Raw genomic sequence first — 288,358 nt, 5'->3', positions numbered from 1 at the left:
ATCCATACACATGGCGAGGTGGTCACAGGCATGTTTGGAATGCTGAACTTGTTAGCATACATGTGGAAAGAGTGAAAACAGAGGTTGGGATCGGCTGACATGAGGAGAGGTGTGGAAGAGGAGCCAGGAATGGAAGTAGCATTTAAGGATGGATATGTGGGGGCGGTGGGGAGGGCAGCTGAGCTAGCAGAGCAGGCGTGGGACTGGGAGAGCACTGCCCTGCTCAGAGCCCAGGCTCGTGCTGGGAAGTAGAGGGAAGGAGGCTGCGCCACGGAGCTGCTGCTCTGAAGCAGAGTCTCAGGCTTCATGTGTCCCCGCCCCTGAAGATCACATACTAGGCATGACGTCAGTTCCAGAAAATGGGCTTTCCAAGTATTCAGTGCGACTCTTCCCCACTCCTTATGTGATTCAATATGATAATAAAATACCTGCCAGGACTTTTAACTAACAACCCATGCCCCTTCTCTAGAAATTCTCCCTGATCAGATTATTAGTCAAGTGCAATTGTAGGTGGCACTTATTAAGTTTTCACCATATTCTGGGCAGTGTCCTTAAATGCTTCACATACGTCAACTCATTTTTTCACAACAGCCTTAGTTGTCATTTTCTCAATTTTACAGATAAGCAGAGCTTGAGGCTTAGAGACGTTCTACAAAGTTGTACAACTAGTAGGCAGCGTGAATGGGATTTGAATACCAATGGTCTGGCTCCAGGATCTGTACGTGTGATCTGTACTGTACTCCCTCTCTTCCCATGCTGATGAGCTGTCACCTGTAACAGAGATAGCTGAAAACTATGTAGAAAAAGGGACACACATGTGAGGCACTGGAAGTTACGAGTTCATACCCAGAGCCCCTGGCCTCTTAGAAATCCAAAACCGTGCCTGAGCATTGGCTGGCCTTTGGGGGTTGTATTCCAGGGCTGAACTGAAAGAAGCTCAGTGTTTTGAATTATGGTCACAGAGTACCTGGATATGTTACCTTGCTTTAGTTTCAGTCTTTTTCAGTAAGATCTTTTGAATTTGTCTCCTATCCAGATTTTATAGACTAATAAGTTCAATTCATAGTTTGCCTGATATTAAAGTACATTGTTTTCATCTACACCTGTTAAAAATAAGGTTGCCTCGGGTTTATAAAGTGCATTTTCAGTTGCATTGTTTATTTTTATTCTCATAACAGTTCCAGAAGCAAAGCTGCTCATGCGGCAGAACGCTTTCTTTGCCTTTTTTTTTCATTCTTTTACCTTTTATTATTGCCTGGTGTGGTAAAAGAAATACTGTCACCATTTTCCAGATGAGGAAGCAAGTGTACAGAGAGATGAAGCCATTTACCAAGGAGCAAAAGCAGGGGTTAGGCGTGGAATTCCCTGCAGCCTCTGGGCAGACCCTACATGTGCTGCCCTGAACTGCGGAGGGAGGAGCTGGGCTCGGGGCATCCTGTGTCCTGCCAGCCCCGTGCAGGCCCTTCTCTGCCTTCACTCACCCCATTTCCCTGGCCCTCAGCGCTCCCTCTCCTCTCGTGGCATTCCAAGTATGAGCAGCCACGGGAAGGGGACGGCTCGCTCTTACCAGCGTGTTACATACCGGCCAAGTTCCTTACATGCTGGCCAAGGCTTTCTGCAGCTTCGCTTGTCTCAGCTGTCAAATGTAGTCAGTCCACCCCACTACCAACTGCTGAGAAGGTTTTCCTTTAAAAAACTCAATTAATGACCATTTCAGGGTTTCTCAGTCTGGCCTAAGACTTACCTGTTTTGAGAAATCTTTCTTGGATTAAAACCTTTCTCTGAGTAGAAACTCCCTTGCTGTGAATGCTTGAATAAATTCGTCAGCACTGATTAAAGATATCAATATGAACTCATGTTTATTTTAACAAGCATATGGAAATATAGATATCTATATAGACAGAGCTTAATATACATGCATATGTTTTCCATCCCTGTCCCCTGAGAGGACCTAGAAACAGTGACAACCTGCAGTGATGAGCACACCTAGTGCACAGGGCTTGGTTTTTAAACACGGTCCTGCCTCGTTTTATTGTGCTGAGCTTTATTATGCTTCTGAGATGTTGTGATTTTTACAATTGAAGGCAAAACCCTCCACCAACAAAAAAGATTATGGCTTTTTGTATTGCTATACTTTTTTATTGTAGTGGTCTGGAAGTGAACCCGCAGTATCTCCAAGGTATGCCTGAATCATTTTCCAATAAAATGGCCCAGTACTCCTTGGAGAAGTGGCTGAATCGAGGGCTGGGAGAGGAAAATACCTGAAAGAACCTAGAGAATCTTTTAGTGCCATAAAGTGATGAAATGCTCAAGGGAAAAAAAATGAGAACATGTTAAAAGGACACAGAAGCTAATCTAAAAACAGTTGCCCCAGCTGGTGTGGTTTAGTGCATTGAGTGCTGGCCTGCAAACCAAAAGATTGCTGGTTCGATTCCTAGTCAGGGCACACACCTGGGTTGTGGGCCAGGCCCCCAGTTGGGGGCATGCAAGAGGCAACTGATTGATGTGTCTCTCCCTGTCTTTCTACCTCCCTTCCCCTCTCTCTAAAAATAAATAAATAAAATATTTTTTAAAATAATTAAAATATAAATAAATAAAACTTTCAGTGGCCAAACTGGAACAGATTTAGCAACAAAATAAGTCAGGTTAGTATCATCAAAGAAGAAATTAAATATCAGTGATATCATACTAATATAAATAAAGGGGGACAAGAGATAAATATTTCTTACAGAAGAATTTCAACTGTTAAATAGAGGAGAGCTGAGAGCAATAAAAAATCATAGAACACCATTGTAAATTGCTGTGGGCAAGTTCCATTGATGAATACTGAAATTAGGGCAAGACTTTGAGAAATTGTATATCTGCATGGACTCAAAGTATCTCTCCTAAAATAGTTATTATTGTGCTTTTAACATATTCTTTGACACTTTCTCCTCCAGTGAGTGAGGCCTAATTCCTCTCCCCTTGAGTGTAGATTGGATTTAGTGACTCACTTCTAAGGAACAGAGAATGGAAAGGGAACATTAGTAACCGTATAGTGGAGAAACCAGGCAGACACCGCCTGGACCAGGTGGTCTGGTGAACACCACCAGTCACATTGACCTCATGGAGACCATGATGTGAAGGGACTGGGAAGAATACGCCACCTTTATGCTCTTTTCCCTGAAACCTACAGCCCCCAATCAAGGGGCATTCTACAAAATGCCTGGCTAGTGCTTTTCCAAAGTACCAAGGTCATGAAAGAGTAAAGACAAGGAAAGACTAAGAAACTGTTCATGGATAGAAGGAGACAAGTAAAGGCAATGTGGAATCCTGGATTTGAGCTAGGAATGGAAAAAGGATGTAGGAGAGGAAAAATTACTCTTTATGGCCTTAAGATCTTTGGCTGGGCTTAATTAAGAGTTACACTGACATCAGATTCTTTTAAGAGGAGAAAAGTATGTGAATTTTACTGAATTTCTGCATGTACTTGGGGACCATCACAAGAGAATGAAGACCCGAAGAAGTGACCCGAGCAAAGAGCATTTAATGCTTTTTCTTAGACAAAGAAATTATGGATTTGTGAAGAAATGACAAGACAGAGGGATTTGGGCTGCAGGCAGTAAATTGTGTGGAAGAGACTAGGAGACATATGGGGTGGGAGAAAAAGTAGTGAGAGATAAGGGTTATTTTAGTAAGTTGCCTGTACAGACCCATTTAAGCATCGATTCCCAGTCTCCAGTGATACAGATGTTGTCTTCCTGGTACGGGGAGGACACGTTTCTCACGGGAAATTTTATGGCCTGCTTTTCGGTAGGAAAGGTCAGCCCCTCCTGCAGCTGCCGTGCCTTCAGCTGAGGAAAACCCTTGTGTCCCAGTGGCGTACTTGGGGGTGGCATGTTGAACTCCTTCAAGGACATTTGTGAAAAATTGAGGGAATGCAAATGAAGTTGTAGTTTTGTTAACAATATTGTCCCAGTGTTAACTTCTTAGTTTATCATTACACCATGGCTTTAGGATAGCATTGGGAAAGCCGGGTGAAGGGTACACAGGAAACTCACCACTATCTTTGCACCTCTTTTGTAAATCTACAATTATTTTTAAGTTATTTTAACAACTTTTCTCCTGAAATTTTTTTGCTTTGCATTCTTCAGTACTTGCATTTACAGATTTCACAAAGCCACAATGCACCTACTTATATTTTAATTAGAAATTATGGTCTTTCAAATATAAATATATGCTGCTCCAGTTACTATATAGGCATCACAAATAAATTAACTTATTTATAACTTCCTTGGTTCCATGTATAATTCTCTTCAAATGTATTTCTTCTTAATGGATGAATAGACTAACAGAAATTGATCTCGAAAACTGGAAAATTATTGAACTATACCTAGTAAATATCTAGTACATGCAGGTTTGTTAGGTTTTTTAAGGGCATTTTTCACCTGTATCTCCCTTTGAGGGTGAGTTGGGCTCTTTAGTTGATGACTTTTAAGCAAACAGAGCACCGTTTTCTCACCTCTGCGCGTATGGTAAACTGTAGAACAGTGTCCTCAAGGACTGGGTCTTGGAAAGGTGCAGGCCCTTGTTGGTATGTATTATTTTACTACAGATAAAAATAAGATCTAACAGTTGCCTGTGTTCTCCCAACTTTAAAAATATTTAAGTTTTTAAGTTAGCAGAAGCCATAAACAGCTGCTCGAATCCCTAGCCAGCTGCTTCCTTAGGTTACAAAACGCATGCTCCTATGCTGCAATCACAGCGTGATGGTGGGATGTATGTTGCTGGAAAAGTTTCTGGCTGCCACTTTGGTTTTCAGGGAATCTTTAAAAGCAATAATTAAATAACTTCTGTATAATAACTTTTTCTTGAAGCTGCTGGGAAATGCATAGGATGACTTTGGAACCAGAAGGCATGGCTTTTTTATTGAGGTTGTGGTATTACTTTTTTTCCCTTGGGGTATTATTATTTTTTTAATTATCTTCCATGAGGGTCCTGGTTGTATCGCATGATTATGCTCTTAATTAGATGATGCTGATACTGGAAGAAGCCCTGAGGTTTCATTTAAAGGTCTTCTGTGCATTCAAAATATCAATCTACCATATTGACAGGCTCCATCACAGCATTTCTAATATATCGCGTTCCTGATGAAGATCGTTCAGGAGAGCTGCTTAGCTTTCAAACGCACTGGTAAGGGTAAAGTATTCATTGAACCCAGCTTGTATGAGAAGAGAAGAAAAATGACTAAATCGGTGAAATTAGACTTCACCATCTGATCCTGCCACCGCGAGCACTGACTGCCAGCAGCCAGGGGTTTAGGCCTTGCTCGGCCTTCAGCCCCTGCAGGCCCCCAGATGAGACAGTGCACCTTCCATCTTCACCCGGTTTCTGTGCCTGAAAAGTGAGAGGGGCTAGAATATATGATCTGTGAGGTACCTTCTAGATAAAGAACATGGCCACTCGATAGCTTTGCTGTTCTAGTTTAACAAAGGTATTATTTTATACCAAAAAAAGTCATTCAGTGATTATGAAATGTCTGTAATTGTTTCTAAAGTGGGATGGGGCCAAGGGGCATTATCTGTGAGGAGAGGTGGCTGACGGCACAGACCATCGTCACTCCAGCAGGTCCCCATGTGGCAGGAGGCCCCGGGCCAAGAACACATCCGCCTTCCTCTCTAACATTTTAATGCACCCCCCATACTCACAGAATAAACCCGACACCTTCAGCTGGCTTACACCACCTTCCCTAACCTGGCCCCAGTTTACCTCTTTTGACCTCATTATTCCAACCCAACTGAATCAATAGTGAACTTCTCTCCATTTCTTTCATTTGTCATGTCCTCTCTCTTCCTGGTCTGTGCCCCTGATACTCTCTCTTCCCAGGATGCTTTTTTACTGCTGCTTCCTCTCTCCTCCTTCAGTATCGTTTATTCCAAGAAGTCGTTCTTGAATCCTCTATGGATCTGGGTAAGGGTACCTTGCTGAGTCTCCTTCAGTATTGATTCTCCTCTGTCATTATTACATGACCTGTGGCATTGCATGTGGCTGCTAATTTTCTGTTGCCCTCAGGCTTACAGTCCTGAGGGCAGTGACCACTTTTGTCTCACTGGAATCCCTAGCATCTAACACAGTTCCCGGCACCAACATGCTCAATAAACACTTGTTGAGTGAATGAATGAATGGATGAATGAACCAATGAGTGATATTAAAGCTGAACTAGGTTACTGCAGAGACTTTCCGAAGTTCACTCCAGAGATGTTCAGTGGGAAAAACCATGGAAACTGAATTGCAGTCCACCTTTAAAGTATAAATGTTCTGTGTAGAATTGTTTTGTCACTTATATCCCAAGAAGAGTCTAATGGAAACTTGGGGGTGGGGGGAGACCATTGGCATTAAACCCAAGTTTTTAAGCAGTGGAAATAAATATTAGTAACAAAGAGCCTATTGCACTGCAATAAAACTGTTATCGTTTGAGTTAATTTAATGAAGTATTTGAATGACAGAGCTTTCTTTTGTGTCTATGTTTGAATAGCAGTAGAGCAATGACATAGCAGTTCCTAAACTGCAACTTTTAATTGAAGATTGTCATTAAACTTTGTAGTATTTTCTTACTTTGAGTAGAGGTTTATTTGCTTAACCATTCCACGGCATCTTGGTATCTCAGGTGCCTCAGACACCGGTTGTCTCTGTTAGTGCTGGTGGCAGAATAGAGCAATGGGCTGGGTGGGAGGATGGGGGTTGAATGTCATGGTAGACACCCACCAGAGTGGACAAGATGCCATTGTATGCATCCACAGTTGACCGGTACAAGTAACTTGATAAAGTCACTGCTTGGTTGTTGGAGACTTTTGTTGACCAAACAGCATCTGATTTCTCACCTTTGTCAGTTGGGTGAGTAGTTCCAATGCTCTACCAGTAGAGCATTCATTTTAGAGTCTCGAGTTACAGTTCAGATGCAAGAGAAGAAGAATGGACTGGCTTTGCCAAAAAGTTTGTTTGTTTTTCTGTAAGATGGCTCTAGTAGTGCTTAGTTGTCTTTAGCTTCATTTGAAACAGTTTTGTCAGACTGTATTCTGACAGCTGTCATGTCAGTATGCATGAAAAAAACTTATCAATATTGGTGAATTTTTGTGCAGCCATTTTAATATTGAAGATGAAAGGAAATATGCAACATTTTGTTGTATTATGCTGTATTACTCAAGAAAGGTAAAAATGCAGCTGAAGTGCAAAAAAATGTGCAGTGTATGGAGAAGGTGCTGTGATGGATTGAATGTGTCAAAAGTGGTTTGTGACATTTTGTGCTGGACATTTCTTGCTGAATGATGCCCCATGGTTGGGTAGGCCAATTGAAGTTGATAGTAATCAAATCAAGACATTAATTAAGAATAATCAACATTGTTCCACGAGGGAGAGAGCCAACATACTCCAAATATCCAAATCAATAAAGTTACTTCTGAAAATGAAACATGTGTCTTTTATTTTATGGAAGAGACTAAACCCAACCCACATACTATGTTTTTGGCCAACCCAATACTTGGCTTTCTTCACCATTCACAGTGCCTTTGAGGAACCGCACTGGTTGCTAAGGAACAGCAGTATCATATTCTCATGCAAACAATTTTGTTTTCTGGAAATTCATATTATTGTTTCAATCAGATTCTCTCCCTATTAGGAACCAAAATCTCTCTCTCTATTTTGTTTCCCAAACATATGGCAGCATATGGGCTTTGGTTCATTCTCTTTTGGTTAAGAGGTGCCTCAGATGAACCTTCTTAGGGGCAGATGAGAAGCTAGAATGACAGCCTGCTCTCCATTGAATACTGATTTGACCCTGGAAAAAAAGAATAAGGAGAGGACATCCAAAATAAAACCAGAGGCATGGATCCATGGGACAAACTGACAGATCTCAGAGGGGTAGGGGTTGGGGGACTGGAAGAAATTAGCCAAAGAACATATATATTTTGCTGTGTATAATGCACACTTTTTGCCCAGATTTTTGAGGGGAAAATAAGGATGCACACTGTACATGGGTAGTACCTGAAATACCTTGTATCTGTTCTTGTGTTTCATAATTATTTGTTACATAAAATTTCTTGTACCATGATAAGTTCAAAAATAAATGCTAAAATTTCTTTATAATACAAAAAACAAGTATCTAAATATAAGTAAATAAATAATTGAATTAAAAATTAAAACAATAATTTTTCCCTGAAAGTTTGGGCCAAAAATGTGGGTGTGTGTTATACATGGCAACATTTGGTATATGCATATATGCCTGGCCCATGGACACAGACAATGTGGTGAAGAGTGGGGTATGGGGGGATGGGGACTGGGTGGAGGGGGGTAAATGGGGGGGGACATCTGTAATAGTGTCAAGAATAAAAATAAATTAACCTTTAGAAAAAAAAGAGGACATCCACCTTTATAGTCATTTTGGAAACCAGCCACCACCTGTTGGGTAATGGCTTTGTCACGTGGCTCCTCCGTGTCTCCCCTGGGTTACAAGGGTCATGGTGTCTGTTTCATAGACAAAGAATTTTAAATGCTTACTTTGGAGGAAGGAGAGCTTAACTTTTAGAGCCTGGAAACTTGCAGGAATTTCCAGACTCACATTACCTGGAAAATCACCTTTAAACTGTTTTCTGAAATGCCCTTATCTAAACCTTTAAGAGAGAACCAGTTCGAATTATTTCCCTATAAAGTGCACGGGAACGCAGCCGGCATTTCCGCTAGCAATTCTTCACATTTGTGCAGTGTAGCAGTGAAGGGTGACTTAATTAAAAACAACTGACAATATCATGAAGCTGATGAGCAAAATAGAACTAATTTCAGATAAGTCCTTCCTCTAGGCTGCAAATAGCTTTGATTTGATATTTAGTCTTGTTTCCTTTTGTACTCTGGACAGATTTTAACAGTGATGGAGGCTTATTGTGTTCTGTGTACTGAAATAGTAGGTGGAATTTCAGAAGAAATGGAAACGAACCAAAGTTCGATTTGTTTGGAATCAAGTAAACAGCTTCTTTGCTGTGTCAAACACCATTCTAGACAAGATGCTCCAACTAGACATAAAATTGCAGGCAGGCGAACGAGAGTCTGTCTTGACTCCATCATAAACTAGGTGATCCCAGGTAATTCTCTTCAATTTCTCTAGAGCAAGTGGATTCCAAAGTCCCTTCTAGTTCTGAAATTTCATTATATGTTAATATCTGGGCTCAGTTGGCTCAGGTAGAAGCATTTGGCAAAATTCAAAGGAAAGTACTAACATGAAGTGAATGCTGACCATGTGTTAAGCATGTTCGAAGTGTTTTCTGCATAATTTCAATTTACTCCCCACAACAGCATGATATAGTCAGGACCGTTATTCTTCAACTTTTACAAATGAAGAAATTGAAGAAAGTTAAGTAGCATGCCCTGGGTGAGTTCTGTCTATGGTTACATTAAGGCAGATTAGGCGAGCTATTACAGAACGGATTTCACCATTATCACCTCTGCTTTTTATTCAGACTCAGGTGCTCATCAAGCACTTGGTTTTTGAGCCTCACAATCTTGCCTTTTATGCAGGCGCACTGCATTCATTCCGGTGTTTTCAGAAGGAATTCTGCCTGTGGCCATCTATGGCAAATGACTTTCAGTGCCTTCGCACAGAGAGGGACTTTCAGTGTCAAAACAAAGGCAGATGGAAGTCCGGGCAAGTCCGTGGTGACTCCTGTGAGCATGATGCATTGTCTGTGGTGTGTAGTGTGATTTGATGTGATGAAAAAGGGAAGCGCGTGCATGGCAAGTCTCAGACCTCGAAGTATTGTGCCTGCAAAGGCAGGTGACATCTGGAGGACAGCTCCTAATGGAGCTGCCTGAAATGCTCCCGAACAATAAAGGAGTTGATTTAGTTTATCTACTTGGTTTCTTTTTTTTTGAAATGCTCAAAGCACAGCCTTGGGGTTCAAAAAATAGTGCTTATGTAGGTGTTTGACATGTCACCCAAGACACACTTACAAACATCGTGCCTTTTTTATTGTTGACACTATTACAATCACCCCCATTCCTCCCCCTCTTTGCTCACCTCCACCTAGCCTCTGCACCCCTCCCTCCCCCCCTGCCCTACCACCCTGTCTTCACCACACTATTGTCTGTGACCACGGGATATGCGTATATGCCCTTTGGTTAATCTCTTCACTGTCTTTTACCCAGTCCCCTGCTCCCCTACTCCTCCCTATCAGTCTGTTCCGTGCACCCATGCATCCATGCATCTGTTTTGTCCATCAGTTTATTTTGCTCATTAGGTTCCAGATGTAAGTGAGGTCAGGTGGTATCTGTCTTTCTCTGACTGGCTTATTTTGCTTAGCATAGCCACCTTTTGGGATTTTCAGGTGGCTGTGATGTTGTGGCGAACGCAAATGTTACAACAATATGTCCTTGGCAAACAAAATTTAGAGATATAATATATATATGAAGAGATAAGTAATGTCCAATAGGTGTTTGATAAATAGTACAAATAAATAGCAAATTGGAATGTACTGCAAATTGTGAGTGCAAAGATTGTACCTCAATGGCTTTTTAACTAAAGGACTAGGATTTAGAGTTCTAAAAACTGTTTGACTTACTGTTTGTGTGATTTAAGCAAGTCACTCAATCTCTCTGAGCTTTGGTTATTTCATTTGTAAAATAAGATCCCGATAGAACCCAATTGTAAGCATGGAGTAGAAATCAAATGAGATATGGGTGTGAAAAAATTCTGCCAAGTTCTTATATCATGTGACTAATGTTGTTCCCTAGGAATGTCCAGCTCGGTGCCCTCTACCAGGCATCTGGTAGAATTGTACTGCCTTGCCCCTTCGAAGTTAGGTATGGCCAGGTAACCTACTCTGGCCAGTGAAACATGAGCCCAAGTGGACCTTGGTCACTTCCAGGTGGAAGCTTTAACAGCCTGTTTTCCCTTCTTGCTCTGTCACTGGAAGCATCGTTGGACCTTCATCAACCTGTGGTCCCTGCCAGTGACCATGGTGAGCAAAGCCTCCGGCCAACCAGTGTTGAGTATAGAGCACGAGCAAGAAATAAATGTGTGCCCTGTTCAAGCAATAGAATCGAGCTGTTTGTTACCACACCGTAGTCTTCCAGCACACTTTGTCCAGACCGTGTGCCATGCATCTTTAATATTCCCTGAGTGCCTGTGTGCTCAGGTTGTAGGTGTGCCGTGCTGGTACTGTCTGCTGCTCAGCGGGGTTGTTCATATTCTTGGCGACTTCGCTTTCTCAGAAAGGATGTTGGCCCCAGACCAGCCATGTCTTTTTTTTTTTATCTCTCCTGTCAGGCATTTAAGGTGTTTGTGGAACAAAATATAGAACTGGGCTTTTCTGTCTACTTCTTTTTTTCAAAATCAGCTTACTTGAAAGAACAACTTATTGGTCCAGACAAGATTTCTCTTTGACCATAACAATATTTGGGAGAGTGGTTGAAAAATTAGAAAATGCAAGTTACCTTTATTGTATATATTTAATTCTTTTTTAAAAAGTTATTACAACAAAAGAACGCATAAGTCTTATTTTAGGCAAAGTAAATTCTGACTCAGATTGTAAGTTCTTAACTCCACTTGGCATACTTTTCCACTTAGTGAAAGGAGATCGGACCCATATTAGACCCTGTGACCATGAGCCTGTGCTTGAGACCCACGTAAATATGGCATTTTGAAAAAGAGTACTTTTTAAAAGTTCAGGATGACACATCCTTTTGGATGGTGCCTAAGAGAGAACTGTTTTCTGTTGTACTTTTTTGTTGTTGCATTAAGGAATATAGTAAACATCCAGTATAACAGTGCTTAACCCTGAGAATCTAAGCCATTGATTAGTATGTAGATTCAAATGTACCCCCATTGGGACAGACTCATAGTTGGAGAGCGGGATGATAGCTAGTCAGGGACTGGGTTAGGAGCTGGAGGGATTGAGCAAAAAGGAAAAAGGACTCATGGACATGGACAACAGTGTGGCAATTGCGGGGAGTGCGGGTATAAGGGGACTAAATGGTAATGGAGAAAAATACAGTAAAGGTTAAATTAAAAATGTTTGACAGATTAAAAACTACAACATACATCTAAGTACAAATAATAATAATAAAATAAACATTGGTAACTGCCCCCGCAAAGTTTTTGTACCCCCATTGAAGGTCTGTTTCTCTGGGTATATGTGAGTCAGGAGAATGAGGCCACTCTTTGTTCCTGGGTGAGCGCTTAGCCCACGCTGGGCAGTGTGAGCTGCGGGAAGGCTGGCCGGTGCCAGCACAGCGCCGTAGGCAGTAACCTTTGAGTGCTTAGTCTCTTTGGACTGGACAGATCAATCCATCTTTGGGGAGCAAATCCTACATGCCATATGCTAGGTACGGGCCTTTGCAAATGGATTATTTCCTTTAACCCCTTTAACAATCCTGTGAATCTTGTCGGCTCCCTTATAGATCAAAACAAAAATAAACTGAAAAAGAGCAGAGGTGAGCTCTGTCCTCCTCACCAATCTCTATTGTACCTCGTATTGTCTTAGAGATTGGTGAGATGTGAAGTAGGTTGGCCTAACGAAGCAAACTTTTTAATTCTTTTTTTTTAACATCACAAAGGTGACACATTTTTCATAGATAATTGAAAGATACCCAAGAGTCAGTAGAAAAGAAACTGCCCATAGGTCAACCGTGCCTGGTGAACCATTGCTGCTCCGTAGGCAAGCCACCGGCTTCCTAAGCCCAGGGGTCCTGGAAGGAGATGTGAGACCACTGTCCTCTCCCAGCAGTACCTGGAGAACTGAGTGTCTCCAAATGAGAGGCTGGAAAGTGAACTCAGTAAATAGGCAGTCATGAGAGACGCCGTCACGGTCTAGTGTCCCTGGTCACTGTCTCCTGTTGACCTTTCCTCCAGCTGGCTAATGTCAGCCGACTGCTAACCCAGGCTCGTGAAAAGTTGGTTAACAGGCAGAGCAGAGCTCAGCCTGTGGATGTGTTTACCAGACTGTGGACATCACCAGCCTTTCCAGGACAGGGAGAGTGTTATGGTCACGCTGGATCTGCTGGAGCCTGTGAAAGGGATGGTCAAAAATGCAGGCTGGCCATTCACGAAGGGAAACCGTTCATTTCTACCCTGGAGCTCCACTTGTGACATCGCGTTGTTTCTGATGGATTGTCTCCTATGATTTTCTCCTATGGAAGCCAGGTGGCAATGTGTTCCCCATGTCACTTACCGTACCAGTCGACAATGATGAGTAGGAGCTCATCACTATGTAAATTAGTTTTTCTTGTAGTTTTCTTAATTAAGTTAGGTAAATCCCCACAGCCCATTTTCCTGGAATTTAGATAATTCTAAAGCATTCATACACCTGTGCAATTCTCTCAGTTCTCCTTGGCTGCTTTTATCCATGCTCCAAATGACTATCTTATTTTCCTCCATCTGCTCAAGGGGACCCACCCCTTTGACTGCTTAATCTTTGAGGGTCCTCGTACCTTACTTCGCACACATCCAGTATCATTCCTTCCGAGAGTAGAGCCACAGGCTTGCATTCAGTTTAAAGAGACCCACAATAGTGATGATGATTGCAGAGATGGTGATTAACACTTACATAGCTCTGACTCTGGGCTATACATGGTTCCCTGGGTTCTTGTTACCATTCTCAACAACCCTGTGAGTGGCTGCTTTCTTCTATTCCCATTTTACGGATGAAAAAACTGAGTCACAGAGTGGTTAAATAATTTACCCAAAGTCAAAAAGCTGAAAGTGGTGGATCTCTCGGGCCTCTTCAGCTGCTAACTGCTACTCCGTACCGTTTCTCCTGTTTCCACTTACCCCTATTTTCTGAATTCTTCCTCACTCTATGTGAAATATTTCTGTTCTCTTTCATGTAAGAGGATCCAACAAAGACAACGAATGTAGGGTTTTGCTCTTGATATCACTACAAGGAAGCATGCATGTTGAAAATCATGAGGAGAGCCAGGAATCAAACAGAAAAGTCCTGATTCACGGTCACCTTCTTTGTCGATAGCCATCAAGGACTGCAGTGACACTTTCCTGTGGCACTTTCATGACAGGAGCTGGCTGCTTGCTGGCCATCCTCCCAAGAGGCAGAAGGCACCCTCCCCAGAGACTTAGGGCCCACTTCACCTCAGGTGGGTCACTCAGCCTCAGGTTGAAGTCCTCAACCGCATGAGGGTCTCACATGCAGGGAAATCACAGCATTGCTGCCTGAGGTCGGGAGTTGCCAGCGCTCCGTGATGAAGGAGAGCTGGTTCTGGAAAGCGGAGTCTATGTTAGAAGAGGTAGTGACACCATTCAGTGGACTCATGAAACAGCTGTTTGCTTGGTTAGTGGGTCTAGGTGTTGAATTGTGTGAACGTGTGTTTGGTTCCAGTTCTCAAACTGTGGCCACACCTGAAGAGTTAGACTTGGTTCTATAACAACACTCCATTTCCATTCTAGATTGCTTCTGCAGTGTTAGCAAACAAGAAAGCACTTTGCCTAGTGGTTTAGTATCTCTTCACTTCCATCATTCCCATCCATGGCTTGCACAGCAAGAGGGTGGAGCTCTGACAGTCTTGCAGTGCTCGTGGACCCTGGGACAAGAGGGAAGACTGAAAAGCCGTACCTTAGGTAGCAGGAAACATTTCCTGTCTCCTCTCCTAACCTGTGCTCAGCTTGGTATCGTGCAAAGCACCTGTTAGAAAACTAAAGCTTACACAGGTGTAGCACTAGTATGATATGTTAATCACCTGTCATCTCTAATCTCCCATCCAGGGTTCCCTGACATGGAAATGCTTTGAAAACTCAGACCCCTTTTAAGGATGAAATTGAACGCAGGGAGCATGCTGGCCTGGCTCGCGTGTTCCGCAAACCAGGAAACAAGAGTCTAGGGGCTTAAGAAATTTGCTCAGGTTTTCACAGGAAACTGTCAGAGCTTCAACCTTGATATTTTTGGCCTGCAAGCCAGTGCTCTCTTCTGCCACTTCGTCTTCGATTTCTACTTACTGCCCAGGGAATGGATGTCGGCCTGGTGCTTTCAGATTGGCAGCTGCCATTTGCTGGAGTTTTTTTAACCTGTATGATCGTTTAGCGTAACTTACTTAACTGTGAACAAAATCAGATTTCCAGGTAAATAACCTCTGAATTTATCCACCCCCCTCTCCCTTTATCTTTCCATATCCACTTAAACAGGCATAATGGCTGGAATCCTAGATGGGAAGAAACATTCTCTGGTACAATTGACATTTGCGTACTGCTGGCTTAAGAAAGGGAAGGAGGGAGAGAAAGATATAAAGAGATAGAAGGAAGGAGGGAGAGAGGGGGCAGAAGGGGAAGGAAGGTAGGAGGGAGGGAGAAAAAGAAAGGAAAAAACAAGCAAACATAGGTGCTCTCCACTTTCTACCTTGGGGGACGTGATAACTGTCTTCAACATTAATTAACAGAGTAGACTTGGACTACTTCAGTAATTAGCTTTTGCCCACGTGTAGTTCTTGTCACTCATTTGACAGTTACACCCCAGCCCCAGGAGGAGGCGGAGACTTCCGTGTAAACTGCAGCAGTGAAAGGGGAGGGAACTCAAAAGCTGCACCATAGTGTCCTCAGTAGATTCTAGGTCTTGGCCACAGGATGAGAAGTTTTAGGAAGGTCTCTGGGAAACGGGTTTCCATCGGGCACTTTGTTCTGCCATCAAGGGCCAAACGCGGCCTAGTTTCCATACCGAGTGTCTCAAAGTCCCTGAGTCCCAGGCCTCATTTCAAAGAGTTTGAACACTGCTCTTCCAGGCATAGGTTAAAAACGTGTTAGCCCTGGGCCCGGGGGCCAGGTCCCTTTAATTAGAGCATGGCTGGGCTGGCCACCCAGGGCTGCCACCTTTGAATGCTTTATATTTATAGAAAAACAGATGGAACTCCTCCCACGGTGGGCCTGTTAGTTTTCCAAGCCTCGCTGTCACTGCTAACCCGGCCACGTCGTTAAACCTCAGCCATCCCCCCCCACTTCTTCTGTGTCTGGGCCAGTCCAGCAGGGCGCTCGTGCCAGGCTCTAGGCCTTGTGTGATTTCGTAGACCTCCATGAAGGTCTGAGGACTTGAAGATCTGTTTGCATGCAAACCGTGGCACCTGACCTCAAGATCACACTGCCCCCCCCCCCCCCGAGCCCCTGTAATGGCCTCCTCAGCGACCTTCCTGCTTTCACCCTGTCCCCCCAAATCCATTTTCTGTATATTAAAGGCAACGTGATCTTTTTAAAATGAAAAGTATGCCTTGCCACTTCCTTGTTTAAAGTCCCCCAGTGCCCTCTCGATTTTCGCACGCCGCCACATAAAACCCACGCTGCTCACTGGGCCTGCGCGACCTGCCCCTTCTGGGCCCCACCTCCGTCTCGGGTGCCCCTGGTACAGCCTTGCTGCTTTGATTCGGCCACACTGGCCTTTTTCCGTGTTGAACACCGAGAGTACCTGCCGTGTACAAGCTGCTGCTGCTTCCTGAGGGGCTCGTCCGCCGGCCCTCACGTGACTGGCTTCTTCCCAGAGTCAGATCCCCTGGTAACCTCCTCGAGGAGGTGTTCTTTAACTGCCGGGTCTCAAGTAGCCCCCTGTCGCTCTTGGTCTCCTGTTTGTTTATTTGTTCACCATCTCTCTGTTCTCATTAGCTTCATGAAGAAGGGACTGTTTCTGTCCCATTCTCCGTTGTTTCCTCGGTGCCTGAATAATGCCTAGCATACAGTGGTGTTCAGTTAGTGTGTATTGACTAAATGAGTGACACATTGTAAGTATTCAATAAATGGTAGTAGTTATTAATTAATTACAGTGTTAGAGAAAAATGAAAAGGTGAAACCTTTATATACCTGGGGTTCCATTTGGTCCTGACACTACACTGTGACATGTTCAAATAGCTGTCTAGCAGAAAAATGTGACTGAAAGTAACTAAAGTCGTTACACCCTCAAGAAAATGCCCGATGTGGAAGATTGTGGTTTTCACCTGTAACACACCTGGTTGAAACCTTGCCGTCTCTCTCACTCACAGTGCCCAACACCCGTGGCAGCCACTCCACCAATTTCATCTTTCTGTCTCCCTGGCGACTCCCTCCCTGAGAACTCTCTTCAGATATGGGAGCCCTGGATGAGGACACATTTCTAAGTCAGCATAACAGATAGTCAGGGGCGGGGCAGGTGGGGTGGGGAGGCACACTTAGACCCTGGCATTGGGGTGAGACGGGGGGTACTTACGGTTAACAGCTCTGTTCCTGCTACCTGTGCAGCAAAAAGGGGAAACTGAATGATGATTTTCGAGAATTCTAAACAGAATGGGATTTAAGAAAGACTGCACTAAACAGCTCCACTCGGGAAGCACCAAATCCTGGGAACTTTTCATTAGGAACCAAATACGCGGAAGGTAACTTCATTCCTGGTATCCTGCTGCAAAGCTTTGGACCCGGGATGAGATGAGATGTCTGCTAGCACAGAGTTCCTCCTCACCTAGGACCTTATTGACTCTGATCAGATGTAGTTATTAACTTGCTTCATTATTTTGTTTTTCACTCATGTGGAGTAGAGGCCCCATCTAAAAGGGAAGGGAACCATTAGAGGGAGAGGAAAGAACATGGTGCCAGACAGCCTGAGGGTGCAAGGAGACCAACATGGAGCAGGATGTCACCACACAGCCGTGACAGTGACCCTGACTCCTCGAGTGGGGGTCAGGCCACGACTTTTTGCCCCAAGAGTTGGTTCTGGCATCTGGAGCCTTCAGTGCTCTCCTCTGTTAGGCTCCACACATGCCCTGCACACTGGCAGGACTGACCCTAGGATTACTCGATGTGATCTGGGGGGATCATGGCGATGCTCTGCAGAATTGCCAGGTCTGCCAAAGCAGCTTTCCTGAGCCCTTGGCCTCGTTGACTAACACCGCTCCAACTACCTGACCTCAGCGGACTCATCAGGTTATAAGAGGAATTGGGAATAGAATTATTGCCCTGGGGAATCCTGGCTGTATAATAGCTATCATTTGTATGCAGTTAAATGATTTGCACAGCTCCGAGCTCCCAGCTGCATTCTATCTATTTCTGGAAGCGTATGAAACAGTTTGCAAGGATTGTGGTTTCCAAGAGGTGATGTGAGTGTTAAAGTAACATCTGGGGCTAGGGTTTTCTCCCATTCACCTAGAGTTGGGTTGGAGGTCTGCACTCAGGGAATATGGGCATGATGGCTCTTGCCCCTTTTCAGATCCCATGCCTGTCGATTATCCTGTTTCTGCCTGCAATGGCCTTGAGCCTCTCAGCTGCCGTCATCCCCTAGAGAGAGCCACAGGAAGGAGTTACACATTAATATTCAAGAGAGAAAGAGACTCGGAAGGCATGGGTCAAGGGACCCTTTTTCTGAGATGGGCTGCTGGCTGCTTGCCTTGCTTTTCTTTTCCTCCCACTCCTCCTCCTAGAGTAAATTAACACGGAAAGTGGCCGTGGTCTTCTCCGTGCAGTCAGGGGGAGGCAGGACAATGTGGACGGCAACAGCCAGGAGAGGTGAGGGACCACATGCAATTCCCCAGGTTGGCCCAGTGTTTCCCAGCCCAGCTTTTGCCAGTGATGGGTGAGTTGCCCCAAATTCCCATACACTCGAGGAGTCAAGGACAGTGGGATAGGAGAGCAGAAAATTACAACAGCAGTGGGTCTCATGGGTGGCACTGAGGGATGAGGGGAGCAAACGCTGTCCTGTTTGCCCTGGCCATCAGGGGCTCTGCCCTGGGGGCGGACACTGCCACCTCCTCTGATCCCCACATTTTTCTACCCCAGAAAAAACAGATTAAAAGGAATGATAGCTGCAGCCTTAAAGGCTGCAAGAGAGGGAGGATGTTTCAGCCCTTTGCCTCCCTGAGAGGTGGGAGGGGGGATGCTCAGTGGCCTGGATCTGTGAGTCTTTGGAGAATTTTGCCATCCATGCTCACCTTCCTGCTCCCTGTGAGTCGCATTAGCCTGGCCACCTGGTTTCCAAAACTCCAGCTGCTGATGAAGGCCCTCGTTGGTTCCACACCAGGGGTTTGTTCTCTGATAGCAGAGTGCTTCAGTCTCAAGTTCCTGATTTTCAGTATTCTCACCCTTCCAGGTTAGGATTTAGCCTGTTTCTGGTTATGCTTGCTCAGGTTTCTTCTTGTAACTTCCAATTAGAGATGCACAGTTTATCTTTGTAACACTCCTTCTTCTCTCCTTGCATCAGAATTGGTTTCTTCAATCAGATTAATTTGTAGAGCAGCCACCACCACCATCTTTATATGTCTGCTTTTGCATGAACTATACTGAATGCCTTTTTCTACTGTGTGGCAAGAACAATTCTGTTAATCTCAGCAGATGATGCCAAGTGTCAGGACACAGCAAAGACAGTGGGAGCCAGGTTTCCTCCCTGACTTGTCCTAACACCGTGAAGTGTTTCGGTGCCTCTAACAGCTAATTTTCCAAGTCATGGAACATGCCAATGATTTACCACAGGCCTTAACCCAGCCAGACTCATGAGTCATGTGTGAAAAGCCTAACACCTTAAGCAAGTAGATGAGTGAGTCCCTGAGCAAAACAGTGCAGACCCATTGGTGAGAATGAATGAAAAGCTTTGTCTTGGAGCTCAAGAGGCCAGCAGGAGGCAGTGTGATGCAGCAGAGGGAACACTGAACTTGTGATGAGAGTCCTGGGTTTGGGAGCATCCTCACTCTGCCAACTTACCGGCCACATGATGTGATCAAGACCTTTTACCTGCTACTGTTCAGGTGTCCGTGGCTGCTCTGTAGCAGGCACTGTGCTTGGAACTGCCAAGACAGTCATGAAGGGGGTTTGTGGGTACGTGTGACAACCCTCACTACGTTAGAGGGCTCCTGGGCAAGTCCCTTCTTTTGTTAACTTTGAGGTCATAACACAAGTATCATCTATACTGAAAATAAAGGTAGTAACGAGTATATTTTAAAGTCTACATGGGTGAACATTAACATGTCCAACCAGGGGGCCATATTGAGAACAGCAGATATAGCAGTGTAGATGGGGATGCACATTACCTTGTGGGAGGAGGTTTTTTATGCATTTGTACCCATAGAATAGCAATATGTAAAAGCACTACTGCTACTGATACAAGGGACAGAAGGCATTTTTTAAAAGTGAATTTCATGAAACTCTACTTGGATCTCTTAAAAGCCACCCTTTCTGTGTTCTCACCGAAATGCCTGGGAAGACTTTAGCCTAATAACGGACAACCTCTGTTTATGTAGCATATTTCCGTATCGCTCCAGAAAGGGTCAAAAGCAGCAGAACAGAGGGTTTGAAGTGATGGGTTGAGAACAGCCTGCAGGTCACCTGTTCCCGGAGACGATGAGGTTTTGTGAGAGCTCATTCGCTCATCTGGAGCTCGGAAGGTGGCCCAGGCCTCGTTCTGCAGGGAGAGGTACCCAGGGGAGGTCAGACCTGGCCAACTTAGACTCAGTGCTCATTGGATGATTCTGAGTCACCGAGAAGAGGATTTTAAAGTCTTTGACTATAGAGTTTACAAATCAATAAAAAGATAGTATCCCATTAAAAGTTCCTTACAACATATTGGTATGTGAAAAAATAGACTATATACTGCCTTTTACATATAACCTTCAGGTCACCACCGGAGAGTGAGCAATATACTCTTTTAGGAAAAAGAAGTATTTATGGGTGTATACATAGAATATTAACTGTGGATGTTATTGGATTATATGGTTCTGGGCATATCTTTGTACTTAGAAAGGTAATGATTATAAACAAAGCCCTAAAATAACGTCTGCTCAGGAAAGGGACTGTGTGCGGTGTACTGTTTCACCTCGGTGTCTGAACTGCCCAGTACAGTCGCCTGAGACAACTCATAACTGTACAGTTCTCTGAGCCTCACCCCTGGAGATGCTGACTCAGCTGAACTGGGAGGAGATGAGGCTACCAAGGAAGATGCAAGCAGATTCTAGACTGAGTCACACTAAACAGTACCATCAAAACCATTGTTTCTTGTAAAAGAAACAATGTATCATGCGGCAAAATCTGTAGTCCCATTGAAAATCATCCCTCCAAACTTCCCTCCGGTCTTGGCTCCAGCAGTTACTCGGTCTGGGAAGGATGTATCTAGTTCAGTTTCCCCCTGAGATGCCTCAGGGGCTCCTGGAACTTGCAAGAGGCAATTATCTATCAAATACCAGATGGCTGGGTAGATTAGCCCCGAAGAGTAGAAACCCAGGGATGAGAACAAAAGACGTGATTAGCTGGTTGACTAACAACGGGCCCTCTCAGCACAGATACACTGGAAACCAGGGTGGGGTTGGGTACAAGCGGGTTTCATTCTCCTGGGTTCATTAACAGTGCCTTCATTACTCATATTACTCTGACGTTAACAGTGGGGAGACCTGGGTACATGGCTGGCATACACCACAGCATTCTCCGTTTTACTAAAATAACATTTTCCTTGAACTTTTGTGGTAAGAGATGGCAATGTCATTCCCCATCCACTTATAAAGATTGTAGTATGTGTTTCCTGGGTTTTGTTTTTTAAGAATTTCAAGCTAAGCATTTCAAACCCTATTTATGACTGCTATGAGAAACGAATATATATTCACACCGTCCATCTATGCACCCCACAGGGCTCTGTGGTGCACCAGAAACAGTGGAGGCCGCCCCAATGCTTTAGGCCACCCCTCGGTGACGGCTTCGTTCCAACGCACCCACCGGAAGTTCCTCAGACGCTGCCTGTTGAAAACCGGGCTGTGGGTTTCACCGTCTCCACTCTCAGTCCCCGAGGCATACAGCGGGGAGGGGAAGGCGCAGACCATTTAAAGCACAGTAGCACCAAAACTACTCAACATGTGGCACCAAAATTTTCATCATAAACATACTTAGTTCAAAATATAGCCAATCTTCAGAAACACATTAACACTTTAAAACATCATCCAAAAAGCATGAATAATTTACCTGTTGATAGTGTGCAAGCAACCAACCATAGTTTTATATCCTCAACAGAGAAATTGTCAAAATATTAAAATAAGAGTTTTTAAAAATGTCTATTACAATGTACTATTGGGTTTTTTTTTGTGTGTGGAGAGAGATGATATGTCCCCAAGATATGATGAAATAATATCTATTTCCAATAATAAACACATTCACAGATACAGACATTCATTCCGCACTGTGGTGATTTTATTTTTGGACAGATACTTCCTACATACTTTAGACATGGCGAGGTTAGTCTTCAGGATGGTTTGTCCACCCCAGATAATCAACAGGTGAACCTCGTGCCGCCTTGGCTCGCGTTGCAAACATTCGGGTACGTGGTGACGATCAGGCAACTAAAAGCGGCGGTGTCATTAACAAACTGTGGCTCTGTGAGGTGAGTTGGTCACCAGTTGTTTTTTTTCATCATTTCACTTAGTCATTTCAGAACCTAAGGTCATTGACGCAAGCTTGCAGGTAATTCCCAGATTGCTGGCAGTGGTGAGAGCCACCTTCCCGTTCACCTGTGCCTTTGCTGGTCGTTTGTCCCCACCTACTGGGCATGTGAAAGAAGCCCTCCTGAAGGCTCCACACTGAGAGTGAGGGAAATCAAATGGCTAGAGGCTGACAATTTCCTGATAGAGAACCATTCGTTTGGTGACTTCCCTACTTTAGCATCTCATTTGCTATGTTGGGTGTCAGAAGTTCCCGTAACTTAAGCAAACCTGGAATCTTGCTGCTCAAGGTGATCTACAGACTTTGAGGAGGAAGAGGATGACAGTCATCGTCATCATGATAGTCACTATTTCCCATGTGCCAGGCACTGACTATGTTCCTTGCATATAACCTCACAACAACCCTGTAAGATACACTTATCCCCATTTTCCCATTTTACAGATGAGGAAACTGAGGCACCGGGAGTTCAGTAGCTTTCCAAGAACATGTGGCTTAGAAATGGCAGGACCAAGATTGGACCCTGGTTCCAGAGTCCTGCTTTTACACGTTACCTGCTCCTGCTTCTCATCATGGCTTGTTAAGCATTTGCTGTTTGCAGGGTTAGAATTCGCAAGGTTGTTGGCAGTGATACCGCAGAACTGCCTGCGTCCCATAAATGGCACTAGCAGATGAGGATCCGGTGCAATTAGACAACCAGACACAGTAGGTGCTTCCAGACGGAATCATTCGGCTTACAAAGGAGATAAAATGAAGCCCTGAAATAGAATTTTTCGTAATCACATTCGCTATGATTGTGCTGTGAATATCCTGTGTGAAACAGAGGATGTTGTAGGGTACTCTTGGGCAGTTCTGTCCCCGCAAAAAACAACCCTCTCCAAAAAGCACTCCATTTATTCTTTACTTGGAGGCAGTGACTTAGCACAGTCAGGAGGATCACCTAGATTCTGAAAGCAAGTTCCCAGTTGTTTTCAGATAAAGACAATCTGTATTAGATAAAGTGTGTGCTGGGAAGTTCTCTTCAGTCCAGTATTGACACCGGAAGCTAGGCCAGCCCAGGAAGCTGATGGTGCCAAGGGCCAGTAAAGGCATAGAGGAGTCTCATTTGTGATCAGTTGTTGCGTCCCAGGAGAGAAGAGCTTGAGCAGACTTTGCCCCATCACTCCATCCCTACTCCTCATGAGAAAAGAGAGAACCCTTGTTCTCCTAGTAACATCGGGGCTACTACGTTCGTTGCTCCTCGTGGCTGCTCTGAACTTGGAAGGCGTGTGTGTTTCATTTCACTCTAATTGACAGCTCCCTCCCTTTGTTCTCTTCCTTTTGCTAGCAAAATCTGCATTGTTTCCAAATCCCTAATGCTTCTCCGTCACTGAAATTGCTCCTGCCACAGCCTGGACTCACTGATTATCCTCTTAGGGAGACACCCCATTGCAAATTTAAGGGGAACATTCAATTCTTGCACGTTTAAGTGGAACATGGGAAGGTTTCAAAGAATGATTTTGTTCCAAGAATATTAAGCTTTCAGCAGACTAAAATCAGAAGCACACATTTTAGTAAAACAGAGGGGAGATGACTCATTATCGCCACACTAATCCTGGACTCTGATCATTGGAATGGAGATTAACTGACTCAAAGCAGTTCTGAGTCCCCTCTTGGGAAGTTCTGTTATCAAGTAGCCTGACAGTGGTCTAAATTAAACTTCAGTTTTTTATTTGTTAGGCCCTGAAAATTCAGAGATGGTTGGTATTGAGACAAACTAAATGTTTAGAAGTCCTTTTGCCCAGAGCATTGAGTCAAACAGAGTTTTAGCCACAGCGAACCTGAGGCTATAGCTTTTGCCTCTACCCCCAGATCTTCCCAGCCTAGCACTTTACCTGGCAGATCTCATCCTGTCTAGTCAACCTCACCTGGCTTAATCGGCCACCAGCCTGCCACTTACATGTCAAATGTGTCAGGCCCAATAGTTTCTGCACCCATTTGCCTGCTGGCTTGTCATGCCAATTGGAGTGGATGCAGAGTCCTTTCTTCCTGTTGGTAGATTGCTTAGTCAGGCCACCTCGAGGCCAGGGAAGATGAACTTTTTTTCAGGACTTATAGTCCTAAAAAGAATATAAAAGATTACATTTTGCTTTTATTTAGGAAAATGCATAGGTTTGATTTCTCCCCGGTGAACTTTTCTGGGTTTAAAAGTGAGTGGGCTCCTTAACAAGACCTGCTGGGCATCACCCCGCTGAGTAAGAGCCTGAGATTCCAACATGGCTTTACCACTGCGCACACCCACGCATCGACAGACCATGAGGGGGGAGCTAGGAGCCCCAGGGTCGTTCAGTGGCGGCACACTGTGGTCACAATGTGGTCTTTATGTCTGCTTGTTTGCAAGGTCACAGTAAGTCATTTTCTTTCCGAGTTTTAATAGTCTTGTTGCCTTGAACATACTGCCATGTGCTTTCATTTGCCTGTGTGTTGGAGAAACCGCTTCAGCCTGAAAACCTCTTTCTTCCCTTGCCCCAGGAGTGTAGAGTCCAGCTAAGAGTGTTCTGAATGTACCTGTCCCTCTAATGAAACCTTGTGGGGCCCAGGGAAGATGCCTCTTGCGCATGGCACCCTGCACCAGGCTTGATTTGTCCTCGCCTGGCATCCTGACTATGCTGTCCAGGCCAGACACCTACATATATGCAATAGCAGGTGTCAGCCTTTGGCTGAAGGTAGAGGAAACTTTATAGAAATAACAAAAGTATGGGTTGGGAATGTTTGACTTCTTCCTCTGGAATGATAAATACATTAATCAAAACAAAAAATAAATGTTTATTTTCATAGATTTAAAGCTAGTACATCTTCCCCTCCTCCCCTTAAAGCATTGCCTTGTTGCAGCATCTCATTCTTAAGGAACAGTGGACTTACATCTGCAGGGAAGGAGGAGGGTGAGACGGTGGGCTCGAAAGGAGGCCTTGAGTGAGAGGCCTGTGAAGTTCCTGCAGCTGCTCCTTAGGGAGAGGGAAGGCAAACCTGCGGGGTCTAGCCCACAGGTTCTCCTGCAGTGTGGAGAAGATTGGAGACAGGGAGACGGACGAGATGATGAAGTGTGCCTCTTCCTGGGTAAAGGTGGGAAGAAGGAGAATGGAAAGAGGGAGGGAGACAGAAGCCAGGGCAGGAGGGGTCTCTCCAGAGCTTTCTCTGAGCCTTGCTGTTGGGAGACTGGCAAATTGCGGGAAGCAGTGCAGGCACAGGATTCGCTCCCTGTGCTCCTGGGGGCGCTGGGGAGTGGGCGGAGAAGTGTGCTGACGTCCTCCGGGCCCATATGGAGCAGCTCCGTGACCACACAGCACAGATCCTAAGGTGAGAAGCAGAAGCACTGAAACAGACGTTGGAGCCGGCCATTGGGCTGGGCTGCGCCTGAACATTTCTCGGGCACACTTCAGGGTCTGCAGCCAGCCAGAGCTGAAGGAAAGCTGGACAGCAGAGGGGAGTTGGACTGACCCTCCTGGGAGCATTGGTGGAGGTGAAAGATGGGGCCAGCTTGCCACCTTACCATCAGAGGCCAGAGGAGCACATGGTGACAGAGAAACAAGAGGCAGTAATGCAGACCAGTGAGTGCCAGGCAGTGCCCGTGGAAGACCAGTGAGTCTTCCAGTGAGTGCCAGTGCACTCACCTGGAGACTGCACTCACACCCCACAAGAAACCAGGAGGCCTGGGATGCTGTCACAGGAGAAGAAGCTGTCGGGGAATCTGAATATTGCCGAAAAGGACAGCTTAAATTATTGCATTGAATAAATTCTAAGTTAGATTGGACATTTAGTTACAGTAAAAGGGTTACATCAGATCTGATCAGAACTATTTTTTAAAATAAAGTAGACTCATAAATAATTATTTATGTATGTTTCTTAAACATTTGATTTTAATTTAATGGAAATGTACTTTCATACAGCAATCTTTTAATGCAGGGCCAAGACCTTTGCTTTGTGTATCGGTCTTCCAGTTCGAGTGATTATTTCTGTCACAATTCTCCTCCATAATGCTTTATCTACAACTTCTAGTGGTGTTTTCATTACTAGCCAAATAGCTCTTGAAGACTCTTGTAAAGAAATTTGAACATAGAATCTTAGGGTTTTTTTTACTTTAAAAAATGCTCTATAGTTGTCTTTCCATCTAACTGAAAGCATTGTTAAAGGACATTTGTTCTAAGTCTAGTCAAAGCATTTGATCTGGTTTTCACTCAGACAGCTCTCTCTTCACAGTCATTTTTCTCATTTTGCATCATGTTTAATTATATTATGTAACTAAAATAGCACGTGGATTTGGGGACACACCAACTCTTGGAAACTGATGATACAGAGTCACCACAGAGGGAAACCTGCCACTCCCAGGTTCTCCGGGGACCAAGGGACTCGGTCACTGTGAAGCCAAGGAGGAGTGCAGGGTGCTGGCTGAGTCAGCAAGTTGGTTAAGTGGAAATTCACTAACAGTGTGAATAGTGTATCATTTTCTTTCTAAGGGCAGATGAGGGCTCAAGGGAGGCCCAGGTCAGTTATTGATGACGTGTTTAAAATTGCATTTTCCACCCTGGCTGGATGGATCAGTTGATTGGAGCATCATCCTGTCCATTGAAAGGTCGTGGGTTCAATTCCCAGTTAGGGCACATACTTATGTGGTGGGTTCAATCTCCAGCTGGGGTGCGTACGGAAGGTGACCAGTCAATGTTTCTCCCTCACATCTATGTGTCTCGCTCTCGTTCTTCTTCTGTCTCTAAAATCAATAAACATATCTTGGAAACCCCACCGCAAATGTATACAGCTAATTTGTAAAAGGATATTCTGTGGAACACTGAATTTTCTGCTGATCCTTTTCCATGATGTGATTGATTGTATGATGGTAAGCCAATAACGCTTTTCTTCTTGTCTGTAGTTTATCCTAGTTACTGCCTACCCTCTCCAAAGGTCTTTTCAAATAGGATCTTCATTGCTGTATGTGTAAGAAATTTGCTTCCTGCCACAAATTCTCCAGAATTATAGCTGCCTGCTCTACCAGTTACCCCAGGCCTGGCTTGGCTTTGTTGCTCCGATCCTGTCTATATTTCACTAATCTGTGCCCTCCTCTCAATGCGGTGGCCTCTTTACTCTGCCTATCGACCAAAGAGGAGAAGATGTTTTATGATTCTTTTGGTTGGAAAAGTGATTTCCTGATTACTGATCTAAGCTAGAAACAGTTGTTTCCTCCATTGAATGAACATACAAATGCTATATATTTAATTATTATATGTCTCTCTACCCTCTATTCTACCTGCACTTCCGCCTGTCTCCAACAGTATTCCTGTTTAATGATACCATGTCCAGCACCATGCCTGCTTCTCCTGTTTCATGCTGAGGCACTGTTTGCAGATGCAGTAGCTTTACCCCAACCACCTATGTCCCCTGTGCCTGCAGTAGAGCCAGTTGCGGGGAGAATTGGCAAACTCCTCCTTGGCATTCTGCCCCTCCGTGTGTTCCCCTTCTTGTCTGCAGAGCCAAAGGTCCCACAGGCTGACCCCTCACCGTGGATCATGGGCCAGAACTCCAGTGAGTGTGCACTGATTCCTCCAGCTCTGTCTCACCCAGTACAGAGCGGGTGCCTCCACTGCTTTTGGCAAACGAACTAAGTCCTCTCCAATTCGTCGGAGGATGCAGTTTCTAGAACAGAGTTGACAGCCTCCTCAGGCTGGAGGGCTTCTCGGGCTGGAGCCTGAGATTCCAGTATGGCTTTACCACTGCACACACCCACACACCATGAGTGATAACCCACAGCCCCGGCCAGTGTGGCTCACTTGGTTGGAGCATCGTCCCATAACCAAGAGGTTGGGGGTTTGATCCCTATTCTGGGCATGTAGGGAGGCAACCAACTGACACTTCTCTCTTGCATTGATATTTCTCTCCCTCCTTTACTCTCCCACAAAGCAATGAAAGAGTGTCCTTGGGTGAGGATTTTTTTAAAAAGTAATAACCTACTTTTTTGGTTTTATTCTTGTTGTTTTTTCAAGCCAGCACTATTCCCTTCACTGAGAACTGTAAGGATTACTTCACATTGTTAGTTACTATTTGTGATCTATTTGTGGCCCTTTCCTAAATCTTACTTGCAAAACATTGGAGGCAGGAGTTGGTTAACGTCCCTCAAGCCATCTGACCTGATACTACTGTTCTGTTCTTACTGTAAACACAGCTTGTAATTTATTCCCTACTGTCCTAGCCCTGAACCGTGCCTGCAAAGCCATGTCATGTAAAATGATTTTTAAAGGCATAGCCTCATCCACCATGCTAGAGTCAATTTTTAATAATCTAAAAAGGTTTAGGAATCAAAACTCAGTTTAAATCTTCATCTGTTCTATTTGTAAGTAGACACAGAAATATTCACCAGGAGCATATTGTGACAAATCTACGGGAAGGGTGTCCTCCTCTGATTTGTGCTGTTATTCTTGGAAAGAGTATGTAGGGAAATAAGTCTTCCCAGTCCAAATTTCCTTTTGACAAAACCTTGGCAAAAGCTTTCCTAATCCCAGGTTTCAAGTCTTAGGAATAATTTTGCTGGATGATGTATGCTTTGCGGATATAATATTTTAAATAGCATCATATCGCTTCCAGACATCTGAGAGTTTAACATGCAAATTACTATATCATTTTCTTCTCTGTGTGTGGTGTGTATGCACACGTGCACGTGTGTATGGGAGAGAGAAAGAGAGATCATATCAAATCCATTGGTTATATCAGAGTACCAGGCCTTGGGCAAGTCAGTTCATCTCTCTAGGCTGTCTTCTCAAATTGTAAAGGGGGAGTACTGTTTTATTTTAAGCATTTCATTGTCATAACATTCTTTTATTCTAATGGGAAAGAGTTTTGTTCCTTTTTAAATTAAATTATGGTTGACATAAAGCGTTATACGACCTTTAGGTATACAACATAGTGATTCAGCATTTATGTGCCTTAACAAAGTGGTCACCATGCTAAGTTTAGTGACCATCCAACACCACATATCGATTGTTATTACAGTATCATTGACTGTGTTCTCCGTGCTGTACATTCCATCCCACGGCGTGTTTATTTTATAACTGCACACTTGCACCTCTGAATCCCCCTCACTTTCCGAGATCACAGGCTTAGGTGTGCCCTGCAGGTGCAGATAACAGAGACTAAAGCTTATCTCTGGGAGCCGGGGATAATGTGATTCACATATGTACAAAGATTATTCTCTTAACTTTTGTTTTCCATTTTAATACATATAAACTGAGAGGGGGTAAAAGAAGATGAAAGTCTTTTTTGACTGTATATGGGACCCACGCACCTAAATCCCGTCTTCACCATCACCTCACCAGTGGCAACTCTGAGCTGGAAGTCTGCAGTAGCATGGTGTTGCTTGGAGCTCCAGGGGCTGCGGGGGGGAGGGGGAGTCCTGGGTCGAGTCTCCAAGGCGCTCGCTAACTCATTAATGTCAATAGCGGGCTCGAGCGTGATCTAACAGGACAGCATGGCTTTCCCAGCAATTTCCTATCCACATTCAGGGCAGCGTCCTTCTAGCTTCCTTAAAGCCTTACATGTAGCAGGGTACCAGTCTCTAGAAAAGGAAAAACACAGGAAGAAATAAACACACACTTTTTTTTTTAGACTTTTATTTATTCATTTATTTTTAGAGGGGAAGGAGAGAGGGAGAGAAATATCAATGTATGGTTGCCTTTTGTGCATCCCCTGCTGGTAGTTAGCCTGCAAGGAACTGGTTTGCAACCCAGGCATGTGCCCTGACTGGGAATCGAACCGCGATCCTCTGGTTCGCAGGCCCGCGCTCAATCCACTGAGCTATGCCAGCCAGGGCTAAACACACACTTTTAAAAACTATACCCGATACCCCATGTGCCACTATTTCCTCAGAACCACGACAGGCTGTCTTTAAAACTTAATTCTCTGTTTCTAATCTGCTGAGATGAGAACTGTGGCTACTCTTCACCTCCCTTCTCGATTCTCACACCCCGTTAAGATCGAACCTAATTTGTCACCTTGACAATGAAGAATATAATTATTCAAAGCCAAATTAAAAAGGGTATTTATACAGAACAAAACCAATAAGCCAGGCAGCCTTGACATTTAATTTTCTTGGAAGCCTTTCCCATCGAACCAGGAAAGTCTGCACACTACACATTTGCAAAATGGAAAGCAGCGTCGTAGGAGGCTAATCTCTTTGTATAAAGGACGAGTGAATGATCTGAAAGAGATTGGGTGTCATAGATGGTCCTTTCTCCTTCCCTTGTCCTTCCCCCCGTCCCTGGAATGGCATTTGTGCATCCGGCTTTTAGAGGCAGTTCTATTTTAGTCTTTTTTTTTTTTTTTTAGAAATACAGAAGGTTTGAGGAATGAAGGGGGAGAATTTTCATCTATGTTTTTGGCCATCAATTCCAAGTTTTGCGCTATTAAGAATATTGCTTCATGGCCCTTAAACTCAGAGGCTCAATAAACAGTATCCATCTACCAACAGTTGCCCGAAAATCCTAATGTGAATTATTGGAGATTAGTTCAAGACACCATTTGGCTCTTTAAGATGAGTTGAACCTACAAAAGAAACCATATTTCAGGATCCATTCAGCTGTTTTGCTTTAGTCAGGGTAGGGAAGGCTGCTTGTTTTAACAAAAAGTCAGCATCTCAGTGGTTTGACATAAATTTATTTAGCACATTCTGATTCAGTGCAGATTGTTGGGCCTCGAGGTGGAAGAGGGTCCTGTTCCTTACGGTCATTTGGGGACCTAGGATTTCTCTATGACATAAGTCTGCCATCTTCTGAGATTCAGCATCCCTCCCCTAGGTTCTCCGTATCTTCCACAAAGGCCAGTGAGAAAGGGAGTAGAGGAGCCTACAGGATGGAGGTAGGTGGGTCTGTACCCAGGCCATCGACTGAGACCCAGTCGCAGGGTCCCACCTGACTGCAGGGCACCTTTGGAAATGTAGTTTAGCTCAGTGACCGGCAGATAATTTGGCTTATCTAGTGGTTGGGTAGGTACTGTATTTATTTGATCCTTTTTTTATTCCATTTGCCTTTCTCTGGAAGGAGATGACCTTTACACATACAGGGTAAACATGTGTGAATACAGACCCTGCTTGAATCACCGTAGTTTCAGGGCGGAATTCTACAGGGAGTGGATCCTGACTATTCAACATACCCACATGGGAAGTGAGAGGAGATCTCATTTATTTATCTGTTATATTGGGGAAAGCTTTAAATGATTTTCTCCTCCCTGCCTAGCTGTTCCTCTGTGGGGAACAAGAGAAAATTACAGGCCTTCAAGAGACCAAATGAGCAAAAGAAAAACAAAGCCAGAGAGATTTCAGCTACAGTGATAATGGAATAAGGTGTCACCAAGATATTTAGTAACAGAAGAGTACTTGACACAATTTGAGATACCGTGTCCTAAGGAGAGTCATTTGTGCCCCTTAACCTTACTCTGCAATTCAGGGTCTGAGGAATTCTCAACTCAGACTGGTTCTTGATTAACAAAACTATTCTAGCACGTGAGGGACTTCTTAGATGGGGCCGGAAGAAGTAGAGAAACACTGACAAGGAACTGATAGCAGTTGAGGATTGGCCTGTATACTTGACCTTTTAGTGAGTCCTTCAGCAAAGCATGGTGAGGGCATAGACTGGCATTTTATTGGGCAGGCTGGTATTTCTCAGGGGGAATTTCTACCCCTGGACATTTAGATGTCCATCAGATATGGTTCTATGTGCTTTTTCTTGGAATCCTATCCCCAAGAGGGATGTGGAAGAGAAGGACTGCTTTCTTCTTGATTATGCTGGCTTCATCTGCCAGCAAAAGGGCAGCATTGCAAGAAAAAGCCCATCTCCATGGCAACAATGATTGCAACTTTTAACTTGATATCACGTGAAAAATTATATTTTCTCCAGCCTTTAAGGTTGCAGATTTGTGGATGTGAGTGTGACCTTTGGCAAGAGGGTTTGGTTAGCGCATCTGGGCCAAAGGGCTAATGACCGGGCTGAAAGGGCCTTTAGGGCTTTTAATATGTCAATTCTGATTTTATTTACATCAGGGCAAGAGGTGATACTTAAACCATGTAAGACATCATTTTCCTGTCCAGGAACAATGATCTTTTTTTTTTTTTATTCCAGAGGTATCTCCTGGGTAGAAGAATAGGAAATTTCATTTGTTTACCTTCCCTGAATATTGCAAGGCCCCCCAAAATGGAGCTAATCGAAGTAATCTTTGTTAGACATTACTACTTCCTTTCCCTACATTCTCCTTTTGTCACTGAGCTCCTTAAGACAGAGCAGCCAGTCCTGTGAGGGACGCCTGATCACACTGGTCCGGAAAACTGAGCGTCTTTGGAAGCTGTGCTGTGGAGAACTGTTCTGCCATCTGTGGTAGAACCTGAGGGTGACAGAAGTCTCATTGGCCAGACACTGTCAACAAAGAAGCTGGCAGGAGCCAGGGTATGAGAGCAGAGAGGACATTTACTGATCACGTGCTCTGTGCCCGGCACTGTGCTGGCTGGCAATCGTCTTCCTCGCTCTTGTGACCGGAGAGGATCGTTGGCTCATGGTGGGCGTCAATAAAGGCTGTCACTTCTGCCGGAGGATCTAAACTCAGGGTTCAGCACAACACTCTGTAGCCATTGGTGGTTAAATATGCCACAATTTTGTCAGAGTTGTTGACAGAGCTGGTATTTCAATTAAACAGTGGTTCATTGCAAAGAAAATTTTTTTAAATTTATTTAATTGTTGTTCAAGTACAGTTTTCTGTCTTTTACTCCCATCCCAGCCCATTCCCCCAGTGCTCCCCACCTCCCTCCCATTTCCACCCCCTTAGTTTTTGTCCATGTGTCTTTATACTTGTTCCTGTAAACCCTTCCCCTTTTCCCCTGAAATTTCCTCCCCTCTCCCCTCTGGTCATTTTCAGTCTGTTCTCTATTTCAGTGTATTTGGTTATATTCTGCTTGCTTGTTCGTTTTGTTGTCTAGGTTCCTGTTAAAGGTGAGATTATATGGTATTTGTCTTTCACCGCCTGGCTTGTTTCACTCAGCATAATGCTTTCCAGTTCCATCCATGCTGTTGCAAAGGTTAGGAGCTCCTTCTTTCTTTCTGCTGCATAGAATTCCATTGTGTAAATGTACCATGGTTTTTGGATCCATTCATTTACTGATGGGCACCTAGGTTGCTTCCAACTCTTGGCTATTGTAAATTGTGCTGCTATGAACATTGGGGTGCATAGGTTCTTTTGGATTGGTGTTTCAGGGTTCTTAGGATATACTCCTAGCAGTGGAATTGCTGGGTCAAAAGGCATCTTCATTTTTAGTTTTCTTAGAAAATTTTATACTGTTTTTCCTAATGGTTGTACCAGTCTGCAATCCCACCGACAGTGAACTAGGGTCCCCTTTTCTCCACAACCTCTCCAACACTTGTTGTTTGTTTATGATGGCCATTCTGACTGGTGTAAAGTGGTATCTCATTGTGGTTTTAATTTGCATCTCTCTGATAGCTAGTGATATTGAGCATCTTGCAAAGAAAAAAATTTTAATGTGTCAGTCTGATTTGTTTTCATTCTTTTTTAAAAAAATATTTTATTTATTTTTAAAGAGAGGGGAAGGGAAGGAGAAAGAGTGGGAGAGAAACTTCAATGTGTGGTTGCCTTTCAGGTGTCCCCTACTGGGTACCTGGCCCTCAACCCAGGCATGTGCCCTGATGGAGAATAGAACTGGTGACCGTCTGGTTCACAGGCTGGCATTCAATCCACTGGGCCACACTAGCCAGGGCTGAATATTTTTTAATAATACTATCAACTATAATTATTGATTCAAAATGTCACGCAGCTCATAAAATGTGGTTCTGTTCCATTTTTATATACTACTAATTCACGAGAGCCCCACTCTCAAAACAGCCCATCGACACTGACAAAAGTACTTGTCTGGAAGTGTTTTAACAAAAGCACTTACCTTTTCCTTCCTCCCCCTAAAGCTGTCTTGATCAGGGTCCACGGAAGAGATGAGGTTTAAGCCAGTCCTTTAAAAATGAGCAGAGTGTGGACAGGCAAAGGAAGAGCAAAGTGGAGGACGGCAGTGTAGGCAGGGCCGGGAAGGAGTGGGGTCCCGAGAGCAGATCCCCGATCAGGGAGCCGTTCCTCTGGACGGGCATGGAGGACACAGGATGGCTCTGCAGTGGTTCGCCCGAAAAGGAAGAGTGTCCCCGAGGGATATTGGGTTTAGGTTTTAGTCTCAGACCTTTGCTCTGTGATCACCTCTGATAGGGTCCACCTGCGATAGGGTCCTGAGCCAGCTGTTCTACCCAACTTCCTGCGTCCAGCTGGTCAAGATTCACACCCTTGGCATTGCCCACTGCAGAGGGAGCCACTGAAGAACTGAAAGTGCAGTAGTAAAGGATCAGGTTTGAGTTTTAGAAACTAAAAGCTAGAGGACAAGAGATCAGTAGGAGACTGTCACAACTGTCTGCCAGGACTCGGGTCCTGCCATGAATGACCTGAGGTAGTGAAACTGCCCTGTTACTCAGAACATTTCCCTTATCTGCGTTCTGTGTGGTGCTGACGTGCCAGTGCACAGCCTGTTAAACCTGGCCTTTCCAGTCAGACCGGCTTCACAGCCCCACGCTGCCCCACCCTGCCCCAGCTGAGATCTGTGCATGCCCCATGGCCAAGGGTGCCAGGCTCTGACACGAGTCCCTGCTGGGAGAGACCTGGAAGAGTTAGGAAGCCATTACAATAGCAAAAGAAGGGTACACTGAAAATTGTTACTTGATGAGATATAAAGGGTGAGAGAGTTTCAGCTGGGGTTATTGAGGGAGTAAGTCTGTTACCAAGCTAGAAAACTCAAGCAGGTGGTTAAAATATCAATTTTTTTTATCTTATTTTTGTACATACTGAGTTTGAGGTTTGGAAAGGACTTTTCTGAGGAATTGTCAGGCAGGCAGATGGGAGCCTCACCGGCATAACTAACTAATGCAGAGGCAACAAAAATGTGTGAGATGGAGGGGATTGTGTAGAGAGGAAGTTTAGAGGGAGAAGAGAGGGGGGAGGCGGGGGAGGCAGGAACGCATACATTGAAGAGGCAGCACAGGAACGAGAGACCAGTAGTGAGCTAGGAGGACTATGGCGAGAGGGGAAGTGAGCCAGGAAAGGGGAATGCCTGCCGCAGAGACTCAGTCTGCTTTCGTATCTTCAGGTAGAAGGAGCCCACCGTGAACGGCGATGCTGCCCCCTGGGACAGGGTTCACGTGGACTTTAAAACACTCTGTAAATAGATTCACTTCCACTCTGTGTCACATGGCAAGTTATGGACATAATTTTTGCTATATATCTTTTGAATCATGTATTCTTAACAGGGGTAATTCTGCCCCAAAGAGATGGAAATCGGTTCTTGGGGAGGAAGGGAGGGTAGGCAGCTTGAGTCTTAGATATTGCAATAGTCCGTGGCCTCTAAAACTCAATCCTGTCCAACCAAATCTTATTCCTGGGTATTTAGTCTCTCTCACGTTTTCTTGGGTATTATATAAGCATCATGGACATCAAAGATACACAAAAATATATGCAATGCTACAAAACTGGAAAATTGATGAGATTGTAATTGGAAGACTTCCTGTCAATCAGCTCCTCAGTCTCAGGGTAATGTCTGAACAGGCGGTCGGCGAATGCCTATTCAGGAGCTTGGTAGATGCTGTTGGTGTTTGACCTTCAGTGCTTTTGTGTGTAACTGGGGTCTTCAGAATAAGACACAAATAGTTGTGTTATTCTATACAAGTTATCCATCATTAATGGTTATATATGCAATTAAAAGATCTACAATATCCAGCAGATAGCTAAGTTAAAAATCATTTATTCACATCAGGCAAAGTTAACAGTTAAGTTTACTAGAAATAAAGTATAATAAATTATTTCAATGTTCTCAATTGTTTTGTTTTTGAGGAAAAAATAAGTAAAAGTTTTGAATGTTTTTGAATTTCATTACATTGCTATTATGTAATTATATAAATTACTAATTTGCATATTCAGTTTTATACATTATAGTTTGTATAAGTAATGTTAGATTCAGGGAATACATTTACATAAAGTTAAATGTTAATAACGTTTCATTTAACTTTCAACTCAAAATGTTTAAGTCATCTTTAACCCTTCACTAAGTAGAAATGGTAAGTATTGTACTTACTCTGTAACTATGTAAGAGAGATGTATCTACCCTATATAAACGCACACATGGTGTATCTGTGGTATTAAAATTTTACGGAGGGAAGAACACTCAGGGGAAGTGTCCAAAGACGGCAGGAGTGAAAAGGCTGAGAAATACCTCTCTGTGCAGTGTGTCGCTCGTAGAACTTTAGTCTTAGTTTCAGTATTGAGAGTTAATCTTCTCTGTTTCCTTCTGTTTTTGTTTTGGTGTCTACCTGCAATTTGAGCTGGCTGCCAGCAGGTAGCAGGCCCTGGTGCCGTGGACTGACCCACCAGCTGTAGCCTCACAGTGGACGTGGGCGATGGGTGGGGCATGGACACAGGGCAAGGCTCGTGTTTCTTCCAGTGCTTCTACCAAGATACAGCTCTTGATTCAAAAACAAAGTGGAACATTTATTAGTGTTGGTATTATGCATTTAACTAGCGCCCTATATTTCAAGCAAGATTTAAAGGAATAACACAAGTTTTATCAATCTTTCCATATCCTCAGTGTTCACTATGTTAAGCCAATTAGTAATACTAATTCACTTACCTTTCTCGGTGTCAAATTCTCTCTAGCTGTTGGTAAGCCATTGGGCATCCTGATCTCCTGGCCATTCTCCTCTCACTGTAGTCTGTTTGGAGTAGAGGGGAATTCTTTGTGATGGAGCTCACACCGGCTGTCTCAGTCGTCAGCCTGTGGTGAAATGTATGTGAGGATAGCATCGTGTGTCCTGCTTTTTGGCATGTGCTGCACACTGAGAGGTATGCTGACTAGGGCTCCATCGGAGTTTTTTCTCACCATATAGCCTGCGAGGCTTGGAACCTACTAGTAGTACATTAGACTGCTGATCAAAATAAAAACAAATTAGCAAAATAATTACAAAACATGTGCAATGGGTCTCTCCAGGTTATATAGTTTCAAATTATGGTGGTGGCCACGTAGATTGATATATTCCTTTTGTAAAATGATCTACCAGCATGTATCATAAATGTATGTGTACGTATGTACCTCTTTTGACCTGGCAGTGTCCTTCCACCCACTGCTGTGCCCATGGCTTCAACACTGCCTTGTCCCTGCTGGGAGACGAGTGGAGACTTTCGTCTTTAAATCGGAAACCCGGTCCTCTGGTCTCAGCAGCTGCTGCCACGGCCATCGGAGGGTTGAAGGGAAAGCAGAAGGCATCTGGAGCTGTGGCCGCGTTGCCTACCCAACCTGCTCCTACTTAAACTACTTCCCAGGGTCAGAGATAATAGATAATAAGTTTTCTATATTACATACTCATTTTTCTTTGCATTTGTTGTTTTTCACACACACATTATTTCCCAAGCCTCTGTAACTGTGCCGTTCGGTATGGTAGCCACAGTTACGCATGCCCCTTTCACTTTAAAACTTAGTTCCCCAGTTATACCAGCCACGTGTCAAGTGCTCAGTAGCCGCCTGTCGCTACGACTAGTGTGTCACACAATACAACTTACAGAACATTTCTGTCATCACAGAAGATTCTGTTTGACAGTGCACCTGCATCGGTTTTGTGGGCTCACTCATGCACTTACATAGTCAATATGCTGAACACCTACTGTGTGCCTGACCATATTCTAAGCACTGAGGATACAACAGCAGACACGATGGAAAACGTGTCTGCCCTTCTGATCTCACGCTTGAATTTAGGAAGCCTGCACCCAAATGTCACTGTGTAGCAATAGCTTGAGGAGGAACAGCACTGGAACACAGGGGCCTCAATGTTTTTTTAAAATCTTGGCTCATCTGCAGTTTAACTTCTTTGAGGTATTGCAAGTTTTCTTCAACCCTTAGACCTCTGAATTTTGGACTTCTGATTTGGGTTGATTTGCAAGGCACAGATGGCTTACATGTTTGATTTAAGGTGCAAGTATTGGCTAGCATTGTTAAGTCTTTTAGGTACTGGGGGAGAGGTTCATTTGAAAGCAGTTGTTCTAGTATTAATCATTTAAATCAATTCTGGCTGTGTTTAGAATTTTAATTTAGTGAAAGGTCTAGTTCTTACCTATTGTATATAACCACAGCAGAAACAAGATGTACACTGCAATTTTTTGGTTGGTTTTCCTACCACAAAACCCATGTTTCAATACAACTTCCCCATATGGGGTTATTCATACAGCATTAATATTAGTAATCTAGAAAGTCAAATAATGGTAGTGGGTTGTGCTTTTAAATTAGCCGTTAGAATTCAGATATGCCTACTAGTGCTCTCCACAAGAGCCATGAATGCTTGCACCAACAACCTGTCGGAACCAACGGACTGTAAACGCCTGCCCCACTGGGGAGTCGATGAATTACAGAATGTTACAGTTGATAGCGACCTCGATGACACGTCTTTCTGCTCCAGTTTCCTCTTTTCTCGTTTATTGGTCCTTTGAAGATGAAAATGATCTGTCCAAGGTAACCGTTGTAACATTCTGCCATAACATAGTAAATGGGTTCAGAAATTCACTTGTGCAAAGTAGGGGTCCTTCAAGCTTTAGAGGTTTAGCATCCTGGAGGACTTATGGAAGACAGATTGCTAGCGGTAACCCCAGAGCTTCTGATTCACTGAGTCTAGGGTGGAGCCTGATGACTTGACTTTCTGACAAGTTCCTGAGTGCTTGTTGGTCTGAGGACCACACATCAAGAACCACTAGTCTGCACCATGTGGTTACATTATTGTGATGTTGCCAAAATGGTGAGAGTGAGCCTATGTAGCGAGCCAGCCTGGACATTGAGGGCCTGGCTACATGATCCAGAGCCATCCAAGTGTAAACTGGGCTTAGGCGCCACCTACTGGTGATTGTATAATGCCGTGTACACAGTGGAGCTGACTCTGGATCTTGTAGCTGTCTGGGACTTCAGGGACAGTGTCATGGTTAGTGGGCATTTATTTTGTTGTGATCTGGGAACATTGAACCTGAGGATCCAGCTTCCATCTCTCTGCTTCCCAACTACTGCCTGTTGCTTCCCTATCAGTCTTGTCCTCAGGATCCTCCATATAGCCTTCCCCAGAAGATGAGAACTTTGGCTCCACCCTGGAGAGCCAGACACAGTATATCTAAAATTGCATCGCCTGGGAATTTTAAAGCAGCCCTACGTGCTCCTCCTGCTGAACTGCAAACTCCTTGAGGGCAAGGACCATGTCCTCTCTGCTCTAATTCCCAGCCCCTGAGACCAACAGTGCATGTCACGTGTTGGCATTCAATCTTTTTCAAAGAAATAGACTTTCGGGCTCCCTGCTCCTTGTACGATACCTTCCCACCCTGCTTCTCTCTGTGCTTTTGGCTGTGGTCCCCCCAGGAAAAGGGACCTCTTCTGTTTGTCCCCTCCCCCTGCTGCCGCTCAAACTTGCATCCTTGACTCTCAGCGTGTTGCCCTGTGAATGCAGCCTTCAGGGAGGGGAACATCCCTCCACCTTGGGAAGAGCGATTTAGAGACTAAAATAGTTTCAGCTTTATGCCCAACTCCTAGTCCAGTCTGCCTGTGGCTTCCACACACTCTTCACTTCGCTGGACCTCTTAACCTTTCTCCCGTTTACTCGGTAGCTGCTTGATCTTGCGCATCTCTATGAAGCAAGTGGCAGGGGCAAGTGAGAGGTTTCCCAAAGAGAAATTGAGTGAAATATCACAGAGAGCTCGTGTTGCTCAAAATTTGAATTGCATGAGAGGCTGAGGATCTAAATATTTAAGAAATTCTGAATCACTCGTTTTCTGTTTTGAATATAACTTGCAAAGTGGTTTCATGTATCATCCCACTTCTTCCGTCTCTCTTAAAACCGCCTGCGCCAGGAGAGAGAACGAGTGGGACTGGGCTTACTGTGGCTCTTGGTCTCTCTCAGGCAGGGACGAGGACCCCCTGGGAGGGTCCCTCCGTCCCTCAGGGAGTCTGAATTAATTGATTTAGAATGTTCCTCTAGGGTTACGAAAGGCTAGATAAGGTTCTTGGTTTCCATCCCTGACTTATCACGAGAGCCATCTTGGGCACCTTTTAACATTGCCCCATCTAAGAATCTGGGTACTAGAATTCCTGAGAGAAAGACCAAGAAATCTATTTTGAAATAGATTCTGACCATTACTTGGTTTGGGAAACCACCCAGCTTGGTACTTCTGGATATTTCTTCTAGCCCTTCCAGTCACCAAAGCGAGGTAGAATGATCAGCATGGTTAAAGGAGCGCGTTAAGGTCCTCACAGGTGAGGTCAAATGGCCTTCGTGTGTATTTATTCCTCAGGTGATGGCTGCACCTGGTTTATACTGGCCCACCCTGCTCTTGCCCCATATGTTTAAAATTTTGTTATAATTTTTATTCTAGCCATGCATGCAAAAGATTTTACTTTTCCTATGGAATCACTTGACAAACTATATTCATGTTTTGAAAGATTAAATCAGAACCGCAGGTTAAAACTGTCTTCATACAGGTCAAGAACTTTATGTGGATTGGAAGGGGAATGGAAAAAAGAGTTTGAGGCAAAAAATAAAACTTACCAGTGACTCTGAATTTGTGAATAATTTCACATGCTGAAGTGCATCACATGTTCAAATCATGTGTTGTGGGTTCAAGTGTTCTTTCTGCATGTGAAGCCTTCTGGTAAGAGTCTTGCCTGCTTCCTATGGCCTTGTCTCCCTTTCCACTGTAAAAACTTGGCACATCCTTCAGAAGAAAATATCAGCTGCCCGAAGGAAATACTCCTATTTTTAGGTCCCCAAATTTAATTTCTGAAGATGTTTTTCAGATGCTGCAACGGAAAAGAAAAATTAGTTTGCCGTGGACAAGAACTAATCTTTTTCACAAGCAGTGCAGTCAGCGTGACCGAGCACCTCCCCCCTCCGTAGTGTTTGGCGTTGCTGCAGTGCCTTTCATTCCCTGACCTCCGTGTGCAGTCTTTAACACAGAAACCCTGAAAGGGGAAGTGGAATGTGCATTCTCTGCCTCGAGGTAGCACCTTTCTGTCTCCCCAAATGAGATAAACGGTCTTAATACATCTTATGCCAGAAGGAGGAGGTTAATAAGCCCCCTGCTCCTTGTCCTGGTTTCACCCTCTTGCTGACTTCAGTGACTGTGGACAGCAAAACACCTCCCCGCCCCCGCCCCCAACAAATGCAGGTGACCTCCAGCTGGTCTGGAGGACCCGTCAGGCCATTTACTTCTCAGTCCTCCAAGCACAGTCCACATTACAGTCAGACCTCGGAGGTGTTGGGGGTTCGGTTCCAGGCCACCACGATGAGGTGAGGATGACAACAAAGTGAATCATATTCTTTTTGCTGGTGGAGGGTCTTGCCTTCCTATTGTAAAAAAAATGCAACATCTGTGAAGTACAATAAAGTGAAGTGAAGTAAAACGCGGTATGCCTGTAATTGACTCCTTTTGTAGGCTTTTCCTTGGCAGGAGATGAACGATTTTTGCCCTTTTGTTTGGAATTCGGTATCCCAGTGGATTTGACAACTCAGCCTCCAATATTTTATTTTTCATAGAGGTAACTATGAAGGGGAAGAGGGGAAAAGGGCTCAACTAAAGGTGTTTTCTTTCCCTTAAATGTTTCCTGAGTGAGAGCCTGGAGGCTACTGAAGCCCAGGTGGAGGGTCGGTCTGCCCCGCCTCCTCCGTCATCCCCTCTCTCCACAAAGGGACACTCTGCAGCTCCTCAGTCTGCCCGCAAAGTGCTCCTGCAGGTGTTGGGTCAGGAAAGCCTCACGAGTCAGGAACCACGCAGTCCTGCGTCTTTTGGCTTGTAGTCTTGGCCCGTGTGAGTTCATCGCTAGTGTTTTTAAATGGGGAGGTTCTGTGTCTGACTTCTCTTGAAAATTTAGGGAAAATGTTATTGAGAGGACTTCCAGTTTCTTCAAGAAAAACAAACAAAAGAAATAAAAAGATCAGTTTTTCCTCTGACAATTGGCTGGAGCCAAGAAAAAAAAAGGAAAAAGAAAAAGGAAACCCACTGCTCCCTTATTCTTTCCAGTTCACCGGAATCCCACTGATCCCTGTGACGCCCAGACCTGAGACAAAGTGACCGTCGCTGTAATTGTGCTCACTCCACTGATCACTGGTTCAGAGGAAAGGGAAATATTTCTTGCACAAAAGTGAGAAAGTGTGGAACATGGACTAAAAGACCCCCAGGTTTCAAGAAAAACAAGACAGAACACCTATTTTTGTATGGGAGTGAAAGCTATTCCTGTGTGTAGTGGACAAAGCGTCTGTATCAAAAGAATTTGACTAGAAATTCCACTGCCGCCCAAACCCAGCCTGCTGGACGCCTGCACCTCGTTGGGACTTAAGGTATAACCGAGCCTGAGAAACCTCCCTGTTTGCCTCCCTGGGCTAATCCAACATGCATGATGCCCAACCCTGGGGTGACTTGCTGAGTATCAGTTAGTTCCTTCTGTTTTCCCACTTTTCTTCATCCACAAGTGACGCAGACAGCCTGTGTGTACACCATTAGCTCTGGAGAAAGGGAGAGACACATACAATGTGCCAGGCACATGCTAGGGGCTTTCCTTTATTCTCTCAGCAATCCTCTGATTTAGACATCAGCCCCATTTACAGATGAGCGAGCGGAAGCTCAGAGAAGCTGAGTAGCTTGCCTACGGGCACACAGCCAAGCCAGTCAGCGGCAGCTCTGACCTCCCCCCTGCAGCGGGTGCTCCCGCTGCAAATTAAAATGCTCTCCCTGAGTTACCACTTACCACCATCGCCTTCGCTTGTCTCCGGACTTGATAAGGAGCAGCGTGATAACAGTATCCTGTTTACATTCCATAAAATTGCTATTGAGGATGCTAATGACTTTCAAAAGAGATCTGTCCAATGATCTTTTCTCCGATTTAGGGGCAGAAAAGTTTTGTGTTGCTAAACAAAATGTAAAATCCCATTGATGCAGCCAGGAAAAAAATGACACTAGCTATCCTTTTTGTCTTAATTGTTTAGGAAGTTCCGAGGAAAATGTATTGTCCTGTTGCATCTGATGGTAACAGTAATTCCCCATTCCTCCACATAATCCTGGGTCTCTCTTCCTGGTGTACCTGATATGTTAATAATTCTGTTGTACAGGTTGCATCTAGCAGTGAGCACACTCGAAGCCTTTTTTAAGGAAGACAAAGGTATAAATTATAAATAAGAGCTGTAAAGTTAACCTTATACATCTGAGTCTGATTCCTAAGTCCAGTTTAACTGTGTCGTTATCTTGGCGTCTGCTACTGGGAACTAGTCGCTGACTCACGCTGCGCACGTTTACTGTGGGCCTGGCAGCGGGGCAACTGCTTCCTGTGCATTGTCTCGTCTTCGCAGCAACGTGTCTGGTACGGTTGTCACCCTTTTACAAATAAGGACTCCACCGGTCAGAGAAGGCAAGAAACCGCCTCAAGGTCTTGCGATTTGATCTTGAGCAAAGCCCTTGACCTCTTGGCATCTCTGCCTCCACCTGTAAAAGGGAGGAGTATGCTGCATAAGAAACTTCTCCACGAGCCTGTGTTGTTTGTTGACATGTAAACTCTCCTGTTTCTCTCTCTTCTCATTATTTTCCTGGAGGGCAACTCTAAGGTATGTTGGCCACCAGGTTAATCAGATCTTCCCTGTCCTAGAGAGATGAGAGCCGTTGTTCTGTTCTGTTCAAGCTCTACTATTGGCCCAAATCATTGGTCATCTTCCTTTTTGCCTCACAAAATATTTTAAAGTTTGACTCACATATAAGATGATTCTCATTATTCATGGTAGTTGTGTTCTATAAAGTTGTCCCAAATAATTATTGAATACTGCTCCTAGAGAAATACAAGGTTAGGTTCCTGTGGGCCTCTGGTCATATTTTTGTCAGCTGATCAATACCTAACCTTGTTGTATATGTTTCTGTTTAGTGATACCTTATTTAGTATATATTGCTGCTTCACTACTTTTGATCTCCAGGCCCACAACACTGTAACTCTTGCCTGAGCAAAGCTTGTCTAAGATGTGTGTTTTAGCTGCAAGGCCCATCTCTGTCTGCTGGCACTTAGGAACACCAGACAGCGCTTCAGTACTATGCTGGGGGGGCATTTAAAATAGACATAAAAAAACCCCACAAAAATGCTGAAAACTTGGCACTAAAGAGCCTGGAGAAAGGACACTTGTTCACAGGAAGAGATCTAAAACAAGAAGACAGCATTGCCTTTTGACCTCTGCCAGGAACATGGCACATTGGATGGCTCAGATTTTTTGCCACCGTGTATATGTCTGCCAGGGATTGCTGAAGGACCCTGAGTACCGATTTGAGGACTACAAATAAAGTCTATGGATATTAACTCTTTGCTTGTTATTAGTTGAACATTTCTTCTAGTTTTTTATTTGTATTTTTGTTTAATTGCATTTTTTACTATGTAATTTTTTATGTAATAAAGCTTTTCTTTCTCCTTATTGCTTCAAACTTTGATTTTGAGTTTGCAAATCTTCTCTACTCCCAAGTAATAGAAGAATTTACCCATTTTTCCTAGTACTTGTGTGCTTTATTTTTTTACATTTAAATGTCTGGTCCATTCCACTCAAGATGGAGGTGTAAGCAAACACAGCTCGCCCCATCACACAACCACAACAAAAATTACAACTAGACCACAAAACAACTATCACCTGGAATTGTCAGAAAAATCGAGCTATATGGAAGTACAACCACCAAGGAATTAAAGAAGTCACATTCATGCACATGGGTAGGAGAGATGGAGAGGCAGAGATTCAGGGAGAGGTGCGGCAACACAGAACAGGTGGTCTACACCCAACATGTGGTTCATAAAAATCAGAAAGGACACCTCAGGAGTGGGGGATCCCAGCCCCGCAGCAGACCACCCAGCCCAGGGCTCCAATGCCAAGAAGGTAAATCCCCATAACTTCTGGCTATAAAAACCAGTGGGGGTTGGAGCTGCAAAAGAAACTGCAGGATTCTCCAAAGTCTCCTCTGAAAGGGCCCACAATAGACTTAGGACTTACACAGACTCACTCCCTCTGGGCTTCAGCATGGATGCAGCAGCAGGAAGGTTGCCAGTGGCTTATGTGGCTAAATCGAAGTGTCTACCATCAGAGTGAGTGCAAAGGGACAGCTTCCTCCTGGGCAAGACTCCTGAGGCCAGGCAGCGGCATTGTCCCCTTCCTGAGCCCTCCCCCACACAGAGCCACAGAACAGTGACACCATATCAGAGATTCCATTAACCTGGTTTACACGGGTTGCCCTGCACAGGCAATTACCAAAGCTCTGCCCCATCCAACTTACCAATGATTTTCTACGATAGGTCATGCTACTAAAAGAGGAAGTCAAAGCAGCTCTACCTAATATATAGAAACAAACACAAGGGAGGCTGCCAAAATGAGGAGACAAAGAAACATGGCTCAAATGAAAGAACAGAACAAAACTCCAGAAAAATAGCTAAACAGAATGGAGAGAAGCAATCTATCAGATACAGAGTTCAAAACACTGGTTACTAGGGTGCTCAAAGAACTCACTGGGTACTCCAATAGCATAAAAAAGACACAGGCAGAAATGAGGGTTACACTAAGTAAATTAAAATTTACAGGGAACTAACAATGGAGTGGATGAAGCTGAGAATCAAATCAATCATTTGGAACATAAGGAAGAAGAAAACATACAGTCAGAACAGCAAGAAGGAAAAAAAAGATAAGGATAAGCTAGGGAGACTTGGGACAAGTTCAAGTGTACTAACATTTGAATCATAGTGGTACCAGAAGGAGAAGAGAAAGAGCAAGAAATTGAAGACTTACTTGAAAAAATAATGAAAGAAAACTTCCCTGATTTGGTGAAGAAAATAAACATACAAGTCTAGGAAGCACAGAGAGTTCCAAACAAGATGGATGCCAAGAGAATCACACCAATTACATAATAATTAAAGTGCCAAAGGTTAAAGATAAAGAGAGAATCTTAAAGCAATAAGTAAAAAGCAGATAGTTACCTACAAAGGAGTTTTCACAGACTGTCAGCTGATTTCTCAAAAGAAACTTTGCAGGCTAGAAGGAACTGGCAAGAAGTATTCAAAGTGATGAGAAGCAAAGATCTGCAACCTATATTACTCTCTCCAACAAAGCTATCACTTAGAATTAAAGGGCAGATAAAGTGCTTCCCAGACAAGATAAAGCTAAAGGAGTTCATCATCACCAAGCCATTATTATATAAAATGTTAAAGGTACTTATTTAAGAAAAAGATCAAAACTATGAACATTAAAATGGCAATAAATTCACAACTATCAACAATTGGGTCTAAAGAACAAACTAAGCAAACAAATGGAACAGAAACAAAATCATAGACATGGAGATCATTTTGGAGGGTTATCAGTTGGTAGGGAGAAGGGGAAGAATGGGAGAAAAGGTGCAGAGATTAAGAAGTACAAACTGGTAGGTACCGAATAGTTGGGGGATGTTAAGAATAGTGTAGGAAATGGAGTAGCTAAAGAACTTACATGCATGACCCATGGACAGGGGATGGGATTGCCAGAGGGAAGGGGGGTTACTGGGTGGAAGGGGATGAAGGGTGAAAAATTGAGACAACTCTAATACCATAATCAATAAAATGTATTTTTAAAAACTACTGGAAGATTTTAAGTTTAAAAGTATTGTAAACTGATTGGCATTTATAAAAATCCCTGGTTTGGCTGCTTAGTAGAGAATGGATTGTAGAGACGCAAGAACAGTTTTGAGAAGCCCAGAGAGGAGGCTTGACAGTAATCTGAAAACAGAGCACCTGTGCTAAGGTGTGGCAGCCTGGGTGGCAACACACAGATGTGTTCAAGAGATACTGAGGGGGTATCTCTCAATTTTAGTGACTGATTGGACTAAACAATCAGCAAAATTGAAAGGCCAAATTTAGTGATTGATTGGACTTAAGTGCGGAGAGAAAGGGAGGAATGACTCACGTTTCTACAGCCTGAATCTCATATGTTGTCAGTTATAAAAACAAAGTACCCCTGTTCAGCCCCAGGTGCCTCGAAAAGGCTAATTGAGAGTAAACAGAGCATCATCCAGAAAACGTCCTTGTTTATTTATAAGGCTTCACTTCATTTAGGTGGAGATAAGAGAGGTGAGCCAGAAAACTTGAGTAATTCAGCAGGGCTGCTTCACATTTTTGAACGAGGAGTGACACGCTCACTCACATCCAAGCAAAAAAACGAGCTTGTCCCCCTCCCACTCCAGCCTCCACATCCTTTCAGCCTAATCATTTGTTTAAAGGTGGTAGGATGCAGTGGTGATTGCTTAGGGTCCCTAGGCTGAAATTCTTTTAACTTGGCTGAGATAAACAGCACAATCAGAATTAGAGTCCCTTGACAGAAATACAGTTTCGGGATCCACATTCTACGAATGTCTGATAAACTTCGATTGTTGTTGTAGCCAAAGTTTCAGACTGACCTCTGGCCACTTCCAGGCTCTTTGCAAGGAGGGACGGAATGATCAAAGGATGTCAGCAGACAGTTTGCACAAAAAGAAACCAAATATTAGGAATTGTGTTTTTCTGAGGGGGGGGGTTCAATCTCACTAGTAAACAAAGAACATTAAATTATAGCGAACACAGAAGTGCCATGTCCCACCTATTCAGTCACATAAAATGGTAAAATTTAACAATGCCAGGCTGTGGTTTGTATAAACTCATACATTTATACATTTTTTTCATTACAGTGGACATTGTTACAATGTCTTTGCGGGTCAGTCTGACAGTAGGTGATAAAGACCATGGAATGGTCAGGAACTAAAACAAATAGATAAATGTCTGGTCCGTTTGGAACTCCTGCTGGTGTGTCGTATTTGGAGTGAACACAGTATCTTTTTTATATTACTCTGCCATTCTCTCAAGATTTATTTAGGAGTTCATCTTTTTGCCCACTGATTTGGTATGCTGCCTCGATCATAGTCTAAATTTCCATATAAAATTGGGTCTATTCATGTGTCAGTATCAAATTGTTTTAATTACAGAGGCTGTAGAGCGTGTTATGTCTGATAGGGCTGGCAGCTTTATCCTCCCCTAGCCCCATGTTTTGGGGAATTTTTTTTGCTTTTGTTTTCCAGGATTTTCCCAGCTATTTTGTATTTGTTTTCTATGAACTTATCATTTCAATTCAATTTGCAAAATACCAGAGCTTTTCGTTTAACTTTCTACGTGGACATTTCTAGCTGGCACATTTTCAGTGGTCCACAAAGGAGAATTGCCTCCTGAGTCAATGGCACGGATGTAACTGTCCCATTTGAGGCAATGGGAGAGGCGGGATTCTTTTGGGCTCACTCTCCTCAGGGAGTGAGTGGTTCAGGTCTCTTGCACCCCCTTATTCCTCCTGAGCCAACAATACTCAGTGGGTTCCCCACCTGCGCTGCTCTCTCTGCGTGTTTCCTCAAAGGTTCGCATCATCGTCCTCTTTCTCTCTGCTTTTGTTCCAGCCTTTGGCTGTAAAACCCTGCACTTTCTCAGAATTTCATTCCAGAAATTGTCATCCTTGGAGCTCCTAAATTGTTTCCTGAGGCACCAGACACAATTAATGTTTCCGACTGTACAGTTGAAAAGAAGCTTTGGGTGTAATCTCGTTGTAGCTCTTCATCCATCCAAAGCAGCACAATTGACCTAAGAGACTCAGCTGCAAAAGCATCATTATAGCGGGTGAGTGAGTTCAGTTAGGCCACAAAATGAATATACAAAAACTCAGTCGTTTTCATGTAGAGGCAATTAGAAAATCTAATGCAAACAAAAATTCCGTCACAGAAGCAAAATGAGTAAATATAAAATGCCTAGAAATTAACAAGACCGTATAACTTAAGTGAAGGGAAAAACACTGCAAAACTCCACAGACAGGCCCAAATAAACACTGGTTTTAAACAAACACTAGACCACGTTGTGCTTGTAGTTCGGATAGCCCTATGTGGCCCAGATGATCCCAAGTGTCCTAGATTTATGGGCTCAGTCGTTTCTTGATAGGTGAATGAAATGGCCCTCGTCCATGCCTCGTGGAAAGTCTGACAGTTTCTTGAAGACCTCTAAGAACTTCCAGAGAAGAGTGAGGAGCTTAGGTTTCCCCGTGACCAATTTAATCTACACCTCTTTCTCGGCTGTCCTGTTACCTGATCACTCCTTCGTTCATTCATTTCCTTGTGCACTGTACATGTATTGAATACTTACCATGTCCTCAGCCCTCCATAGATGTCTACTACCACGGTTTATGGTTCCAGCGCAACCTACCTCTGTTCCCAGTCACCTTGTCTTGGGTTGTAGTGCCTTCTCTTTCACTGCCCAGCTGAGCACCATCCATACAGGGCTATTTTGTACAAGACATTTGCTGAGGTTTTGAGGATACTAGTGTTGGACAGGCATTGTGGGGAGAAGGAAGAAAGATGTGACATATAAATACAAAAAGCATAAAAAAGAAGTAATGAAAAATTAAATGTCATACACCTGAAAGTTTGTAGGTCACCTCCTGTGGAGAATTTCTCACTTGACTCTTTATTGGTAGCTCCCACCTGCTGCTGTCTTTTGGAATTGCCTCTTTTTTTTTTCTGTCTCTTAACATCTTTGGTTTATCATCTCAGCCTTCCTGATTTCTGGATCACTTAACTGCTCATTCTTGGCCTTTGGGAACTCAAACCTCCTGTTATTTTATAGTGGAGAGGAATTTGACTATTCTTTTTCTCCCCGTTCCTCACCTAGATGACACTGTGAGAGAGAGCTTCAGTTTTCCCAAACAAGCCATTGAGCTCTTTCCTGCCCCACAGAAGGAGCACTTCTCACCCTCTAGAAGAATTCTTCTGATCTCTAGCGCTGCAGCCTAAAATAGCATCTATTTTTCTCCTTACCACACTTGTATTTTGAAAAGATCAGGTCTCTCCAAAGTTAATAAAGCAAGTAGATTATTCTAACTATGATCCAAATGATTACTTTTCTGGAATTTAGTTAAACGGTTTTGAACTTAATTTGGAGGGATAAACAAGTTCAAAGAACTAGGCAAATCTTTAAAAGAAGAGTAAAAACCAAGGACATTCTAGACCAATTTAAGCAACACTTATTGTTATAGCAGAAGAATAGGCAAACAAAGAAGTAAAACATGATATAAAATCCAGAAAAGAAACAAAAAAATGTACGAGAATAAAGTACAGGCAACCATTTATGTAATCTTGAACTGAGGATGGCCTTTCTAACCATAGTAGCATGTGTGTGTGTCATTCTTAAATAAATAAACAAACCAACAGGATGCTTTACAGCATGAATGAGCCTTTAAAACATTATCTTAAGTGAAAGAGCCAGAAACGATAGGCTATGCATTGTGTGACTCCATTTATGTGAAATGCACAGAATAGGCAATAGGCAAGTCCATAGTAGGTTAGTAGATGCCAGGGAATGGGGGAAGGGGATGATGGGAAATGACTGCTAATGAACATGGGAATTTCTCCTTACAGTGGTGAAAATATATCAGAATTAGATACTTGTGATGGTCACACGACTTTTGAATACACTGATAACTGAATTATATACTTTAAAGGCTGACATTTAAGATACATGAATTATAGCTCAGTTAAATTTTGTAAAGACAAATCAGTTCTTACTTGGGGTATCATGAAAAAAATTCTGACATGCCAGTAGAGAACAGTTAAAGACTGTGTTAAAGAAAAAAAAGTATTCGACTTTGAAAGTAAAATAGAAATTAAGGAATGAATTTTTTTAAAGTATCCAATGTCACTTGTTAAAGGTGGTAAGGCAGACTTTCTTCTGGACCATCAGAATAGGACAGGGACTGCTACAATGGGATTTTACAGTGAGAGAGAGAGATTGGACTCAAACCCTCATATAGCACAGGCAAGTGAAAATTTAGCAAGGAATAGGGTTGGAGATCATTGGATGGAAAATCACTAAGAAGAAGCACCAAGGCATTCTGGCTAACCTGATGCGTCAGGATTCTCACTGAAGACAGGCCAGGGTAATCATCCCCTGTGCATGGTGGGGGGTGAGGACGGTGATCATATATTGAGGGCGATTAGAGTTTGAGCATGGGCTGGGTAGCAGTTCTGGTGATGCCAGCTTAGCAGGGTTCTTGCTAAAACTGGATTTGACAAGGATGTGTCTAGAAGGGCCTAAGAAGGCAGCTCCAGAGCCTGACTGAAGAATCTTTGTCAAATGTGAGTTTACAATATTTTAAAGACAAATGACTCATAAACACATAAAATGCAAACTAAAGCCATCAGAGGGAACATTTGCCTATTTACTTGGCAAAGAGGGAAAGAAATTATAAATCTTTATCATTGGGTAGGTTGTAGTCCAATACGTATCCTCATGTCCTGGTATTGATGAACGTGTACTTGGCAATATGGTTTAAAAGCCATAAATTGTGTCCTTGCAATTCCATTTCTAGGAATTTAACTTGATACTGTGTGCCATTTAAAGTTAACACAACACAAGATGTTTCTGCTACTATGGAGAAAAATTAGAATGTGTAATACATAAAATGAGACAGTCCACTAGAAATGCATACTTAAAAGGCTAGAGAAATAGGTAATTTGTGTTTTCTTATATATTCTTATCTATATTTTCTGTTTAGCTATATTTTCCAAATATTCTGTATTAGAGGTATCCTTTATAACAGAGAGTGATAGAAAAGTTGTTTAATGCAATACAATTTCAAGTGTGGTGAAGTTGTTTGGGTTGTTTGGTGAGCACTATAGTAGAAATGAGATTAGAAATTTCTTATTTCTCTTGTTTCAAGATCAGAGATTCAGGAGAGGATGATTGGAAGCCTCAAAAGTTCCAAAGCCAGATTCTTACTCTCTAGTTACCCGAATAAGTTCCCTTCAGTGGTATGCATATTTCAGGATTTGGCCAATTTGATTAACTGGCAGCTTTATAGCATACACTGTTGTAAATTAAACTGTGGTGTATCCATTCTAAGAATTTTTCTTTTCAGCCCTGGCTGGTGTGGCTTGGTGGATTGAGTGCTGGTCTGTGCACTAAAGGGTTGCTGGTTCAAATCCCAGTCAGGCCACATGCCTGGGTTGTGGACCAGGTCCCCAGTAGGGGGTGCACAAGAGGCAATCACACATTGAGGTTTCTCTCCCTCTCTTTCTCCCTCCTTTCCCCTCTCAAAATAAATATATAAAATCTTTAAAAAAAAAGAATTTTCTTTTTCAGAGTCAGATGCTTTAGCCTTTACAACTAGTATCATGTTAAGTGGAGTTCTTCTTGATTATCGACTTGAATTATATTCCCCAGATGTAACAATTTTCTTCTCCCAATTTCCTAGACAGAATCATGAATAAACTGGAGGACAAGAAGGACCAGATGATACCATGAAGAGAAGTTTACAGGCCCTCTATTGCCAACTATTAAGTAAGTTGTTACCACATTTCTTCTGTCCTGGAATGTACCAGTGTTACACCCTGTCTGTCCCCTGCCAGAGACTCATCTACTTTCTGGAGGAAGACTAGGGTTAGTCAATGAGAGAGGACAGTAAATTTTCCTGCTGCGTCACCTAGGTGCTTGGAGAATCAAGCATTTAGTTATTCTGTTGCCTTGGGTACCAGTTATAATGTAGACTCTGTTATAATTCAAAATTGGCATGTTGCACATAGTTAATTCAAGAATGAGTGTCGGAAACCTTGTTGCTCTGGTATTTGTGATAAACGGTGTTCCAGGATTATCCTCTGTAAATTTCACAGGGAGAGGGAGTGGTAGGCTGTGTGTTTTGGGCATTTTCTGTCACATAACTGTTACCACTCAGTGTTTGTTCAGCCTTTGGCTTGGAATGGTTTGCATAGTTATGCTTGTTCTTAAATAATGAGGGTCAAAAATGTAATTCCTTCAAATTTGGTGATAGAATGAAGAGTGTTCAGTTGAGACTTTCTGCATGTTACTCATGAGTTTTGTGGGTTGGGAGGCAAAATGCCAGTTGCCACTTCGTGTTTGTATGGCCTTTGAGATTGGCATCCTTAATGAATGATTATAAACACCAATCCCAGTAGGCAGGTTTGATGTTGAGATTGACCCTCTTGGGACAACAGGCATTTCCCACTCCAGGTCATACAAAAGCCATTGAATTAGGAAAATTGGGAGTTGAATGTGTTTGTCAGGTTCTTGCCAAGGTAAATAGAGGCCCTCTCTTTCCTAGGCTGAATGGTTCCTTATTAACTTTTGCCAAGAAATTAGCATGAAGCAGGTTGAGGTACAAATCACCAGTCAGCCCTTAGAATTTAGCCATTCAGGTTATGTTGCACTCCCAGTTCTCAGCACTTTATCTACAGACAGCATTCTGGTTGGTATTTTAATTGACTCATTGCTGCTACTGAATTATGATCCCTCAAATACAGACTGCATCAGCCTACTTCAGTCTGGTGGAACATCGCCAGGAGTTACAACAACTTTCATGTTTTTTCTCCGTGTTTTCTGTGGGACTGTGAGTTGTTGTTGCTTCTTGAAAAAAATGATAAGCTTTCTTGTTAAAGAAAAAGCTTTACAGATTGAAGAAGCAAGGTCGTCAAGAAATGATTAACTCTGCCTTGATGGGAGAGGGGACATTTGAAGGTTAAGTAAGATTACACACACACACACACACACCCTCTAGAAGGACAGGCAGGCTTTGCATGTGAACCAGGAAATGAAAAAGAGCATAGTCAATTTGGGAGGCAGCAAAATGCTTGAGTTCACCCTGCTGATTACCTGGCCCAGAGTTTACATAATATTGTGTAAAAGGCATCAGGTAAGTAGTGTCCTATGTTGCAGAGTCAAGTCTTACCCTACAAGGCCCTTCCAAAGTGGAACATACGTGAAAGCGAAAGGGGTTTTCCTCAAAGATTTTCTGGATAATCTACTGCAGGAATCTGCTTTGTCCTAACACCTTCGTGGCACGCTTGCCAGAGGAGGTAGTTTCCTACTGGTGAGGAGGAAGGTGGGTAGTGGCCTTCGATAAACCGCTCTGATTAGTAGGTGGTTGGTGGTGGGCTGGAGCCCAGCTTTGTACAGAACTGGGAGGGTGACGCTTGGGTACTGGCGTCAATGAGTCTGGCTTCAGAGCTTGGTTTTCACAAGTTCATTAAGATGAGGGAGTGTTATTTGTAGCATTGTTTTTCCTGTGGGAGAAACTGGATATTTAGAAAAATTCTAAAGAACTTAAACTTTGGCATGCATGCCCCCCCACACACACACACACAGTAGCTCATACATGTCACCCACTGATCAGCCAATTAATAAGTTATGCTTAGATTAACATTGTCCACAAAGAAAATGGTTTTCGGTGTCTGCAGTGTGGTGATTGCTGGGGGGAGGCAGGTATAAGGGAACTAAATGGTAATGGGAAAAAAACGCAATAAAGATTAAGTCAAAAAAGAAAAAAAATAAAATGAAATACACTTGAGAACTACAGAAGCAACATAAATTTAATATGTGACAGTATAATTCAGCAAACCGATGTTTTTAATTTTCAGGGGGGAAAACCTGATAAAGAGAGTGTTTTGTTTATCTTTTGTTACATAACAAACTGCCTCAAAACATTGCAGCTTAAAGTGAAAAGAGTCATTTATTTTGCTCATGAATCTGCAGCTTGGGCAGAGGTTGGCAGAGCTGCCGGCGTCTGGGCTCTGGGCTGGAGTAACTCCAACAGCTGGGGCTGCAGCAGCTGGGGCTGCAGCAGCTGGGGCTGGCCCAGCATCTCTTTCCCCTGAAGCCCCTTCACAGGATTAGTGGGGCTTCCTCCAGCAGGGTGGCCTCAGGGTGCTCAGACTTCTGCAGGGCGGCTCGTGGCTAGGAGGCCAGGGCAAACCTACAAGGCTTCGTTTGAACTCCGTTTAGAAATCCCACTTAGAAAACAGCACTTCAGCCACATTGTGTTGGCCAAGTAAGTCACTAAGACCAACCCTGATTCAAGGGGAGCAGGCTTGGACCCCATCTGTCAAAGGGAAAGGTGGTAAGAATTTGTGGTCATCTTTAGTCTACCACAGAGAGTGTCTGCTAAAAACAAAGAGGCAAACAGTTACTAGTGCATGAGTCATTATAACCATCAGAGAATCTACTCCCTCTTGAACACCTACTGTGTTCACAGGCATCTGTGGATCATCTTACCTGCATCATCTCATTTGTTTTAGGGGGGTACTTTTCTCCAGATGAAGAAGTGTTTCCGATGAGTAAGTTAAGGACTGGCCCATGGCGCCCAAGTAGTGAGTGATGGAGCTGGGGTTCACACCCAGGCCTCTCTGACCTGCTCGTTCATGCCCAATTTTTCATCCTGCCTGCACCTCCACCACGCACAGGGGAGATCAGCAGCATGGCCCCTTTGCTGTCCCTATGGCTAGACAGGGCTGGGTCTAGCATGTGATTGGTAAAGTATGCATCTTATTAGTTATGGCAGATGAGGCTAAAAAAAAAAAAGCCCAAGCTCTCTCTGGATCACTGAATCCCAATCAGCAGTCATTGGGGCTTATGCATGTGCCTGATAGGGGCTGAGGGATGCAATCTTTCACAGGCAGGGCAAATGAGGTTTTAGTATTTTACTTTTATTACAACTGACAGACTCTGCCTTTGTTTTAGCTCTTGGGCACCATTCCACAGTGCAGGGCTGACTGTTTCATCCTGCCAGCTGTAGCCCTTTGGGAAGGTTTAGCACGTTTTATATCTAGTTTAGAATAACCGAGAACTTGAGGATGAGGGTGATGATGAGAGCCTTCATGGTCATGTAAAATCCGAATGCTGCTTTCATTTTTCTTTTGTAGAACTAAGTAATAAAGTAGATGTGAAGCCAGTGCTAAGGATACCTGGGTTTTTGAGCAGCAGACCAGGGTTTAAATCCTAGCCCTACCACTTGGTAGGCAGCTCATGTTAGCTAAGTTCCTCCACCTCATGTGCCTCATATGTCAAATGGGGTATGACCACCCACTGTGGAAGATGGTACTAGGTGAGATAACATGGCATAGAGAAGACCTCCGATTGATGCCAGTTCCTTTGTCGGGTCTTCTGTCTGGGAGAGAGGGCTCCCACCTAGCCAGGAGCTCCACTATAACTACCTTTCGCACGGGACTTTTTGGTTCACCAGACGTGTTCATAGAATTTGATCCTCATACTTTACAAGGCAAGTGGGACGTTAATTATCATCGATCCCATTCTACAAAAGGAAGGAGGTGACATAGTTGAGGCCGCCTTTCTCAGGCCACGTCACAACTTTTTTCTAAAGAAATAATGGAAAGTAAGGAGCATCATCACAAATCTTTAAGAACATGACCTGCTGGGAAAGCACTGAGTCCCACGTTAGCAGACTTGAGCTTGGCCTGGGTGTGGTATACTGGAAATTCTTTGTGTTAGTTCACTGTTAAGAAGACTAAGACAATTATTATGAACTTATGAAAATAAGAAGCTTTGATGTACCAATATTTATTAAAATCTAAGTTGTTTGGATACTCAGAGTTAAGGAGTAATAAGAGTGATAGAGTAAGACACACCTAGGTTTTAGAGGAAAATAGGAAAAAAAGTTTTTGAAGCAAAAAATGCGGTAAAATAAAAAAAATACGGTAAAATATTTAATAACACAAATAACATAATATTTTGCCAATGTAAATGTAAACAGAACTCAACAGCAGCATTAACAACCATTATTCCTTCCAAATGGGGGTGGGGGGGTGATCTTATAGTCTGAAAAATACAGTGCGTTTCAGAAGTTAAGGGTTTGCTCTACACCCAGGCAGTTGTATTTTTTGAATCATGTTCTATATTCTTATTGGTACATCTTGCTTGCTTTTGCATCCTCTGCACATACTGGACCATGTTGAACACCTAGAGTGACCTTCTGTTCAACTCAAAGAACTTTCCACAGGCTCCTGCCTTACTCAGGAGGAGGAAGAGGAAAAGGAAGAGAACTGCTGGCGTGGATTAGGGTCTTTCATACGTACCCCAAACTCCATATCACCCACCTCTCTATACTCTTCCAGGCATGAGAAGCTAGTTGAGTGTTGAATTCTTTTCTGATGAGATGACCTGCTTCTCTTCATCTGATCTCTGGAGCTGAGCAGATGTCCCTGAAATACTTCAAAGTGAGCCAAATGTCTCTGGTGCCTTTTCAACTCTGTCCCTTCTCACCAACCAGCTACCTAGTGACTAGTCTTCTCTCCTGTCACTTCTTAAACTGGAAATATCCGTGTAAGTAATTATACCTTCCGCAAGGGATTAAAATTTTATCTCTCTTTTTGCTCCACCCATCTTTAGAGCCAAGGTCCCCACCAGAGTACCTCCCCAGGACAATTGTCCTACAGTGGTCTGCAATATGAAGTTTTCCTGTGTCCCATGAAAATGCAGAGCAGTCTGACCAGTCAATGCCAAGGTGTGTTTTATTGGCTAAGGAGAATTAAGGAGCTTCTCCATAACTCAGGGTTATTTGCATTTTTAAAGAAATTAATTTTACCTTAGAGTACACACAATATTAGGTATCATTTTAAACAGTATTGAGTAGAGCAGTTTAAACTGGTAAGCTTCCCAGGGCCTGTCTGGATCTCCTTGAGCAGGTGGTCTGGAATCTTCATATTATTTCTCTTTCTGGCTCAGTCCTTTCCTCTTTGGTCAGCTAAAACCAGAACCGATCTTCTTATACCTTATCTGTTATCATCACCATCCACCCAGATTTCCAACCCTGAATACCCAAAGTCATTCTCTTCTCTGCCCCACCCAGGGTGCATTTGGATTCCAGCCCTGTGGACTCCAATGTGCTGTGGGCCCATTAATTTCTCCGCAGCCCCACTAGGTCTGCTGAGTGAGGCGTTTGTATGTTGTATGGCCTTGACTGGACCTTTTAGTAGTCTCCCTGCTTGTTGCCCTATTTTCAGGCCTCTTCCCCTCCTCTTCCAATCATCATCCCATTGCTGCAGAGTTCGTTGCCTGTCATCTGCTGATAACTTTTCAGTGGCTTTGCATTGCCTAGAGCAGCAGTTCTCATAGTGCCGTCCAGGGACCTCTGGGAATCCCTCAGGCCTTTGCAGGAAGTCTGTGAGGCTCCCCTTTCCAACTACATATCTTTATGAAGCCAGATTTTCTTCATACACCTCAAATACACCACAACAGATTGAATGCAGAAGCTCTTCTGAGAGCCAGCGAGCCGTCTTTCATAAGCCAGATTAAAGAGAGTTACAAAAATATAAAACAATGGCCTCCTCATTAATTCTTCTTGTTTTAGAAAACATGATTATTTTTTCATTTAAAATGTTATTTGTTAACATGTAACAAGTTCATTATTTTTAATGAATTCGTATTTTTTGCTTCGAAGCTTTAATCTTAATACAATAAACATTAGCAGATGTAAGCCATGTAAACAAAGGCTCTTTGTGGTCTTTAATACTTTTTAAGAGCATAAAGAGGCTGTGAGACCAAAATGTCTGAGAACTACTAACCTGCAGGATCAGGCCTGCATTCCTTAGGTCAGCATTCAGTATTGGTTAGCAGTCTGGTTCCAGGATAACTTTTCTACCTCATCTCTCACTTCGGTCCTTCGTGCCCTCAACAGACACCCCCGACTCCCAGGGTGGACGCCCACAGCGCACTCCAGCCCCCACAACCGGCATTTCGTCCCTCGCAAACAAACTCTTTAGCCCTGGGTGTGCATGCGCTTGTTTCCTGTCTGCCGGCTGCTTGGGCATGGGACTCTGTTTCATTCATTCCCACTTCCCCAGTCTAGAGCTTGAATTTTAGTGGGATTCAATGTACATTTAATATAACTACCACGTTTCATCAAATCTATGATTTCATTAATTGTATAATAGATACACTCTGATTTTACGAACCACTGAGAAAGAAAAAAATGCCTCTTGAACTATGAAACTATACACCATCAGTTATACCTTATAATGCGGAAACGCATGTCTAAATAAAAATCCAGAATTATTAGGGTAGATTATGGTTACCTGGCTTACATGGTCCTTGGGTTCCTGCCACAAAACTCCGTTAGGACCAAGTTTCAGCAAACCCACCTCTAGTCCCAGCTCCCACCCCATGTTGCAGGGAACTTCCCTTCAGGAGCTGGTGGGACATCAGAGTGGCTGGGCTGTCATTTACTGAGGGGGGCTTATGTATCCTGTCTTCATGGTTTGTTTTTCCTGATAAGTGACAGGAAATTTATAACTCTTCCTCCTTAATCTCAGGGTCCCCTGAGGTTAAGGAGGAAGAGTTAGAGATCATAATTGACATGGTATTTAGGTCTAAACGATTGTCAACTCCAGAAACAAGGGGTTTTTTAGATGTTACAGGCCATCATAGAGATTGTGTTGTGTGTGCGTAGGAGATGAGGGATCTTCATTTCCGCCTCCTCTGCCATCGAAGGTGTCTCCCCTTGCCCTGTCGTGTACTGGCTGGTCCTCACCTCCATGGAGGACAGCGTGGCAGCCACAGTTAAGGGCTCAAATTCTGGATTGAGATTGCTTGGGTTCATGTCCTGGCTGACTATGCATTCTTTTCCAAATGATTTTCATCCATTTCCATACAAAACATACCAACTGAGGCGGCCTCCCCAGCCAAACAGCTGTGGGACTGTCTGTCCACCACCCCTTGCAAATCGATTACTCCTAAGACTATTAACGACTCTGCTCTGGAAGAAATAAAGGAGCGTACTCCATCTGGTAGCAGAGTGCAGTTCCTCGGCCTGCATTTCCCTCGTGGTACCACCAGTGGCTACCATAGTGCTAGTGACACGTTCGGTCTTCAGTCAGCGTGATGGAAATGGGAGCATCCATTTTATCCACGGAGCGATTTGGTGTTTTAGACTGGCTTACTCTGACTGGCTTTCATCAGGGTTTCTCAAACCTACCTGTACATTAGAATCCCCCTTGCCTGGCCAGACCCCACCCCAGATCAGTTAAATCAGAATCGTTGAGGGTGGGTGGGGAATGTGGGGCCTGGGCATCAGGTGATTCTAATGGGCAACCAGTGCTGAGAACCACTGGCTTAGAGCGGTGGTTTTGAACTTAATTATCCAGCAGAATTACCTGGAAGGCTCGTGTAAGTGCAGAAGGCCCAGAGTTTCAGATTCAGTAGATAGGGGATGGGTCAGTCATTTGCCTTTCTAAATTACCAGTGACTCTGAGGTTTTAGTCCAGGGACTTTGAGCATCACCATCTGAGACTTGGAGAGGAGGGCTAATTTGGATCAGGAGACGCTTTTGGCTTCCTTGAATTACTTGAGCTGCCTGATGGTGAAGTGGGTCTTGGAACAAAACCAGGATGACTTAGGAAGAGGATAGATGTCAGGGGGGGAACGAGCAGAAGCACATTGTTGCAGGGTTGGGGCTTGTTAGGACGTGACGTTTTGTGCACTCCTGAGGACACACTGGAAGTTAGTTTTCACTCTGTTTTAAGGATGAGAAGAGCACAGAAACTGGATTGGCGAGGGTCACAAAGCGCACATAGGGGCCCTTGGCCTGACTCTTCACTGAGGTGGGCCTGTTTTACAACCTGATTTTATAATGACTGTTTCTCATTTTATGTTGGATAACCCTTTCGCAAATCAGGAATTCAAGGCTGTTTTTTTTTCTTTTCATTATGAAGAGATTTGCAAATGTTCTCTAGGGAGAACAGGTCTCTTTGGTTCTGAAAGATAAATCGTTCACACAGGAAAATGAAGTAAGTAACACTTTGAAATGTGACATTAACCCAGGAAGTTTAGGCATACAGGGTCCTTAAAGGTGTCATGTTAATTTACTGTCTTTTACATTTTAAGGTGTAATGTTCTAATTTGCACAAGTCAACAACTCTTATGCAGATTACACAAACCTTAGTAAGACGTTCTTATTGTAGTGATGCCAGTGAAGACTGAAGAATAGAATATTTTAAAGAAACTCAATTCTGTGGCTTTCTGGTACATTCCAGTACACAGAGAGCATGAGAGAAGTTATGCTTACACTTAGGAGAGCTGTTGACTAAGGCAAATATAAATGCTAACTCTTGATGAGTAAACTCAAATTCCTATATGAACGTCCATTTGCTGAGTAAGACATATGGTGGGAGAGAGCATATAATTTGGATTTAAAGGACGTACTTTGAGTCCTCACCTCCTCTTAGTGGTGAGGTGGCGCACGGGGCTCGTAGCTTCCCAGGGCTGCCTCACTGTCCTTGGCTGCGATGCGCAGATGAGAGAGTAACATCTGCCCCGAGGACCGTTGAGAGTTCCATCAGAAGGTCTAAAAACATTCCACAAGTTGTAAAATGCCTTCCAAACACGGGTTGCTGTTTCACTACTGCCCTTAATTAACTTAATTAGTTCTTTTGTTGTTATGCTGTGCTGTAGTTAGCAAATCCTGCTTAGAAGCTTAAGAGAAGAAAGGGAAAAGGCTGGCCTGTCCTCAACCAGGTTTCAAGTCCCTAGGACCCCGTTAATGCACATAAACCTCATTCATGGGAACTAATCTAACGGGGGTTTCTAGCTTATCAGGCTCTGGTAAAATTCTGGAAAATTGTTCTGAGGAAGAGAAGTTTGAGCAGAATTTTTTAAATGAAGAAAGCTGTGTTCTGTTTTGTTTTTTCAGCAGCTTCATGTTGGCTTCATGATAAAGCTGCTCTGAGAGTTTTCTGAAACATCTAATCATTGCCTCTGCAAAGATGGTGGACACTGGGGATTCTTCAGGCTAGAGTCCAGGAAGAATCCCCAAACCTGAGGCACACGGTGCCTTTCTCTCTATCATGTCTCCCCTGCTAGTCACCCATTCTCCCTCCTTTTCTTTGGGCCGCTTCCCTCACCGGGCTCTCTCTTCCTTTTGCTCATCTCCCTCAGAAGTTTTTGAGCCTCTCTCCCCCAGGGACAAATCCTTTATCTGTGGAAGGTGTCCTAACAGCTCCTTAAAAGTGAACCCCTTGCCTTCGCTCCGGCAGCACCAGAGTAAAACTCAGGGCACCCGAAGGCTGGGGCCAGACTCACTACTTGTTCGTTCCCTCCTGAGCGCCTTCCGCAGGTCCCCGTCTGCAAAATGCATTCGCTTCCTCTGTATTGGCTGTCATAACCAATTGCCACAACCTTGGTGCCTTCAAACAGGACAGGTTTCTTTCTCTCGGTCCTAGAGCCCCAAAGTCTGAGACCAAGGTGTCAGCAGGGCCACGCTCTCCCCAGAGGCTGCAAGAGAGAATCCTTTCTTGACTTCCGTTCTGGGGGCTCAAAGATGTTCCTTGGTTTGTGGCTGCATCGCTCCAAACTCCATTTCTGTCTTCCCATGGCCTTCCCTCTTCCCTGTGTCTCTTCTGTGTGTGTCTCTGATAAGGAATTTGTCATTGCATTTAGTACCCACCTGGATAATCCAGTATGATTTCATCTCAAGATCTTTAACTACATCTGCAATGACCTTTTTTTTCAAATTAAGGTCACATTTGCAGGTTTCAGGGTTCGGATTGAGACAAAACTTTTGAGGGACCCCCATTCAACTGACCACAGCATGATATTGCTACACTTCATGGAGGTGCCAATATAAATGTATCACCTGGCACAGAGCCCCATTCAGAGTGGTGCTCAGGAAGCCGTGGGTGTGGGTCGGGAGGTGAGTGACATGACGAAAGGAAACTATTGAGTTTATACAGCTCTCGGAGAAGTTTTACCATAAGCTTAGGGCAAAGGACAGCAGTAGCTAGTACAGGATAGAGGGCTGAGTGCTTCAAAACACAGTGATTCGAGCTGGTCTGAAAGCTCCCAGGGATGGTTTGTAGGAACCAGGGGCTGCAGGGCTGTGGGCTTCAGAGGCTGTGGATGCACATTGGTGGTGAGCCCCCGGGGCACAGACAGCTCTAGAAATGATTTCCGTGCCTATGTGTACTGGGGCACAAGGTGTGTTTCCTAATCTTGCCAATGAGGCCAGTGCTGGGGACGTAATTGTGCCATGTTAGATAAGAAGAGGCGAGAAGGAGGTTCCCCCGAATGGTGACCAGTGAGTTGGGTTACCATGGAGCATAAGTGCTTTAATGATTTTTCTGAGATGTTTTCTCAAAGGCAGACAACTGTCTCCCCAGGGGTAGGGCCCAGGCTCTGTGCTCACAGTTGTGAGGTCTGCTAATTATAAGGGGACTCAAGAGAGAGCCCAGAGTTCTCTGAGATGAAGGGATGTTCCGGTTTACTCTGAAATTCCTTGCTTAGGTGAGATGAGAGTAGAACCACTTTACCCAATAGGCAGAGGAGCGAGGGTCCAGGAGTCACCTGGTTGGGGGACTGGTATCATGCCCCAAGTACCTGCTAGACCATGCCCCAGCATCCATCAGTGCAGCAGGAGATGAACGAGGGAGGAGGAGTGAGAGGTCTAGACTGGGTCTCCTGGGGGGGGGGGATTATAAAGAGTCCAGCCTGGAGGTGGTTATGAGGCACGGGCAGCCCCCGAGTTTGGGGAATGCCAGCTTGGAAGGAAGCCTGAATGACTGGGCAGCGTTCTTGTCTGCACACGTGGGGTCACATTTGGGCAGCTCTCACCATAGCAGAGGAGAAGCCCTGAAGGTGGAAAAGGACACCCAGACAAATACAGGCACACTATTCCATTGATCTGTCATTGTTATTTTGACCAGTGGTAAGTGCAAAATAACTGAGCTAAACATTAAAACACAGTATTTATTTACATAGCTATCCAAATTCCATAGGGGAAAAATGTCTCCTATTTCACCCCAAAAGTTGGTCTGCCCTTGTCAGGACATTCAGTTTCTCTTTCGGGGAGGGTCTTTACTCACACTCCCTGTGAGGACTCCTTGGGCCCTGAGACAAGGAGTCCTGAGAAGCCAGGTGTTAGGCAGCGCTCCCAGGAAACCTGCAGGAGCCTAGGAAGTGGGCCTGGAGAGGGAAGGAGGCCGAGCGAGGATGCAGTGTCCAGCAAAGTCCCACAGAGGCTGGCCCGGACTCAGTTTCTCCCATGAGCTCTGGTAGGAGCACAGGTCACACCTTGGACTTGTCCCCATCTCAAGTGATGGAGCTAGAGTGTTGTATGTCTGGATCTGTGGGTCACTGGCTGTACCAGGCACTGTTTAAGCACTTTAAATTAGTGACATACACATTATCATGTTTAATACGTTGAGCACATGCAAAACATTTGAAGCAGTGCTGTAAACTGGCAGTCCTAATGGCAGTCCCTAACTTTTTTGGCACCAGGGGCCAGCTTCGTGGAAGACAATTTTTCCATGGACTGGTGGGGGAAGCGGGGGACTGGTTTTGAGATGACTCAAGTGCATTGCTTTCAAGCTCAACTCCTGCTGTGTGGCCCTGTTCACAAGAGGCCCGGACTGTTATCGGCCAGCCGGGCTTGGGGACCCCTGCTGTAAATGCTGGGTTGTTATCTCACTACCTTCCTCCTTTCCTCTACTCCTCCCATTTTCTCCAGACTTAAAACCTCATCTCTCTTACATTCTTAGAACCTTGTTATCGCTCTCATGAATCCCATTACAAATACAAGCTATTACATATCCTTCCTCTCTCCTCCCAGTCCCCCTCCTAAGCCTCATTCTTGGGGAGCCTCATTCTAGCTGAGGGCTGGCCGTGACCGGTGAAGGGTTGACTGTGAAGCCGACTGTCACGTGGCCCCTTGGATAGAGATGTAATTGAAATTCCCCCCGGATGTGGTCCTGGGGGCTTCTCTTTCACGTTATTAAATTGTGATGATTAATGAGTGTGACCAGATATTTCGTTCCTTCCCTAGGGACGTGGCTGTTATAGTTGTGGTCTCATTAGAAATGCTTTCCACCGGTGGAACTTCAGCAGAGTCACTGCCAATCCGAGATCCCAGATTTCCCCAGTCAGTGGGTACTTCAGAAGTAAAAAGTTCTGAAAACTAGGAAATTATTTCTGGACTTCTGAGGGAATTGCAGTATAACTGTAAAGAAGGAGGGCCTTGTTTGTATGGGACCTCTCATTGTTTTTGTGAGGAAGCCAGTCCAGGTTTTAAAGGAAAACGTTCTTGTGTGTACAGCGGGGAACTTAGAAGTTTATCTGGAATGCTATATGAGAATGAGCTGGCTACGTGTCAAATAAGTTTCATTCTCTTTAAAAGAAAAAAAAAGCAGCCCTGGCTGTTGTGGCTCAGTGGATCCAGCACCGGCCTGTGAACCAAAGGGTCGCTGGTTCGGTTCCCAGTCAAGGCCCGTGCCTGGGTTGCAGACTGGGTCCCCAGTAAGTAAGGGACATTTGAGAGGCAACCACACATTGATGTTTCTCTCCCTCTCTTTGTTCTTCCCTTCCCCTCTTTCTAAAAATAAATTAAAAATCTTTTTAAAAAAGAAGGGGAGGGGAAGAGCAAATGGGAGGCATCAGATTGCTAAACCTTCAAAGAGATTAGAGGTGAGGATGTTTTGATTTGGTTCCTCTTTCTTTCATTTTCCAGGACAGGATTTTTACTTCTTAGAATATACAGATAAGTCATAAGATCATATCCTTTCAGAGCTGAAAGGAAGATCCTTTATTAATTGCCACCCATTTAGCAGGTGAAGAGACACACCATCCTAACAGGATAAGTGAGCTGTCCAGGATCTGTACCTGGCTGGTGTGAGGGGAGTGGCTCATTCTCCAGCCACACTGATTCTCTTTGCCTTCCTCCAGTATTCCAACATGTTCTTTGCTTGGGGCCTCTGACAGGCCGTCCCTCCTGACCCTGCCCGCCTGGCTCCCTGCTGTCAGGAACAGGAACATAGCCGCATGGCTCCTCCCAGCGGCTGCCCTACCAGCCAGGCCCTCTCCATCACATCTCCCTAGTTTATGATGTTTTTCTCTGGTCTTTTCTTTTCTTTTTTTTACCCTCACCTGAGGACATTTTTTCATTGCTTTTAGAGAGAGAAGAAGGGAGAGAGAGAAACATGGATGTGAGAGAGAAACATGGATGTGAGAGAGAAACATTAATTGGTTGCCTCTTGAACACACTCAGACCAACCAGACTGGCAATTGTACCTGCAACCTAGTCATGTGCCCTGAGCAGGAATTGAACATACAAACTTTTGTCGTACAGGAAGAAGCTCCAACCAACTGAGCCACACCAACCAGGGCTCTGCTCTTTATTTTTTATTGCCTACATCTTTCTTTGAAATGTCAGCTAAGAACCAACATACTCTATTCCCAGCCTAGAACAGTGCCCAGCACATGGAAGACCCCCAAAGTATTTTGCTGATGTGGAATGAACTGGGCAGAACAGTGGGCAGGTTTCTCGGGTGGTCCTGTTGTCGGTGAGGCTCCACGTGGAGAGGATTGGAGCTGTGGTCTGGCTTAGCACTGTCCACTAGACATAGAACACAAGCTACAATTGTAGATGTTTTAAGAGCCACATTACAAAAAGTAAAAAGAAATAGGTGGAATTAATTTAAATAGTGTATTTTGCCTGGTGTAGCTCAGTGGATTGAGCTCGGGCCTGTGAACCAAAGGATCATGGTCCGATTCCCAGTCAGGGCACGTGCCTGGGTTGCAGGCCAGTTCCCCAGCAGGGGATGCATGAGAGGCAACCATACATTGATATTTCTCTCTCTTTCCCTTCCCTTCCCCTCTAAAGCTAAATAAATAAAATCTTTTTAAAAATATTTAAATAGTGTATTTTATTAAACCTAGTATATCCAAAACATTACCATTTCAACATGTGATCAATATAAAAAATTCTTAGTGAGGTATCTTGCTTTCTTTCTTAATACCAGGTCTTTGAACTCCCGTGCATAGTTTGCAGTTACAGCACGTCTCAACTTGGACACTGAATTTTCATCAAAATACTTGACTGGCATTTAGATTTCATAAAATTTACAGTTGAAAAATTGATTCACATACTTAAAATTGTTCTAATAATTGAATTAGTCATTAGATTTTAAATGTGAATTCAGTTTCTTGGCCACCCTAGCAACATTTCAAGTGCTCCTGCCACAGGTGGTGAGTGCTGCACAGGTCTGTGCTGGCCGTGTCAGACTGCTGGTCGTGAGGTTCCTCTGCCTATCCTGCCCCACGTCAGCCCTGTGTCCAGAGCCTGGATGATGGGGCCCATGGAGGCAGAGCACCAGGGCAGGACAAATGCCTGGTAACCCACCACCTTTTTGGCCATCATTTTAAGGGAAAGGAGTTGGTGAATCCTTTTAAGACCTTGAGAGTGAAGTTGTTCTGTTCCAGTTTGTTCTGACCTGTGTTTTGCCAGGGGCCACCCTGCCTGAGCTGTAAAGCAATCTGCGATGGCTGCTACTTGTGCTGGGCTTGTGCAGGTGAAGCCAAGCTGTGAATCTAAGCTGGCTGTGCTTGTGCCATGCCTGGGGCCATTTAGTAAGAGGTACGGGGTGGGGAAGCTGGGGCTCCCTGAGACCAGCCATTGCTTGTTTGAAAGGATTTAAGAAGTTGTGAAGCCTGAGCCAAGACCAGTCAAGGAAAAGCTACTGTTAACTGCTATAAGTTGGGTGGGATGGAGTCTCGGGGGATCTCTAGGGCAGAGCAGAGGGTTAGCCAGGTCAATGGGGTCTCAGATGTGGCACCCACCTTCCAGCTCTGTGGCTCTGCCTGCCTTTCTGTCTGGGATAAAGCTGTCCCCCAGCTCTCTCCTTGATGCCAGACACTTCAGTTCATCCCTGTGTGCCACTTGTGACTTTCAAGCTGCTACCCCGGTGCTGGAGCTCAGAGAGATTGAGTGAGTCTAGGTAAGTTCATGTGTGGGTTCTTTAAGAGGAACTCCATAGGAATCCATGGAGTTGTAGAAGTTTCTTCTACCAATTCAATTCCTACTGGTTTTTGCCAGAAGTTATGGGGACTTATGTTCTCGGTACTGGAATTCTAGGCTGGGGGGCCTGGTGTGGGGCTGGGACTCCTCACTCCCAAGATATCCCTCCCACAATTTTATCTGCTACATGTGAATGTGGGACCAGCCTCTTTAACATCTTTGCCCCTCCTGCCATTCTGGGTGGATGTAGTTTCTTTAATTCTATAGTTGTCAGACTTCCATTCAACTAAATTTCTGCCTGTTCTGAGTGATGGTTGTCCTATAATTTAGTTGTAATTTTGATGTGGCTGTATGCAGAGGTGAGCTGTGTTTACCTACGCTGCCATCTTGACCAGAAGTCTCCTTGTTAGGGCTCTAAGTGAATTACCAAGTGACAGTTCTTCTCTGCCAAGAACACTAGCAGAATAATTCTAACTGAGATATCCAGGGCACAGATGTCCAAGATAGCCAATGTGCCTGACAAGTAGAAAAAAGCTAAAGTTTATCATTGGGAAAACTATCTCAACTCCTTAAATCACAAACAGTTTGCAAGTAGAGTTCTTCCCATATGAACAAGCTATAAAGAATGGAATTCTTAGGAAATATCTCTATTTTAAATCCCCTCTCTACATGTCCAGGGTAGACCGTGTGGCATACCCTTCTGTTTTCACTATCTTTCAACTCTCTTGTTTAAAGGACCTGTTATATGCCAGGCATTATTAGACACTGGAAATGAAAAGACATGATCCCTAGTCTCTAAGAGCTCCCAGGCTTCACACAGAGACTGGAGTACAAATGTGATTAATTGTGATCCCTTATCAGACAGTGAGCCTGCTACATGTATGGCTCTGTGGAAATTCTGGGGATACAAAGAGATGTAAGACATAATCTATGCTCTCTGGCAGTGTATAGAGTAAGCAAGAAGACAGGTACAGAAGATGAAAAGAAGATAGTGTGTTTAGGATATAGTCAAGAGCCACAGGTCAAGCCATGTCCTTGACTCCAGCATAACTAGTAGTGAAGATGCCTTTTGATTCACCTTCTGATTCTTCTATGTACATTGGTTCCAAACTTGGAGAGAGGCAGTGGTTAGTCCCCATAACCAGCACTACAGCCAAAGGAGACTGATGAAAATAAGCCTTTTATACTTCATATTTTCCCATCCTGACAGCCCTGTAGATAGGTGTCATTTTTGTATATAACCATGTTACCATTACGGAGATGGAAACCCAAAGAAGCCAAGTGTTGTGCCCAAAATCCTCTAAGAACTTGGACCTGGCTCTTCTTACTCTAAATCTAATGTCTTTCCCAGGATCCCACAGCCTCCCTTATTTTACCTAAGTGACAGTCCTTATACTGGAAAAACCAAGTAACCTACTCAGGATAGTTGTACCATCTGACTGTGTGTTTCTTCTCGGAGTTTTCCAACTTTAGTCAGTGAACTTGTCCAACCTTGCCTTTGCAGTATGCCTCATCTTGCTGTAGCAGCTTGGGTGGTTGGCCTTTTTGTCTTCTCCACCTCCTACCCCTGCATCAGTTTAAAGTAATAAAACAACCAGTAGCAGAATAGAGAGAGATTTTGACTCCCAAGTCATATATCGGCAGGACAATATCTGGGAAAACAAATGTTGCAATCCATTAAGGTGATGGGCCATTCCTTTTATAAGCCTATGAATCTATAGTTCATTTAGTCTCATTATTTTTTAGTTAGCAGGCTCTGGTTGTGCCATCCTTATGGCTATATTTTTAGAAGTCTTAGATTATTATAGCAACTGTGAAAAGGGATGGGAAAAGAAATCTGGCTCCCAGTATACATCCTGCTTGTTTCTTGAATTAGTCTTTCGCCCTCAGAAAGTGGTGCACCCACCTTTGCTGCTGATGGGAAGCTGCTACCAGATGATGATAGATGTTTCGGGGTTCTGATGGTCCCCCTCCTCGTTCAGTTGTTTATTCTGGGTACCAGCTGGATGTGGGAGGGCTGAGGTGGAAAAGGCCAGATAGGAAGCATGGATAATGGTGTTGTCTCCCTCCCAGGGCCAAGTGGAACATTAACAATCTGTGTTAAGTCTGATGTTCTAGTCATGGCACTTAAGCCTCATTAGAGCTGATGTGACAAGAGGCAGAGACCATCGTGGGACGGCCCCACTGCGCATCGGAGGGATTTGGGTGGGAATATAAATGCTCATACTGTTGGGCAGCATCGGTGTGGCGAAAGGCAGGGAATGTCAGCCCTTAAACTCTCTCTTTCACGCTGTGGATAATTATAGAAAAGCTTTGAAGGAGTTGTACCAGAAAAACAAGAGTAGGGAATATTCTGAGCATGAAGGACATGAACCGATGTTTTACTGCCACCTCCTGGGTCCCACAGCAGCCACCTGTCCCCGCCTGCTCAGCTGCTCTCTCTGAAGGCCTCACCTGCTGTGTCCTCCATGACCCCACATTAGACTTCTGCCCTTGTTTCTCCCCTAAAACCCTGGTTTCCTGTGGACATGAGCACCCTGCCAGAAATTTGTCTCAGGATTACCCACTGAGCACCTGTCAGCGTCTTTCCACAGGGAACTGGATTCGATATTCCTGAAGTCATCCTCAGCAGAGGGCCTGCCCTGGACAGACTGGTCACCCAGAGCTGTGGCAGAGAAGCTGACTCAGTCTGGAGTCTTTGGTATGGGCTAAGCCCCACAACTGAGCCCCCGTTACCTGTCCAGATGAAGCTGGATAGTTATTACATACCCCATTGGACTTCCCTAGTTGTCAGCAGTAGTGTTTATAGCTGATTCATTTTCTCTAGCTCCTCCTCCTGCCCTGTCTTGGTTCTTCTTTCTTATCATCACCAGTTCATTGCTGGAAGGTTACTATGCCTTACTGCCACACCTGTTCAGCATAAATCATTTTTCTTCTGTATTTATAATATTTCAAGAAAAAATGCAAGATATAGTCATGGGACCAGTGGAAAAAATGTGTTTTGCTTTCTAATTTTAATTCCAATTTCAAGTCTGGATGATACGATCCAGTGAAGGAGTCCAGAAGAGAGATGATAGAGGTGATACAAATATGTTGAAGAAGCTTAGGGTCTCACAGTGACACAGAATTAAGAAATGCAGGTAAAGGGGTACAAGGAATTAGAAAAGGGGCCACAGGGGCTGTGCCAGTCTACATTCTCACTGACAGGGTCCCTTTTCTCTACATCCTCTCCAGCATTTATCTGATTTTCTAAATTTATTTTTTATGTAACCTTTATTGGATTTTTTCCATTACCATTTAGCCCCCTTATACCCCCCTATAATCACACACTGTTGTCCATGTCCATGGGTCCTTTTTGCTCCATCCCTTGACCCCCTAACCACCCCTCACCAACTAGCTGCCATCCTGCTCTCCATCTCTGAGTCTGCCTCTTGTCTATTTTAGATGGTCTTTCCAACAGGCATGAGATGATGTCTCAGTACGGTTTCGATGTGCATTTTCCCAGTGATTATGATGTTGAACACCTTTTCAGGTACCTGTCGACCTGTATGTCTTCTTTGGGAGAACATGATTCACTTCCTTTGCCCAGTTCTTTTATTTATTTATTTATTTATACTTTTGCTGTTGTCTGATTTTTTAATATGCATTAGATAATAGCCCTTATAAGATATATAATTCACAGATATTTCTCCATTATGTAGGTTGCCCTTTCATTTTGTTGGTTTCCCCTGCTGCGTAGAAGCATTTTAATTTGATGTCATCTCACTTGTTTATTTTTGCTTTTGTTGCCTTTCCTTTTGGTGTCAAGTCCAAAGAAAATTATTGCCGAGATTGACATCAAGGAGCTGTTTTCTTCTATGGTTGGGTTTATTTTTCCCGTGGTTTCAGTCCGTGTTCAAGCCTTTAATCCATTTGAGTTTACTATTGTGCATGGTAAGATAGGAGTTAAATGTATTTTTAAATACGGGTTTTTAACCTTCAGAAAGTATGCTTCCTTGGGGTGCGAGCAGAGTACCATCCAATAATCTAGAAATATTATTCTGTCTTAGTTCTAGACAGGACTCTGCTAGATTCGAGATTTCTAACGCATTACTATTACAGGAGTAGGTCTGAGTTGTTCATATGGAGCATAATACAATAACTTATAAATAATAATGCAGGGAGAACTGTTTTCCATACTCACAACTGCAAACTCCTTCTGGCAACCCTGTATGTTCTTCGTGTTAGGGAGACTCCTTGTGTAGTTGGGAGAGACAGCATCAACAGTTACTCGGCGGGATTTTGCAGGATGTTTGAAAATCATCAAATTCCAAACCGTTGAGATTTTCAGGCCCCATGATTTGGGAAACTTTGACTCTATAATAGAAATCATACTGAATAGCAAGTATAATGATTTAAAACATTATTATGATCTCTAGCTGTAGAGGTGAGTCACTTTTTAAAATGCTCCATCCTCTGATTTGTCCCGTTTTTCTTCCTCGTTCCCCTCTCGCCTCTCAAAGCAGAGTTCTTTGGCATTGACCCACTTGCCTAAAATCACATACAGGGTGGGGCAAAAGGAGATTTACAGTTGTGAGTACATGAAATGCAGCATTTATTATTGAGTTATTATTTATCAATCACTGTAGTACTTTCCACATGAATAACTGTAAACCTACTTTTGCCTACCCTGTATTATATCAGTGAAATAAGAATCCTTTGGATTTTTATTTGTTTTACTTCATTTGAAGTCTAGTCTCTGATTTGTGCAGTTCTGCTGCATGTCTGATGGGTTGGTGAGCTTCCTAGGATCTTGGTCCGTCCATTGCCAGCTGTTCTGTTACCCAAATGGCACCGAATGAAATTAATAGGCAAAGATATGCACTAGTTTTACTTATTCAACAAGTATTTGAGTATCTACTATGTGCTAGACACTACTGGGCCCTGGATGTTCTTTTTAAAAAGAAAACAAAATCTTAAAAATCTGAAACTCCTTGAGAAAGGTAGCTAAAAGGTATTTTTTTCCAAAGTGAATTTTCAGACATTCATTAAGCACTTAGTGTACTTTGAAGACACTGCAGAGGATATAATATATAAAGACAGAGCTTCTTCTCTTTAAAAGAATTTCGTACAACCAACTAATAGCTTATCATTATTTTAGTCGGTATACATCATCTGCTATAACAAAAAAAAGGGCAAGATCACAATGGATTAACATAAAAATGGTTTGTTTCTCATTCACCCAAAGTTTCTAAGTACATATTTTTTGGTTGGGTGACCTTCCTCCAAGGTCTGATCAGAAACCCAGGCTTCTCCCATCTTATGATCCCACTATGTTCAGTGCTGGCTTCCGAGACTTATTGCAGAGGGAGATAAATATCAGAGACTTACCCTCCTCTGCCTAGAGGTAATACAGGTGAGTTTCTGCTTCTATCTTATTGGCTAGATCTAGTCATATGGCTCCATCTAGAGGCAAGGGGAAATGGGAAATATTGCCTGTGGCTGTGCGGCCCCTTCCCGGGAACAAATACACACTAAGGGAGGGAACCATTAATCTTGGATAGTCAACTAGTCACCTCTGTGTTCTTGGCTCTAAACTGAAAACTCTGCATGGAGGGGTAATTCGTGAAACAAGATAGCCTGTCAAGCATTCAAACCTTCAGACAGCCTGCGGCATAGAGTAAAATAAAGGCAACAGGCATGCTCCTTAGAAGTAACTGGTTCTGACCCCTGTTGCTATGGGACTCCTACAGCATTGTTTTTACTAATAAGTTTCTATCATGGAGTCTTGTTACCATCACTGCCATCATCACCACCTCTGTTGAAGAGAGTACCCTTGAAATAAATGAGTGACCAGAACCACATTAATTTCAAGTTTCAATAGACTCATGGCAGTAAGTATTGCTGTTCACAAATGGAGAAGGATGCAAGAAAAGTAAAACATGATTCATGTCAACTCCCTGCTATGGTGGTATTAAAAGAGCTGAATACATCTGGGTGCGTGAGTTGAATGAAAACAGAGCCATCATCTAAGGTTATTCAAATTGCAAACGACACAGCTGTAGGGGCACCACCCGCACTGCGGGCTGTGTTAGTGGTGTCCTCCTGGAGTCACGTGGCTGTTCTGAAGAGGACTCAGTGAACACTGTAGCGGTGCAGTGGTTAGGAGGACAGTAGTGTTTCAAACAGTTTACAGTGCTGTGGCTGTAGGTTTACAGTGGGACCCAGCAGATACCTTTCCTTTCAGATTTTTCTGATACAAATTCTGATCCAGTTATTTTTACACAGTATGTAAGGTAGTATTTCCTAAGCAGATATTTCATGTTTCTATGGATAAATGGGAGTCAAATAAGGAGGAAGAGAGTTGAGAGTATAATGAAAAGTAGAGAAACAGAAGATGACAGTTTAAGAACTGAACGAGTAGATGGGAAGATCTCGCTGGCCCTCCAGTCACTTGTCTGTAAAGAGGGAGGCTGAGACTAGGAGGCCTCTGACATCCGTCCCTGTGTGCAGTGTTCAAAGACGCAGAATGTAGAGTAGCCTGTGCTCTGAAAATTGCTGTCTTACTCAAGAACTATCGCAGAAAGCAAGAAAAGTGGTCCTTGGCAGAACCTTTTGAGAGCCAGAAAAGCTGGATTCTAATACTGCTCTTGCTGTCCATTATTTTTTCTTTCTGAGCCTCAGTTTACCCATTTCTAAGGCATCTCAGTTTACTTATAAAACCAACATTAAAAAACAGCCACAAGTGTTTTATAAGGTTGTTCCTACTCTTAATATCCTTTGATTCTAGCCTTGTAAAATGGATGGATTTTTTTCCTTAGAACAAAGAAAAAGACCCTAAGTGTCATAGGTCATAGACCCTGAGTGTCAGTGTCATGGACCCTGACTCCACTCTGGAATCAGATGGTCCGGGAAAGGTCACTGAAGGAGAAATGTAAGGGCGGTATGTGGTCATTTCGCTTAGTTCATCCCAACTGTTACTGCTTATCACATGTATATTCAACTCCTTGACTCTCTAGGTATGGTCAGATTTACACAGAAAACTGAACATATGCCGTTCTTCTGATAGGCTTTTCTTTTTTGTATTTTTTCCTTTACCATTTATCTCCCTACACTGCCTTCTGCTGTCCCCCCGCCTTCCCATGGCCCTTCCCTCCTCAGTCCCCATGCTGATAGGCTTTTGAATTCTGAATCCGACTATAGGAAGATTTCTTTTGCCAGTAGTTAATTTAATTTCACCGGTTTTCCCTGTTTACCAAGCTTCCTTTGGCTGGCTGATAATCATCTTCAAAATGTGTTTTGTATAGTTGAAATTTGCTGAAAGACTAGATCTTAAATATTCTTGCCACCAGAAAAAGGCGACTACGGGAGGCAGTGACAAGGTTAATTAGCTTAATTGTGATGATCACTTCACAATAGATATGTACATGAAAATATCACAGTATACATCTTAATTATATATATAACTTTTTGTCACTTGTAACTCAGTAAAGCTGGGGAGGGAGAACAAAAAGTGACAACATGTTCTGAGTGTCTTCTCTGCATGATGGACTGTTGCAGTCATTTATGATACAAGCATATCTCGTTTTATTGCTCTTAACTTTATTGCACTTCACAGTTGTGTTTTTACAAACAAAAGGATTATGATTTGATTTTTGCAGTAGTTGCTTTATTATAGTATTCTGAAACTGAACCTGCAATATCCCTGAGGTATGCCTATATTAAAGAAAATAAAAGAAAAAGATAATAGGCCAGATCTCACAGAACTTCTGGTTCATTCCAGTAGGTGTGGGGAGGAGGTAATTGGAAAGGTAATTCTAAAAAGTGAGTTGTAAACCTCGCTGTAGCGCTCTCGGGGATCTTAAACCTGTCATGTAACGGAACACAAGTCATATTCCTGTAAAGGAACATATAAAAGACATTCATTAAATATGTGTAGGTTGAATGAATGTGTAGGTTGGATGCCTAGGAAAAATTCACCTGCACCAAAGGCAGCCAATGAGCAAACCTATCCATCATCGTTATGGCTCTTAGTGGAGAAAAGCAGTAATAACAGCAGCCTTCCTTGAGAATTTCTGACCACAGGGCTGCTCTCCTGTGGTTTGGATTTTGAATCCATATTACCTGTGCAGTATGGGTAACTCCAAGAGGCATATAAATAAAAATAATTCCAGTGGGTAGCACCTTTTGGGGCCAGCCAAAACAAATATAAACTTCATGGTAGAAAAACATCCTCAACCAAGAGGCCTCTGGATACCTACAAATTAACTTCAGCCAAATATGAAATCTCAGTGAAAGGCTCATGCCTGAGGGAAGGAGCTGCTGCAGTGGGGTCAGCAAGGCAGAGGAGAGAAAGGAGAGAGGAAAGGGGGAGAGAGAGTGATTTATCTAGACCGACCAGGACTTTCCGTGTTGGAATGACCAGTGGTGAATATGAACTAACTGGTACTCATTCTGTCTGTAGGAAGAAAACGGAACATATGGCACTCTTCTGATAGGCTGTTCTTTTTTGTATTTTTCCCATTGATTGTAATCTGTTGATGTTTAGTAAATCACCCCAGAACTTCATGGCATAAAACAACCAATAGTTATTGTACTTGTGGAATCTGTGGGTCAGGAACTCGGGGTTCAGGGGGAATGGTTTGTTTGGGGCCTCAGCTGGTTGGCTGGGAGGCGGGGTGACTCAGCAGCTGGCTGCTGCAATCCTCCGAAGGCTCGTTCATTCATATTTCTGGTGGTTCTTGATGCCTGTGATGGAGACCTTAGCTGGAGCTCTCAGCCAGCGTATTCAAATGTGGCCTCACCACGTGGCCTACGCTTCCTCACAGCACGGTGGCTTGTTCCCAGGGCATCCGCAGAGAGAGCCAGGTGGAAGCTGTGCCACCCTTTCTAGCCTAGATTCAAACCTTGCAGCATGGCATTCTGTTCGTCAAGGAAATCCCAAAGGCCAGGCCAGGTTTGAGGGAAAGGGAAATGGGCTTCACCTCTTGATGAGGGCCAGCAAGGTTCTGAGAGGGAATTTGGAACTCGGTGTATTGTTGCAGCCATTTTAGAAGAAGGTAATCTGTCACAAAATGTAAAAATACTTGAACAAATAGAAGATGAAGATGGCACAGGGGTTCATGAAATTAATGGACTGATAAAACGAACCAGTTAGAATTGAAAAAAGAACCAGCTGGAATTTATAGGATTAAAAAATGTGTAATCACGACAATTTGAAACTCAGTGGATGGATTAAATAGCAGGCTAAATATCTTTTTAAAAGAACGGGGGTACAGGAGCTCAGAGCTTAAGAAATTACCTCAAATATATTATGGGAAAAAGGAAGGTAAGAAATTTGAAAGGGTGACTGAGACACAAGAGATATTATGAGAAGGCTTCATGCAGGTGTAGCAGGGGTTCAGAGAGAGAGCAGAGGTAATGAGAGAGAAGAAATATTTGAATACAAACTAGTTCAGAATATTGCCTAGGTTTTATGAAAAATATAAATACTCAGATTGTAGGAGTACTGCGAATCTGAAGAAATAAAATAAAGAGAACCCCGCACCTGCCTATACAGGCGATGAGACTGCAGAGTTAGGTGGTCTTGAAAGCAGCGAGAAGGCAAGGTTACTTACAAAGTCAGCCCACAGTTGGCTGGTCAGCAGCCACCACGGCATCCAGGAGACTGTGAAGTAACAGCTGTAAGATGCTGATGGTTGATAACTGCAAACTGAGGATTACAGACCCAATGAAACTATCTTTAAAGCCTAAGAGCAAAATAATGACATTTTCAGGTTTTTGAATAGATCATTTTACAGGTAGACCCTCATTTTACAGAACTTCTAAAAGATGTGCTTCAGGAAAAAGAAAATTTTTCTCAGAAGTGAAGTGATAGATGTAAGAAAAAACAGACATTGAAGAAATTGGTAAATAACTGTCTTCATTAAACAATATAAGAATGTCTAATTTGTAGGGTTAAAGACAAGACAATAAACATAGTGGACAATAATAGCATTTAAGTTAGGAGGGGTTGAACAGAATCAAAATTTTCCTTGTAGTGTGAGAGGAATGGAGACAAATCAATTAATTTAGATGTTACCAAGTTAAGTAGGCAGGGAAAAATTTTGAGGGAACAACTACAAGAATAGAAATAACTTCCAAACAAATAGAGCGCAAAAGCTATTGGAATAAGGGGGGGGAGGGGCGGAATCCAAAGGAGGGCACTAAAGAAGGGGAAACGGGTGTGGGGAAATGCCCCATTGGACGAGTAAGACAAAGTAGACGTAAACACACACATCAGTAAACACAACAAATGCCAACGGACTCGACTACCCAGCTCGGTGCATCACAGCTCACTTTAACAAATGACCATACCCTTGGTGCAAAGGATGATGGGAGAAAGGAAAAGTACTGGGTCAGTCTTACCCGTCAACATAACTGTAAAATCGTGGCTTGATGGGAGGGATGGCAATTCTGAAACCTGAAAAGGACATGATGCTCATACCTGTCACACCTGCAAGAACACACTGTGCCTCCTTTGGTTTATGTCAGGGGTAGAAGCTGGCAGCAGGTCTTCACTGATACCAACTCATTTGTGGCCGTCTCTTCGTATTCATGACCCTGGGCTGCTACACAGTGCCCGAGTTATATAATAGCACCTGTTTTACGGCCCAGGATGTCACAGCCTGGTGAGTAACGAGGTGCTTGTGGGAGTTATTGAAGGATTAACTGTAGACTCTTAACCAATCCAAGAGTTGCAGGAGATGAGGCGACATCATAAAGAATTTATCAGTGATTCGTCTCTGTTGCTGTGGACAGATTACACTCTCATTCTGTCTCTGCAAGTTTATAACCCATCTCCAAAGTAGTTACAAATGTATTATTAATAACCCTTAGAAACCCAGTGCACTTTTGCATAGTTTAGACATTTCTCATATCTAGAAGACCAGTTATACTTTTGCAACAGTCAGACCTGTCTTCATAACATTACTGCCTCTTGAAGTTCACCCCCCCGGCCCACTTCAAAACAAAACCTAAAGCAAGATTCTGTTATCCCCTTTGAATGCATAAGATAAAGCTTCAGATGGTGGCCTATGTTGAAGTGAAAAAGCTTAGATTTGCCTCTCCTCCTCCCACTCTCTGTGAGAGCTGTACTGAGGCAAATGAAATGGGATGAAAAGCCCTCGTAGGAATAGATGGTGTATTCGAACAGGGCCAAGCAGACCCTGCCTAGTTGTAAACTTGGCTGATTCCCAGTGATGTCAGAGTCGGGTGCGGGGACTTTTCTTCCAGACAGTGGTCTACATCCTGAGCGCACAGCACTGAGCTGTGCCTGTTGGGGGGAAGTCAGAGACCCAGACAGTTTTTAATAGAGGAAAGAATCTCCCCAGTATGAAGGACTCCAGGAAGAGTTGGTTGGTGTGTTTCCCTCGGGGACCTTGTGGGAAAGGTAGGTAGTCCTTGAATTCAAGGTAGTGCTTGAATCCCATGGTGGAAACAGCAGCCATACCCACCGTCATATCTATCAAGCATTTTGTGAAGGCAGGGAAGCACCCAAGGTGGTTCTCCAGAACCTGGTTTGGAGGGCCGTGGCAAGAGGAGCTGGCTGCCTGCTGGGCCCTGCCACCCCTCAGTAGAAGGGGGTGTACTGGGTGGTCCAAGTCCCAGGGAGTCCCTCAGGTCTTCATGTACCACGTCCTTGTCTCTGAGGCAGAGTTGCCCTCTCACCTCCCACCCCTGCTGCCCAGGGCCAGCGGTGCATCCCCAGCATCCCCGTCAGCACTGTCTAGCATTCCACTGCCACCTGCTGCTCTTCTGCCGCCCTCCAGACCTCCCCCTCTGCTAGGGGCCATCCTCAAGACTGAGGGAAGCAAAATGGGCTCTTTATCCCGAGTGGGCGGGGAAGGGGGACAGGATCGAGGGAGAGGGAGAGAGATGAGAGAGCAAGGGATTATAGAACATCTCATGCTGTTTACAAAGGGCAAAGCATTATGTAGGGAAACTGCTTTGGGTTTTGTGTTTTAGGTGGCTATTTAAGTCTCTTGGACTAATTTGGAGAATATGAAGAACTTTTCGGGATTAGCTGATTGTTGGTGCAGGTGAGAAAGCACTAAAATAGACTCTTTCTGCGCCAACCGTCCTGTGGACATGCCTGGAAATAGTCGGAGATTTTTACCTTTCCTATTGTCTTTCCATTTATAATTAAATGTACAACACTCAATGGTTATTTTCTGTTTTTAGAATTCTTCTGCTTGATTTTTAGATCACAAGTGCCACAGATGCTGGTGGTTAGAAGTAGCAATTGCATTTCACAAAAGAATTGTGTTGAAATTTTTAGTGATATTATTAGTCCATACATCTAACTATTACCAATGTTAAGCATGACTAGAAGAGATGAGGAACAAAACCAAACTCTCATATTATGCTAAATCAACTTGATCTTTAATACTGCTGTTTACGCTTTATTCGCATGTATCCAAGATATCAGTTTTATTTTGGTTTCATGGAAGCTGATTGTGAGCTGTATAAAATAATGATAAGCGTTTGCCCCTGGAGCTTTGATTAGCTTGGATTCAAATCTTGGTTGTGTAATTGACCAGCTGCCTTGATTTCCTCATCTGTTTAGAAGGAATGGTAGCACCTACCCCACAGGGGTTTGTGAGGATTAAGTAAGATTACTTAGGACAAATTCCAAGCACAATACCAGATACCTAATAGATGTCAAACACATTGTAGAAATTATTCACGATTTAAACTCTGTAGCAAGGGGACTGGTCTGGATGGCTGTGATCTGAGACTGGATGAGAAACTCCGAGGAAACACAGAGCGTGTTCTCATTCCTGCAGAAGCTCAGGTGTTACCCGGTGAAGGCCAGCCGGCAGTCGGCAGGATCTGGAGATGCCAGTGAGAACTGTCTGAGAATTAAATGACCGTTCCTTTATTTCTTTCTTAGAACTTCCAAATCTAATAAATTGGACAGGAAATGTCAGTAATTTGAACTGGTTGAGGCCATAGGATAGGGAAGAAGATCGTGAACTTTCTGATCCTGGCTCTGCAGTGTATTAGGCTGGGGGACTTTCCTTTGCCTCCACACTTAGTAAGAGGGACGTGTAACTGCTCCTCTGAGGCCCCTGGTGTAGTGTTTGCGGAAACGGCAGCACAACGATGGACACCCAGCGCCTGCTGTCCGAATTCCTTGTCCTTATCTACCCCACCCTCCCAACCCCACTTCCTTTTTTGTTGGAAAATCCATTGCTTTCTGGCAGGGCATCTACAAATTCCAAATCGCTTCTGGTGCTGTCAGGACAGGTTCATTGAGCAACCCCGGAGCAGACAGCACTGCCAGTCAGACTTGCTTTTGGGAGAACTAGCTGAACCCTCTTCATAGTCTGAGGGAAGACCAGTAAGAGAAAAGATTTATTCTTAGAGTTGTTACACAGGAAACAATGAATTGATCTCTGCCTCAAGTGGCTTACAGCTCATTGACATAATGTGGAAACATTTAAATGCAATATTTGGAGAGTAAAAATTTGCATGCATGTAATAACAACGAGCAGGCTCTTGTTCATGGTTTGAGGAAACTTACTTTGTCACTTTCCTCTTTACAGACCCATGTGCAGTAGCTCTTGCAGTGTCCCTTGGTTCAGTCTTCAGGCTCAGACTGTGCTGATGGGTACCTTTTCCATACAGGACAGTAGGTCCACTAACTTCACAGCTGCCACCAAGACCATCTTGGTACTTCACACACTACCGGTACTCGGTCAGAGTCTTACATGATCCAGTGTTGTCATCTGTCTGACTTTGGCCTTTAGTAAACCTGGTCTGATCAGTTCCCTTCACTTCTAAAGCTTCTGCAGCCTGTGATAAGATGTCCTCCTTTCCTTTATGGTACTTCTGCTTTAATATGCAAAGAAGTGCTCCTGGTGTTCTGAAACTCCTGGAGTTCTGGAGGAATCTCTCGCTTCCTGGTGAGTATTTGAGGAACTACCAGAGGAAGCCCCTGGGCAGTGAGTGGGCAAGTTCATGAGTTCTGGACTTGCCTCCCTTTTTGGCACAGATGTGTATCACCTATAGAGTGCACACCCCAGTGCTCTCACTTATTTATTTAAGAGGTGGGTGGTAATAATCCCATTCTGCAGGTGAGAAAACTGAGGCTGTGGGGTCAAATCATATATCCAGGGTTGAATTGGCTACAAGTAAATAACAGAATTGGGATTTTAATCTCTGAATTCTGACTTCAAGCCCAGTATTCTTCTAGGTATTCCCCTTTAGCAATTTGGGGAAATAGTGGGTTCCAAAAAAGGAAATACAAATTTTACGACAAGAGGGGCTAAAGTATCTTTGAGCCCTAATACAGAGCCAAGTGGCCACAGTGAGGACAGCTTAGCACCTGGAGCCAAGAAAGTTTTCCAAGACCTATAGCATGGGTGTGATTTTTATAAATAGGACAGGCCTGGGAAAAATGGGCCTAGCGGATCAGTCCTTTGAATGGCCCAAATGGTCCAGAAGGCAGTTCTTATTGGTACAGAATAGGCAGATGCCTACAGCACACTCTTTAGGGTCCGGGTAGAGAAATGTGTTGCCCACAGCCCACAGTCAAGGAGAGTTAGAACTGGTTTCGTGGGTACAAGGGGTGAGTGAGTCTCTTATTAGATGTGGAAGCAACTCTGCCAGCTCACCAACACACGTATACCTTAAGCAGGTGCTGAGTGCCTTTGCTTAGCACCTATATTGGTTCAGGTACCTGCTTTCTGTGAAGCTGCTCACCTGTGACTATTGTAGACTTTATTTTACTAAGAATATTAGGCATCTACTCTGTGTTGAGCATTATTCTTTTTTTAAATATTTTATTTTATTTTTTTTAATTTTATTTATTTATCGTTAGAGAGGAAGGGAAGGAGAGAAGGAGAGAAATATCAATGTATGGTTGCTTCTTGTGAGTCCCCTGCAGGGAACTGGCCTGCAACCCAGGCATGTGCCCTGACTGGGAATCGAACCACGATCATGTGGTTCACAGGCCTGCGCTCGATCCACTGAGCTACACCAGCCAGGGCAGCATTATTCTTGATAATGAGACAAATAAGGTCTCTGCCTCATGGAGCTTGTAGACTAGTTGGGCAGCCCAGACAATATGGGAATTTTAAAAACATCAGGAGGAAAATCCTGCTACACAGAGATTTAACAAGGTTATTGCGATCACGTGTGACTGGGTAGCTAGTTAGGTTGAGTGGTCAAGAAAGGCATCTTGGAGTGGATGGCATCAGGCTGACAGCTGAATGAAAAGAAGCCTGACCTGACGGTGAATAAGAAAGGATGCCCCAGCTAGATGGGCACAAGGAGCAAAGCCTTGGGGTAGAAACATGCTCGTAGTTGCTGGGGAACAGCAAGATGGCCAGTTGCGCGGGAGCGCAGTGGTCACGAGAATCAGTGGGATGAGATGAAGTGCACAGAGGCGAGCAGGAGCAAGACACTGGGGTTTAAGTGTGATGGAGAGCCACTCCAGAAGTCCAGACGGAGAGAGAACATGATAGGCTTTCTGTTTTGAAAAGATGGCTGGCTGCTTTGTGGAGAGTTGATTGTAGGGGTTTAGTGGAGGCAGGGGGACCAGTTCGGAGGTGGTCATAGGAGTCAGAGAGAGATGGTGATAGCTTGAACCAGGGTGGTGGTCATGGGGATGGGGAAGTATAGCCAGCAGCACACATCTTGGAAATAGATGGGACTTGATCATGGATTGGGTGATATGGAATGAGGAGGTCACATTTCATCAACCGGAATCCAGGTTTTAATCTCTGGATACCCTGTGGCAGGCAACAGGGTAAAAAGGTGTATGTCCTAACCGGGTAGAGTTTAGGTCCAGGTTTCCCCATTAATTCTTCCAGCTGCTTGTCCGCACCTGAGTTTTGTTTTGTTTTGTTTTTAAAGGATAAGTGAGACTTTGAGCTTGGTGCTGATGGCAGCTCCACATCATCTCTAGATCGTGGGATAGTTTGACTAAATAGACAGCAAGAAGCACAGGAGAGACTGGGGCTCTCTTTGGAAGTAGTAGCTGTTTCATTCATTCATCAAATATCCAGTATCCGCTCGAAGTAGCTAAGCGCTATGAATATAAAAAGACGTGTGAGAGCTGCCTAGGAGAAGCTCACACTCTCATGTCCCTGTGGGACTCTGCACAAGCAGCCCACCAAGAAGTTACGTCTTTAGCCGGAGACCTGTGGGTACCCAGGCAGTTCGTGTCTGTAGTAAACACAAAAGCAGCCCCTTGACTTCTGACTTACGTATGGTCTTCCCACAGTGGAAACAACTTAGACCTTTCCCTTAACCCATTTCTGGAGAAGATGCCGGCACCTCCACTCTTCCCGGCTGTGAGTCAGTGATTGTTCTCTACATGTCTCACTTTCCTCTTCTCTCCCACTTGTTCTGAGACTTCCCACTGTACAGTGGCGGGAAGCGTTCTTCTTTTCCTGGAGGAATATAAAGTGTGCCTAGAGTGCTACGTTTTTCTGTCTCACAAGGCCCCAGCTGCATCAATTTATCATTGAATGGTTCCATTTTAAGAAGCTTTTAATTCCAATAAATGTTGATGGAGGTTTGAAGCCCAAACATTTTAATGAAGTCATAAATCAAAGAAGGCAGAGCAGCTTTCTTCAAATGTCCTCACACAAAATCATCTTGCAGGATAGGTTTCCCATGGAGCTTTAGTGCCTGCTTCAGGTGAGCAGCGCATTCCTGGCTTGGGTTTTCACAAGCTCCACAACGCACAGGTTGGTGTGGAGAAACTTGACTGACTTTGTCGTCCAGTGTCACACATGGCATGCCCTCTTCTCCTCCCCCGTCTCCGATTCTAGCTGCAGCTTCAGTCATACCTGGCCTTAAAGTTGTACACACCAGAGGGCAGTTACCACTAACAGATGTCTTTGCTTCACTAGTTTGCCCCTGCCCTTTGGAACTGCAGTGACCCGCTCGCCATTCAGGTCAGGTCCCAGGTTACATCCAGCCTCCACTCAGCATAGTCTCATGTACTCATCTTTGGAATTCCACAGCTATTCCCTTTATGTGTTGAAATGAGAACGCTTCTTATCTGTAGGCTAAATTCCCTCTGCTATATTTTCAAATGTCTTAAAATATGCACTTCTAATCTCAGACTTAATGCAGTTTTCCTGGACTCTGTGGATCTCTGTTTCAACATATTGCATCTATTCTATATATTGTCATGTATTATTTAAATGCACTTATTATAAAATGGGACAGGCACAAGCTTTGCAGATTACCAAAGAGGTTGCCCTCTGGGCAGAGTTCTCTATTGACTGCATCACTCATGATCCCCTCCTCCTCCCCACTTTCATTTAGAGAGCTTCCTGGTACCAGGTGTTACTATAGTAACATGGAAAGATAGTTCAAACAAAAATGGGATAGGGACAGCACTAAGCTTTCATCTTCATTGCTTTACATTTCCGTGATGTCATCAACCAAGATAGAGGGTCTGGAGAAAACAGGAAGCCCTATCCCCCAAATTATTGACTATCATTAGAGATGAGAGTGTTGTAATACTCGTGGATTCTGAGAACTCAGTTCATCAAATATTAAGAAAGCACCCACTGTGTGTCATGCCCCACTGGCTGCTGGGGATACAAGCAGGAGAGGGTATGGTTGCTGCCTTCAAAGACCTTGCAGTCTAGTAATCAAACACATTTCACATAAAAGGGTTGTTTTGCAAAAATCTTGACAAAAATTCCAAATAGAACCCTTCACTACCAGGCATCTTTCTTTCCAAATCTTTTGTGAATGGGCTGTTGGTTTATGATTATAAAACAAATAATGTTCATCCCCGATTGCCCTGCTAATGGAATGAAATGAGATCCTCCATTTGAAATTCTTAAGCCTTCCATGTTTTTGGAAGTTCTCTGCTGTTACAGATCATAGGTGATGGTTTGTCAAACTTTGCGAACCTGTTGCTTCATTCCCTTCCAAAGACCCTGACCTGTTGAGAACGCCCCAGGTGAGGCGGGGAACACAGGCAGTGGTGTCATAAGAACTCCGGACAGTGGTGAACTGGAAATGCTGTACCTTCTTGGAAAAAATAATAATCAAAATATTATGGTGGGAAATTATAGGAAATGAATCAGAGCAACAAGGGAGAAATTAGCTGAATTCGATTTTCTGCATAAGCAAGAAACATTATGTCATCTGGAGCTAAGTTACTGCTTGAATGTGTGCCACCTTTGAAAACTCTCTCAGTTCTCCTGGTATGCTGCACAGGGCACTGTTTTCCACATTGCTGTTCTATCTTACTCATGGTTAGACTAAGGTAAATCGTCTCAGTGACTGGAGAATCTGACGTACAAGTGTCATGGTGAGATTTCTTCATGGATTTAAAGCGTCCTGGTTCAGAGATGAGCTCACAATTATTCTGAGTTATTAAAAAGGAAATGAACATTAAAGAGTGCTCACTGACATTAGCAACTGATTTATTGGTTTAAGTGAGTAGCTTATAATCTTGTGTTTGCCTCTCAGGATTTCTGTGTAATAGTTCCTTTCACTTAAATTAAAAAATGATCAATTCCACATAATATTTTTGTGGTGAATAAGAAAAAAACATACAAACTAGGATGTTCTAAATTCTTAAAATTTCGCCTCCACCGAGTCACTGATCATTCCATCTTTAGCATTTGGCTCATTGGAAGGGTGACCTGAAGTTCTCAGAGTTAATACTTGGAGATTCTAGTGGTACTAGAAGTCAGATTTACTGGTTTGAGTTTGAATTCTCGGTAGGAATTGCAGCCTCTGGAAGGCTGGACTCTGAAACTCTCAAGTGGCCCAAAGAGTGAACAAAGTGAGAAGGACACAGATGATCCCCAAGCTGCGATCGAGGCTTGTAGGCAGCATCCGGGCAAAGTGTCAAAGTCAGCCTGCCGTGCCGTCCTCCTCCAGACCACATGGCCACCGCTAGAGGCTGAGGGTGGGCAGTCCGCCAAGGTCACAGCCAGTTGAGACATGATCGTTTGCTTCTTCTCAAGCCTGAAATGAACTGCTTGTTTGTTTCAAGAGAAGCACTTGACGTGTCCATGGAGTGGTCAGTGTTTTATTCTACGAAGAGAAAACTCAAGTGAGTTATGAGTGCTGGCGATGTGGAGGTGAGAATTCTTAGAATTTAGATACCCGGCTTTAGAGAAGTAGGTAACAGTATTGGTTTGCCTGAAGAAGGTTACTGCTTAGGTTGGGCTCCCAGCTGGTAATAGGTTACTGCAGCCATCCACACTCTCTTGTCCAGATTGCTCATGAGCAAGGACCTCGTTTGTCACTGCTTGTCTGTGGTTAGAGATTCATCTTGTGAACTTGGAACTGACTTTCTCAGCAGGAAGCCAGCTAGTTGGGGATTGAACTTATGTCCACAGGTAGCAACATCATTTTCTAGCCATTACATTCTGTTTCTTTCTGCTTTGGGTACAAATTTTCACAAAAAGAAGTACTGATGTTCTAAGAACATGCCCTGGCTTTTCAAACAATCCATGATACAGGTCCGTATTTGTTTGAAGATAAAGATTAGACCATGAATTGCAAAATACTTACTACAAACGGACCTGGACTTGATGGTTGTGTGGAAATAGGCAGTGGTGACATTGCCCACCTCTTGCTGAGGGGACTAAAGATAATGCAGGTATGTTGGTCAGGGAAGCTGTGCAGGTGGCAGGTATCACTCTAGTAGGTATTTTAGGCAGGAAGCAATTGCAGGGAAGGAATTAAGTGCTAACAAAGCCATTGGAAAGGCTGGGACAGTAGAAGTCAGGGACTGTAAGGCCCAAGGTCACTTTAGCAGCATCGACAGGCCAGGAGCGGCTCCCACCTGACCCCAGAAGCCACCACAGCAGCCACCACCGAGATCGCTGAGCACCAACAAAGCAGTGACTGGGATACTGACGCTCTGAATACAGCTGCCTCGCTGCTTCCCCTTCTGAGCAGGAGCTGACCTGCCCACCGCCGTAGAAGCAGGGCCGTGGCCTCTGGCCAGCATCTGCCCCAGGCGCCCCCCAGCATGCAGTACACATCCAGAACCTGCTGCATGCCCGAGGCTAGGAAACAGCATTTTAGGCTCTTCAACCTCTTCAGCCAGGAGGGTGGGATGGAGGTGGGAAAAATCAAGTTACATTATTTACCACAGTAGGAAAGTACTTAATACAGTGCCTGCTAAAGTCTAGTTATATTTCTGTTGCTTTGGATATTTATAAGGTGCTACTTTTAACCCTGGTGTCTCAGCCTTCATTTTCAAGAGCTCTCTTGACAAGGTGATTTTTAATGGCACCCGAAGACCCCAAATGACAGAGGGGTTCCTCTCCCTGAGGCTTAAAGTTGGCACTGCTGGCTTGGGAGGCCCTGCTGATTTGGCCAAAATGGCTGCCAAAGTTCTCAGGACATGGATGCTAACTGGGGTGCCCATGGAACACACAGCTTTACTTGGGGATACACCTCCCAGCAGGTGAAGTCAGGATCTGTGCTAGCAGTTCCAGAGGAAGAGAAATTTGGTCCATACCCTGTAGAACTGGGCCATGCAGTATGATAGCCACTAATGTGTGGCAGTTTACATTAAATTAGATCTGAGATTCTCAATAGCCACATGTCACTAGTAGCCACCTCTACTGGACAGTGCAGATACCAAATATTTCCATCAGTGCAGCGAGTTCTGTGAACACTGTTAAACGCATCTCTTCACATGTGAGCCAGAACTTGTAGTCCTATCTCCAAACTCTGTACAACCTATGCCATTAATATTTAAAAAAAAACTCTCTACAAGTTTTTGGAATATTAATGGCATAGAGCCTTATTTTAGGGCCCCAGTCCTACTCCACGTTGCACCTGGAGTCCTAGGGCTTTTCCCTGAGCCGAAGCTACCCACTGTGTTTGGCAAGAAAAGCCAGGAGTGTGATGGTGACTGCTGGGTACCTCACTGACTGTCGATCAGAGGCTGGGAGCCCCGGATGGGCTTGTCTGGCTCAGACCCAGTAGGAACCACCACATCCGACTGGAGGCACAGCAGGATCCAGTGTGTGTGTTCAACTTCCTCTCTCTAGACAGTGCTGCTTCTTGTCTTTAACATTCTGTGTGTCTGAGGTTTGACGTTCTACCTGAAGCTTTGGACTAATCCATTGAAAAAGCTGTCCTTGAGCTTCCAACACGTTGGTAGACAAAACCACAATGCAGCACTCACTTGCAGATGAAATATCCCTATCCTTGCGTCATTTGCTGAGGCTGTAGTGCTGTGATTCTGAGCCTTGTGTGGGGGGAAGCCTTTGTGAACCAGTGTTTCCAGCTTTTATTCCACACCTACGGGCTTTCAGTCTCCACCTTCTGTCCTTGGCAGGCACTGCCGCATCGGGAGAATGTCCCAGGTTTGGGCTGGCAGGTAAGGAGGCCGGGTGGAGAGATGTCTGCTGCTGGTTGAGCTTCCACAAAAAGCCTGAATGAGACCATTGAAAATGAACGGACTATTCATGCTATTTTCTCTTCCAGTTTCTAATTCTTTTATGTCAAGGCAGGTGACAAGGAAGCTACATACTTTATTGTCTGGCTCTCCATAGAAGTGCCTTCACCAACCTAGAATTTAACATTATACTTTTGGCTTTGCTTCAAAGTGGCTATATATAAAAGTTTTCTGTACTTTTGTTTTTTGAAAAAAAGTGTCAGAGACACCATTTATTGTGGTGTTTAATGCCTCTTATGTAAAGACTTGTGAGGAAAATTCTTCTAATTTAAAACTGGGGCAAAGTCTTTATGACAAACGTACACTACCTCTTTCAAATGCTGAGAGTTGTGTGATGCATTCAAACCTCCTTTTGCCTAGACTCCAAGGAAGCTCCCAAAATAATCTTGTTCACTTGCAGGGTGTCCCTAACCTGGGCTTTTTGGTGTGACACTCTTGTCATCCCTTGTTCTTCTTATTATACCTTACTATATTAAAGAGTTTGGCTTTTTTGTTTTGTTTTGTTTTAGTAATTTTGTGTTCATGAAACCCTGTGGGTTTGGGGGGGAGGGGCATGGATTACACATCCACAAATCGATGAACACGACTTGGGTGAGAAAAGTCACCTATGGAGACCTTTACAATGCACATGTCTGGAGTCCACCTCACAACTAGTGAGTCCGAATCTCTGGGGGCAGGCCTGGACTATGCGTGTGTTTTCAGATCTCCACAGGTGCTTCTGGTGTGGTCTTCTGAGTAAAGCCACTGAAGTAATTCAGCGAATGAGTGGTGTGATTTAAAAAAAAACTGGAAATTAAGCGATCAATGGGTTGAGTCATAGCTGACCCGTGCGAGATGGCTGGTCAAGCAAGTACTTAAAGAACTTCCAATGTCAAGGGATATAGGTACTGTGAAATCATGATTCCATGGAAGTTGGCTTCACCCATTTGTTCATTCCAACATGTGTGAGTGCCCACCACGTGCCAGGATACCAAAATGGTACAACCCCTGCCTCTAAGGTGCTCACAGTCTAATGGGACTGTCAGACATATAGGTAATAACTAGCCATTGTAATAAATACAGGGATAGAGACCTGCTCAGGTCACTATGGAAGCCCAAAGGACAGGCATCTGACCAAATCTTGAGGGAAGAAATCAGTGAAGGCTTCCTAGAGAAAGCAGCTAGACCTCTGGGTTTCAAAGGATGAATAGGAGTTATCCAGAGGAAAGGTGTTCTCAGAAGAGGGGAACCCTTAGCTGAAGGGCTCTGGCTCGAGGCCTCGTTAGGTTTCAGTCATCTGAAGGCTTGACCGGGGCTGGACGATCTGCTTCTGAAATGTTTCACTCACATGTCTGTGGATAACAGACCTTGGTTCCTACCACGTGGGCTCTTCATAGGGCTGTCATGGGTCCTCATGAGGTGACAGCTGGCTGCTCTCAGACTGATCCAAGATAGGGCTAGGCTAAACACAATGTGTCTTTTATGACAGGATGCTAGAATTCCCACAAGTTCTAGTGGTTGCACAGATCAACCCTATGCAGTGAGGGAGGGAATTCCACAAGGGTATAAAATGGATCGAGAACCATTGAGGACGTCTTAGAAGCTGGCTGCCACATAAGGACATTGAACTTAAGACAGGGAATGGTGGACAAAGCTGGTAAGGTATAGACCCAATCATGAAGCAGCCCAATGGCCATCCGTAAGGAGCTGAGACTTCCTCTATGGGCCACACAAGAACCACTGAAGAAATGATAAGAAGAAAATACATAGTGTCAGAATTACATTTTAGGAAGGCCTCTTGGACAATACGGAGAAAGGGCTAGTGAGCTGTCATAAAAGGCCGAGTTGATGTGAGCCAAGGTCAGGGCAGTTGTGGTATGGAAATGTGAACCGTTGCTACTCAAAATGTGGTCCTCGGACAAGTAGCCCTGGTACCACCTAAAAGCTTGTAGAAACGCAGGCTTTGCCTTAGACATGAGTAGAATCTAATTCACATGGGCCTAAATGTTTGAGAAATACTATTATGGACGATGCAGTAGCAATTATTAGGAATTCCATGTTGAGGGGAAAGAAGAGGAGAGAAGACTGGTTCCCAAGTCAAAGCTGAAAAGCATGTTGTAAACACTTTTGCTTGAATCTACAGGATGAGGCCAGAGTGCTCTGGGTAGTCACGGTGTCGCTGATGATATGACCTAATCTAATAGCAAGAAGGCTTGGCCCTGGCTGGCGTAGCTCAGTGGATTGAGCGTGGGCCTGCGAACCAGACAATCGCAGTTCGATTCCCAGTCAGGGCACATGCCTGGGTTGCAGGCCGGTTCCTTGCAGGCTAACTACCAGCATGGGAGGCACAAAAGGCAACCATACATTGATGTTTCTCTCCCTCTCTCCTTCCCCTCTAAAAAATAAATAAATAAAATAAAATAAAAAGAACATTTAAAAAAAAAAAGAATTACCCATTATAAAAAAAAAAAAGGCTTTCTCTTTCACTATAAATTGTAATCACGTAAATGGTGCCCACAGAGGAAACTTACTGAATTCTTCCTGTTACAAAGCATTACCTTATTTTCCAACCAGCTTATTTGTTTTGTCTCAGAGTCTAAAGAACAGATAACCTAAGTTTTGAGAAAAGAGGCCATGGAGAATGGAATAATATGATAAAACAGATTTGGAAAGCCGCGAGATAATGCGCATTCTGGAAAATGTCCTTATTTCCAGCTGACCTTTCCAAGCATTGTCTTTTCCGAGATCAGATGCAGGAGCCAGCTAATGACTGGGCCTTGCACAGTGAATGTCTGCCAGGAAATCCATTATGGCACTGTGGTCAAGGGGAGCCACCACCCAGTGGTTTTTGCACCGAAGTGGGCCGTCCTCCTGGTCTGCAGGCTGGCTCGTGCCAGCCGTCATCATATGCCATGTATCAATCTTTGCTTTTTCCTCCTCTCTTCTAATCAGCTCGTTGTAATTGGGAAAATTACATAAGTCCGTTCATTCTGGATCTTAGAACTCATATAACTATGTTAGCCAGTACTGGGAGGGGTAGGGAGACAAAGGGGAAAAAGGATTATGGGAAACCTCCAAAAGCTTAGAAACAAGCATTGGCACAATGAGAATACTTTACTCAAGGAGGAGTGAGTTTCCTCTTGCAACATATTCAACAGATTCCACTGCTTTGGTGGGTAATGATTTAATACCTAACAGAGCCTTAGTCTCATTGTTCTTCATGCCTGAAGAACAATGAGACTAAGGCTCTGTTAGGTATTAAATGTAAACTGCATGAGGATAGGGAGTTTAATCTTTTGTGTTAACTGCTATAGTAGATATACAGTAAGTATTATTTGAATAAATTTAAGATGCTAAGGGACCTTGAAACCTGTTAAGTGCCTTTGTTTAGAGATAATGAGACTAAAACCCTGGGAGTTTGTGATCCACCCAAGGTCACAGAAGCAGATGTAGGACTGGAACCCAGACCCTCCCCTCACGTCTTTCTGCCCCTCCCTGCTGCCTTTGGAGTTGGGTTGGAGACTGTGGGCTGCTGGTCCTAATCCATCCGTAAGGAGGGACNTGGGTAATGATTTAATACCTAACAGAGCCTTAGTCTCATTGTTCTTCAGGCATGAAGAACAACCTGAGCAGTAAATCTGCCAGTAATTACAGAGCCTTAGGTAGTAGATCTCTAAGCTGCTTGTCATCTGTGAACTACTTCTCTGGGGTTTCCAAGGATCCCTAATTGTGAGGAGGAAAAAGAGGAGATTTTGATAACACCACCCCCCTCCTGAGCTTCAGCGACTTTCAGGTCAGTATGCCCACTGCAACCCCTTAGTGAGTATTGAAAGTAGGATCCACCTTCTCTTCATAGAAATGAAGAGAAGCTAGAGTTGGGGTAAGAGATGCTAATTGAGATCATTCTCAAATATTGTGAAGCATTAACTTCATTTTCCTTTTCTTGCGTATGTAAGCTTGATAGGCATCATAGCCCCATTCCTCAAAGCATTTACTTTTGAAGGTATTCTTTGCCTTCTGAAAAATCCCATATCAGAGAGATTGCAGCGCGACCTCTCCCTTTCCCCCTGACGTTAGCTTTCTTGCTCTTCCTTACCCCGTTCTGCTCTATCTCATCCCATAACACTGATCGCCTTCTGAACTGTAGTTTACTCATTTATCTCTGTTATCAAACTCCCTCTACTAGGATGTAAACTACTTGAGGACAGGGAGTTTAATCTTTTGTGTTAACTGCTATAGTAGATATACAGTAAGTATTATTTGAATATTTAAGATGCTAAGGGACCTTGAAACCTGTTAAGTGCCTTTGTTTAGAGATGATGAGACTAAAACCCTGGGAGTTTGTGATCCACCCAAGGTCACAGAAGCAGATGTAGGACTGGAACCCAGACCCTCCCCTCACGTCTTTCTGCCCCTCCCTGCTGCCTTTGGAGTTGGGTTGGAGACTGTGGGCTGCTGGTCCTAATCCATCCGTAAGGAGGGACTTTCTGAATCCTACCCAGAAGTAGACAGGTATCACGAACATCTTCTACCAAAAAAGATATTGGTAGTCAAATGTGGCTTTGGTCTCTTAGTCGTATTTGCCAACTTCGGCTGCCAGGATTTTTACCCTGCTTGAAGAGTGCCCCCCCATACACACCCACAATTCTTCGGCTACCGGCGTCAGCACACAGCTGTCAGAAGAAGGCAGATAACGTCATCTCCAACCGTTGGTGCAGCTTGGGCAGGAGGATTGCTGATGTTGTTATTGAGATACCAAAGTTTCCTCCCAGCCATCTGCTTGATTCAAGCACTGTTTTGACCTTTGACCCATTCCAGGATACTACTTTCTGTGACTCTTTGGTTTTCACTACTCCTAGTTACGTTAGATGATCCCACAACCCAGCTCTGGACCTCAAAACCATAACCCAACATCTGGCTTTTTCGCCCTGCTCATTCTACTACCTCATACCACCCTCAACATCCCCAAGGAGCCAAAAAGGAGAATTATAGAAACCAGGTAACATTGTGCTTATAATTAAGGGAGAGAGTCAGGAGCTGAGGACCAGGAAATAGGTGGGGCATGACAGCCCCACAGAGGCAAATTGTCCGGGAGTTGAATCAACTACATCATGTCATTAGGAAAATTAATTCTTTACCCACCAAATACTGTGTTGCAAACCTGTCTCACAAGGCACACAAACTTCCCTATTACAGGGCTGTCACTTTTCAATAGGAACTTAAATTCAGCAATTTAAAAGAGATTGCTTGGAAATAATTCCTAACATAGTTCTTAAATCTCTAGAGAAAAGCGTAGGTCTTTCTGCCCGCTAGGTACTACTACTGATGAGAGAGAGAGAGAAAGGGAGAGCGGGAATGAACAGCGTGGCTCAGTTGGCTTCACGGGACCGACCGCCCAGCCAGTGTGTGAGCTCAGGGAGTGTCTCATTTGCAGGGGGAGAGTGATTAACACACCAGGGGCTCCTCTGACTCTGCTGGGAGTTGAAGAGAGAAAGCTTGAGGGCTACGTTTGCAGAAATCCTGAGCAGCCCCACCCAAAAGCAAGCCAAGCTTGCTTTTATCTCTTCTTTGTTCCTCTCTAGCTCCAGGCCCAGTCTTACTCCTGCCTTCGGGCATTCGTTCACCTGCGTCCCTTCTGTGTGTCAGGCTGTGTGCTAGGGATGGACTGAGGGGAAAGATGAGTCCCATGCATCCCGTCTTTGAGGACCTCAGGGGCTTGGTAAAGATTTAAGTAGGTAAGCGAATAACAGGTATTGGCAAAATTAATGTGTCATAATAAAAATGCATTGACATTAGGTCATAAGCTCTTAACTCTGCTTCAGGAGCTAAAGCAGGCCTCTGAGAGGAGTTACCCTTTGAGTTTAGTGCCTCGTGGTTTCTCTTAAGAATGACAGATTCCCAGATTTTCATCAGTAAGGACAACCAGGATATTCTCTCCCCAAGAATTTTTTCTATGTTTTTTGTCTTTATAAGCCTTCAGATTTGTGTGGTCAGACACTTAGGGTATTGAAGGAGCATGCCAAGCCTCAGCTTTTTAAGAACGCCAATATTTTTTTAATAGCTGAAAGGAGACTTGTGGGAACTTCATTGAGATGCAGGAAATCCCATTGACCTTGCTCTCAATGCTGCATAGAATAAACCAACTTTAGAGCTGAACTGACCTTCTAAATCAACTCATCCTATTTACAGCTGATAAGCATCAAAGCTAGGGAAGCTAAAGGACTTAACCAAAATCACATAGCTAACTATAAGCAGAACCCAGTCTAAGACCAGGCCATGATTTTATACATTTCATGGTACCCTGCAGGTCCCTCCAAAGGACCCATATCTGTCAGCATAGTGGGGTGTATAGGAATAAGCTTTACCCTCAGAGAAGGGGTGGTGTGCCTGAGATGTCACAGGATCACAGAGCTGGGAGGACCCCTAGAGGACACCTTGTCCACCTCCCTCATCTTCCTGATGAGGAAAGAGGAGCCAGAGAAGGTGAACTTAATCTTCTCCTAAAGGGGATTTGTGTGCCTGGTCATTTTTGATTGTCACAATGACAGAGGAGTGAGGCAGCTAATATCGGTTCCACGGGTTCCAAGTTAGTGCTTGATTTAATGGGCTGGTGCCAGGGACGCTAAATATGTTGGAATGACTGGAACCACCCTACTTGGTGAGTACTCCCCCAGCCTCAGGGGGCAGCAGCACGTTGAGAATCATAGGATTCATGTGACTTTGCTAAAAACAAAAGAACCTGTTAGTAGCGGAGGGGGGGACCCAGTTCTGTGGTAGTTTACCGAGCATAACTCATCATTGTGTGTGTGTGGGGAGGGGGCCACCAACCCCTCTGAGAATTAACTTAAAAACTCTTCCTGGAATCCTTCATGTACACACAAGTTTTACACTTAATTTTAATGGGTTTTGAGCTCCTTTATATTGATCCATGACCCCTAAGTTAATATCTCTGGTCTAGAAAGACATAGAGGTAGAAGAAATTAAATGTATGTATTTTCTTATGGGTAAAAGAGTGTCTACCTAATGGAGTGAATAATGAATGTGTATTTTTCCCATAAGCAGGCACAGTGCTATCCAGACTATTAGTCTGTCTTTTGTTCATTTATCAGAAGCTGTGAACTTTATCCATCACTTGAAAATTATAGCTAATATTTCCTAGTGAAAGCCAAATGAACACTGAATCTCCTTCCAGCACCCTCCTTTCCTTTCCTTGCTCCCACGTTAGGAAGTACTGGGAGCCGGATGTAGGTGGGAGTGGGTACTGGCTTTGAAGCATCCTTTGCCCTGAGCTAGCAGCAGTCTCCTCTGAGACAGAGTGCGTCCAGGGTGAATGTTAGGAGGACCGCAGGTTTCATTACCAGTCAAGCTATAAATCAGATGTTGCATTTTAAAATTTTTTAAGTGGGCAATTTCTGACTTATTGTGTCAGCTCCGTGGCAAAATGGTCCATTTCAGGATGCTCTATTCCTTCCATTTACAACAGGTAGTGGATTGTCCGATGTCTGTGGTGCTGTTTTAGAGAGGGGAGGGATGGAGAGAGGGGAAGGGATGCGGGCAGAGGCGGCGGGAGAGAGAGCAGGAGAGAAGAATGGCGGCTGGCTGGCTGTTGCTCAGAGAGAAAGGGCCTGGGGTCAGGTATAAAAGTGGGGCCAAACTTGCGTTTTGAGTAGTTTCCCTTCAGGAGCTTCCCCGTGTCTCATCTACCCCTGACAGAACACTCTGGGCATATTTCCCAATTTTACTAATGAAGAAACTGTGTCTCAGAAGGATTCAGTAACTTTTTTAAAGTCAAGTCAACATTCAAACTCAACCCTCTGTGACTCCTCAGTCAAGTTCTCCCCACCCCAGTGCCTCCCAGACTCCCAGCTAGTTTGGGTAAATGAGTGAATGCAATTAATAATAATGCTTTCAAGCAGCCAAAATTATCTACACAGCAGGTCTCTCCATAGCTTCAAATACAACAGCCTCTCCAGCGAAGAGACCCTTCTCAAGTTGCTCTGGGCCCTTCCAGGATGCTGAGGATGAGGCTGCTGACTTTCATTTAGCATTTGTTGGTGGTCCGTGCTTCCATCAAGGCCATAGACATCATCTCATAGGCTTCCTTCCCCTTCTCTCTTGACTTTGAACCTTCCCTTAGAGACTGATAGGGGAGACCAAGCACACTGCGGAATGTGCAGTACCTGTGAATAGGAGCCCCCAAGGTCTTCCCAGACCAGGCCTGTACAAATCGAAAAGGCATCTGCGTCTACTTTCCACTTAGCTGGTGGATTTTTTCTGGCCCCCAAAGTTCTTTGTTCTATTTCCCTTGGAGATGTGTTTCTCCCTGAGTTCAACTAAATACAGTGTGTGCTGGTGGACAAGAGCCTTCCCCACTGCCTCCCATTGGGTAGTGGTGGAGGTCAGGACCCAAAGCCATGTTTAGAGCCTGCACAGTAGAGTAATGACTGCGGGGGGTTGGGGGGGTGGGGGGGGGGTGATGCAACCCCTCAAGCATGTGCAGTACAGCATGGTCAACATGTGCCTGTCGGGACTGAGGAACACAGCGTGTGTTCATCGAAATTGAGAAAAAATGTGTTTATGAGAGACTGTGAAACAATGTGACTTTGCAACCAAACGAAGCATAAAAGCAGGGGACTTCAGCCCATGGACGATGCATGCAGAGAGCGCATCACCTTGAGACGTCCTGCAAGTTCCACCTCTGGAGGGAGCTCTGCTGCGATCCGTTTCTCTGACTCTGCCTTGCAAGGTGCGGGCCGCCCAGCCCTGTTGCCTCTCCGCCCTGGACCTGATCTGGGCTCTAGGGACTCAGGCTCATTGTCCCCTAATTTTTTGTGTGTGATGTTATTGCTGATTGTTTCTGAGTGGTTATTCGTGTTTTAGGTTTTTATAGATTTAGATGGAAACCGCATTAATAAAAGCTGAGTGAATAGCACTCACCTGTGCTGACTCACGGTTACTCCTTTGTGCCGGCGTTGCCTGTAGGGCTGGTGACCAAATAGGTGGCCCGGAGCTTTCTCAGTTCTTAAGGCCCAGCTCAGGTGACCCAAGGTGGGGTCCAGGGTTGACTTACAGGAAGGGCTGCGTCGCAAAATACGTGCCCTCAACAGGAGCTATCATCATTGCTGGACAGATGGCACCTTCCCAACTGCGGTGACACTCGCCACAGGTGACTGGGGTCTGAGTGCCTTGAGTGTACATGGTGATCTTTCTGAGGGTAGTGGACTTTTGTTTGTACCATTGGTCAACCAGAAAGTGAGACACCCTCCCACCCCCACTGCTTGGTGTGATTTCCCACCGCTGCCCCATTTGCACCAGAGCTGACGAAGGGGCCGACCTCCAGTCCAGTCCTGGCATGAAATTCCACGGGCCCTCAGAGCACTCAGCCTCCCCTGCTCTGAATCTGTTCACAAATAGCTCATCAAATGGGTCTAGTGAGCTGTAAATCTTTTCCATTTGTCTCTCTAAGGCTCAGCCTGTTATGCCTGAAACCATTGGTTCCAAGTTGGCACTTGTTTTCCTACTTCTGTCAGCAAGAACTACAAATACTCGGATTCTAAAAATGGTCTGAGGAGGCCAATGCCAAGTGTAAAGCCCAAAGTCTGTTGAGAGATTCATCATTTGAGGATTTTCATGCTGGAATTAGGCCTTTTAAAGGAGAAGTGGGAAGCGCTCTGGGCCAGGAGTCGGAAGACCAGCGGTTTAGCTTGAACTCAGCTAAGCACCCACATGACCCAAGTCACTTTCTCGTCCAGTTTCCCCAACTGTAAACAAGAGTTTTACCCTTGGATGTTCTCTGGAGTGGAGCTGTCCACTGGAAATAGAATAGGAGCCACATGGGTCATTTTTAATGTTCTAGTAGCTACTAGAACATTACCTAATAAGAAAAAACAGTTGAAATTAATTTTACCATATATTTTATCTAACCTAATATATCCAAAATAATATTATTTCAACCTGTAGTCAGATATATTCTTTTTCCATACTAATTTTTAGAAATCCGACGTGTATTTTACAGTAACAGTTCAAATTAGACACATTTCAAGTGTCCAGGGGGGCTACATGTGGCTAATGGCTATTATATTAGGCAATGCAGTTTCTAAAGTCTTTTTGGATATTACTTTGTAGCCAAAGTAATTGGTGGAGATTAGGCAAATGGCGGAAAGTAAATGGTGGAAACTGCCATAATTCTGTATTTCAAACTCTTGAGGTAAGAGGCAGAATTGAGAATTTTTCATATTTTAATAGGTAATACAATATTTATCATCCATTATATCACATCCCAGGTATTCTGGAGCAGGACTCTGTGATCAAATAAACAGATATTTATGTAGCAGAAAATACGACAATGCACAGTAAGACAAAGAGAGTGGCATCATGTGGGTTGACTGTTGCTACCACCTCACCTTCCAGTTTTCAGAGGCTGTACCTTTTGCAATTACAGAGAAAGGACTGTGGATCTGGACCATGAAAACTGTGTGTGCTTAGGTTCGGTATTTACTTAGTTTTATTTATCAGAAAACAGGCCAGCATTAACGTGGCAATGCAGCTGTTCATTTGCTGGCCTTGGGCTTGGCACAATGGTGGAGTCTGCTCCCTTACTCAGAGTCTCGGTAGTGACCGCTGTCTGCAGCAAGTTTAACAGGTGATCCGTGGGGCCCGGATTTAGCATTGCCAGATAACACAGAGGATGCTCAGTTCATCTGAACTAAAGATAAACATCAAACCATTTTTTTGGTATAGGTACGTCCCATATCATATCTGAATGTTGGATAAAGTTCATCTGAAATTCAAGTTTACCTGGGCATGCACTAACTCTGGCAGGCTAAAAGCTGCGCCAGCAAGTAGGCTGCTGGTTTCTGCAGGGCAGCTAAATCAGTGTGAGAGACTTTCTTCCTCATCTGTGTCACATTTGCTCAGACCAAACATACACAGCAGCCTGAATGGTTAAGGAGACTAGAATCTGGGTGTTTGAATTCCAGAATCCAAGAAATTAGAGTGACTAAGAACTTAGGTCCAGGTGTGGCATTTGCAACTCTCAAGGCCTAGGTCATTGCAGGGGAGCCAAAGGCTAATGGGGCAGACGTCTTTCACTGACTCTCTTAAAGCCCTTTCAAACCTTATCAGGTTATAACCCACAAACCAATCATGCAGCCCCTGAGTTGGGGGCTTCGTAATCTCCACCAAGGATTCAAGAAGAAAACCAAGGAGGGTGAATTAATTATTGTTGGGTTTTTTTTTCCTTGAGGCATAGGCAGTGGTGTGTGTTTGTTGAGAACATAACTCCCTCTCCAAATGCCTCAGAAATTGAGGTGCCAAGAGGAAGCGCCGCTTTAAGAACCACCTGGCTCACCTAGGTGCGGGGATGGGGAGGCTGCAAACCTGCGTCAACAGTGTGCTCAGCCCCTTCCTGTAGGCAGCATGTCTCCCAGCACCCGCTGCTGAGCCAGGGGCTTTGTCTCTCAGAGAGCCAGCAGAAGCAGGAGGCAAATCTGACGGACTAGAGCGAGGACAGCATGGCACCCACTCATTCAGTGGGATGTGCTCAGGATCCCTCAAACTGTAGTGACACCCGGTGTCCGATGACTTGTAAAGTGCTACAGCAACAGCGGCGGCCTGATGAGGAACAGCTCCAGATCGAAGGGCGCTAAGGGGACAGGACAAGTAAGGGCACGGCATGATCTTAGATTGAACCGAGATCAGGAAAAAGAAAATTGCAATAAACGTCACTATTGAGACAGCTGGTGATTTTTTAATGTAAGTCATTTTTAGACAATAATTTAGTCATTGTTGAAACCTGATCGTAATGTACTATGGGTATGTAAGACGATGGCTTTGTTTCCTAGTCTTTAGGGGTAAAGGTTGTTTTTATAGTTTCAGGTGATTCAGAAAAAAATAGCTACTCTCTCACATGTACACAGAAATGTAGCAAAAGGTAAATCTGTGTGAAGAGTACAGAAATTCATTGTATTATTCTTGTAACCTTTTAGTAAGTTTTTTTTAATAAAAAAGAGAAAAGGAGGGCAGCCTGGCACAATCCAAAAACAGATGCTCCAAAGAGAGAACCATAGGAGAGGCGAGGGTCCCTCTCTCCCTAAATCAGAGGCTGCCAGACTTAGAGTAGCTTTAGGCCTGTCTGGCCTTTAACCTCGCGTTCAATTTCAGAGCACACACGTGAGACACAGCCAGCCAGGTGTTCAGTGGGGCCCTGCAGTGCCCGCTGTTTAACCTGGCCAAGCCTCCTTTTCCTACATGGGGGTACTGTGACTTACCTCACAACTTTGCTGCCAGGACTGGAGGTGATGTTTGTAAAGCACCTGGCTGAGGGCCTGGCATGTACTAGGTACTCCCCCAATTAAATATACGTCTGCTTCCACAGAAAGACCACAGCCTGCTGGCTCCACAGTCCCTTGTTTCAGTCAGGAGCAGAAAGCAGCAGTCTGTACACAAGTCCGTGGACCTGAGGGCTCTGCCCCACTTGAAACCCTCTCATTGCAAAGCCCGGTGGAAAGAAATCCTGTTCATTTAACTGCTCTACGCAGTGTTCCCAAGCGTGACTGGTTTCCTAGCAGGCACGGAGACTTTGGGCAGAACCACTGCAAGCCCCTTCTATCTGGAATGCTTTTCAAAATCTTTTCTTCCCAGCAGCCACAGAAGAAGCGAGATCAGGTTGTTAGCAGAAAGGTTGAAAAAGGATAAGATTAACTCGGGACTTTAACCTTGAGGCAAATGACCTCACAAGACTTAGGAGGTAAATAGAATGAAAAGGAAAAGTGAGTGAATGGGGCTGTGAGTGAATGGCAGTGACACCACACCAGGCGTCAAAGATCTGGGATCAGAATGCTGGCTGCGCCTTTACTGGCTGCTGGTTTTAAGGCAAGCTACCCAGGGCCAGTTGCTTCGCTGGTGAGACGAGGATGCTGATGCTCCATTTAGTTGGTGAGTTCATCGAACGAGAGAGAGCATGCAGAGGGTCGTGGCAAATGGCAGAGGGCCACATGGCCTAAAGCCTTGCTCAAAGTGTACTTCCGCATCCGTGTCATGGGGGGATGGAAATGCTGTTGCTTGGGCCCACCCCAGACCTAATAAGTTAGAATTTACTCTTTAACAGCCTGCCCAAGGTGTCCACATGCACAGGAACATTTGAGAAGCTGGAGTAAAACACCGCCCTCGAGTGGATTCTTAAGGTGGTGCATTTAAAGGGACCTGTTGGGGCTTTTAAAAGTAGACCCTCCGGATGGCCTGACGATTGCGGGAACCCCTGGAGCCACCTGTCGTTCAATGTTTTGCCTATTTAGACTACAAAGTTGTCTTCCAAGGGTCTGGGAAACCAGCATGGTCCCTAATGAACATTGAAAACACACTGGGCACCCTCACACAGCTCTTGACTCCCCGCGTGCCCAAGTTCATGGAGTTAGTCCTTGGTGCCTCTCCACCATCACCGATAAGTCAACCCTGAGTTTTGGGACAGCTGTTACTCCCAAGTCCTGCCTTTGGCCTGGGAACCACCATGTCCATCATGAGGCCATCCTTTGGGAGGGACTAAATGTAGGACTTAACCCAAGGTCAGCTGCAAGTAGCAATTAGGCCTGGCTGTCCAGTCTCTCTTTGTTGCTAGGGGTCAAGGCAGTGATGACACCACATGGCCTCTACTCACCCTGCGGTGAGTCAGAGGAAAGGCCTGGAGGCAGATCCCAGCCCCGTGGTTCCTTTTTTTAGCTTTACCAGCTGGGCCAACTCAGGGCCCTCGGGACTGGAACTACAGGGAACTTTTGTCAAGGTTCCAGGCGCTGAGCTGACTTGGTGGGCATGGTCCACGGCTGTCCGGGTAATGACTTTGGTGGAAACTTCAGCACAATGTTTTATAGATGTCAGGTGCTCAATAAATAGCTGTTGGTTGACTGAGTAGGGAAGGGTAACTACATAATAGGCACAGAGCCCCAAACTGTGAGCTCTTCAAGGGCTTAGGAAAATGTTTCAGACGTGAAGATCAACAACAAAATCAGTGACTCCAAAATACAGAAAGAAAACTGCAAAGTAAACATTAAAATATGCAACTAGCTGGCCTGTCAAGTGCAACGGGGCCCTTAGAGTTCTGTGTAAATTATATTAAATTGTGGGATGTGGGAACATCTTAACTTGTTAGATGTGGCATGGGTACAGCCTCCAAAAATTAGTGTCTGGAGCCTAGAAAGGGCTGCTCACAGCAGTTGGGTGGTGTAGCCCCCAGCCCGCCCCTGCTGCCTTTCTGAGGGAACCAAAGGTAACACCCTAAGGGTGGCAGGGAAATGGCACAGCAGAAATTGGGGAAGCCAAGATGTGTGAAAAATTATAGGGCTTTCACCCCGTCCTGGATAAAGTTTCAAGCATATTTTTGTACGATCTTTTGTAAGGAGAGGGTTTTCTGCCACTTGTCTTACTGTCCTAGTATTGATTAATGGTGTGCCCTACATTTTGCGATTTCGTTTTATTTCCTTAATCACAAGCTGTCGAGGTTGGGATGGGCTGGGTGTAGGCGGAATGTGAGAATCAAATTTTCATCAGTCTTTTCCACTTCCCTGTTGCCCTCGAGAAAACAATTCGGTTCAGAATTTCCATTAAGTTGCTCGTCTGGGCAATGTACAGAACCAAGTGGGAAACATCCCTTTGCTCTGAGAGGCCCAACTTAACGAACGCCCCTGCAGACAGGAATACGGGAACGGGTGTCAGTTCACTTTTGCTGCATATCAACCACGCCCCCCAAAAAAGAAAACGTAGTGACTTGAAACAGCCATTATTTATTTAACTTACAATCAATCCTCTGGGTCAGCTATGTGGGCTAGGTTCCGGTGGCAGCTGGACTCATTCATGCCTTTGTGCGTAACTGCCCAGTGAATTGGAGGGCTGGCCAAACTGGGACAGCCTCATTTGGGGCTGCTTACCTCAGCCCCCCCCATGGTCTCCCGTGGCCCAGCCGGCTAGCGCAGGCTTGCTCGCACGGAGGCCGAGCCGATGTCTGAGAGAACCCACAGAAACACACAAGACCTCTTGAAGTCCACCCTCAGAGCTGGTTCCATCTCATTCTGTTGGCCAAAGCAAGTCACACAGCAGCCCAGATTAGAGGGCTGGGGAAATAAACTGCACCTCTTACTGGGAAAAGCTTCCAAGTCACATGCAAGAGACGTAAATACTGTGAAAGCAGGAACTGCAGCCATTTTTGCCATCTAGTGGAGTCACAACAACAAGGAAAAGATATAACCCTGAGTGAAATCAGCAAATGAGATTTAAATTGCCAGGGCAAAAAAAAGAGAAGAGGATCAGAGAAGTCACACATTTGAATGCAGTCAGACCTAGGGGGTCAGGGAAGAAATGAGTCTGGGCCTGATCATTCCGCTAGTTTGCAAAACTGGTGTTGGTGGGGAAGTGAATGACCAGTTAGGAGAGAGGTGTGGGCTGTCATTTTTTCCAACAGTGGTGCTTCGGGCTGTGCANCTAGCGTAGCGGAGTCACAACAACAAGGAAAAGATATAACCCTGAGTGAAATCAGCAAATGAGATTTAAATTGCCAGGGCAAAAAAAAGAGAAGAAGAGGATCAGAGAAGTCACACATTTGAATGCAGTCAGACCTAGGGGGTCAGGGAAGAAATGAGTCTGGGCCTGATCATTCCGCTAGTTTGCAAAACTGGTGTTGGTGGGGAAGTGAATGACCAGTTAGGAGAGAGGTGTGGGCTGTCATTTTTTCCAACAGTGGTGCTTCGGGCTGTGCAGACGCAGACCATCAGATACAAATTAACCTTGCAGCAGACACAGCGGACAGCTGGGAGCAACCTCAGCTGACTGGGTGTCTTTTCCCTGTGCACTGTTACCAAGGCCGGAGAAGTCTGCCCAACAGCAACAAATGTCACGTGGCTGAGGAAGTGGCCAGCAGAGGGGGTGGCACTTGCAGTGTTTCTGCTCACTCTCTGGTGACGGAGCAGGGCGATGGGGTCCAGGGCGGCTCTGCTCCTTGCCACAAACTGCTCTGTGACACTGCCCCAGCCACCTTCACTCTCTAGGCCTTGCTCACCTTCTGTACCAAATAGGAAAGCAGGTTTGACCATCTCTCTGGTTCCTTCCAATAGTGGGATTAGGGTTATTGGGCTGAGTACCTTGACGCATGATTGTTTATCCCAGAAAAGCAACACAAGGGAAAAGTGTATTTTTAGGCCATTTCAATCCTGAGCTCCAGTGGAGTTTTCTGGCACATGGGCCTCTCGGTCAAATCCAATTTTTTGAGATTAAAAAAAAAAGTAATTATGCAAATAAGAATCAGTAGGGGCTCTATACAGACTTAGAAGGCTCTTTCTTCCCCCGGTTTTTTCAGTGGCATTTTAGGGTGCACAACAGGCTCCCTGTTGGAGTGCAGAGATTCGGGGTTCTGTTCTCCCATTCCCACAGCACGTCCGCACTTCTCAACATGATCAATCTTGTTGCTCACACCCTTGCATAACCCTTCGTATCTGACATGCTGAGAAAACTCCCTCTGACTTGGTGCTCTCATTCCCTGATGAACTGGGTCACCAAGAAACCCTCAGAGGGTACCAAGGACGCACCTCCTGGGCCTAGCACAGGTTGAACGGCACACCCTTGTTCCACTGGTGTGCACGTCCCTTTGCCCACTGTAATTTCATTCCTCTTTCTCTACTGGTTGTGAAGTTAAGACTGTGGTCATTGTCCCCATCTCCATTCAGCCTTTTAATAAAGTGTGAAGTGCTTTGCAGCATTGTTCGTAATCATGAAAAGTGGGGCAAACCTAAGTGCCCTTAGGAGGGGAAGAGTCTGATAGAAGAGGGCACAGCTATTCCCAGGAATACAGTGCAGCAGTCAGAGGAACGAGGTTCGCTGGTATTAACGTGGCATATTTTCCAGAAGTTTTTGATAACTGAAAAAACCAGAACAATGTGTCAATGAAGTACTACTTATGGACAGGTGAGCTTAAGGGATGTATTTCAAGGTAGGTGTCTGTGTGTGTAAGCCAGGTGAGACTGTGCAGGAAGGACACATAAACAGGTGACCGTGGCTTTCTCAGGGCAGCGGGGCAGGTGGGGGTAGGGAGAGTCATGAGAATGTTTGCCTTACCTGCTTTACTTATGTTTTTAATATTAAGAATGTAATTATTTGTGCAATTAAAATTTTTAAACAAGACTTTTGCAAAGACTTTAGTGATGATGGCTTATTTCACCTCTGGACGTCAGAAGCAAAATAAAAGTTAGGAAAAATTGCTTGCTCTTTCTGGGATTAATAGCCCAGCACGCTGAGGATGGAGGCCATGTAATCTTTCCGACCTATTGGTGCAAGGGAGAATAACGCAAAGGTTTCAGGAAGTAAGAGACTGGTGTATTTTAACCTGGACAAGAACCATCTGAAAATGTCTGCGTTTCAGGTTTTAATTACCCCGTCGTTTCACTTTTGCTCTCAGAGCTAATCCCAAGAAGTGACTGCTTTTCTTAAATACTGTGCAATTTAATTACAATTAACTCCTTACAATTTAATTACAGGTGAGTACTATTTCTTCAGAATCTGGGCAACCAGAAAGCGTATGTAATCAACAGCTTGCCTCTCTATTCTGCTTTTTGAAAATGAGACAAGTAAGAGGCTGAATTCAGGGAACTCTTCCAAAAACAGCTTTCCATTTCTGTGATAGGGTCAGTGCAGACGAGCTGATTTGTCACACCTCCAGCATTCACAGGATCGTGTGCTGGTGACGGATTTGTGTAACAACAGCAGCAAGATACTGCGAGTTTCTAAAACAACTTCGGAAATTTCAAAGAAAGTTAAAATTGTGGGTGGTATCTGGTGTTGCTTCCTGTGATTTTGAAAATTATAATCCATGTGCTATATATTTGGTGCCTCTCAGGTAGGCAGAAAACTCAGCAATAGCATTGCTAGATCTAGGGATGCAGGAGAAAGGACCTTTGCAGAGGGTTTGTAGGTATCAAGTGTAGACTACCAACATGTGCCTACTGGCTACTGGACTGGATAGCATGGTTCTGGACGCAGAGGTGTCTAACCCTTTGGCATCTCTGGGCCACACTGGAAGAAGAGTTGTCTCCGACCAAATACATTGCAACACATAATCACAAAAAGATCTCATAATGCTTTAAGTAAATTTATGATTTTGCGTTGGGCCACATTCACAGCCATCCTGGGCCGAGGGTTGGACACCCCTGTGGGCATCAGACAGAGCATCTTCCTGGCCAAGGGGCTGTTAAGGACTGCATGTCACTCAAGGGTCAGTGGAGGAGCCAGCTTGCCCTCCAGCCAGCCATGTCTCCTCGTCCTCCACTTCCATCTCCTGTGTGAAGTTCTCAGCTCCCAGCCAGAAGAGACAGCATCTAGTCCCCTGCAGAGCACGCCATGCCCCTCCATCAGCCTCTGTCAGCAGAATGGGTTTGTGCTGGACTCTGCAGTTAGCCCTCCCCTCTACCTTCCCACCTCCTGTGGCTCTGCTGGTTCCCAGTGCTTCCCAGAGCTAGTGTCTGCACAGAAAAGACCGTCTGGGGGCCCACGTGGCTCAGATGCCGTTTTCCCACCTCTCTCAGGCAAACTGGCTTCCAAGCATTAGGAACAGATGTCCTGGTCTTTCACTCTACACTCAGGTGGCTGCCTCCATTAGGTCATAGCTGACATTTCTGCTTCACCTTCTTCCTGTAGGGCCGGTGTCGCTGCCTTCAGCTCCGAAGGCCTGGAAGGGCACGGCTGCTTCAGTGGCTACAGAGACCAGCTGCTGGCTGCATGTTTTGAGTTTACCTTTTTCCAAAAATGGCTTTTGTCTCCTCAGACCATCCCAAATTAATGCCAAGTAGTATCTTCTGCAAAAGCATTTCTCATTAATCATCAGACACAGGACTTGTCACTCTTACGGTCATTGTTCCGTGAGCATCTGGTGTCAGGTATGAGAGAACACCGCACGGGAGGCTCCTGTGAGTACTTGTTGAATGAGTATGTGAAACAGCAAATCTAAAGACAGACATCCCCACAAATAGCCAAGTGTCATCTTTTTTTCTTCGCTTCCATGTCGGTATTTCAGGGGAGGGACCACAGCAGGGACTACACACTTTCTCTCTGTAAGCCTCACTCTTCCCATCTCCAAAAGGATGGTGGTTCTTTTAAAACAATTCTGTGTCCAAAGTGTGGAACTGATATCATATTTCTGGATCTCTCATCTTCTGTAGCTCCCCCAGATCACTAATGTAATGCATTCTCTACAACACTCAAGCCCCACACGCTCAGATTCCTCTTGAACACTCTCCCTAACACCCCTCACGGGCCTTGGTTTCCCTTCACAAAGCCATTGCCACTCTCAGCGGTCTCCTCCAGACCAGCCATGACCCAGAGAGCCGCGTGCTGACCCAGTTTGCCAATCGTTTAACAGCATGTCTTCCACTACCCACCCCTGAGGCTCTAATTCTAGAAGAGGCAGTTACACGCTGGAGCTGCAAGGCAGTCTACCTGGTGTCCCAGTTGTCGGCTGCTGTGACACAACCCCCCCTGACACCCAGCAGCTTCAAGTAACAGTCTTTTTCTTCTGTCTCATAGTTTCACAGGTCAGGAAGTGGATGTCAGGGTTCAGCTGCGTGATTTTTCTGCCCCATGTGGCATTGACCGAGGATGCTGGGTAATATTCAGCTGGCAGGTGGGTTGGTCTGGAAGATGTGAGATGACCTTGCTTACGTATCTCCACACGGACAGCAGGCAGGCTGAGCTCACAGCGGTACTGGCTGTCAGTGGGAGCGGCTGCGTCTTGGCCTCTCCGGCACAGGAGTCTCTGAGCAGTGGGTTGTCTTACATGGCAGCCGAGGGCTCCCAGAGAGACTGTCCCAAGGTAGCCAGGCAGGGGCTGCAAAGCTTTTTGTGACCTAGCCTTGGAGGTCCCAGGAGTCACTTAAATGGCATCCCATTTACCAAGTAATTCACTAAGGCAGACCTAGATTTAAGGTAAATTATTAAAAACAAGGGACTTAGACTCTTCCTCTCACTGGGAGGAACAACAGAGAATTTGTAGTTTTCTTTAATGTACAACACCTGGCTTTTTAAGGCTCCTGAATGGGGCTCACAAGTAAATCCTTACTTAACGTTATCGATAGTTTTTATAACTTTAAATGAAAGGGCGTATAATGAGACTGGTCGTATCATAGTCTAATCTATATAAACAAGAGTTAAGTTCCTGCAGACCTCATCAACGTTATAACAAAATGACATTGAACTGGACATTTTCAAGGACCTGCAGTAGATCCAGTGAACACACAGGTGGGTAGTGTTTCTAGGTCCCAGTCTTAGTGACTTGAAAGAGCTTCTCTTCTCAGGAAAGCAGGAAACAGACCAGATAGGAGGTGGGCTGCATTTTCTTCATGTACACTCCCTTACCTGCCTCTCTGATCCTACGGTTTTTTTAGTTTCATCTAGTTCACAGGTGGCAAACACAAGGTCCACAGGCCAAATCCGGGCCTCCGCCTTGTTTTATTGGGCCCGGCACCTGTTTCTTCCCAGCAGCAGCACCGAGGTCCTTGCCCCTAGTTAAGGAGTGCTTACATTTATACAGTCCTAAAATTACATTAGGCCCTTTGAAGGTAACCTTGAACCTTGAGGCTGATGTGGCCCCCAGTGAAAATGAATTTGACTCCCCAGATCTAGTTAACACCCTCATTTGAGTGTTCTCTCTTTGTTCAGTTCTGACGTGATTCCTACTCCTCTTTGCTTTAAAAGTAGTCAGGGGAGCCAGGCAGGTCAGAGACTCTCCTCCCACAAAGTCCTGTGTCGCTGCCCCTGGGACTGAGAGTGTGGCTGGCAGGAAGGTTCTTGGTATTTTTTAAAGATGCTATTTAATTTTAGAGAGAGGGGAAGGGAGAGAGAAAGAGAGGAAGAGAAACATCCATATGTGGTTGCCTCTTCTGTACCCCGCACTGGGGACCTGGCCCCGCAGCGCAGGCATGTACCCTAATGGGGAATCGAACCAGCAACCCTTTGGTTCACAAGCTGGCACTCAATCCACTGAGCCACACCAACACAAGGCAGTGTTGGTATTTTTAATAATTCACCTGCTCTACATACACAGTTTAATGTGATGAGGTTTGGGAGATAATGAGCAGGTCACTGATAAAGAATATGAATTAAAATTTCTCCCCAACCTTATTTATAAAGCCCTTTTAGAAGTAGATCAAGGCTGAGTATACCTATGGATATGAGTGACTCAGTCAGTGGTTCCATTAACCTAGTAAAAACTGTTTAAACAAAGCCCCAAGGAGTATTCAGATGTATCATACAGTTTCTGACAAATGTGATTTTTTTGAGTCCCTTCCTCCAAAGTTGCTTGGAGGTTAGAAGAGTTGCTTCCTGCCAGTTCACTCTGTTTGGCAGAATGTTTTCGTTTGTTCCTTTGTGTGATTGCTGGTCATCTTTGGGAGGCGCTAGATTGACTTGATGATATTATATTGATAGCAGATTACAATGAAGTGGTGTGAGAATATGCTGATAAGATTTCCGGGTCTAAGATGTGCTCATTGCCTGAAACAGAAGGAGGCGAGCTATAGAAGGTTTCGTTGTTAATTTTGCTAAATGAAACCCAAAGAACTTTAGTTAGGGCTTCTCTCAGGTCAGTAAGCCCAACAGACTGTAAATCAAAAATACAGATCAATAATTTGTTCAACTTCGTCAGACACAGATAATCACTTAGATTCCATAGTGAACAAATTCAGGAGAGCTGACTGGAGAGTCTTGCTGCTGTGGCAGAAACGTTAGAGGCATGCTTACTGTTCCTGTCAGCATCCCTCACTTTCTGGGGAGCCTTCGGCTGGGTTCAGGATGATGAACCTGGAGACCCCGAGATGGGAGCCATTTGAGTTACATTTTAACCAAGCCTCCGGAAGGAAGGGAGAGTTATGCAAAGTCATTAAGAGAAAGTAGCTGTTGTGTCTCGCCCACATAATCATGTGTATGCCTCACGCCTGAACAGCTGGGTAAACAGCTGTGCCCCTCGCAGGCAGGCATGTGAGCGGGGCAGTTACATGAAGGTTGGACCTTTCTCCCTAAACTGATTTTCCTCGTTCTTCCAAAAGTGTGCTGTGATAGACTAGCAGCATTGTGATACACTTCACTGAGCAAAACTCCATTGCATCCTGTGTGTTCTTCAGAGTGAGGGTGTAGAAGTTCCCTGTGGAGTGAGTGCTAGCTGAGCTCCACTCGTGGTGAGCGCATTTGCAGCAGCCCTGTTCCCTGTCATCGTAGGTATCCCTTCCTATTGGGCGCTTATGCCTGGAGGGGAAGCACTGAGTTCTTCAGTACAGTAGAGCTGCCAGTGCTGAGACGACAGTAACGGCAATGCCTAACCCTTCAGGGGGCTCAGCACTCCGCTACGTGCTCTGTGTATGGTGACTCGTTTAACTTTCACACACGCAAAACTAAGAGGTACTGAAATATTTACAGGTGCAGTTTGGGATTTATGTCCCAGTCATGGGGACAGAGAATACTGGGTGTGGCAGGAGTACGGTTGGCCATAATTGAATGGTTGTTAGGGCTTGGTGATAGGGTATGGGGTCCATTGCTATATTCTCTGCACTTTTGGGTAGGTTTGAAATTTCCCCATAATAAAAAGCAAAACAAAAATTATAAGGCAGATACTGTTATTTTCTCTCTTTGTAGATGGGAAACCTTGCCCAAGTTCACACAGCCCCAGAGTGTATGCATCTAACCACTGAAGCCAGGGTTCAGGGTGCAGCAGTGAACAGCATTTGGGGTGCTGCAGGATATTTTACTTTGCAGATGGAGGGAAGCATAACAATGCTCCATGTCTGTCGGAGACCATCGAAACTACTAGCTCAAAACCACAGTCTCCATTTTAGACTGAACTACATTTCTATGGTTATATCATATCTTTGCGAAGCTGGCTTTTCAGCACTTGCTATAAAAAGCAAGTACCACGTGAAAATCAGCGTTACCATGGGAGCTCAGGGTCCTTGTGTCCAATCTGATTCTGAGGTTTGAAAAGTCCTGCTGTCCCTAATAAGTGCACACATCCCATTAGGAAATAAGTACAGTATTACAGAATAAAATTAAAATATTTTTGTTTCAATGTATGTCCATTTCTTCTCATATGGCTACTAAGTTATTAGGACATAAATGCTTCCCAAGTCTTTTTTTCTAAGATTTTATTTATTTAGAGGGGAAAGGAAGGAGAGAGGGAGAGAAATGTCAGTGTACGGTTGCCTCTCGTGTGTCCCTTGCTGGGAACTGGCCTGCAACCCAGGCATGTGCCCTGACTGGGAATTGAACCACAATCCCTTGGTTCGCAGGCCTACACTCAATCCACTGAGCTACACCAGCCAGGGCACTTCTCAAGTCTTTTTAACCTAACGAAGTGCCTGAAACCCAAAATTTTGGGAACCCCTTTGCTATACAATACCACCTAAGATGTAGACGCTAAAACATGGAGCATCTGAATGCTGGTCCCCTGGGCTGGCTCAGCCTCATCACCAAAAGCAAGGCAGGTTCATTCACGTATCCATTCAACCAGTGCTTATGAAACACCTGTTTTGCCAGGTGCTGTGCTAGACACAGGAGATACAGCAGTGAACAGGACACAGAAATCCCCCAACGGGGCTTTCATGCTGATGCAGGAAACAGAGAACAATCAGGATTCACAAACAATGAATATGCATCGTCTGAGATTAAGTGGTGAGATTTTAGACAAGGAATGGCCTCATCATTAAGATGACAGTTTGGTAAAGACCTGAAAGAGAAAAAGGAGAGCTATCAGCCATTTAGCTATCCTTTGCTGAAAAAATTATAATAATTCAGAAACAGAGCGTCGGAGTAAAGTTGTCCAACAAATAGAAAATTAATGACAACTGGCCTACATCAAATAAATTAATGAAAAAAGGAAAAGAGAAACAGGGTATAACTTCTTTTCCGTGCATTACCCAACTTCACTGTTTTCAGTGGAGCCCAAATGTGGAGGATGAGAGAACAAAGGTGATAAATAACTACACCAGCTCAGTACCATAGCTCAGCTACAATAGGAAATGAAGAAGGGCCCAGAGATTTTATGCAAATAAGAAGTCATGTTATCATGATTTGAGATGCTAAGTGGCACTAGCTAAAATGCCTAGGGGTTTGAATGGGATCTATACTATACTAACACCAGCTGCTCATATAATAACAACAATATTTTGCTTTTATATTGGAGATGTTTTATGAAGATGGGAGTGGAGGGCCGCGAGGGGATTATTTTGTTGTTGAATGATGAGTAACAGAGTCAGTACCGACAATGTTAATAGCAATTAAAACCATCAATCAAACAAGCGGTAGGTGGTTTTCCTTGATGGCACCCTTCAGCAACTTTGTAAATGGAAACATCAGCATTTTTTATAAGTTTAAATCACCACCTCTGAATTTTTTCATGGGACAGCGGCAACCTTCACAGAGCTGTGGAGTTTCCCTGAGCCTCGCCAGAGAGAAAATTAAAGATTCATCGGTAACAACCCTGCTGACTGTGTTCTTCAGCTTGCTTGTTGTCTTGCTTCTGTGTCCATGATGAAGCCATCAAACTCAGAGGGCGGGGCTCCTGGAGGGTCTGGAGCCGTTGCAGCTCTTCTCCTGTCCATCTTGGCCTTGCCCAGCTCTGGATTCTTGGCGAGTCAGAGACCCAAGTTATCACCCTGCCACCTTCTCCCCTTCCCTGAAAGTTTGGAGTTAATCCACTGTAGATCATCCCATATTAAAATCTGTCTCATGGAGCAGGGTCTGTAGTAGCTCCTTCCCAATCCCAACTGCACATCGGAGCCCCCCCCAGGAGCCCGATAACAGCAGAAACCTGGATTTGGTACATTTGGGATGAGGCCCATGGATCTGTGTGTTTAACAAATGCCTCCAGTGATTCCATTAGAAAACAGTTCTTGAGAGTCCTGAAGGGTGAGTAGATGCTTTCCCTTAGCAGATTGGCAAAGGCAAGAGGAGAGTTTTTACATGTGGATATAAAACGCCATGTGTACAAGTGTGGGTGAGGGAGTGTGTGTGGCAGACTCAAAAAAGCGCAGGCTTTCAAACTGTGCTCCCAAAAAACTGCTAGAGTGGGGAAGAAGCCATTTTATCAATATCAAGGGTTCTTAATAAGAATTCTTCTAGTAGAGGTTTCTTTGCTAAGCTCCTTTCTGGTTCTGCTGTTTCAACCTCAGCAGGTGGTGTGTTCCTCGCCCACTCCTCATTAGGCCCAGCGCCAGGGTCTGGGCTGATCTCAGGCCAGATCCCACCACAGCTTCCTCTTACTTGTTCTTTGCACTGGCACTGATTGGCATCATAAGAGAGAAACAACGTTGCTGGAACTTGGAACTTGGCTGCTGATAAAATGTGTCAGGCAAGAACAACCCACCCAAGTGCTCTGCAGTTGGCAAGGAGCTTATGTGGTTTGCAGCCCAGGAACCCGGAGGCAGTTTTCATCATTTTTTTCAAGCATCTGTCCCATACTCTCAAGCCCAAGGTCCTCTCCTCTTTCCCTCAGACAGACAGATGCCCAAGCTGTAATCCCCCTATTGGAGAATTCTGAATCTACTATCAACTTAATCAAACAAGGCTTTGTGAAAAACTCTGGGCTTAAGATAGAAGATACTTGGCTTCCAGTTCTATTTCATTTGCTGCTTATTTGTTTAACTTAAGCCAGATAACCTGGCCAAATGAGACATTCTCTGTGTCTCAGTTCCCCTTTCTATAAACTTAGTATGATAGCATGCTTGACTTTCTGCAGCCAGGAATAATGGATGAGATCTATGTGAATGGAACTTTGAGAAAAGGGATATATACTACAAATATGATACTCTATCTTAAGAACAATAGGGAACTGAACCTTGCATAATTTACCTTGTAAGACCAGTTGCTTTTTCTGAGACACAAGGAAAAATCGATTTACCAGTAGGCACTTTTCAGGAAATGTTTACTCTCCTTGAAAGCATTTACCTGTAGATGGTCCTCAGCCTTCTTCAACACCAAATCCGCAGATGGAGTCAACCATGCCCGCCTTTGGATTCCCATTGCCGTAAGCATTTCCTTCCACGAAAGCCTTTATCACACTCCTCAAAGGCAGAAACCTCCTGTGTATCTGTCCCCAAGCCTTACATGGAACCTGGTACATAGTGAGCCTTTAACCAATGCTGGCTATTAAAGAATGAGTCTGGACACTGTCCAGCATTGGATTTGATGCACTTCAGACCAGAGATTAACACAATACACATTCCTGAATTTGAGTGGATTTTAAGGATTCATCTTGCCAACTTCCTGCCCTTCTCCAGAGCCAACTTTTAAGCACCCAACAAATTAGGACCCTTTATTTTTAATTCCTTCCTGAGAAGGACACTGAGTGGTTTTGCCAGCTAACTCATCAAAGCATGAGCATCTTTTGTGCAGCTGAAGCCCATTTCCTCTTTAGCCACTTAAATGAAATGAGAGTAGAACATGCCCGCATCACATCTTGTGTATAAGTTTTTTTTGTTTTTGTTTTTAAATAATTGAAGACTCTTCTTATAGAGTCTAATCTAGTTTAGGTTGGAAACAGGGACAGGCCTCTCAATTAGAATACAACAAAGAGCTAAGAAATCCTCAACTTGAATTTTACAATTACTTCCGTGGCAGCTGGTAACACAGAAATCAGCTTCAGTACACCGAAGGCAGTCACTTCAGGTCGGAGCCCTGCCATCCTTTTGCCAAAGATAGACCGCACTGGTGTGCAGAAGGTCTTGGGTTTGTTATGTGTGACTATTAACTTTCTCTTCTGTGTTTAGTCCTCTGTGCTGTTTCTGATGCAATTTGAGTGAACTTAATTTACTAGAAGTGCTTTTGGGGATAATAAGCATTTGTATTTCTCCTCTTTATAAAAACAGGGCACCATCAGACAGAAGGAAACCAATAGTATTATGTGTAAGGAAAAGAACGTCCTTTCCAGTAAAAATCTTCCCACCCTAGAGCTGTTTGGAGCTGATGGACATATGGCTCCAGAATGCTTTGAACTTCTCAGAAAAATGAGGCAATAAAATTGGAACCATGGTTTTTGTGCTGTTTCGCTTTTTTAAAAAAAATTTCAGTGTAGAGTTAAGAAGCCAGATGAAACTGTAGAACCACCAGCAGGCACAGTGCTGAGGCGTGGAGCCATCGCCCATGGGGACTCCGTGCAGGAAGTTTCTCCACTTCCTTCATATGCGAATGTTTCCAGGCAATTGAATTGAAATCCTGGTGTAAGGAGTATTTCTGGAGATGGGGGGTCTGCCTCCTGTGCTAATTCTTCACAAGAGGATAGCATCAACTTATTTCCCAAGTAGCAATGTTGAGATGTATTTTTATTGGTTTCCTTGATTATTTTTTAAACTTCTCTCACTACTGATGGAAACTACTTACAACTAAAGGCACATCAGGTTTTATTAAATGACTGCTTCTGAGCTGGTGAAGTCAGGAAGTGGCAGGCCAGCCCATCCCCTCTAATGATGTAGACCGATTAACAATTTGGGGTCCTTTCAGATGTATGAGATTTCAAGCATCCATATGTCCTACTGTTTCCTGAAGAATTGTTTTTAAAGAAATAAATGTATTGCCATTTCAATCTAATGAGAGCAGACCCAGCTGAGTAATGTACATTCCCTGACTGAAATCAAATTTCATTGGCGTTGGGAGTGTTACTATGGGCAGAAAGTATTTGGAGTATATTAAAGGCTATGTTTTCAACTAAAAATGGAACTGCCTTTTGACCCAGCAATTCCACTGCTGGGATTATATCCCAAGAACCCTGAAACACCAATCCAAAAGAACCTGTGCACCCCAATGTTCATAGAGCTCCAAACAGCTCTAGGGTGGGAAGATTTTTACTGGAAAGGACATTCTTTTACTAGTGGTGTATTTACTCGATGGAATGCTATACAGCAGAGAGAGAAAAAAAGAGCTCCTGCCCTTTGCAACAGCATGGATGGAACTGGAGAGCATTATGCTAAGTGAAATAAGCCAGGAGGTAAGGGACAAATACCATATGATCTCACCTTTAACTGGAACATAATGAACAGAAGAAAAAAGCAAACAAAATAGAACCAGGGGCGTAGAAATTAAGAAGAATCTAATAATAGCCAGAGAGGAGTGAGGAGGGGACAGTGGAGAGAAGGGTTTTCAGAAACTACTATAAAGGACACACACACAAAACTAAGGGAGAGGGTGGAAGCAAGGGAGGGAGGTGGGTTTGGCTGGGGTAGGGGGGAGGGGTGGGGAAAAAATTCAGACAACTATAATTGAACAATAAGAAAATAATAAAAAATATATATAAAGGCTGTGTTTTCAGCTACTCCCCATATGTACTTTTTTGTAACAATAAATCATGGGGAAATTATAAATTGAGATAAAACTTGGGATGCTAAGGTTACATATTATCAACAGATAGGTCATAAGCACTTTTCTCATTTGTTTCATGAAAAGGACAAGGTTGGAGATTATTATAATCTCTGACACGGAAAATAGATACAATTTTCCCCAAACCCTAAGAATCGTAGCTTTTAGATCTGGAAGGAGCCTTTGTGAGCAACCTGCTCCGGAGGGAGGGATGGAGAAGTGGGCAGAGCAGAGCCTGCTGGCCACTGTCTAGCCATGTCACCTGGGGCTTAGTGGGTGGTCCTTAGCAAGGCTACCTTGTCTGTAAATGGAAATGGTGCTCATACATCCACCTACCTGGAAAGTCGTGAGCATGATATAAAACCTGAAAGCATTATGTGAGCTATAAATATAATGCCCATTGTCAGGGTCAGTTGTTACTATACTGTTATCTAGAAACCCGCTCATCACTTTTTCAGTGAGGAGCAGAAGTGTCCAGTGACTGGCCCAAGAGCATTCTTTGGCAAAACCAGGCCTGGAGTTTGGACTGTCCAGTGCATGTGTTTCCTACCTCCGAGGACACCGGGAGTCAGGAGGGAGACAATGAGCGCAGTGCTAGGCCTACCCCTGGCTGCTAGGCAGCTTGGCGGCACTCCTTTGCCTCATCGGCTCCAGAGGGAGACACAAGTACAGGCCAGCGGTGATGCTGTTAAAGAAGCAACAGCGGCACCGCAGCTGGGCCTGCAGAGGAAGAGAAACCGCACGTGGGCACGCAGCTCACTGAGGCCCCCGAATGAAGGCAAACATTTTCTAGCCAGCAGACAATAGGGGAGCAACCTCTTTTTCTCTTAAAATGGAAGAACGAGACAGAGCGATTTAAGACTGAGAAAGGCCCAGGTCCAAACTTTTCCTGGTCCTCGAAGTTCTCCCATACCTTCTTTTCCCTCCTGCTGCTCCTGGCGTGTCCAGTGTTTGAGTGAGTCTATCCTTGACATCCTGGTCCAAACATTAACAGAAGCCCCCCCCCCCTTTTTGGCTTTCTCTTAGTTATGTTTGTTCTCAAAAGAATTTTACTTAAAAAAAGAATCTTAGCAAAATTGAAGACAGGCAAAAAAAAAAAAAAACTAAGTCAAAGTAATAAAAGAAGCATTAAAGCTATCAAGTCAGCGAAGTTGGGATTTAGATCCTAGATTATCTGCCCCCGAGCCCTTACTTGTTTTAGTTCATTGCGTGCAAAATAGCCATTATAACATTAAAACAGAAATTACAGATTCACAGAGGTGGCAGTGTACTCAGAACTCTCCTAGGGATTTCTATTTACTCACTGTGTGTGAAAACCTCACACACACAGAGATCGTATTTCCGCTCGTGTTTCCAGAACTCAAAATAACAAGTAGCCAGGCTAACTGAAAAGTATCATGTAACTATTAAGCTATTAATACCAGGTTGCTGAGCTGCCAAAAAAAAAAAAACCCAAGCCACTAATAAAAAACAATAAACTGACATTTTCACTGGGCCTTGTGTGTTCAGATATCTGTCTCCGTCCTCAACAGGGAGATAGGCTGGATCCAGGAGGGAGCAGCCTTAGCCAAGGCCACTGATGCGGTGAGGCTCGCAGTGCAGCACAGAGGTGGTAGGGGCTGTCGGTGGTCAGTGGGGCTGAGGTTTGGCACAGAAAGATCCGGGGGGCATGGGAAGGGGAGTGTCAGGATGACTGCTGGAAACGAGGTTAGAATGGAAGTGTGTCTGACGGACTCAAAGGTATTAATCTCAGCAAACAGCTTTCTCATTAAGCAGGAGGAAGAGCAGGGTGTACAAACCAGCCGGAATGTAGACCCCCTGGTGCTTTCAGCTGTCCCCACTTTCCTGCAGGGCCTAGTCTTCAGTATCCAACTGAGACAACAGAACGAGGCCCGGGTCTGAGCTGCACCCCCCAGAGCCTCTTGGTCTCTGAAGGAAGTCAGAACCACATCAGTCTAACAGTTGCTTTTTCTTAAATGCATGCAAGCACACTAATAATGCTCATTAGGCCTATAGCTCACTCGAATTTAATTTAGAGTATTTCGTTTGTGTCCCCGTGTGGGTGCCAGGACAGATGTGTGCGTGGCTCGGGCATGCTTCTCCCTGCCTGAGACAGATGTCAGGATATTGGGCCATGCTGGAACAATGCCAGCGTGTTTATCGGTGACAATATATTGTCAGCCTCCCTTCCCCGGTTGGGATTTCCATTTCTGTTAAAATGCCAGTACCACCTCAGAAACAAGAATGAAGGATTTCAAGAGAAGTAGAGAAAGACAGAAGTGGGATGAAGGTAGAGAAAAAAAATAAGTGGCCAAGCAGCAGAAGAAAGAGGGTCCCTCATTTCAATCACTAAAATGATCTAGGTTATTTATGATTCCCACATGTGACTGGAGTTCACCTTGGGGGTGGGGAAAGATTTAGGAAGTAGAATCCTGGGCTCCACCCCAGAGCCGCTACTTCTTAAGGCCCAGGGACCTGTATATATTTAAATTCCCCACAAGTAGGCTATAAGAACCATTGGCGGAGGCCATCTCTAAGGTTTCTTTCTAGACTCGAGAGTCTTTGTTAATGAGAAGGGAGAAAGAAGAAGGGGTGGGGTGAACCCAAAGGACAGGACTGCCGTGTATCGACGCTGCTTTGTCCGGGGAAGAAGCTGTCCTCCTGGTAAAGATGATGCGATCCGAAGGCCGGAGAAAGAGAGGGAGGGATGCTCGGTATAGATGCTTATTTATTTTGCCAGTTATTTCACTAACTGTGGACTTGTAGTTCTATCTCATGAGTCTGAAATGCTTTGATCTCTCTGATGTCTTTGTCCATCCACCTGCCACGGTGCCCTGAGCTCCTGCTCTCCCCCAATGGACCAAGCCATTAGCAAGTCAGAGATCGAGTATCGAGGAAGAGCCAGCCCACTGACTTTAGTCCCTCTCCCTGACTCCTGACCGCTGAAACCTCTCTTTTCCCATTTATCTCCCTCTTTGGGGATTTCTTGTGAGTAGGTTTCTATTCACTCTGTGCAGAGCAGACAATTCCCCCAGGTCTACTGGGAGGACCAGGCGATTCATTCCAACCAGAGGCCCGGGAAGAACTCACCCACCCCTCACCAAACCTAACTTCCTTAAAACTTATAAAAGCTATACAAAGTGTCTAGAAAACAAAAAATCCCCTCAACCTCAATATAACTATTTCCATTTGATGTTGTCCCTTGATAAATGTTCGTATTTGTATTTTACATAGAGTACTAATGATTTTCATGGGCCTTTTCTCTGAGAAGCATTCTCCTCATTGTTGTACAGCCTTATTAATGATCTTTGTAAAAGCTACAAAAACTCCCCTTCTAGAAAAGATACCACTTTGTTTGTTAAATCCTTACATAGTGCTTCTCACACTCTAGGTACATAAACATTATAATATGTGTTAACTCATTTCAGCCTCATAGTATTTGTAAATATACACTAGTTTCACACTCCTAACCAGCTCTGTTAGGCTCAACTTATTGATGAGGAAATAGAGGCTCAGAGGGGTTAAATAACCTGCCCAAGATGACACAGCAAGCGAGTGAGCCATCGGCAGAGATAGGCCTACGCTCTTGTGCATTCCTAACCACTGTGCAATGCTGACATTCTGTTTAACTACCTTTCTACCGCTCCACGTTTAGGCTGTACATAGTGTTTTCAAATTATAAGTGTGAAGAACATCCTGTTGCTCGTGTCTTTTTCATTCTTTCAGATTATTTGTCTCAGATAGGTTTCCAGGAGAGCTGCCTACCTGACTTCATTGGGAAAATCTGAACTTTGGGGAGGAAGGGCACTTTTGTGGGAGGTTGTTGGTGCTTGGTCATGGCCAGTGTAATGTAGGAACAGTGAAAGACATTACCAAGCTCACAGCTTCATGAAGGTGAAGGCTCAAGAAATCGGATGATGCTGTTGCTGCTCAGTGCCTCCTGGGTGGCCTGGTAGCCATAAAGCCACTCTTGCAACCAGAGAAACAAATTGTCTTTGTTTATTTCAGTGGTGGGAAATAAAAACAGAATAACTTCAATGGCAGATAAAGTAGCCAACCAGTAGGTGGGTTTAGCCCTTCTCCTTTAATCTGGGTGTTCGGACGTCCTGTAGACAAGCTGATTTGGAGGGAAAGCCCGGTTCTCCAGCATTCCTGTGTAGGTGGGGGCAGGACGGCCCGTGTTTTGGAACAGAGCATTAATGGGGCTTGTCTTGAACCTACATTTGCAGCACAGGCACGGATCTTTCCATCTGCAGTGCACTTGTTTAGAGGACGGCGTGGAGTGGAGGAATGTACGGGGTTATGCTTCCCTCTACTGCTTGGTCCACCATGGGGATAGCCAAGTCGTGTGTAAGGTTTTTGGACAACTTTGGACCAAACTATCAGAAATCTTAGGGGATCATAGGACAGTTCTTTGTTTTTTCTCACTTAGGAGACAGGCCCACTGTTCTTCTCTGTCTATGACAATATGGTAAATAGCAAAAACTGGATATGGTCCCCATCCCCCTGGGCCAGCACACATCCTCAACCTGGCACACACCCTCCTCCTGCACCATCCCCGTGTTAGCCATCGTGCATCTGCTCCCCACTCTCCCCAATTATAAATGCAATTATCATGTTATTAGCACATTTTTAAAAAGTCTTTCTATCACAAGAAGTGATAAATCTGAAAACCAGAAATGAGAAAGGTGGAACGTCAGAGTGAGAAAAGTAGGAATAGCTGATTTTTTCCAAGTTTCTGGGAAATTGCAATGGGTCAGTGGGGCCTTAGGGAGGTGTGGTAATGGCTTGGGTGGCCTCCATCAGCTGCCTCCTCGGTCCATGCCTTCCCCTGCTCCATAGCCACTGTATCATTTATCAGGTCATTGAAAGCTTCTAACGTGTTTGATCAAAAGATAAGGACTTTTCGTGTGGGGTAAAGGGGGAGGAAATTGTTCCCGAGCACATTTTAAGAGCATAAAACAAACACCTAAGTAAACAACCCAGCCAGCCTTGGAGCAACAGAGTCCCAGCAAAGGGAAATTGGGGGTGTGTTCCATAGAGGAGATTTACCGCCTCTGCTGTTACTGACTATGGATACAATCAGATAAAACATTATCCAGTTGAAAAATGCACCCAGAATTTATTTTAATCGTGTGTGGGAAGATACATAGACATGGAAACGACTGCCAGGGAGGAAGAAGTTTAGCCTCACAGACCTCTAGGAACTGCAGGCACGGCAGGCCATGCGGGGCTGCACAGAGGCGCCAGGGCCAGTCAGGAGGCACGGGGAGCAAGGGGAAGCCTCGGTGAGAATCTTCACTGGGAGGCAAGGCAAGCAGGGTAGACATGTTTAGGATTGGCTAGTGTAAAAAATTTTACTGGGCCTTGGCCTGTAGGAGTGGCTCCTACTTGCCTAGTGCCTGGCTCTGGGGAGATTAGGACAGAGGGATGGTTTGCTCTACTACCAGGGCCCAACAAAATAGAAGTGAACAGGAGTATGGGCTCAGCATGTCAAAGGCAGACTCAGGCAAGTTTACTGTCTCTAAGAATTAACTAACCCTGGGAGGGGCAGACTGATTTCCTCAGATCTATGAGGCTCAACATGCCAGAACATAAGAATACAAAAAATAAGAAAATATAGTTTATAGAGACCCTGATACACACACACAAGCAAAGAGTCTACAGTCTGTTTTGTGATTTAAGAGGCATCCATGGTTTAGGGGCTGGTTGTCTAAGAGCATGTAAGGAAACTTAGAGAGCAGCATTCGAAAGATACTCCATTCCCTGTCCCTTTGATGCCCAGTACACAATGAGCAGTCCTGCATCAATTCTGATGCCAAGCCAGGTGCCTCCAGAAAAGCCATCCTTCTTTCACAACCAGCACATAGGCCCCGGAGAACATTGGAGCGTTTTCTGCAGTAGCAGCGTGTAGTGCATGAGGCGCAGGCTTGAGAGGTTAACTCCAACGGTCATTCTGATGGGTCTCAACCCAGAGAAGGACACACCTGTCGGGTTTAACCAGAGTTCAGGAGGGGCTGTGTCGTTTCCTATCACACACAGTGAGCATTGCTACAAAGCATTATCTGGAAAGACTGTGTTATGCCATTGTTCAATTTAGCTCCAAGAATGAGAATAAACATGTGCAGAGTCTTTCGTGTTTGTAAAATGGTTTACAAGCCCCGGCTGGCTCACTTGTTAATGATTACTTTGGGGGATTCTTGACAATGCATATTTAGGAAATAAAAGTAATGGTTTGATGGGACTAGCGGAAAAGACAAGTAATAGAAAAGCGTTTAGCGTATTTTTTCAGTCCCTCTGCAAGCCTGTACGGACTGACCGTCACTTCCATTGCATTTAGCTCCACGCTCCTAATACTCAAAGCCCAGCACAAATACATACACATTTGGCAAACCCATGTTTTAAGCTGTACATCGCTCACTGTCCCTTGTTGTCCTTTGGTGTCCCGATCTGCACACAACACGGCCACAGCTCAGGAAGCACACGCGGTGAGCGCACCCACCACCCTCCCACTGTGGGGCAGGAGACCAGGCTCTGTCCTTCTGGCCCACGCCTGATAGACAGCCCCAGCATCTGCGCTGCACTTGCAGGCCTCGTCCCAGCCACACAACAACTGAGCAGGAGGGGTTCGGGGGAACACGGGACCAGGAAGGTCCTCCCATCCTACATCCGACGAGCCCATGATCTGACCACTTGGTCTGAGGCTGGAACGTGTGACTTTGGGGTTCTCTCTGCTGACGATCTCACTGAAAACCAAGACTGGCGCACATCAGCACGGGACCGCAAGAACATGCACCCCAAACTTTACATATCAGGGACTTTAAACCCTTGGTGGACTGGAAATATATTCCAAAGCCTCTCATTAAAAGTATAAAATTTCATGAATCTTCTGAAGTTTTTATTCTAATTCACATTTAATGAGTGTTTTTACCCCAGTCTTCATGTACTGTTGACCCTCCAAAGGTCAGCTTTATCCCGTGATATTGTGTCCCTGGGGCACCTGCACGTGTGCCACACCTGCCACACCTGCCCTCAGGTGTGAGGAAAACAGTGCTAGGCCTCGGGTTCCTCTTCCTGCACTCCCTGGTGGAGCCTCGAGTCTGAGGGGGGCCAGAGACAGAACGGTGGACCTCACATCCTTCTACCCGCTATTTTAACTGCCTCTTGGCAAGTTCTGCGAGTAGACGCTGAAGTGGTCCAGGCAATATGGTCTGGACCAGAGGCTTGTTGATAATGAAGCTGTCTGTTTGCATGACACCCATCTTCAATTTTACAGTATCTCTTTAGAAACAGATGTTTAGAGCCAACAGTGATGCGAAATATCTCAAGAAACATCACTGTCTATGTTTATACATTATTTAGTGCTGTCACTTGGAATGCGCTGTTCTACATATCTCAGTGGTAACATCGTTTTTGGAGGGCACATGTACGGCACACTCTACCTGCCTCACATCAGCCATGTATGTGCAGGTTCACACGGGGGCGGACGTCACAGGGAGGAAGTGGGCAAGTTTTGGACCTTTCAAAGGAAATGTTCCATAATAGTGGCAAATCTCATGGACAATGAACTTCATCAAGATTTGCCAAAAACAACTCTGTGGTGCCTTCTTAAACATTCTACTATGTATAGAAAATTAGTGTAATTTCATAAGTTGCTGAGTCAGTATACTTCCAAAAATAGCTTCCTAACGTGCTTCTCCTAAAGTCAGGAAACTTAAGCAGAAACTGGAGGAATCTGATCCTTGTTTGTTCACTTATTATGCAGTCTTAGCGAGACAGGAAAGCCTGCCTTAGTCATTAAAAAGCCATATACACTCTTAAAATGAATACTGTTAATTTACTAACCCAAGGTTGATTTTTGAAGATCCAATCACATGTATTTATGATAGTTCCCTTTGAAAAATCTGTTGTCATAATGAAATATCAAGAAAATCCAATTTTCATTGATTACTTTGTTACAGTTGTGGTTTTTAAAAAGCTTTAAGAATGACAAATGGTTGTGTAGTAATGTGGTTGCTGTTTCCTTTGGGCCTAAGCATGAAATTGATGAAACTACATCCCATTAATGTAGTTGCTGACTTTATAACTGTTCCTGGCTCCAGGCTTTTCTCCTCCCATGCCTGGCTACGTAAACCAACATAGCCACATGGTAGCTGTTACTTCCAAGACGTGCCCTGGTATGAGGTCCAGCTCTGTCAAGCCCTGCTGACACGGCTCTGACATCCCAACAGCCTCTGAGCCCAAACCTGCAAAATGGGAGTGGTATCAACTTCAGGGGCTGTCACGGGATCAAAGGAACAGTATAAGGGAAGGAGCCACCAGAATGCCTGGCTTCATTCTTCACCTTTCCTGCACTTGCCATAAAATGGCTGTGCTCGCCACCTTCCGAAATAGCAGCTGACATTCTGATTCAGCCATAATCCTACCAGAAGGGTCTGACAGCATGGAAGCCTTATATAGTACAGTTTTATTCTCAACTTAGCTCTACCAATTTTTAAGTGGCTTTATAATTTCTACTTTATTGAAGTAGAAATTGCATAGCATACAATTTGCCCATTGCAAACCGATAGGTTCTGTGATGCTCATAAGTAGGCAGAGCCGTATGACCGTCACCCAATTCAGTGATAGGGCATTTCTGTCACCCCAGAAAGTCTCCTTGGGCCCATTTGCAGCAGCTCACCTTCACCTTCAGCCCGAGGCAACCACTGATCTGTCTCCCTTCTCTGTAGGTTTACCTCCTTTGGGCATTGCTGTGAACGGAATTGTACAGTGCATGCAGTCTGGCTTCTTCACTGTGCATAATGTTTTCAAGGTTTATCCCTGCTGTAGCATGGTATTAGGGCTGTGTATTAGCATTGTATTAGCATTGTGTAGTGTTGTGGCTCTCCAGAGAAACAGAACCACTGGCATAGACAGATATCATGAGGGACTGGCCTGTGATTACAGAGGCCGAGAAGTCCCATGATCTGCCATCTCTACCTAGAGGCCAGGAAAGCTGGTGGGTCTTCTAGACCCAGCGCAAGCCTAGAAGAGAAAAAGGATTTTGTTCTTCTAGGATTTAGATAGGAACCATGTCAAATGTATAGGTTAATTTTGGGAGAATTGACATCTCAACAAAATTGAGTGACTTTTTAAAACAGCTTTGTATTTGTAAATAAGTTCAAACTTATAGAAAAGTTATAAGAATAGTACAAGCAGCACACATGTACCCATTATTCATGTTCACTGAATGCTAACATCTTCTCTGTCATTCTTTGTATGTATGTATGTAATTATCTCTAAAACTACTTGGAAAGAAATTGCATGTATCATGCCCTTCACCCCTAAATGCTTCAGCGTGCGTTTCCTAGAAATGGCTTTCTCTTACGTTACCGCAGTGCGGTTACCAGCTTCCCTAGGTTTAGCATGGTTACAGCCCTTTCATCTGATCACCAGCCATCCGTGCTCTGGTATCACTATTGGGATGTGCTTCACAGCAGGTTTTCCTCCTGGACAGGATCCAAACTGGAACCACATATGCATTTAGCTGTCGTGTCTCTTTAACCTGGACTGCCTCCTCGGCCTTTCTTTGCCTTTTATAACATGGGCAGCTTTGAAAATACATTTCCAAAAACCATCCAAAGATTGTAGAAAATATATATATTTGCACTTTTGAATTATTTAAAATTATTTAAAAACACGCCTTTAAGATAACTGGTCTTTGCTTTTTCCTGGCCCGATGTTTCCTCCTGGTCCCACTCATGTCATGTTCTCCAAATCTAAGTGCCAGCGAGGCGACGGCACGTCCTCCTCCTGGCAACACGTCTGGAGGCACGTGATGTCCGCCCGCCACTCACTGGCGTGAATTTTCACCACCCAGTCAAGGCGGCGTTTGGTTTCTCCACTGTGTGGCTACCATTTCCCCTTCCATTTGCTAGGTCCTCTGACTTTCTTTTCAAATCTGCATTTTAGGTTTTTCTCAGTAGCCCTGACAGGGCCAGGGACTTAATCCAGGACTAGCAACACTACAAGTAATGGCTGCCCCCTGCAAAAGGAGCGTCATAATGGCATTAAAACCTGGAGACCCTTTTAATGTGCATTTAAGGCTTTTCCCTAATGCATGGGTGATTAGAAATAGAGAAAGCTGCTACCAAGTGGATGACAGCTTTCCTATCCCCTGTAATCTAATACAAGATTAACTCCTTTCCGCCGTTCTATTAATACCTCCAGTCAAAGGCTTCCTGATGTGATCCCTGCCACCCTTGCTCATGAATAAATGGATGGAGCTGTAGGGCTGGATTCCTGTAGGAATTTTTAAGGGTTTAATTTTTCTTCTCTTCCATCAAATCAAGATAAAAGAGCAGCTTAAAAGAAATGGCTCAGACTTCATTGGAAAGAGTCATACTTGGAGAAAAAATTATTTTTAATAGCTTGGGGAAATTAAAAGGATGATGACAAATCCAAAGCATGTGGCACCTCTCGTCAGTATCGTGGCACCCAATTAATAGGAAATGATGACAGCTTTGTTATTAAATTATATAGATGCTAATTGAAGGCCCAACCAACCAGGAGGATCTGTTGCCTTCAGAGAACTTTCAGCTTATTAGCTGTGACATCAGTGGTGGAACGCAGTTTCCAGACCCGTTTCCAACGCGCAGATTGATGCTTTTCCTAGGAATGTGCGTGCTTTGGGAAGAAATGCTCGTATCTGGTCTTCATGCTCAAAGTTACTTTTGTGTCTGGAGATGTGAATGTTTCCCCTGATGCAATGCAGCCAAGGTCCCCCGGGAGCTGTAACCTGCACAGTGAAGCTGTCTCTCCACCGGGCCAATGGAGGTCCAATAGGGATCTGCTGGTGCGTTGATGCACAAACTCTGTCCTGGGGACTAGTGCATAGATTAGAATTTGCCTGCAAGGCTGTGGGGCAAGGGCAGGTAGCATCCATTTAGAATTTGGAAAGGCCCAGCCCTTACCCCTAAGGTCTCACTGCTGTGGGTACATCTCTCTGAGAGAAATAATGATGACCATTACAATCTGGATTTGTATAGCCCTTTGCCCTTTCAAAGCACTCTTAGAAATCTCTCATTTGAGGCAATATAGCCACAATGCCTTGTTTAAATCTTGGCATCAGCATCGCCTGACTGTGTAATCTTAAAGTTATTTAACCTTGTCATGCTTCAGTTCCACCCTCTGCATCATGGAAATAATAGTGGTTCCCTGATCTTAAGTTGTAGGAACCAAATGAGATCATATTGATCAAGTGCTCACAATGGTGCCTGGACACAGTACTGTGGTCATCTCCGTATCCTGCGGAAGGAGGGAGAGGTGTTGACTGACACCTGCTTTGGTGGATGAAGAAGCAGAAGCCAGCAGTTCCATGATGTGCCTCTGATCGCACAGTATTTGTTCTGAGCTTTTGAGGCCTGCTTTAGGTCCCCAGCGAGGGTCCCTCCTCCCTCCAGCCTTTCGAGCATTTATTTCATCATATCCAGTGCTTTTGAAGCACAGAAAGCCTTGAGGACCCCACCTGGAGATAGAGAACAAAGCCAGAACTAGGCTGCACCCCCACAGAAATGCTCAACTCTGAGCCCCAGAGCTTGGATCTGTGATAGCTGTCGGACAGAGCGTCAGTGAGAAGCCAGCCCCATGAGGGCAGGAGTAGCATAAGCCCACTGCCCCACCTTGTCCATGCCCCAGCCGCCCCAGCAGGAAGTGTGCTGATTGCACCAAGCCCAGCAGCCGCAGGGCAGTGGCAGATGGGAAGACGCAGTTAGCTCTCCTCCAGAAGTAAAGACCAGGGGCATCTCTGAGTGGCGGATTGTATTATAACTTCAGATCTTTAGGGAATGAAAATTAAACTTGACCCAACTTTGACAGTAGACTCCACAGAAGAATTCATTCACAAAATCACTTTCATTTCAATGTTACACATTAACATCAAAAGAGAAAAGGCAGCGTCCACAGCCACGTGCATGCACCAGCACCGCCCAGTTGTACAAAGGGACAGAAAGCACACACACTCGCCCTCAAAGTGGGCCTCCCGACCAGTAGTTCCCAGGGACATGCTAGAGCCCTGTGTCTTTCCTGAAACATGCACAGATGACGAAGAAGAACAGAGGGACTAATAAAAAGACAAGCATTGTTTTCAATAATCTACTGTTCTGGAGCCCCTGTTTCATTAAGCATACAAAACAGGAAAAGAAAGGGAAATACACATATGAGGGAAGGAGAGAAAGGGAGGTAAAAAACCATCTATGGTTCTCACATTCTTTTTATAAAAAACTGAAAGAGATGGGGTTGGTGATTTTCCTTGGGTGGCGAGGTTGTGGGTGTTCAGTTTTGTGCTTCTTTCCCTAGGTATCTTCTGTATTTATAAGAATGTATTTTACTATGGAAATCGAGGGGAGCACATTTTTTAAATCAGCACCCAGTTGTGAAGGTGTGCACTGCAGAACCCACGTCTTTAGCATCACCACAGGGGGAGCTGTGTGGTCACTGGGTTTGTTGCTGCCCTGGTGAGAGAGCACCTGGTCATTAGCTAAATAGGTCTGAACTTTAGGGCCTGAGGACCTGGCCATTACAAGTTGGAGGGGGGGTATAAACACATGCGTGAACACCTTTGTGCATAAAAAGACATTGTCAAACCATATTCCAGTGCCTCTGGAATGTGTTGAGAATGAGCTAAGCATCAAATTCCTCCTCTTACTCAAATGGCCCAGCTGGCCAGGTCCCCAGGGAGCAGAATCAAATCTGAGGTGAGTATACCTGGTCCTCAGTTTACAGTATGGATGTCCAAGGGTGAGATGCCAGATCACAAGTCAGAAGGTCATCCAAGTGCGTTGGCCTAGGCAGAGCAGAAGAAGCTGGACGCTGAGCTGGAAGACAGGCCCAGGGACCTGAGGCCACCAGGGGTCAAGGTGTAAGTGGGAGTGAGTTCTCTGTGGGGATTTGCCACTGCAGTGTGGCCAGGATGGGGCATTTTGTAAACCCCTGTGAGCTTGTTGGAATAAGGATTATTCAAATGTGAACTAGAGCGGTTACTGAGAGTGACCGAAAAGCATTCCAAGTTCCTGGGCTGACAGACACTCTCTGCGTTTCCACAGCCCTGTTACTGCCCATCTAAGCTGATGACAGAGAAATTAAAAGGGATCTGTATCCCCAAAGAATATGTGCATTGCTGGTACCACATTACTGTGATGACTTTTTAAAATGTATACTATTTCCTTGATACAAGATGCTTGACAGGCTCTCAGTAAAAATCCGGAGCTTTTACCACCTTTGCTAAGGAAGCAATGAACATTACCTGAAAGGGAGGAAACGAAAGATTGGTGCCAAATGTTGGAGACCTTGGCAGGTACCAGTAATACGATTTTTATAAGAACGAGATTCTCGTAATTGTGGGTAATGGATTTGCAGATTTCCCAGATGGCTTAGTGAATAACAGCTTGGAAACAGAACATAAATTATAGACAGGAACATAAACACCAAACCAAATTTTGAAAATAAGCATGATAGAAATCCGAAGAACATTAACAAATGGTAATTTCTTATAACCTTTAATGTCACCTTGGCTAGAGTGGTCATTTGGTGTGGATGCCCCAAATGACAACTGAAAGGCTTTGCTCAGCACAGTCTGGTCCCGTGCAGGGCTGCCTTCCCCGGGGCCGCACACCTTTCCAGGAGCTGGGGATCCAGGAGCAAATGAAAGGGCCAAGTGCCTGGCTGCGTGGAGCTGACATTTTAGCAAGGAAAGACTAATCAACAGGAATACACAAGCAAGATATATGTCATGGTCGTGGAGTATACGCAATGAAGAGATCTAAAGCCGAAAAGGAGAACAGATGTGGTGGAGGATGGTGCTTCAACGTGGGAAGGGGGGACATGCAGCCAATGGCCCTAATTGCAGAACAGGCATGGCGTCCAGAGTGTGAGGCAGGAGGCTGGGGCTCAGTACTTCACTGTCTGGTCGCCATTCGCTCCCAGCAAGAGAAGGGCCAGGCTGAGCTGGCTGTCGCAGACCAGCTCTCACAGTTCTGGCTGGTGCTGGTGCTTTCATGTATGACACCAGGGAAATTGAGAAACAGATTAGATTTCAGACTTAGGAAGTCATTCGTCAAGGAGTGCCCTTTCATGTCAGTAAAACAAAAGCACAGACTGCCCACGGGAGGCGTCTGGTCTGGGGCGAATGCTCCCAGAAGTGAGCACACCAGCGCCTTCCACTGGGCAGGGAAAAGCCTGGGAGAGGACGGAGAACAGGGACCCCTGGGTCACATCTTGTGGATATTAAAGATTTGTGCAGTTGCCTCTCTATCATTTGTTCTTAGAATTCACCACCAGCTGGGCCCTGTCACTTTTTAAAGCCCATTTTATAGATTAGGAAATGGGAAATAAAGATTAGGTCACTTACTCTAATTCAAATGTGTACAGTTATAGTTCAGGGACTTGAAACCAGATCCCTCTGACACCGCAGTCTATAATCTTCACCCTATTCCTGGGCACGTTTTCATGAGCGCCTCATCCTTTACCCTGCAAATCTGCCCCAGATATGGAAGTATTCAACAAAATTCAGGATGTGGACATTGTACAGGATGAATTACCTGGTTTCTTCAGCAAGTAAACTGCAAAAAGAGAGAGTGAGGAAGAACCCATAAATTAAAAGTAACTTAAGAGGCCCTGGCCAGGTAGCTCAGTTGGTTGGAGCGTCAGCCTGTACACCAAAAGACTCGGGTTTGATTCCCAGTCATGGCACACACCGAGGTTGAAAGTTCAGTCACCAGTAGGGGCACATATGGGAGGCAATCAGGTGATGTTTCTCTCTCTCCCTCTCCCTCTCTCCCTCTCCCTCCCTCCCCCCTCTCTCCCTCCCCTCCCCCCTCTTTCCCCCTCTTTCCCCCACTCCCTCTAGCCCCCCACCCCACCCCTCCCTTTCTCTCTCCTTCTCTCCCCACTTCCTGTCTCTCTCAAGTCAATAAACATATCCTGGTGTGATGATTTCTTAAAAAATGACTTCATGCCCTAATCAGGGTGGTTGGACATTGTCCCACCACCCTATGAAAGGTCACTGGTCCACTTCCCGTTCAGGGCACATCCCTGGGTTGCAGGTTTGGTCCTCAGTCAGGACATGTGCAAGAGACAAGCAATTGATGTTTCTCTCCCTTTCTTTCTCCCTCCCTTCCCCTCTCTAAAAATAAATAAATAAAATCTTTTTTAAAAAGTGACTTGAAAGACAACTAATTTCAATGTTTGGACTTTATTTGGATCCTGATTCAAACAAACTACTTAAAATCAATATGCAAAATACATTCAGGAATTTGAACACTAACAATATTTGAAAATATTAAGGAATGATTATTTTTTTGGATGTGAGGGCAATCTGGCTGCGACATCTGTCACCCCATTGATTGCCAGGGTTGATTCGGCTGATCTGGCTGGCCAGGCGGGTGTCCCCTTCCTCCCTCACCGATCCATGTGCATCCCTCCCAAAGCTGCGCGCTTAGTCGAAGAGGACGACCTTCCCAACGAGAAGAGAGGACCGGTCTTCAGTCAAGGATATAGGAGTAGCTGCGCTCCCCTGGCAGAACCTCCAAACAAGCTCTCGAGAATTATTATTTTTTAAGTGTGATACTCCTGTGGCTGTGTTTTTTAGAGTCAATGTACATACTTATACATTGCCAGAAGACATGATATGATGTGTGGGCTTAACTTTATAATAATGCATTGGAGGGTGTGGAAATAAGTCCAAGGACTGGCTGTGTTCATCACCATTGTAGCAGGATCCTGGGCCTTGTTGTACAGTTCTTTTGAGTTTTATATCTCCCATAATAAAAAAATTAAACCAAACCAAACACACTCTCCATGCTGAGTAAGGAATTGGTTGCCCTGACCACCTGCCACTTTCTTAGGCACCCTGTCTCCTCCATTAGACTGGAGGCAAGAATCAAGTCTAATGGCCAAAGCTCACGTGCCAGCACCTGTTGCTGCCTTGGCTTATAGAGCTGGCCTAGACAGTGGACTTGCTGCCCTGGATTATAGAGCTGGCTTAGACAGTGGACTCGCTGCCCTGGATTATAGAGCTGGCCTAGACAGTGGACTTGCTGCCCTGGATTATAGAGCTGGCCTAGACAGTGGACTCGCTGCCCTGGATTATAGAGCTGGCCTAGACAGTGGACTCGCTGCCCTGGATTATAGAGCTGGCCTAGACAGTGGACTCACTGCCTATGATAGACTGTCCAATGCCTGGTCTGCAGCTTTTATGCAGTGAGCCCGGCAGACCAAGGAACCCAGGAAGGGTTCCTCTCGACCAAGGAACCCAGGGGACAGTGTGATGTAATGAGAAGAAGGTAGTCTTGGAAAGAGAATATCCTTCATTGGAAGTTCGTCCTTACCTTTTAGAAGCTGCAGTCTTAAGCAAAGCCCTTCACCTGCTGAGCCTTGAGGAGCTGTGGTGAGCATAGACATAATGGAATATCACAAAGCCTAGAAATCCTTCCCAAAAATCTGGGCTCCCAAATGCACGGGTGAGCTGGGACCGAGCCATGATTCCGAGGAAGAAGTGGCGTCTATTGCAGGATAGAGGGAGTGCCGGACATTTTTCTAGGTCATCTCTCTTCCCCACTGAACTCTGCTCTCTGGGAGAAGGAACCAGCCTTGTGCTCCTGTGTGTTCCCAGCAGAGTGAGGTGGGAGGGATGTGGCCCTGGGGTCAGAGTCCTGGGCTCCAATTCTGTGTGTATTGCTTATCCTCTGTGTCTACCTGTGTCCTGGAGCCTGTGGCAAATGTTTTAGCCTTGTTGTCTGTGAAAGAGCAGTAACAATGCCCACTGAGAGGATTTAATGAAAGAACACATTCAACTCCTCAGCTCATGGTTGGGGTTTAGGAAGTGCTAGCTTCCCACCACCGTCATGTGCTTGCTCTCCTGATGTTCGGTGAGTGAAGAGGGTAACTAGGTGTTTCTCTAGAAAGCAGGGGCCTCAGAAGGAAGCTCACCAGGTACAGTTCCACAGGTTTCCCCCTGCAGAAGGACGTCTGGGTGGACTCCACAGGCTGTGCCCCTGAGTGTGGGACTGTTTGCCCAACGGAAGCGTATTTTCGTCTACGTTATGCAAAGGTGCTGAATGGGCTATTAGTGTCCCTGCTCAGAAGACCAATGTCAGCCACCCAGAGAAAGGAATCTGTTTTGTAATGAGTGACTCAGACTGGTGCTGAGAGTAAAGAGGAAAAATAACTCCTACGGGAATTATGAGGTCCCTGAACTTCTTTGAGGCCCACTGCAATTTTGAGCACGTTAAAATTCCTTCCTGGCCAATTCAGGTCCCCATGCTGGGTGTCATCGTGGTGCCCAGGTTATTGTGAAGGTGGAAGTGTGAAAACTGACAGTCATCCAAAAGGGCTGTCTGAGTAAGGTGGCCACCCTAGGCCTGGTGGCCTGTCAGGACTGACTCCCCCCAGGCTAGCCTCAGGTCACAGTCAGCTCCGCAGCCCAGCCCTAGCGACTTACACCAGGTGAATTACAAGTAGTGGTCCAAGGCTTCCTGGCAGAGGCCCTGCAGATAGGCCCCAGGGCGACTGCTTCCTCTGAAGTGTTTGAAGAGGGGCTGCCTCCTCAGTGGTGTCAAGTTCAGTGAGGATGGGGTGAGCATTTACACTGTCTCTGTGCTGTCACAGTCTTGCTACTTCATGTCACAAGTTCAAAGCCACAGGGGCTCAGGGGCATGACCTCACCCTTCTAAAAAGAAAGAGGAGAGGCAAGGCCCACTTCTGTGGATGTCTTTGGGGTGGAGGTCACAATGATTCTACAGTCTCTGAGAAAAAGCAAAGGCAAGAGAAGAGCAGCAAGTTTCAGTGAAGGAAGAAGGGGAGGCAGGAGGTAGCAGGTGGGCATAATAAGTGTCCAGAGGGGAATGCATGTGAAAAGTAATGGTTTCCAAGTGCTTGATTGGTGGTCCTAATACCATTTGTTGAAAAATCCCAGAAGGGGTTTGGAAGACTGGGTGAAAAAGGTGAAGGGATTGAGAAGTACAAATTGGTAGTTACAAAATAGTTATGGGGATGTAAGTACAGCACAGGATATATAGTCAATAAAACTGTAATGACTGTGTGTGGTGTCAGACGGGTACTGGAACTCTCAGAGGGAACGCTTTGTAAAGCACATGATTATCTAACCGCTATGCTGCACACCTGAAACTAATACAAAATAATATTCAATGTAAACCGTGGTTGAAAAAAATTTTTACAGAAATGAAAAAGAAAAATCCCTCTTTGTCTTTTCTTCCCAATACCACCTTTATTATATATTTTTTTCTTGTGGGGGTTTTCTGTTCAGTTCCATGAATCAGTCTCCGTCTCGTGTCAGTGTCTCGAGTCGACACCTGGGGGGCCAGTAGGCCGAGGGGGACTCGCAGCCACCCTCAGAACCGAGGTCAGACGCGCTCCCAGACAGGGAGCGAGGTGCCATTTTGCATCTTAGGGTCTAATACTGGGAAGCCAGAGGAACTGGCCCAGGCTCTGCTGGGCACCTATCAGGACATTAATCACTTGTGTCAGCATGTAAGGGGGTGCCATGACCTCCGTTAGCCACAGGGAGATACTGGGATGCGGGATACTGGACAACTCAAAGTCTGTCACCTGTATTTAGAAGTCTGGTGGAGATCAATGAAAGTTTCTATAATTTGACCAGCTTTTCCCTTCTCCTATAGTTAACACAACTGTGTGCGCGCTCGCTGACCTGGTCACTGTGTGGAGTCCCCAGCCTGTGCAGCAGGCGTCTTCCTGGTTGTTTCTGCCCCAGCAGCGCGAGAACCGTGTTATCAGACGCTTCCAGGCAGATGGCAGAGGTGGATTTTCCCTAACCTCGTCCAACCCTCTCTCATCCCCTGCTGTCAGATAGAGTCAGTCTACCCTCAGAGAGCAGTAGATGGAGGAAACCAGCGTGTTTTTTACTTTCGATGTTCAGGTTTGTAGCAGGGTAGATATAGAACCAAACCCTGAACAAGACCTTCGGATTTTCAATGCCACAAACTCCCCAAATAATACAAAATAGGAGGAAGGAATAAAGGAGGAAGATGGGGAGAGGTAATTACTCACTCTCCCCTTTTTATCTCAGTGTATTAAACCCATGCCTGTGTTCTAACCCTAATCACGTTGTGATGGGGTGTGTTTGTGTGTGTGTGTGTGTGTGTGTGTGTGTGTGTTTATTTAACGAGCTGCCTAACAGTGTCAGGATTGCTTTAATCATTTTCATTACCTAGTATGATGACTACAATGTAGGTGATAGTAAATGAGCATTGGAGAAATTATTAAGTGAATGAATTTCAGACTGTTTGTGACAACACTGGTACTTTGTGAAAACCCCCATTCCGGTGTTTACTTTGGTCACACTGGGGAGTGGTGAGTGCAAGAAGAAAGGGAAGAATCTAGCTAAAAGAAAAAAATAAAAGCAGTGACACCCCCACGACTGCTGAACACCTTGGAACACTTTCCACATCTGTGTCACTGACATCAGAGAAGGAATCTGGGAAGTGAGGTTGGGGCTCTTTGCTGAGAAAGATGAATATTGTCCCCTAAGCAGGTGACACACTGCAGCAGGAGTTCACTGATGCCTGGAGCCCGTGACAGCCTGGAGCCTGTGACAGCCTGGAGCCTATGACTGGCAGGGCTTTGCTGGGCCTCGCCTCTGCAGACAGGATCTCAAGACCTCACAGAAAATCTCCGGTGAAAACAGGAGGGAAGTCCTGGGTGTGGCAGCAACCCAACTTCCGACTGCTGCTTCACCGCGCAGGTGCAACCCTGAGCTGCTTTGCTAGGCACGTAGGAACATCAGAGACTGTACCCTTCCCTTTGTTTACTTAGCCTCGTCTTTATGTATTGTCTTCTTTTCAGGCAAAGAAAATATTCCAGTAATTCTTACCACAGCTCCCAGGCCCACAGAGAGAAGGCCCAGAGCCCTCTGTTCAGCCTTCACCCAAGACTGCATCCCAAGCAGCATCCATCCCAGAACCATCCTGGGAGAGAATGGTTAACTGCTAATTAAATACGCTTCCAGGCCATGATCAGGATTCCCTGGGAGAAGGCTTACAGGACAGGGTGTGGGTACACCCTCTCCACAGAGAGAAGATGAACTTGACGCTGGGAAGATGCCATGCAGCTCTCTGTGGAACCAGTTTTCCATCTTCTCATCCCTCGCTTCTGGCAGGGTTGCTTTGGAAGAGAAACTATCACAGTAATGCAAGGAGGAAAGGGAGCATTAAAAATGCCATAGGTACCTCCAGCTATTTATCTATGCTGAAGTGTGCTGGGCACACACAATTTTCTTCATGAAGACTTTTTAAAAACCAGTAAGTTGCCTTTAGATAAGAAGCTTTCTCTCGGCCAGCATCCATTCCCACGTGGAGCCCCCTCGCAGGACAGTGGCCACCGTGTGTGAGACTGTTGCTAAGCAGAGCAGCCTCGGCCAGGGCAGACTCACGGGGGAGGCAGAGGGGTGGGAAGAAACTGAAGTATCAGGAAAGGTTAAGCAGGGGGAACAATGCCTGTGTGTCAGAAACGGAGATGGAAGGAGAGTGTGTTTTATTTGGTATGTGGATTCTGGTGAGTGTTCGTGGAAACATCCTTTTCCAGAATGACATAGGAGAAAATCTTTGAAAAACAAAACCATCTGGTTTCATAGGGAATTGTCTGATCAGATACAGTAGGTCTTATGTTTTTCTTTTTTCTTTTATTTTGTCGTTGCTGTTGCTGGAGGTGGAGTATTTGCTTTGTTTTGTGCTTTTGCTTAACTAAAATACTGCGTCTTCCAACTGTATCGAACCCTTGCTAGAGAGTGGAGCTCACTAGGCTCTGACTCCTGCTTTCTCTGCCAACCAGGTCGCACCTGGTTTGGGGTTTTGGTTTGTTTTGTTTTTTAAGTTTGAGGGTTTCACCATCAAAGTGTCATAAAACAATTTCGGAAACTGTATATCTACATGGACTACTTTTATTTTTACTGCATAAAAGTGAAGCTTGAAACTCCTATAACTAAGAAAACAGTTGCCTAACTACTTTGCTTTAACATGGAATCACTGTGGACATTGGATAACTATGGCAGTAACAGTAACACGAATGCACTGGTTTTATACAGAGCAAATAAAAAGTACATTAACACGTACATTTGTCTTATCTTAAAAGCATATGAAAGTCAACTTAAAATGCAATAGTTAGATTAAAACAAGTTAATAAAAGTAGAACATTGGAAATCAGGACAAGAGATATAATCTTCTTTTACCAATGGACTCGGGCGAGGCAGATAGCTTTCACTGATATAGATGTGGAATAAATCATTTCAGGGGAAAAAATTCCCAAACACCTTATGAAAAGTACACAGCTCTACTTCAAAATTTGCTATTTACTCACTGCCAGAGACGTTTCATTTGAAATCTTGTTTCTGTATTAAAGCCTCATTAGTCATCAAAAAAGGTTAGTGTCTATATAACCTTTCAAAATGAAACAAAAGCCACAAAAATTCAGCCACAAGGCCTTAGGGATTGTCTGTTTCAAATGTTTCCTTCCAGGTGTAACTATAAGAAGGTTAATTTGTTGTGTCAACAAACAACACCTTAAGTAGGTCAAGGTGTTGGAGGATTTTAATGTAGCTGAAATCAGATACATCTAGTAAATAGAGGAAGCCATGAAGAGTATGAGAAGCACAGTCCCTAACTTCTGCGATAGAAGAAAGCAGAAAAGCAAAGGCACTCAAGTTCAAGATCATGCTCAAAGAGGACTCCCATATCTTCCAGGCACAGGCAGCCAAGATGCAGATCAAGAAGGAGATTGCATTCTAAGCCAAGAAGTAGGCAACGATCCAAAAGTCCAAGGCTGAGAAGATATTCCAAGGAAAGGTAGGAGGTCAAGGAACACATCAAAAACTAGAGACCAAAAGAAAGAAAACAAAGGGAAAAAAACATTCTAAAACACCACCAAAAAGTTATAGCACAGCTGGACGGTCCAGAAGTGCAAGGAGAGAGAGACGACAAAGAAGCAGGAATGGCACAAGTTCTCCTAAAAAGTGTAGGTCTCCGGAAAGAAAGTTGCCTCCCTCACCATCCCCTAGGAGGCATACAAAGGAGAAGAAAGAGAAAGAGAAAGAAAAAAGAGATGAAAGTGAACAATCAACAAGCAAGAAGAAGGGAAGTAAGGAAAATCAGAGAGTGACAAAGCTGTAAAACTTACATGGGATTACAATGGAGAGGAACGGGGGTAAGACAGCCAGAAAGAGACGAAAGTGGAGAAGAAACCTGCAGAAGCAGGCTCCCCTAACACAAAAGACTGTTCTCTGGCAAAGGGAGCTGGTGACTCACTGAGAGGAGCCAAAGTGGGTGGGGATGACCACATGAAGGAGACGCGGCTATGAGGGACTGCATACTGCCCGCGTGGGAAGCCAGCCGTACACATGCATCGGTGCCGTCCTTGGTGTGATTTCTTAATGCTGTGTGTTCATCTCAGACCTTCGATGTATACAGCTCTGCATTATAAATGCATATAAAGCTCCTGATACTGATATTATTTACACCAAAAAGCTTTTAGAAAATGATACATGGGTAACCGATTCTTGACATGATGAAATCTGATTGAGTAACCAAGCTGTTTGACTGTCCTGCTGCCTCCTAGCAAATAGAAAAGCTGCATGCATTGCAGCAGGCATGGCTTGTTTGCATCGTAGGGTCTCCTTCATTAAGCTCACTTATTTCTAGAGTTTGATTCATTGTCATAATAGAGCCATGTGGAGGAAGAAGGCACTGATTGCATGTTAATTGTGGCACCTGTTTTTATAACACGTTCAAGTCTATGAAGACTAATGAATAATGACTTTATACCCAAACATATCAGGTTGAAAGAAGAAAAAGATCACTAAAAAGTGTGATACTTGGGATTCACTTCAAAATAAAACATTTGAGGTGGGAAGGAGACCAGATAAGGGGGATACAAGGGGTCCCTGTAAAATAGCTGGACTTTTTTTTTACATAATATCTGGAATTTACCTCAGAGCAGTGAAGGAGAGGAGGGAAGTGGGTGGGAGTTTAGCTGAGATAGGACTGCCGGGAACTGACCATTGTTGGTACATGAAAGTTCATAATACTCTCTGCCTCCTTTTATGCAGGTTTGTACAGGCCTGCCATAAAAAGGTAAAAGAAACAGTTGTGTACATGTCCCTTAGCCATTGGATATGAAAGAAAACACAGTTGATCTCAAAGAAAGTGGGCTGCAGGCTACTAAGATATTTTTCTAAAAGGAAAACATTGACATTTAGTGTGATAGTTGCTTTATTTGGGGGTACTCATGGTTGTCAGGTGTCTCATTGGGGATGAAAAAATGCTGGACTGAGGAAACCCCTGCTTATGAATCTGGCCCAGACTTAATAGGTCTCTCTTAGTGCTGATTATTTTGTGGGGCAATTTACCATCCTAATGAAACACTCCTCTGACAGGACATTCTAATAGAGGCCGAGAAGCTAGACCAATGGCCCCACTTCCTAACAGCAAGAGCAAAACATCCCGAGCAGAACTGCAGTACAGAGTGAGAGCCCAAACTCCGCCTTTCTTCGTCAGGACCCTCTGGAGGTCAGAAGGCGCGTGCCAGCTGCCCTTAACTACTGTAGCAGTCCCGTTTATGGCCTGCATATCCATGGGCCCCCCCCAGGACTCACAGTGATTATCATTTCTTTCCCTCTTGCTTTCCCCAGAAGCACAGCCGCCTGTGTTCCACGATGCACATACTTCCCTTGTCACAAACCTAATTAACTCTCAAGAATCAGAGGAAACAATCTCATTAATATTTATCAGGGGAATTCTGGTGAAGGAGGATGGATAGTCTCAGGAACAAAGAGGCCAGACCCGAAGTCAATTTGTGTCAAAAAAGAAAAAAGAAATATGTGCTAAAACTCTGAATTCAATTTCTTGGCTGGAGCTCTGAATCATGATCGGCCCAGATGAGTCAGGACCCTTACACGGGGCTGAGGCATCCAGTTTCCCGCTGGGATGGCCACTCATTGTGTTGGGCAGAGCACCGCATGACAGGGCAGAGTGGTCTCTCCACTAGCTCCTCTCATCTCCCGGAGATCTGGAGACGCTGCAGGCTTAACCTAGGCAAGAAGGCCCCCTGGGGGGGATTCTGTGGAAGAGGGATACTGGCTGCCTGGAAAAGTCACTGTGTGACCTTTGCTGTCGTCATGGTAGAAACTGACAAGAGAGATCTTCCTGGAATCCCGGCACCAAAGGTGAGCTGACACACTGTTCACTCCCACCAGCTCACCCAAGAGGGAAAGCTGGAGGAGCTGGAGTATGTGGCGGGGGATGCCCGCCCCGAAGCGCAGAGACCAGTGCTCTCCGTCTCAAGTTGAATTCCCTCTAGAGGAAGTGGATGAGATGGTGATAGAATGAGACCCTTCTGATGCTGCGCTCATCGGCCTCATTGGGAAACACATATCGCCTCAGGTTAAATTTAGAGCCAGATTTTGGCATATTTCAAGACTTTCGAAGAGAAAAACATACCCGTACACCTTAAAGCACCCCTATTTTAGCCATTGATAAGCTATTTGATTGAGTCCTCTTCCTGTCCTTTAAGCTGATTACTCATAACGCATAGCATGTTCCTGTAACCAAGGAACCGTTAGCGCAGTGAGTGACCATTAGTGTCACTTTCACAAGCCATTTCGGGGAGACAAATTGAGAGAGGATAAGAAAGTCTGTCTCCCGTAGTGAGTGCTCCGAGTATCAGACAGATCCCGAGTCCCGTAGAGTCGTACCACCTTCTCAGTCCCTGACACTAACCCATCAGGACCCGCTCTGAGGCAAGGTTTGAATGACAGCTTGTGCCACAATGGCAGGGCCCTGGGGAGCTGTGCGTGGGTGCAACACCTCTCTTTGCTGGGGGAGCTTCTCAGGGGGCCTGTGGCCTTTCTGCCACAGCTCTGACTCTGTGACAAAAAGTCCTAGACCTGTGCTATCCAGTGTGGTAGCCAATAGCTACTTGTGACTATTAAGTTTTAATTTTAATTATTTAAAAACTCAGTACACCAGTAATACCAGCTCCATTTCAAGTACAAAATAACCAGCTGTGGCTAGTGGCTTCTACATTGGGCAGCACAGGTATAAGACGTTTTCATTAAGAGAGTTCTTGTAGACGGCACTGCTCTATCCCACAGGTCAGCGAAGTGCAGCTGGTGGATGGGATTCAGCCCAGCTTCCATGACTGTAGATAAATTTATACTGGAAGACAGTCAGGCCCATTCTTTTATGTATTATCTGTGGCCACTTCCACATTGTGTGGGCAGGGTTGACTCATCTGCAACAGAGACCATCTGGACCTCCCATAAAGTGCAAAATATTTACTATCTGGACCTCCCAGAAAATGTTTGCCAACCGTGTTCTGTACTCTTCTCCCATAAAAATGTACATGGTTACATATAAAATTTTACACATAATTTTAGGAAATTTGCAAACTCCCTTAGTTGCATCCATGATACCAAGCTCAGGGTACAGGCTTCTTGGCTTGTTCCACTTTTCTAGAATCTTCAGACCCCACTTCCATAGTACTGAAATCTAGAAATGATAGATTTTTATGATTTCAAAAGATTAAAAACATCTTTAAAAAGTAATACCACTGCAGAGTTCAAGGTTACACTCTACGTGCACTTTCGTACACCATCACTGATCCTCTTGGGGTTTCACCGACAAGCCCACCACCATCTAAGAGTCGGGTCCATTTCCTCTCTTCACGTAAACCCCTCTCCTGCTTTTAACCTCTACGCATCTGGATTCAATGACTCTCACTGTCTGAACCATCTGTTACCTGTGTTACCTGTCCAAATCCTAAACAGTTCCCATGTCTCCCAATTCTTGACGTCCTCATCAGTAAAACACCTGCCCTTCGCTTTCTCCTTCCTCTAGCTGTTCTGCTTGTGCTCAAATACGTGCGCATCTTGCTGCCACCTGAAGATTCGCTAGCACGTCTCTGCAGTTTTTGTTGAGATACAGATTGGCTAGAAGAGACTTTGCACATACAGGTCCACGCACGCATGTGCACGCACACACATGCACACACAAACACACACCTACACTTACCTAGACATTCTTTGAATTTCACTTATGTACCTGATTTAATTAGTCAAGGGGACAATCTGTCATCTGAAGCCATGGGGTGGGGAGAGGGGCTCAGTGGGGACAGAAGATGACAGCGTATCTGAAATGGCTCCCTTCCAAGGGCGTCTTACCCATGGCCCACGGGTCCCATGCAGCCCAGGATGGCTATGAATGCGGCTGAACACCAAATCCTAAATTTACTTAAAACCATTTTTTGCTCATCAGTTTTCATTAGTGTTTTTTATTTAACATGTGGCCCAAGACAACTCTTCTTCCAGTGGGGCCCAGAGATGCCAGAAGGTGGGACCCGGCTGCCAGCCCCAGAGTCCCTAACAGGGACGCGCTGGTACTTCCAGATCCAAAAGCTCAGGTCCTGCGCTGCCGCCTTGTGCACAAACAATTTACGTCACCAGCCAGAAGGGATATAATCGAACAAATATTAGACCCTCCCGTTTTGTTTTGTTTTTTAACAGATTTAGCATCAACAAGATAGAAACTTCTCATTCATTCAATCTGTCTTGCTTTTTTAAAAAAAATTTATCAAGTACCTGCTATTTCCAGGAACAGTTATAGATATTGGAGATGGGTCAGTAGCAGGTGGGAAGAAAGGCGTGGCCTTGGTCATACTGGCATTTCACCAGAGGACACTGAAAATGAATTAGTAAAGAAAAGATAGATATGTAATGTGACCTGAGCTAGTGTCCGTGTTATGGAAAATAATTAAGTAGGTCAGGGGATGAAGGGTCCCCTTCATATGTGGGAGTCACAGAGGGCTTTTCAGAGGACATTGCAGCAGAGACCAACATGAAGTACGGGAGGAACCTTTAAGGCACAGACAAGCTCAAAGACCCTGAGCAGGAGCCTGCTTGGTGTGTGGCTAGAGCAGAGAAAGGGAGGGGGAGGGGGGAGAATGGAAGTCAGAGGAAGTCTGTGGCCAGTAAGACTTGGGCTTTGGCTCTAGTTGGGCTCAGATGTCCTAGAGGATTTTGAGCAGAGAAATAACACGTTATCATGTTTAATATTATCTTCCTCTGAATAACATTTTCCGCCTATTTTTAAGCCTTTTAGGAAATATCATTACCTCTCAGTCCACCCAGCCTCTGACTTAATTCTCCTTTTATCTGGGTCAGCCGGGCACTGAGTTAGGTCTGAGGACCTCAAGCCCCGATTCATTCCCCTCGGCCCCCACCCTCACCTCCTCTCAGTCCCCCTTTAGCTCCAGCTGTTGCCACCAGAATCAGCCACATGGAGAAGCACCTGGACAGCACCTGCATCAGCCAGCCGCCCATGTTTGTCATTCTGTCCCCGATGTCTCTACCCCTGTCACCGCTATGTGGGGTGGCCATGAGGACCGCCCGGCCCCTCTGTTGCACTCACACTCTTGGCACCTGAGCAGGTTAACATCCAAGAGGCAGGCACCCTCCCACTAGTGAGGGACAGAGTCAGTGGGCCCCATCTCCCTCTGTCCCTTCAAAGGACAGGAAGGTACATTTCACACGGCTTCTCCACAGATCCCCAGCAGGATGGAACCCCAGTTGCCTTTAGTGGCGATCAACTCAGTAGCACGATCTTGGATGTTCTTTCTCTCCTTCACTTATCACTCTTTTCGGTCCATTTGCCTGTTCCCTGAAATCACTCTGCACAAAACACTACCTACAATGAAGCCATGTCTCAGACAGCTTGTTGGGGAAACTAGGGTTAAAAACAGGCCTTCTCCTTTCGCCTTTCTCAGTCTGTTCCTGCCTCTTCATTACAAAAAAAAAGTTCAAGTAATCTGAGAATCGAAGAGACCTTTAGAGAAAAGTCATTTCAACACCTTTTGGTTACAGATAAGGCAACGGAGGTCTGAAGAGATGAATATGCCTCTGCTATAATTTGTCTTTCTTGTGGAAAAGAAAAGAGCAAATGGAAAGTCAAAAACACAGAAGGGACAGCAGACTTCGGCAAGCAGTTCCAAAGTCGAGAACAAGACTGTTTTTAATAGGGAGGAAAGAGAACTAATCTCTGCTGTGGCATAAAGGGAACCAGTGCCAAGGAGCTGAAATGGAGACACAACCACCCAAGTTTGCAGTAAATAGAGGTTTGGGGTTCCTTGTACCATTTTAGAGTTTAGTTTCTTCGTAAGTCAATCTGTGCATCTCCAGTGAGCATGTGCCCTAATAGGATTCCATGCGGCTGCTCCGGGAGAGTCAGCGGGCACTCAGAAATAGCCCCTGCAGGCTGGGGGTCAGGAGATTGGATTTCTAATTATACTTTGACCATTCATTAACTCTGTGAACTTGAACTGAAGTCATCTTCTCTCTGTGGGCTGTGACTCAGTTCCTTCTTTACAAAACACCTTACTGAATCCCAGAACGCTGACTTGCAAAGTGGCTTTGGAGCCCATCCTCATTTTGCAGGCACAAAGAAAAGAGGAGAGTTTCTGAAAGTCACTGAGTTAGAGTCAGACCTGGCAGTGGGACTCTCGTCTTCCCAGTCCTCAGTCTGCAGATGGGTTTTGAAATTCTTGCCAACCCTGCAATCAGGTAGCCCCACGACGGAACTGTAAGACAGTACTTCTGCCCTGAAGGGGGCTGCAGTCACACTGAGGAGACACGGACACACACAAGTAGTTATGATAAGACCACAAGTGAGATCCAGTAAGCAGGACAACGTTCACTTCTTTGGCCCTTCTGAGAAGCAAGCTGTCAGGAAAATCAGTGAGATTTAAGCCTAGCTTTGAGAAAAAAAATGGGTGGGTAGAAAAGATTATTATGCATGTAGGAAAGCAGCCAGGGCAAAGTGCTAGGCCAGGGGTCGTCTGGGAGGACAGTGACTGGGACTGTCCTGTGACTGTCAAGCTAGCAGGAGTCACAGTCCTGGGAGAGAAGGGACTCCTGGTGTCTCTCCTTCCTGGGGCCGATCGAAGCTGTACACAGTGAGGGGCTCCGACTTATCATTTCAGTCTGTAACAAAGGAAAATAGAGTGTGGAAAATGCAACCAGCTTCTTTCATGGCACTTAAATAGAATTAAATCCGCTAATTTCTGATTGGTCCTCAAGAAGTTATATTTTTAAATGATATTTTAAGTATAACTGATACACAGTGTCCCCTGGCACCAGGGCTGGTTATAAAATTCATCTCATGACACACATAAACTAATTACTAAAATTCTGCAGCACACCAAAAGTACATTTTTTGCCAGTCTCACAAAAAAGGTATAATTTTGATTGATGTAAAAAAATAATAATAGTAATTACCTACATTTTTTGCTCCAAAGTGACTTTTTAAAAGATCAAGTATTTGTACTTGTATATAAAGATTTCTGGTACCAAGAATTAACCAATCAGATACAACCCTATTGTGCAACATGGCCAATAAGATGCAACTCTCTTTATAGTTTAACACAGGGCATTAACACTGGAGTCCGGCTATGGTGGGTTGGCTGTTGTCATTTTTTTAGTTGACAGTCTAAGGGGAAAGAGGTAGGGCCCAAACTACTCAGGTATTGCATGTTTTAAAAATTCTTGTGGCCCACCAGCGTGCCTGCCACAGCACATCAGGTGAAAATTACTGAATTAATAAAAATAATGAAGAACAATGGACTTTTTTTGCAAAGAATTTTGTAATTCTTTGAAACAGATTGTTTAAATAAGTACAGTTGTTCAGAAACAGAAATAGATGTAACTCACCCAGCTTGATAACTTTCCTGCTTTAAGTGGGATTGGTGGAAATGTTAGGGAGAGATTCAGAGTTTCACTTTTGGCATTGATAATTAGAGAAATAGAATTATGGCAGAACATAGCATTATATATACTTCAAAAATGAATAAGCAAGTAAGGAAATGCTAACACAACAAACAAAATAAAAGTCATAAAACAGGACGAGAGACCTAACAGCATTTATGTCAATAAACGCCAGTAGAGTGGAGTCCACTGTTAGACGACAAAGGCCCATCTAGACCCGAATACCGTCTGTGCTCTACTCACCTGAGACATAGAGGCACGAAAGATTCACAAATACAAGAATAGAGAAAATGGGACAAAAACAAAGCAGAAAGGTATTTTAACATCACAAAAGCAAATAAAAGAGGCGAAATAACATAGGAGTGACGATGTAAATACTGCTTAGAATAAAGCTCAAGGGGAAAATGTTTGGGCTACAGAGGAGTGTTTTATAAGAGGCGTGATCTACAGTGAATGTGTAATGTACTGTGTGACACAGCATAGAAACAGAGAGCAAAAGCTACTAGAAGACGAAAGCAGAAAAGAAACACAACTGTAGAAAAATTAGCATACCATGCTTAGTCTTCAGTAAATCATGGGTTCAAAACTGAACAGGTTTTAAATATGCTTAATAAGGTTAATTTGATAGCTTATATAGGGAACTTTGTGCCCTACAGATGATATCCATCCATCTTTTTAAATATCCATGGGTCATTATAAAAAACTATTCTATACTAGACCAAAAATTTTAAAACCTCCATAAATTCAATAAAGTGAATTTTTGGTACAATAAAAGCTAGTGTTACAAATAAAATATAAAAATGTAAACCAAAATCTAATGGCTATTAAGACAAAATCTTAAAGTATTAGGTATTAGAGAAAATGAAAGTGTGAATACAGTTTGCATAGAAAATACAAGAGTGCAAAACTACACGTCAGCTTGTGGCTGAAAGGTGACTAAAATATATTATTTTATAGAAATGGTCAAGGCATATGTGCAGGTTGCAGGAAGGTAGATTTGTAATAAAGTCTGAATGCAAAAGCAAAACAAAAACAAAAACACCTTAAATCTCAATTCAGACAACAAACCCAGTCTTGAAAGTTTTCATCATTTATTGAAAAAGAATGAAGGTAAATTACCCATGGGCTCAGCTCAAAAAAATTCAACAGAGCAAAATATACTTAAAGCAAGGAGAAGAAAATAAAAAATAAAAGGAAAGGGACCGTGAAGAGGAAGATAAAAGGGGAGTATAATTGGCAATTCAAAAAACAATCACATATGAATATATTTAGGTGTTGACTATTGAAAATAACAAAATAAGTGTGCCTTGGACAAGTCTATTATGAAGGGGAAAGTAAAGAAAAACTGGTGTAAGAAAAGTATGTAATAGATGAGGAAATTTTTAAACAAGGGTATACTTGGTGCTATGTGTTTGGTGTGAAAATTCAACAGACTTCACAATTTTTCAGAAAACTGTAAATAACCAAAATTACTTAGAAAACCAGATATAACTGTAAGCCTGCAAAGTGTTTTTAAGCTGTCAGATTTTTAAATTGTCAAAGAATTATCTTTAAAAAGGGGAGGTTTTACTGTTTTACAAATAGGCTTTAAAAAAAGAGTTCACTAGACAAATATTTCACACAGTATGTAAGGTGGCCCTGATGACAAAGAACGCTGACTCATCTCAACTTGTATCATTAGCTTACTGGTATTAGCTTATGTCAGCCAGTTACCAGAACCAAATCTGATGCCTTAAATTACACACATCCCAATTTACAGACCAGTCCTAACCTTAAATGGAGAGACAGCAATCTGAAACAAAGTTTCCTCAGGATTATATGAGGGTTATTCAAAGAATGTGCAGTTGGATTGCTATAGTATCTGTTGATACAAACCACAGGATCTGAGGAGAGTAGTTGGATGACCATTTCAATAGATTACAGAAAAAAGTATTTGAGAGTATTTAATATATACTCCTTAAAAAACTCTCAAATACATACAGAAGGATACTTCCTTAACCTAACACCAAGAGCTGTTGTTGTGTGTTGTCATTTTCACGGAAACCAGAATCAAAACAAAGGTCCCTGCCACAGTCATCGTTACACAGATAACCTCAGTCTGGACGTCTGCATCGATGCAGTGAAAAGTGAAGTAGAAGAGTTACAGACTTATGAAAAAGTAATACAAAATCATTTGTGGAAATATCATTATTAAAATGATAAAATCTTAAGCTATTAGAACAAAGACAAGACATTAGTAAAGCATACGGTTACAAAGTCAACACACACAAAGGTAATAAGTTAATAATTCTGTGTGTATGAGGTTCAAGACCACACAAAATTCTGATGACAGAAATCAGAACAGTTGTTGCTCTGAGAGGGAGGATTGCCTGGAAAGAAGCAGAGAGCTTCTGAGAGTACAGAGATGTTGGTATCTTGGTTGGAGTACCAGTTAATGGGCATGCATTGCGCATTTCAGACATGTGAATCGTATTGTATATAAACTGGAATCATATAGTATATGGCCTTTTAGACTGGCTTCTTTTACTTAGCAATATGCTATTAAGGTCTGCCTGTCCATGTCTTTTGTGGCTTGAAAACTGCTTTACTTTAATCATTAAATATAATATTCTCACATGGATGTACCATAGCTTCTGTATTCATTCACCTATTTGTATACATCTTGGTTAGCCCCAGTTTGGGACCATTATGAATAAAGCTGCCTTAAACATTCATGTGCACATTTTTACGTGGACGTACATTTTCAACTCATGTGGATAAATACTTGGGAGTGCAGTTGTGAGATCTTATGTTAATAGTATGTTTCACTTTTTGAGAAACCATCCAATTGTCTTTCAAAGTGACTGTACCATTTTACATTCCCTCCAGCAATGAATGAAAGTTACTGCTCTCTTCACATCCTCATCAGCATTTGGCATTGTCAGTTTTTTGGACTTCAGCCATTCTAAAAGGCGTGTGGTGGTATTCATTGTTGCTCTAATTTGCATTTCCCTAATGGCATATGAGGAACATCTTTTCATATGCTTATTTTCCATCTGTATGTCTTCATTGATTAGGTTTCTGTTCAGATGTTTTGCCCATTTTTTAATTGGGTTGTATTATTATTATTATTAAGTTTTGAGAGTTACTTGTTTTTTTTAAAGATTTTATTTATTTATCTTAGAGGGGAAGGGAAGGAGAGAAAGAGAGAGAAATATCAATGTAGAGAAATATCAGTGTATGGTTGCCTCTCATTCATCCCCTGCTGGGAACTGGCCTGCAACCCAGGCATGTGCCCTGACTGGGAATCGAACCGCGATCGTGTGGTTCGCAGGCCCGTGCTCAATCCACTGAGCTACACCTGCCAGGGCTGAGAGTATATGTTAGATATGTTAGATATCTTGTATATGTTAGATACAAGTCCTTTATAAGAAATCTGCACCTTTGGAAAACAGATAAAACCTCTCAAGACAAAGGACGCAACACTCACTCTTGAGCACACCCACACCTTTCCCCACCTCCTTCTTTCCCCAGAGCACGCTCTCTCTTTAGAGAACATGAGCCTTTCCCCCTGTCCTTCCCTGCTGTGCATTCTCTCTGCCTTTCTTCCTTTTTTTTTCTTTTTATTAAATTTATCGGGGTGATATTGGTTAATCAGATCATATGGGCTTCCAGTTCTGCCTTTCTTCTTCCTAGACTCCAAGAGCCATTCCTTTGGGTCTGTAACTTGGTGCCTGAGCCCAGGCAGCCCGGCTGGCTCGCTGTTTCCGTGGCTCACCACTTCTACCTCTGTAACTTTCTAAATGAAATTTTGTTTATTTGGGAAAAAAAGGTACATGTGAATATTTTCTCCAAGCCTGTCACTTTCTGTTCTCCTAACAGGATCCTTCTCAAAGTAGAACTTCAGTGAGGTCCAATTTATTTTTTTTTCTTTCATGGATTCTGTTTCTTTTGTATTATGTCTAAAAACTCAACATATCGTAAAGTACAGTATAGGAAATGGAGCAGCACCCTGGCTGGTGTGGTTCAGTGGACTGGGCACTGGCCTGTGAACAAAGGGTCTCCAGTTTGATTCCCAGTCAGGGCACATGCCTGGGTTACAGGCCAGGTCCTCAATAGGATGCACTTGAGAGGCACCACACATCAATGTTTCTCTCCTTCTCTTTCTCCCTCCCTTCCCCTCTCTAAAAATAAATTTTAAATATTTTTTAAAAAGGAAATGGAATAGCCAAAGAACTTACATGCATGACTCATGGACATGAACAGTGGTGGAGGGGCTGCCTGAGGGCATGGGGACTGGTACTGGGTAGAGAGGGGTAAAGGGGGAAAATTGGGACAACTGTAATAGCATAATCAATAAAATATAATTTGAAAAGAAAAATAAAAATAAAAACTCACAATAAAACTCAAGTGTTTTCTAGATTTTCTCCTATGTTAACTTTTTCAGTTTTGTGTTTTACATTTCGGTCTATGACCCATTTTGAGTTAATATTTCTGAAAGATGCAAGATCTGTGTCTAGATTCATTTTTTTTACATATCGATATCCAGTTGGTCCAGTACCATTTGGTGAAGAAAAATACAATCCTTGGTCCACTGAATTGCCTTTGTTCTTTTGTCAAAGATCAATTGACTGTATTTGTGTGGGTCAGTTTCTGGAACCCATTCTGTCCCATTGACCAGTTGGTCTGTTGTTTCTCTAATACTACACAGTCTTGACTGCTGTAACTTTAAGTGTATAAGTCAGGCCATGGCAGTCTTTTGGCTTCTTCAGGATTGTATTGTCATCTTTTGTCTTTCCATGTAAGCTTGAGAATGGGTGTGTCAGTATCCACAAAATAACTTGCTCTAGGATTTTCATTGAGATTGTGTTAAATCTATAGATGGAATTGGGAAGAACTGACATCATAACAATCTTGACTCCTTTTGTCAATGAATGTGGACTGTCTCTCCATTTATTTCAATCTTCTTGGAATTCTTTCATTAAAGTTTTGATGTTGGGAACCACCCTGCCTGGTTTCAGGAGCTGTAACCCTCCATAGCTAAGGCTGAGTGAGCAACCTTTGGACCATAAGCCACTAGGGAAACAAAGCTTATCTCCCTGGCAGGGGCGCTGCTTCTGCTCCTTTATTGTTTTTTAAGTCAGTTGTAGTTGATAGCCCCCACATTTTGTAGTTCTCCTTACATGTGGATCATGTACATATTTTGTTAGACTTATATCTAAGTATCTCTTTGGGGAGGGAATGCTAATAGAAATGGTGTTGTATTCTTAATTACAAATTCCAATTGTTTATTGCTGGTATATAGGAAAAGCAATTGACTTTTATACTGTATTAGCCTTGCTTATTAATTCTAGGACTTTTTGTTGGTTGTCATTTTTTGTGGAGGCTTTTTATTTGTTTGTTTTGTAGATTCTCTGGGATTTTCTTCATTGACAATCATGTTATCTGCAAACAGACAGTTTTCTTTCCTCCCAATCTGTATACCTTTTGTGTCTTTACTTGCCTTATTACACTAGCTAGGCCTTCCAGTACAATGTTGTGTAGCAGCAGTGAGAGGGAACATCCTTGCCTGGTTCCCGATCTAGACATAAATTATACCTCAATAAAAACTAATACCTCTCCTGCATACCAGCAATGAATATCTAGAATATGTAACGAAAGACAAACCATCTCCTAATGACAGCACACACATGCAAAAGCTGAATTAAACCCAATGGCCAGTACAGAGACAAACAAACAAAACAATAAAACTTCACTAAGGGTCAGAAAAGAAGACTTGAATGAATGGAGACCTCAAGTTCTGTATCAAAAGAAGGTTTGGTATTGCACAAATTTTCCCAATTAATTGATAGCCTTAATGAAATCCAAATCAAAATTCTAGTAACAGATTTTTTTATTACTCAATAGAAAATAGTCTAAAAAATAGAAAATAGTCTCAAGTTCATCTGGAAGTATAAACAGGCAATATAGTAAAGACAATTTTGAAAAATAAGAGTAATAAGAAAGGATTCTCTCTGCAAGAACCAAAACATATTATTAAAAAATACGAATTAAAATACTGTATTGCAAGTACCTAAAGCAGACAAATTAGAGAAACAGACTAAATAGTCTGGAAACAGTCTCTAGTATATTTAAGAATATAAAAGATAGTAAAGGTAGCAGCCCCAAAACTGGGGGGAGGATAATTCCATAAATAGTATTGAGAGAATTAATTGAGTATTTGGAAAAATAAGTTAAAGCTTCACCCCACACCTTCTATGAAAGTTAATTGCAAATAAATTCAGCTGTTTTTCTTCATCAGGTTCCCAGGAGAAGAGGCCCAAGGAGTGTGTGTGTGTGTGTGTGTGTGTGCGCGCGCACTGCAGGAGGTTCAGTGCTGAGGCAGTGAGGGTTCAGGCCCAACAGAGGGGCGATCGGGCTGCAGTTAACCCCAAGCGCTCAGCCCACTCCAGGGGGAGCAGTGGGGCTGGGATGGGCCTTCACAGTTGTCCCAAATTGAGACAAGAGTCTTTGTACCCTGATACGAACCAGGTGTTAGATGTGGGGTTCACCCTGGAGGGGCATCATCTTGGGCGAGGCTGCTCCTTTTGGCCAAGAGTGGTTCTGGGGGAGGGATTCAGCTGTGAGCCGTCAGCAGCCAGCACGCCCAGTTGAGGGAGAACAGCCTCAGACTTGAAGAGGGGATCTGAGTGGCTCACGACGTCGTCCACTGCACAGCTAAACGCGAAAGATGCCATTATGGAAACAAATGGAGGGAAGCGCTGATAGGTACAACAGTGGGATTGAGAAGGACTTTCTTTTTGTGTGATATTTTCTAGATCACATTAAAAAAGTTGTCGAACAGCTGTTGGGGCCATTAGTTTTACTGAAGTGGGGAGTAGAAGCGACGAGAGCCCTAGCAAAAGCCACCAGTATCACTGTGGTTTAAGTGTCGCCTCCCTTGCCCGCAAGGCTGGACATCTGGAGGACCGGCATTTCCTTCTGGTGCTGTTTTTCTCAAACCCCAGAAACAGAACACGTCAGCCTTGTTCATGGCCTCAGCTGTTTGCTCCCGTGAGACCCTCAGGATGACTTCATATTTGTCTGGTGGGAAGGAGCTGATTTTCAGTCACCCAGAGGACCCTACTGATTTCAAACTCAGCATGCTTATAAGAAACCATAGTCTTCAAGGAATAATATCCTTCCATTGGCCCCTGCCTCTCCCTGCAGTTGTTCATCCCCGGGTTTCCTCACCCCACCTTTGTGTGCCTGTTTAGAAAGGCTGGCTGAACTTCCAGCACGGTGGGCTTTTTCTAGGCACACCCTGGGTCCCATGTTCTCCCTTGCTACTGTGCTCTGAACCCTCAGAGAAGGCTAGTCAGTACTTAGAGACTGTGATACTCTAGGGAGAAAGAAGACACCTTCAGGGTAAATAATAATTATGATAACAGCAGCCACAACTGACTGTACCAGACACTGTGAGAAGCATTTTCTATACCCACTTAGCAAATCTTTGTAAGTCTTCATTTTACAGATAAAGGAAGTGATCAGGTTGCCCAAGGTCACAGAGCTGAAAGTGCTCTCCCTAGCCACCTTGATGTGAATTAAGATGTCTGAGCCCAAAGATCTCACTCTTTCTACCTCCTCCAGTTCTTCTGAGGCTCTCTTCAGCAAGATCAGACTCGGAGACCCCAGGTGGGACACTTAGAGTGCAGCTCTCTTTATGGCAATAGCTCAGCGACTCTCATTCTTGGCTTCACATTAGACTCATCTGGGGAGTTTTGTTAAAAATCCCATTGGTTCCAGTAAGAACCCAAGGTTGAGAACTATTTATTAGATGCATTCAAAATTGCCCTAAAATACAAAGTTGGTGTCCTCTTAAAAGCTAATGTTACCGCCTTTCTCAGCGTTGATACTACATCATTGGATGATCCTGTGACTCCTTTGAGCATTTTATTTACAACTTTATTTCCATATTAACATAAATGGGAACTAAACAAAGACACAGAGCCTAGAGGCCTCAGTTGGCTTAGAAATTTTAGGTACTACACTGCATCCTCATGTATGGTGGGGAGACAGAGTCCGAACAGAATTAAAAACCTAGGTTCAGGTTTTAGCTCAGCCACTCACCACATAGTGACCTTGATCTTGAAATGTCTCCTTAAAGTGAAGGAAGCTGGGGACAAAGATATTGTTCAAGGAACACTGGGGTATCAATCATGCTGCCTTCACCCACCCACCCCAGCCCTCATGAAGCTGAAGGTACGGAGAGCAGTCTGATGCTTATTTGGACTCAGGGTTAGGAAAGCCTGTTCTTTGTAAGTATTTCTTAAATGGGAGTCTGTATGTGTTTACTCTTAGTTCTTTCCAAATGAAGGTGTAAGATCCACGCCTACCAGAGCAGTGACATAACAAGAGTCTAGCGTGACCTTGGACATCAGACAGATCCTCTCCATCGGAAACTGGAGGCCCATGCTGAGGAGTGCTGTGTCTGCCTCTGCCCTGTGCAGTCTTCTCATCCCTGACTCCACCCATCAGGGGCTTACTCTAACGTGAGGGGGGCATGTGGGATCTGCCCCAACTCTGTCACCCTCATGCTTCTAGGTTGACGGAGGAGCACGAGCTGTGACATTTGAATTGGGAAGAAGGTAGTGCATTGAGAAGAAATAATCGCTTCTTACACCTTGGGAGGCAGCTTAGGGGCCAGCTGGGAATCTTGTTGTCTTCTCTCGTGTCTACTTTCGGCTCTCCCTTTCAGAAAAGAGTGGTGCTGTGTCTTGCCTACTGTCCGATTTAATCACACAGCCCATTTCCCAACCTTGCCTTCACAAGCACCAGGCAGCCATGTGAGCTCTCCCAGATTTTGCTTCTTGCCATTCTGGAGAAGCATGGATTTGCCTGTGTCCTTTAAGGTCAGTTAGCAATGAGACCACAAGAGGCAGGGTGAGCAGTGTGGAATTTCACAGGTGGCTCTTCCTTCTCCCTGTTGCATTTGTCCCCACCCTCTGTTTCAGCTCATTTTCATCTTCTCATTCCTCTGTAAAGTATTGATCTCAATTTTTATGCTACAAGACTCCTGTCTGTGCCCATTCTGCTGTAAACCACCTTGAAGTCTTTTTGAAAGCATGAAATGCAGACCTCAGAAACAAATTATGTCAGGTGCGATCCCCGTGTCTGCAGTGGGAGCATGGCATGCACCATGCCGGGGGTGTGCCAGGGAAGCTCTGAGCAGGGGATGCATCTGGAGATTCAGACTCATCGAAGCCACCCAAGAAATCTGCTCAGGCATCTCCCAGACGCCTGCCATTCTAGAGGAGCACAGAAGGATGAGCTGGCAACCAGAGCATCACTGCACTCAGCCCTGTCTCCAGGGGAGCCTTGCCAGGAAGCCTGTTTACTACAATGGGTTGTACAGAACAGAAATATTAAGGGTTCGGTATTGGATTCTAGTAGCACATTTGTGAAACAGTGGAGGGTGGAAAGAACAGGGGCTTGGGTTAGACAGACGGGAGAGTCAAAAGCTCCGTGACCAAGAGAGGTGGCCACAGTATGTCATGGTGCTTTTCCTGCCACAGCCACACGCACCTGCACCTCACTAAAGCCCTGCCACCCACACCCTGCCAAGCAGAACCTGGCAGGCCCAACTCAGAGAGCTGTTTAAGCAGCCAAGCAGCCTTCTTAACTGTAGCAGTAGTTTGTCCGATCTGACTTTAAATGTCATATAACCATTTTTACACAGATTTGTTTCTAATTTTGCTTTTTCCTTTACACATTCCTTTGGCATATGTGCTAAAGCACATGTTAAAAAAACTAACTATAGTTCAATTCTGATTTGCTTACTTTAACATGATCAGCACATTACATTCTCATGCATAATTTATTTTGTAAACCATAAGATCCTTTTTGAGCTCACGGCAGGGGGCAGGTGCGAGGACACAGTTTTGTGGGTCATACCAAGTTAGGGCCCACAGGAGTTCCACTGTTAGACTCATCCCCACCCAGTGCACAGACACTCAGCTGAAAGCATCTAAATATCACTGCAGAGCATTAGGAAATGGTTGCAAAGAAGAAAATGCAATAATATCCTGCTCTTCGAGGCAGTTAGTTTTTTCTTTACCTCCTAAAGTTTCAAAGTAGGACTTGGTCTAAGCACACCTCTTCATTCAGGCTTATGCTCTTGGAAAGACTTCTGTTCATTTTAATATCTCTGAGGGCAGGGTACATCTTCTGATCTCTGTCAGCCAGACAGAGTTCGTGACATTGTTACCACGGTCCAAACACAGGCCAACGTCCATTGTACTGGGTCATCTCATAATCTCTCATTTGCAGCAAATGCGTCACTGGTACTGTACATACTTAACTGGTGTTTAAAATGTCATCACAAAGATTCACTGTGACTCATTATTGAAACAAAAAGTTGTGGATGCAGAGGGCACGGAGGCTGAGCCGCAGGATAGAAACTTGATATTTGTGGAACAGGTGTTCATCATTGTAAGAAGGGTCTCCATTCCGTATTCCAAACAACTGAGTTCTAAGTGGGACTGAAGGAAAGAAGACCCTCACAAGGCAGTAGAAAGTGGGTTGCTTTTTGTTGCTGAGATGCTGCAACAGGGTTGGCCCTTGCACACTGTGTGATGCCAGTGAAGATATGTGGTAAACGTGTCTGGATAAGTCCAAAGGGGCTCTTTCAATAATTGTAGAATAAAAATTGAAAACGCAAGGGAGCATTGGCATAGTTTGATGGGCAGCATTTTCTCTTATTGGTGCATAAAGCAATAGTACGTTGCTTCTTGTATTTAACAAAATATGGTACTTAAAAGAGCTAGAATGTCCTTAGATAACTGTCGCATCTATTGTCTCATTTTTTAGCATGCGCAAGCACAAAATTCACTCTCAGACTCACAAGTCTGGCCACAGGCTGAGGCACCCTCAGATGCATCATGAACAACAAAGATCTCAGGTACCCTAGAATGAGGGAGCTATAAAGCAGTCTCAGGGATTCTATGGTCTTTCAGATGGAGATGCCGAAGCCCAGAATCCAAAAGCATCCATTTAGTCACAGAACATTTTGTAATCAAGTGGACCGTGAGAATGTGAAGCACGGATGCCCTTTTCCCAGTGCTCCATGGGGCTGCATGGGGCATAGAGAGGAGTAGAGGGGGGCGCAGAGAAGCAGGGGAGGGAGGAGACACTTCAGATTGGATGACTGTTCAGTCAGCCTTCAGCCATGTTCAGTCTCCTGCAGGACACCTTCCCCACAATTCCCTCTCAGCCTTCCCTTCTCCCCCACGCTCTCTTCTTCCTTTGCTTTGTTCCACTCCTCTCCTCCCTTCCCATGTCTTCTAGGTGGAATGATTCATTGGGACGAAGGGAAGGGGGCATGTAAGAAGAAAGCACGAATGGAAGACCTTGGGGAAAAAAAAACACCCTTGAAAAACGTGATTGGAACATTCCCTGTCTCCAATCCTGCCACATTCTTGATCAGGAGTTAGCAAACAAGGATCTGCCACCTCTCTTTGTAAATAAGGTTTTGTTAAAAAAACAGCCACACCCAGGCTTTGGCATCGTGTCTGTGTCTGCTTTCACACGATAATGGCAGAACAGAGTCATTGTGACACAAAGCTTCAAATGCTTACTCTCTGGCCCTTTACAGAAAGTCTGTTGACTCCTGGTCTGGCCGAGTGCTTCTTCCCCAAGAGTATTCTGCAGAATTCTAGTTCTGCAAAATGTTAAGTAGGTGTTACTGCAAGGAAAAGGCGCTTCTCAGTTCAAATCACCTTGGAAGCCCTGCTTTTTAATTACGGAATGCCCTAGAGCTCTGATAAGCTCACATGCGAATTCCTGAGAGGTAGCCAGGGCTTGCAGCACGTCTCCAAGTTTACTTGGGAACCGTTCTCTCACAGAGCACCTGGCAGGTGTAGAGCTCAAGAACACACTTTAGGAAATAGCTCTTTAACAACAGCCAAGACATATTATTAAGTAAGTAAAGCAAGGTGTGCCTAGTACCCATGCATCTATATAAAAAGTGGGAGGCGAAATGTAGTTAAGTGTTTGCCTGTGAAAGTTCCAATTATCTCTTGAAAGGCCCATAAAGAACTGGTGACACCAGTCACCTTCAGGTGAGTTGAAGCTGGGAGGGAAATTTTCACTGTGTTTCTTTTCTTTCTTTTTTTTTTGGTATATGTAAAATTTTAAGTATATTTTGTTGATTATGCTATTACAGTTGTCCCATTCTTTTTTCTCCCCTTTCTCCCCTTTCCTCCCATTCCCTCCAGCATTCTCCTCCACCCCCTTAGTTCAAGTCCATGGGTTGTACATATAAGTTCTTTGGTTTCTCCATTTCTTATACTACTCTTAACCTCCCCCCTGTCTATTTTGTACCTACAAATAATGCTTCTTACTTCCTGTACCTTTTCCCTTGTTTTCCACTTCCCCTCCCTGCTGATAACCTGTCATGTGATCTCTGTTTCTATGATTCTGTTCTTGTTCCAATTGCATAGTTTGTTTTTGTCCTTGTTTTTTGCATTCAGTTGTTGATAGTTGTGAGCTTGTTGTCATTTTACTGTTCATAGTTTTGATCTTCTTTTTCTTAGATAAGTCCCTGTAACATTTCATATAATAAGGGCTTGGTGACAAACTCCTTTAACATGACCTTATCTGGGAAGCACTTTATCTGCCCTTCTATTCTAAATGAAAGCTTTGCTGGAGAGAGTAATCTTGGATTAGGTCCTTGCCTTTCATGACTTTGAATGCTTCTTTCCAACCCCTTCTTTCCCATAAGGGGAAGGTTCCTTTTGAGAAATCAGCTGATAGTCTTGTGGGAACTCCCTCCTTTTCTCTTGCTGTTTTTAATATTTTCTCTTTAATCTTGGGTAATTTAATTGTGATGTGTCTTGGTGTGTTCCTCCTTGGATCCAACTTCTTTGGGACTCTCTGGACTTCCTGGAAGTCTATTTCCTTTGCCAGATTAGGGAAGTTCTCCTTTATTATTTGTTCAAATAAGTTTTCAATTTCTTGTCTTCTTCTTCTCCATCTGGCACCCCTCTGATTTGGATATTGAAATGTTTAAAGTTGTCCCAGAGGTTCCTAAACCTCTCCTCATTTTTTTGAATTCTTGTTTCTTTATTCTGTTCCAGTTAGATGTTTATTTCTTCCTTTTGTTCCAAATTGTTGGCTTGAGTCCCAGTTTCCTGCCCTACACTGTTGGTTCCATGTGTGTCTTTCTTTATTTCACTTTGGATAGCCTTTACTTATTCCTCTATTTTGTGTCTGTACTCAGTCATTTCTGTGAGCATCCTGATCACCAGTGTTTTGAACTCTGCATCTGATAGGCTGGCTATCTCTTCATCCCTTAGTTTTTTTTTTCTGGAGTTTTGATCTGTTCTTTCATTTGGAGCATATTTCTTTGTCTTGTTACATAGTAAGGGGCATAGCCTTAGGTGTTCACCAGGGCAGGGTGACCCATATCACTGCGTTGTGGCGCTGGCTGTGGGGGAGGGGTCCGAGAGGGAACAAGGCTACTTGCTCAGCTCTAACCCTGCTTTCAGTCACTTCCCCCACTACCCACAAACAAATTGGGCCCTTCTGGTGCTGATTCCCAGGTGGGCGGGTTTGTGTGCATTCTAGGACCCTGTGGGTCTCTCTCAAAAAAAAAAAAAAACTCTCCTGTGAGGCTGGGAGTTTCTCCCACCACCGCAACCCCAACAGGTTTTTTCAGTCAGAGGTTTTGAGGCTTTATTTCCCTGTGCTGGAACCCTGGGTTGCCCAGTCTGTCTCACTCCCCAGTGGTTCCTTCCAGTTTATACACATGCGAATGTGGGACCGCCTGGTCCTCCAGCTGCTGCCGTGCACACCTGATCCACCGCCTTGCCACATCTCTACCCCTCCTACCAGTCTGGATGAATGTTTCTTCTTTAACTCCTTGGTTTTCAGACTCCCATACAGTTCGATTTTCTGGCGGTTCAGGTTGTTTTTTTATTTCTAAGGTGGTTGTTGCCCTTCTTTTGGTTGTGGGAAGAAGCACAGCATCTCTGCCTATGCCTCCATCTTGGCCGGAAGTCTGTATGTGTTGTATTTATTTTCTGCACTTTGACTTTTTTGGATTGTGCCAGTGTCCTTTATGACCCAAACAATCAATTAATCAAATTGTCAATCAACATAGTTAAATTTTAAAACAAATATAAAATGGCAAGCCACTTTGGAAAACAGTTTGGCAATTTTTAAGAAACTGAAGTGTACAGTTACCATATGTCTCAGCGGTTCTACTCCTGGGTTTTTCCCCACGAGAAATGAAAACATGTGTTTGTAGCAGCTTTATTCATAATAGTCCTAAGCTAGAAATAAGCCAAACATTATCATCAGATGAATGGATGTACCAGTTAGAGCATGTCCATACCGTGGAGTACTACTCAGGAATAAAAGGGACAAACCACTGGTACATGCAGCAAATGGGTAAATTCCACAGCTGTTATGCTGAATGAAAGCCAGACACAAAAGACTGTATCTAAATCCACTTCTGTGAAAATCTACAACAGATGAAACAGACCAACAGTGATGGAAATCAGGTCATTTTTTGCCTCGAGTGGGTGTCGGGAGATTTGACAGCATCGGGACAGGAGGGCACCTCCTAGGGACGTGGAAATGCTCCGTGTCTTGATTAGGGTGGTGGCTGCCCAACTGTGCACATTTGTCCAAACTCGTCAATCTGCACAGTTAAAATGTGTGGGTTTTATTGCGTATAAACCATACCTCAACGTTAATTTGAAAAAGAAGGAAATGTCTCCCTGAACTACCCAGAAGGAAGCAATGAAAGAAGGAGGGGTGTTCAGTAATTGGAAGTCGCTCACGTCAGTCCCCTAGTATTAGTGTAAAAGTGTAAGTCTCTGCCCTACGGTGTGGGAGCCCCAAAGAGAGAAATGAGCAGACCCAGCCTGCGTCTGTTCTTTGTTAATCCACGCCAGCTGGGGGCTCTGGTCTGGAAACCAGCTCTGCAGCAGCAAAGCTGCTCCACCTGGCTGAAGTGAGGCTGGTGACCCTCCTCCCATGCGCCATGCACCGGATCAAACCGTATCTTATGCTGTCCCTAATGGTGTGCCCTGTTTCTGGGACCGTGACAATTCCAAGGGTATCCCAACATCATTTTGGGTGTAATAACTGGTGAGAATATAAGCAACACATTTGACTTTGCTGCAGCCCTGACAGATTATCCTGAAGGGACTGCCTCCCACTTCAGAACCAATTGGACTCCAAAGTAAAATAAAATAAAACAAGCCAACCTCTTAAAGTCCACCGGAGTGAACTAAGACATCAAAGCCCTAATCTAACTTCAAGGCCACCCATGTTCTTTGTTCACATTCCCACTTCAAGGCCAAGTGTCTTTTTATACTTGGCACAGGAATCAGCCTTTTCAGCAGACCTTTGAAGATAAGTCCTCTTTACTGTGACATAGTAAAGGACTCGGTGGTCATCTCTGCTTACAGATGTCCATGTGTAACCCAGCCAACACGTCTGGACAGGACAGCAGACCTGCTGGAGACGGTAGATACAGGGGTGTCCAACCTTCTGGGGTCTCTGGGCCACCCTGGCAGGAGAAGAGTTGTCTGGGCCACACATTAAATACATTGTGACATGCAATCACAAAAAAAATCTCAATGTTTTAAGTAAATTTACGATTTTGTGTTGGGCCACACTCATAGCTATCCTGGGCGGCATGTGTCCTGCAGGCCACGGGTTGGACACCCCTGTGAGCATCCAACAGGGAGTCTTCCTGGCCGAGGGGCTATTAAGGATGTGACTCAGAGCCAGTACGATGCACAGTATGAGAGAAGCCTGCGGCTCGGCTTGCCACACACCAGCTGTGAGACCTCACGTAAATTACTTAACCTCTTCGTGTGTTTCCTCCTCTGTAAGGGCGCTGTGATGATGACACCTAGGTTAATGTGAGTTTAGTGAGATAATGTAGAGTTGCATTTACTATTGTTGTGCAGCGAGCCAAGCCAAAACTTAGCAGCTTAACACAATGACATCATTTATTTTGTTCACAAACCTGCATGCTAGACAGGACTCAGTGAGGACAGCTGGTCTCTGCTTCAGTCCATGTCACCTGAAGGTTTGTTTACGCACAGCTGGGGGCCTGGAGAGCTAGGGCCCCTCGGGCATCTCCATCTACATGTGATTTGTCCAGCATGGCAGCTGCAGGGCAGCCAGACTTAGTCCAGGTCACCTTGAACTTGGAACTCATGGTGGAACCTCTGCCATTGCCACAGGCCTGCCCAGACACAAGGAACGGGAACACAGACTCCACCCCTCAATGAATGTCAACATCACACTGTGGAAAGAACCTGTGGTGGTGTTGGCCGTGACGGTTAAATAAACACCATTTACTTGGTGCTCCCGGTACTCAGAGTAAGGGAAGAGGGTGGGCCATGGGGAGAAGTTGTGCTGCAGTGCAGTCCCACCAAAGGCCTCCGCTGACCCAGGGAGGAGCTCTGGAGCCGGATGGCCCTTCGCAGCCCTCCTGCACTGGGGCAGGGGGACCAGCCTGTTTACCCCACATGAAGCAGTCATCGGATGCAGGTTTCCCAGGAGGGAGTTGTAACCTTGAGCCACACAGCTCTCTTCAGCTGAGATCAGCTCCCGAAGAGAAGCAGCTGCGTGGGAGGAGGAGCCTGGGTGGTGGGCTTCAGGGGCCAGTGCAGCAACTCAGTGCAGAATCTGAAGAACCAACGAGAGAACGTGATGGGAATGGAAAGCCCCAGGCAGAATCCCAACAGTCGGCTGTTCTAGTAAATTGATGCGAGGTCATACAACTGGTAAGTGAATTTATACCTAGTTCCAGCGTCTGTTTCCTCTCCACACTCTGCAGGAAAGAGACGAGAGGTGAAGAAGAGAACCTAAACATCCTTTACCACAAAGAGCCCAATTCCTAGATCTGTAGGATTCAAACACCGTGTGTTCTAGAGTCTGAAGGAAAGTCAGACCACAGTCGGGTGGGGGAGCACACTTCCCCAGGAGCCTTGGGTGCCTGAGTTGCTGGGAGCTGTGGCTCGGGTGAGGGCAGAGCAACGGAGCAAGTCGCAGTGACAAGGGACTGCCTCCTCTCCTCCCCGCCCCCAGCAACATTCCTACTGCTAAGGAGAGTGTCTACAAAAGACAGCGTTCCCGAGGGGGCTGTGGTAGTGGTCGGCACAGCACCGCCCAGCTGAGCCTGCGGAGTAGAGCCTTCTGGGAGTGCTTCAGTTCTGATCCAGGTTATTGGCTTGGGCTCAAATCAGAGGTGGAGTGTGGACTGTGTGCCTGGACTGGAGGCCAGCCATAGTGGAACAGCCCTCAGGAGCCTGACTCCGTGTGGTCAGTGGCTTGTCTCCTCTAAGGCCTGCTGGCACCAGGGGCCCTTTGATCAGGCAGCGAGCTTACTGGGAGCACAAGTAATCAAGCATCACCATTAAAGGGCTTTTGCAGCTGGCAATGTCCGCAGCTAGAAATAGAAAAGGAGAGTCAGAGGGGGGAGTAAACCAAAACAGAACTATATAACATTTACGCCACTGATACATGCAGCTCCCGCTTGAATATGTGACCTTGAATGAATCTTTTCACCTCTCTGAACCTCCATTTTAGAGGACAAGACTCACCTCACAAAAGTTTTTGTGAGCCATCAGCTTGCAGGCATAAAATACTTGCAAACATAATCAGTGCTTAATAAACATGTGTTCTTACGATGAACATTAGTGTTTCCCACCCATGGGCAAACTCACCTCCTCAGAAGCTGCCGGAATTTTGTCTACCATTGTGCCTTTCGTTGCCTGTGGTGGGGAATGAGGTCACATCCGCCGTCCCCAGGGCTGAGATCACGAGGGCAGTTTATCTGGGAAACGCGGGGCCTTGCTCTGCTTTGCCCTCAATGAATGCTTGTTGAAGTGTGAACGAGGAAATGAACACATGGTGGGATGGTAAGAGAACTCCAGTTTCCCCTCTTCCAGGAAGCATTCCTGGGTTTGGCCAGCTTCCATGAGCTCCCTGTCAAGAGGCTGCATGTGAAATTTGCTCCGTTCAACAGAGTCCGGAATTACAGAGTACCTTCCGTTGCTTTTGCCTTATTCTTTGTGTTGGTGGTTGTCTCCTCGGCTTGACATGGACAGAATTTTATTAGTATTTCCTCCAGAAAGCTACCTCCAAATCTACACTGAATTATTAAGGTACTTAAATCCATAGATTTATATCCCAAAAGCAAATAATAAAGAGGTAGAGAATGGGTGCCCTTATAATCATACAGGACATGGATTCAGAGTTGTCCTTTTCTACCTCATAGGCTTTTATGAAGATTGAATGAGATGATATGTAAAATTCCTCAGTCGAGTGCCTGGCACACAGCAGGTGCCTATTAAGTGGAGATTCAGAATTAGTGATGGTATCGGTATCAGTGCCGGGGAGAAGTAGGGAAGATGGGAGAGGAAGCCCTTAATCCCCATGCACGCAGCTTAGAAGGCTGTGCTTCAGAATTCAACTTTGAAATCCAACTCATGCCCAGCACTTAAATTACACCTTGGGGTGTGGGCATCCTGCCTTGAAAGGGGAAATGTGGCAATTTCACAAGGACGCACAGCAGTGCTGCCTGAGCCGTTTTGTTCCAGGCAGNGAGGAAGTCCTTAATCCCCATGCACACGCAGCTTAGAAGGCTGTGCTTCAGAATTCAACTTTGAAATCCAACTCATGCCCAGCACTTAAATTACACCTTGGGGTGTGGGCATCCTGCCTTGAAAGGGGAAATGTGGCAATTTCACAAGGACGCACAGCAGTGCTGCCTGAGCCGTTTTGTTCCAGGCAGGTCGGCACAGGCAGTGACCCCTGGGCAGCAGACAGAGCAGAGCCAGACGCCTGCAGCCTGCCCGCCGGGCTGGGCTGAGCCAGAATACCAAGCAGCCTTGCAGGGCGCAGGGAGAAGCTGCGGGGCTCTGGGGCAGGGGAGCCGTGCGCCAGAGGGAGCAGACAGCCTCTGCCCTGCCCACCCCCTCCTCACAGACACTGCCCTGCCAGCCACCTGCTCTCTCCTCAGCAAGCTCCCTGTGAGGAGGAGGGTTGCTAAGAAATGCTGCCTCGGACTGGCAGTGAGCCCCGGAGGGTGTCAGGTGAAAGCCCTGATGCTCTGTTTAGACAAGTGACTCCTGGGCATGATCAGGCCAGGAAGTCACTTTTTTGCCTTTTTCTTCTCCTTCTGGATCTTGAGAATTTGGAGGAATCCGGAGAATGCTGGTNACAGACACTGCCCTGCCAGCCACCTGCTCTCTCCTCAGCAAGCTCCCTGTGAGGAGGAGGGTTGCTAAGAAATGCTGCCTTGGACTGGCAGTGAGCCCCGGAGGGTGTCAGGTGAAAGCCCTGATGCTCTGTTTAGACAAGTGACTCCCGGGCATGATCAGGCCAGGAAGTCACTTTTTTGCCTTTTTCTTCTCCTTCTGGATCTTGAGAATTTGGAGGAATCCGGAGAATGCTGGTGTGTGCTGGTCAGGTACCTCAGCCTCTTTGGGCAGGTCCCCGGGACTGTCCAAGGGCTTCCTGAGATCCCAGAGATCCCGTGATGCTCACTAGGGAGCCCCCTAGACCAGACCCCAAATGTGGGTCTGCAGGCTCTGGAGGAGTCATTTTGTATGGTTTGCAGGAGACACCACGGGCTTCTCTAGGGCATGCCAGGGCCCTTGGTGGGGCCGCCTCCCAACAGCAAGGCCTCCTGTTTGTCACGCTTCCCTGTGGCTCTCATCAGAACCTTCCCAGAGCACACACTCTGAACCAGGAAACCAGTGCTGGCACTCATCTCTGAAACCCGAGTCCTGGCAAACACAAGGCCCAGCCCTTTAGGGCTCTGGAGAGAAGAGAGGGCCAGTTTGCCTACGTAATAGGAAGGAGCCTGCGGTCAGGGTGCGGTGCAGGAGAGGGTCCTGGGCGGCAGTGCGGGAAGTGGGTTCCCTCTGGGCCTTCTCCCGCTTAGCTCTGTCATGTGGGTTGTAGGTGTATTTGAACCAGTTGTTGATTAGTGAACCATGCAAAGTAAAATTGAGACAAATACACAGGTGTGTGCACATGCACACCCACACTGTCACATCACAGGACTCACCTTTTTGCTTTCTGTTCTCAAAGAAATAAACATCTATAATCTGGGGGTAAGCATTCAGCTGCAAATAACTCAAATGTTTGGAATTATTTAAGCATCTTTTATGCTCCCATTTTTCAGAAAACACAGGGTTCCTAGTATACGAGTCAGACAGTGAAGTAGGTGCTGGGTTGCAAATGCCCGAGGGCCCCACAGCCCCAGGGAGTCACCAAAGTGCAGCAGAAACTGAAACCGCACTTCCCAACTGCTGAATTCCTGGCACTGTGTGGGACCTCTCCATCTTGTGTTCCCACCCCTGAAAGCACCCTCAGGTTAGGCATTGTCATCCTCAATGCACAGCTGAGGAAAACAAAGCTGAACTAACTTCCAGGGCCCGACAACTTGGTGCGGGTTGCCCCTAAATTCCACTGACCCCAGGCCCATGCCTTCCAGCTGTGCCCTTGTCTGAAGGGCTCTGTGGGGAGAGGGGTCACAGTATTGGGGACAGAGCGCCCTGGAAGCCCTGGACAGGGAACCCAGTTTCTGTCCATAAAAGGTGAGGGACCCTGACCTTGTCAAGACGAAGTGACAGCTCAGGTTGGGGTCTCAGAGGTGGACACATCACCACCTAGCAGGAAAGGAATGTGGGCAGAAACGCACGGTGAGGATGGACGGGTCTGTGCCCAGCGCCTTCTCCGGCGTCATGTGTGAGGGACAGGCCATCTGGCCCTATGGAAATGACGAATGGCCTCTGGTTTTCAAGCAGCCTGCTTCCTTGGCCAGGAAGTTTGGGACTGCTTCTATCACGTGGGTGGCATTTACCCCGACCCCTCAGCTGGAATTTGCGCAGGTTAAAAAGCCGTGTGTTGAGGGTGTTGGTCCCCCAACCTGAGCACCTTTCAGCTCCGAGCTGCACACTCGGACCCTGCGGATATTAAAGACGGTGAGGCCAGATGGCACGGGGATAGATGCAGCAATAGCCAGGGCATGTTCTTCCTCTCTCCCACAGTAGGTCCAAAATGGGTCTGCGGGTGCACGATCTCACTCGCACGGGGCTGCGGGGAATTGCCGCAAACCTCCCTTCAGCCACGTCCCCTTCCACGACCTGCCTGGTGGGACCGTCCTCACACTCTCCCTGCTGTCTCACCTCTGTGGAACAATTTTGTTTTAATTTTTCAACCTTTGGAATAGTTTTAAGCTTGCAGAAAAGTTGCACCCAGTTTCTTTTGTTACTGACAGCGTACATTTCTGTGGCACATTTGTCACAAATACGGAACCAGCGTAGTACACTCTTGTTACCTGAAGTCCATTCCTTACTCAGAGGGTCTCCATTTTTCCCTAAGGTCTTTTCTCTGTTCCAGGCACTGCCCCCCCCCCCAGGACACCACGTCACACTGAGTCGTCACGCCTCCTTCAGACTTCCCTTGTTTTCGATGGCCTTGGCAGTTCTGAGGAGTACTGCTGAGGTCATTTTCTGAAACGTCCCTTACTTGGTTTTTAAAGTGCTTTTCTTATGATTAGACCGAGGCTGCAGGTTTGAGGGAGGAAAACTGCGGAGGTGAAGTGACGTTTCCACACCAAGGGCATGTCACTGTTGACATGAACCCCGACCGCTGGGCTCTGCACAGGAAAGCGTGGCACTTTTTATGAGTCGTTTCCTTCTGGTTTGGGAGAGCAGAGGGCCGTCCGGGCTGGTGCACTGGTGCTCTTCCCCGAGCCGTCAGCGAGCTGTTCCCTGAATGTTAAGGATTCTGCTGTTTGTTAGAAGCCGAGCTGACCTTTCCATCCATCTCCTTCTGACCCCCGTTTTTATTTGTTTGGGGAAAGTGTTTGAGAGAACATCTCGGGTATGTGGGTTTGTGTCCCTGTCATAGTTGGTTTCCCTCCTCGTAAGCTGGCAGCTCCGCGAAGGAAATGGTCGTCTGTGGGCCCCATGCTGTGTATGCACATGCTGTGTACGCACATGCTGTGTACGTCGTTGACATGCAGGCCCTCCCGCTAGCGCCCAGCCTCCTCCCGGCCCACAAAGCGCACGTGAGCCAGGGAGCCCGTGGCCCTCCCAGTGTGCATCTGCCCCTTCCTTTGGGGGAACCTGTCGCTGTGGACTAGAGAAGCCACAATGTTGTAGAAAGAGCCCGGGATTGAAGTGTTTCCCTTTCCTCGGGTCTGGGCAGGAAGAGAGGGCACTAAGGGAATGCAAGTGAAAACCAGCCTGTTGAGCCCCAGCACGAAAAATGTCTGACGGAGCAATCCAGAAAGACCACTGAAAGAGCTTTAACTGCACTTCTACATGGAGGGTGTCCAATCACTGTCACTGTCCTACACACCACCCCAAAACTTAGTGCCCAAAGCAATAATAATCATTCACAGACCTGTAGTTTGGGTAGGGATCACTCGTCTCTGCCCCTCCTAGACTCAGCCAGGGCAGCTTGCCTGTGGCTGGAAGATCCATTTTCAAGATGGCTCAGGCCTTCACTGGCAAGTTGGCGCTGGCTGCCCTCCGAAAGCTCAGCTGGGACTGAGGACCAGGGCCCCCCGTTCCTGTCCACGTGGGCCCTGCACTGGCTACTCAGGCTTCCTCACAGCCCAGCACTGGCTTCCGAGAGCAAGCACCCAAGAATAAGAACTAGAAAGAAGTGGTATCGCTTTTATGACCTGCCTCAGAAGTCACATAGCATCTCCTCAGCCATCGTCACAAACCCACCTAGATTCAAGGGGAGGGAACATGAGCCCCACCTCTCATTGGCAGTTTTGTTTTTTAATTGTGATCATCACAGCTGTTGCGATTGTTCTTATTCCCTGTCTTCATAAAGCATCCCTCTGCTCACGCAGGGCATTCCTTTGGGTCGGAAATCTCAGTCCCTAGGGTCTCAGCAGCCAGGGTGGGAGAAACCTGGGTGTTGACTCCTACTGCTGCTACAGGCGGCTGCCTTGATCTTAGACCAACGACTTAACCGCTTGTTAGCAGGGGTGTGGCGGGGAGTCTTGGGCAGCAGATGTGTCATTTGCCTGTTTCCTGCTCCCAGGAGAGGCCCCGTGCTGTGTGTGTGCTCACACATGCCTGTGTGTGCTTTTATTAGGAAGCTGTGATCTGTCAGCCCCAGGGCACAGCGCAAGGTGAATTCTGCTGGCTGGGGGCCGTGGGTGTGTCGGGGTACACAGGCCCATCTCACGTGGATTTCCACTTGCAGTGCGTTAGGGATGTACTCTGGGAAACACAGTCCTCAGCCTCGTCAACATCTCCAGATGTTTCTGGAACGCACCAGGTGATGGCCTCAGGCAGCTCTAAGCACCAAGCAGAACCCGTCCTTTACCCTCACGGCCAGCAGGACTTGATGGAAGGGAAGCTTGGAATGTGGCTGCCTGGAAAGAGGGCCATAGCAAAGATCTGCACCCAGAACTCCTCAGTTCCAAAAAGAAGCCAAGGTCACAGGCATGAGTACCTCTTAAGGGCGGCCGCCCAACTTGCCCTGCAATCAGTGAGGAGTGTTTATTTCTGAGTAAGAGACGCGAAGCTCCGAGGAATGAATTGATGTTCAACCTTTAAAATGAAAGAGGACCTTGAAGTTCAGAGGACGGAGCGCTCTAGAGCACGGGGGGCACAGTACAGAAGGACAGTCCTGTGGGTCTGGGCACGAGGGGATCGGAGGCCAGTGAGCTGGCCTGGGTCCCTCCCAGCCCTGACCCCGTGCAGCCGGGGGGCCCAGGGCGAGCCACGTCACTCTGTTGGGCGGCAGCCTTCTTGTCCATAAAGTGAAAGAGCTAGAGTCCAGAGAGTCCTAATCAAAAGTCCCTTCCAATTGAAGGACGATAACCTTGAAGTTAGAAAGGCTCATTCCTGGCCGGATGGTCCGGTTGCAGCCCGTGCAGGAGATAGGCCCCCTGAGGGTCAGATGTGGTATGCTACCTTTTCTTTACCTGTCGAAACATCAGAGGCAGAAGCTAAATTTCTAAGTGTTCTGGTTATCTATCACTGCCAAGCAAACCGCCCCCAAACAGGGCTTAATGAAGTAATAATTACTTTGTTCACAAATGCGAGGGTCGACTGGGCACAGCTAAGCAGCTCTCCCCCGGGTCTCCCGTGGGATTGAGGTCCAGCAGCAGCCGGGCCGCGTCATCTCCCAGGCTCTTCACTCTGAGGTCTGGTGCCTGGCTGGGGCCGAGACAGCGGGGCCTCCTCGGGCCTCCCTCTCACTCTCCACGCTGCCTCTCCACACTCTGCCCACCTCTCTCCCGTGGGGGTCTTGGGGGAGCTGGACTCCCCCAAGAGAAACCTTCAGAAGCTGTGTGACCCTTTCCACGCTGGCTTCTGAAGTCACATGGTGTCACTTTTGCCTCGTCATCCTCATTGAGGAGGTCACAAAGGCCCACCGAGGTCCAGCAGCAGGGGAGACAGACTCTGCCTCTTGGTGAGAGGTTAGGGGAGAACCTGCAGATGCCATGCCTCCAGAATAGCCAAGCTGCCATCTTGCTTCGCCATGGGCGTGGCTTGGAAGGCACCTCAGACCCCTTCGCTTATGCCACAGGTGTAGAGGCAATGGAAACATAACTGGCAGTAGAAGCCTTGGGGGGGATGCTCTACTTGGAAGGAGGACATGCTTCAAATTACAAGGAAAATGAGCTAGAACTCTGTGTTTGTAAGGGGAATTGGACCCCTGTAACAAATATGTCTTGTACGTGTGTGTAAGCAATTTTGAAAGAAAAATCATAGCATTGATTTAATTAATTGAGCATTGGTGTGTGTGACATACCAGGATTGGGGAAGAGGAGAAAACTAAAGCCGAGATCTCTGGCGCTTTTGTTGTACTGCTACAAGTTCCTCCAAGCGACTTGTAAAGTGAAGTGAATTGGCTGGGTCATTAAAAAAAAATACCAAATGTGTCATATATAACCCTGAAATGGGGATAAGAAAACAGGTAAGAGGGAAGAAGAGGGAAGATACCAATAATAGAACATCAGTTCCCAAAGGAGTGTGGATCCTCGCGTTTGGTTGTACGGAGCAGCCTGTAGGGTGGGCACCGAGAGAAAGTGGCCAGAGCATAGACTCGGGGGCAAGCCCCGCCACCAGGTTCTGGCTGCGGCTCACCGTCCCCAGCTGAGCTGTGTGAAGGCCGGCCGGGCCCTGTGGGCGCTTCTCTGTGCTTTTCCTCCATTGCAACGGGGAGCTAATGGTGGTACCCACCTCATCCACTTGTTACAAGGATTGTGTCGGGTATGTAGGAAGCATCAGTAAACATTAGCCATTTCTCTCGTCACCAACTCCCTCCTTACCTTGGCCAGATGCAAATATCATGCCCAATATGGACTGTGGGCAACCGACCAAAGAAACAGGAGGGCCTTTTCTCCCCCTGGGCCCTGGGATGCTATGTGCATCGGAATTCTAGGTAGGAAGAAGCCTTCATGGACATCCGAGCTCCCATCAGCCTACGGGTTTCCACCCCCCACCACCACTTGTTCTTATTCCAACATGCTTTAAAAATTGGTTCCACATTTAAAGCACGTCAAGCTAGATTTTAGTTTTAGTCTCTCTTATATATTTGGAATTAGAACCTCCAGAGGCCATTATGTAAATCAATGCAAATGGCATGCAAAAAGGTCCCAGCCCCAGATTGTGGGGCACAGAGTAAGCAGGGCAGCACAAAGGGCCTGGGATGAAACCTTGCATCTGTTGAGGGGTTGAAGGCCTGGCACAGTTATTGTGACAGTATGCTGCCCTCTGCATTCTGCAGTTGACCTTCGGTGCACCGAAGGAGGACCGAAGGAGAGGTGGACTCTGGTCTGATTTCCACACCGAAGGTGACAGTGGAGGCCAAAGGTGTTTGGGCAGTGCCATGACTTCATAGCAACTTTCATGATGCAAATGAAAGTTGCTTTGAAATAACAGCTGTGATCCAGACTGTCTCCAGCCAGCTGTGTGTTCTTGGGCAAGTGACTACATNAAGAAGCCTTCATGGACATCCGAGCTCCCATCAGCCTATGGGTTTCCACCCCCCACCACCACTTGTTCTTATTCCAACATGCTTTAAAAATTTAAAGCACGTTTAAAGCACGTCAAGCTAGATTTTAGTTTTAGTCTCTCTTATATATTTGGAATTAGAACCTCCAGAGGCCATTATGTAAATGAATGCAAATGGCATGCAAAAAGGCCCCAGCCCCAGATTGTGGGGCACAGAGTAAGCAGGGCAGCACAAAGGGCCTGGGATGAAACCTTGCATCTGTTGAGGGGTTGAAGGCCTGGCACAACTATTGTGACAGTATACTGCCCTCTGCATTCTGCAGTTGACCTTCGGTGCACCGAAGGAGGACCGAAGGAGAGGTGGACTCTGGTCTGATTTCCACACCGAAGGTGACAGTGGAGGCCAAAGGTGTTTGGGCAGTGCCATGACTTCATAGCAACTTTCATGATGCAAATGAAAGTTGCTTTGAAATAACAGCTGTGATCCAGACTGTCTCCAGCCAGCTGTGTGTTCTTGGGCAAGTGACTACATGCCTCCTCTGTCCCCTCTGTGAATGAGGGGTTGTGTTGGGTTACCTCTAGGGCCCTTACACAGTAACAGCTATATGTCTCCCTCCAGGTGAAAACCCTCTGCAGCCAGGATGGCAGGATCAGTTCATTGTCCCAAAGGGTTACTCTGTCCCTGGCTGGTGTAGCTCAGTGGATTGAGCATGGGCCTGTGAAGCAAAGGGTCACCAGTTCGATTCCCAGTCAAGGCACATGCCTGAATTGCAGGCCAGGTCCCCAGTAGGGGACACATGAGAGGCAACCACACACTGATGTTTCTCTCTCACTCTCCTTCCCTTCCCCTCTCTCTAAAAATAAATAAATAAAAAAATTTTAAAAAGATACACATCTGACTTTAAAATTTAAAAAAAAAGAATTACTCTGAAATCTAAAAAAGAAATAGCTAAGAGATCATTTAACAGTTAGTTCTCCTGGAGAGAAAAATACCTTTAGGGTGTGCAAAGGCAAATAGCCTTGCTTACACTGTAACTCTTACAGCAAGAGGAACTCAGCCCTGCACCTCCTGGCTGGGAGGGTCCTAGCCCCCGGGATGCTCCTGGTGGGAGAGTCGGGGCATTTCTTCCCCTGCTTATTAGAAAGCACCCTCTGCCTCTGGAGGGCTGCAAAAGTGCTGGAGGTCAGGGTTGCTCCTGTCCCACCCAGGCCTATCACTGGGGTCACTTGGGGGCTCTCTGAAAGCTTGGCACTGACCTTCCTGCTCCCACAAGATCGAGGTGCCCTTGGTCTCCAGCCTCTGGTTGTACCGTATACATCTGGTGCTCCGCCCCAGGGATTCTCTGGGGGAGCCGTGGCTGGCAGCCACCAGCTGGGGGCAGGTGTTACCAGGGTGCCCCTCTCTGACTCAGCCCCATGAGAGGAAGTGAAGTGGCAGGGGCACCCACGGAGCACCTGTGGGCCGGCAGGGCTGGGAGCTGCCAAGTAAATGCTCATCTTACGTGGACAATTTGGGGTGCGTCTGCTCGGCCCCTCAGACATCCCAGTGAATTTGCGTTGCCCACTCTAATCAGCTCATAACTCGCCCTTAGATTCATTTTTTGTGTTTCACTCATCACAGCTCAGACTCCCATCACTGTCCCCTCAGATCACTTCCCAAAATAAACTGCCTACACACAAGTCCCTGTCTCCACCTCTTTTTGGGGGGGAGTTGGGCAAAGAAGTCTCTAATGTAAGTCATCTAGGCTGCCATACGAAGTTCCCTAGACGGGGAGCTTCAACTACAGAAGTCTGCTTTCTCAGAGTTCTGGAGGCTAAAAGTCCAAGGTCAAGATGCTGACCATATTGGTTTCTGATAAGGACTCTTGGCTGCTGAGCTGCCCTCTCACCGTGTCCTGCGCAGGAATCCAAGTGCGCCTGGCATGTCGGTGGGCCCTACCATTGTTGTAAGGGCCCGGTCAGGTTGGGTCAGGGCCCACCGTCGTGGCTTCATTTTGTCTTAATCACCTCTTCAAAGGCTCTGGCTCCAAGCACAGTCACACTCTGAGGTACTTGGGGTTAGGGCCCCCACATAGGAATCTGGGGGTGCCCAGTTGGGTTCACACAACACTTATATCAAACCAAGGCACTCAGTCCAAACAGAGGCTTATAACGGAATGTCGTCCCTCAAAACATCAGAGGTCTCAATACCAGTCCCTGTGGGACAGTCTAAGGCACTTACCTGTGGTTTAAGCCACAAGGGAGAGACCGAATGACCCCGAAGGGGGGGGGGGGGCCTTGTCTCTTCTGTGGGTGCAACTCCACGCCCTCTTCTTCCTCTTTCTGTAGCATCGCAGATGTTCACCCGGGAAAAGTATGCATTTTGGATACAGCCTGGTTTCATATACTTCCAATACTGTGGGGCTCTGAACATGTTATTTAATCTCCCTGAGCCTCAATTTTCTATCCCTTCCCGTGGCTGAAAGGATTAAGTCAAGCATCAGAGGCTGGGCTGGAGCAGGTGCTCAGTAAACAGTTTTTAGGGTGTATTTGAATGAGTGGAGCACACTGTTGATACATGGGCTAGATCACAAATGAAAGCTTAGAAAAAATAGGTTGTTAGGGCAAATTGTCGGTCCAAGAGGTCGTGGGTGCTACAGTCTCTGTTGGACCAACTGTCCCCCTAATTCACAAGTGCAGGGTGAGGGGGATACCGGTCTACTCCAGAACTCCACCCCACCCCAAAGCTGGAGGCGGCCCCAGTGGTGATCCTGGGCCTTGCTTCAAAGGTGGGCCGGGAGGTGGTCGCCCCCTCTCTGCTTCCTGGAAGCTCACCAGGGCCCCTGCCTTCCCCCGACTGTCCCGGACTCCAGGAGTCACCCCCAGGGCCCCAGCTCCAGCCATCAGTCCTGCTGGACCATGGTCAGGGAGGGAGGTTCCAAGAGAGTGACGGGACAGGGACCGATCCCTGCTGTGCTGTAGCCCAGGCGGCTAGCAGGGCCGGAGGAGGGGCATGCAGTGGCCAGGACGGGGCTCCTGTGAAGGAGTTCCGGGGCAGGATGAGGCCCTGGGGGCCGCTCCTCAGCAGGGCACACCAGCTCTTTCCAGGCCGTGCTGTGCAGGGGTGGCCTGTCTTCCAGTCTGTAGTCTGAACAGACCCCGTGTCTCACATTTATGTGAGGTATTATTTTGAAAGATAGGCACCGGCTGTTACTATTAATAAAGTCCACACAAGTCTAGAACTGTTTTTAAATTTGTTTTTTTCCTTGTACATTTTATGAATGAACCAAAAGCATACTACTGACCTTTGGGCAAAATCCATGACTTTCTTTTAATCCTCAAAAGGGCTCCTTCTGTGCAGGAGGTCTGGGCATCAGCAGTGGTGTCCCAGAGTTCAGCGCCATAGGGGAAGCAGTAGGCACTGACGACAGCCACAAAACCAGCTGACCTTCGTGGGACACCCCCTCCGGGCTCTAATCAGTGCCTCACAGGCACCCGGTCTGGTCGCCCTCCTCTGGCCCCCCGTCCCGTGTGTCTGTCAGTCTCCAGTGGCACTGGGACATCTCCCCTAGTTGTAGGATTGTTCGTGGATTTGTGGGAGCAAGCTCAGGGACAGAGACTGCCCTGTCATTTTTGGGGCCCTGCGGGGTCCAAAAGAGGGCAGACCCTCCTTAATTGTCAGGTGGGCATGAATGAACAGAGGCCTGTCTGCTTGTTGTTTTGAGAAAAGACATGGGAGCTGGCCAGCTCGGCCCACCTAAGCCTCCCTCGTCTGATGCAGGGCAGCTCAGACAGAGCCACAGACTTCCCTCTGGTCAAGCTGGCCTTGACCCCACCCTGGCTGTGGAGGGCTGGCAGGTGCTCAGAGACCACACGCTATCTCCCAGCCCCAGCCCCAGCCTGTTTGGAGAAGCTGCCTCGGGCAGAAGGCTGGTGGCATTTGGGAAAGGCTGGGCCTGGCCACTTCAGCTGCCCCTGGTTCCCCGGGGCTGGTTATCCTCCCAGCAGAGCTGGTGGGCACCTACCTAACAGACCTGCCGAACTGCCCTGCATCTGATGCGGGGGCAGCTCGGACCTCAGGAGTGTTCCAGTGCTCCCCACATGTTCACCTCTTCCCCCTGTCTCCCCCTCAGGCTTCCTCCTGACCTTGGCCCTGACTGAAGCACCGGTATTTGCTGCCCAGGAACCATCTCCCAGGGAGTCTCTTCAGGTCCTGCCTTCAGGCACCATGGTGACAGCACTGCTCAGCTCTGCCAGACACTCATCCTCGACGGCTGTCCCCACCTCTGTGATGACGCCAAGCCCCCGTCCTAACGGGTCCTTCTCACAGGCTGAGGCCCCTGTGGCAACAACACCACCCTATCCAGATGGACACCCTCCTGCAAACACCTTCTCCACCACTTTGGCAACAGCAGCCACCCGTCATGCTGAAGGCCCCCCAACCACAGGGCCCCTTCCTGCTACCGTGGCAACCACATCCTCCCACTCAGAGGGCCACCCCCTGGGGGAGGCTGGGCCCACCATCCTGCTGACAAAGCCGACTGGAGCCACCAGCCGCCCCGCCACCGCACCCCCCCGAGCCAGCACCCGCAGGCCCCCTAGGCCCCCAGGCTCTTCCCGAAAGGGGGCTGGAAGTTCTTCGCGCTCTGTCCTGCCTGTACTCAGTGGCCACTCAGGAAGAAAGGAGGGCCAGTGGGGAAGAAACCAGAGCTCCACATATCTGGGGCAGAAGCCGGCCCTGGGGAAAATCTTTCACTTCTACAAAGGCAACTTCACAGGCTCGGTGGAGCCCGAGCCCCCCAGCCTCACCCCCCAGAGCCTGCCCTGGGATTTCTCCTCCTCGCCACAGACCCAGGCAGCGACCACAACCAGGGCGCCCGGCAGGACCTCGTGGGCACCAAGCACCGCCCCCTCGGTGCACACGGAAAACAAGCCCAGCCTTAGCAGAGCTGACCAGGGGGGTGGCCCCACCTTCACCAGCCAAGGGAGGGCGCCAGGGGCCACAGCAGCCTCAGGTGCCCCTGCCAGTCCGCAACCCGCCCCAGTGCCTTCTCAGCGCCCCCGTGCTGACCCACCCGGCAGCACCAGCCACAGTGACTCCTGGCTGGCTGTCACCCCTGGAACCAACAGACCTCTGTCTGCGAGCTCTGGGGCCTTCATGGCCGCCACGGGGCCCACCCAGGCTGCCTTCGATGCCAGTGTCTCAGCCCCGTCCGAGGGCATTCCTCAGGGAGCATCCTCCACAACACCCTCAGCCCCGCAGGCCCCGGCCCACCCCCCCGGGGTCTCAGAAAGCACTCTTTCCCAAGCTGAGGAGGAGGCCGTGGCCACCCCCGCCGTGACCAACAGGGTACCCAGTCCTCTCTCCACAGTGATGTCCACGGCCACCGGGAACTTCCTCAACCGCCTGGTCCCTGCAGGCACCTGGAAGCCTGGAACAGCAGGGAACATCTCCCATGTGGCCGAAGGGAACAAACCCCAGCACAGAGCCACCATCTGCCTGAGCAAGATGGACATCGCCTGGGTGATCCTGGCCATCAGCGTGCCCATCTCCTCCTGCTGTGAGTGCCCGCCCTGTCCCCGTTCCTCCCTCCCCTCCCTCCTCTCCCTCCACCACATCCATTTGTCCATTCCCAGAATCCCTTTGCCCCAGAGGTGGAAGGTCCCCACTGAGTGCGCTGCGAAACTTTTCAGAATCCCAGGGAACAGGTCGCAGAACAAAAACCAGGGCTTCTCGTGGCCTCGGTCCTCGGCCCTGCCAGGCCGTGGCTCAGATGCCCACTCGCCATAGAGGCACAGCTCCCACAAGCCGAGGCTGCCCATAGAGGCAGTCCAGTTCACCCCTGCCTTTTGCAGGAGGAAGTACCAAGCTGGAGAGGCCACGTGGCCCACTCAGTGCCCCAGAGTTGGCGAGAGGCAGCCTGGGATGAGAGCCCTTGGCTCCTGTCTTCCAGCCCAGAGCTCTAGTCAGGACACCACCCTGCCCCCAAGGTCACCTGCTGATACCGCAGTGACAGGGCAGCCAGGCCCTGGTGAAGTCGGCACCTTGGCAGCAGACCCCGCGCCTCCTTCCCCTGCATCACTCCCATCTCCCTTCCATCTTCCTCTCCTCCCTGGGCTCTCCCCCGCCTTCCCCGAGAAGGAAGAGGAGATGAAGCTTTGACCCTGCAGGAAGTTCTATTAGCCTTGGCAAAATGTAGTTGTTGCACCTAGATTGAGGCTTCAGAGTCACCTGTGGGTTTAGCTGCTCTCCCCTCCTCCCCAGTTCCACTTGTCTGGGCAGTGTGAGCTGCACAGTGTGGACCTCACCTCTGTCCTTTGCTGCCGCTGGTGTTGGTGGAGAAGGGCTTTCCCCAGGTGACCAGCACCTCCTCGCTGCTGCCTGTCACCCCTTTAATGAGGAGTTGGAAGGCTGGCTCCCTGATGTCTCCATAAAGAACCTGACATAATCCCTCAGCACCTTCGGGTGCTGTTTATGTCTTGCCCAGGTACCTGACCCTAGACTCTTCGAATGTCCCCAGTAACCTCACAGGAACCCACACTGGGCTCAGCCTCAGCCCACCCCCAGGCAGTTACCACCCAGCCTCCCTCTGAAGCTGTGCTCCTCACTCACTGGACAGCCCATCCGCCCTCCGGTGGTTACGCAGCTCTCCCGGGGGCCTGACATTGGCCTCCTTGTAATTTCTCCTCTCTGGTCTCAAGCCATGCCCTCTGAAGCTATGCAAAGCCAGTCATGTTTGCAGTGGCTCTCTCACGGTCAGCCTCCTCTTTTTCCAAACTGCTTGTCCCTGTGCCAGCAAGTCTCTTCACGGGACTGCATGGCACTGGCCTGCCCCCTGCCCCCTGGGTGGTCTCCAGTTTATCCTTGCTCCCAGAAGGGAGAGGATAGCACTGCCCATGCCCGGCCCCATTCTCCCCATTCACCCCATTCAGGCAGTGCACACTGGCGTCGGCTTTGTTGGCTGTACACACTGCCTCGTTCCACCATGGGCTCACCCAGGTCTCTAGAGGGACGACACCCAGAAACTTCACAGGTGGTTTGAACATCAGGGCAGGAGGTGCACACCTTTGACGCGAACGTGGTCTCTGCTTGGCATTGCACTCTCACAAGACCTTCTTAATCTGGATTCTGGATCCTTTCCAGGAGCCGCCTCTCCCAGCTTTCTGTCTCCTAGTGGAGAAGCAGCGCAGACCTTCCACGTCGGGGGTGGCGGCCTGCTTCTGCCCAGGACCTGGTTCAAGGGCAAGTGCAAACGTTTGCAGATTGCCTCTTTGCTTGTTTCATTAGGCAGCTTTCTTGTCTCTCCCGGAAACACACACGTGCTCGTAAAACTGTGGTTGCCCACTTCTAAAGCAGAAGAGTGATAATGAGAAAATATTGCACTATTAGCCAATAAATAATTGATAATGGTCATATTGGAGAAGTGACCACATGAGAGGCAGCGTTCTAACTTTCCATTCTTTTTAAGTGTCTAGAGGCTCTCGTTCACAAAGTGAGTTCCCATGATTTTTAATCATTCCAACCTTAAAACAGACTAGCCAGAGGAATAAAATAAAAGACAGAAACAAGTAAATACACTGTGCAAGGAACACACCTTAAAGGTAGGGAGTAAGTCACCAGGTAAAGTGACTCGCCGGGGGCCCCTGTCATGGAAGCATCGGCCCGGATCTGGTGGTAGAATGTCTGATTGAGCACCGTTCCTCCTGAGTGCCCTTTGTGCGCCAGGCACTGTGCCAAGCGCCAGGGAATCAGAGGCTAAGATGTGTCTCCCCGATGCCCAGAGCCCTCTGCCCCCGGGGCTTCCTCTTTCCCTGGCCTCGACGGCACAGGGTAGATCTAGCCTTTGCCCCCTACAGGCCACACATGGGCTTTGCAATTCTAAAAACACCACTCCAGCCCTTCGCTGAGTATGAGTGTGAGATCAGGTCAGATCTTACTGCAAAGCCAGAAAACCCACCGGCTGCCCAGGCCATGCGTGATGACGTCAGCCAGGACCAAAGCAAGGACACGGCCTGGGCCTGCGTCTGGAGAAGACTCCTGGAAGTAGCGGCCTTCGTAAAGGACGATATAAACCGCTGGTCAAAGCAGACTCTTGCAGCCCCTGGGAATGCCCTTTGGCATCTGCCCCGCATTTCCACCCTCTCCAGGCCCCGAGGCTCCTGCCTCAGCCCTGGCTGCCTCCGCACACAGTTCCCTGTCCTCTGGGTGGCCCTGGCCTCTGTACAGCGGTCGTTAACCTTGTGAAGGCCCAGAGGAGAGGAACATTGAGACGATACTCGTCCGGCTGCAGAACGCTGTGCCCTTCCAAAGCTCGGAAGCCAGTACCCAGTCTGCCTGCAGAGCTCTGCCCCACTCTGGTCCTCGGGGGGGGGGGCGCAGACAGACCTCTTCCAGGTCTGAGGGCCCCAGTCACACCTTCTTGGCAATGACCTGTATCCGAAAGCTCACTCCGCAACCCTCAAAGAAGGGCCTCCTCGTTTGCCATTTTGCCAGATAGTTTGGCCAGTCCAGATGGTAGCAAAGTACACACATAGATTTTCTCGCATGCGGCTTTTCAGAGGGGCCCTGGCCCTGCTTTCCTCCATCCACCAGAAGCCAGACCTCAGATGGCCAGGACTGCGGCAGGCAGGGACTCGGGCAGAAGCAGAGGGTGGTCATGGCAAATGTCAGGCCTGCCCAGACAGGGATCATCTGTGCCACCTGCCCTCCAGGTCGTGAGCCCCGCCCAGCAGCCGGAGGGGAGAGGTGCCAGGACGGAGGAATGCTTTGTCTCTGGAGCCAGGCCCGGGACAGCCATACATACAGGGTTGCAGACGGCTGAGAAGCCAGATGGACTGGATCCAGGCCCCATTTGGCTGGGGCAGGGGGGCCATGTGGCTACTGAGCTGGTCTCTGCTGCCACCATCAGGACGCTCAGAGCCCAACGCCTCCCGCAGGAGGCAGGCCTGGCCCGAATTGCTGACCCTCCCTCCCCGGTGTCAGTGCCCTGGGCTCTCACCAGGCGGTCAGCTGGTCAGCTGTGGCTGTGCCAGGCTCCCAGGCCACACCCAGTCTTGAGAATGTCTTCTCCCAGCCTCCCTGGGAACACGGGGGCTTTATGGAAGGTGAGAACGGGAAGCCGGGCCAGTGTGCCTGTTTTTCGTCACCAGTCCACAAGGAGCCCGGCTGAAGCAGAGCGGCAGGCTTCCTCCCACGCGTGTGGCAAGCGTCACCGGCGTCAGTGCAGCATTCAGAGAGGTGCCGCATCCTGTGCACAGCGCGGCTCCCGGCTCTGTCAGCTGTTCTGTGAATGGCCGAGTCTCACAGGCCCAAGTGACTGTAACTGTGTAAGAAAACCTGGGCCAGAATTACTCTTGCAGTAAACAAAATAGAAGAGATTGGGACCAGAAGGATGTGTAAACCGAAGGATTGTCACCCTGGGGCTTATGAACCAGTTGAAGGAGGGACAGGAGCCACCGTAGGACAAGGCAGGCTGTCCAGGGTGGGCCACCTCCGCCACACCAGGGTCATTCTTGCCCAGACTCATGGCTCTTCCCTGTGCTTCCCAAACAGTGCTCCCTGGGGGGAGACCTTGGGCTTCTTCAGGCACGTTCCCGCAGGCCAGGGTGGGGAGTCAGAGAATAGGTCGCCAGACCCGGATCCCCCAGGCCCACGGCCTGGTGCCCAGCCTGGCCTCCTTCTGTATGGAGAGCCCCCACCCTGGACCTCCTCCCTCATTCTCCAAGGAGGGCCAGGATTGCCCACAGCCTGGCTCGCCCCTCGGTTTGGCAGTCCTGACCCGTCCTTCCCTTGAGGATCTCAGGTCTCTCATGAACAAAATGAGGGGGCCACCCGGGAAAATGTCAGGGCTCCCTGTTCCCGCTAACTTTTCCTCACTTTCAACCTGCGTGGGTCATCAGAGAGGAAGCCTGGTGCGACAGGAAGGCTTGGCTTGGGGACCAAACACACCTGGTTGTCATGCCTATGCTCTTGCTTGTAACCTGAGAGACTCGGCCAAGTTCCTTAACCATCGATCCAATGCCCTCTCACCTGTAAGAACAGGGCTGCTGTTCACTGGTTAGTTCAAGTTCTTTAGGAGGCAGACACCGAGACAGGTTAGACCTGTGGGAGGTTTACTGGGGAAACCCCTGTGATACAAGAAGGAAGGGCTGGAGAAGGCAGGGAGAGCCTCCGGCTGCAGTGCGGGCCTGACGCCTGAGAAAGCAGAGGGGGAGGGGAGCACTGGGCAGGAAGAGTGTTGGACTGCAGTGCAGCTTTAAGGAGGTTTCTGACGGGCCATCGGGGGTGTCCCCTGTCCTGCAGGAGCAGACCTGCACTGGTGGCCTTGGCGCAGACGCCGTGCTGGGTCCAGAGAGTGGCAGCCAGGGCTGTCCCTGAGCCATGCTTCCCATGGCAGGAGGTCTGAGCAAAGCACCTTCATGGCCGCAGCACCCACTCCAAAGCCCTGCTGGAACGCCAGAGATGATGCTGAGGAGAAGTCACTCAGTAAATGGCGGTGGTGGTGTAGCCATTGCTTTGTCCATCTTTCTGTTGGGAGTGTTCGCTGTGCGTGCTCCACGGGCCACGGAGAGGGTGCTTTCAGCGGGGGTTTGGAAAGGTTGAGTCCTCGGGGAGCCTGGAGGATTTCACTTCCATTTTGTGTCACACAGTGAGTTCGCCCCTGGAGTCATGACTCTCCCGGAAACGTCCCCACAGGCCCCAGGGCTCCATCTTCGAGTCAGTGGCCCTCCTCCTTCCTGCCTCCCATCTGACCGGTCATGGATGGGTCCCCATGGACATGCTGAGGAAGCAGAGAGAACTTGCTTAGTCCTCACTCCTGTTTTACAGCTTGAGGGAGCAGAGATCTCCTTGACCCCCAGTGGAGTCTTGGCGGCAGCGCCTTTGGAGAAACAGAGCAGGTGAAGCGCTTAACTAGATCAGAACGGGGGTGGCTCACACCTTGCGTTTGCCTAGAGCTGTGCAGATGACAAAGTGGCTCATGTGACTAAGGCACGTTCCCTCCAGTGTCCTGGACAATATGGGAGAGCAGCCGTGAGCCCAAGGGTCACAGACACTGGGATCAAGTTCCAGGAATTAGCTGGGTGAGTGGGATTGTTTTTGTTAACGTCCATGAGCCTCTTCTGTAGATGGGAAGAGTCAGAGTACCTGGCTCAGATGGTCCCTTTGTGGGCTAAATTAGCCTGTGAGACGCCAAGGTCGGCACGGGGAATATGTTAGAGACTCTGTAAGTCCAAGTGGTACTTTTCTTTCTTGGACAGAAGGTAGGGTCACTAAAATAAGGAAAGTTCTAAGCCACGGGTACAGCCTTGGCCTGGCGCCAGCCAACAGTCACGTGGCCTGGTTTTCCTTTCCAGGCCTCTCTTGTGGGGGATGCTAGGAGGAGAAGAAGACCCTCATTAGTAAGACCCTGTTGTGCATCAGCGTGCTAAGCATTTCAAGTTTGCTCCTAACTTTCCTCACACACCTGTGAAGTCCATAGTAATCAGTTTGATGAAGTGACTGTACCTAGTGTAACGCCTGGCAGATACAGAGGCAGACTTGAACCCAGGTCTTTTGGACTCCAAGCTCCTGCTCTTTCTATGGCCAGACCTGCTTTTACTGTGTCAGTGAAATGGCCCTGGAGAGGCACTGGGAACTTCCGGGAGAAATGCAGTCAGGACGACAGCACTAATAACACATGAGGGAGGAAGAGCTAGGAACAGAACTCCCTGTTCCAACCCTCAGGCCATCCCACAAGAGTGCCAACCCTCCCCACAGGACCCTGGCCCTGTGTCCTAAACAGACCCAGAACTGGGGGTCAGGGCAGAGCGGACTTGGAGGGAGCACAAGCCTGGGGGTGGGGGGCAGAGGGAGCGGGGACCCAGGCCCTGCCACCTGTGCCAGCCCGGGTTCCCAGCTGGTGGTTTTGTTGCATCTGAGCCGTTTACGGCTGCTGTTTCGCCAGCTCGAATGCCCCAGGATATTTCTGTACCACAGTCCCAGGCGCAGGGTGGAAAGGGAGTTATGTCGAAGAATAAAGACACCGAAAGTGGGGAGATGGGGCCTGGGGCCTTTTGCCAGCCTTGCCATTCACACCTGTGACCAGCGGTGAGTGAACCAGGTGCTCCGGACCACAGAGTCCTCATCTGCGGAGTGAGGAGGGGCCCCAACTTAGCAGCGTGTGGGGCTGGGCTCTGCTGCTGCCCCACCCCCACCCCCTGTACCAGTGAAGGAAGACTCCTCAGGAGGGGGACACTCACAAAATCTCAGAAGTCTATACCAGCCCGTCTAAAATTCCTCATAGCTCAGACATTCAGAAGTTTTCTTTATATGTCTAAAACTTTTTAAGGAGACCTGGGAGAACCGTGAGCAAATTAGAAGTCTTTTGATCAAAGCACATTGGATGAAATGGAAATTGCCAGGTCCCTTGACTTTGTCCGGAGGAGGCCGTCTCGGGCTCAGATGCCCACTGGGAAGAGAGCCGCAGAATCCCTCCTTCAGGGAGAGTCACTCCCACAGAGGCCTGGGGTGTGGGCCCCAAAACCTCGGCCTGTGTGGGGCCAGCTTTTGCAGCCACCCCACATCTGGCTCGCAGAGGCCCCTGGTGCTGGCCACACAGACTGCTGTGGACAGGGGTGGCCCTCTTCTGCCCCCTGGTGGCCATTGCCATCAGGATGCCAGCCTCTGTGGACAGCGCAGCTTGGGACCCTCTCCCTCCAGCACAGGTGGGTGGCACCTCCAGGGTGTTGGATGCTGCCCTGCCCACCCCTGGTCTGGCGTTTCAGCCACCTTACAAGCTCTGGTGGTGGCAGCTTGGACAGGAGACGCCCACGCTTCAGTTACTGGCTTCTCCCCAAGAGGGGTCCTGTCACCCTCATCACTGCATCACCTGATCCCCACTGCGTGAGCCCGGACAGGCCTTCCCTGTTGGCCCAGGTCACTCTGTCCACACCTGGTTCATCAGAAACATCCAAACATGTGCCTTCCTCCCCAGTGGGGCCCCTCTGGGCCATGCGGGTTGCTGCCTCGGCCTTCAGCACGCTGGTGCAAGGTGGAACAGTGGAGGGTCAACAGGACAGACTTTGGAGTCCAGATGATCTCGGAGTTCCCAGCCAAGCCGCTTCACCTCTCTGCACTCAGTTTTCCTGTCTGTAATATGGGGACCCCAATAGTGTTGAACTCATGGAGCTAAGTTGGGGATTAAATGAATTAATATTTATAAAGTGCTTGGAACCCTGCCCGGCACATACGCTATGTAACTGTCAGTGGCTTTTTTTTATGATGGTGATACTGATGATGATGTCAGAGCAGCTTTTGAATCAGGCCCAAGACCTCTGCCCAGGATTCTGCTCCGTGAGCCTCTGCCATCCAGGCCGAATGTGGGAACCAGGGCTCACTGGGCTCTGCCCCCCTTTCTGCCACTGACCGATCATCAGTCCAGCGGGGCCACTCAGCTCACGTGCCGTTCTCTGCAGCCAAGCTCCCATCCCACCAAACGAACACAGCCTTGCCTTGGAGCAGACGCCGGGAGTGGCGCCGCGCTGCCCACAGATCACTGAAACCAGGGGGGGGGGGGGCCTCTCGCCCCCAGCCCTGTGGACACAGCCCCTGAATGCCACTACTATGGCCTCATCCTCTACCTCACTCCTGCACACTCGCCCCACCCCCCAGCCTTGCCACCCCCATGCGGCACAAGACTAGCTCCTCCCTACTCTGAGCTCCAAGGTCACCTCCTCAGTGAGGCCTTTCATGATGGCTCACTCTCTCCCCTGGCTCACCTCCATTGTCCCTCCCACTTCACGCTGTTTTGTTTTCCCTGAACAGTATCACTAGCTGATCTACCTTCTTTATTCATTGTGTCTGTTAGGGATATATTGTTTGACGCCCCCCTGCACACCGCCCAGACACACACTAGAGGGGAAGCTTATGAAGGCAGGGCACGCTTGTCTGTCTTTCACCCCAGCACCTGACACAAGGCACTCAGCATAGATAGGAATCTGTTGGACAAACAAGCAAGCAAATGAGTGAAGGGGGTAAGTGGCTGATGTATGACATCACTGCTGCTCCTGGAGACGGGCATCTGTCTCTCGGGAATGCGAGCTCCGTGCTGGTCGCCTCCCTGCCCCCTCTAACCTGGGCTCTCTCCGCAGCCGTCTTGCTGACAGTGTGCTGCCTGAGGAGGAAGAAGAAGACGGCCAACCCGGAGAACAACCTGAGCTACTGGAACAACGCCATCACCATGGACTACTTCAACAAGCATGCGGTGGAGCTGCCCAGGGAGATCCAGTCCCTCGAAACCTCTGAGGTAACGGGCTCCGAACCAGGGGTGCCCCCCGAAGGGCTGGCCCCGCTGCCAGGGAAACCACGGGCTCCAAAGAGAGCAGAGGCCCATCTGCTCACCTCCCCCGACCAGCAGCGATGCACCCAGGAGGCTGCAGGCCCCGCCCAGCCTTCCTGAACCAGGATCTGAGTTTCAGCAAGACGCCCCGGGGGCTTTATACACATGTTCAAGTTTTGGAATCACTGTTCTTGGGACTTTGAGTTTCCAGGAACAAGTCGACAAATACCCGCTAAGGGCCCATTTTGTGGCAGGAACCCTGGGGACTGTGAGGATGAGAGTTTGCTCTCGGGGCCCCGGGCTCCAAGATGGGGTTGGGGTGTCATTCAGAACCAAAAGAAGCTAGGGAGATCCGTGGAGAGTTACAGAGAGCCATGGGAACCCAGAGGACAGTCTTCACAGCGGAGGTGCCAGGAAAAAATGAGTGGATCTCACACTCACACCCGAGGCAGCAGCCTGGGCGAAGGTGGGGATGTGTGTGAGGAGTGGCGGAAGGAAGCGTTCGCCTGGAACACCGGCTGCCCAGCGAGAGAGCTGGGCTTCGCGCCCAGGTCCCTTTGGCCTCAGGGTCTGTGCTCTGCACTCTTGCAGGGGAGGTGGGAGGGGGCCAGGGGAGGCAGGAGTGGTAGGTGGACGGGGCACAGCCTCAAACGGGAGCAGGATGGCGGTGTCTGCCGAAAGGCAGTTAGAGCTGAGAGGTGTTGTCCCGGGGATACACTGCCTTCCTCCCCAGCAGCTTCCTCCCCACAGCGGCCAGGCTGAGCTTTTATAAACATGTATGTGATCACGCCAGTCCCACGCTCAGAACCCGTCCGTAGCTTCTCGTTGCTCTGAAAGGGGAGGTTTCCACGGGGCCTGCCAGGCGCACCCGGCCTGGCTGCCCAGCCTCACTGCTCAGCCTCACTGCTCCGCCCTTCTCATTGCTAAGACGCCCCTGGGCCTCTCCGCAGCCCGTACAGCACCAAGTTACGTCCACCGGGGGCTGTGCATGAGCAGTTCCCTCTCCTGGCCCGTGTCCGAGCCTCCCTAGCACTCACTTCACTCATCTCCTGCCTGTGATTCAGGCCTGGTCTGAGCATCACCTCCTCCGGGAGGCCTGCCCTGACTTGCCAGGCTGGGCTTGGCTCCCCTGTGGTGTGGCCCCAGCTCCGTATGCTTTTCCATCACGGCAGGTGGCAGGGTTGTGACCGTATCTCTCTCCCGCACTGGGACAGCCGGTCGCCTCCACACTGCTAAGCCCGGGGTCACTTCTGAGCTTCCTCGTAGCTGAACTGCCAGCAGCATCAGTATGGTCGCTTCCTCCTCAAGATGACTCCCCGCTTCCCCCCAGGCCCACCCTGTCCTGGCTCTCCACCACCTCCCGGCAGCTGCCCCCTGTTCTGCAGCACAAGATGCTTGTCCAGTCCCCTTCCACAGCTTCTCTTTCTACTTTGTTTCATGACTTAAATGCCATCTCTGCCCTCTGGGCCACCGGTTCCTGTCTCTGGCCTCAACATGCCTCCCCACCCCCAGCCAAACTCCAGACTCACAAACCCAGCTCCTGCGCCCCTCCAATGGGCACCTCAAAGTCACCGCACCCAATACTGAACTCTTGGCTTCCCCGCCCCACCTAAACGCCTGGCCTCCCATGCCCACATCCAGTCCGTCAGCATCAGTGCAAGCCATTCCTCCTCCCCTCGCACTTGGTCACCCCTCGCCCAGGCTGCCCATCATCCTCCTAACCCCAGGCTACGGCAGCAGCTGCTGAGCATGGACGCCTCACTGCTGTCTCACCTCTGCAGCCTGTGCCCCGCACAGTAGCCGGGTGATCTCTGCAAGGCAGGCCCCTGTGTCAGCTGTGGCACCCAGCCCCCGAATGGCACCTCCATGGGTGGGCCTCTGCCTGCCTCCGTGAGTCCCTCCTGCCAGACTTCCCATACCCAAGCCATACCAACCTTTTTGCTCTTCTCCAAAGCTTACCCCACCTTGGAGCTTTGCTCTTGCACCGATCTGAATTGCTCTGACCTGAAATGCTCTACTCCAGGCTGCCTCCTCCCCTCACTTCCTGCAATTCTCTCATTCCAATGTCACCTCCTCAGGGAGGCCTTCCCTGACTACTCTACACAGATTAGAAGCCCATGCTCCACCACCGTGGTTCTCCACTCCCTTCCCTGCCTGATCTTCCTTCAGGGCACTCCTCACCGCCTGCCACTGCATCATTCTCTCTGTGGCTGGTTTGTCATCTGTCTCCCCTGCCACAATATAAGCTGCCTGAGGCAGGGGCCTGGTCTGTTCCACCCCAGGCTCTATCGCCAGCCCCCAGAGCATGACCCAGTACTGGTGCTCAGTACAAGTTTGTCATGTGAACAAAAACAAACCACAGGTCTTGCTCACGCTTTACCCACCCTTCCCCCAGCCCAAAGTGGATGCTCAATAAAAAATTTCAACTGAAGGACAGACAGAGGGATAGGCTCTGTGAAGGCATATACTTGCGCATGGCCGGTGCACACTTTCTGTAGCAAAGGCATAACTGAGAACTGTTGTAGTAAGTGAAGATGGGGAACTAGGCAGAGGGGCTGGCCCTGCCCTGGGTGTGGGCTGCAAACCCCTGAACTCTAAATTTCTCACGTTCTCTTTGCAAAATCAATAGATTAAAACCAAAGCCAGAGAACAGCACTTGTAAGCGCCCTGCAGAAAGGGCCAGGTGGGCTCTCACTCAGGGACAAAGCCTGAGGCTCTGGTAGAGACCAGCCACGAGTTCAGGGTCAGAGTTAGAGCTCGAAGCCCAGCTTGGCCTCCGAGTGGATTCGATCCGCTTCCCTCTCAGCAGGGCTACTCCCCAAATCTGCTTTATTTAGAGGGATGCCACAGTTTCTCCAACTCTCCTGGCACACGTACGCACCACAGACCACCGCCAGAGTGACCACAGCCACAGGGCACAGTCCGCTGCCATCTGCAGCCTCAGGACGTGCACTCACCACCTGCCGTTTGGCCGCCAGCCTCGGAGGCCGCCAGGCACTGTGTCTGAGCAGGTTCTCGGGCACCAGCTCCCCTTCCGGGTGGGCGGGAGCAGCAGACGCAAGTCTGGGCTGTGTGGGCAAAACCATGATGCCCAAAAGGCTCCCAGAAACGTTTCCATGCTTCCTTTCCCTCTTCCTTCCCGTCTCTTTCTTACCTGAGGTGTCTCCTAAATAACTTTCTCTGTTTCTCCCACTGAGCAGTCCCCACGTGGTTCCCCAGGTGAACACCTGCTGTGTGAGAAATTAAAATGACAAGGCAGATCCCAGTCTCCCAAGTCCCCCCACAGCTCAACCCAAAAGCCCTGTGGAGAAGCATTCCTGTCCCCTCCGACATGCCACCCTGCGTCCACCCCTCGGATGGACACTCAGCTGATTCCAAACATTAAGGGAAATCCTTGCCTTCAGAGAAGACATTTACCAACAGATAGCCTTTCTTCCTTTGTCTCTTTCTTCTCCATAAAGCAGTACATACGGCTCAAAAATTGTATATGTCTCACTTAAAAACGAACTTGGGAAGACTTATTGTGGCTTCTTAAAGAGAAGACATCTAAGCAAGTCTGTCCTCAACCCGTCACACTCGGGCCTGAGTCTGAGGACAGCTGCGCAGACGCCCTGGGCTCTGGATTGCCCATTTCTGGGCTTGTCCCCACTGGGGCTGTGCCGACAGACTGAGTGTTTCACTTTCCCCCTGCTGCGCTGTCTCAGAGATTCAGAGCTGTTCACCTCCATCCCATCGGGTGCTGCCGGAAATGGGGCAGGGATTCTGACCAGGCTCTGGGAGGATTCGTGGGGGAGGAATTAGCCCTGGGAGGCTCCGACCCGTGGGTGGCAGGAGAGGAAAGAGGGGGGCACGCGTCTGGTGTGCCAGGGAGGAGAAGCAGCAAGATCTCCCAGAGGCCTGTGACGAGGTGGGAAGGAGATTCTGGGGCCCTGAGTGGACCATGGTTGGCCTATCACAGCAGTGTGCCACGCAGTCTGCGGGTCAGGCATGGCAAGTCCTCGGACTCTGACCGGGAGACCACTACCATCTCCGCACACCGGAGGTGGGGTGATTTGGGGGGCGGGGACTCTGTTTTGGAAGCTGCTATAAAAACCTGAAAGAGCACCCCAGCATTGGCAGTGAAAGGATGAAAAATGTTTACATCGAAATCCCAGGTGTAAACAATTAAAAACGGCCACCTCGTGCCCTGGCTGGGTGGTGTGGTTGGTTGGGGCATCTTCCTGTGCACAGAAGGTTTCAGGTTTCATCCCCAATAGGGACAGGTAAAATCAGAAGGCATCTGATTTATGTTTCTCTCCCTCATCGATGTTTCCCTCTCTCTTTCTCCCTTCCTCTCTCTAAAATCAATAAATATATCCTTGGAGGATTTTGTTTTAATTATTTAAAAAATGGCCACCTCAGGAACCCAGGCAGCTCACACCATCTCCTCCCTTGTCTCCCCAGGACCAGCTCTCGGAGCCCCGCTCCCCGGCCAACGGCGACTACAGGGACACGGGCATGGTCCTCGTCAACCCCTTCTGCCAGGAGACCCTGTTTGTGGGGAGCGACCAGGTGTCCGAGATCTGATGGCAGCAGCCCTCGCTTTGCGTCCCCTACCTTTTGTCTCTGGATTATAAACATACAAATATATATTATGAATATAATCTTTGTGTAACCCTGACTCAATGAGAAACACGTCAGCTTTTTTTCCCCCTAGGAATTGTCAACATCTTTTTTATAAGTGTGGTTTAAAAAAAGAAAAACACTTTACAGAACGGTCCGTGGCTTTATAAAATAAAGGTGTTTCTAAGCAAAGCAGTTGCATTGGTTGCTTCTCTTAATAACAGTCCTTGAGCACTTGGGGGTCCTGGCAGCCCCCAGCAGGTGAGGGGATGTCACATGCACGGCCCTTGAGTGATTCTTGAAGCTCAGGTTCCTCTTGATGTCGTGTGACCCCTGCCCCCACTCCTCACGCACACCGGTGAAGGGCCACCAGGGGCAGGAGGACGGCAGATCTCCACACTAAAGCAGGAAAGGGGGCGTGTCCCCCCCAGCGAGGAGCCCCCTGGGGCCTCACACCGGCACCATGACTGTCGAAGGTGATTCCGTCCAGGCAGCCGGGCAGGACCAGCAGCCCTCTGGGATCCATGAAGGTCATCGAGCGTCCTGAGGCCACGTCCCCTAAAGTCACGTGGCAGGGACCTTGGCTGTGCCGACCACGGGACTGCCCTCCCCTGGTAAAGGCTCTGCCGCAAGCCCACGCCGTGCCCTCTGCACCGCCCGCGTCTGCGTTCAACACCCGTGCCTTCCCCCGAGAGGGTCTCGATGCGGCCCCGCCACAAGCTTGAGGACGCTCGCCCTCCTCAAGGACCACGTGCTCACGGGGGTTCAGCTTCGCTTCCTCAAAAAGCCATCGACTGTGTCCCCGAGGAACGTGTCGTGTAAGAGGTGTGGAGCTGCCGTTTGCTAAACCGTCCTCTTGCAATCCCGTAGAAACGGGATTGCCCAAGCGGTCACTCGGGAGAAGACTCGAGATGTCCTTTCCAGCACTGCGGACCCGCGTGGGGGTCAGCAGATGGACTCGCCACCCAGCTCTCATTCCCGGTGCCCCTGCATGGCTCCCCCTGTCGGTGGGCGGCCTCCCCCGCGCGCCACCCAGGCTGCGACCCGCTGGGCTAGCAGGGGTGAGACCCTCAGAGACGAGAGGGGCCCCCAGAGATGGCTGCTCCCCCATTTGCTCCCCCATAGGTAGTGGCCGGGACAGAAGATACTGCTTTAACACGTCCTTTCTCTGAAATAAAAATAGTTTGATAGTATATATTTTGAATATAGATGTTCTTATAGTCAAACTGGGAATTGAACTTGAATGTTGATACATATGTTTGTGTTGTTGCTGTGGTCTTTTTACCATAACTTCTTTCTTCCCACATTTTCCTTAAAAAAAAAAAAAAAACAATGGCCTTCCGAAACGTGTGTTCTCAGTGTTGTACGAACGTTCGTAACAGGAGTTCGCTGGTTGTCTCTCTCCAAACTCTGCCGACCACAAAGAGGCAGGTTCCGTGTTGCTCTGAGATTCGCTTTCCAGTGTGCCGCTGTCTGACTTTTCATCATAGTCCTTCTGTTAGCCGTGGCATTTACCATGTCAACGTGTGTGTGTGTGTATACGGGAAGAAATCTGTTTGTAAACTAAAAGTTATGTATAACATATGTAACAAAGGTACATATGTTATATATACATACGTGGATGTATGACTTATTTTTCCTTATTGACAGAATTCAGCTACCATGTATATATAAATAAACTTATTTTATTAGCCAGAAGATGAAGTTGCTAAGCCATTTTGCATTCTTTTCATGGTGAAAATAACTTTCAAGTCTTCCTTCAGTGCCAACACCACCTAACAGGCTCCTGTATTTTTAATCTACTTTGATGGTACAGGATATCTTATGGGAATCAACCAGCTAAGAGGATTAGCAATTTACTATTTGATAAAACAAATCCTTTAAAACGTGTTAGTGATTTCTCCAAAAGAGAATCATCCCTCTTCAGGTCTTTTGACTCCCTGGGGTCCAACCCCCCATCCCAGAACGCAGGGCTTCGCTGTGAATAGCAGAGGGCCGGAGAAATCTGAGGTTAACCTGGCCGTGAGAGTTACCATTCTAGAGAGCGTGATAGTACCCACACAGCCTTTGCAGACAGCTCAGTAGCTTGAAGCCTTCACTTAGCCTTGAATGGTAGGCACATCCTGGGATTTGCAAGAAGGCAGCTCACCGGGACCCAGACAGCATCTCCTGTCTTAGCGTGTTGTGGTAACACAGGCCCACGGGCACCGTGGGCCCTGCAGGCCACCCCGGAGGAGGCGTTCCCAGCCAGAATGCTCCGTCTGAGTAAAAGAGGGACACCACCAGCCTTTACTCGATCGAGTTGGTTTCTTAATCTGTGTAATCTTGGCCACATTGCTTCACCTCTCTGGACATTACTTTCCACGCGCTGGCCTGGCTCTAACTCTCTAGCGGCCTTGGGCAAATTCAGGTTCCACACATGCTGGGCCCTTATTACACTCTAGCTGTTCCCTATACACCAGTTTGCCCATGTGCCAGAGAATTAATAGGACAGGGAGAGACAGTTTCCCGGTAAGCTCTGTAAAAGTGCCCCATGTGAGGACTCGATGACACTCCCTGGGTTTTGATCCCTGTCCTTAGGATCCACTGAACCTTACTGGTGGTCAGTCATATGACCACCATGGATATTTACACAGTGCGTGTCATCTCAAGAAGACAAAGTAGAAGGGGAAAAAGAGTCATGGTGTCCTAATCAGCAAGGAAGAGCACACAGAGCATTCCAGGGGGCAGCCAGGGTTTTAAACTCTGCCCGTGTGGCCTGGGGTAGATGCCTGCTCTCGGCGGTGGGAGATGGGGTAAGTCACTGGGTTAGGGGTCAGAGAGGCCTTCTCATCCCAGCTCGGCTGCTTTCTGAACAGGGGACCCGGGGAAAGTCACTGCAGCTGGCTGGGTCCTCATCACATTGGGGACAATAACCAATCACAGGACACGCGATGGTATTCTGGTGCTGTACCATGAGCAGCCAAATGGCAGGGCCTGTCAGCCTCCCACCTGCATCCTGAGGTCGCACCGAGAACTCAGTGCAACACGGTGCGGAAACCGTGCCCGGCACTGGGGAGGGTTCGGCACACACTAAAGTCGATGCCCTGTCCCTACTCTCCCTGGAGGGGTGTCCCCACATCGCAGGATCTGGAATAAATATCTGGCCTCCAGGTTTGGTTGCTTGGTTTCTACAGGGGAAACCTGGATGGCAGTGGCTTTTAGGTCCATTTTGTCCCCTTGGGGCTGGAAGGTCCTTTCCGAGCCTGAAGCCATGCCAGCAAGCTTTAGTGGATCCTGAGGACAGGGATCAAAACCCAGGAAGTGTCATCGAGTCACCCAGATGTCACCCAGAATGCCCCTCACTTGGGGCATCCTTACAGAGCTTACCAGGAAACTGTCTCTCCCTGTTCTATTAATTCTCTGGCACTCGGGCAAACTGGTGTATAGGGAACAGCTAGAGTGTAATAAGGGCCCAGCACGTGTGGAACCTGAATTTGCCCAAGGCCGCTAGAGAGTTAGAGCCAGGCCAGCGCGTGGAAAGTAATGTCCAGAGAGGTGAAGCAATGTGGCCAAAATCACACAGCTGATGGCAGTTTTCTTGGGGGGAAAGGTGCTGGGGAGGGACCTGAGGCTGTTGCCAGGACTGAGGGGGCACGAAGAAAGCAACAAGCTTGGTTTGCCTCTTGAGACCCTGGGACTGCCTCCTGCCGTGGTTGATTTACATCTGTTTCCATCCTGTTACCTGTCGGAACATGCGGGCACATCCACACCTTCACACACATGGCACCTGTAAGGATGTAGGGAACCCTCAAATGGGCCCTGGGAACATCTAGATTGATTGAGTCCTGGCTCGGCCACTCTCTGCACTTGGGATGTGAGCCTCAGTTTACCCTTGGAATCAGGACTGCTGCAGTGAATTGTGGAGGAAAGGCTGCCTCGGATTTGGNACTGCCTCCTGCCATGGTTGATTTATATCTGTTTCCATCCTGTTACCTGTCGGAACATGCGGGCACATCCACACCTTCACACACATGGCACCTGTAAGGATGTAGGAAACCCTCAAATGGGCCCTGGGAACATCTAGATTGATTGAGTCCTGGCTCGGCCACTCTCTGCACTTGGGATGTGAGCCTCAGTTTACCCTTGGAATCAGGACTGCTGCAGTGAATTGTGGAGGAAAGGCTGCCTCGGATTTGGCAGCCTTGAGGAAGTGGGGCTGCTGAACGTCAGCCATGCCCTTTCCCAGGTGGTAAAGTGCACAACCCCCCCCCACCACCACCACCAGCAGAAAGATCTGGGAGTTCGGGCACGTGACCCCGCAGAGAATGCACGAGTGCCTCTCCCCACGCAGCCCTGGACGGGGCCCAGTTCTCTCTCGGCTCAGTGAATGATGGAAGCTCATGGAAAACAGCAGACAAAGCGGCCCTGGGTACAGGGGAGCTTCCAGAGAGGCCCATGACCCGGCCACAGGGACGCTGGGGCTGGAAACCAAGAGCCACCGGACTCTGTAAAAGCACCAGGCTCAGCACAGGCAGAAGCAGCGATGAGCTCAAGGCGGGTGGTGGTGGATGTGCCCACCAGCACCAGCATGTCCCTCCAGAGGCACAGGACGTCCTTCAGGGGAACTCGGTCGTTGTCCTCCCTGGATAGCCCCCAGGCCTCCAGGACCAGTGCCATAGGTGGCGTTGTCCGAGCCCCCAGGGTCTATGTAGGAATGGCACCCAGTGGGCACACAGGTGGCCTGGTTGCCCGGGTGACCCGCCGAGCCATGGGCATCAGCAGCGTCTTTCTGCAGGGGCTGCAGAGTTCAGGCCTGGCCGTGGCACCCGCTCCGAGCCTGGAGAGGGACCTCGGTGCCATCGAGGACCTGGGGGACTGCCTGGTGGAGTACATGGCCAAGGTGCACGCCCTTGAGCAAGCCATCCAGGACCTGGAGGCACAGCTGAGGATGCACCTGGAGAGCAAGGCCGGGAGCTGTGAGAAGTGGGGAGCCCTCAGGGCCTCCTGGGCCAGCAGCTGCCAGCAGGTGAGTACCCAGGCTGAGCCCAAGGGCTCTGCAAAGGGGGGGGGGTGCTGATAGCTGCCTGTTGCACAAGTCTGGGAGGTCATTATCAGAGAGCACACGGGCTGAGGTGGGGGCGGGGGGTAAGTGGTCTGAGGCCAGAGAAACTGACTATAACCCCTGCTACATACACAAATGACAGTAATAACAGCAGTGACAACTGCCATTGACCGAGGTGTCCTAGGGGACACCACACGAATCCCTCGACACAGTCTCCTCTAGTGTTTAGAGTGTGCTGCGTGGCCTGCCTCTGTGACCTTCATGTCAGGAAAGGGTATTCACAGCCACCCTCAAATGGAGTGACATTGAATGGATGTAATGCTAAAAACAAGGGACAAGTGACAGTGGTCCTGTATCCATCTGTCCTCACAGATGGATACTGTCCAACAGAAACACAAGCCATATAGATAATGTCCAAGTTTCTATTGCCCACAGTAAGAAAAAGAAGTAAAAAGAAACAGGTGATGTTAATACTACATTATATCTTATTTAACTCAACATATTTGAAGTGTGACTCCAACATGTAATCAATATAAACAGTAGTAATGAGATAATTTACCTCCCAACAGAACTTTTTGCAATGATGGAAATGTCCTGTGTCCACACTGCCCGTCCTGGCCGCCATCAGCCACAAGCGGCTACTGAGCACTTGAAATGTGGCTAGTGAGAATGAGGCACTGAACTTGGGGATTTCATTTGGTTTTTGTTACCTTAAATGGCCACATGTGGCTAGCGGCTGTCTTACTGGCCAGGGCAGGACGCAGAGGCTTCCCCTCTCTCTCGCTTGGTCAGGACCCCCTCTCAGGGAGGTTTCTGCAGAGCCCCCAGCCCGTCCATCACGTCGGGCCTGCCCCTGGAGGCTCTGGCACTGGGGCTCCAGCCAGCAGGGCACAGCTCATCTGTCTCTGTGCGGGTGGCTGCCTTCTCTTCTCCCCTCACCAAACATGCCGGCCTTGGGGTCCCTCAAAGCTAAAGCCGCCTCCCACACAGCCAGGACCTGCTATCTTAGACCCCCTCAGCCAGGCCCAGCACACAGCCCCCCAAGGCAAGGTCGCAAACCTTCATGTGTGTGGCTGGACAACGCTGCACAGACACTCAGGGGCTCCCCCTTCCCCCTCTGCCCCCCATCCCTCTCATCCCAGCACGCTGCCACCTCACTGTCAGTCAGTGCCCAGCTGGCAGCGCAGGACATGCCACGCTGTCCTCCCTGCTCTGCCCTGGAGCTGCAGTTCGGCTCGCATCCAGCTGGGCGGAGGGAGAACAGCCTGGGCCTTAAGGCCGCCAAGCCCAAGGCAGCCGCCCCTCCACCACTGACTGCGGCAGCCCTGATTCCAAATGCGCGCCCTGTGAACCACCCGCACATCCCCGCCCAGGCCACATTTCAGCACCCACAGGACAATTTCTTGCATTCTGGTGCACACAGACTTCTCATGGGAAGTCAGGCAACCCAGTTCCCAGGTCGAACAGCATGGCCACGGAACTCAGCAGATGCTGCCTCGGTCTGGCTCTAACAGGCCACAGGGGCCTGGGCAGCTCGCTCAGCCTCTCTGGGCCTCGGTTCCTCTCCTGTAAAACGGGTATAATAATACCATGGATAGTCCAGCAAATCTGTGGGTCAGTAAGTTACATGGTTCCTGCCTTCAGGTGGACACCATCCAGGGAGGGCAGTGTGGCCCCAGCATGTCAGGGGACAAGGCTGGGTGCCAACTCCTTCACCCCGACACAGGTCACCAGAGTCCCACATGAAGGCCATTTCCTCTTAAGTGGCTATAACTGACATCCTAGGGATAAATCCAGAGTTCTCTCTTCTTTTTTGTTTAAACAAGGACTTGAAGGTACCGTTAAACCAGTAAAATGGAGTTATTTCTGTGTCACACAGCATAGCCTTCCAGCCATATTAATATCTGTTCCATGACAACAAAAGAAAACACTACACATTTGAGAAATAACACATGATTTTCTTTTATTGCTATCGCAAAATTGACCGGCGCTGCCCGCCCCTCTCTGGGCCCTGACACGTGGCTGGGAGACGGCTTTGCTGGACCCTGCCCTCTCTGCCCATGCCCCACCCAGTCACCACGGTGACCTCTTGGATACGTGGGATTTGACTACACTGTGTTGCTGCCCCAAACCCTTCTGGGCTGGCTGTCAGTGACTGGACACCACGATCCATGGCCCGGGGCTCAGTCCACCAGGCCCTTCTGGAGCCAGCCCTCTGTCGGGGCCACACCAGCACCCCCTGCTGCTGCTCTGCGATACTTCCCTGCTCCTTCTGTGACTTCATGGCAGCCTGCACCCACATCCACTGCGCAGCTACCCTGTTGTCCTGTGGTCATTTGCATGTCCACCCTTCACACGCTAAGCCCACTCAGGCAAGGACAGATTGTCCCACACAGGGAGGGGACTGAAAAGACACAAACTGGGAGTCAGGTGAACTGACGTTTGGGTGTTGGCTCTGCCACCCATAGCTGGGTGGCTTTAGGTCAGGTACTTAACTTCTCTGTTCCCTCGGCTGTGATTTGGGGATCAGAATCACTGTATCTATTTTGCAGAATGGGTAGGGGGTGGTCACTGAGTGCAGTGCGCCTGTAAAACCAGTGACTAAAAGCTTAGGAAGACCATGTCCTTCCCGGCATTACAGGCATCTAGAGCCATGTGCACGACGGATGCTCAGCCAGAAGCTGATCTCCCTTCCAATCCTGGTTCTGCCTCCAACTCGGACCAAGCACTCCCCTGCCCCATGTGCCCCTTTCCCCATCTTCAAAATGCAGGATCACCTCCCAGGGTCATTGTGAGCAGGAGACGAAGTAAAGTGCAGAAAGGGGCTTCAGGAACTGTGAGCTATTGTGCGCATGCAAACAGGCCTTCCAGAGTCAGAGCGCCAGTCCCCTGGGCTGGACCTCTGACCAAGGACTTGCTTGGGGCCACGCCCCACCTTCAGGGCCTCCACCCTAAGGGCGTCTTCCTCCCAGCAGCCACAGGGACCTAGCTCCCTCCTCAGCCCTGTCCATCCCCAGATGGAGGCTGCATTTCTGGCTCCTCAGAAACAATGCCCCTCCCCCGGGGCAGTGAGGCCCACTGCCTTCCTGGGACTTGTCATGGAGCCCTAGACCCCAGCCAGCCAGTCTCCCCGTGCGGCAGGGGTCAGGAAACCAGTCCTTGGGGTGGGGGGGACCTCTCCCTCGTCACTCACTGTGTACCTGTGAGAGCGTTGGGGTCAGGGTCAGCTTCACAGGCGTGTGACCACTACAGTCCCTTACAGCCCAGTGCTCAGAGGGCTGAACTTGGAGTTTAAGGCTCTGTAGTTGCCATCTTGAAATTCTTAATAACTGCATGTTTGAATTTGTGTTTTGTAAGTGAAGTCGATGGCACAATGAACTGTGTCTATGTGTCAGGGACTTGGAACCTCAGCTCAGACAGGCCCCACCTCCTGCTTCCATACCACAGGGATGACATCAGCAAAACCCAGACTGTGGGAAACTATAGGATTCCAAAGGCCCAATCTTTTCCACAAGGAACAATTACAAGGTGGGTCGTGTGGGGAGAGATGGAGTGGAGAAAACTATAAATGGAAAGAGACTAAGTCGACACACTGACCCTTTGACATGGACTTTATTTGAACCATTAGTCAAACAAACTGTTAAAAAAACAGACTAAACATGAGGAAAGATAAACTGTGCACTTGATGATATTGGGGAATTGTTATTCACTTTTAGGTGTGGTCATGGTTGTGAAGTTATGGGCTTTTGTAAAGTATCTTTACAACTTAGCAATACACACTGAAATAGCTGAAAGAGAACTGATACAGCGTGCAGGGTTTGTTCAGACTATTCCGAGGCACAGCGGCAATTGAGGGGTTTAGGTGCAACACAACAGGCCTTGGTTTACAGTCAGGGAAGCTGGCTGATGGGTGTACGGGAATCTACTGACCCAGTCCCTCCTTTTGTGTAAGTCTGAACTTTTCATAACAAAAAGGCAGATAGAATTTCTACCTCAGAGGGTTGGTCCATTATTTACACAGGATGAAATTATGTATGTAAATTTCTGGGTGCCTAATCAACGCCCAATTAAAGCCTGCGGAATAACCCCGGAGACACAGACATGAAACGAGTGGTACAGTAACAGTGTTTCTGTACAAGGGTACACGAGTTGCTCAACCCACATGTGCAGCAGGAGGTCAGGAAAGAAGTGAGAGGTCTTGCCTGGTCCTGGGCAAGGACAAGGAGGCGGAGGTGACAGGTGAGACACCAAGAGCCAGGAGAGGGCCCTCCTGCCCAGGGCCCAGCTGGGACAAAGGCCGGGAGCCCAGACAGGGCGTGACCCTCCGCGAGGTGGTCTGTGTGTGGGGCAGAGACGTCCCAGCTGGCTAAGAGAAATCTCACACTGGCCACTTGTTAACATTGGAGAGAGGGACTTGGTTCAGGCCACTGTGGTAACAGGGAGAGACTGAGTTCAGGACTCAGCTTGACTGCAGGGAGACAAAGGCTTTCGAAACACAGGGCTGGGCTAAAAAAAAATTCTGAAGGAGGCTAAGAGGGGGCGGTTTATGCCACTAGGCCGTCAGCTTTTGTTCACAGAGCTGATCCAGAGGAGAAACACTCTTCCCCTGTCCTTCTGAGGAGAGCCCAGGGAGCTGGACGCCCACCGCAGCCAGCGTCACGGCCTCCCCAGGGCTGGGTGACAGGGGGGCTTCGGCGCAGATGGCTGCGTCTCACGGCCCGGCTCCGGGTCCCTGAGGACACACTCTGGGGCACGGGAGACGCATCTGAAAGAGGCAGAGGGAGGCTGTACAATTCTGAGTTTCCCAGAGCAACCGTCTAAGGAAAGGGACGTCAGGGGCTCCCTGGCGGGTTCTGACTGGAGTAAGCAGTCAATTCTTCAGGCAGCTTGGACTTCCTCCAGCTGGCATCACACAGGGCCCGGCCACCTCGGGCCCTGGTCTGCGGCGGACAGAAGCCAGGCCAGAGCTCAGTCAGGTTCCCGCAGTGGGGGGCGGGGGGGGGGGGGGACTGGATGGCATCGTTTTGTAGTTCTCGCCACCGCACGCCCAGCAGCCCCAGGTCACTGCCTGTCCCCACTGCCTCTCTGCTATGAGAGTATGTCACAGCACCCCACAGGCGGCCACCAAACAGGTGGGCCTCGAGGCTGCACACAGGACAGGGCCAGGCGCTCGGGTTTCCAATCCCAACCGTGAAGCGAGGGACAGAGAGGCACATTAAAATCCCCGCTTCTGAAGCACCTCCGAAGTGACGTCCTGGGAACCAACTGCAGGGCTGAGAGAGCTGAACCGCGCGGCAGGACCCTCGGCTGCTGTAAGGGCAGAGCAGTGAAGCACCAGTGCGGACTTCAAAGTAAACCGCAGGCTGCGAACCCCCATCTGCGCTCTGCTACTACTTGCGTTGTTGCACTTGACTTATGCATTCATCGGTCGCTTCTCGGATGTGCCCTGACTGGGGATCAAATCCACAACCTTGGCTGTTGGGACGATGTTCCACCCAAGTGAGCCACGCGGCCAGAGCTGCCCCTTGCGTTGTTCTACCAAAGGCGGGAGGGCCGGCTGTCTGGACGCAAGGCCAGGGCGAGGCCTTGCTCCTGGTGCAAGGGCTGGGGGGCTGGGCCCCAGCGGCAGCAGGCTTACTCCGGGCTATGCGCTTTTTTTTTTTTTTTTGCACTGTTACGATGTTTTACCTGCCAACAAAAATGAAGTAATAAATAAAACTCCTGCCAGCAACTTGTTACGTGGGGGGAGGGGAAGCCGGGGGAGGCGGTCCAGCCAGGTCCGGGGTCGGGGGCGGGGGTGAAGCCCACGTCCTCACAGCAGAGCAGAGAACACTCACTCAGCGGCCTGTTCTTAAAATTTTTTTTGAATATTCATATAAAAGAGCAATAGCAAAGACCTTCCAATGGGCTACACTCTCCAGAATAACTAAGTTAAAACTCAATCCCGGCAGCTGGTGCGAGTGTCTGGACAAACTCGGAGGCTCTTTACGGGGGAAGTAGGGAAGGAATTGGCTGAACCAAGCGGAACGTCCGCCGGGGCCTCGCATTCCCCAGAGGGTTTGTGCCGACCCTCCGAAGTGGAGGGCGCAATTTAGGAGAATGAAACCTAGTTTCCCGTCCGTCTGGCTGGGGAAAAGCACTCGTTTATCTGGCTGCAGACGAGCTAGCAGCGCTGACTGTCACAAATGTATTATTCAGCAGAAACGAGAAGCGATTTCAGCTGCTATCAGCGGGTAATGAAAAGCCGTGCACAACGAAGGGGAAACTCCGTCCCCAAACTGACCTGCTGTTGAAAAACAGCTTGTAATTTGTAGTTATTTACTTCAAGGACCACTGAGTAATCACTGACATAAGTCCTAGGGGAAATACTACAATATGGAGAAAGAAAGAAAGTTGGAAAACACCCTCCTCCACCTTCAGGAGACTCAGGGCAAAGTTACCCAGGAGACAAAGTGCCTGATTTCTAACCTCCCACACTTGCCCCTTCCACTACCCGCTCCCCAGTCCCTCCTTCCGGCCGGGCTGCCCAGGCTTCCAGGCATCACCCAGGCCTTTACATGGGCGGCATCTTCCTCCTCGTCGTTCCCACCCCTCCCGGTAAGAACCCACTCCTCAGGGCTGCTCCCAGACGACTCTCAGAAGGAAGGTTGTTAACTTAAGGGACTCGGTGGGTTTAGCTGCGTAATGAAGGTGGAAACTGCTTTCTCGTCTGTCTTGGGTCCTGCGGAGGCCTAATGAGCCGAGAAAAGGAAGCTCCCAGGGCATCTCTGGAGCTCCCCGCCTGTCTCTCAGGAGCACCGCCTACAAAGCAAATTGCCCCTTCAGTGTTTCCAGACCCCCTGCAGGTGCCTAGCAGCACCTGGGGTTCCCAGGGGGGCATCTGCACCCCAAGGCGAATCCTGCCTGGCACTGACATCAGCGAGCAGCCCTGGGCAGGCTGCTGCGTTCCTGGGTGTGTTGCCCAGACCCCAGCCACCCCCTGGAGGGGCACGAGCGCCCTGGGGGCTCTATAGTTTCCCCTCCCCGCGTCCCCTAACAAAATCACATACTTGGGTAATAAGACTAAAGGGTCCACACTTTTCACTCGGACCTGCAGGCCTCAGGTGCTGAGTTTCCACAGGAAGTTCTACTCCCTGCCTCATCTGATCCTCTCAGCAATGGTCCCGTCGCCCAGGGGGCGGGTGCGCCCCCAGGATTAGGACGCGTCACAGACCGAGTGGCTCAGACGACAGGAATCTGTGTTCTCACCGTCCTGGAGGCCCGAGGTCTGAGATCAGGATGGCAGCAGGGTTGTTTCTGCTGTGGCCTCTCTTTCAGGTGTATAGACGGTCATATTCTCCCTGTGTCCTCAGGCCTCCTCCCCTTCTGACATGTGTCCACATCTCCTCTTCTTGCGAGGACACCCTTGTGGCATCGTCCCAACTGAACGGCCTCTTCAAAGACCCTAACTCCAAACACAGTCACACTCTGAGGCGCTGGGGGTTGGGACTTCACCACAGGAACTGGGGGGGGGGGGGGAGGGAGACACAGTTCAGCCCGAACACCCATTTTATAGACGAAGAAACCGAGGCCCACTGAGACACAGTTCCTCGCTGAGTCAGGGTCCCAGCCAGGACCAGTTCAGCGATGTGTCTGCCCCTGAAGGTTATTAAAAGCCAGCTCATAGTACGGCCAGTATCAGTCCTGTAATGAGCCCCAGGCCCCAGAGGGTAACTGGGTTTGCGTACTCTTCGAGGGCCCACAGATACAAGTCAGGAGTGCAGTCAGCCAAGGCCGTTCTCTGTGAGGAGTTGAAATTCTGCGTGTGCCTCCTTCGTCCCCTCTTCTCTGCCTCTTTTAATCTGGAGGAAACTGTCAGAAGCAGCGATTGATCCTCACCCAGGCTCGCGGATGCTGGAACTAATAACCACAACACAGGAGGCTGGGCGGCGGCGGCAGCACACTTGTCAGGCGCTCAGAGCTGGGACTTGAAAGTTTAATAGCTTTGCGGCCCTCTTGGGGGTTTCTGTTTTTCTTTCTCATTGATTTTAATGCCCAGAAAAATGTGCTGAGCAGCAAGCCCTGGAGGCAGGATGTCTTTATCTGAGCAGCATTTAGGGACCCCCCTGAGGTGCATCCCTCTACCCCAGGAGGTGGGCACCACATTGGTGGGAGGTGGCCTCCCCCTAAAACCCACAGTCCTTGCCAGAGACCTGTGTCCCCTGCAGGGTGACCTGACCACCTGCCACGACCACCTCACCTCATTCCACGGCTATTGGAAGAGCTGAGAGTTCCTGGTAGGAGGTGGGAGGGGTCCCCAACACCAACGGCCACAGGTCCTGGGTCTGTGGGTGAGGTGTGCGCCTGTCTGAGCCAGGTAGACCGTGGAGAGCACACTGATAGGCAGGTGGTGACTGCCGGCTTGCTCGTGCGCTGCAGGGGGGCAGAAACACACCCTGGGAACCTGGGACAGCTCAGGAAGAAGGAGTTGGGAGGGGCTGGTATGAGGTTTGGGCTTGTGCTGGGCAGTTTGGGAGAAAGAATGCTTCGTTCTGCATTTGATGCCATCAGGACTGGGGGCCGTGGGATGACTGGCCATCCCAGACTTCACCCTGGAGAGGGGAGGAACGGGGCAGGACAGAGCTGCCGGGAGTAGCCACCTGTCTCCTGTGCTGGCTGGAGGGGAGTGCCGATATTTGTAGTTGCAGAGGGTCCTCGCTCCTCTGTTCAGTGGGATCACAGTGTGGTCTTGTATCCGTCCCTTCCCACCAGGATCACGGAGTGACCCCACCCACTTACGCTGACAGTCCGGGAGCGTTCCTGTGCAGCCGAAGCACTGTGGCCTCCCTGCCAGCTGTCCGGCCCCTCGTGCTCAGCGGTGGGAGGCAGGACTGCGGGGGCAGAGCTGGCTGGGAGGGGTCTCTGGCCTCACGCACATCTGCACGGGACCACGAGGCCAGGGGCCGAGTGCAGTTTCTCAGGCTGTGTGTGGCTGGGGGAGGCCAGGCCCACTCTGTGCCTTGGAAATGCCGAGCAGGATGGATCTCTGGGCCCAGGCTCCTGCCTGTCTGGCCCTTCTCTCCCCTTGGATGTCTGTCTGGACAGGCCTGCCCCTGGGCTGCGAGGGAGACCGGGGTGGTGGCTCCCACGAGCCCACCTGCATCCTTCATCCACTCTATCCTGGATGAAGCCCAGGCCCAGCTTGATCCCGACTGGAAGGGAGGTCCCTGCCTGGTTACTGGCCCCTAAGAGGGAGTTTCCTTACCTCTAAGTTGAGCGAGAATGGTCCCTTTTGATCCCCCAGGATTGCTGTGAGGACTCTGAATGACAGTGTAGGTGACCTTGAAGGTCAGCTTCAGGCAGGCAGGAATCTAGGCTCTCTCCCTCCCTGCTCTTTCTCTCGCACCCTGCACAATGCCTGGCGCTCAGCAGACGCACGATAAATGTTGATTCAACCAACACACGGACGTGCCCAGCAAAATAATCAATACGAGAGAACACTAGTCTTTTCCTAGGGCTGCCGCAACAAAACACCCACACTGGGTAGCTTAACAAAACTGAAACTTATTCTCTCCCCCCTCTGGAGGCTGGAAGTCCAAGGTCAAGGTGTCAGCAGGGCTGATTGCTTCTGAGAGCTCTGAGGGAGAACCCATTTCGTGCCTCCCTCCCTCCTGCCTTCTGGTGGCGGCTGGCCATCCTTGTCATTCCTTGCCTTGTGGACACATCACATTACTCCACTCCCTGCCTTTGTTCTCCCTGTGTGTCTGTGTCCAAATGTCCCTCTTCAAAGGACACCTGTCACACTGGACTAGGGCCACCCCCCTGTGACTTCATTCTCACTGATTATATCTACAAAGGCACAGTTCCCGATAAGGGCAGGTTTATAGATGTTGGCTGGGAGGTTAGGACGTCAGCATATCTTTGGGGTGACACCCAGTTCCACCCACAACAGTAGCTACTGTTTTTCACATGCCAGTCCTGATTTCCCACATTTTGTTCTGTTTGCTGAAATCTCATTCTAAAAGGTTCCGGAAATACCAGCATTTCTGCACCGAACCTGCTTCACCCATACTTAGTTTTTTGCACTTGAACTCAGATCCCAAACCTGTCAAACCATGCAGATCTTGGGGTTTGGAAAGGAAAACCACGGCTCAGAGAGCCGAGAGAGGACTGTGGGCAGAGAAGCACAGTGTCTCTGAGTGGCTGCAGGACCGCCGGTGAGTTACCCGCCTCTTTCAACCCCATTCTCCCGGATTGTTAGGTGGTGGGACTGGATCAGACGGCCATCCCCCTGCAGGTGCTCAGAGACTAGGCCAGACTCCCTTTCATCACCCCTTGGGCAGCGGCGCCGGGGGGCAGCAGCAGCGAGCAGGTTGTCACCTCACCGTGCTCTTCCCAGCCAGGCGAGACTGGCTGCAGCTGCTCCCGAATCTGTCTTCACGCTGGCTGTTGACTGTCTGTGTGCCCTCGGCAATTCTCTTCGCCTCCAGGCTCCTCAGCCATAAAATAAGAGGGTGGAACTCTCTGATCTCCCAAGCCTCTGGCCCTGGACTTTCCTGTCACTGCTCCTCATTATCTCCTAAAGAGGAGCAGCAGTCCTCTGGTGAGCCACAGTCCCCAGTCCTTTGTGGCTCAGCTGGTTGGCGGGCTGCCACCAGAACGTTCTGTTTCAGTAATGTGCCGCCTCCTTCATTTCCAAGGGTCAGGTGGTAGCCTGTGCCCCAACATTGATGAAGCAGCAGTTTTACTAACCACCCTCCCCCCGCCCAAACCACCCACCCACCCACCCACCCCCCCGCCGCCAGAATATATCCCAGGTCTTGCCAAATGGCAGTGAAGGCAGAAAGTGGCCAGACAGGGGGGTTACTGAGAGAGGGTAAGGCCGACACCTGATCCAGGATTACAAAAACCTGGAATAAATTAAGCCAACAAACAGCTGGACTTGCCTGCAAGAGTAGCCCCCAGCATCCTGCCCAGCCTAAAGCCGAGCTGGGTGCAAGCGGGCCTCCCTTCCCGAGCTCGCCGCCATCACCCGCCACAGTCGTCCTGGGTCTGCGCGCTACACAGAGGACCCCCAAGAGCAGAGGTGCAGTCTGGTCCTCCCTGAACCTCACACCCGGCACAAAGAGGGGAAGGAAGGCGGGGGAGGGAGGGAAGATCACCGTGAGTGATGGGACGGCTCTAGAGAAATCCAAAAGGACTGAATTGAGATTCTGACTTGGCGGTTGGCCAACCCTGGGACCTAAAACAAAAGCCTTAAACCCTCTTTGCATTTCAGTGTTCTCATCTGAGAAATGAGGATACTGATGTTCACCCGACAGGATCTCGATGGGGATCAAATCCAACCACTCACTTAGAGCCCGTGGCAGGGTGTCTGCCCACCGCCAGCACTCAGGAAACTGTGGCAGCAATTTCTGTTGTTGTTTGCGGTAGCTGAAATGATAACTCCTTGGATTACATGGCCCTCCTGCTACCATCCTCCCAGGCAACTCTGCAGTACCCCAGGGAGAAGGAATGAGCATTTGCACAGGGGCAATAAGGGGTGGACCCTTGGTTTGCCAGAAGCATCCCACTTTGTAGCAGAAATTCAAAAGTGGCCTCCCAGCCAAATCAGAGTGGCAGGGCACACCCTTGGAAATGGGAGAGTCCCGGGTTGCTGCCTCTCGTTCAGTTCTTCTGGCAAGTGGCGCCACCTTCTGGCTTCTCTGGGAACTGCCCCAGCTGCAAAATGTTACTTGTGTCAGGTCTGGGTGCCTATAATTATCCCTTCTCTGGGAAGCTACCCTGGTCCTGAGGTCACACAATTCATGCCGCCCTGCAGTCACTGCCTTCATGTCAGAATTTCCACGACAGCTTCCAATTGCCTGGATTATAAATCAACCACAAAATTTCACTCCATGCTGAGACTCTGCATATATTAGCCAGCAAGCCTGTTCTTTTTCTCTCCTGCTTTCATTTGTGATGGAAGAAACCAATCTCCTTTTTTTTTTTCAGTTGCATTTTCTGTGGCCTTGTGTGGTTTTAGGTCAGAGCTTGAGTGTGGAGTCAGGGGTCCTGAGCTCCACCCAGTCCCAGGTCACCAGATATTTTGACCAGGTCCCTAATATCTCCCATCTGCCATCACGGCCCCCTCCTGGTCCTTTTGAAGCTTAAAGGAGAATAATGTGCCCTGGCCCGTTCGCGCAGTTGTTTGCAGTGTTGTCCCATCCACTGAAAGGTGAGGGGTTCAATCCCCCATTGGGGCGTGTGCACAGGAGGCAACCTACAGGTGTTCTCACGTCGATGTTCCCCTCCTTTCCTCTCTCTCTCAAATAAATAAACATATTATCAGGTGAGGATTTTTTAAAAAGGAGAATAACATGAGAGGGAAAAGGTTTCATCAGTGTCAGAGATTAGGCCAAGGCTCCTCCGTCTATGGGTGTAATTAGCATCACACGTAAGTGGGAGGTTGGCACATGTTGGGCCTGCCTCCTTCCTCCCCAGCAGTCTCGACAGTGTGACATTTGTCATGGTGGCTGCTGCGGGGCTGGCACAGAACCCGGGTTTATGATGTTTCTGCATCAGGCACTGAGTGAGAGTGCACTCTGCCCCAGGCGCTATGGTAGTCCAAACATTCAAGAGTCGGAATGCTCCGACTCTGGGGCCTGGAGCTGTAAGAGGGATGACGAGGAAATAAACCTGTTGTTGAGGGCCCACCATGTGCCGAGCACAGTGCTGGGTGAGGGAGGGAGGTCAAGTGCATTGGACAGGAAGGACTCATGAGCTATACAGTAATGAAAGTAGCTTTACTGGGAGGTAAATACTGTCTCCTACCCTCTGGATGTAAGTATGAATGGACTCTTGATTTTTCTGCTCTCTTGTAGATAACTGAAAATTTCAAGCAATTCAAGTCACAAAATACAGTCTCAATTCAGTAGATAGGATGTATTACTCCACACATTAACCCTCACTTTCTCCCCCCACACCCAGGTAGGGTCCAACACTTAGGAGGGGAGTGGGAGGAGCTTCGGCTCTATCTCCCAGGTCTCCCACCTGCTAACCCACTGATGTTGCTAAGGCAGCGGAAGTGCAGGCAGGAAGGAGAGGAGAGGAGGGCAGGACAGTTCTTCCTCGAGAGAGACTGTTGTAAGTTCACCTCATGTTGTCTGGGTCTGGCTAGAGCTTAAACCAGATTCTTTCTCTTGGAGACACATCTCTTCTGAGATTCCCCCACTAGACCAACTGCACGGAGAAGCTCCACCTGCAGCTGACGCCCCACTGGCACCCCCTCGCCCTCATGGGCAGGACCCCTCTCAAACGAGCCCAGCCACCATGCTGAACCAGGTTCCCAGGAGGGGTGCGCCTTTGGCCCCTCCGAGAGCAGCGCAGTGACTTCCCAGCCTCGGCTCAGGCGAGTGAGCATCCTGTTACACGCACATGTCTTTTAATCGTCTTACAGTGCTGGGGAGGACACCTCTTATCCCCATTCCACAAATGGGGGACTGTTGGAGCATCACACATCCTCAAGGGACAAAGGCAGGGTTGGAAGCCCTGTCTCTCCAAAGACCATTGTCTTCCCAGGAGTCCTTGCTGCAGGACTCTAACCGGTGAAGGGCTGGCTCTGGGCTGGGGACAAGCCACCACGCCTCTCTGTACCTTCTCGTTCTGAAACTGTAATGAAATGTCCGAATGGAGGTTTGCTGGAATCAGAGGGCAGAGGATTCTGCAGAGGCCCCACCCTCCGTGTGGGAGGCAGCCCGGAGCTCAGCTCTCACCTCCTGCTCAATCACCCTCTGTTTCCCTGAGCAAGTGTGGGGTGAGTGCCTTACACAGTGCTGGCACTCTCCTCCGTCTGCGAGCCGTGCCCTGTCCTGAGCGAGGGATGGGAGGCTGGAATTTGCTTCCGCCTCAGACAGGCTCGCTTCCCTGTGCCTCTCGTGGGAGGGTCATGCGATACGGAGCGTGAGGCTGGTGTGTCAAGAAAGGAACTTTCCAGATAATGTGACTCCTATTTCAGTGGACTGTCCCATGTAGAAAAAAACGCAGCTATGCTAGACTCACTGACCAAGGGTCTCCAGGATGGCGTCCTAGGGGCTTCCCAAGGACAGTCTCGTCTAGGCCACTGCAATGTTCTTCTAACCTTAGCTTTGGTGCCATGGGTGGGATTCCAGTGCGAGGCAGCTCACAATACCCAGCATGACCTCTGCTGTGTCTCCGTAGGTTCACGCAGGCTCCCCTGGAGTGAGTAGAACAGGTGTATTGTCCCCTTTTACAGGTGAGGAAACTGAGGCTCAGAGAAGAGAAATACCAGAGCCAGGACTGGAAACCAGAGCCAGGATGGGAAGCTCAGTTTTCCACACCGAGTCTAACACTTTGAGGCGTGTACTCTCTTTCCTGCTGATGTTAACACAGGAGTGAGTGAGTGTTTCTCTGTCCTTCCCTAAGGCTCTCCCTGCTGGAGTCCCATTCCCAGACACAGAGCCCCACCCCACTTCCTGCTCCTCAGCCAGCCTCTGGCGGGGGAGGGGTGGGATCTCAGGCAAAGGAAGAATGAGGATTCTCATAATTCTTTCAGTAGACTGTGGGTGACAACCACCCTGCCAACCCACTCACCTGTCCATTCTGTCCTATTGTAATAAATTGAGGTCATTGTCCACATAATAAGAGAATGGCTTGTTCCCTTTATCAAATCAGCCTGGTTTGCAGACCCAGGCTCAGGGGAAAAGTATATCTAGTCCCTGAATGCCCTTAAATGCCCCTTTAGTTCCAGTGGGGATTAACAAAACTAGCCCTTATTGAGCACCTACTATATGCCACAATTAATTCTGAGGTTTTTTTACATACCTTACCTCATTTAACTTCACACCAACCCTGTGAGGCTGATTCTTTCCTGACCCCTTTTAGAAAGATAAAGAAATTGTGGCACAGAGCAGTTAAATAACTTTCCTAAGGTCACACAGCTAAAAAGTGATGGAGACAAGACTTTCAACTTGGCTGGTCTGATTCAGAGGCTGCATGCCCACCTCCACTCTAGACAGACCAAGGCTCGAGGCATCCTGACCCGGAGGGATTCTGGGGTGAAGGAGAGCTCCTGTCCTAGATGGATCCCCAAGAATCGGAGCCCAGGTCTGGGATGCCGTAGCGGTGGCATCTTACAGAGGCACTCCCAGGGGAAACCTGTGCGGGAGGGGCGAGCAAGGGAACCATCTCTGGCCAAGTGCCAGCTTCAGCTCGACCCCAAGAGGGATCTCAGGGCCGACTAAGTTTCACCTCAGAGTTGTCCCAGCTCCAGCAGGGAGCTGGCTCTCACAGCCCACACCTGTCAGTCACTGCTGAAGAACCAGCCCCAGGGACTATAAAGAGGGCCCTGGCTGCCTGAGGGCACTGCCCCCATAAGAGCCCAGTGTGAGGACTGACTGTGGGAGGGGGGAATCTCGGGGACCCTGGCTGACCATGAGCAGTGTCTGCTCCAGCAGTGACCCCTGAGACAGAAAAGAAGAGCTTGTGGTTTGCTTTGAGCCTCCACAAGTCCCCAGCAAGAGCCCAGATCCCTCTGACGTTGGTGAGCACCCAGGAAACATCGTGTCGGACAGAAGTTGGGGCTGGCTAACCCTTTCTGCAGGGCCACCTAAGGGTGAAGACAATGTGCAGCTCAGGCAGCCTGGAGTGACTCTGACCGTGTTCACGCCTCGGACCCACACCTCCGCAGCCACCTGCCCATTGGCCTCCGCCCCCTCACAGTGCCGTTCTCTGGTCCACACTCTGCTCCTCCTGCCCCGTCAGTCCCACCCTCCTGCCCAGACTCCACCGCACACCCCACTCTCTCTCCATTCCCTGCTGCCCTGCGAGGCCCTTTCTGGAGCTCTGGAGGCCTCCCCTCCCCTCCCCGCCCCTCCGCCCATTCACCTCCTGCCCACACCTGACCTGCCTTCTCCAGCCAACCTGCCCCAGCTGGTCTCTCTCGATCTGGGTGTGTTAGGGGCCTTCTGTGTGCATCACTACACTAGTGTTCTTTTCCAATTATTTGTGTTCTTTCATTTTGTTCTTCTTCTTTAAAAATACGTTATTGTTCTATTACAGTTGTCCCAATTTTTCTCCCTTTGCCCTCCTCTGCCCAGCCCACCCCCCACCTCTGCTCCCACAGTCAGTCCCCACACCATTGTCCATGTCCGTGGGTCATTCATACATGTTCTTTGACTGCTCCTTCCCCTTCTTTCCACCATTATCTCCCTCCCCCACCTCCTCCGGTCACTGTCAGACTGTTCCATGTTCCCATGTCTCTGGTTTCGTTGAGCTCTTTAGTTTGTTTTTGTTCATTAGGTTCCTCTTACAGGTGAGATCATGTTGTATTTGTCTTTCACCACCTGGCTTATTTCACTTAGCATAATATTCTCCAGTTCCATTCACACAAAAGGTAGGAGCTCCTTCTTTCCTTCTGCCATTCAGTATTCCATTGTGTAAATGTACCACAGTTTTTAATCCACTTCTCTACCGATGGGCACTTAGGCTGTTTCCAGCACTTGGCTATTGTAAATAGTGCTGCTATGAGCATAGGGGTGCATAGGTTCTTTTGGATGGTGTTTCAGGGTTCTTAGGGTATAATCCCAGCAGTGGAATCTCTGGGTCAAAAGGCAGTTCCATTTTTAGTTTTCTGAGGGAATTCCATACTGTTCTCCACAGTGACTGTGCCAGTCTGCATTCCTACCAACAGTGCACTAGGGTCCCCTTTTCTTTACAACCTCACCAGCACTTGTTGTTTGTTGACTTATTATTGATGACAGTAGTGAGGTGATCTCTTATTGTGGGGGTTTTTTTTTTGCATCTATCTGGTGACTAGTGATGTTGAGCATCCTTACATGTGTCCATGGGCCACCTGTATTTCCTCCTTAGAACAGTATGTATTCAGGTTCTCTGCCCATTTTTTAATTGGATTTTTTATCTTCCTGGTGTGAAGTTGTATGTGTTCTTTATATGTTTTGGAGATCAAACCCTAGTCCAAGGTATGTATCATTGGCAAATATGTTTTCCCATATGGTTGGTTCCCTTTTCATTTTGATGATGTTTTCTTTAGCTGTGCAGAAGGTTTTTACTTTGATGAGATCCCATTTGTTTATTCTTTCCTTTATCTCCCTTGCCCTAGGAGATATATCAGTGAAAATATTGCTACATGGGATATCTGAAATTTTACCACCTATGTTTTCCTCTAGGACTTTTAAGGTGTCATGACTTATATTTAAGTCATTTATCCATCTTGACTTTTTTCTGGTGTGTGATGTAAATTGATGGTCTAGTTTCATTTTTTCACATGTAGGTGTCCAGATCTCCCAACACCATTTATTGAAGAGTCCATTTTTACTCCATTTTATTACCCTGTACCCTTTGTCAAATATTAATTGACCATAGAGACTTGGGTTTATTTCTGGGCTCTCCGTTCTGTCCCATTGATCTATGTGTCTGTTCCTATGCCAGTACCAAACTATTTTGATTATAGGAGCCTTGTAATACAGTTTGATATCAGGTATTGTGATCCTTCCTACTTTGTTCTTCTTTCTCAAAATTGCTGAGGCTATTTAGGGTCATTTTGGCTCCAAAATTTTTTTTGAAATATTTGTTCTAGACCTGTGGAATATACCATTGGTATTTTAATAGGGATTGTGTTGAATCTATAGATTGCTTCGGGTAGTATGGACATTTTAATGATGTTAATTCCTCCAATCCATGAACAAGGTATATGCTTCCATTTATTTGTGTCTTTCTTATTTCTTTCTCCAGTGATCTCTAGTTCTTCAAGTACAGGTGTTTTACCTCCTTGGTTAAATTTATTCCTAGGTACTTGATTTTTCTTGTTGTTTTAGTAAATATAATTTTTTCCTTGTTTTTGTTTCTGATATTGCATTGTTGGTTTATAAAAATGCCTTTGATTTCTGAATACTGTTTTGCCAAATTCACTTATTAGGATGAGTAGTTTTTTTGTTGGAGACTATAGGGTTTTCTATGTACACTATGTCATCTGCAAATAATGACAGTTTTATTTCCTCCTTTCCAATTTGGATGCCTTTTGTTTTTCTTATCTGATTGCTGTGGCTAGAACTTCCAATACTATGTTGAATAAAAGTGGTGAAAGCCAACATCATTGTCTTCTTCCTGGTCTTAAAGGGAAAACTTTTCATTTTTTACCCATTGAATATGATGTTGGCTATAGGTTTCTCATAAATGGCTTTTATTATATTGAAATTGCTCCCTCTATTCCCACTTTGCTGAGAGTTCTTATCATAAATGAGTGCTGTATTTTATCAAATACTTTTTCAGCATCTATTGATATAATCATGTGATTTTGTCTTTCCTTTTGTTTATGTAATGTATTACATTTATTGATTTGCAAATATTGTACCATCCTTGCATCCCTGGGATGAATCCCACTTGGTCGTGGTGTATGATCTTTTTAATGTATTGCTGGATTCCAGTTTGCCAATATTTTGTTGAGGATTTCAGCACCTATGTTCATCAAAGATATTGGCCTGTTGTTTTTTTTTTTTCTTTGTTGCGTCTTTACCTGGTTTTGAAATTAGGATAACACTGGCCTCATGAAAAGAGTTTGGGCTTCTGGCCAAGATGGAGGCATAGGTGGAAATACTGTGCCTCCTCCCACAACCAAAATTAAGGACAACAAAGATTTAGAAACAAAAACACAGCCAGAACAGACAGAAAATTGAACTGTAGGAAAGTCTGACAACTCTTCAACCAGACCAGTAAGAGGGGCAGAGTCGGCAGCTGGCAGAGAGAACTCGTGGCAGGAAAAGGCAGTGGCTACCAGACCCAGGAGCACAGGTGGGGCGGGGCTAGCAGACTCTGGGCACAGGGAGGAAATGAGCAGAGTGCGCACAGTGGTTGGCTGACAATGGTCACACACTCGTGTGCGGATAAACTAGGCAAAAATGGGCAATGAGACAGACCTCGCAACCCAGGACCCCAGTGACGGGAAATGAAGCCTAAAAGCACCAATTGAAAAGGTGCTGTGAGAGATTCCTAGCCTCACAGGAGAGTTCGTTGGAGAGACCTACACGGTCCTAGAACATACACAAGCCTATCCACCTGAGAACCAAAATCAGAAGGGCCCAATTGGCGCCCTGGCTGGTGTAGCTCAGTGGATTGAGCGCGGGTCTGCGAACCACAGATCGCGGTTCGATTCCCAGTCAGGGCACATGCCTGGGTTGCAGGCCAGTTCCTGGCAGGGGACTCACGAGAGGCAACCATACATTGATATTTCTCTCCTTCTCTCCTTCCCTTCCCCTCTAAAGATAAATAAATAAAATCTTTAAAAAAAGAAAAAGAAGGGCCCAATTTGCTTGTGGGAAGTGGCAGAGGGGTCTGAAATCCTAGAGAGAGTGAAATAAGCACCACTGTTCCCTCTCTGACCCCACCCCCACATACAATGTCACAACCCAGCAACTGGGTTGCCCGGCCCTGGTGAACACCTAAGCCTCCGCCCCTCATATGTAACAGGCACAACCTGACCAAATAATTATGGCTCAAATGAAAGAATAAATCAAAGCCCCAGAGCCAATACTTTTAAGCGACCAAGAGATAACCAGCCTATCAGATGCACAGTTCAAAATACTGGTGATCAGGATGCTCACACAACTGGTTGATTTTGGTTGCAAATTAGATAAACAAGTGAAGGCTACACTAAGTGAAATGAAGGAAAATGCACAGGGAACCAATAGTGATGGAAAGGAAACTGGGACTCAAATCAGTGGAGTAAACCAGAAGGAAGAAAGAGACAACCAAACAGAAAAGAAGGAAGAAACAAGAATTCAAAAAAATGAGGAGAGGCTTAGGAGCCTCTAGGACATCTTAAACGTTCCAACACCTGAATTATAGGGGTACCAGAAGGGGAAGAGGAAGAGTGGAAAACTTATTTGAACAAATAATAAAGGAGAACTTCCCTAATCTGGCAAAGGAAATTGACTTCCAGGATGTCCAGGAAGCTCAGAGAGTCCCAAAGAAGTTGGGCCCAAGGAGGAACACACCAAGACACATCATAATTACATTAGCCAAGATTAAAATGAAGGAGAGAATCCTAGAAGCAGCAAAAGATAAGGGGACAGTCACCTACAATGGAGTTCCCATCAGACTGTCAGCTGATTTCTCAAAAGAGACCTTCCAGGCAAGAAAGGGCTGGAAAAAAGTATTCCAAGACATGAAATGCAAGGACCTACATACAAGATTGCTCTATCTAGCAAAGCTTTCATTTAGAATGGAAGGGCAGATAAAGTGCTTCTCAGATAATGTCAAGTTCAAGGAGTTCATCATCACCAAACCCTTATTATATGAAATGTTAAAGGGACTTAGCTAAGAAAAAAAGATAAAAAAATATGAACAGTGAAAGGACAGCAAACTCACAGTTATTAACAACCACACCTAAAACAAAAGCAAACTAAGTGGACAGCTAGATCAGGAAGGGAACCATAGAAATGAAGATCACATGGAGGGTTAGCAACAGGGGAGTGGGAGGAAGAGAAGGGGGGAGAAGGTACAGAGAATAAGTAGCATAGATGGTGGGGAGAAAATAGGGGGAGGGCAAGAGTAGTATGGGAAATGTAGAAGCTAAAAAACTTATGACACATGGACATGAAGTAAAGGTAGGGAATGTGGGTGGGAGGGGGTATTCAGGGTGGAGGGGAATGAAGGGGAGAAATGGGACAACTATAATGGCATAATCAGTAAAATACATATTTTTAAAAGTTTGGGAGTCTTCCTTCTTCTTGGGTTTTTTGGAATAGTTTGAGAAGGATAGGAGTTAATTCTTTAAATGTTTGGTAAAGTTTATCTGCGAAGGCTGTGGACCAGATGGCCCAGGACTTTCGTGTGCTGGGAGTTTTTTGATTCCTGCTTCAATTGCACTAGTTATTATCAGTCTACTCAGGCTTTCTGCTTCTTCTTGATTCAGTTTTGGAAGATTGTATGTTTCTAGAAATTTGTCCATTTCACCCAGATTGTCCAGTTTCTTGGCACATAGTTGTTCATAGTAATTTCTTACAATACTTTTTATTTTTGTGATTTTGGTTGTAAGTTCTCCTCTTTCATTTATGATTTTACTTATTTGGGTACTCCCTTTTTTTTTCTTTTGATGAGTCTGATGAAAGGCCTGTCAATTTCATTTATGTTTTCAAAGAACCAGCTCCTGGATATATTGATCCTTTGAATTGTTCTTCTAGTTTCTGTGTCATTTCATTCTGCTCTGATATTATCTCCTTCCTTCTACTCACTCTGGGCTTTGTTTGTTGTTGTTCCTCTAGTTCTTGTGGATGTAGAGTTAGATTGTTTATTTGAGATTTTTCCATCTTTTTTAGGCAGTCCTATATTGCTGTGAACTTCCTGCTTCCCTCTCGGTACTGCCTTCACTGTGTCCCATAAGTTTTGGGCTGTTGTGTATTAATTTTCATTTGTTTCTAGAAACTTTTTGATTTCTTCCTTGATCTCATTGTTAAGCCATTCATTATTTAATAGCGTGTTATTCAGTGTCTGCTTCCAAATTTCTCTATCACAGACAAAAGCAGGTGTAAACCTACTTGCGCACACAGGAGAGTTTCTCTAGGTCAGAGGCAGGCCAAATCCAACCAGGCTCCTGCTTTTGTAAATAAAGTTGGATTGGAATACAGTCATGCCCATTCACATTCTAATCATCTGTGACTCCATTCATCCTGCAAGGGCAGGGTTGTGCAGTTGCAGCAAAAACTGTAGGCCCACAAAGCCTAAAATATCTCCTGTCTGGCCCTTTGTAGAAAAAGTTTCTAACCCTGCTCTAGGTCGGTACCAAGGTGTAGGATGAGCTGTGTCCATCATCAGTTTTCACATGGCATTGCACAAATTTGCCCTCCCAGAAGCAGCGTGTAGGAGCTCCACTTTCTTCACATCCTTACCTCCCAAAGGTTTGCCAGTCTGATGCCGGTGAATTTGTTCTCTGTGTTATTTCACAAGTTTGGCTCTTTAAACGTATATCATTTATTCATTCACTGAACTAACATCTATTCAGAGATTACCGCGTGCCTGGTACTGTCAGGATATAGCTGCCCCGTTTTATAAGAAAGAACAGCTACATAATGTTAAAATCACAAGTCAAGCTCGAGGGGCGGCCAGATGGTTGGGTACCTGTGGGTTTTGCAGCCACGTCCTGGAGAGGGTAGCACCATGAGAAAAATAATTAAATAGCTGGCATTATTCTGCAGGCCTGAGGATGCTCTGTGGGAAAATAAAACAACAATTTGACTACCCGCCCACAGTTTCTGACAGGGGCACCTACATTGTAATTCTTAGCAGATAAGACCTATATTTCACACAGGCACCAGTAGCCATTTAGTAATTAAACTGTTTTTTTGGTCATCCCTTTTGAGCTTAGAAAATAAACCATCTGTGATTACAAGAGAGAAAGTGAGTGTGAGAAAGAAAATGTTCATAACTGTTACAAGAAATAGAGCTTTATTATCTAAAGTCAGCAAGACAACTGATAAGCAATGGAAAAAGAAGGGGCATGTGAGTGCACTAAATCTTCATTATTGCCCAGAAGGTCAATACACAGCATCTGTGGCTCATAACCAAAACAATCAAGACTTCTGTAGAGATATGGGGCAGTCGCTGGATAAATGAAAACTTGGTTGTGATGGGGATTAGGATTTGGGACGATGCAGGTGTGAGGCAGGGAAATGCTTTTTTTTACCAGTTTTTCTTGTCAGTACTGTTCAATTTTTTAAATCAAATGTTATGTATTGCTTTGACAATTTTATTTTTTATTTTTTATTGTATCTTTTCCATTACTATTTATTCTCCCCCCCATTTTTAAAGATTTTATTTATTTTTAGAGAGAGGAGAAAGGAGAGAGAGAGGGAGAGAAACATTGATGTGCAAGAGAAACATCTATCAGCTGCCCCTCACACGCCCCCTACTGGGGACCTGGCCCACAACCCAGGCATGTGCCCTGACCAGGAATCAAACCAGCGACCTTTTGGTTCACAGACCAGCGTTCAATCCACTGATCCACACCAGCCAGGGCATCATTTATCCCCCTTATACTTCCCCTCCCTCTCCCAATCACCACTCTGTTGTTCATGTGACAGTTTTCAATTAAAATGCAAGAAGTACAAAATGGAGCATGGACTAGTAAAAGAGATAAAGCAATATGTGCATGATAACCTCAGACACAGAGGCTGGTGGGAGTAAAGATGTTTTAACTTAGCCATGAGATTTGAATTGTTGAAGTGGGGAAATAGAAGGAGGGGTCATCATTCTAATTTCTCTCTACCTCTATATGTAGTTTTATATAGTTGAAATTTCCCATGAGTTTTTTTAGGTGAAAAAAACATGGGCTGTGGAGTCAGATAGACGTGGATTAAATTCGGCGGGGCCTCTTAGCACTGTGGGCACATCACTTGCGCTCTCTGGGCCTATTTCCTCATCTGCATAATGGAAACAGCTAATATGTACCTACTTTGTATGGCCATGCACACTGGATTGTGGGGGTTAAGTGAGATCATGACTCCCAAGGGCTGATTAGGGCATAAAACACGGTGCTTCAGAAAGGTCCTGGTCTAGTTTATCTGGTTGCTTCTATTTGGGATTTTATAAGAAGAGTTTGGCTCTAAAGTTTGAGTTCTGTGTCTCAGGAATCTTAGTTCCATACCTCTAATTATGTTTAACCTTATATGGGTGTGTTAATTTGCTCTCCTCAGCTAGCCTGCTTCATCTATTCAGTTAACAAATGTTTAGTGAGTACCTGTGTGCCAGGCCTCGGGCTGGGTGCTCAGGAGGCAGGGAGAGACTGCCCCTGTCCTGGGGACACACGGGTCAGTGGTGGGGAAAGACAGGAAAAGGTCAGAATAAACTCCAGCAGGACAACTGCAGTGATAGACATACCCACAGGGGGTATGAGGAGTACCAAGGGTGCCCAGTGCAGCCTGAGCCGGGTTTGGAAGGATGCACAGGAGTTTACGTGGCAAAGAAGGAAAACATGGGGGTGTGGGTGGCCTGGTTTGGTCATAAAATGCCGAGGTGGCAGCATGAGTCACGGTCCGGAGCGGGAACGGCCTCAGGAAAATACCCGTGACTCAAAAACATAATTCAGGTCGTAGTAGCGAGGGAGTAAAGAAGAAATAAAGCTAGAGTGATGACCAAGGTCTAAATTGTGAGGTTTTTTTAATCCTTACTCAAGGATATGTTTATTAATCTTAGAGAGAAAGGAGAGGGGAGAGAGAGAAAGAAACATCGATGTGAGGGAGAAACATTGGTTGGTGCATCCGGCACAGGCCCTGACTGGGGACGGGCCGGCAACCTTGATATATGGGCCCTAACAGGGAACCAGACCTGCAACATTTCGTTGCACAGGACGATGCTCTGACCAGCTAAGCCACCCAGCCAGGGCGTGTGAGGGTTTTCTCAAGATCACACCTCTGCGTAAAATGCAAGTTCAAATTCATAGCTCAGTACCCAGTGGAAAGGGGAATCAGAGGTTGGAAAGCAGTTGCTCCAGATCTGAGAAAGAGAGAGACTGAGGTTGAAGAGGGAGATAACTCAGATTTTCTTACGGCATCTGTAGAAGATTGGGCCCTGGCAGGCTGGCTCACAACAAGCCGACCCCTCTGACATATGCACCCAGGAACACATACTAATGTACAGCGCTGGTTCACCTGTCCAGTGCCCAGCACCAGCGCCTGCTGTCCACAGTGAGCCCTCCTCTTGTAAGGTAGCTGGAGCAAGATACTCGGTGAGCCCAGAACCAGCACTGGGAGGGGTGGAGAGGCTTCCCCAGAAGATGAGACCTAAAGAATCTTGTCCCCACGACAGAGGACAACCACTAGGCACCAGGGTGCACTTGACTGTCCAGGAATGATGGGTAACAGCACCCACCAGCTCCAGCCCCTAGCTCCATGAAGACATTCGTTTTTGAGCCAGAACACAATATGACAATGGGTCAAGACAGATTGGCAGTAGAAGACTCAGAAGTGTTCACTGGCTTTCGAAGTAAGACCCAACCTTAGTCCTCAGGTGTCCCTGATCCTCCCTGGACTCCCAGTGGCTGTGACAGGGGTGAACGGTCTCTGAGACGAGTCTCACGGCTTCTTTCTCCATTACCGATGACATGGCCCCAACTCCACTTGCCAACGCACTCACTCACTGCTTGAGCGTCGTACTTTCCATTCCCAGGTAACAACTATCAGGTTAAACCAGAAGAAAGGAGTAGAGCTCACACCAAGGCTGGATAATGGAGCGGGAATGGATGAGCAATGGGGGGGACTGATTGGGAGATGAGGGTGAGGGAGGGGCTGAAGGCACTTCCTGAAGCTAAGACCCAGGTCTTCCCTACCTTGCTTTTCCCTAGAGACAGCACTCTTGCAGGGCTCATTAATTCACCTGCTACCTACTGTGCCCGCCATGGGACAACCAGCAGGACAGAAAGGCAGTGCCTGACCTCGAGAAGTTTATATTCTGTTGGCAAATACCAATAAACAAAAATCGGTCATGATGACCAGCTGTGATAAGTGTTTTAAAGAAAGCTAACAAGGCAGAGAAGGGCAGAGTCGAGGTAGCTCCTACCTTAGGCGAGGTGCTCAGGACGGGGGAGCCACCACTCGGGGAAGAGGGGAGGAGAGGTCCAGGAGGAGGGGCCAGGGGAAGAGGGGAGGAGAGGTCCAGGAGGAGGGGCCAGCACAAGCCGGGGCCTGGAGGCAGGAAGGAAACTGGCCTGGCCGGAGCCTGGTGAGCACCAGGGAGACTGACAAGCATGCAGGGCCTTGAAAGCCACTGTCAAAGTTTGGGTTTTATTCTAAGTGCAAGAAATACATTTAAAAAGTTTTAATTTCCTTTCATTAAAATGACATGATCTAATCTGAAGAGTTTAAGGAGACTACCCTGCCCTGGCCAGGTGACTCAGTTGGTTGGAGCATCATTGCGTAGTCCAAAAGGTTGCAGGTTCACTCCCTGGTCAGGGCACATACAGGAGGCAACTGATAGATGTTTCTCTCTCACATCGATGTCTCTTACTCTCTCTCTCTCTCTCTCTCAAGTCAATAAGCATTTCCTTGGGTGATGGATTATAAAAAATACGATCACTCTGGATGCAGGATAAAGAATGTGTTGGAGGACAGAAGGACAGAGCAGAGATCAGAAGGACCTGGTGGTGGCACAATGGTGACACGCACCAGGTGGCATCAGTGGAGACAGAGAGAAGCAGCTAGATCTGACATGCACCGTGGGGGTAGAATTGACCGGGCGTGGTGTCGGATTCAGTATGGGGGATAAGAGAAAGTGCAATGTCCAGACTCCCCGATTTCTGGGTGAATGTTGGTGCTGTGCACTGACATGGGGGAGATGGAGAGGGGAGGAGAGATGTGAGGGCAAAATCTAAAGTCCCATTTTGGGTCATGTTAGGTTTATGAAGTCTAGCTACATCCAAGAAGAGACTCAAGGAGAGTGCTATGCAAGTGTGGAGGGGAGGAGACAGTTCTGTGCTAGAGACGCCCATGTAGATGTCATCAGCACACATACTTAGATCCGCGTGAGTAGAGCAAATCACTTAGGGATAAAAAGAACAAGTCCCAAAAACCAATCTTGACAAAGTCTACTAGATAAGGGAGAAAGGCTTCATGAAGTAGAAAGTCAATGAAAATGGCCAATGAGGTAGGAGGAAAAACGGGAGAGTGGTGTCACGGAAGCCAGAGAGGAAAATACATCCTCTGTGACAAATGCATCTGGTATCTCAAGATGAACTCGCTGCCCTGACCAGTGTGGCTCAGGGGATTCAGTATTGACCCACAAATCAAAAGGTCACTGGTTCAATTCCTGGTCAGGGCACATGCCTGGCTTGCGGGCCAGGTCTCCACATGGGGAGCATGTGAGAGGCAACCGATCAATGTTTGTCTCTCACATGGATGTTTCTCTTCCTTTCTTCCTTCCTCCCTTCCCCTCTCTCTAAAAATAAATAAATAAAATCTTTTTTTAAAAGAGCTCAGAGAAGCCTCTGTTTGGCTTGGTAGCATGGTGGTTTTCACCATCTAGGTGGAGACACACCATCTCTGGGGTACTAGAGGCAAGGAATGACTTCTTATTTATTTATTGCTAGAAGCAAGTCATGCAGAGCATTTGTCCTAAAGTTGAAAGTCACACATATACATGAGAAGGCTTTCCAGGGACTCCTGCACCACGCCACTGCGACCGCAGAGCCTAATTTCCCAGGGGCCCAGTCTTGCCCGCCTTCACCAGTGCTTAGCCTCTGGGATGCCAATATCTTAAACTCCAAATAAAGCATTCATTGCACCCTAGGGCCCAAATGATAACGCTTTTTAAAATGCTGCTGTCCTTGCCCTTTTTAAACACAGCGATGGTCAAATCTCTCACCTGTCACCACCAGCTCCCTTTATTTTAATAACTACACTCACAATGTGGTGGGCAGGCAGCTGGACAGGCTAAAATCCTTATTTTCATAGTACCAGTGAACAGGGCTTTTCAAAATGACTATGGGCAGAAAAAACTGAAAGAAGAAAAAAATCAAGCCACTAGATAGAAATCTTCCTTCAGCTGCCTGTGCAGCGGGTGGGAACGTGCCATGCCGCATGTGACGGTCAAGTTCACGTGACAGTCGTTGAACCACCACTCTGTAGTAAGACAAATAACAATAACAGTAGTGGCTGCCATTCACGGGATACTTCCTGTACACCAAACTGTCAGCCAAGTGCTTTTCCTGCAGTGGTTCATTCAACTCTCGCAATACTTCCTACCGAGGAGGTAGGAAGTATTCTTATCCTCACTTTATGGATGAAGAAAGCAATCTTAGAGTTCCCCATGGAGCTGGCCCAAGGCCGTGAGTGAAGAGCTAGGTTCCACTAGGTTCACAGACTGCTGTGATTGTCTGCTGAGTGTGGCAAGATAGGCAGGGACGTGTGCTGGACATAGGTCGGGGCTGACCGGGACACAGGAATGATCCCGGGAGAGAGGAAGAGTCAGCACCATACCTCAGGCTAAAAACCTAGGGGGCATTCTCAGTTCGTTTTGCTTATTCTCCCCATGACTTCATCACCAAAGACTGTCTGTCCCATCCCCGGAATATGTCTTAAACCTGTTGGCTTCTCTCCACCATTTCTACGACCACCCTAATCAAAGCCACCCTTATCTCCCCTGCAGCCCCCTAACTGAGCCCCCTCAGCATTACCTCCTGAATCTCCCTATGCCCCCTCCCCACTGGGGTCAGGAGGACCCACGGATCACATGATCACACCTGTGCCTGCTCCAGCCCTTTCCATGGATTCCCAGCAAATCCCACCTGCTTTCCAAGCTTTCCAAGGCCTTCCCTCCATTTCTTTTTTTTAATCCTCACCTGAGGATATGCTTATTGATTTTAGAGAGAGAGAGAAGAAGAAAGAGAGAGAGAAACATCGCTGTGAGAGAGAAACATTGATCAGTTCGCCTCCCATACATACCTTCACTGGGGCTCAAACCTGCAACCTAAGTATGTACCCTCACGGGAACTGAACCCACAACATTTTTGGTGTATGGGGAAAACACTCTAACCACTGAACCACCCAGTCAGGGTCTTCCCTCCCTTTTTAACTGCCCCTCCACGTAGTGCAGAGCCTGGCTCACAGGGAGCAGTCATATGATGAAGAAATGCAGGCAAGAGTGAGCGAGTGGATGGATTAAAAAGCTTCCCAGAGGAAGCCATGTTTGCCATGAGCTTTAGAGGGGGGCTGGGCTTCTCAAGTGACAAGTGCTGTGGGTGGGCCCTGGCTGCTGGGGCTTAGTGGGTTGAGCGTCGGCCTCCAAACTGAAAGGTCGCTGGTTTAGTTCCAGATTAGGGCACACACCTGGGTTTCAGGCCACATCCCCAGTTGGGGGTGCACAGGAGGCAACCAGTCAATGTTTCTCTCTCTCACATCCATGTTTCTCTCCCTTTCTCTTTCTCCCCCTCTCCCCTCTCTCTCTCTCTAAAAAAAAATGGTGTGAGATGGTAAAACCAGGTGTTCTAGATACAGGCAATGACACAGATGAGGACATGGAGAGACGACATGAACAGGACTAGAGGCAGGTCCAGGCAAAGCAGGGGTTGTCCAAATCCAAGGTCCCTGGTAACCCCCTGGAAATCTCGTTAAAACACAGATTGTCAGGCCCCACCTCCCACATCTGAGTTAGCCTCTGAGAATTTGCATGTCTGATACATCTGAGAAGGTGCTGATACTGCTGGCCCAGGTGTTAAGCAAGACAGATAGCAAACCAAGGCAGGGAGGGGAGGGAGACAGGTCTCACCCGCTGATTCAGCAGTCCTGAACCCAGTCTGATAAGACTGCCAGGTGTTCTGAACATCAGAAGCCAAAACTACGATAGATCAGGAGGAGGGCAGTCCTTGAAGTTCTGCGTGCTGGGAAAGAAAGCCTCTGTGGCCATTTCATTAGCGGAGAAAGAAAGCCTTTGTAGCTGTACATTGATCCCAAGGCCTGGAAGGGGAAGAAGGAGGGGTCCCTAGAAGCTGGCTAAAATATAGAACTCCTGGAGTCCCGATAGTTGGGGCCCTCAGATCAGCTGGGGGCCTGCCCGCTTGTAACCTTTTGCTCAAGTGTACTTCATAAATAAACTTGCCATCTCATTTCCTCCCCGAGTGTGGTCTGTTGATTGAATTCTTCTCTTGCAAGCAAGACAAGAACTGAGGAGGGGAGCCCCTGACTTGGGTCTCCCCAATAACACAGGGACCGCACTTTGAGAGACAAGGGTACAGGGCATGCTAAGGAAGCCTCAGCATGGAGGGTCAGGGGAGGAGCCCCCAGGGACGTGGATGGAAGGGGGCTGTGCGCCACACCAAGCGCAGTCTCCTGGTACTCAACCCCGCCCGTCTCCTCAGCTGCATTTACGCTTTAAAGGAGCATCCTGTTCCTCACTCCAGTGAGAGTTTGATGACCCCTTTAAAATGCTACTGAGGGGGCAGGCTAAGACCACCTAATCTCACACGGCAACTCACACTAGCCTCTGTGACTGCCTGTGTTTAGCAGGAAACCTGGCATTAAGTCATGTCTCCTTGAAGGTAGCTCTCACTTTGTTTTGGGCAGAAGGAGAGGGAGGAGGAGGAGGAGGAAAGGCCGTGCCCTGCTAGTCTTCCCAGGACAAATCGTGTGCAAACTGCAGCCTGCCCACCGTGGTGTGGTTTGGTTTGGTTTGGTCAGCATCCTCATATCCAATAGGGAAAACATCTCTTTCTCTTCATCATGAAACCCAGATAGCAGCCTGGGATCCTGGCTGCTCTATGTCACAGGAAAAAGACAAACACCAACCTTCTACAACAGCCTCTCTTGATTCTGATGTACCTTTTAGTTTCCAAAACTGATGCAAAAACATGCACAGTTTCGATTCGCATTGACCTGGTTTGGCATTCTGGCTCTGCCGACTTTCCAGCCTTTGATTTTAGGCAACTTACCTTAGCTCTCTGAGCTTCAGCATCCTCATCTGTAAAATGGGTGCACTGATAATCCATGTCATAGGGCTGCTGGGGAATTTTAGTGAAGTCGTGAATATTAAGTATTTAATAGAGTGAGGGGCTCAGTCAGTGTTCGCCAATTGCCTCAGTGTAAATACTCCCACCATAGCTGATGTCAAGCTAACAACATGCTGTCTCTGAATGGAGATGAGCACACCATCACTTAGCGTTTCCACTGTACAGACACAGTGGAAACAAACAAGCTCAAGAGCAGAGAGCAAAGTCACATACAGTAAAACAATTAGGAAGTGATGAGGTTTTATGACCTTTGCATTTTGAGTACTTATCAGCTGTGTTTTTATATGTATTAGTACATAGTAATTGGTGTTTACATACATATTTAATATGTATTTAATGTATTTAATTGTAAGTTCACATAATTAAAATTTTCATGATGGCTGTGTTTAACAACCGGTTCACAAAAAACCCTGGAATACTTAAACCTCCTCTCGTAAGCCAGTGCCAGCCAGTTCCAGCACATGGGCTGGGCCCGCCTGGAGGTGGTTGCTCCGTGCGACATCCCTTTCCTCTTTCCTATCCTCAACCGCAGGGAAGATTTCATGAAACTTTCCCAGGTAGAAATAAAGACGTTTTCTGTTCCACTGCAGGCTCCAAGTTTTGCTTTAGATCTTGGCCCCCATCCCAGCCCTCACACTATACTACACCCCAGCCAAGGTCCAGCCCTTGTCATGCTGCCTGAGTGTCCCCTCCCATGGCTGGGCGGCTGAGCCACCGCTGACACCAGAGAGGACACTGCCTCTGCTGGGCTGGGCGCCGGCAGGAGAACCATGACGGGCTCTCTGTGGCTGCATGGTGGACCGGCAGGTTATTTCAGGATCCCATCACTGAAGGGGATGGGGAAGCCCAGCCAGCCAAGTGCACTTTGGCAAGTCAGGGCCCATAATTAGGCTCCACTTGAGGCTTGAATAAACTCCTGGTTGTTACTAAACAACAGTGAAGCAGGAAGGCCTCCAGCTTCCCCAAGCCTCGGGCTGCACGAGCCGCTCAGGACAGACATTTGGACAGAAGTGCCCTGTCTGCTGAGCAGCGTCCAAATTATCTGAGAAACGTCCCCTGTCCTCAACCGCAAGGGAGCACAGAGGAGCAAAAGGCGCCGAGCAGCCAGCTCCTCACCTCACCTCACCTTCAGCATCTGCATGTCCTGCCTGACTCCATGATTGCTCGGCAGCCTCTCATTTACCGAGTCTGCAATCACTGGGGAAACGTTATACATTCCCACAGTCAGGACTGTGGGATCCCCACAAAGCAAAAGGTAAAAGGAAATGTACCTGAATGCTGACGGTGTTCTCACTGGATGGCAGGGCTTGGAATGACTGCATTGTCAGCCATCTTTCTGCTTCTCCAAAATTGTGTGACTCTAAGCACGATGCACATATTTCCCCCCCCACATACACACACATGCCCAGAGTTTTGTCTTATTTTTCACTTTTTCTGCCCACCCCTCTAGATCCCAAGTTTAAAAAGCAGAAACGAGCAAACAGCAAAACCAGATTGTACCAAATGAGAAATTTAAGCTTCAGGGTCCCTTGCTCACCACAGACTCCCCTTTGCATTAGTCATTTTTCATTCCCTTTGTTAAAGGCAGTCTCCCCAATTCTGTGAGTTCAGGTGCATGTCTGCCTGCACCCGCCCCTGCACAGCCGCCTCGCCTAGCACACTGTGAAGCCAGTTGTCACGGCATCAGTGTGAGAAACTGAGCAGGGCAGTCACCTCAGGCTTCAAACTCGCCATCTGAAAAATGGCAGTGCTGAGAGTCCCAGACTAGCAGGTTTCCTGAACGTGAGGCTGTAGCGTGTGAAGGAGGAGGGGAAGGAAGAGGAGCGGGCTCAGCCAGCACCCCGGAGCCAGGCCTCTGAAAGGCCTCANTGCACAGCCGCCTCGCCTAGCACACTGTGAAGCCAGTTGTCACGGCATCGGTGTGAGAAACTGAGCAGGGCAGTCAACTCAGGCTTCAAACTCGCCATCTGAGAAATGGCAGTGCTGAGAGTCCCAGACTAGCAGGTTTCCTGAACGTGAGGCTGTAGCGTGTGAAGGAGGAGGGGAAGGAGGAGGAGCGGGCTCAGCCAGCGCCCCGGAGCCAGGCCTCCGAAAGGCCTCATTCAGCCAGAGCCCTCTGATGAACTGCAGGCAACGACAGTTACTCTGTTGTCTTATTTTCCATGTTCTTTTTAAAATATTTTAAAATATATTTTTATTCTTCAATGATGGTTGACATCACTAGTAATTAGTTTCAGGTGTAGTGGTCAGACACTTGTGTAACTTACGAAGTCATCACCCGGCTACGTCTAGTACGCACCTGACACCATTTCAACATTACTATGTGTTCCCTACGCTCTGTGCTGTACATCCCCACAACTGTTCTGGAACTACCAACCTGTACTTCTTAATCCCTCCTGCTTTTTCACCCATCTCCCCAGCCCTCCTTCCATCTGGCGACCCTTGTCACCATGGAGTGTCAGTGGCCACCTGTGGCTGCCACAGTGGAGAGCACAGGTGGAGAGCGTCATCACAGATGACGTCATCATCACAGATGCTTCTGTCCGACAGCACTCATCTAGAGATCTGTGATTCCACAGCTTTTCAAAGGCACCCGTGACCGGAAAACATTAACAGCCACTACATCAAGCCAGTGAAACTTCATTTAAGGAGCCAGAAACTGCTCTAGCGGCCCAAAGCTCATCACGGTGACAGAGGCTACGAACAAGTCTGCCTCCGACTGCTCTTTGTGCTCTAAAAACTCTTTAAAAACATCCAGACCCTGTGCTTTACTGTTGATCTCCTTCCCCCTTTTCAGAGAAGGACACTTAAAGTTCCCCAGAGCCTCTGAGCCCAGCCCGAGTCCCAGTGGGAAACCAGGGGACACCCGGTGACCCTGTCCCCTGTGCTGTGTGTGCCGTTGCAGGTTGGCGAGGCCGTCTTGGAAAACGCCCGGCTCATGCTGCAGACAGAGAGCATCCAGGCAGGCGTGGACGACTTTAAAGAAAGGTAATGCTCTGCCGAAGAGGGGACCGTCCCTCCATACCTCCCACGTGACTCCTGGGTCACTCGGGCCTTGCTGTCTGGAGTCTCCCGCATTCCCCCCCTGCCAGCCACGTGGAAGGCTGGGGTGGGACAACAGGGTCCCTGGGAGAATCCAGAGCCAAGATGGTCAGACCCAAGCCCTCCTGTAGACACAAACTAAGCCCCAAGGGCTCAGAGATTCTGCCTGGTGTCACTTGGGCTAGAGCAGAGGTTCTCAAAATCTAATGTAGTTCAGAATCCCCCCGGGGGCTTGCAGACGACACAGTTGCTGTGCCCCACCCTCAGGGACTTTGATTCAATGGATCTGGAGAGGAGCCCCAAATTTACATTTCCTGCCAGATCCCAGTGAAGCAGATCCTGCTGGTCCTGGGACCGTACTCTGAGAACTGCTGGTTTAGAGCAGTGCCTCTCATGGGCAGCAGCGTATTAGAGTTACCTGGACCCCGGAAATGCTAGTGCGCAAGCCCCGCAGATGAACTAAACCAGAGTGTCTGGGGTGGGGCCCCAGCCTCCGCATATTTAAAGCTCACCAGCCTTGAGAAGCATCCCTTTGAGGTCTAATACAGTGTTTCCTAAGGTGGGGAAAAGTAGGTTTACTGTTGTTCACATGGAAAATAATACAATAATTAATAAATAATAGTACAAGAATAAAGACAGCATATCTAGTGCTGGTGAAGATTATTTTAAGTGGTGTAAGGAGATGCATTTTCTTTTTAATAGTGATGTATTTATTTTTGTAGTTACCTTCTATTTATGACCCATGAAACTGTTTTTCCACTGTAGTACCATCATTTATAGTACCAATTTAAAGTTTATTTAATATCAAGAGCTTCTCAGGTTTATTGATTTAAGATTTACTTCTTCGGTAGATAAATCTACAGAAAAAATAAAGTAAATAACAATACAGAGGAGAGGCACTCAGGGCAAAATCACGAAGGCCAGTGGGCTTTGGGGACCCCAGGCCGATGGAGAAGCTGAGCAAGGTGGGCCCTTTCCTGGACGAGCACAGTGACTTTGAGAAGATTGGGGGGGGGGGGGGGGCCTGGGCGGAGAGTGGTAGGATTGGATTGTTATTTGGGGGAAGATTTTCCTACACTGGTGAAGACAAAGAGGAAGGCATAGTGTTGGGAGTCTTTGGGAAAGACCACCCCCACCCCACCCCACCCCACCCCCCACCCTCCCCACCCCCACCCCACCCCCCATAGTTCTTATCTCAGGATAACAAGCCCTGGTGACGAGAAGGAGGACCGCTGCCATCTCTTCCTTGTCTTTCCTTTCCCAACAACCGAGCTTCTCCATGTGCTAAGGTCTCTCCACTGGTGGCCACTCTGGAGTCAAGGGGACTCAACCAGCCAGGGTGGCTGTCTTGCCCGGCACCATGCTAGCCAAGGTGACAAGAGCACAGAGAAGTGAAATAAAAAACAGGAGAGAGGGGTCCATTGTTCGATTTCCGGTCAGGGCACATGCCTGTGTTGAGGCCAGGTCCCCAGTTGGGGCACATTTCTCTCATGGATGTTTCTCTCACCCCCTCTCTCCCTCCCTTCCACTCTCTCTAAGAAAATAAATAAATAGTTTTTTTTTAATTAAAAAAGAATTAAAGGCAGGGGCAGATCCTGACTTTAGTTTTGAGCAAGCTGAGTTCAGCTGGGAGTGGAGAAACCAAGCAGAAATTACACGCTGCTGCTGGAGACCTGGGGCCAGCAGCCTCCAGGTCAAGGGCAGAAGAGGTGGGCGCCATGAGCAGAGATGCTAATTGAAGACTTAGGGACGGAGGGGACAGGGGAAAGGGTAGCCGGAGAAAGTTAAAGCTTAAGAGCAGCCTTGGGGGATATCACAAATTGTCTCAAATCCTCAGAGCAGTGATTCAGCCTTATTCTTCTCATGGCACACACAAACTAATTACTAACGTCCTACGGCACACCAAAAACTATATTGTATTTTTTGCCAATCTGACAAAAAAATAATAGGTCTAATTTTGATTTATTCACACTGGACGGCTATTGTTGTGTTGGCTATTGTATCTTTTTCCATGACAATCTAAGGGAAAAGAGGTCAGTGCCCCTGACTAAACAGTCGGGTATTGCGTGTTTTAAAAATTCTTTCTGCACGTAGTTGAAAATCTCTGCCGTAGCAGACTTCATAAAAAAAGTCGATGAGACACCTAAGACCTCTCATTGCTGAATGGACCCCATTCCAGAGGGAACAGGCTCCCTGGATAGGTGAGCAAATATGACTCCGGGGACCCAAAGGGGATTCTTCCAACTTGCTCAACAGAGACCCAGCCCAGTCATATGGGTGGCTTTTCATTTCAGCTGGAAGGACAGGACTTGTTTACAAGAGGACTAAATGCTAATAAACATGCAATTCTTCGTAAAGAATGCATTTGGGTAGAAAAGTTTATCCTACACACAGAGCACAGAAAAATGCTTCAGAGGCCTTCTCCCAAGTGCTGACGTGAAGGCAGAGCTCCAGATCTGGGGGCAAGTCTGGGGCAGAGTCCCCCCACCCCCACCCCCGGCTTTGTCCTTAATTCCTTCATTTACATTTTGGACTGCGAGGTGCATGAATGCAAAGGAGGCAAAGTGGCACAATATACAAACCAGGGTGTGGTGAAGAGCAGAATGGCAGAAACATGATTCAAAACTGTCCCAACTCATTGGAACAATGGGCCAACGAAACAAAGAGGATAAACATGAACTCCCACTTCTCAGCTCACGTACCAGGTGCACCCAGGCAGGACAGGGAAACTGGGCTTCAGGCAACAATTACGAAATATGCTTGGGGGCTCTAGTTGGCAGGAGACCCAATATTAGTCGGCAGCAAATACAGCTGGTCAAAATCAAATGAGCAGACNACCAGGGTGTGGTGAAGAGCAGAATGGCAGAAACATGATTCAAAACCATCCCAACTCATTGGAACAATGGGCCAACGAAACAAAGAGGATAAACATGAACTCCCACTTCTCAGCTCACGTACCAGGTGCACCCAGGCAGGACAGGGAAACTGGGCTTCAGGCAACAATTACGAAATATGCTTGGGGGCTCTAGTTGGCAGGAGACCCAATATTAGTCGGCAGCAAATACAGCTGGTCAAAATCAAATGAGCAGACACACAAACGCAAGCCACAAAACCAATCTCAGGGTCCTCGAGGAAGAGCATTAAAGGGCCCAACCACAGGAGCAGACAGTCCCACGGGACTCTGAACTGATCAGGCAGCATCTGGAGTTTTGCATTCTGTGTCACATCCTGAGAAGGTCATAAGACCAATTAAAGCATTTATGCTCGTTCCATAAATGTATGCGGAGCCTGGAGCAGGGTGCTGAGGACACAAAGACAGAGAGGCCACAGTCCCTGCCCTCAATAATGAGGGTGTGGAAACCAATGCACATTAAGAATGGAGGAAGAAATGGGAGTGTATGTGTAACTTAAGGAACGAAAGGCTTGAGGGGTGGGGCTGGGGAGGGGGAAATGAGCAAACGACATAGAGACAGCCTCTAAATATTCGTAGGACTGCCAGAGGGAAGCATTAGACCGATTTTGGGTGTTCCAAAGGGTGGAACTCAGATTCTTACAAGAATGGAGATTTAAGCTCTTGGGGGGGGGGGGATTGCAATAATTAGAGCTGTCTAAAAAATGGAATGGTGGCCTTGAATGGTGATGAGTTCCCTGTCAGTGGAAGTATTCAAGCAGAGGCTACATGATCACTTATCACGAATGCAACCAAGGGATTGTCACTGGGTAGGAGTTTCAATAGTTGAATGCCAACATCTCTTTAAAATTCTAAGACCCTAAGAGGCAGAGGTTTTGTGAAATGAGAGGTGTGTGATTTCTCCCTTTTATGGATGGACTAAAGTAAGCTGTGGAATATGGCTGAGTGGTACAGCTGGATAGAAGGCTGTGGCAGGAAAGGAGTGACATAGGGAGAAATGAGCAAAGAAGTAGGGTAGCTTTTGGAAAGAAAGCTGGTGTAAACCAGAAAATGAAAGAACTCAGAGTAGGCAGTTTGGGAGTGGGCGGTTTCGGACTTGAGTTGGTGTGTTATTATCTATGTTGTAAGTTTTTAAAACTCTGATATTTCACATATAAATCCAGCTTTCCCATTTCTCTCAAAGAGAACTGTCATGCCCTTCCCACGAGGCGTAAGGGGGCGGGGTGCTGAGCAGCAGCGCCCCTTTAGGGGAAGTACATATAAGCTGTCACATGTGCTTCAGTTCCCACCTCTCTCTGCTGCCCAGACCTGGCCCTCATCCTCACCTGCATTGGCCACTTGGCCCCTGGCAGCCTTTGGGTTGGTGGCCACGGCCCTGAAATCCCACACGGGCTCTTTGGAGACAGAAACCACATTCTGCATGTTGCGGTCATTGGCACACAGCCTGGCAGATTCTCGGTAATGTCTGTTACAGGATCCACAGTTGAGCAGGAGGACAAATCAAAACAGTGATGACGATGTCCATCCCTGCACTGGAGAAGCTCACCCCAGGGCTCCACACTGCCAGGGTCCACGAGGCCGCCCCCCCTCCCCATTAAGCCCGGTTACCAGAGTTGGCAGCAATTGTTCTCACTTTAACCAACAAGTAACAATTGTGTTAACCATGCCCTCAAGGCTGCTGGAAAAGTGACATTTACCATTCTCTGTCTTCCTAGCACATAATTGGCCTGTTGGCAACACTTACAATCAGATTAGTTTGTCTTCTGGTTTGCCCAGCTTTGCTGATGAAGTTCCTTTATCTGCAGATATGAAAATGAGCAGCCATTTCGAAAGGCAGTGGAAGAGGAAATTAACTCTCTGTATAAAGTCATCGATGAAGCTCATTGGACAAAAATAGATCTGGAAGGTCAAATAGAAAGCCTGAAAGAAGAACTTGGCTTTCTGTCAAGGAGCTATGAAGAGGTAGGTGGGGGCTGGGGTGACGCTGGCTTGGTTACAAGACCGGAGACACCCTCCTGTATGGCAGAACTTCAAAACACAGGTGAGGGCGGCTCACCTCAGCCTCTCCACGTCACTTGCCCGGGGCTGCAGGGAAGATGCTGGTCAAGCACTTTCAGGCCTTGGTGTGGGTCAGGTTAGCCCGGTGTCTCACCCTCAGAGGGCTTCAGAACCAGGCTGCCATGGAACAGAGAAAGGCAGCAGGTCCAAGCCATAGAGTGTTGAGTTGGAGGGAATACCATACCTCGAGGTATTCAAGTTCAGATCTTTGTTTCCAACACTATAGAGGGCAAATAACTCCAAGCAAGGCTGTGGTTTGCACGTCCTCATTAATGGAACTAGGTCAGAACATTGAGTGACAGGACAGAGACACCCTCCCACGGTGATGCGGTCCAGTCCCCTACAGAGCAGCACTGAGTCTAAACTACATGCCACTGTCTGTGCTGAGACCTAAAGTGCCTGCCGTTGAAAAAGTAAAAAACCCACTTCCCAATGCAGATGTCAGGAAGTTCCTTCTTTCCACTCACCTTAGACAAACCAGGAACCAATCAGCTGGCCTCCTCCTTTTCTTAGTTCTGTAGTTTTCACCACTCTGCACAGTAAGACACTGCAAAGTTATCTTTAAATCTCTCTCGGCCTACTCTGACTTAATGAAATCCATAAGGGTCATCTTGCTGTCGTTGCTTGCTCTGTGTTGTTACTTAGCGGCTTATTTGGATTTTTTGCTTTGGGACTGTGCTCATGAAGACCTGCTGAGAAATGCATCCTGGGAAAGGAGAGTACGGCCCCAATGCTGGGAAGAGGATCGGGGACTTGGCCAGTGTCTACAGAACCCCGCATCCGGCTGTAGCAAAATGAGAATCACAAGCATCGCCCACAGAGCTAGGGTTCTGCAGAGCGGGCTTCCGAGCCTCGTCTTTCTCCCGCAGAACTAACTCACCAGAGGTGTACGTTGTCCTTTTCAGGATGTGAAAGCCCTGTATAAGCAGCTGGAAGTATCCGAGCTGGAACAAGTGGGTGTCCCCATGGGCACTGGCCTGGACGACATCCTGGAGACGATTAGAACCCACTGGGAGAGAGATGTTGAAAAGAACTGGATGGAAGCGGGGGCCTCGCTCCAAGCCAAGGTGAGAGGTAGGACCCGCCCCTCCTCTCCGCTATGTGAGGAAAGAGACCATGCGGAGATGGAGAGCGGCCTCCTTGCCAAGGGAGAAATACAGAGTTCCAGTCTCATGAGGCAGAAATGAAATGTGCATTCAAATAATAGTTGTTTTGTTTACCTGTCCAAAAGCAGGAAAAGTTTAAAATGGTAATGATAACAATAATGCTGGCCAGTATGTGGAGACAGTTTTCACCTATATTACTGGGATGAATCACTATGACCCTTTTCCGTAAGGAATTTGGTGGTATGTATTGAGAGTCTTAAAATGTCCCTACTTACCAGTCAAATAATCTGGACACTATCCTAAAGAAATCATAGAAAATACAAGTAAAACCCTGGCCAGGTGACTCAGTGCATTAGAGCATCATCCTCATCATATGCCAAGATTGTAGGTTTGATTCCCCAGTCAGGGCTCATATGTAAGAATCAACCAGCCCTGGCTGGTGTAGCTCAGTGGATTGAGTGCGGGCCTGTGAACCAAAGGATCACGGTTCAATTCCCAGTCAGGGCACATGCCTGGGTTGCAGGCCAGTTCCCAGCAGGGGACACACGAGAGGCAACCATACATTGATATTTCTCTCCCTCTCTCCTTCCTTTCCCTTCTAAAGGTAAATAAATAAAATCTTTTAAAAAAAGAATCAACCAATGAAAGCCTGGATGAGTGAAACAACAAATTAATCTCTCTCTCTCTCTCCCCATCTCTCCCTCTCAAATACATCAAGAAGAAAAAATTAGATTCTTAAAAAAAAAAAAAGTAAAGTTTACATCCAAATATACTCACTGATATATTCATTGTAACAGTCAAAACTTGGGGAAATAAACCCATAGTATGTTTAACAACAGGATAAGGACTAACTGTGCAGTGACGTGTCAGGCAGTTATCAGGAATGGCCCTCACGAAGCATTTACAACCACAAGGGAAAATGCTCAGGCAATAGGGTAAAATGGGGGGGAGGGGGAAGAGCAGAGTGGTATCCACCCCGGCCAACAGACTTTTGCTGTAAAGGACAAGATATTCAGGTTCCTGGGCCTAGTGGTCTCTGTGGCAGCGTCCCACTCTGCGGCTGCAATGTGTACGCCGCTGTAGACGATGGGTAACGGACTGTGGCTGTGTGCCAATAAAACTTTATTTACAGAAGCAGGAGATGGGCGGGATTGGGCCTAGGGGCTGCCGTCTGCCAGCCCCTGGTGTACACAGCAGAAGGAGCCCTGCAACAAAGAAACAGGGCATCAAGGAGAGATTTGGAAGAAAACACTAAAACACGTGGTGTCAGGGGTGGTCATCATTGTGTGATGGGCCTATTTAACCCTTTGAAGTGTATTTCTCATTTTACATATTTCTTCAGTAGTATGAGTCGTATTCATGGGAGGAAATGGCTTTCATTGCACTTCATAAACACTAAAGGAATTCACCAGAAGTAGAACGCGGGGGTTTCTTCTCTTCTCCGTCCCATGCCCGTGTAGGACTCTGGGATTTCAAGGCAGAGGTCGAAAAGGGCAGAAGAGGAAGCAAAGTGCGAAGGAAGTGGGAAAACCAAGGTAGCTCTTTGGCACAAGGCAAGAGGGCTGCTCCCGCGTCCTTGCTTTCCCCTGAGTGGGTCTCAGTCCTGGCTGCACAGCAGAATTAATTCAGAGCATTTTCAAATGTGCCCAGGCCCCAAACAAGGCCAGTGAAGTCAGAGGAGGAGGCGGACTTGGTGGTTTCCTTGGCTGGATGATTCAGATGCCCAGCCAGGGTCGAGAGCCGGGAGAGTGTAAAAAAGCTACCGAAAGAGAACCAAGAGGACCTTTTCTTTTCTCCCTTCTCCCCGCACCCCAAGTACCAACAGGAACACTCGCAGCAGGGAGCTCACCAGCGCTGGAGCCCCCAAGGTTCTCCAGGCCAGGAAACATCTTCCAGCCCCCCCACCGCCCCGCTTTCCCACACACTGCCCCCTTTCCACACCTTCTGTGCTTTCTGGCCTTCAATTCTTAGAACCAGACCACGGCGAACACTTTTTATGGCAAATAGTGCCTAATAGCACCACAAAATGCAGCCTCTCCCCGCCCCACCCTACCTGGTGAGAGGTGTAAGAACACAGAGGGCAAGTGAACCCAACCATAGGTTTGATTTTGGTCCATGACTTCTTTTTAGGAGAGTCATGAATATTTATAACGAATGACCCTAGAAACCAGCCGTCCCTACTCCCTCACTTTAGAGGTGAGACAAAGGAGACCCAGAGAGGGCATTGGTCACACAGCTAGTGTGTGTGTGTCTGTGTGTGTGTGTGTGAGCGCACGCGTGTGTGACTGTCATTGAACTCTGCTGGCTCATTTCTCTCTTTGGGGCTGTGATTTCTCCTTGGCTCTGTTCTCAAAGCTATTTGCAATTTTGCATCTTTCCCCGCACTCCTGGGGTGTGCACCACACTGTAGTGATTATATCTTAGAAAAAGTGGGGGGAGGGCATTGTAATTAACAGGAATGGAATTAAAATACCATATTTTTCGGACTATAAGACACACTCCCCCCAAATTTGGGAGGAAAGGGGGATACATCTTATAGTCCGAATGTAGCAGGCCTGGCTAGTTGCCCACACCATGGTACATTCGGACTATAAGACGCAACCCCCTTTTCCTCCTAAATTTGGGGGGTGCATCTTATAGTCCGTAAAATACGGTATATCCTGCATAGTACGAAAAAAGAAAAAAAACAGTCATTATTATTCACCCCTCACCCTCTTGAGAATCATCACCAACCCAACAGTAATTCGAACATTAATTCTGAACAAAATTCATTTGTGTCCTTTTAATAGAGCAATCTGAAAGCTTCATCTCAGAGAAAACAGACAGTGCTTGTTTAAGTTTGGCCCATGCTGCCTGGGCCTCTTGCAGAGAAGCAAAGCTCAGAAAATATTTGCAGAATGAGTGAATCCTTCTGACCAACAACAGAGACGAGAACTGACAGCCAGAAGTTCTCCAATAAACAGTTTTGTCAGCTGCAGTCATGCCCTCGGGGGCTGACGTTCGCCCACCCTCGGCACATCTTGGCGTTTTCTTGGCCACAGAGCATCAATGTGAAAGGGCTTAGCACGCACTGCTTTCAAAACCTTTTGCAGAGAGAACACAAACATGTACTTAATTACCTTTCAGCTAGGGAGGCTGAAAAATTAATTGGCATGATGAATTTATGTCTTTGTTTGGCTTCCCCCAGAAACTGATCCCGAGACAAATATTGAAGTGCGGGTGGTTTATTTAGAAGTTGAGGAAAAAATACAAAAATACAAGGAGAGGAGAAGCAGAGTAAGGAACCAACAAAGAATATGTTATCCAACGAGCTGCCACTGCGGGAGACTGGAACAAAGCCCACAGGGGGCCTGAGGGCAGCACTGTGAGACAGGGGAAGGCAGGAAGCTAGGGTGACAATACCATCTCTTACCAGGTCTCTGCCATCAGCCAGCCGAGGGGCCTTTCACTCTCTTCTTCAGAGGCAGCTCCCAGAGGCAGGGAGCCTGGCCAGGAAAAGGGAGCTGGGGGAACCAACAGGGGAAGGCCAGGGGAGCAAAGGTGGATGCCCTCAGCATCTCCTACCACTTATCTGCCAAGCCTTCTATTATTTTTTAATCGAGGTAAAGGTGGTATGTAACACTGTATACGTTTCAGGTATACAATATTAAAATTCAGCATCTGCCTACAGAGGTCACCACCCAAAGTCCAGTTACCGTCTATCCCTACACAATTGACCCCTTCACTCACATCGCCCACCCCCCCGCCCTCATGCCTTCGGGTAACCACCAGCTCATTTTCTGTCTTTGAGATTGGTTTTGTTTGGTTGGTTAGTTTTGTGGGGGGTTGTTTTTTTTTTCCTAAGATTCCACATATAAATGAAATTGTTTGGTGCTTGTCTTTATCTGATTTATTTCACTTAGCATAATGCCCTCAGGTCCATCCCTCTTCTCACTAATGGCAGGATTTCATTCTTTTCTATGGCTGCTTAATAGCCTATTCTACATCAGTTTGCCCATCCATGAACACTTAGGTTGCTTCCGTATCTTTGCTATTGTAAATCATGCTGCAGGGAACACGAGGGTGTACATTATATTTTTGANTTCCACATATAAATGAAATTGTTTGGTGCTTGTCTTTCTCTATCTGATTTATTTCACTTAGCATAATGCCCTCAGGTCCATCCCTCTTCTCACTAATGGCAGGATTTCATTCTTTTCTATGGCTGCTTAATAGCCTATTCTACATCAGTTTGCCCATCCATGAACACTTAGGTTGCTTCCGTATCTTTGCTATTGTAAATCATGCTGCAGGGAACACGAGGGTGTACATTATATTTTTGAATTAGTGTTTTCTTCAGATGAATATCCAGATACAAAATACCTGGGTAAGATTGTAGTCCTAGTCTTAATGTTTTGAGGCATCTCCATACTGTTGTCCAAAAATCTTTGTTGTTTTTAATCATTAAAAGCTTATAAAGAGGTTCTGGTAAGGTTTCTCTCTAGCCACAGTGTTGTGGGCGCCGAGAACCTCAGTGGTCTAGTTTTTAGAGCCTCTGAATTCGTAGGAGTCAGTGTTCAGGAGGGTCAGGTGGGCCCGGAGAGCTCCTGAGGGGTCTTAGCATCTGGCCCTTCCTTTTCTGTTTGTTGTGGTCACCCAACTCCGGGCATTTGGGGATGCTTCGGGAGCCTTCAATGACATGCCAGACTGCTCTCCAGACCTCCCCACCTGGATGGAGTACGTTCCCCAGTCTGCGGCCCACAGACCTGTGGAAGGCCCCCTTGGGGACATGGCAAAACTGCGCTCATTCACCTGTTTCTCAGAGCCACATGCTGAGATGCTTCCACTCTGTGGAGTGGAACAAACAAGAGCGTCCTGGACACAAATGCACTCTCCCCTGACCGTGGTCGCATGAAGATAGAAGTGGCCTTCTTTCCTAAACTGGCGTGGAATGTACAGGTGCCCCAAAATCACCCCATCATTCATAGTTAAAAGTGTAAAATTCAAAAATATAGTCGATAAGCAGATGAGGGCATCTGTGCTGGCCAGATCTTCTGGCTTCTTTTCAGCTGGTCGAATTCTCACAATAGCCTCGGAAGCAAGAACTATTGTTATTGGAGGGAAGAGACATGAGGGTTTCTAGTTTCTCCACGGCCAGGCCATTTCCACTACGTGTTTCTTCCACAGGGGCAGTGTGTTGCCCTCCTTCAAGGCCAGGCAGGTCCATGGTATTTGTGCAGACGAAGAAATATTCACGGAGCCGTTGGGGTGTCTGGCATGGCTTTATTCATGGGTGGGCAGCCATGCATGGTGCAAGCTGCATGTCTGTCTGTGTGTCTCATGTCGTGGCCCCTGCTCCCCAGTGTGGCCCCCATCATGGCACCTGTCCCCTTGCATGTCTCTCCCATCATCGTCACCCCCAGCAGGGAGTCCCTACCTGTTTAAGTACCAGAGGGGAACAAAGCTGGCAGGATGCCAGATATTATATAACATACCATAATTCGATGCATGTGAGTCCACTTCGTGTTATGGGAACAGTTTATCCAACCCACTCTCAAGGCTACGAGAACACTAGTTGTCAGGCCCCTCCAAGGTGATGGGAACGAACACTGCTTCCCTTAGCTGCCCAGACACCTGGCTGAGGAAGTGAGACTGCCTCCACTTACCCTACATGCAGCCATTTCAAAGGTCCTTTATCTCCAACAGGACGATGATACTCCAGGTAACCAAAGTGATACTTCCAAGAATATTATGCAGTCGTTACCTTTCATGTCCATGTCAGTCCAATAGGATCCACATAACCAAATGTCTCTTCCAACCGACCCTTTCCTTACGACAGGGGGTCCTCCTGGAACCAGGGCCACACTGCAGGCCATGGGCTTCTAAAGTTTTTGAACAAAGCTGCGTCAGGGTCAGAAGATTGACCTTTCTCACTTCAGTTTGCCCATTGATGGGACTGGAGGCCCTTCCCCCAAGGTAACGGGGTAGACTCCTTTTTCATGGCTTTATAATCACTTTCCACAAACGTAGTGACTTGAGACGACTCACCATGGCTGTCTCCCAGTTGCCATGATCAGGAACCAGGTGTGGCTTAACTGCGTCCTCTGCTCTGGGTCTCACTCAGCTGTGATCAGGTAACAGCCAGGCTGCATTCTCAGCTCCCCAGTTCAGGTTGTTGGCAGAACTCAGTTCTTGCAGTTGCAGGACTGAAGCTCTCAGCTCCCAGAGGCGGCCCCTCTCCACTGGGAGCTCACAGCATGGCCTCAAGATCCTCCAAGGCCAGCAGAAAACTCCACTCTTTCTAAGCTTTAATCCTATTAAGTCAGCCCTACCCAGGATACCCTCTTCTTTTTTATCAACTCCAAATTAACTGATTTGGGACCTTAATTACGTCTGCAAAATCCCCTAATCCTTGTCATATAATGTGACCTAATCATAGGTATAACGCCTGGAGGCAAAGGCCATAGAGGTCATCTCAGATTCCTTCCCACCACCTCAGGTCACCCAGAACTGCAGCAGAGAAATAAGACTGCACCCCCACCCCCACCCCGCCACCTCACCTCCCCTGCCAGTGCTGCCTTCAGCCTACCTCCACAGGTCAGGCCAGGTCCTCTCTTCCTTGTCCACTTTCTCAGCCTAGACACTGGTGTTACCGAACAGCAAGCAGGGTCCTGCTGCCCACTGCCACCCTCTGGGCAAAATTCCAGAGGCAAAGGCTTGGTGATAAAAGAAAGGAGTCTTTATTCAAAAGCTGCATGATTTTGTAATAACAGCTTTCCACATGCATTAGTCACTGAAGTCTATCAATTAAGGCTAAACTCTTTAACACCTGAGTTCTCCTATCATTTCCCCCCTCTTAGTTTTAATTATCTTATTCCTATAGGTCAGTTTACAAACTAAAAACAAGGTAACAAAAGCTACATGATTTCTGAAGAATGGCAGGCTTCTGCCTCAGAGCTGGTCCCTTCTAGGACGCCCAAAGCAGAGTGGCCCTGCTGCCCTCTGCCAGTCCAGTCCGACCCTCAGCTGCTCCCAGAGTTCCTTCTACCACCCGTTGGGAAACGCAGCCTGCCGCTGTGCAATCAACCAGGCCTCCTTGAGGAAGAGATGCCGAAAGCCAGTCTCTGCCCTCCTTTGATTTTCAATCTTCTAGCCCGCAGTTTCACCCACTCTGGAGGCATTCAGCTTCTCAGCCAGTCCCATCCTAGACTGTTTACCATTGCCTCTGGCAACCTCCTTTTTTGGCCCCTCCCTACTCCACCCCAGTGATCTGATCAGACCGCTCTGTGTCACTAAGACACTTTGGCTTGCTTTCCCTAAGCCCCGCCTGCAGCCGGCTCCCAGCAAGGAAGGCTTGGTTTTTCGGTCTTAATCTCCTCCTGGGGGTCTTCCTTCCCTGGGAAGAGCTTGCACCCTCATTCCCAGAAACCTCACCTCTGCCCCTCATTCACGGCAGCTGGATGCTGTGTAAAATAACCCATTGGATTACCATCGAGTGGGTGTGGTGTGAGGCAGGGATGAGACGGAACTCAGCCTCCTCCCACAGTCCTTCAGAGCCAGGAGCTCCACACCACCACTGCTGTCTGCTCTGGCCGTAGGTCAGCACTCAGATCAGTTTGCAGGGGTGTCCAGGAGCCACATCAGCCCAGAACGGCTATAAATGTGGCGCAACACAAAACTGTAAAGTTACTTAAAACATCATGAGATTTTTTTGTTGTTGTTACGAGTTGCAATGTATTTAACGCGTGGCCCAAGACACCTCCTAGTCATTCCAGTGTGGCCCAGAGATCTCACAAGGTTGGACACCCCTGGAAGACATTTGAGGTCAGTAACTTTATCTGTGCTGTGACCATCACGCCTTAAGCACACAGGGTGATTGATTGGTTGTGGAGACGGTTAATCTTGAAGAGAGGGGGACTAGGCTGAGATGAACTGTGAGGTTTCTGGTTCCTGATGGTCTTTGAGCTGGAGGAGACATTAGAGACAGACCAGAGGAGAGCCCTCAGACAGGCATTTCCACAGTAAGGGGCATGTTCTGCAGCCCGTGTTGCCATCCAGTGTGGTAGCTGCTGGCCACGCATGGGTTTTGGGTACCTGAAATGTGCCCGACACGACTGCATTCTTTAGTTTCATTCAGTGTTTGCTAATTTTTAATTAAAATATGACATGTGGCTCATGGCTACCATACTGAGCAGCATGAGTCTGGATTTACCCACAAGAAACCTTGATTGACATGTTCCCAAGTCAGCCATATTCACCTAAATACTCGCCCTCTGAGGGCAAACATCTTCCATAGGCTGCTGTGTCTATGCCTTCTCTTTGCTTTTCTCTGGCTCTAGACTACAAGGTGGCCAAACGTGATATTGCCGTTATAGCCAGTTGGGAGAGCACCTTTCAGGAGAATAGAGAGAGCAGAACCCCTGAGGACATCTGTAATCCTCGGATCCCTATTATTTGGTGAAATAAGGCAGAGGGCACTTCAGTGCGATAAGCCAGCACTGAAGGGTGATGTCTCTACACCTCATAGTACGTCACAGAATGAACTTGGCCAAAAAGCCCCAGCTTGCTTTGATTTCTCTTTTTCATTCCCTTTTATTTCATTGAAACATTTTAAATATATAATACCTTAACTTGGTTCACAATTCAAAGTGTACAAAATGATAAACTTTGAAAGTGTCATCCCAACCATATCTCGGCACCCTGCCCCCATTCTTTTCTGTGTGGCGTCAATCAATGTTATACTTTTCTTATGCGTTCTTTCAAGGACATATGTATATAGGTCTTTGCTCTGTGTCTTTTTACCTAAACAGTAGTATTCAGAGCATCCTGTTTTTTAGCTGTGTGACAGTGTACCCCAGGACACAGCAAACCAGCCCACGAGCCAAACCTGCCTGACTACCTGTTTTTTGACAAATGAGGTTTTTTTTGGAACATAGCCATGCCCATTCATTTCCACACTGTCTCTGGCTGTGTTTGCACACCATCGGAGCTGAATAGCTGCATCAGAGACCACGTGGCCTGCTAAGCCGGAAATATTTCCTATCTGGCCCTGTACAGAAAAAGTTGCTAACCCCTGTTCCAGCTAACAGATGTTTCAGAATTTATGTTAACCTGTGCCCTGCTGATGAATGTTTAGGCGGCTCCTAATCTTTTGCTATCATAAATAAAACTAATCACTCACTTTGTATTTCCCCATATAGAAATGTGTCTATCAGATAAATTCATAGATGTGGAATTGCTGGGCAAGAAATTATGTGCTTTGGTAATTTTGATGAATATTGCCAATTTGCCCTCTATAAAGGTAGCTACAACTTACATCCTCATCTGAAATGTTGGGGAGCGCCCATCACTCCACATCTTCACCAGTGCTGTGAGTTCTCATACTTTGTGATCTCTTGCCAATAATGTAGGTTAAAAAAATGGTTTTCAGTGTGGTTTTATTTTGCACTTCTCATATCATGAGGAAGGTAGAATGTCTTTTATGTGCTGAACTTCATCCATATTTGCTTTGTGTGTAGTATCTGATCATATCGTTTGCCCATTTTTATTAGATCTTGTATTTTTTATTATGGCTTTGTAGTGGCTCTTTGTACATTAGAGAAATGAGTCCTCTCTGTGTGAGATAAGTTGCAAATATGTTCCCAACTTGTCACATGTCTTTTTACTTAATTTAGGGGGTAGTTCCAGTTGGCTTTCAAAAGTTAGCCAATAAGAAAGGGTTATTCTCAAAGACCGGTAGCCAGGACTTGGTTCCCATAGCTGTTTGCTATAGCAGCGTGTCCCAGCTGGTGTGACTGGCTGGGGCAGAGCTGGGGGAGTCAGGGTTGGTGTTAAAGGGAAAATGAAGAGACCGTCCATCCAGCACAGCCGTACATGCTATAGAAGGCACTCCCAAGTCTTGATCTTCTGTACTGTGTTTTCAAACCCACAGCTGGTCACCAACCAAGACTCGAGGGAATATCTATGCAGGCGATCACCAAACATGGCAACCTCCCCCTCCCACCTTCTACCGGGGAATCTTCACTCACTCGCACATGCCGTTGTTAAGTTCAAACCAGGTGCCAAATCCTGCTCTTGGTGCTGTGGATATAAAGTCCCTCGTTTCAGAGAATGCCCATGCCTGGCCACCCGATTCTAGTGGTCTCAAAGCTATCTTGGATATTTCTTAATAGTAGCTCATGCCTTGGCCACACTGGTTGGTTGGAGCATCATCCCATTAACCCAAAGGTCATGGTCCGGTTCCTGGTCAGGGCACACACCTAGGCCGGGGGTGTGATCCCCAGTCAGGGCACATGTGAGAGGCAACCAATCGATGTTTCTCTTCCTTTCTCACCCCCTTCCTCCCCTCTCTCTAAAATCAATAAGCATGTCCTCAAGTGAGGATTAAAAAAATAATAATAGCTCTTTCTCATAAAAAGTATAGGGACCTTACTTCTAAAATAAGAAATTTGTGAAAATAAAACAACCCAAATCCCTGAGAAATTAAGGTAGTGTGGTTTGTATTAAACACTTGGTAGTCTCCTGGAAGGGATGGAACAGAGGAGTCCCTTTTTCTTAAGAACAGGATGATCTCAATAAACCAGAGCAAAAATACCACACTTGGACATCTCCAATAATGAAGAAGAAAAGTAAACTTTTCTCTCCAGAATGACACTCACTGCTGAGCCTCTTCCACGGTGTTCATCAGCAGGGTGTGCCCACTTCTGGCCAAGGGGACAGCGAGCCCGCGGAGCCATGTGCTCCTCTGGGTTTCCTTTGGCAGCTGTGACGCAGGCCGGGCATCGGTCCTGCACCCCGAAGTGAGCAGTGTCAACAGCCAGGCAGGTATTGTGTAAATTTGAGGAGACACTTGGCTCAGCCTGGCCAGGCTGGCTCTTCTGCCCGTGCCGAGGTTTCACCGTGTGAGACATGCCCTTCTTTTCGATCCCTACTCAGGACAGCCCGTGTCTCTGGTGAAAACTGGGTGGCACCCAGCCCTCTCCCAAATAAACGCCCCCTCTGGCTGGAGCAGGTTGGGGGTGGCTGTGCTGCCGGTAAAGAACCATCCTTAGTTAAATAACATGGATGCGACCCCGCGTGACTGTGAAGTGACTTCCAGTTGTTACAGTAATGAGCGCTAACCCTGCTAATGAAAAGGAGATGGGATTTAATTCCAATCCTGGTAGATCCTCCTCTTCTTTGGCCCCTCGTTCGTGCCCAACACACATCGTAGACCTTCAATAAAGGCTGTTGAGCACATACCGAGTATTAAAAGCCATCTTGGGTCCCCAGGGAGGGTAGAGGGGTGACTCAGAAGTTGTCCCTGTGCACATAGTACCCACAATCTAATGTGCAGCCTGGCTGGGGTGGAGGTGGCAGGCAATGGGTAGAAAGACCATCTTTTACAAGGCAGAAAGGGATGCGCCAGGAAAGCAGCCTTGGCAAAGCTGTTATGGAGCATTTGTCCAGTGCCAGACCTGAACTGAGTATTTGACAGGCTTGTTCTCATTAATCTTCTCAAGATGAGATAATATTGTGATTTTATCTATTTTGCAGAGGGGGAATCTGAGGCACTGAGGGGTTAAGCAGTTTATCCAAGACCACGTAGTTTAGAAGGTAGTAGAGCTATGAATCAACCTTCTTACTGTTGACATAGGAATGTCCAAACCTATAAAAAATTTTACAAGAGTTTACTTGAACCAAACTGAGGACACACCCCAAAGCAGGATCTCAATGGACTGAGATAATGCCCTGGAAAATGGCAGTTTTTTGGTTCTTTTTGTGCAGTTGGAATCAAAGGAGGGAAAGAAGGGAAATTATACGAAATCCATTGGTGGTAGTTAAGGAGGTGGGGCAAAGCAAGGTAAAGAAATCTCTGTGATTGGATAAAAAGTAAAATGGAGAGATAAATATTTCTTTTACTCCGGTGAGTACAGGATAGTAACATTGGACATTTACTGCAAATAGGGACGGTACACAGGGGGCAACAATATCCAGTGCTCCCCTGAGGGTAATTAGCCTCCCAAGGGGTCTGGGAAAAAGGATTGCTTTGGCGTTTCAAAGGGCTGTTAACCTAGATGAACAAGAACAAAGGACAGGGCTCAAAACAAAAATAAGCCTTTTACTAAGGAAATTACAGCCCTAAGGTATTACTACCCAGCAGGGCCTGCTCAGTTAGGGATTTATGATCAAATCACCCTAGGCAGTTACTTTCGGTCACTGAGCCTGTCAGATTCACTGCATGGCCCCTCCCTGACTGACGCCCCCACCCACTGGGCTGACCTGGACAGGTCACATGGAGCGGGGAACCATGATTCCTTTCCTTACTTTAAGAATGAGCATTGTGGAATGTGCAGTTGGGAGGCCTCTGCCCTGAGGGCTTAAAAGGTTATGCCAGGCTTTGTCAGGCTCTTTCCAAACTAAGGCTCTGCGCCTCCCTGTGGGATAAGGTTCCTCTGCGACACAGGACTGGGACCCCGGGTCCCATCTCCATCGATAATGAACGTGATGACTCAGTATGGCCCTGGGAGGTCTGAGATGCCTAGAGCGAGGCAGTTGGGCGTACTCTGCAGCAGAGCATAGCTGTCTCTCACCACCTTCAAACCAAAAAGCTTGAGTGACTTGCTGAAACCCACACAGCGACTGCTCAGGGGAAGGCAGAACACACAGGACACACCTGCACGGTGGCTGTCCACACTCGGCCTCCTCCTCAGCTCTCGCTCTCCCCTCACCCTATCGAGTAGCATCCCTTCCAACTCCAGGTCATTGCCAAGGACGTTGTGGGGGATGGCAACGTGAGTCAGCACAGTGGGTTGGATGACATTTTCCCCTCCGTTTGGAAACCCTGAAATACTCCATTCTGACTTAGTCAAGAGCATGCTGCTTTTCTTCCCCCACGTCCGTCCTTCACGTGCAGTCACATGAAAATCAAAGTTAAAATTTTTTTAACTTGAAAATGTTGACCGTACTTCAAAATGTCCGCATGCTCTCCTGCCTCAGAAATGTGGGTGGGGTGCAACCTCCGGCAGCCCAGCTCCCGCACGAGGAAGCCAAGATTTCAAGCTGGTTTGAAGGAGTGAGGACCAGCAGAATTGGATCTCATTACACACCCTCGAGACAGAACCAGTCCTGTCTTCCTACCCTGGGGCTCAGGAACCACACACCCACTGTGTGATCCGTGAGGAGAGATCTGGAGGCAGGGGTTGAGATGGAAACAGAAGTAGAGTTATTGCAAGAACTAGAAAGTGTAAACCTAAAAAGGCATTGGAGAAGAGCATGTCATCACTTCAGGTGAGTTCAAACACCTAAGCACCCCCAGATGCGGGGCTAGTATGTGGTAAGCTGGTTTGAGAAGGTACAAGACGTGATGTGAAACAGCAATGTAATCATTGTGGTCAAATTAACTTCTTCTTCTCGTTCTCTCTTAAACTCTAAGAAAGTTTCCGTTTGGTGCTGGTAGGTCATGAACACTTTTCCTGTACTTGTTAACCTCACCTTTCAACAAAAAGAAAGCAGGCTTGGGGACTCAGCTGCTTGGCAGGCACCATTTGCTAGAATGAAACAACACTGATCTGTTTTAATTTTATTAAGTCTTTAGTTATCTTCTCTCTGCAGCAAGTAAAGCTATATCGGTTTCTGTAGCAATCTAGAACTTTGCTTCTGTGGCCCAGGCATCACAGGATGACGTTTTCAATGCAGATTCCTGGGCCCCTCAGCTTCCTGATTCCTGGGTCAGGACCTGCACTTTCACGAGATTCCCCAGATGTTGCTGACACACATTACCATTTGAGACGAATCTAGTTTCCATTTTCTACGCATTTATTTACAAAGACAAAGGGAATTGGTTAAAATAAAAATAGTTCGAACTCGTATGTGGGTATGTAAAACACATGCTGGTCGTCCAAGAATGTTTGGGAAACACTTGGATACAGCATTTTGCTAATGAAACTGAGACCTAGGAATTCATCCCTCCAGACACCGGTACATGCCACTGAATACAAGCCACTTGTTGTCTGGGTTGACAGGAGGGACAGACAGATCTTGTGGGGACTGTGGCTGTAGCCTCGGCCAGCAGCGTTAGTCCAGACCCACCCGCCAAGGCTTTGAAACCTGCCCTCCATCTGCCCGTGCCCAGCCCTTACCCACAGTGCCCCGGCCGCATTTCACAGCTGTTCCGGGTGGGGGGGGATGTAAGCATATGCATGTACACATCCATCAAATTCACAATACCACATAAAAGTGACATAGAATTTCTGGTGATGTTTTATTTATCTAATTTTGGAAATAACATAAATTTTCAGAGGAAATACCTACTTTGCCATTCCATTTGCACCTGTAACTGCAGTGTGTGACTTGCTATTTCTTACAAAACCCACCAACAGTTTTTATAATTCTGTCACCAACAATAGTGTCACAAGATCAGACCACAGAAAAATGTCTGATTATTAATACCTGACTATACAAAAAGTCACTCAGTGATGAATGAGCATAACTTTGATGGGAATCTTGGTCGATGTTTGTGCTGACCTTAATGAGTTCATTCACCAATGAGGTAACTTCTTTATGGGTCAGACAACGGTTTCCAAATGTTGGAGGAATGTGCTGTCCATTTTGTGGGCCACCCACAATGCAACAGCCACAGACAGGACTCGCTTTTAAGTTGGATCTGCATTATTACCATTTTCTGCCTCCCTGTCTAAGTCTAGCCAATCAGTAAAATGGTGATTCACGGTGTCGACACTGATTTCAAGCTAGTACTTCAATGTCGGTGAACAGAGCTGGGCAGGGACACAACAGCCCTGTCCACCACACGGGTGCCATCCGTGAAAATAACCGTGATAGCAGATAATGACAAAATATAAATAATTAGCAAGTGATACATTTCGAGTATTACCATTTTAATATAACTTATTTAATTGTGAGTTGGTATAATTTAATGTTTAACAACGGCTGTGTTTAACAACAACCAGCTTACAAAGTTCCTGAATATTTAACACGCGGCTCTCACAAGCCGTGGGGAGCCGCCAGCCCCAGCTCACACTGCCGCTGGCCCCTCTGCGTGGCTGTGCCACCTGCCTCCACTTGCCTGTCAGGACCCCCCTCTCCTGCCCCCACCCACCCACACAGCCCGTCTGGCCAGGTCCCAACCCCAAAGAGAGAAGGAAAATCAGGACCACTGACCACGGGAGGATGTGGTGGACAATGAGGGTGTTTTAGAGTGGTGCACCTTCACCCTGGGGACACAACTCCAACTTCAGGGTCTTCAGCTGAGCCCAGCGGGAGCGGCAGCATTAAGCTCTGGTTAGGAGCATGGCTCTGGGTCTGCTGCCTCGTGGGTCCCAGCTCTGCCCCCTGACACCCCACTATCTTGAAAAATGACTCCATCTCAGTTTCCTCATGTAAAATGGGAATAATGATGACACCTGCTTCACAGGGTTGTGAAAATTAAACGAGATTGCGGCCTAAAAGCTGTTAACGGAGTGAGTGCTTCTTCACACGTGTTCGTTATCATTAGCAGTATTCAACTCATGGTGGCTTTACAAACGCATTTATTGGTTAATACTACTCTTCACATATAGAAAGCATATACAGCCAATGTCTGCATGCTTTTAAGGTTCTAAAAGTTCCCGCGTGCATAACCTGAAGGAAGCCTCAAGTGATTCGGGGGATAGTCATGTGATTATCATTTACCACTCATTGTTATTTACACCCTGTGGGCAGGGAAAGAGACGCAGAGAGGCTGAGTGGTGGCCCAGGGACACATGGCCATGGGCTGACCAGTTGGAGCTGTGTCCACGGCTTCCGCTTCCCTTCAGCTGATCCCTGGCCTTTAATGGGCACTTGTGCTGAGTGCCTTCCAACAGCAAACACTGCAAGAACTACTACTGCGGTCTAAGCCTTTGACATGGGGTTTCTGGGACGGTCAGTTAGATTGGATTGTTTTTGCATAATTCAATAAGTAGGCATTCATATGTAATAAAAGTGGTCAACCCCCAAAGCCAGTGAACTAGGAGACAAAGCAGTTCTTTTCTCCTACACCACTGGCTTGGCGGCATGCCATCAGACTTGGGTTGAAGTTACAGATGAGGACAGTCTCTCGTTTCTCCCCTTTTCCCCAGTGAACAGAGGAGTAACAAGGACCTGCTCCCCTGAACGCACGGGGAGGAATCATAGCATGTCCATCTTGCTCGGGGAGAAGGTCCCAAACACAGACCCGCCCCTTCAGAGTCACAACTGTGGCCAGACACCCTTTTTCCAGGAAATGGGGCCCATCAGATCAAGGCTGTTAACTACTCATTTGAAGAAGGTGTGGCAATCAGCACTGTGTTACAGCGCTGGAAGGAGTCACAAATTTTCCGAAGGGCGGTTTGGCAACATTCATCAAAGTCGCAGATGCCTACGCTTTTGATTTAGCAATTCCACAGCAGGAGCTTACCACCCCCCCCACCCCGAGATACTCCCATAGACTCAAAAAGAGGGATGTAGGTTATTCTTTGTGCCATTGATTGTAACAGGCAAAGACTGGAAGCCACGGAAGTGCCCCTCATTGGGGGACTTCTAAATAATTATGGTACTTCCAAATAGGGCAGTCCCACGTAAAAGAATGTGAATTGACGTGTATGTGCTGATAGAACAAGTTCTAAGATAGATTAACTACCAGAGCAAGGTGGGTGGTCATACACATTTATTTACAAAATTTATATGAAGTATTTCTAGAAGGAGGTATTTAAAAAACTGGAAACAGGAGAACTGAGTAATTAGAGCACAGGGAAAAGAGATTCTCTATACTTTCTACCCTATATATTTCTAATCCTCGCCAGAGGGTATGTGTATTCATTTTAGAAAGAGAGAAAGAAAGAAACATCGATGTGAGAGAATCATTGGTCATTTGCCCCCTGTAAGGGCCTCACATAGGGATGAAACCCACAACCTAGCATATGCCCCGACAGAGGATGGAACCAAAATCCTTTGGTGCATGATACTCCAACCAGCTGAGCCACCCGGCCAGGGCTCTACCATGTTATTCTTTAGAAAATCTTTTGAATGTCATTCTATTTGCATGCTTTATATGTTCAAACTAAATGAAAGTTTATATACAAGCTGGTGGGCAGACCTAAAGAAAAAGAGGGATTCTTAAATCTAATAGCTGCTTCCTCTGAGTTGGAAGCAGGGGAATGGTCATCAGAGAGGGGGAGGGGGAGGGCGGCGGCGGCCTGTCCACTCACCCTGCTCACCGAGACCTCACTGTCCACAGCAGCAGGCAGAGGTGGCCCGCCTGGCCCAGACCCAGGAGGAGAAGCTGGCCGCCGCGCTCAGGGCAGAGGTGCACGACGCTTCGTGCCAAGTGCAGAGCCTCCAGGCTGAGACGGAATCCTTGCGCGTCCTGGTGAGTGGGCCAGGAGGAGACCTGGCATTTCTTGGGACAATTTTAACTCTCCACCATCAAACTGCAGCCACACAGCCATCTCACAGCAGGAACTGGGGCTTCCTGCTGTGAGATGGAAGCCCCAGCAACTGCAGGTCACAATGTGCAAGGGGCTTCCATCTCACAGCAGGACTTTGAGGCCTGAAAGGTTATCGGATACAGAATCGCAAGCACGGTAGACACAGTGAGTGCCCAGCCCAGACAGGCTTCATCGGGCTGCCGCCGTGAATGCTGGCTGCTCGTGCCCACAGATGCCCCTTCTCTGCTGCCCCTCTTCTCCAGAGGATCGCCCTCAGCCAAACAGAAGACGCCTGCCCTCGGGAGGTCAGGCCAGCCCACCTTCCCAGCCAATGGCTGACTCACAGGGGAATTGAAGACCCAGCTCCCTTGCTGTCAAAGTGGAGCCAGCCCTTGGTATAAATCACCCTCCGGAGGCTCCGTGGGGTCAGGCTGCAGCCAGACTCCTCCATGACCGCCTCCTGGCTCATCACCTTCCCTCCCCGTCCTGCTCTCCTTGCTCCCCCTTTTCCTCAGGGCAACCTCAAAATTATGTCCATACCCAGATCCCTGTCTCAGGCTCTGCTTCTGGGTCACTCAACCTAAGACATCTAGAAAGCCCTCAACTCACTGTGGTTGTGAGTGGCTCTCTCGCATCATTAATTATTGTTATTAATTTAAATGATTGTTAGTAATACAGCAGCCCACCTCTGCTCTCTGGGATGGCCCAAAGTTCAAGCACAGCGCCTCCTGGATGCCCCCTGGAGGGCGCCATGTGCACTGCAGAGATGGTCTGAAGACCACTGAGGCACCAGAAGCCCTTCTCGCCCACCAGCCTCAAGTCCTGAGGCTGATCAGATACCATTGTTAAGGCCCTTTTCTTCCACCACACCCCGCAAACCTGCATCTCAGTTTTGCCACCCAAATCAGCCCCATCCTCAAACCACCAGCCCCGCCTCCTGCTGCAGCTTGCCATGGAGTTAGTTCTTATTAGCTCCCCTCAGAAACAACTTTCTCTCTGCCTGTTGTCCAGATCATCCCATCGCCCCTAGTCCTCTTTCTTCACGGGTCCTCAGTTCACCTGGGGTCCATTGTCCTCCTGCCAACAAGGCCACACAGGGCCCAGGCAGCTCAGGGAGGAGGCACAGTCTTCTTGACACATGTGACCCGCACGACACGCTCCCTTTCGGCCCCATTCGTTCTCTGACGGGATCTGGGTCAGAGCAAGGGGTGAGAGGAAAGGATCTGAGGCGAGAAAAATCAGGAAACTACTATTTAAAGCAATGCTGTTTCACACTTTCACTTTTTAAAAAATCTAAAAGAGATGGCGTTATTTATGTGAATTTATGCTAATTGTTTCATTCACCTGCCATAACCACTGATAAACACCCTAATGTTAGGGGGGCTGGCTTTAGGCACGGATAAGGGGCTGCCATTTCTTTTCCAGATGTCCTTGCGGCTACCAAAATTGTCACTCTTCCAGTGACAGAAAATTCCAGGCAAAAGATTTGAGAACATATTCTCAAGGCCACACCATGAAAAAAGCCCAGATGAATTACCACCCACCTTAAAGGGCAGGTGGCCCATCACTCAGCACACATTCCCCATGCAAATACTGGGTGCCTACTGTGCGCAAAGCCCTCCTTAGACCCTGGGAGGCAAGTGTGAATCGGTAGGTTCCTGTCCTCTAACATCTCGGCCCTTGGCCGGTGGAGGAAACCTCTGTACGAAGAACTGAACAAAGCAGAGGGGTGCTGTGTTCCTCGGAGTAGCTGCTCCCAACCGTTTCCATTCTCGGTGCTCCCCCTCCCCCCGCACACACACCACTGTCCCTCAGCAGATGCTGCCACCTGTATTATTCTGCTGATAAAATTAAGATCCCCCAACACAAGGTCTCTGGTTTCCATCTCCCACTTCCACAGACCTCTGAGGCTTTATCCGCCGCCTCTTTCCTTCAACAGACTTCGGTGGTCTTGTGTTGCTGGTCTGGACATTCCTCCATCTGCTGTCTCCTCTCGTCTGCATGTTCCGTGTCCCTAACACAGGGAATTGCCTGGGCTCCGCCCGCAACAGAAGCCCTCCTCTGCCAGACCTCCCACTGCCACCCAGCTCAGGCTTCATTTTAATGTTCAGAACTTGTCCTTTGCTTTCCTACCCTTGAGTCCTTGGATGTGTCCTCCCCACGGCTGGAAGGAGACTCCTCCCCACAAGTCTGCCCACCCCTACCGCACACCCTGGGCACAGGTGAGCTGAAACACGTAGCTCCTGACTCCCACAGCTGGGCGGTCTCTCCCACCTGCCGCCCACTCACACTCAGAGCAGTGCCTGTGGTGAAATTAGCTCATCCACCAAAGTGGCATTAACTACTTGAGGGCAGGGACAAGGTATAATTACTTTTATGTCCCCAAATCACTCAGTACAGTGCCCCAAATAAATTTCTTCAAAGTGACACCGATAGTAATAAGAACATGCTCAAATGCATTCGCTCATTGGTGCTCGCAGAAACACTGAGAAGTGGGCTGGGCCATGACTACCATCCCGTTTTTGCAGATGAGAAATCTGTGGCTCCGGGGCTTTCCTACCAGCACAAAGGAGCAGAGAAGCTGAGCCCTGCAGACTCCGTTCCTGTCCTAGACCATGCCCACCCCAGGGCACGAATGGGGGACTGGCACTCAGGCTGGGGTCAACCCTGGCTCCTCTATCACGAGCTGTGTGACTGCTAAAACTCCATTTTCCCACTTTTTATAAAGTGAGGATCTATTTACATGTATCTGCTGTGTCTGTGGCTTAGGACAATTTAGGCAGAATTCAGAGACGGGTTTTTTCCCTGCTCCCTGTAGCATCTGCTGGGGCTGGAACATCCGAGAATGGCGGTTTCACCTCCCACCTCTGGTGCCTCAGCCGTGCGTCTCCTTTCCTCTCTCCTTGCGGCCCCTCTGCGGAGCTGACTGTGACTTCCTCCTGTCATGAGAGTCTTGCGGAGTCGGACTTCTGACATGGTGTCCGGCTTCCATCAGAGCGTGAGCTCAAAAACTAGCAGTTCTCTTAGCACCTGGGCTGGGAGGTCCCTGAGCATCCCTGGGGCAGGATGCTACCGTCAGAGCGGTCACAAGGGCAGTCCAGAATCAGCAGGAAGAGAAAGGAACTCTGCTTCTTGTTGGGGCCACCGCAGTGGCTCATAGAGAAAGAGCAGGTGGGGCGGAGGTCACTGTGGCAGCTGCCTTTGGAACTGTGACCTACCCCTGGACCTCAACAGGATTTACCTTATAAAGCCATTGGGATGATTAACGAGAGTGCAAGGCCTTAGTGCAGTACCTGGCACAGGGTGAGCTGTCAATAAACGGCTTTATTAATTATCACTATGGCATGAATGGAACCACTAGTAAAGGAACCCCAACTTTGCATCATCTGGTCACCTGACTTAAACCCATGGTCCTAACTGTTGGAACAAATGGGAAAAGAACACACATTCCTTTGTGTGTTCAGAGACTTAGGTGTGGTGACATGCTAGCCATGCCCAGGACCCAGAATGGGCTGCTTCTGTCACCTTCTGGCTCCAGTAGATAGGAGTTCTGGTCACTGCACCTTGTAGCCAAGGTTAGGAGCACAGAAACGGAGCAGGTAGTACACCGCCCACCCCCACCATCACAGCTTTCAAACATGGCAGAGTTCATCCAGCCACGCTGTTATCTTCACTCAGAGCAACCTGTGCATACACAAGGACTCTGCAGCTTACGTGAGCCTCAGGAAGCCAAGCTGATGAGACATTCAACCTTCTTTTCCAACCAGGCACCATTTACATTGGCAGCCAGGCACCAATAATGGTGCTTGAGGCATACTAAGTTCTGTGTTCGGTCAACTCAAATCAGGAATTCTAGACCAGAAATTAGTAGGTCACTATGTTACTTTCTGGAGGGTTTATAACTCAAGAGCATCCCTTCAAATCCCCATAAACTGGTGAGTAAGTGTGCTCTTGGGGGCTCAGTTTGCTTGCTGGTGTTACACACACCACCTAGCAGGCCAGGGCTAGGACCCCTGCAGTGGGGGCCTGGTCCCAGGGACTGAGGCTCAAGCCTCTTGGTGTGAACCAGGCCAGGATGTTGGGGGCTCAGGTGGCGAAACTGGGCTTGGCCTCTGAGGGTGAGATGGAGGTTCCCAGGAACCCACCCTGGGCAGTGGGTCCTGAGTCATCAGGGAAAAAGCCTAGGCCACGTGAAGGAGTCAGCCCTGAGCATGGATCCAATACTATAAAGGGAGGACTCAACCATGGCTCTGCAAACGGTTTTCCAAATCACAGGTGTTACAGGTCCAATGTCAATAACCTCTGCTCATAAACCAAGCAATTTCCTGATAAACAAAGAGAGAAAACCTGGGGGTTGGGGGGAGATGGAACAATAATTCTCAAAGTCGGGGGTGGCCATTTCTGCATCCTCACTGTCATAATGGGTTCTCAGGTCCCACCAGCCAAATAATAACCTTAGACCCATTACTGATACACGTCTATTCAACTACTGATCAGTTTGCTACCTGTAAATGCAGGATGGGAATCTGACTCAACATCCTCGTATCCTATGGAATTAAGATTTAAATAAGGTAATATGGGGACCCCACTTAACAACAGCTGGGATCCAAGACAGCATCAATAACCAAGAATCTTTCATTTCAGCCACAGTGGTCAAAAGGATATGAAAAACCTCCTCCTTGGGATCAGGGTACAGGAATTTGTTTCAGCAAAATTTGACTCTGTCCAATTTAGAAAGATATTTAGGTGTTTTTTATGTGTTATATAAAAAGCCAGATACTAAATTATAGGTTCACCATAGTCACAACTATTAAAAATGTTGGACAGATACACACAGATTTTTAAAGGTATCTGTGGTCAGCCCTACAGCGTGCAGGGCACGGTACCTGGGGAGGTGACAAGAACATTTCCAGCTAGCAAGGAGACAGGCAGATAGGGCAGTAAGTGTGCTTAACACAAGTGCTGTCATCCTGAGCAACCTACGCACACAAGCGTCTACGCCTACGCTGTGCCAGGCCCTATGTTATCGCTGGGGTTACAGACACTTGGTCCCTGCTCTCAAAGAGCTCACCATCTGCTAGAGGACACATGCCCCTAAGAAGCTCAACCCACTCTGATAAGTTCAAGGGCACGTGTGCACTGAGGCAGCCATGGAAACCAAGAGGAGGAGAGCCTAACCCAGCCTGGTGGTGGAGGGGCAAGAGAGTGTCAAGAAAGTCTTTCTGGGGTGCAAGGGTGACCCCTGAGCTTAGACTTGGGGATGAGTAGGAGCCAGCCAGGTGAGGTGCTGGAAGGAACGGTGGAGAAGGATGGTGCAGGTGCAGGAAACAGCACGAACCCAGTTTACTCAAAGAGTAGCTGTGTTCCCTGCTTTGGGGTGGGGGGTAAAGATGGAAAGATGCCGGTCTGGTCCTGCGCGCCATGTTAGGGAGCCTGCAGATGTGTTTAAAGCAGAGGAGATACAGGCCTAGGTTGGGACTTTCGACAGAGCACCATAGCTTCTGTGTGGGGAACACAGCACAAGGAGGAGCTAGAGACAGAAAGGCAAGCTAAGAGGCCATGAGGTTACCCTAGATGAGAGGTGATGAGCATCGATCCTGGGTATTGGTGACTGGAGATGAGAGGGCACAAATGTGAAAACTTTTCAGAATATTTAAGAGGCAGGATTCTGTAATGATTGAATTTGGGGAGGAAGCAAGAAGGTCAGAGGCATGTCTTTCCACAGTTTCTAGTTCTCGTGAGCTCACCTGCTGAAGCACAGAACAGGAAAGACCAACAGGTCCAAGGGGAAGAGAGTGGGTCAATTTTGGACGCTTTGATTCGAGGTGCCCTGGACTGGACATGGTTCTAGCAGTAAGCTCACAGTGGGTCGGGGCTTCGGGGAGAGGTCTGCGCTAGAACTGCCAGTGCAGGAGTCCTTGGCAGATGGGAGAGACCGACGAACACAGGCCCGGGGGGGGGGGGGGGGGGGCGACTCAAAAGAGACCGGGGCGGGNGGGCACAGCTCAGAGAGCATCGGGCTCAGGATGGGGCAGTGGGGAGCCCACAGTGAAGGGGCAGCCGGAAGCAGAGGAATTAGCCAAAGTGTGCACCTAAAACACTGAAGAAAAAAGTGCTGAGTATAGAAAGACCAGAGACATTCATTCTAACTCATAATCCAGGAAAGAATGTCAGAGGAGACAGCATTTCAGCTGAATGATGGATGGGGTTTCAGCAGTGGAAGGGAAATCAGCCCCCTAGGGGGGGAGGAAACCTGAGCAAAAAAGCCCAGAGGCCACTGAGAGAACAAGATTTCTTTGAAGAGACACCTGCAAACTGCTTCTCTTTGTGTGCATATGTGTGTGTGAATTTCTCTCTCTCATTTTTTCTCTCTCATTTTCTCACTCATCTTTCATTCTTATATTTCATCTCTCTCCCGCCCCGTCCCCTTTTTCTTCCTTCCCTTCCTGCCCTCACCCCGCCCCCCCACACATCCCCCCCCCCCACACATCCACCCTCACCCCCATCAGAACAGCAGTACATTAGACTAAGCAAGAGTCTGGCCTCCTGAGGAAGATTCATTATTTCCACACCAAGCCATATAAGCTTAGCAAGGTCATTGTCCTTGGAGAAATGGAGGACCAGACCAATGCCAGCCCCTCCCTCTACTCTACACACCTCCCTCTCCACCCTGCCTGTCTGCCTTGAGTTTGGACGTGTTCCCTCTTGCAGAAACGAGGCCTGGAGAACACCTTGCATGATGCCAAGCACTGGCATGACCTGGAGCTACAGAACCTGGGTGCTGTGGTCAGCAGGCTGGAGTCGGAGCTCCGGGAGATGCGCGTGGAGGCAGAGCAGCAGCAGCAGGCCCGTGAGCGTCTGCTGGCTCACAGGTGCCGGCTGCAGAGGGACCTGGCGTCCTACCACGCTCTACTGGACAGGGAGGAGAGCAAGTAAGTCTCTTTTTCTTGTGCCATTATAAAAGGAGCACAACTCACTGTTTTAAAATATGTTGTTTTCAAATACTTAGAAGTAATTAAGATAGAAGAAATCACCCCATACTCCCCAACACACATACACACACAGTCCCATAGCTTAGCTCTGTCCTTTCAGGATTTTTCTACTCCTACATACATATGTGCACAAATATATAGATGAATATATATGCAGCTATACACATAATCACATAAACAGATATGTACACATAGACATACCTATAACTGTTCCTACACACTGAGTACAGCAGGTTCTCAAATAAGGCCATTTAGTTCAACAGCGTTTCATTATAATGTTGGTGACATATCATAGAACTTATTTATATCAATTATTCTATAGTAAAATTGGTTTAATTAAACATTGTTTCATCATGGTTCTCAGAACCTATTGACAATGTTATGTGAGGACTTGCTGTACATGCATAGTAGCTATTAGGAATGCTTTCAGCTGCATGTAATGGAGCCTAATTAGTGGAGCTATAAACCAATGCACCTGAAATTTGATGTGCACCCATAGTACCCAAAAGCTGGGCATCTCTTTAAAATGCACATTCTTAAAGGACACATGGACAAAACCAAAGGGGAGGGTGGAAGCAAGGGAGGGCAGTGGGTTTGGAGGGGGTGGGGAGAAAATACAAACAACTGTAATTGAACAACAATAAAATAATTTGAATTAAAAATAATAAAATAAAATATAATGCAGATTCTACTTCAGTAGGTCTGGGCTGGTACCTAAGAGTCTTCATATCTAGCAAAACTCTTGGGTGGTGCCAGAACTGCTGACCTGCAGACCACACTGGGAACGGCAGGGTGTACGTCATATCTATTTAAGAGTCCCAGAAACGAGGTGGTTAGGTTTCTCCATGATTTCATTAAGGTCCCAAGCTCTTTTCATCATTCTCACATGCCATTCTGCCTGATGCATTGACTTTTTGTCTTCATCTTGGTCACCCGTGTTGCCAAAGGCCTGCCACAGCTGCAGGTATTATGTCCTCCTTCCTAACAAGAAGGGGGAAGGGAGAGAGGACAGCAAAAGGGCCTCTCCTTGAGCAACTTCTTTGTCAGTCAGAGAAGGAAAAATGTTTGAGAAGTCCTCCAATGGGCTGTCCCTGATCTCGCTGACCATACTGACCTACAGGGGGTGTTGGGAAAGACACTTTTTAGTTTTTCTCGCCTCCATACTAGAGACAGGCAAGGAGAAGGGATGGCATAATGTCTATGTAGGTATATGTGTGTGTATATGCACATGTGTACATAGATGTATACATGCAGTCTTTTTTTAATGGGTAAGGATTCCAGGAGCATATGCTGGAGTCTTGGGATTAGTATCTTGCCAACTATTTAAGGAAATCTAAGCCTTTATTCTATCATAATTCTAGGTCTTCATATCTCCCTCCAAGGTCCTTTCTGTGGTATGCATTGAAAAAGAAATATCATTTCTAAGAGATAACTTGGTGATTATATAGTCTGAGCTCCAGGATTCCAGCAAAAAACGATGTACAAAGGCCCAGAGCAGAAAAGGAATTTTCTGTGATCAGGCAGGCAGGTGGAGCAGAGCTGCGACTGCAGGCCGGGCTGCCGGCTCTCGCGATGCCCTCTGTAACACCCATCCCTTCCCTCAGAACGCCAGAGAGCTGCACGGAAGCAACCTGACCCTTCCCCTCCCCCTTCCGAGGGAGAGGGTGTCATCCAGCACCTTTTCAACTCTTTTTATTGGATTGATTGCTGGTGATTACAAGAGCTAGGTGTTTCTAACCGAGCTTATTTTTTCATATGCCTATGGACATCTGAATACATGCACAGATTTGTTTTAAACATGTACAAAAAGCACCAAGTGAGGCTGAATTTTCTTCAAGAATATAAGAATACCACTTAGTGAGTGCCCAGGATGTGCCCGCCCAGTTTTAAATTCTTTGTCATCTTCATTTTCTCTGAAACCCTGCTGGGGCAACATCATCATCCCCATTTTACAGAAAAGAAACAAAGCCTCAGAGAGCTGAAGTCATTTGCTCAAGGTCACACAGCTAATAACCCTGGAGCAGGGATGTGAAACCCAGTTGTTTGGTTCCGAAGGCCAACTTCCTTCCACAAGACACCTACCTTTCCTACACTCTCACTGTGATGCCTTTACTAATTTCCATCACTCATGGCTCCTCCCACTCAAATGTGTTTTTCTTTATTTGTTTCAGCCAATGAAGAAACTTCCTCTTTTCATGAATGAAACGCTGCCTTCCTCACCATGGAGTTTCTTAAGGATTTTCTTCCTACCCCCCTACCCATCCCCAAAAGCCCTACCCATCCCCCACTTACCCCAAGCTGGATTACCTGCTAGATTTCCAGGTTGATTCAGCTTGAGCTGAAAAGCTTCCTGGAAGTGGAGAGAGAGGGTCTTTCTGCCTTAAATTTAAGTAGTCTGTAGCTTAGCAACCTCGCTGTCTCTCTCCAAATAAATGTTTTGTGTGCGGCTTCCAGTCTGCCTACCTTATTCTATCAGATGGAGATGGATAGTGTTACCAGAAAGAGGACCTGGCCCTGAGAGGGTCTGCCCCGGGCCCACTGGAGTGGGTGGGTTCTTGACTCTGTGCGGGAAAGACTTCACAACATGAGTCCAGGTGATTTTGAGAGTGTGTTTATTAAAGCCGGGGGACAGTGGAACAAGGAGGGGTTCAGCATAGCAGAAGCACCAGGAGAGCCTAGGCCGGGCTGCTTTGGTTCTCTAGAAGGGTCGCAGGAAAGAAATGAGCTGAGGCCAGGCTACTTTAGCTCATTGGGAAGTCAGAGAAGACGGGCCTTGGAAACAGGTTCAGTGGGCTAGTCCAGTACTAGCTGCCTCTGCCCACTGCTCTCACAGTTGCAAGTCCGATGGGGCCCCTTAGAGTTTAGGAGATGCCTGCCTGTGGGGAGTGGAGAGAGAGCTCGTACTAGGTCCTTCATCTCGAGGGTTTTAAAGGCTGGGGGCTTAGGGAAGGTCTTAGGAGAGTATCTCAATCGAATACTCATTGGCTTTATGCTGATACGCCAAAAATGAGATTTATGCTTTTAACTTCATCTGTCCTTGGCTGTGGTTGTCAAATGTCGCTAATTGGATTTCTGCTATCTATCTCCCTGAGTGGGCTGAGCGAAGCTATTTTTCCTCTGGTTGGGGAGGAGAAGCGCAAACCAAGTGTCCTTGATTTAGAGAAGACAAGTTTTACTAGATGTCTGCAAACTGCTTGGCCATTTAATGATCTGTCTCAGTTTCCCTATTCTTCTTGTCCTGACTTACTAGCCTGTCTCCATACCACTTGGCCTGCCTGGCCTTTGCTCAGGAAGCTATTCTCCAAGGCTCTGGAAGGTTTTTTGAGCCTGATGCCATCTCCCTCACCACCCAAGGATCAGCTGCTCTTGGGTTTATCAATGTCAGTGCACTGCCTGGGCAAGAGTGGAACTCAAGGCAGGCAAGCTTGCCACAGATGGGAGCGGAAACAGCACTCTTGTCAGAGAGGGGACTGGCGTGGTGCTTTATTGCGTGTGTCATAATCGCAGGCAGCAAAATGCATTGAGGCCTCTTTAATGTGCTCGGCATGGGTGGGTGTGTGCAGACACACACATCTCACCACTGTTGGCAGAGCGCCTCCCAATCAGTTTAAAGGGAACTTCAGTTTAAGTCTGTGGGGGACTCATTAGGTTGTGGTTGCTCACCTCACTAGGAGCCTCAGAATTTTCTTCCAGGGTCAGGGCCCAGGCCAGCCAGATATAGTTCCTGCACCTGCCACCCACCCAGGCAAGGCTCTGCTGCCTTCTGATTAAAATTGAAACCACCACCTGTGTCCCACACAGGCTCTCGGGGCCTCCAAAACCACACACACACACACACACACACACACACACACACACAAGCCCAGACTCCATCTCTTAATTCTTCCCTCAAGCTTCTGTCAGTCCACCTGTCACACAGAATTACAGACCAAAATATCCAAGCCGAGTCTTTGTCCTCATAAAGTCTGATCCAGACATGGGGACGCGTTCACCATGGGCACATTTGAAGACACCCTCCCCCCAGTCTCTGCGGTTCCAAATAGCCAAGGCCAACACAAACAAAAGAAGCCTTACTGGCTCTTAAGAAAGCTTGAAAGAGAAGCAGAGCGCCAGTGCAGGGGTGCCCATGACTAACCAGTGAGTACAGGGCCTCCCCCGGAAGACATGGTGTGTGGCTGGCCTAGCTATGTTGCATGCACTGTACACTAAGCTGTTTCTTTTCTCTTGTTATGATTAATTTTTTGCCCCCCAGCTAACACCCAAATCCCTAACCTAAATACAGTGGGAGGGCCCTGAAAGGTCAGCCACCCAAAGGAGGTACTTCTGTGTCTGAACGGCCATGCCTTTTCCAGAATCCGGGAGCTCTTTCAGCCATTAGAAGAAGGGGAGAATGGATTTGCACCCCACCGGAGTCTCCGCCGGCCTGCATGCTGGTCAGGCCGCACTCTCCGTCTCCTCGGCTCTGTAATCTCAAAGAGCAGCTGACGTAAATCATCCTATTAATCATCCGTTGGCAGCCTGAGCCTAGGCTGGCTGGTGCTTCCGGTTCTCGGCACAGGTTCTTGCAGTTTCTAATGAAGCTCCATTAACAGGTAAGAAAAGGCTCTGCTGGCCCTCCGGACTCCACCAGGGCCTTACCTAACTCGGAAGTCCTCTCCCAACACCTGGTTCGATTACACCCCTACACCCCGGCAGGGGTCTGGTGATTGGTGGCAGGGAGGCCGCCGCTGTGCTGAAGTCAAGGACAGGGCATTTGTTCTGGAGAAGACCAGAGAAGGGCTTCAGCGGACCCCTCGGACAACGAGCTCTATTTCCAGACCGGGTAACTCCACGGGCCTCTGGCCTCACTCCTGGAGCACAGTGGAAACTCCCACAGAGATTGCTAGAATATTCCCTGGCTTTCAGACCAGGATCCTTAAGTCCCACATTCACTATCATCTATACCACTTCTGAGCACCTACTGGTACCCAGATGTCTTGCTGGTCTTGGAGAGTCCAGCATAAAAAGAGGGCAGAATGTCTGCCCTGGTGGGTTTACAATCTCACTGGGAAGTCTAGGTGTGCACGTAAAAGTGGAGACAGAGCAAGCAGCCCAAGCAGCCCATCAAATTTGCATGGCCCCTGCATATAATTCGGTTCATATAGATGGCATAATAGGCACCCAGATCGGATCTCTGTGGGTTTTGAGTAAGGTGAGTCAGCAAGAATCATCAAGCACCACGCTGGTCTCTGATTATCTCTAAATACCCTGCAAATACTCTATGTTTTTCCAGGTTTATTGAGCTACAGTTAGCACACAGCACTATACCTTTAAGATGTACAACATAACAATTTGACTTCAACCGTGAACAGATTACGACAGCATGTTAACATTCACCATCTCACACAGACATGAAAATGCTTTTTTCCTTGTGGATGGGAACTTAGGATTTACTGTTGACAACTTCCCCGCACACCACCCGGCATCGGTAACTGTGGTCAGCATGTTACACACGGCACCTCTAGTACCTACTAATGTGGTGACTGGAACTTGGTACCTTCCGACCTTCCTTCAACTCCCCCTTTTCACCTTCCACACCCACCCCTGACTCTGGTAGCCACAAATCTGGTCTCTTTTTGGATGACTTTGGGTTTTGTTCTTTTAAGATTTCACTGTCTGGCTTATTTCATTTAGCATAATGCCCTTCAGGTCCATCCATGCATCCAAGTTGTCTCAAGTGCCAGAGTTTCCTCCTCTGACGGCGGAATAATATTCCAGTGTGTGTGTATACGCATGTACAAACATCCATCCACCCATTCACCCGTCGGTGAGCATTTCGGTTGTTAACGTGGTAACTGGAAATAATCACTGCTTAAGGCTGCTATGAACAAGGGCGTACAAATACCTTTTCACATAATCTTTTTGTTTCCTTGGGGTATAATCCCAGAAGTGGACTTCCTGGATAATTTGGTAGTTACAGTTTTGACTTTTTTGAGGAGACTCACACGGTTTGCCACAGTGGCCGCACCGTTTGCAGTCCCCCCAACAGTCCACGAGCTCCCTCTTTTCCACATCCTCGCCATCACTTAACTTTTCGACGACAGCCATTCTTACAGGTGTGCAGCGATAGCGTTGTGGTTTGATCTCCAGTCCTCTGATGATGAGTGATGTTGAGTACTTTTCCGTGTACCTATTGGCCATTTGCATATCTTCTTTATAAAAATGCCTGTTCAGCTCTGTGCCCATTTTTAACGGGATGGCAGTTGACCCTTAAACAACTCAGCTTAGGGCTGCTGACCACCCCCTGCTGTACAATCAAAAATCCACGCGTAAATCTTGACTCCTCCCAAACTCCCCTAAATTGGCCCTCAGTATCTGCAGGGAATTGGTTCCAGGACCCCCCTCAAATACCCCAATGTGCGGATGCTGAAGTTTCTTTTATAAAAATGGTATGAAAATGCATACAGTCAGCCCTCTGCACGTGAGTGGACCAGTGAAGTTCAACCCTGTGTTGTTCAAGGTCAACTATATTTGGTTGCGTTTTTTTTGCTATTGAGTTATGTGAGTTCTTTATATAATTTAGATGTGGACCCCTTATCAATATATGGTTTGCAATACTTTCCTCCTTTTTTTGTTGTTTCCTTTGCTCTACAGAAGCTTTTTGCTTGTTGCAGTCCCCCTTGTGTAGTTTTTATCTTGTTGCCTGTGCTTTTGGTGTCAAATCCAAACGAATCATTACCAAGGCCCGTGTCAGGAGCTCTTCCACTTTTTTCTTCTAGAATTTTATGGCTTTTCAGTTGAACACTAAAGTCTTTAATCTATTTCAAGTTAATTTTTGTGAGTGGCATAAGAAGGGGTCTAGTTACCTTCCTTTACGTGGGAATATCCAATTTTCCCAGCACCAATTATGGAAGAGACTGTGTTTTCTCCATTGCATAGTCTCGGCTCTCCTGTCAAATATTAGTTCACTGGGAACGTGTGAGTTTATTTCTGGGTTCCCAATTCTATCCCATTGGTCTGTGAGTCTGTCGTTGTGTCAATAATATATTGCTTTGGTTACCGCAGCTCTATAGTATAGCGTGAAATCAGGAAGTGAGATGTCTGCCACTTTGTTCTTCTTTCTCAAGATTGTTTTGGCTCTTCAGGGTTTTTTTGTGGTTCCATATAAATTTTAGGATTGTTTTTCTACCTCTGTTAAAAAATGCCCTTAACTCTAAATAGGGATAGCACTGAATCAACAAGGCTTTGGGTAATATGGACATTTTAACAGTATTAATTCTGCCAATCCATGAACACAGGCTATTTTTCCATTTATTTGTGTCTTCTTTGATTTCTTTCATCAGTGACTTGTGTTCAATAGTTTTCAGTGTAGAGACCTTATTCCTCCTTGGTTGAATTTACTCCTAAGTATTTATTATTTTTGAGGTTATTGTGCCACCGATATTCTTTCATAGACACTTATGTCATCTTTTTTTGTTTTGAGAAATGGCAAAAGAGGAGGATGCCTCTTTGGGACAACTCTAGCTTCTAGTCTCGTCATCGAAAGTAAGAGTACAGGATGCCCAGGTAAATTTGAATTTAGGGAAAAAACAACAAATAATTTTTAGTAGAAGTATGTCCAATATACTACATGAGGCCGTACTACTACCAAAAAATTATCCAGCATCACGAATCACATCAGGCAAAACCACCCCATGCCACATAGCCCCCACAGAGGTATCTGATGGCCCGTGATCCCTGAAGGTTGCCCAGCATCTCCAGCTTGGACATCCCCACACACAGAAGGTGAGAGGCAACCCCAACCATGTCCTTGCCCTGTCTTCATTGGAAACACAGTCTCCTGACAGGAGATTGTGGAAATATAAGTCTCCTGCTTATATTTCCAAATAAGCAGCCTAGCAGTTCCCATCAGGTTCAAGACATTCATCTGCTAGTTGAGTGGAGAAATAAAGCAAACTATTTTCTTAGCTGAAGCCACTGGCTTAACTGGATCACATAGACTGGTGACTTTGAACAATAGGTCACACAGGAACCGGAGCAGACCTCAGCATAGATGTGCTGTGCTGCAGAGTCAACAGAAACCCCAGTCATCCCCGACGTGACCGAGGGGAAATGCTCCATTTCCACCCCCCCTCCAGGGAGTGGAAGGTAGCGCGCACCATGGGGAGGCGAGCCCTCGGTGAGGTCCCGGAATTGGACACACAGTCGTGTTGCATTTAGGAGAATGCGCTTTGCAAAGCAGATCAGCAGCAAACTACTGAATTTCTTCAGACAAATGATAGGTACTTTGTTGATCATTTCATTTTTCTGCAGCTAAAATTCTTACCGATGGCCTGGACAGGAAACATGTATATAGGAGGTTCACAGTTTTAAACTAAAAAGGCTACTTGGCAAACCTGAGCGGACAATTAAGACAAGTCACCACCAACGCCCTTTATGATAATCAGTGGTGTTATAGGTGCTTTCAGAGGAAAACAATTACCAAAATTACTTGAACCTGAAAAAGCCCTCAGTCCTTCCATCTGTGTTTTATGACGTTGGCCTGTTGACAAGCACAGATGTATTAGTTTCCTGGGACTGCTGTAACAAATTACACTAATGGGGTGGCTTAAAGCAGCAGAAATGTATCATCTTGCAGCTCTGGATGTTGGACGTCCAAGATCAAGTGGCCGCGGGCTACCTCTTCTCCAAGCCCCTCGGGAGCATCCTTTCTTGCCTATTTTTAGCTGCTGGTGGCTCGCTGGCAATCCCGTGTTTCAGCTGCAGCGTGTCAATCTCTGCCTCTGTTCTCACATGACATTCCCCCCTCACGTGTCTGTGTCCCTGTGTTTTTTCTCCTCTTTTCCTAAGGACACCGATTGGATTAAGGCCCATTGTACACCGAAGGCCCTCATCCTAACTAATCACATCTACAAGTGACCCTATTTCCAAATAGGGGCACATTCTGAAGGGATAGGACTTCAACATATCTTTCGGGGGACACAGTTTGACTAACAGAAGGTCCCTCAATTTGGGTTTGTCTGATGTTTCCTCAGGATGATTCAGGCCCTGGCTGGTGTTGTTTCCTTGGTTGGGTGTTGGCCCCTACACCAAAAGATTGCAGGTTTGATTCCCAGTCAGGGCACATATGTGGGTTGTGGGTTCAATCCCCAGTCAGGGAGCCTGGGAAAGGCAACCAATCAATGTTTCTCCCTCCCTCCTCCTTCCCCTCTCTCCAAAAACAATGAAAAAAAATGCCTTCAGATGAGGATAAAAAAATTTTTTTAGGACTCAGGTTGGGCATGTTAGGCTGGAACACCATAAAACTGATCAAGAGGCACATGGTCCCAATGCATCCCATCCACTACTGCTAATGTCAACATGGATGACAGTTAAGGCAGTGTGTGTCCAGCTTCTCCACTATTCAGCTGCTGTTGTCCCCTTTGTGGTGAGTAAGTATCTTATGGGAAGATAGTTGGAAACTATGGAAGTATTCTGTCACTCCTCCAGCTTTCTCCCACTAGTTTTAGTTTTAGTATCCTGCCTGAATCATTTATTACTATTATGGTTGCCATATGGTGATTTTTAAATTCCATCACTTGTACATTTTCAGTTGGCTCTCTCCGGTGAAAGAGTTTTCCTTTCTCCCCTACTTGTTTGTGTATTTGTGTCTTTGTGGACTCATGGAGGGGCTGTGAGTTCTGAGAAGGGCCTAGAGGAAGAGAGAGACCTGGAGCAGGTTCTGGTGGTGCAGGCTGCCCTGCTCCTGGGCCTCCGGACCTGCACACCCAATAATCCCGGGAGCAAGATCTGCAGACAGACACTGTACAGAACCCTGGCAAGGCAGAGTGGGAGATCACAGTGCACACTCCCCCAGTGTCGGAGGAAAACTCTGCCCATCACTGCTGACAACTGCCCACCTCCGCTGAAGAGCAGCTCTGAGCTACTATCCTAGACCTCGTGAACCTTCGACTTTGGGCCAACTACTCTGCCCCTGGATGGTGGATCTGTGTGGACTGTAGAATGGCTCCCTTCCCTGTCAACTCCAATGTATCCCAGCAATACGGAGGGTTAGCAGGGCACTGAGGTGCGGGGGAGTGAGGCTGGGGTATTCATTCCCCTGCCCCTCCCTGTGGCATCACCGCCAGTGGGACAGGGACCTCACTAAAGCTCCCAGCCCCACCAGGCAGCCCTCTCCACACGACTCAGTCTTTCTTAGTGTGGGAAATGGGCCTTCCTCTCCCCACCCGCCTCACCCAGAAGTGTAACAGTGCCCCTCGCTCCCAGCCTCGGGACATGCACTGCTTCGTGTGATCTCCTGGACATCCTACGCCTTAGAACAGAATCCACTATCAAACTGTCCTCAAGGGAGCCAAGTCGAGTATGCCATGCACTTCACGCCAGACCTCTGCTCACACACTCCACCATGTTGGGAGTTCGCAGAGCCCTGCTCCCGTGCTCATGTTTCGAACCCTGCAGCAGGGGCTTCCCCGCACAGCAGGCTCCTCCCCACAGGGGGCTGCTTCTGGGGATGCCGACATCCAAGTCTGCGCAGCAGTGTTACAGTAGCCCTTGGTTTCTTTCTATTTTTAATTAATGACTATTGTTTTTACTAAAACAATGCACATGAGTATGAGCGGTACTGCTCTCTTGTGCCTTCTGATGACGCACTTACTGAGGGGGAGAAACCACACCCCTGCGCTATTCCCACCGGAAATGCAGGATCCAAGTCCAGTCAGGAGAAAACAACAAATTCAAGATCACTGTCTCCAAAAATGTCAAGGTCACAAAAGACAAGAAAAGACAGTGCAACTGTCTGGGTGAAAGACAGCTAGTGAGACATGACAACTAAATGTGACCCATGCACCTTGATTGGGTCCTGGACCAGAATTTTCTTTCCATAAAAGACACATTTCTATATTTTATAAAGGACAGTTGACAAAATTTGAGTGTTTCACAAGTGACCTAATAGTATATATTAGTGTTTTATCAATGTTAATTTCCTGATTTGGATTGTTGTACTATAGTTATGAGAATGTTTTTGCTTTGGGGAAACACACCTGAGGTATTTCAGGGTAAAGAGGGCATTATGTCCACAGCCTACTTCCAGATGGTTCAGGGGCATAAAGAAATACACACACACAAATGCACACACACACAAACACACACAATGATAAAGCAAATGTGGTGAACTCTCAATATTTGGGGAACCTAGGGGATGTGGAAATGCTTCGTACTATCCTTGCACCTTTTCTGTAAGTCCAAAGTAATTTAAAAGTCTAAAAAGTCTGCTGAATTATGGAAATTTTAAGCCACACTGAGAAGTTCAAATAAGAAACAATAAATCCCTTAAGAAATACCCTGAAATACAGAAATACCCTGTGCATGCACTTGGTGATGACTTGTCCGGCCCTCTGTCCACACTCGCAGTGGGCGGGATGCACTGAGCAAAAGAGATGGGACTTCTGGCCAAGATGGAGGCATAGGTGGAAACACTGTGCCCCCCTCCCCCAACTAAATTTAAAGACAGCGAAGTTTTAGTAACAAAAATGCAGCCAAAACACAGAAAATTGAACTGTACGGAAGTCCAACAACAATGAACCATTCAGCCAGACCGGTAAGAGGGGCTGAGTCAGCAGAGGAGTCAGCAGCAGAGCGGGGTCGGGCAGGAAAGACCGTTCTGTCCCACTGACCCAGGAGCGGAGGTGGAGGAAGTTGGTGGATCCCAGGCATGGGGTGGCGATGGGCGGACCTAGTGAGGTCTCAGGGTGGCTGGCTGACTGCGGTCACACATTCGTGTGCAGATAAACCAAGCGAAAGAGCGAACAGTGAGACAGACCACTCAGGCTAAGGCCCCAGGGGGAATTGGAGCCTGAAAGCACCAACTAGAAAGACTTTCTCAGGGTCGAGGGGCTGGGAAAGGCTCCCAGGCTCACAGAGAGTTCATTGGAGAGACCCACAGGGTCCTGGAGAGTACACGGGCCCGCACACCCAGGAACCAGTACCAGAGGGGCCCAATTTGCTTGTGGGAAGCCGCAGAGGGGACAGAAATCTGATAGAGAGCAGAGCAAAGCACCATTTTTTCCCTCTCTGACCCCGCCCCTCGCCCCTACATACAGCGTCACAACCCAGATACTGGGTCACCCAGCCCTGGTGAACACCTAAGGCTCCACCCCTAATATATAACAGGTGCAAACAGACCAAACATGATGACTCAAGAACAGCTCAAAACCCCAGAGCCTATAATTCTAAGTGACCAAGAAATAGCCAACCTTTCAGATGCACAGTTTAAAATACTGGTGATCAGGATGCTCACGGAATTGGTTGACTTTAGCCACAAATTAGAGGAACATATGAAGGCTAAATTGATTGAAATGAAGGGAAATGCACAGGAAACCAATAGTGATGGAAAGGAAACTGGGACTCAAATTAATGGAGTGGACCAGAAGGAAGAAAGAAACAACTAAACAGAAAAGAAAGAAGAAACAAGAATTCAAAAAAATGAGGAGAGGCTTAGGAACCTCCAGGACATCTTAAAACATTCCAACATCTGAATTATAGGAGTACCAGAAGGGGAAGAGGAACAGCCATGAGTGGAAAACTTATTTGAACACATAATAAAGGAGAACTTCCCCAATCTGGCAAAGGAAATAGACTTCCAGGAAATCCAGGAAGCTCAGAGAGTCCCAAAGAAGTTGGACCCAAGAAGGAACACACCAAGGCACATCATAATCACATTAGCCAAGATTAAAATGAAAGAGAGAATCCTAGAAGCAGCAAGAGGTAAGGGGACAGTCACCTACAAAGGAGTACCCATCAGACTGTCAGCTGATTTCTCAAGAGACCTTCCCGGCAAGAAAGGGCTGGAAAGAAGTATTCCAAGTCATGAAATCCAAAGACCTACAGCCAAGATTGCTCTATCCAGCAAAGCTTTCATTTAGAATGGAAGGACAGATAAAGTGCTTCTCAGAGAAGGTCAAATTCAAGGAGTTCATCATCACCAAGCCCTTATTATATGAAATGTTAAAGGGACTTACCTAAGAAAAAGAAGATAAAAAATATGAACAGTGAAAGGACAGCAAACTCACAGTTATTAACAACCACACCTAAAACAAAAGCAAACCAAGAGGACAGCTAGATCAGGAGCAGAACCATAGAAATGAAGAACACATGGAGGGTTAGCAACAGGGGAGTGGGAGGAGGAGAAGGGGGGAGAAGGTACAGAGAATAAGACGGTAGGTAGAAAATAGGGGGAAGGGCAAGAATAGGAGGGGAAATATAGAATCTAAAGAACTTGTGACACGTGGACATGAACGAAAGGGGGGGGAATGGAGGGGGAGGGGTGTGCAGGGTGGAAGGGAGTAAAGTGGGGAATGGGACAACTGTAATGGCATAATCAATAAAATACATTTAAAAAAAAAAGAAATGGGACCAGAGCGAATGACACATGGTGAGCCTCGTGCCGTCCATGCTGCTTTTTCCTTTTTTTTTTTTTAACAAACTGAGGGCTTGATTTCACTTGAATTTAACATAAGAAACAAATAATATTAAATTGAAAGAAATGCTCAACTTTTGATAAATGGTTGTTTAGCTTGAGAAATATTCATTGCTATAGGATTATTTTGGGTCCAGGGTTTTANTGAGCCTCGTGCCGTCCATGCTGCTTTTTCCTTTTTTTTTTTTTTAACAAACTGAGGGCTTGATTTCACTTGAATTTAACATAAGAAACAAATAATATTAAATTGAAAGAAATGCTCAACTTTTGATAAATGGTTGTTTAGCTTGAGAAATATTCATTGCTATAGGATTATTTTGGGTCCAGGGTTTTATTTTTTAAAATATAATGGAACTGTTGGAATATTATGCATTTCTTTTAAATACATGCTTTGGGGAGGTTGTTATTTTATTTTTATTGTATCGTATTTTACTTTATCATATTTTATTGTATTTCATTTTATCATATTGTGTTTTTTCCATTAGCATTTCTCCCCCCCCCCATACTCTTTACCACTCACTGCCCCTCGGCCCACATGTTTGGGTTTTATATAGTATCAATGTCTCTACACTAAAAAATATGTCATTATTAGCACAGCTACACTTTTTCCCTTTCCCCTTCTCTTTCCCTCTATTTTCCTCCCATCATTTTTACTTTATCAAGGTTTACTTTATTCACATTCCTTTCTGCAACCCATAATTCGTGTTGTTGTTCAGCCTTAGTCTAGCTATATTTAAATAAACCTATATTTAAATAAACCTATATTTAAATGGATACTTTGACCCCAGCATTTTCATTTCTAGGTTCTTATTTTGATTCATCTCATTTCCAAGGGCTGATGGCTGATAGGCACTTCACCCCCTGCCTTCTTTCTTGTCTGTCTCTGCTGTATGTTTCAGTGAGCGCTTGGCCAGGCGCTGAGTTTCTGGGTCACACTTCGCTCCCCTCAGAACCTGGCAGATGTCGCATCGTGGTTTCTTGGATTCGCAGGTTGTAAAAACGTCGGAGGCCAGCCTGGCTCTTCACATCAGCTCCTCTTCCTGGAGACCTGAATATTTCTCTTCACGTTTCAAATTCTTAAATCAGAATATAGATGTGCTTTGATTGCTATCATTCGTAACCAGTTTTTCCAATTACGTGATTTTTTTTTTGCCTGAAATTCTATTCTTCTTTCATTTCAAGACAACTTTTTGGCATCACGTCTGAGTACTTTTCCCGCTCAATTTGTTCATGTCTCTATTTCTAAGCCATCAAAGGTTCATCTTTGCTCCCTTCTGTGTCTTTCATCTTCTCTCTAGTTTTTAAAATATTTTTTTCTCTTTTCTCTGCAATTATTGTGATTATCTCAGGCCTCTCCAACAAAATTTGACTTCTGGCCATGTCTACTCCTAACTACAGGGTGGGGCAAAAGTAGGTTCGCAGTGGTGAGTACGTAAAACCCAGAGTTTATTCTTGTATTACTATTTATCAGTTATTGTATTCTTTTCTGTACAAACAACTATAAAACTCCCTTTGCCCCACCCTGTGTGTTGAGTTTATTACTACTGTAAATGGCAATGACTACTGTAATAGTAATAAACTCAACACATGGGGTGGGGCACAGGGTAGTATTCCTTTAACTACTATTAAGGTTAGGAAGTGTGAACTGTTTTCACTCTGCAGAAACCCTTTGAACACAGTCTGTGTCTTAGTTTAGCATCTCATAGATCTTATTGCATTAGATTAATATTCTACGTGTTTATGTTCTTATAGCACATAGCACCTATGGAGCATATACCCCTTTGAGGGCGTTATTTTCACCTATACTGGCTTCTTTGTATGCTTTTTGTGTTCTAATCATTTAACCAACATATATTTGAGCAGCTTCTACTACAGGACAATGTTTCTGTGTGGCAATACCACTTTCACAGCACCCACATTGTGCGTGTGCACACTATGTGTGTTTGGGGTTTGCACTGATCCGTTCACATAATCACTGTCATTTCTTGACATTTTACTGGTAGTTCAGGCTGGCCTGTGCTACCCAGGTCTTTCATTTCTCTAATAACATGAGATTGAGTTTTCCTTGACATTTATTTTTTCACGTTATCTGGAACCAGTTTGAATTCCCCTCAGGGCCGCAGATTAAATTACCCATGTTGGGTTTAATCCACTTTGCTGTGGCCCAAGAATAGAATCATTATGATTAAATTTATGGACTTCAACCTTACGAATGGGAATTCAGTTTGTTGTCATAACAAACTTTTCTTTATAAATGTAATTTCTAATTATAAATTATATAACTACATTTCCAAAGAGTTTAAAAAAAGAATAAAGTCACTTATAAATGATTCTACTGGAAAACAAATTTTATGGCTTTTCTTGAGTAACTGTACCATTATCCTAAAAATGAAAAAGCTGAGAAATGATTAGAACAAGCCCATGGCTGGTTTCTATGGTAACCTGTAAGAACATGCATTATATGACTCTGAAAACTCTTTTTTCTCCCTTAAATCTTCACCTAAAGATATGCTTATTTATTTTAGAGAGAAAGGAAGAGGGAGAGAAAAACATATATCAGTTGCCTCCCATACACACCCTGACCGAGGATGGAACCCACAGCCTAGGTAAGTGCCCTGACCGGGAATCAAACCTGTAACCTTTTAGTGTATAGACCAATACTCCAACCAACTGAACCACCCAGCCAGGGATGAAAACTTTTTATTGACTGTTTAGAAGCAAACTACTAAGATTTTTCAAATAGCTCCATACAAATGAGCTATTCTGAAGATGTTCCATACCTTAATTACATTTCATGACAAAAATAACCATTTCTTTAAAAAATATTTATTATTTATTTTTAGAGAGAGGGGAAAGGGGGGAGAAAAAGTTGGAGATAAACATCAGTGTGTGGTTGCCTCTCGCGTGACCCTTGCTAGGGACCTGGTCCACAACCCAGGCATGTGCTGTGACTGGGAATCGAACTGGTGACCCTTTGATTCACAGGCCAGCACTCAATCCACTGAGCCACCCCAGGGCAAAAGTAACCATTTTTTTAATGTTCGTATGTGAATATCATTTCATTTGTGTCCCAAATGGACATATGGCCTCCACCTTCTCTCTTTGTCTTCCTCTTGGTCAAAGAGCATGCGGCTTCTTCAGTGGAATGGAAAGGAATGGGGTCGGGTATCGGAAGTAAAATATCTCCTTTGTCGGTTGTCTCCAAAACCAAAGGAGAAGGCAAGTGACAGGACCTTTTGCAAATTCAATAGACAAAATTGCCTCAAGCACCAACAAAGAACCTTTCAAAGGGAATTACAGGCTCTCAGAGGAACCAAGTACAAAATGGTAACAGCCATTCGGACTGAAGAACACTCCTGAATACAAGCTTAAAAAATCTGTCTCTGAGGTTTCTGGCAACCAGGGCAAGAAGGAAAATAAAACAGATGTCATACTGCTTTTTGCCTGATAAATGAGTGTTTCCAAACTATTGGAAGACCCGAACCTTCTTCCCATCTTTGAACTCCAAAAGGACAGCTTTTACACGGAGCTCAATGTACTGGATCACAACCAATGGAATGAATACACGACATTCGCCGTAATCATTTTAACAAACAAATAAGGAGAGTCCATGTATGACTCCTCTATGATCCCATATATGAAGACAATAAAGCAAGATCTAGTTTCATAAAGTCAGTGCTACAGAAGGAATTCGTACGGGTCCTGTCTGCACTGATGAGTCCATTGTGCAACCTTGTTCTCACTCAGCATTCTGTTTTCCCCTGTCCTGCCTTTGTCCCCTTTCCCTGATTCTGTGTCTCTCTCCTGGGGACATAGGCATCATCTGTGAAAAGCCACTGTTCCATGAGCCATTTTGACAGCCAGACAGAAGGAGTGAGCCTCAGTCAGAGGCAGGTCTGGTGAAAGTGGGAAGCAGAAACCCTTTGTCCTTTAGTGCTTCCTCCCCTCTCCATGGCTTTTCAACCCCCGCCCCCCTCATCCCCCCACCACCTCCATGCATCCTGGCTGCTCTGGGCTCACAGGTTCCCTCTGCCACATCCTGTCCAGGCTCACCTTTTCAAATATCGCCACCGCTTTACAATTACCTTCTCTTTTTCTTTTCTAATAATGCCTCTCTTTCTTCAGGGATGAGAGCAGCATCAGAAGGAGGTTATGTTTATCAATTCAAGTTCAATCAGAGACTCAGATCCACATTGAGCTCTGGAATGAGGATTTGGGATTTGACCTTATACAGTGATGGGGGGGTTGAGACATGGCAGTAGGGAAGATGACGGAATATCAGAGAGTCACCAACCTGTCAATGGATACATCTGCTGTGGAAGTGGGTACAAAAGGGAAGCAAGTAGCGGAATCCATGAGAAGCTATGGGTCCACAGCCAGGCATCCAGGGATAGGCCTGGGGCTGCTACTGGTCATCAGGGTCAGCACTTGCATAGAAGAGCTGATCTCAGAGTGCAAGGGACCGGGACAGGTTGGAACCCGCTGGTGACCCGTCTTTATGGGTCACCGTGCCTAACCATGATGACATCCTGAGAGTAATGGCTGCTGCCTCCCTTCCATCTCCCAAATTTTATGCAAGTTCCTCTTTTGGCCAGCTCTAACCTGCAGCCACACAGGAAAGGGATTCTGGAGACACTGTTTCCACTTTAACCACTTTGGCAATAGAGCAATTGAACATAAGATGTTTTGAGAAAGTCACACTGTTACAAATGCCTGATATTCTCTGTGAACTCCTCACAGATGGATACTTTACAGGGAACAAAAAGTTGATTAGTTCAGAGGGGTCTCAGGCACCGTCGGACCAGTAAGGCATGTGTTGGGAGGGGCGTATTATTCCTGCCGCCCTTGTTACTTACTCCTGGGTTTGCAGCTTTCCTACCCACACACCCCCAATGACAGAGGGCAGGCATGGCACCCTCCAGAGGACTGAGCTCATTGCCCAACGTGGTCAACCACAAACTCCTAATTTCTTGCAAATGTTGTGTCTTACTTTGCAACATAAATGTACCTGTTTTGGTATCCAGATAAATTTTAAGCTGCTTGGGGAATACATTTAACTTTTTTCTCCCCAACCATTCAGTTGCATGAAAGAAGATGCACCCATTTATCCTGTGGCTTGAAGAACCCCCACCTCACCCCCATGGGTCCCCTAAAAACTGAATACCCAAGACCTGATAAACATGGACTTTCCCTGGACGCTCAATCCATCGGCCACTCCCCTGCTTCAAACGTTCAGAGGTTCCCGAGCACTCTAATTGTTGGATAAGACAAAGGTCGCAAGGTCTGGGCAGTCCTAACCCTGATCTGTTGTTGAATGTTAGCATGCAGCAGAGTATTCTACGGATGCAGCTGTAAACAGGATGAGCCGACAGGAATTCAAGCAGTGAAAATAGCCAACTACAAAGAAAAAATCAACATGTAATTGACCAAATATTAATAATATGTGTAAGTAATGGCTAAGCCTTCCTTTCAGGAGACAGGGCTTTGGATGTAAATCCCCCACCCACTTTACTTGTGCAAGTAAATCAAACTACTTTGTGACACCATGACTCATTTTTTAATAGAGCACCTGAAGCTGCAAACCCTTTGAGCTGGGTACCACCAGGGTCAAGTCCAGTCTCCCTAACCGGGCATTCAAGGCCCCATGACCTGGGCTCACTCTACTTCTGCCTGTTTCCCATCATTCATCACCCACTCCTGCCTCCTGCAATCTTCCTTCCAGCACATGCCTGTGGGTCCCCGACCGCCCTACACTCCTGACACCGGTGCACCCTCCTTCGTGCTGTTCCTTCCCTCTGCCTCACTTCCTCGCCTGAAGAAATCTTCCTCAAGCCTCATGTGCCTGTAACGCCCCTGAAGCATCCCCAGCCCCTCATTTTCCCCTGTACCATTAGTGCCGCCCTTTCCATCAGTAACACCTGTTAGTGTTCTGTCTGGCTTCCCAGGTAGGCGTCTTCTCAGTGGCAGACACTGTCAGAAGCCTGCCCAAAGGCCACTCCCCTCTATATACTTGCTAACAGAAGACCAATTGGATTTGGAGGAATCACAATTAGATTAAACCAGTCATGGTGAATCCAGTGTCCTCTGCCAGTGAGTGATGCAAGGTTGGGTGCATGTCTCCATTCTGGTCATTGGGATGCAGAGAAAACACACCAGAAAGCTGTTCTGTCTCCCCGCCTCCACCACGTGAGGTCACAGCCAGAAGGTGGACACCTACAAGCCAGGAAGAGGGCTCTCACTGGAACCCAACCATGCAAACCTTGATCTCAGACTTCCAGCCTCCAGAATTCTGAGAAAATTAACATCTGTTGCTTGAGCCACCCAGTCTATGGTATTTTGTTATAGCAGCTGAAGCTGTTAGTTGATACAAACCTAAACAGCTAAGACTTACTGAACGCCTATCCTGTGCTAAGCAGTTTTAAGGCACCAACTCATTTGATATTCATACCTTTCCAGTGCAGTAGATTCTGCACTGGAATCATATACCCATCACACAGATAACGAATCTGAGGCCCAGAAAGGCTAAGAAACTCACCTCAAATCAAGAATAAGTATGATAACTAGCAGGGCTGGGATTTGAACCAAGGTTCTCTGGCTTCTGAGTTTACACTTTCAACTGCTATATTTTACTGTTTCTTAATGCTTAGTCTTATTCATCTTAAAATTCTTAAAAGCAAGCACAGTGCCTGACACATGTTGAAGTGTTTATTGGACACTGACACACTAGGCATCTGCCGTGCATTGCTGTCTGATTTCATCCTCACAACAAGCCTATCAGCAGGTGGCTGACCATCCTGGTTTGTCCAAGGCTGAGGGGGTTCCTGCTGGTGTAGCTCAGTGGATTGCGCGCTGCCCTATGAATCCAAAGGTCTCGGGTTCTATTCTCAGTCAGGGCACATGCCTGGGGCGTGGGCCAGGTCCCCAGTAGCAGGCACGAAAGGCAGCCCAGTGTTGTTTCTCTCTCTCTCTCCCTCCCTTCTCCTCTCTCAAAAACAAATAAAATATTTCACAAAATAAAACTGGAGCAAGTTGGTTGCCCCACCTATTAGCTCAGTTCACATCTGCATTACGCCACACATCAGCCCTACGCACTTCTCCTTCCAGGGGCCCCTCCCACCGCAGTGGTTCGTGTGGGCCCTGAAACATTCATATGTTTATGATATGGGAAAAGAATTAAAGTATTTTCTTCAACCCTAGAAGTTTTTTTAAATTTTCTCCTGAGTTTGAAAGGAATGAAAACATTCTAGTCATCTCGTAAAACATCACTTGCCCCAGGCATGGAACCCGCATGCCTCTGAGGCCAAATGCACACAGTGGCCCCGGGCCAGAGTCTGTCATGGTCCCCATTTCATAGAGAGTTTAAGTAGCTTCCCAATAGCAGTGGATCTAAAAAGTGATGGAGACAGAATTTGAACTAATGGGAGCTCCAGAGGCTGTGCTCCTTTAAAAATCACTCATTTTTCCATCACCATTTATTGCCCCATACCCTCCTCCACCTCCACCCACCCCCACCCTGCAGTCACCACACCACTGTCCATGACCCTGAGTTGTTTTCCTCTCTCTTTTTTTCTTTTCCGCTTGATCCCTCCACACCCCGCCCCACCCTGCCCCAGACAGAACTGTCAGCCTGCTCTCGGAGTCTGTCTCTATTTGGCTGAGCCTGTGCTCTTAACTGCTGTATTTTTAATCATTTTCATGGTGACCCCAATAAAAAATAAATTTTATAGCACAGTACATTATACACACACGTGTACACATGGAGTTGGACCAAAGTTTCATGTAATGATATTTACACCTGCCACACATAATTCACATTGATGTTTTCTATTCTACTTCATTTTTTTAAATGAAATAGAATAGAAAACATCAGTGTTTTCTATTAGCCCAACAGAGTTCATGACCCATCAATATATTGTGACTCATGGCTTGGAAAACGCTGGCCTCCACTCTAATACCGTTTAATAAATAGTGTCGAATGAGTGGCTGGGTGTCGGGACGGGACAGGGACGTCACCCAACACAAACACATCCAGTCAAATAACTATCAGTTTCATCTGCCTCTTTAACAACTGAAATAACATAAAAAGGAAACGTGTTATTATAGCAAGATGATGCCAGTGGTTTGTTAAATATTTGAAAGTATCAGCTTCCTAGAAAGAATGTGGTGCAAGCTTTGATTTTGCTTACATTGTTTTGTCTTGAATAAGTCTTAACATTCCCTCTTGCTTCCGCAGTTCTTCAGACAGGGCATGATCAGGCTCCAGAAAACTCCTGAACCCAGGGACTAAAATGAGGCAGCTCATCTTGCCTGTGTCCTTCTCGGTTAATCAACATGAGCCTTTCTCTGGGTTTCCTTAAGTGTGTGCTAGGGAAAATGTGAACTATAAGCTGGCTAGGTAGAGAAATAGCAGTTACCAGACTAGTCCCAAAATACAGATCAGACACTGTATATGTGCTGTTGGACTGATTCAACATCATTCTGAAGCCTGGAGGCCTTCTGAATCCCTGAACAAAAATACTAATACATAATTAGATCTCCTCAATTGACACCGAGGCCCTGGCTTTTCCTGTCCTTCTACATTTGGGGACTAGTTTTGATCATGAAAAACCTTCATTCACTAAGACCCTCTGACGATCAGCTGTACATTCAATGTCCAATCAGCTACCATCAAACGGCCTGTGGTCAGTGATGGGAGAAAGGGCCCGCATGAAGGAAGGAAGGAATGTTGGCATGATCTTTAGTCAAGGAACTTCAGACCAAGAAGTTATCAAACCTGAGCCCTCAGAGTGGGGCTCAGGAAAGGAGCGGAAGCAAGAAGAGGAAGGGCAAAGAGCAGCTGAGAGCACCATGGTGTCGTGGGAAGGGCTCTGACCTGGCGGGAGGGGGCATAGCTTCTGTCAGTCTTGGTGTCCAGCTTGCTGTATGATTTTGGCAATAGCCCTCACTTTTCTGAGTCTCAGTTTCTGCAACTGCAAACTAAAGTGTCTCCACCCAGTAACACTGAAGGTTCTTTTTAGCCCCCCAATTTCAAAATTCCCAGATTTTGCACCACCGAGGGTCCTAGCTCTATCAGGCCACGCGTGCGACAGGTATGGGTGGAGGGCAGGGAGGAGGGCCTCTTGGAAACCATGGCATTAGAAAGGGGTCCTCCTACACAGAGAGGTTGGGACCCACCCTCACGTCTTCCCTGGGTGACACTGCTTTCCTGTGGCTGCGTTTAGAATCCCAGTTCTTGCACTAATTTGCCAATACCCCAGGAGAAGCCCCAGCATACCCTGCACCTCTCTGTGCTCCTAATTAAAAATACAACCGTGCGAGGCATTGAGCAAAAATTTTATCTGCATGATCTCACTTTGTCCTCACAGTGGCCTGGGAGGGAAGAACCATACTTTCTTTGTTATGCTGCAAATAGACAGAGAAGGCGCAGGGAGGTTAAGCAGCCCACCCCCCGATTATTTAGCTTGGATATAGCAGAGGTTGGATTTGAGCCCAGCTGTATCTGCCTCCCTGGTTCTACTGCACCAGGTTGCACAGGTTTGCAAGAAATGAGTCCCCTCCCACCCCACCCATTTACAGCCATATCAGGAGAATTAAAGATATATCACTGGATGCTTTTTACTTCTTTGTCATTTGTAGCATACTTGCCCTGGCTGGGAGGCTGAGTTGGTTGGAGTGTCGTCCCGTACACCAAAAGGTTGTGGGTTTGATCCCCAGTCATGGCACGTGCGGGAGGCAACTGATCAATCATTCTCTCTCTCTCTCTCTCTCTCTCTCTCTCACACACACACACACACACACATACACACATCGAGAAATATATCCTTGGGTGAGGATTAAAAAACAATAATAATACCACTTATAGCACACTTCCAAAAATGGATCTAAGGCAGCTCAAAATATTAAAATACATACTCTAGGGCAGGTTTTTTAAAATTAAAAGATACACAGGGTCTGGCAGAATCAAGGCCCGCTTGAGTGTGGGTGGTAGGGTGATAATATGGGTGTAATTATTTACAGTTTTAATTTGAACTTTTCACCTAAAATGTCATACAGTGTGCTTGAGCGTGATATTGTTATGTTACATAATTACCTGCTTATGATTTTGTAATAAAAGGGGCATTTTTAAAATATATTTTATTGATTATGCTATTACAGTTGTCCCATTCGCCCAACTTTGTTCCCCTCCACCCTGCACACCCCCTCTCACCCACATTCCCACCTTTAGGTCATGTCCATGGGTCATACATATAAGTTCTTTGGCTTCTACATTTCTTATACTATTCTTAACTTCCCCCTGTCTATTTTCTACCTACCATTTATGCTACTTATTCTCTGTACCTTTCCCCTTCTCTCCCCCTTCCACTTCCCTGCTGAAAACCCTCCATGTGACCTTCACTTCTGTGATTCTGTTCCTTTTCTAGTTGTTTAGTTTGTTTTTGTTTTTGTTTTCGTTTTAGGTTCGGTTGTTAATAGCTGTGAGTTTGCTGCCATTTAAAGAGGGGCATTATTTGTGCCGGACCCTGTATCTATGCACACACATGAATGTAGGTTCAAAAAATGATAAAAACTGAATAGGGTCAGTGGTCTACTTAAGAGTAATGTACCAATGTAGATTTCCAGGTTTGTCATACCATAACTATGTAAGATGTCTTCTTTAGCCCTGGCTGGGGCTCAGTGGATTGGGCACTGGCCTGCAAACCAAAGCGTCACCCATTCGATTCCCAGTCAGGGCACATGCCTGGGTTGTGGGCCAGGTCCCCAGTAGGAGGCATGAGAGAGGCAACCACACATTCATGTCTCTTTTCCTTTCTCCCTCCCTTCCTCTCTCTCTTAAAAATAAATAAATAAATAAAACCTTTTTTTTTAAAGATGTCTCCTTTGGGGAAGGGCACATGAGACTTGGTACTATTTTCGCAACTTCCTGTGAGTCTATATTATTTCAAATGAAAATTTGAAAAATTCTATAAATAAATCAAAAAATTATGGGGAGATCAAAAATGATTTAGATAAGAAATAAATGTGTATAAGAAACACAAAATGGCAATTCAGGGACCACTAGCCCTCCACCCCAAATCCAGTTCCTCTTCTCCCTGGATTTCCCAGTCTGCTCTCCACGTGGTCATGTGATTGAATTTAGTCAACAGAACGTGATGAATGAATGGGTACAGACCAACGGCCAGGACTATAAAACCCCCCAAGGGCTGTGCTCCAGGCTCTCTCCCTGTGTTAACTGAACTCAGACGATGGCCAGACTCTCAGGGCTGGTAGAGCTGCAACATGAAGGAGCTGCAGTGACTAATCAGCGTGGGGAGGAGCTGCCCACTGACCCTCCCCCACTGTGGCCCGAGAAACAAACTTCTACTAAGTCAAACCGCTCACTCTTTACGTTTCCCCCTTTGCACTCTTACAAGCATTGAGGACTCGAAAAGTTTCATATCCAGTGATACTTACTGTATTCGAAATTAAAATAAAAAAATATTTAGAATATTTATTCATTCCTTTAAGAAAAATGAATCCATTACATGTTACCATAAATATTTTAATAAAAATATATTTTAAAAAACAAAAAAGTTTACACTTTTGCAAATCTCTTTAATTCTGGCTTAAAATGAAAGATGGGCTAGATTCTCATACTATCTGCTTCTGCATTTAATCTGTGAGATGAATTATTTTGGTTTAAGCAATTGAAAAAAATCCAGCTTCATACATATATGTAATTTTATTTTATTTTATTTTAATATATTTTATTGATTATGCCATTACAGTTGTCCTATTCTCCCCCTTCATTACCCTCCACCCTCTCCCACCATTCCCCCACTTTCGTTCATGTCCATGTGTCACAAGTTCTTTAGATTCTGTATTTCCCATAGTATTCTTGCCCTCCCCCCTGTCTCTTTTCTACCCACCGCCTATGCTACTTATTCTCTGTACCTTCTCCCCCCTTCTCCTCTTCCCACTCCCCTGTTGCTAACCCTCCAAGTGTTCTTCATTTCTATGGTTCTGCTCCTGATCTAGCTGTCCGCTTACTTTGCTTTTGTTTTAGGTGTGGTTGTTAATAACTGTGAGTTTGCTGTCCTTTCACTGTTCATATTTTTTATCTTCTTTTTCTTAGGTAAGTCCCTTTAACATTTCATATAATAAGGGCTTGGTGATGATGAACTCCTTGAATTTGACCTTCTCAGAGAAGCACTTTATCTGTCCTTCCATTCTAAATGAAAGCTTTGCTGGATAGAACAATCTTGGCTGTAGGTCTTTGGATTTTATGACTTGGAATACTTCTTTCCAGCCCTTTCTTGCCAGGAAGGTCTCTTTTGAGAAATCCTCTGACAGTCTGATAGGTACTCCTTTGTAGGTGACTGTCCCCTTACCTCTTGCTGCTTCTAGGATTCTCTCTTTCATTTTAATCTTGGCTAATGTGATTATGATGTGCCTTGGTGTGTTCCTTCTTGGGTCCAACTTCTTTGGGACTCTCTGAGCTTCCTGGACTTCCTGGAAGTCAGAGAGTGTTACATATTTCCTTTGTGATACACTCCCCAGAGTGATACATATTTCCTTTGCCAGACTGGGGATGTTCTCCTTTATTATTTGCTCAAATCAGTTTTCCACTCGTGGCTGTTCCTCTTCCCCTTCTGGTACCCTGGTCTGGCTGAACGGTTCATTGTTGTCGGACTTCCGTATAGTTCAATTCTCTGTGTTTTGGCTGCATTTTTGTTACTAAAACTTTGTTGTCTTTAAACTTAGTTGTGCGAGGAGGCACAGTGTTTCCACCTATGCCTCCATCTTGGCCAGAAGTCCCAGCTTCACTCATACATGTAATTTTAAAAGGAGGAGCATTTTAATAGGCTTTTTCCCCAGAGGGTTGTAGATATTCTTTTTCTTTTTACACTACAGTCCTCCCCCCTTATCTATGGATGATATAGTCCAAGATCCCCAGTGGATGCCTGAAACTGCAGCCAGTGCTGAGCCCTAGAAACATACACATAAAATACGCGCCTGCGGTAAAGTATAATTTATAAATTAGATACGGTGAGAGATTCACAACAGTAACTAATGATAAATAGAATACTTAGGACAATATACTGTAATAAAACTTTTGTGAATGCAGCCTCCCTCGTTCTCTGAAAATTGAGTGGCTACTAAGTGATCTGAGGTGGGCGGCATGCACAACGCGGATGCGCTCAACAAACGGGTGGCTCGTGTCGGGCGGGATGCAGCAGGACAGCCCAAGGTTTCGTCACACTGCTCAGACACTGCACAATTTAAAGTCTGTGAATTGCT

The 288,358-nt window shown here is 46.8% G+C and overlaps 2 protein-coding genes and 1 pseudogene across 4 annotated transcripts; all 3 read left to right on the top strand.

Moving 5' to 3' along the window:
• Nucleotides 1–52,776: 52,776 nt before the first annotated feature.
• Nucleotides 52,777–193,582, top strand: TMEM108 (transmembrane protein 108). Its single transcript, XM_037061272.1, has 4 exons — nucleotides 52,777–52,862; nucleotides 177,802–179,229; nucleotides 187,799–187,953; nucleotides 192,430–193,582. The coding sequence occupies exons 1-4, from the start codon at nucleotides 52,823–52,825 to the stop codon at nucleotides 192,550–192,552; spliced, it is 1,746 nt and encodes a 581-aa protein (XP_036917167.1). The 5' UTR covers nucleotides 52,777–52,822; the 3' UTR covers nucleotides 192,553–193,582.
• Nucleotides 139,531–140,243, top strand: LOC118997490 (serine/arginine-rich splicing factor 11-like; annotated as a pseudogene).
• A 3,388-nt stretch (nucleotides 193,583–196,970) lies between the features above and the next one.
• Nucleotides 196,971–264,080, top strand: BFSP2 (beaded filament structural protein 2). Of its 3 annotated transcripts, none has more exons than XM_037061271.1 (7): nucleotides 196,971–197,596; nucleotides 231,022–231,104; nucleotides 235,875–236,031; nucleotides 237,033–237,194; nucleotides 254,449–254,577; nucleotides 261,347–261,567; nucleotides 263,799–264,080. In XM_037061271.1, the coding sequence occupies exons 1-7, from the start codon at nucleotides 197,114–197,116 to the stop codon at nucleotides 263,803–263,805; spliced, it is 1,242 nt and encodes a 413-aa protein (XP_036917166.1). In that variant the 5' UTR covers nucleotides 196,971–197,113; the 3' UTR covers nucleotides 263,806–264,080. The 3 variants fall into 3 exon arrangements, with proteins under 3 accessions (XP_036917166.1, XP_036917165.1, XP_036917164.1); XM_037061270.1 differs by having other exon boundaries at nucleotides 254,446–254,577; XM_037061269.1 differs by having other exon boundaries at nucleotides 254,443–254,577.
• The last annotated feature ends 24,278 nt before the right edge of the window (nucleotides 264,081–288,358 follow it).

The sequence above is a fragment of the Sturnira hondurensis genome, unplaced genomic scaffold (assembly GCF_014824575.4).
Source record: "Sturnira hondurensis isolate 20B ecotype Veracruz unplaced genomic scaffold, ASM1482457v3 Scaffold0013299, whole genome shotgun sequence".
NCBI classification, from domain to species: Eukaryota; Metazoa; Chordata; class Mammalia; order Chiroptera; family Phyllostomidae; genus Sturnira; species Sturnira hondurensis.
This window is presented reverse-complemented; position numbering and strand designations above follow the sequence as displayed.

Excerpts from the sequence above, each read along its gene's own strand:
- TMEM108 (XM_037061272.1), top strand. The coding sequence starts at position 52,823 with ATGAAGAGAAGTTTACAGGCCCTCTATTGCCAACTATTAA. Across the intron at positions 179,230-187,798 it reads CGTGCCCATCTCCTCCTGCT|CCGTCTTGCTGACAGTGTGC; the intron begins GTGAGTGCCCGC and ends CTCTCTCCGCAG. Across the intron at positions 187,954-192,429 it reads AGTCCCTCGAAACCTCTGAG|GACCAGCTCTCGGAGCCCCG; the intron begins GTAACGGGCTCC and ends TTGTCTCCCCAG.
- BFSP2 (XM_037061269.1), top strand. The coding sequence starts at position 197,114 with ATGAGCTCAAGGCGGGTGGTGGTGGATGTGCCCACCAGCACCAGCATG. Across the intron at positions 231,105-235,874 it reads GTGGACGACTTTAAAGAAAG|ATATGAAAATGAGCAGCCAT; the intron begins GTAATGCTCTGC and ends CTTTATCTGCAG. Across the intron at positions 236,032-237,032 it reads TGTCAAGGAGCTATGAAGAG|GATGTGAAAGCCCTGTATAA; the intron begins GTAGGTGGGGGC and ends TGTCCTTTTCAG.